The 288,358-nt window shown below is 42.8% G+C and overlaps 3 protein-coding genes and 1 long non-coding RNA gene across 8 annotated transcripts; 3 read left to right on the top strand and 1 right to left on the bottom strand.

The window, feature by feature from the left end:
* Positions 1-37,791: 37,791 nt before the first annotated feature.
* Positions 37,792-48,485, top strand: LOC138105691 (uncharacterized). Its single transcript, XR_011148618.1, has 3 exons — positions 37,792-37,999; positions 38,284-43,945; positions 46,079-48,485. It is a non-coding gene; the product is annotated as an uncharacterized lncRNA (long non-coding RNA).
* Positions 48,486-107,432: 58,947 nt separating this feature from the next.
* On the top strand, positions 107,433-213,037 carry NPAS2 (neuronal PAS domain protein 2). Of its 4 annotated transcripts, none has more exons than XM_069005778.1 (21): positions 107,433-107,706; positions 158,525-158,578; positions 163,331-163,479; positions 166,649-166,740; positions 170,028-170,117; positions 176,266-176,386; positions 177,374-177,487; positions 186,436-186,554; positions 188,955-189,037; positions 189,959-190,065; positions 191,215-191,362; positions 191,940-192,021; positions 192,706-192,847; positions 193,563-193,669; positions 193,838-193,930; positions 199,795-199,941; positions 205,639-205,833; positions 207,151-207,320; positions 207,821-207,913; positions 210,267-210,453; positions 211,592-213,037. In XM_069005778.1, the coding sequence occupies exons 2-21, from the start codon at positions 158,547-158,549 to the stop codon at positions 211,781-211,783; spliced, it is 2,463 nt and encodes an 820-aa protein (XP_068861879.1). In that variant the 5' UTR covers positions 107,433-107,706; positions 158,525-158,546; the 3' UTR covers positions 211,784-213,037. The 4 variants fall into 4 exon arrangements, with proteins under 4 accessions (XP_068861879.1, XP_068861885.1, XP_068861894.1 ...); XM_069005784.1 differs by having other exon boundaries at positions 107,656-107,706; positions 188,958-189,037; XM_069005793.1 differs by having other exon boundaries at positions 107,656-107,706; positions 193,856-193,930.
* A 2,319-nt stretch (positions 213,038-215,356) lies between these two features.
* RPL31 (ribosomal protein L31) lies at positions 215,357-220,439 on the top strand. The gene is made up of 5 exons (XM_069005769.1): positions 215,357-215,449; positions 216,056-216,172; positions 217,648-217,773; positions 219,737-219,849; positions 220,361-220,439. The coding sequence occupies exons 2-5, from the start codon at positions 216,066-216,068 to the stop codon at positions 220,390-220,392; spliced, it is 378 nt and encodes a 125-aa protein (XP_068861870.1). The 5' UTR covers positions 215,357-215,449; positions 216,056-216,065; the 3' UTR covers positions 220,393-220,439.
* Positions 220,440-220,973: 534 nt separating this feature from the next.
* On the bottom strand, positions 220,974-269,417 carry TBC1D8 (TBC1 domain family member 8). 2 transcript variants are annotated; one of them, XM_069005758.1, is made up of 20 exons: positions 269,249-269,417; positions 255,426-255,581; positions 251,491-251,609; positions 249,925-250,153; positions 246,017-246,257; positions 238,515-238,722; positions 237,154-237,348; positions 235,737-235,919; positions 235,189-235,339; positions 233,927-234,141; positions 232,994-233,111; positions 228,611-228,896; positions 228,000-228,129; positions 227,615-227,713; positions 227,035-227,103; positions 225,435-225,675; positions 224,135-224,200; positions 223,433-223,522; positions 223,171-223,271; positions 220,974-221,937 (listed from the first exon to the last, which is right to left on the bottom strand). In XM_069005758.1, the coding sequence occupies exons 1-20, from the start codon at positions 269,373-269,375 to the stop codon at positions 221,479-221,481; spliced, it is 3,483 nt and encodes a 1,160-aa protein (XP_068861859.1). In that variant the 5' UTR covers positions 269,376-269,417; the 3' UTR covers positions 220,974-221,478. The 2 variants fall into 2 exon arrangements, with proteins under 2 accessions (XP_068861859.1, XP_068861865.1); XM_069005764.1 differs by having other exon boundaries at positions 255,471-255,581.
* Between the last annotated feature and the right edge of the window lie 18,941 nt (positions 269,418-288,358).

Raw genomic sequence — 288,358 nt, 5'->3', positions numbered from 1 at the left:
AGTTGTACAAATCAAATCTAAATAGCTGCTCTTAAATAATTGCTTATGGCACTTAGATGGGCCATCTCTTAGCCCACTGTGCTCAGACTTCTGACAGCCTGGACTTCACAGAGAGCTGGGGGAGGGATACCCACGGTATGGGTGCTTCTGAAAGTAGTACGTGGTCCTCTGCAGAGATGTGCTGGCACCAGAGGGTCAACAAGAGGCTGTAAGCTGGGACCCTGTGCATCTTGAGAGAGGCCTTGTGGATGGCCAGCCTCTCCTGGGACCTGCTGAGTCCAGAACTCCACTTTGAGTTAGCAGCACTATTTTGCCTTTCACAAGGGCTGAACTTCCTGCACCATCTTGCCTGCTAATTGCAGAATAAAACATAAGTTGGTGGTGCTCAAGTGTGAAACTGCTGATTTCTTCCACAACATCAGAAGTCAGGTGTTCTTGCAGTAGTGCCATTGCCAAATGGGAGGGAGGATGATGTTTGAGGAACTGAGATCTTGCTATATGAAAGATTTCTATCTTCTAGCTACAGTAACAGTAACTGAAGCCTTAGAAGAGTATAACCTTAAATACCACCTTGATTATGGATCTGCTGACACTGGGAGCTGCTTGATTATTTTGGGTCGGATTTAATGTCCACCTACACTTTCAGCTGGTCTACACTCAGGCTAACAATCTCCAAGAGCTTTTGCTAATGAGGCTGCCCCAATGACATTTTGTTACATTGCTGGTGGATTCTCTGGGTAGATGGTACAGAATGCAATACTCAATAAGAAGTGATATTTTTAAAACTTTTTTTTATTAGTTCGTAGTGACTTTCAAGCATGATTCCTGCATTCTCAGACAAATCAGCGTGTAGACCAAACAACAAAAAACTGTTCCTTCAGGTGAGCTTGTAAGATCCTGATGGAGAGCTTCCTCTTTGAGATGTGAATGGTGATTTGAGTCTCACTTGTGTCTTTTCTCTTATGTGGTTTTTGGCAGAATAGCTAAAACATTAATCTTGTGCAAGTGAGCTAAATGCAGCACAATAGAAGCTGATAAATCCTGAATATTATTATATAGCAGCATTCCTCATGACTATCCCATTTGGGACTATCCCAAATGCTATCAGACTTGATGCTTTACTGTGCTCACATACAGCTTCGTACAGTCTAGGAAGAGGACAACTCTTCCTCTGTGTAGAAGCCTACACTGCATATTTTGCTTATCTTTTGCTTATTCACATTGAATTGGTCTTTGGAGTGACCTCAGATCACGTGGACTGCATTCCTTTTGGAGGAAACTAGAGGAGCTAGAGGTGAATAAAAAGGGGAGGTGGGACTTCAGACTGTTTCCTTCACAGTCTCTTCTTCCATCCAGGTCTTAAAACTATAGCTGAGTTCCCCTTTTGTGTGTGGTCCAGTGGGTTTTGTGAGCTCTTGGGCCACTGAGAGGACAGCTCCTGAAGAGGAGCAGGGCTATCTGTGGGTTGTCCCAGGCCACTCAGCTGCGGTGAGCCAGATACCCTGTGCCTGGGAATGGTACCTGTGGCACCCCCAGTTGTAGTTACCTCTTTCCTCTACAAGAAGCAGACCTGGTCTGCCTGGGAGGTTTATCCAGGAGACTAGCTAGGAGAGGGGGAGAGTGCCTGCTCCCTGCTGTCGGGGCTACAGCTGGGGGCTGCCTCACCATTTCATAGGCAGCTGTATTTTGGTACAGCAATTCAGGAGAAATGGAGACAGTTTGACCTCCATCCTTTATCCTCAACTGCTTAATCTGCTGGCATGTTGGAGGATGCCACTGGAGGATACCATGCTGAAAGGGGCAGATGTGAGAATCATCACGAACTAGGAGAGGCTGAATATTCTGCCCAGCTGATGACACCCACATGGAGCATCATTTCAGATGGTGTCTACACTCCTCACTCCTTGGCTAGGTGTTAAAACAGCTTTTTGTAACATTATTTTTCCTGCCAATCATATTGCCGTGCTCAAGGCCTTTTGTAGAAATTAGGTCTCTGCAGGAAACAGATAATGAGATCTGTTTAACCTTTTGGCAGAGCAGAAGCTGTATAAACACAGTTAAGGGAATGAGCTTTAGCTTAAAAGGAAGCTGGCTGCTAAATAGCAAATCAAAAGAGTCAATTATTATACATTGCAGAAAGGGGCAATATAATGGAAAAAAATAACTGGAGAGCATGAACTCTCATTTGCCAAGGCTTGGGGCACTGTTGCTAAATGCACTATCAATATTTTTGCAGCCTGTCAACAGTTAGTGTCAGATCAATGCTCACTTTCATCTGTGTGAGAAGGGTCTTTCTGTCAGCTATCATGGGAGAAATCAGAGGCAGCGATCCTGTAAACAGTGCTGAGGCTTGTATGAGTTGCTGTCCTGCATACTGCTGTGAGAGCATCCCTGACTCATCCCACACTGCAGCCGTGCCAGCGGGTGGTGGGAGGGGGAAAAGTAACCCCAGGCCATTGACGGGGGCAGATGATTTGCCATTAGTGGACAGTCACTCTGGAGTTTTTCGTGTGAAATGTAAGTGCACCACTAGTAATAAAAAGAGTTTTCTTCATGGTGCAAGTCTGAAGTCTGCTGCTTAGCCAGGCCATGTGAGCAGTTGCATCAGGTTCACAGCAGGCTGCCCTGATCTGGATAAGTTACCATTCTGATTTTTTTCCCCCCAAATCTTCTTGTATTCACAATATGGACTCACCAAACCTGGAGGGCAGCATTTTACATCAATTTCACATGTAGAGGGAGAGCCAGGTGTTGTGCAAGCAGGGCAAAGCCATGGTTAAGCTGCCAGTTCTCCAGGTACTGAATCCAGCCACAGTCAGGGACCTGTACATAGGTAGAAGCATCCTCAGGACTGTGGCTGCAGGAGGTGAAATGAAGGAGAGTCCTTTGAATGGCTGTGCTGTCCTGTACCTATTTTGGCCAGGTCCTACTTTCCCAGGGCTCAGCTCAGCCTCTCCTGCCTCCTCCTTGTGGCTGTCCTATCACCTGCTTTCCCAAATATGCTCAGGTGGATAATTGGTTGGCCTTGTTGCCAGGAGTAATTTAAGTTAGGTGAGATGACTCACAATGAGAAAGTTGGGTGTGTGCCTCCAGCTCTGTTGGATCAGCACACAGGATGGGCACACAGTGCTAAGCCATAGCTTAGCCTGACACCTGAACACTAGTATTTGTCTTTGTAGAGTTCATGAAGAAAGTCATTCTGATCTACAGCAATTCTCATGAAAGTTAAGGTGCACTTTTTATTCCTGTTTTGAAAACTCAAGTTCAGAATAATTTGTCATTATCATCTGGAAATCTGGGGAAGTTCATCTACTTCATAGGCATGTGAAATGAAACTTCTAACAGAAACTTCAGTAACTTAGTTTGGAGTAGCTCTTTTTTTGCGAAGGGGTTAAAACCCCTTGCTGTTATATGAACATTTTGCTGCATATTTATTGGGATTGGATCATGTCTAAAGAAACTTTACTCTCACTGAGATCAAAGGGGAATGCTTCCCCATCATTGCTAAAACTAATATATTCCCTGTTTGGAATTATTTGGAAGGCAGTTGAACTCATTTCTCATTTCTCATCTCAGCCCATTATAAATCACTCCTCATTTCAATCTCATTTAGTTAATTCAGTCATCAAAGGGTTGTAGGAGGCATGAAGTATTTTATTGATGTATTTAGCTCTTCACAGAATTAAAAAGAAGTATTGAACTTCTTAGGTCTATTTGCAGATGGCTCTTGTGATGCAGGAAATAGCTTCCTTCCCTCCTGTAGAAGTCAGAACCATTAAAATATGAAAACCAAACAGCAAGAGACTCTCTCCAGGCTTCTGTGGGAGACTGATGAACAATAGGACTTGTTTTCATATACCATGTTTAAAATTTCATCTCTTGACAACATGCCAAAGTTTTGAGGACTTCATCATACTAATTTGAATTTACAGAGCTGACTGAAGAAACTGAGGTCTGATAAAAAAAGTCAGGAAAAATATCAAGTAATTCTGAAGTTGTTTTCTATTTAACACTTCAAATGTTATATAAGGAAGGAATTATAAGATCTAAGGCAGAACAGTCCATATAGAAGTTATTAATGGACAATGAGATGTATGTAATTGTGCATATTTGTAAGCCTCTACTTCAATATGTCTCCTATAAAAAGGCCTATTACAGTATTTCATCAAACACAAAGATGCTTCTTGTAAAGGCAAAAGTTACAGCACTTGCTAGTGAGAGCAAATCTTGGGTTTTCAGCCAGCCATTGCCTACCCCCACAGAAACTGACTCATGCTATAGCATGTGTCATCCTGATCCCCCTCCCCTCAATATCCATGGGAATACTTTCATTTACAAGGAAGGCAGCAAAGCCGGCTAATGAACTCCTTCTTCCATGACTGCAGCTTATCCTTCTGTGAATTAGTACAGACCATTTGGGGGTGTTGGGAAACTTCATTAATCACCTGTCCATACAGAGATGATTTCTGTTAAGCTGAAAGTAGGGATGTCCTGGATCCTCCATGCTGACTGTCACTTCCAGTGGTTTAGTTGTTGCCCTCAGGTGATTAGGAGAGCAATTGTGAGGGCTGCCTCCATGGCAGAGAAGCCCAGAAACAGACAATTGCAAAGATCTGCCACAACATTAAAGCATAAACTATAGTCTTTAACAAGAAAGTGCTGGTGGTAAAAGGGTGCAAAGTTTGGTGTGATATAGCAAAACCATGAGAATATTCAAAATGTGGAGTTGGGTCTCCTGTCTGGTAAACATCCCGAAACTTCTCCAGCTGAGGTGCATTCGCTCTGATTATATCTATCCAGAAAATTTAATAGTGCTGGGGAATGGGATGTGAACCAGATCTTGTGGGGTGAACCAAGTCCAGATCAAAGGGCTCATCCTGGAGGTGCTTGGTGAAAATTTTTCTTGTTTTCCTTCTCCCCCTGAGAAAAAAGTGAAGGGGAGAGTCCTTGAGTCAGTGGAAGAGATGAAGGGCAAGAGGCAGAGGCAGGATAAAAGGAGCTCAGATGGGAAGCTTCAAAGAGAAGTCTGACCATTGCTAGAGAAGAAGTGTAGAGGTGAAGAAGATAATAAAGAAAAATTTTAGAGCTTGCATTATGATGAATATTTGGTGTTGGGGTAGACTGAGAGAAGCACTGTTCTCAAAAGATGGACTTTGTGTATGTAGCTGAAGACTGTGCACAAAGGAGAGCAGAGTGGATGGCAGCATTAAATCACAGCGGAGAATTTTGGTGCAGACCCATGAAAACTTCATCCCTTACTTCAGCGTATAGGAATAAAAAAGGTAAAGATGCATGCTCTGTTCCACAGAGAAATGCTGGGGGGTGAGCAAGTGAGCACCACTAAGAGCAGAAATCAGGCAGGTTTTCAATAAGTAAAATGGACTGGTAAAAAAATAATCACGTGCAATTCAAGCCAGGAGAAGATATTGCTGTATTATTTGCCTACTAATAAGTTGTCTTTAGCATGAGCTCAGGAAAAGCTATTGAATCTTTCAGGTGAGAGGTACTGTTTATATACAGTTTTACAAGACACAGGAGGCACTAGCGGCATCGTGTCATCTGGCATATGTTACAGATCCAGCCCAGTGGGTAATACAGGCTTTCTCGCTACATTATGATGCCAAATGGCATTTTCAGTTTAAAAACACTACTATACTGTCATTTTCAAAGTTAGCGGCTGGCCTATGCCTTTGTGTTTTATTATAAAAGAGATATCAGTGTCATTTTAAAAACAGTTGAGCAACACTCTCACCACTGGCTTATTGGTAGCAGTCCCACACTGAATGCAGCTAGAAAAGGGAGAAGGAAAGAGAAAACATCTCTTTGTCCTTTTACTGACGAGTAGCTGACACTTCAGGCTTTGAAACCTCAGGCATCTCCTGGTGAGAAAATGGTGACCAAGGATTTTGGTGGCACCTCTGCAAAACACACAAATCCCTGTCCTCTTCCTCCCCTGCTGGTAGGATAACCAGTGAAAACATGGACATCCTCCCAGCTAAAATACCAGCAGGCTTCCATCACTCTGGACTTTAATCAGGGGAAAATCTTTATCATCAAAGCTGTAACTGTCACTCAAATCTGTGTGGAACACATGGGATTTCCCTACAGAGTTATCCAAGCAACTGGACCCTGGGTTGTGCATCATGCACCTTGTTCTGAAATGCAGATAATGCCCTGGAGATCCATAGAGGTCCCCTCAAAAGGCCCAAGCAGTTTTCCCCAGTGCAAAGGACCCCTTGGAATGGGGCACCTCCATGCAGTGACAGAGGAGTTGCATTGTCCCCGTCGCTGTCGGTGCATTTCACTCCACTACTCCATCAAAAGGGGAGCATATGCAAACCAGAGTGAGGGAGGATGGAGCCCTGGCTGAGAGCAAGCAGCTGGTGGGTGGGGTGCTCAGGTCCACCAGGATCCAGGGAGTGCTTGGAATCACTGGCTCACCCTCCAGTTTTGCTAGCAGGGAGACAAAAACTTACCTGGAGCAGACCTTCCCACATGAAGGAGATGATTAAAAGAGTGTGGATGGCAGCATAGTGTGGAAATCCTGAGAATGATGGGGTGCCCGATCTGTCACATACCTCTGCAGAAGGACTCCCAGGCTGCTGTGATATACATTGCTCTATGTTTTAGGGAGGACATGCTCATGGATGAGGTATGGAAATGGGATCAGCTTCTCCTGTTATAGCTGTGGCTATAGAAGCTCTTCCTTCCATAAACAACACAGCTTCTTTGGGTCTCATATTCCTCACTAGGAGAATTCATGTTCGTGTTTACTGACCATATATTGGTATTTGAAGGTTTTTTTGTAATTTATGCCTGCAGTGAGTTACGAAGCACTATGTGAGGGCAATTGCTAAACTAGAGTAGTTGTTGGTTTGTCTATTTGTCCATCTATGCCAGATTTTCCTGCGCAGGAATTCTCTACTGCTGCTGTACTTACTGTGAGTTTGCATGGCTTCCAGCACATGCAGATAGTCTGTGAGTAAGTGCTGCTATTCCACTTGCTAATGAAAAAAAACTTTTGTAGAACTTGGTCAGTCCTGGTTTTCCACTATTCATTGATTTCATTGTGATACAGCTGGCTTTCTCCATTAAATATATTTAATGAAGCTCCTGACTAGACAAAAAAAAAAAAAAAAGTGCTAGCCCAGAAAGCGATTCAGATCTTCTTATTGTTGCTTGAGGACTGGAACAGCTGTTGCTATTTAGGGAGACTGCTCCATTCAAGGGCTTGAACTCTGCTGGAGGCATCCTGGAGTTTTCCTGAGAGGCAAGGGTGAACAAGTTCTGCAGTATCATCTCTCACAAAGATGCTGGGCACTAAGTAAATGCAATTGTGCACAAGATGGCAATGTTCTCCACGAAAAGGACCTTTCATTCCTTCCTTGCTACAATCTGCCTGTGTACTTTGAGACAGAATGTGGCTTCAGTAAAATATCAATGGCAGCACTTGAGGTGTTCAGTTCTGCTCTGTGAATACATAGAGATATGCACACCATTTGTATGTTCAAATGTGTCTCACTGCAGGCACATGTAAACCTGTCCCACAGGTTTCTAACAGATCTAGTGAATGCACCAGACAGCAGCTTGTTTTTTCTGCATTCTGACCTGACTATTAGTGCACTTAAAGCTAGTGTCTAGATGATTAACTTTGTAAGACTGCTCTTTGGGAAGAATAAATCTGCACCGTGTTGGTCACAATAGCTGACTGTAAACACTTCTAATTCCCCCATCACCACAGATCCAGATGTCTTGTCCACAAAAACATCACATCTACATCAGTCTCCAGAAAGAACCCGGATCCAAATCCAGATGACTGAGGTGTGAGCTTAACCCCTCTGTAGCAGGCCCATCCCTATGTATGAGACATGTGAAAGTCTTCACAGGACTGCAAGTTCCCTGTCGCTGTTCCTGTCTGAGGTAAGATCATTTCCATGCCTTTCTCCAATATCATCTGCATTCCTCTGGAGAAAATCCTGCATAAATAGATTACTTTCACTGAGTGAGCTCCATACATTAGGACTCACATGATTTATGGAGTAGAGAGCACCATGGACCAGGAATGGACACCTCTAGACTGAGAGAGAAAACCATCTTGAGTTACGAATCTGAGGGCTAGTATCTATCAGTAGTGTTCAGAAAGATCCAGAAACTTAAAAACAAAACAAAACAAAAAGTTGTATTGAGTACTGGTTTTGATTAGAAAGAATATTCACAAGTAGCAATCCAAATTGATCAGGCAAATATGTGAGAGTCCCTTCATAGATCTTTGATTTTCTGATCAGACTCAGAAGAGTCCCTGGCTTGGCATTGCAGGTACCAGTCTAGGTGGGTGGCTGCCACCCCGGTGGAGAGACATCTTGGCAGGAGGCATGAGAATCTCTTCCCAGTTCCTGTGGACATTTGCCCCTTCAGGAGGCACTGCTGTGCAGCAGCACTGACTCAGTCTCCCCGTAGCTGAGCCACCTGCGAAGATGTTGCCACACGGCACCCTCCACTGCATATCCCACTGCAGCTCTGCTCCCTGGGGAAGCTATACAGAGGCACTGGAGAGGACATTTCAGGAGAGGAGAAGAATCTTCCATTTCCTCCAGTAAAAACTAATTTCTAGACTTGGTGAGGGCACATCAAGGTGCAGTCCCGTGTGTTGCTCAGTAACTGAGGGTTAAGCGCCCTCCACCTGCACAAACAGCAGTGCATAATCACTTGAGGAGCTTTTCAGCATCTATCACTCATGAGTAGACCAGGAGGGATTTGAGCCCTGATGTGATACTTCTTATAAGGCTTTTGTCCCAACTCTCTGCTACAAGTGGTGATTCAGCTTCTCTTCATGGGGTCACTTTCCTCTGTTCTTTCTGAAGACACATTTTTTCATAACAGCATTGCTTTGAAACTTTGTTTACAGAGGAAGTCAAACCCCATTTTTTATTGCTAAAGACCATCAACTATGATGACAAGGGGAGAAATACAACCCGGACAGTTTACAAATCAGAGCTGGACTCTGGCTGGGCACACTAAGAAATCGCCAAAGAGAACCCAACCAGAACTGCTGGAGCACACAGCATGCCATTAATAATGACAGTGACAGGGTAGACCTCATACCTTACAGTCAAAGGAGGAGATGTGGTCTCCCAAGTCTTACGGTCTAATGCTGTGCTTTGCAGAGCTGTAGTGTTATTCTGTGAGATTTCAGGATTCTGTGTCTTGGTTGTTTGTTTATTGCTTGGAATGTGGATAGCCTCTCAGAATAAAAAAAATATTTTATCAAGGAGTAACTGAAGGTCCTTGAGATGGACTGGCCACTTCTCCTTCAGGGCCCTGCCCAGCTGAGATTCTGCAGTTTAGGTTTCTAAGCTTGGTTTTCTAATCTGCAGTAGGCACAATCCACAATTTATGCTGTTCAGCAGAAGGGCTCTCCAAGGGCATATGCATGGTATGGGTGTGCACAGTGGGTCAGGAAATTTCTAGGTTTGGATGTGTGCAGTGCCCATACAAGCCTATGGCCTGTGCCCATGGGCAGAGCACCCCATATACCTCTATTCCTGTATGTGATTGACATTCAGTTATTAGAACCTCCATAGAGCTTTTCAAACCTTAAATAACCCAGCCTCATAATCACTCTGGGAGGTAATTAAGCTGCCTGGTTATCAACAGTAGAACTGAAATGTGGAGTTGGGATCTAAATTTTGGATGAGATATCCTTTTTTTTGCAGGTCAGGTCAGAAAACATTAATGCAAGTGGTGTGGAACAGGATTTCTGCTTCTATTATGTCTCAACATCAATACTTGAGTTAGATGTTTAGGAAGCTCCAATATCCCAGCCCCGTTCTCAGAACATCTTCCCATAAGGCAGAATCCCAATGTATCTTGTTAGAAAAATGAACAGAACAGGATGTTTTATAAAATCTAAACTGTACCAAGATCATGGTAATTTACAGAACACCACAGGCATGTTTCTGTGTCTCAATGCACTGTTAGTGTCTCTCTTTGTATCAGGTTTTAGCATAATCTGTGATGGACTGAACTCTTTTTTTTGCCATGGCAACCTCACTATGGTGATTTCAGGGTTAGGGAGCTTTATATTTATCTTGACCAGCATGAAGAAGTCTGACCCTCATTAACTGAGGAAGGTGGATGGATAGCATGTGGAACACACTGCACACGAGACGGCGCTTCCCTTCCCAGGGCAACTGGGTCATTTGTATTATCTACACGAGCTGTGATTTTCCTTTTGGAAATACTGAGTTGCTAACTGTTCTCTCTGTCCCAAGGGAAGAAAATCCAGACAGATGGCTTCAGAGAAACCTTGCATCTTTAAGGGAAGATATCCTCCTGGAACAATAATTAATGCTGGTGGGACTTTTTTTTTTTTTTTTTTGAGAAGCTTGGAAAGAATTCAGTATCACCAGAGGGCATTAACACAGAGCCTTGCAGAGGACAGAAAAAGATAAAGAGGGGAAAAAATAGCTAGCACAATGCAGTGATCCTATTAAAATGACATTGAAGAATTCTATTAGTGCTCTTTGCCCCCTTGCCTGCTGCCTTCGAAGATTCAAGGCGAAACACAAGTGCTTGTCAGTCAGACAAAGCCTACTAATAGTCTCTGCTAAAAGGTGACATTCACAAACTGCAGAGGGACACACAGGGCTCCAGGCTCTGGGCTGACCACGTCAGGAGGCTGCTGGCAGAAACCCGTATCTGGCTGTGGGTGCCAGCAGCCAAGGCTGGAGGGGAGGGGATGGTGGGGCAGACATGGGTTTGGGCTGCTCACCCCCCCGAGGCTCAGCAGCTCTGCCTGTATCAGTGGGGCTGAGCAGCACCACTGATACTGTGCCAGTATTGTCTCCACAGGAAAGGAGACTGGTGGTATTCTTTGTGTGAGGGCCCTGGAGCACTGGGCAAGTGGGTTGAACTTTGTCCTCACTTTACCATAGCTGAAACACCTTCCTGTACTGCTATCCTCTGGTAAAACCTTATCCCTATTGAAATAACACTGTTTTGAGCTTTGGATGTGTTGAAAGCACATGATGTTGTTAGAAGCACACAACCATAAGGGAAGAAAAGCTGGATCCTAAGCTAGTCTTTTCAAACAGAAGTAACAACTACCTTGGATGTGCTGCCTAGTTTGATGCTGTGTGCTATATCCCAGGGTTCTCCAAAAGAGTGGTGACTTTGGGAACCATGAAAACTGAGACTAAGGGTCGTTCTCTACCAATGATCACTGGGAAAATGCAAGACCTCATTCCCCACTAGCAGCTAAACCTCCTTATTTTAACTTCCTGAACTTGTTCTGCTGGTACATTTCAGCAAATGTTTGTGCAAGAGTATCTAGTGCACCATGCACAGGATTAAGAATGTTTTCTCTTCCTAGACACATTCAAAGTAAGTTTTGATTTCTATTAATTTTTCTCTCTCCCAGCTTTTTTAGTAAGAAAGTCTGCTTGGATCAGGATCAAAGGGATAGATTATCGCTCTTTGTGGAAAAGTAGATTCTCTGGAAATTACTAAATGTAGCACAGAAAACTCATACACCATTTTGTCTGTTTTACTCAGCAGAGATAATGTCTCAGCTGGAGTACTTTGTGTAGCACTGGGCACTGCATCCCAGAGAGATACAGCCTAGCTGGAGTGAATCCAGAAGGGAGCTGCAGGAAGGATCAGAGGGCTGGAAATCATGACCTACCAGAAAGAATTACTCCATTTGGGTTGCTTTTCTTAAAGGAAAGAAGATTAAGGATGGGGGAAGGGAGAATGATAATATTCCTCAAATATGCAAAAGACTGCTGCTGAGAGAAGAGGAAAAATTTCTTCTCCCTTGTGAAAAGCAAAAGAAATAATGGGTTCATATTGCAGCAAGAATAACTTAAGTTAGGCATTATGTAAAAGCTTTCTAACAGGATGGAAAATGAAGCACTGGACAGAATCATCTGGGGAGACATGCCACATGCCATAGATCCCACTGGGAGTCTTTAAAACCAAATTAAGCAACTGTTCCTCTTGGACAAAGGAAAGGAACAGATGACTTAGGGAGTTAAAGGCATTATTATTAATATGACATTTTATATGAAAGTAATTCACCTGGAAATTCAGCCACTGGTAAAGTGGCAAGTTTAAGAAGAAAATAATAAAGTTTTTATTCACACTTTTCTATGTCTTATAAACTTTAAAAATCATCCTTTCAAGATTTACTAGGCATATCATATTAAAACATTAAAAGATAACAGAAAAACAACAGAACCTAAAGGGGAGATTTTGTGTGTTTCAGTACTGGACTGCACTTGGCATCTCCAAGCCACTGATGTACCAGGAGGCACTTGGCACAGTGTCTCTCTCCAGAAAGCTCACCTCTTTCCAGATCATCCAAGTGAGGAAGGCAGATTTCCTGCCTTCTTCAGGGAGCCTGGCACTGCCAAAGGTGGTTCGGAGAGTATCATCGGGGCAATCCTGAAAGGAGAGTTACACCTGCTCTAAATGGTGGCTAAGCACGGCGCTGGAATGTCAGAGGATGGAAATGGAAAGAGATTATAAGAAGATTGCCAAGTTGGCCCCTGCAGCTGAAAACACCCTGGCAAAAGTCCTCTCCTGCTTCTCTGCTGCAACCTCTCAATCACTCTTGGTACAGCCTCTGTAATGCTCTGCCAAATAGGATTACACTCCAGCAGAGGGAGAATTTACACATTCCATAGGACTTGATGACAGAGCAATTGATAAGGGCACGACACTGTATTAACTGGAAAAAAAATCCATATCTATTAGGGGCTGGCTGGGTGAGAAAAGGAGAGTTACATCCCCCTGTTTGGTTGGTTCAAGCCCAAGCAACCCTTGTCTGTGTGCAGGGAGAGTCTTCTCGCAAGCCTGGTGCTTGTTAGAATTTAATTGCTTGCTGGTTGTGCTGCTGGCGAACTGGTGCAAATAGAGATGATCCCTCATTAATGCAGGAGCTTACATGAGGCCAGCTCCAAGGAATAATTGCAGTCATGTCTAAACACTGTCTGGTCCAAGTTTCCTTAAACCAGAACGACATTTTATTAACATATCTGAACAGAAAGAAAAATCAGCAACAAATCTTTCTGGTAACTGTTTCTTCATCCTCCAGATACTTTTAAAAGTAGGTCTTGTGAGTTTGTCTTAGAGGGTATTTGTGTCCTGGAACTGCATAGAAATGCATTTGGAAACACATCAGCAGGCAGGAGGTCAAGGGGCCAACGGCCACTATTAATTGCCTTGCAGCCAGGCGGGAGCAGAAACGCTGCCCTTCGGCCTCGCTCGGATGAGGAAAGTGTAGCACAGCTGTAAACAGCTGTAAAGAGCTGTCAGGGAAGGAGAAAGCTACACCTACCTTTTGCTTTTTTGGTCTTGTGTGGAGAAAAAATATAAAAAGCAAATGAAAAACTCCCCTTGCAGGAAGATGCGCGTGGATTTCTTCTCCTCCTCTTCTGAAGCCGAACACATCAGTCTTCTTTCGCATGCGACGCGAGCTGCATGCTGAGACACCTTGTGATTATAAACTCTCCTCAGCAAAATTACTGAGGGTCAAAGAATCTGAGGACTCGTGGGATGATGTGATTGGCAGGACAATTAGGTCCGGACTGTGTTCTTTCATTTCTACTGGAAACTTGGTGTAATTACAGCTTCTGCCTCTGGCCCGTGTGCTGCTGGAGGTTGGATGAGGTGATCAGAATACTCCCTCTGGCCGTAAAATCTATTAACCTTGCTTTGCACCACACATGGCTCAGGCATACAGAAATTCAATACCTGTCCACCATCTGAAAGCTCTCTTGTCAACGAGGGAGAAATAGAAGTACTGAGGTGGGCAGAGTTTCTTTCCAGTTTTTTCCATTGAAATTGCTGGAAAGAAGCTCCCAGGTGAGGGAAGCAGGACTGTGTTTTGGAGGCTCTTATGACAAGACTTGGGAGGAGTGGGCCCCTCAGCTGGGGTGCACTGCAGAGCTGCTTGGCAAGTGATGGACAACTGAGGGAGACAAGGGCCACAGGGATCCCCATGCTCACTGGAGGTGCTGTTTCCTTATTTAAAGGGGATGGAAAAGGGAAATCTGTTTTTCTGGTAGAAAGGGGGCTTGCTACCCTTTCTTATAAAAGGAAAGCTCTTGAGTACAGGAAAATAGGCTGCCCCAGAAACAGGCCAGAAAATCACCATACTCCAGAGACTGTAATCTTTATTTTTGCACATATAGGGCAGAAAGATTTTTTTGAGTGAGGATCCTACTTATTTACCAGCTTTCTTTGGGGGTATATTTTGGAGAAAGGGGCTAGTGAGGCTTTCTAGTTAATTTGGTAATCTGCCTTAATGAGTGGGAGATTCATCCGCCTTAAGTTTGGTATCTAAAGGTAAAAGCTTTCAAGCCTGAGCCAGCCAGACTTTTACTCCCTTTGTAGGAAAAACAGAAGAAGAGATGGCGAAGACAGATCAGACTACTGAGCCTCTGGAGATGCCCATTTCCCTGCATCAGCTATACAGGGAGCCATGGGTGACCAGGCTACAACACCTAACTTGCAGGAATCCAAGGTTAGGTAAGATACACAGTAGCCATCGGAGTAAAACTGCCATGCTTTTCACAGATGATATTAATGTCATTAGAGAAAAAAAGTGCCACCGAGCAATCAATCCTTAGCTTAACTAGCTCCAAGCTATGAAGTCAGACAGTTCCAGCTGGAGGCCAAATCCAGCCTGTGGGCTGACTCCATCTGTCTTATTTGTGCCTCTGCCGTGACTGTGTGGTGGGATGGGAGGTGATGGGGAGCAGCTGTTTGCACCCTGGGGGAAGTCCAGCAGTTCCTCATGTTTCTACCGTACTTAAATGCAGCCAAACCCTCAGTTCAGGGAGGTTCTGTGTCCACATGGCTCACAAGGGGAGTCTGCAAATGGGCATCTGGGCTCCAGGAACACAAAACAAAGCTTGGACCACCCCGTGAATTAAGTCATTCTTCTTGGCCAGAAAGAGACTTAGGAAAGTAAACATCTTGAAGCTTGTATTGCACAGCCTTTCTTTCAAAAGTCCAAATTAAGTGCTTGGATGTGCAGCCTGTGCTGAGAGGTAGCGTTTGTGTGGTTGGGGTTCTTGCAATTTCCTTTGGAGGGGTTTTCACAAAGAAAACAAGAGTTTGTATTTTCTGACATTTGCTTTAACTAAAAGGCATTACGAGGACTTTTACAGAATGCCAATTAGACTCACAGGTTAGTGAGTGAGAGCTATGCACTTCGTGTTGGCTGAGGTCACTGCACAGCAGGAAAAAGAATCAGAGCTATTCACAAACAGCCTATCCCAGAGCTGCAAATCTGATTTCTCCACTTTAGCTAGATGAGGGTTGTTAGCAGAAGTAGCATCTCTCCTTACATCCACTGATTCAGTTAGAAAAGAGTAGACTATTAGTTGGGCTGTGATCAAGGTCTGAAACAGAACCTGGCAACCAGAAGAAGGGCTTCTGCTCTCAGGGGCTCATCTGGGCTCTTTTTTTTTTTTTTTTTTTTTTTTTTTTTTTTTTTTCTTTTTTTTCCTCACAGCTACAGCAGCCAGTCTGGGAAGAAATATTACCTCACTATAAATGATGACTTACATCTATCTCTGACAATCACAGCTATAGCAATATTGTTCTTAATTCCTATCACTATTCAACAATTGCAAGGCTTAGAACCCTCTAAAAATACTTTTTGTGCCTTTGTGTTTGTCAACAGCTTTATGTGCTTATGTTTGACAGGTGATGCCTGTTAATGCCAGGGCCACTGGTGCCATTAGACAGGTTGTGCTCTTGGGTCACCAGAGAAAGCCTATTTACCCTGTGCTGGGCTCAGGGAGAGCTGGGCGCTCCAACAGGTCCAAGTATGGCTCACAGGTGAAATTTTATCAAAGTAAAGTAATCCTGTATCTCAGAGACTCCTTTCCCTAATATTCCTCTGCCTTGAGAAAGCTATAGAGCAAAACAAACCCTTTCCTCCATAGGTACCACACAAGAAGCACACCTGCCTGGCAGTGGATGGACACTCACATCACAAAGCAAGAGGACAAGAGGGATTCCCTGAGGCAAATCCAGAACTTGCTGAGAGACAGACGCCACCACTCTGAGCTATAAGAGGACAGACCATCTCCTATGACTGTTTTCTGAGTGGGCCCCTGAAAACAAGAATGAGGAAGAGCACATTGTAATGTTATAGCACATCTTTTCAGTGGTGTGGAAAACAAAAAAATGACTTTTCATATGGCAGTAATATGCAGTGTTTAACAAAAATATATAAAGTAAAGAAGGTCAAGGTAAATTGGAGCGATTTACACTCAATTTTTACTCATGTTACCTCTAATTCAGCAGACAGGTTTTCTTGCACTCTCTCTCTGGTATGAAACAAAGTGTATATCTCTAATAGTGATAGAGCTGTACAGAACAGAATTTAGCCACCTACACAGCTTTAATCAAACATCTTTCACTACTTGAAAGGGGAATTTATCCAAGTAACAGCTTTTAAATTGACCACACTTGTGTTTCTGGGATAAGCCCTCCATCATTTCTTGGTATTTTTCCCCATCTGTCACATTAACCTTCCTCTGATTTCTCTCTTACATGTCAGTTCACCGGGGTCAGAGGCAGCCACAACATGGCCAGGAGGACCCTGAGGTAGTGCAGCTCTTTCTTCATTACCTGATTTGGCACACATTCGTGTGGCAGCTGAGACTGATGCCCCTGAAACTCCCCCAGTTAGTTTGTCCCTTGAACAGAAGAACAGCGAAAAATGTCACTCTTTTTGACGGATATAGTTCTCTCACAGATGATCTAAGTCCCAATCCTGTAATTCCTCACTAGTGTGTATCATCACTCTCTTTAACATTTCTATTGCTCTGCACCATTACCATGTAGGCAATGTCCGTGCTGCAAACAAAAAAGGATTAGGTACCAATGCCTGGTCCTAAAGCCAAGTGGCATATTGAGTACAGCTCCTGTATGAAGATATAGTTCCCATGCTGAAAGCCTCCTTATTTCAGCTTACAGAAGCTGAAGTAAAGAGTAGCTGCTGTTTTTTCTAAATTTTAGTCTGTGTAGTCTTTAGCTCAAGCAAAATGTTAGAAAAAGGAGTTGCTCTACTGAGGTTGATATGCAGCATAGTGTATAGGTGTAGCATATAGAATGAAACTTCCCATCGAACTCATTATTAAAAGAACAGATTTTAATGCTAGGAAGGGTTCATCAATTAATGGTAGTGTTGTCTCAAAACAGTATTTGGAAAGTACATACAGGCACGTGCATGTGCATGCACACACCACCTTGTTCATGACCTGCTCCTCTTTCTTAAGTTCTCTGGTCACTACATGTAAAGTGGAATCCTTATTTCTTTAAATAACTCATTTCTTCCTCTTTCAATGAACTTACTCATGCTCTTTGAACTTCAAGGTAGAAAGATCAAAAGCAGTCACTGTGTCTCTTAGGAGTTCTTGACCTACTTTGTACTGATCAGTTCTCATCTCCTACAGAAATGTGGAAACTGTGTCAGAAGGATTTACACAATAAGCTGTTGAGAATGTTTCTTCTTTTAACTTTATGCATTTCAAGGAAGGGAACCTGAATGCAATATGCACAATCTTTGGATACAATTGTAGGAAAAATGTCCATGCCAACAGATAATATAAAAGATCCTCTGTGGGCTCAAGAGGTGACTTGAATGAGTTGTCTAGTGTAATTAAAAAAAGAGTCTCTGAATTCTTTCATGTTGGCAGTAAAATCAGAACTATTGCAGAGTGATTTTGTTGACAGAAAAAGGGGAAATTTGAAAACTGGGGGAAGGAGGTAAAGTAAAATGTTTTCCCACTTGAAGATAAAATTCTACTAATCAGTTACTGATCAGTGGCATGAGATAAAAGCTCATAATAAAAAGTAATGATCCATTATGAACAGAGGACTTCTTATTTTTAAAATGTTGCTAAATAATCAAAGATCTGTTTAGGTACTGGTTCGGCCATCCACCCCTCAACCTGTCAAATGCCCATTAATTAAATCGGCAGTCCAGGACACTGCTATGGAGAGATCAGGACAAATTAGGTTTCATTGTGAGATAGCCTTTGAAATTTCCCCCCAAAAAAGAAGGAAAACTAGTTACCTTCACAGCCTTGTTATGTCCCGTCTCCTCATCCCCTGCCTGGGACTTCCTTAGAAATAGGGATTTCTTCCCCTGGCAGGCTCTGAGGACCGTATTTAGGAATGCAACACAATGGGAAATGACAGTCTCACAAAACTTTGGCATGGTGAATATAACCTGCTGAAGAAGTGGCATCCTGCAAGAATCAGAAAGAGTTTTGGTTAATGTCCTCAGGGGCTTTGCTTAGTGTCATTAGGGGTCAGCCTCATGGTTGTCACTGTGCTCTCAGACACAAGTTGGTCACATCTGTCAGTGCTGGGCATCCCTGTAAAGCCCACATGGTTCTGTGCTAAAACATACAACAAACAACACAAAGTCCATTTGTTGCTTGGAAATGCCCTTGTTTCTGGCAGCAAACACTTCTCTACATGGATAGCAGTATAAGTGTTCTGATACTTCCATTAAAACACCACCAGCTTTTTTGAATACAAAGGATTTAGCTTTCAACATGTCCATTAAAAGGTTTGGTATCTTTTTGTGCCAATACCTCTGTGAGCATGTGTGTGTTGTATTCATATATGAACGTGCACCTGTGCTTTTTCACAAACCTTTACTGTGGAAACGGAACACCCGTATCTCTCTGTTCAGCACTTTGTGGGGACAAAAGCAAGGCAAGCCCGCATCATTATTGCAATGCCTCCAGTTCAAGGGCAGAGCTTTTCTCAAACTGTATGGGAGAAAGTCTGCCTCTAAGAGAAAAACTGATTTAAAGGATGTTGGATCCTTCAGTGACAATTGACTTAAAGCTACGGTGGCATCAGCATTGTCAGACAAGTGAGCGGCACCAAATGCTCTCCTCAGCCCTTCTGTTCCCAGAGCTGCTACTGAGGCTTCATTTGGATCTTGCTCCTTTCTGCAATGTTTTTCTCCAATGTGGACATGAAATGAAGGGATGGGAGGGTGTATGCCATGCTTACCGAGTTGTTTGCCATGAGCTCCTTCAGACTGGTGGAGTTGCATCCCATGCTAGGAATGGAGGTGTGTGACCCAGGTTGATCTTCCTCCCAGCTGGCATGATGCCCTCTCCTGCCCTTCAGACAGTCTGCTCTTCCGTCTCCTGGAAAGACCACAAGCTGCTTCTCTGGAAGAAAAAAGGATGTGATAGGCAATTTCCATTTAAACCTGGTTGGTGGGTATGATTCTTGTCACCATGATGTTCTAAATACAGATAGACGTATTCCCATGCATGCAGATGAATACATCACACCTCTGTGTTGTTCTGAGCACAGCTATTAAAATAAGGGGAGTCTGATAGATACTCACCACCATATATTAAAGCTACAGCCTGCCAGAGCCATCTCCTCTCCATTTTGTGCATGTACCAGCAGTAACCAGGTAACAGTAAACTGATTAACATTCCAGGGAGATTATCCGCAGTGATGTGCTCCATTAAATGGGCGGACGGTGGCTTACATTTCATAATCCATAGTGACATACTGGAAATGAAAGTGACAAAAATTATAGATAGCTCTTTGGCTGAAGATGTGAAAGAAAAGGCACGGAGAAGAGAGGCCCAGGGGCTTGCTTTTGCAAAATGCCAAGCCAGGCTGTGACATACCGGCTCATGGATCAGGTGCAAAGGGTTGTACTAGGGGTTACATCAGGCTGGTGACCAGTCAAATGGGTTCCATCTTAGGCCCAGTTCTCTTCAACATCTTCATAAATTACTTGGATGAAGAATTCAAAGGGTTACTAAGCAAGTATGCCTATGATACTAAGCTGGGAGGAGCCATCCACTCCCTCCAGGGCAGAGACAATATGCAGAGAGACCTCGACAAATTAGAGGGCTGGGCAATCACCAAGCACCTGAAATTTAACAATGAGAGGTGCAAGATCCTGCAACCCTGGATTTACAGCCAGACTGGGAGACAAGAGGATGGAGAGCAGCCACATGGAAAGGGATCTGGGGGTCCTGGTCAATGGCCAGTTGAACGCAAGTCAGCAGTGCCCTGGCAGCCAGGAGGGCCACCCGTGTCCTGGGGTGCATCAGGCACAGCATCGCCAGCTGGGCAAGGGAGGGGATTGTCCCCTCTGCTCTGCACTGGGGCAGCCTCACCTCGAGTGCTGGGGGCACTTTTGGGTGCCAGAACACAAGAAGGATATAAGGCTATTAGAGAGTGTCCAAAGGAGGGCTATGGAAATGGTGAAGGGCCTTGAGGGGAAGCCACATGAGCAGTGACTGAGGTCAGTTTGTTTGTTCATCCTGGAGGAGACTGAGGGGAGACCTCATTAACATCCTCAGTGGTGGAAGGGAGAAGAGGAAGTGTAGACACTGATCTCTTCTCTGTGATGACCAGTGACAGGACTCAAAGGAATGGCTTGAAGTTGTGTCCGAGGAGATTCGGGCTGACAATTAGAAAAAGGTTTTTCACCCAGAGTGTGGTCACTGGAAGAGGCTCCCCAGGGAAGTGGTCACAGCACCAAGCCTGACAGAGTTAAAAAACATTTGGACAATGCTCTCAGGCACACAGTGTGACTCTTGGGGATGGTGCTGTGCAGGACCAGGAGTTGGACATCAATGATCCTTGTGGCTCCCTTCCAACTCAGGATGTTCTGTGATTCTGTGAGTGCTCCCATTTCCACTCGAGGGCTGTGAAAGGAGGGCACTGAGCCCCTCAGAGGAGTGCGGGATGGAGCTCCCATTTGGAAAGGAAATGTTTATTTCTTTACAAATATCATCTTCTGTGACTCAAAGAACATTAAATCAAGTGCAAACTTTGAATTTCCTATTTTTCTGGTTTTTATGAAGGCACAGCTACGAATGTGTGTATGTAGGTGTTTATTTGAGGATTTAGCTCAACGCAGGCTTAGTTTGAAAAATAAGCCATTACTGACCCCAAAGATCACAAAGGCAAGCAATGAAGACTGAAATTGATGGAACAAACAGAAATTGTGAAAAGAATCTCAGATGCCTGAAATTTGTATTAGACTGCATTTTTTTTAAGCCATAGGACACTCGAATACAGATAAATACTCAAACTGGGTCAGCTCACAAGCATTCAACAATTCCATATCTCTTCTTGATGACTGCTCCTTGGGTCACAGATGCTAACGCTCCACAGTTAAATAAATAAATAGGGCCATCATTTGTGTCTCCATGTTTCTGAAGTCACTAGTGGGCACTCTGGGACCTTAGGGGTTTCTGGAAGACCCATGGTTGAATTCAGGGACACCTGTAAAATAGTTTTATTCAAAATTAGCATCCTAAGAAGAGACTTAAATCAGCCACATGTCAAGACAGCCTTTAAAATCAGAAACATAAAAATAAACCCCTACAGACTTGCCTTAAAAGATAGCTCTGAACTCAACAGCTCTGAAGTCGAATAAGTGCAATATAAACATCTTTTGAGCAAAACATACTGGTGAAAAGAATGTTTATTGTGTTACAAAAATCAATGCAATCTGCAGGGACCGAATCAAATAGCTGTACGGTCTACCCTGTGATTCATTTTGCTTTCATGAGTAAGGGATGCTAGGATGAAATGGAATATGCATGTAGCTGGAATGGTTGGAATATACACGATGAGAAAATATAATCACTTTTTTCCGGCTTGGAATCTGACAGTGATATATGCTTTACATTGCTTTCATTAATATATCAAGATGTTCTCGTCACATGATGAAAACCACTAATTCATGAAAATGCAGATTAGATGCCACAACCCTAAACTAGCCGAGAACCTTTCACTTAGGTATAATTATGAAATACTACCATCACCCAGTCTTCTGCTGGCATGCAGGATTTGCTATCATCATTCACACATATATTTTTGTGTGAGTTAGACTTGCAGCTCATATTTTCAAAGCATTTGTGTCAGTCTCTGAGCTCCTTTGCTTTAAAGTAAATATATAACTGCATGAAAAAGATTGGCAGTGTCACCAGCAGCATCTCTTTATTCTAAAGTGGAGATGAGTCAAGCAAAAATTAAATTACAATCAAGTAATGCCCATTCTACATGCAACTATCAGCCCCTTACTTGCCAGGACTGAGGTAGATACCTACTTTTTTCAGTGTTTTGAATGTTAATTTTTTGAGTTTGTCATATGGGAAATGAGTTAACTGAGTATTGTGAGGCCAGTCTTTGCCCCACAAGGGATATGTCTGTAGGAGAAAGCAAGCAAGTCCTGAGAGGGCTCTGAGCATCCTTGGAGGTGCATGAGTTCAGTGCTTAGTTCAATGCACCCTGAGACACAGCAAGCTGAAGGGTTCATACTTGGTGCCAGGCTGACTATGGCCACTTTTGTTTTGATTCACAACACTGCACATCTTTCTGCTCTAGGGCACAGGCAAAGCAAGGCTGCTCCTGCTTACAAAGTGTTATGGGCATATTCTAGTCACTGTTTCCCAGCTCTTAAACAAATAAAGTGCACATGCATGGAGGAGATGGGAGGGTTGTGGTCATGGCACTGGACTGAATCTGCATTTTTCTGTGCAGCCTTGGTATTTCATAGTATTTCCTTCTACTCCTTCTTAATTCCCCTTCTGACAAGCCGGAATAAAGAATTTTATAATGTACAAGGTTGGCTTTCTGTCTGGTCATGACAGGTTTGCATAGTAGGGTGTTGAGGGACCATACAAGTACCAAGCCAGAGGGAGAGGGAGCAAACCAGAAAGGTTGAAATGTTAAACGATGTATTGCAATAACAGAGGTGTTTGGTTGGGGTTTTTTTGGTTTGTTGGGTATTTTTTTTAGCCTGGAGAATTTATAAAAGGACAGCAAAGCAATGGCAATCTGCTTGTCACATCACAGCCCATCGCAGCCCTCCCTCTCTCCTGCGCTGTCACTGTGCACCCACTGAATGAATAGGCAAACCCAACTTCATTTCAGCTTCGGACAAGGACTGTCAGTCACTTCTGACAACAAGCATTTGGTGCCCGTTTTTAGCAAGATTTTAACAGATCAATCTTTATCTGGTGGTTCAAAGAAGCAGTTCCATCTGCGTGCAGCTTCGTACTTGCAAATGCTGTGCTTGATCTCTAAACGTATCATTGTTCTGAGTCACCGGCTGCTTCTGTTTTAATGTAGGTGATCTGATTCACCAAAGTAAGTTAATAATATAAATGGGGAAAATTAAGTTCCTATTTCTATGAAAGCATAAATGTTATCTGAGATGGTGACATTTACGATTCACTGAAAAATATGATTTGTTTTATATGCAGTTGTTGAGCTGCCAAGGAGGGGTTTTTTTTATTTCTAGCAATTTAAGATTCTCTGTAAAGTAGATGATTTAAGACAGGCAGAAGATGCCTTTTCCTCACTGATCCATTATGCTTGCCTTTTCACTTACTCTTGCTCTACAGCAGGCAAAGAAGCAGCACTGGTTAGAAATCACTGGATAAATGTACACAGCCCATTTTTCTTTGTAATATGAGGGAGGGAGAAGAAAACCTTATAAAACACAGAACCATTTAAAAAAAAAAAAAAGGAGCAGACAATTCTATCATGATGGATAACACTTACACAATTAAATAAAAATACACTTGCGATACCAAAGAGCAGAGCACATTTCATTTTTATCTGCAGTGTCACTCTCCTAATGGTTTCTGTCACAAAACCTAACCAAAACAAATCTTTGAAGCAGACAAAGTCTCAGATTTCAGGGATGCAGAGTTCTGCCAGGTGGATCAGAAAAGTAGGTCAGTGGGTCATTAATGCAAACCTGACAGGAAATAAACCCTGACCTGCTGAAAAGGACGAGGTTTAGCACAGTCGTCCATTCGATACACTCCATGCATATCATTTTCTCTAAACAGGTATTGTATGTCAAGCACTGCAAGCCAAAATGCAGATCTGAGGACATCTCAGAGACTGATATACCTTCATCCTCTCATATTGTGTGGACTTCACAAATCACATTACATAGATGTGGAGTTTTCACACTCAAAGAGCAACATAAATTACAATTTCTGTGTGCCTGAGTCTAGTGCAAATAATTTTCAGAAACTCTTATAGTCTTATTTCTATTACTGACCAAGTCACTTACCACTTAAAATGTTTTTCATTTTTCTATGTCCTTCTAAAAGCCTGGAATGTTTTTGACATTTCATCTTCCAAGAAGACATGATAGATGCAAGGTTGGGAATTTCCACTTGCAGCCTTGCACTGTTAGCTGCTTTGTGACTTCCCCCTTATACATGGTGAGGAGCATGTGGTGGGGAGCGAAAACGAGTCCTGGTCCCTTGGGCATGTGGCAAGGATGCCATCCTGAGCTCCTCAGTGCCCTGCAGGTAAACCTTCTGTATCCCTGCATCCCTGTCTGCTGCTTGTTAGTCCCTTTTGCCTCCCCTAGCCACCCCAAAGGAGACCTGACAATGGCAGCCTTTGCCTTCAGGCTTTCTGAATCTGTTTGTTTTTACTTAGTTTACCTTTCTTTGTATAGACCCAAGGCATTTTTTCTCAAAAAAATCTGGGGGTTTTACTCATTTTTCTCTTCTGGTCAAGGAATCAAGCACTTGGGTATTTTTGGTTTGTTTTTTGTTTGGGATTTTTTTCACATTGTTAACTTAATCAGAATTTCCTGCTTTGTACTATTTTATTTTGGCACCAAGTTTTTCCATCTCTCTTACCTTTCTTCTGGCATCAGAGTTTTGTGTTTCCCCCCCCCTTGAAAAGCCCATTTCAGGAAATTCAGAGTCAGTGGTTAAGAAATCTGATGCAGCTTGGAAATCCTTCATGATACATTAGTTCCCAGGAACATGTGACTAGCAAAAGTCCTTTGGTAGTTGGAGGCATTAAAAAATACATATAAGCAAGCACAGAAATTTGGAGTTAAGATTTCTTATCTTCCATACAACCAGTTTCTTGCACTTGTTCAACTCTCCTTTTGGCTGGCATTATATCTTTTCTGGGCAACTTGGAAACCTAAATGTGGGTATGGCATAATAAAAAAACCCACACCAAGACAGACACATCGGGTTTAGCTTAAACTCTTCTGAAATGACAAGTAAGATAATCAACCAAATGGTGCCTGCAGCAACAGCAGGTCACTGTACACACTAAAGCAGTGCAGCACATCTCTGCTCAGTGTCAGGGTGGTTCTGGGTGCCTATTGAGATCCCAGACCTGAAAGTCTTGTCCTGGCCAGGACAGGTTGTGATCCTTTGAAGGATTAACTAATTCACCTGGCACAGAGAGCAGGTCTACAGCAGGAGAAGGAAGGGAGGCCAAGCCTCCTGGTTCCATGCCTAGTCCTCAATGCTGGATTTCACAGCAGGTAATTGCTTTTGCATGTCTTGAAAGAGGTGTATAATAAACGAGTGGATACCTACATGTCGTAGACACTGGTTTGAATCCAATTGTTTCTAATTATGATTTCAGTCATTAACAGAAAATGGCTAATCCTTTCTTGCTGCTTGTTTTAACTTTATACTCAAGAATATTTCCCTACACAAAAGCCTGTAATCAATAACTGATGAGGTTTTTTTTTTTTTGCAACACTAGAAGGTGAGCAAATCCACATCAAATTATTTGTGCAGTTATGGTTTACAAACATTTATTCAGATCCTTAATTTGTGAGTTACTTAATTTTGAAATGCCAAACAAAGCATCTCTTATTTATTAGATGATGATGCCTTCTTACTTACAATTTAAATGAAAATGGAATTAATTTAAATATGTGAAATCAAAGCTTTATTATTGTTTGAATAATCTCAGCAAAGCTAACTTAGATGCACTGTATGTGTGCCACAAAGTGAACATGCGATAGCATTTTAAGCAACTAAATACCCTCTTTAATAAATAGAGGAGGCAACATTTCTGTTTGTCTAATTAAATTGATTATTTATGGCCACCTGCCTTTTGATTATCTTAGAAGTAGTAATTTTTATCCTTTCACATTAGTTTTTACTCACTAGGAGTGTGTCTGGTTTTTTAAGTGTGTACCTGGCTTTTAATTTAAATTACCTAGTCCTTGACCAGAGCTACTTGAAAAAAATGTAAAGCAGAAAATGTTCCATTTTTACTTACAGTAGAAGTTACCTCTGATTAAAAAAAATTTGTGACTGTAGCAAACCCTATTTCCAAGTGAATTCAGTATTCCTACTGAATAACTTTCCCTAGTTGACAGGCGTCTTTTTTTAAAACCATGGCTGCAATCATATAGTTTGTTACTTTTATTGTAATTTATATTATTCTAATATATGATAAGAAATTTAGATTTCCCCTTATGTTGTCATATTTTACATTTTAGTTTTAAGCAATTATTGATTTAAAGAGAAAAATAGGATTTAATTTCATCTGTAATATACAGATTTTTAATGAAAATACCAATAGCTTCAAATCAGTAGAGCAAGCTGATTACACCAAAAAAAAACATATTGAGCGACATTTCTGTTGCCATATATATCAACTTATTCTATGCAGTAATAACTTGAAAGTATAATTTTATTTATTATCTCTCTAGCAGTTGAAAGTACTTCAGATATACTCTGTTGATGAAGGGACATACTATGAGTGCGGTCTAATTCCTACTTAAATCCAGAGTTTAAGTTCTAATAGAAATTGGATAAAACAAAGAATTTGCTGGATTTTTTGTTAAATCGAGAGCCAGAGAGAGACACGCAGCAATTTAAAGAGATTAAGGATCATTCTTGAAAGCCTGACTTTGTATTCATTTGACATCTTCAAGTAACAGAAAAAAAATAAAAGTTGGAGAAGCAGTCAAACAAAAATTAAGTCTTTGTTTTAACTAATGGGTCACAGTGCAAAGCAATAATGACGGCAGAATGATGTGCACTTAGGTGCTGCAATTGAAGTTGTCATCTCGGCTTTAGAGGTCATCCCAGACTGCAGGTGCCAACTCACTCTTTCAGTGCCATGCACAGGTAGGCAGAGCTGTGAGGGATTTTTCCAGTGCCCAAGCTCCAGGTTGCCATCCTGCCCCCACGTACCCCCCCAGATCACCTCCTCTTTGGGGTGGTGAGAGCCTTTGGGGGCTCTTGAGGACAGATCCTCATGGGTTGAAATGGCCCCGTCTTGGTGGAGCTGACAATGATTCACACCAGCTGGGTACCTGCCCTCAGCACATACCCGGCTGGTATGTGTAAGTCAGTGAGGGTTATACAGCGGGGAATTATCTTTGACATGAATTTCTAAAACAATGCATTTAACATATGAAAGCCTGGGAATCCAAAATGAAAGTTTTTACATACTTGGCATTCAATTGTAAGTTGGCAGCGACAGCTTTCATCCTACAGAAAACATTTTTTATCTCATGAAAGTTGAAAATAGCTTTGTGCAATACCGGTGCCTCTCGCTAAGATGGGGCTTTTCATCCGTGACCTACTTTGCTTTCTGCACAATATACCTAATGAGTAATAATGACTTCGGAAAGGGCAGCTCTAGAGAAGAAGTCGAAGTAACGCCTTAAGATGCTGTCTGTGCAAACATCAAACAGAATATTTTTCATCAGGCTGAATAAAAGAATCTGGTTAAAGTACACATAAGTTTAAGACGTAAGCAACACTCGGCTGCTGGTTGCAGGCTCTCGGCACAAGGCAGCGGTGGCGGCGTGGGGCCGGTGGCCGTGCTGTGACAGCCCCAGGGGCACGCGGGCATCCATCGCTCCCTGCCAGCACCGGGACACCCGCTGGCACGGCACTGCGGGAAGCTGCCCTGCAGGGCACCCCTGAGACTCGGCAGCCTTTCGGGGGGCAGGCACCTGCAGGGAGCGAGGGCCGGGGCTGAGCAGCTGGGAGAAGCATTAGGGAGCCACAGAAGATAGGGATACCAAGCTCCACCCTCACCTGCTGAGCTGCTCTATCTTTTGCAGGCCAGTCACCCATCGGCATGGCGCAGTCCCCACCTGAATTTGTCCACCTGCTCTTCTGCAGCCCTACTTTTCCCCTCACCACCCTCCAGCTGAGAGCCAGAGCTGTATGACAGCCACATCCCTCCTTCCTCTGCAGTGGGGCCGATGCACAGCTCCCGCTTCTCCAGCCCTCCTTGGCTCTCTGGGTTTCCATCCCTTTGCAATCACCCAGCCCACAAGCCACCCCTCCACTCACAGAAAATAAAGCTCTGCCTCTTCTCACCCCACCCTGCCCCATTTGTATTCCAGCTTCCTAGATTATGTTTATTTTTATTGCAGAAATCTTGGTTAGACAAAGAAGGTAAAATATAACTTTTATTATTATTGCTATTAAAATTCTATTTGCTTTTTAGACTGAAGTACTTTGATTTTGCAGGAGTAGAAAAGATATGCTTTTTTCTTTTTGGGTGACTGAAACTGTTAGATTGTAAAGGTCATTTATTTTGTTCTTCTCAGGTAAACTGAGAATATTCTTGACAGCAAGAACATTCCTTGTGAAACTGTATAGAAGGAAAAGGATTTTATATATAAAAAATGTATGCAAGTCTCTATTTCAAAAATCCATGCAAGCCACAACACTGTATCATTTTTCTTTCTTTCTGTCAGCAGATGCCTTTGAATTTTCTCACCAGGCTGACTTTGAATTGTATTTTGCTTCTTTGCCCATGGAGCATAATCAGAAACCTGGGGAGATTGCATGAAAAGCACGAAATGCCTCCCTGAACAATGAAGAGTAAATAAAGCAGGCCAAATGCCAGGCAGCAGAGAGGAGAGATGAGCTGCAGAAGGAAGATGAGTTGTGAGTTTGCTGCTGCAGGCGAGGAGAGGACACAGAGGGGAGTTGGGGCCTCCTCAGCCTCTGACCCTGCCTCAAGAAAGAGTTACCCACTTCAGGCACAGCTCAAGATGAAGGCTGATCTGAGGGATTCAACTTAGAGGTGATCAGCAGGTCCAGACTTGAGAATAAATTCAATTTCATACTAATTAGCATAAACTAGTCCTGAGGAACAGCACTGAAAGCCACGAAAGCCATGAGAAGCAGAGAAGGACAGCTGACTTCCCTCACAGTATGTCTAGTAGTATAAAGGAGTATTAAGATGCTGATATTCTCAATGTTCACAGCTGCAAGGCCCCTTTATAATACTGACATGATCTGAAGGGGCATTTGTTTAAGTGAAAACCATATCCAGTGCCTTAAGTAGGTCAAGTTCAAAGCCTAGTCAATATTTGAAAAATCTGTGCAAGTTAAAGAGGCAATGAGAAAAATTAGCATGTGAACCCACCAGAGCTTTACTTCCCAACTGCACTTTGCATGGGGAAAATGAGGACAGTACACAATGAATTGGTATTTGTGTCCCAAATAGCCAACTCCTTCTCCAATTTTCCATAGGAAAAAAAAAGAAATAATTCAGACACTTTTTCTGAGCTCTTACTTGATCATCCTTTTTTTCTAAATTGGGAAATGGAAACTTTCATTTCTCATCATAACTTTGCCAGAAAAATCAAGAGCTAAAAGTGAGTTTTATGTAACTTAATTCCCAAACATTTACCATACATCCTAATTACAATATATTGCTGTAACTTGGAAAAGCTGGATACCAGATATACGTACCACAAAATATAGACTATGGATGACAGGAGAAGCCTTTCAAAACAATGACTAAAACTGTTTCTTCATTTACAAAAAGCTTAAATGAAAGAATGATCTAAGGGATGTGGGGGATGCCAGGGCAGGGAAGGAAGGGAAAAGATGAAGGACAGCTCATGCCAGCTTGGGCCAGTGACATTTAGGCACAGTTTCTCTTGTGTTCCTCTTTAGCGAGTGCACTTCCAGAGAGCAGCTCAGAGAAGAGGTTGTGAGTCATTTTTTGGCAGAGCCTCTGGATGAACTACATTGGTATATCAGTTCAGATCAGGAGTGCACTTCAGGAGGGATTATCCCAATTGTCCCCTTTTAAAACACTGGTTTTCATGGCAGAGCAACACTTAGCTTGCAGATGAAACCAAACAAGGAGAGGCACTCCAGGAGGGCACTCATAGTGGTACAGCCACAAGAGCATGCATGCTTGGCATGCAGGACTGACCAGGGCTAATTTGAGATAAAATTGTTACATTTGGAGAAGTGAGCCTCAGTACTGACTGTTTTACCCTGTAGGCCCTTATTTGTGGGTCCACAAAACTTTTTACCATAGGTGCAACTCCTGTCTTTGGGCATGCAGAGAGTCTAAAGGAGCACCTGTCTCAAGCAGGTGCACTTTCAACACCCAAAGGTGGCTGGTGTAAACATCCCTCAGTGTGACTTGCAGCTGCAGCTGACCTAACAGCCAGCACCATCCCTGCCATGCTCGCCAGGATGCTCCCAGAAGGACACACTGCTGCAGGGACAAGCCTGAGCATGCAAGCTGAAACTGTGTGTGAACTCTGGTATGTTCAAAAGGGGCTTGAGGAGCCACAAACACTTTCCCACCTTGGTCACCATTTAAACTTTCAACTTTGCTGAAAATTAATTTAAGGAGTCAATGCAAAAATCTGTGGGCTAGTCTCCCTGTCATAGCAAACATGTTTCCATGAATCAGCAGGGTACAGAACTCTGGCTGAGAGGGGGTAACCAAGGCCCTTAGTCATGTAGGGTTTCTGAAGCAGGTTCATCATTTTGAGACCAATTAATAGAGAGGAAGATGCATGAAAAGGAAGCAAGATACCATGTGGAAAGACAGCATAGTTATTTAATGGGTGCTGTTTTGAAAAGCTACACAAATTTGGATTCTGTGAGGCTAAATGACAAAATTTCCACTGCTGTTAGAGGGCCCAGAATATGATCTTTGTGAGTCTGGGATTGTTAGCCCAGAGATTTTCATCAGTATTTGATCCAAGTAAACCAGTACACTGAAAACTAAAACCAGACCAAAGCAGAGTTCTGCATTTGTGCAAGAAGAGATTCAATAAAATGAACATAAAATTCAAACAATATTACAATATTTATTTATTTCAGATTTATTTTATTCTTATGGGAACTTAATAGGGCTTAGCTATGCATTTCTGTGTTCAGTTGTAATTCTAGCTGCAACACCGATTTCATACCTGAGTTTAGCCAAGGAAATGAATCAACCACAAATTGTAACAGCAGTTTTAAGTTAATGGTCTTGCTTATGTTTCTAAAAATACTTTGGATATGAGACATGTTAAATAGTATCTTGCTAAGGTAAAGAGAAGAGAGAGAGAAATGCAGAGACATACATAATTTTTCTTATATTTTACATTAACTTTTAAAATACAATGATTTTGTCAGCACAACAGCATGAACAATGGGTTATAGTAAAAGGGGCATGGGTGACAGTCTTTATGTAAGTTTGAAACATACTTCCTTCTTTCCAAAGAAAAACATGGTGTCAGTACAGTTAAATAATTGTACAGTTCTGAAAAGTTCACTGTACTTTTCCATACACAAATACACACAAGTGCTGCAAGAGAAAAAAGTGCATACTAACAATTTGTCTTAGCTGCCTCATACTGATTCCTAGGCAACACTGATGAGCTTCAGTTTTACACTTCACTAAGGATAAACAATATGGCAAAAACATTAAAAGCTATGCAAACATGGTTTCAGGATCCCATCTAAGAGATCCTTCTGAAAACAATTTTTTTTCCTTATCTAATACCCTCACAAGAGTACATTTGTCATTACATTTCTGCCACCTGGAGAATTCCAGTGAAGTGAGAAGAAATAATGAGCAACATTACAGCGACCTGAGAAAAGAATACATGAGAAATGCAAAGTATTCTCCACTACTCCCATTGCATAAATATGCACCTTCCAGGGAGAAGAGAGAAAAAGCAGCAAGGATATTACTTTGCCCACACTGATCCCAACCCAACAGCCAAGATGTAAAGACTTGTTTATATTTACAGCTGCCTGTTGCTCATCAGCCACTCTGGGATGGTGATCATGTCTCTTCACTGCTTGTTAAATGGAAAAGAGTGAGTGAAAATAACAACAATCCCTGGCCCTCTTTCTTTGGAGGTGGTGGAGGCTTGTGAGCAATTCTTACCTTTGGAGGACCTATAAACCAGCCCCAAACACCTGAGAGCCATGCAGTCCAAGGATGGAATCACCTGTTACACTGTTTTCCCTAGCAGGCAATACTTCATTTATTTTTGCACACACTGAATAATAATAGTAATAATAATGACAATAATAATTTCTTTTTTTTAAAAAAAAAAAAAAAGCAACTCTGCAGATCACCTGGTCTTTCCCATGTCATAGTATCCTATCTGCCTTCAGAGATACACTCCCAGTGCCCCAGGCTGAAATGCTTCAATGCTTAATCCATTTAGGCTCCAATCCTTTGGGTAAAGGCTGAATTAGACACAAATTTGAAGCTGTTGAAGCTGTTTAGGTTGTTCATACAGTATAGGCAGTGTGTACCTTTCACTGCAAAATTCCTTGATTCTTCATGTCATTACTAAATAGGAATATTTAGTCTAGGTTTACCAAAAGAGCCCTTGGGTATTGAGAAACTATCACATTTGTCTGAGTTTATATCCTCAGGGTGAAAACATAAAATTATTTAGGTTGGAAAAGACCTCTAAGATTATCAAATCAAACCAAAATGTATTTTCTCAGGGAGTTTTGACTAAAGAATGACCCAATAAGCTAGTCAGATCATGACTTTGCTTGAGTTTTGAGCAGTTCAGAGAAGGACTGATAGACATGGAGCCCAAAAAGCACACTAAGCAGTTATCAGTTGGACTCAGATTGGCAAAGTCAGGTCAAATGCAAGTGCTGCAGTAAGATTTTGGTTTCAAAATTCAGATGTGGGAAAAGAGGACATTAAAATGGAGTTGAATAGTTGCATAAAAACCCAAATCAGGATGTTATTTTCACTTAGCAGATGGTTTGTTTTTTCACAATACTTCTTGCAGCCAGTTTGACAGTGTACCAGTGCAGAACTAACGCTGTCAGAGCCAACTACGTGTACTGCAGCATACAACAGAGTAAGGCACTACTGTGAGAAAGTTTGCCTCAAGGCTGTATTTCTAATAGACACTAAGACCATAAGATGGAAACAAAAATCTATGAGATAAGCATTGAGGAGATGCATTCACGCAATGAAAAAAGTAAACTGAGGGCAGCATTTTTGGTGCAAGCAAGGCAGAACCACAAATATCCTGCACTGCATCAAGTTTCTGGTGATCATTAGCTTTAGCTAGTAGTCTGAGTTAGCTCTGAAAATGTGAGTTTCTTTTCTAAATCCACCCATCTCTTCCCTCCCCATTGCAGGGCAGAACTAAGAGCTTCTTGATTTGCTCTTCCCTCCCTTCCCTTGTCACCCTCCCCCTCAAGTCCATAGGAGACCAGGCTTCATTGCTTTGACTGTTTGCAGAATGGCTAGTTTATGGTGCTGAAATTATGCTTTTTGGGTTATAGGACAAAGTCCCTGTCCCAAGGAGCTGCCTCCCAAGGAGCTGTGGGAACACAATACAAGTAATCATGGGAGAGATACGGAAAGCAGTGTGACTCTGTGCAAAAGGGAAAGGAGAGAAGGACAGCTCCCCAGGGCCCAGCAAATAAGTCTGTATATTGGTAGGACAGATGTTTATTTCTTCCCTCTCCTTTCTCTCACATGCACACAAACATGCTCATTTAATGATTGCAGGCAAACACAAGCATAGGCTTTCTTGTAGCACCAAATAGAAAAAAGAGGCTGATTATGAGGGTGATATTGCTATACCTTCAGCTATAGCAAAGGGAATACTGAGAGCTGCTGGAAAATAAATTGCTTTTTTTACATCAAAGTTCTCTTATATTGACAGTGTCCCACTATGCGAATTCCTCTGTGAAAAGAAAGCAAGAATGGCTGAGGCTGGTTCTGGTAAACTGTAAAGAACTGAGGCCTTCCAGAATTCAAGTGCTGAGATGGATTGCAGAGTGAGAAGGATTACCTTAAAAAAAAAAAAGCAAAGAAACCCACTTTCAATCTAACACATTTCAATTACTGAAATTATTTAGTATTGGACCTTAATTTCTTTAAGCTTCTTACTTTGACAAGAAGTTACTGCACGCCAAAAGATTTAGAGCATATAGGATTCCTCCTGCAATGACTTTGTGTTCACTGGTAATACAGGGAGGGAGCTTTCCATGCCGCCTCATCACTGGGAAATCCACTGGAAAAGAATCATTTTTCAGACCTAACTCTCCACAGCAGAAGTGAGATCAGCCTCTATGTATGTATTTTGAGTGTGTAGTTAATGAGCAGAATTAATTGCATTAGTCTTCTAAAGGCCTCATCTTTCCCAACCTTGAATTCACACTTTAATGATATTTTATGATGTGAAGTCTTCTGATCTTGAATAACACCATACGTTAGAAAAAAATTCCTCCTATTATCATTCTCTCTGTCAGAGACTAACTAGATGCTCAAGACAGTTTTGCCAGGGAGAAAAAATTGGGGAAGGGATGATAAAAATAAGTTATCAGTGTGGGTGCCCCACTTTGCCTCCTCGATTATGTCCCTGTAATGAAAGAGATGTTGGGATTCTGTTGGGAGCTCACAGGATCCTGTGCTTGTGCAAACTCAGGAAATTTAACGCTTCCTTAGGAAGCAGAGCTGAGTATCAAGGGTCAAGATAAACTGTATGGATTCAAGAGATGAGAGAGATAAGACTCATCCATGGCTGGGCCACCAGCAGTGAGGATTCTCCCTGTGGAAGTGGACAGGGGCTGAACAGCAGGCTGACATCCAACGGGTGGGATCCCCACTTCACGTGAGCCTCTCCTCTGCCTTTTGCCTCATCCTGCTTACAAGGAGACAGCAACACCACCATGCTCTGCAGAAACAACTGGCATGGCAGATCCATCCTGATTGCTCCCAGATTTCTGCCTAAGAGGAGGATGTTTGCTATTATCATACAGTAATTCAGTCTTTTGAAATTCCAGTTCTTTGAGGCTAAAGTGCTTTCAGCTCAAACCCTCACTCTGAGCCTCTTTTGGAAGCTCCCCATCTAAGGAGCCCTGTCAGGCTGGATGATTGTTAGACCAGATTTCAGTGCAGTATTCTGAAAATTCAGCATGTGCTTTGCTAAATCAGGGTACCTTTGCACAGCTCTTACATTCAAGGCCAGCTGAGCCCCAGAGCTCCAGGTGAAGACCCAGGAGAAAACCAAATTTGTGACAAGTCCAGGGTGGACTTGAGCAACCTGGTCTAGTGGAAGGTGTCCCTGCCCACAGGAGGGAGGCTGGAACTTAGTGGTCTTTAAAGTACCTTCCAACCCAAACCATTCTGTGATTCTATGGTTCTATGACAAAGCAGAGCTCCTTGCATTCCCTGGTGACCTTGCAGGACTACTCAACACCTTCTTTGTTCCGGTGAAAAGGTGTGCAGTCTTTTCAGACAGCTGGTGATTCATAAGAGGGCTCCGTGTGGCAGCCCCTCTGTCTCACACCAGGAGATGTGCAGGGCAGTCATTCTGCTCACAGCCAGGCAAAGGACAGGAGAACATGGCTGCAGAGAGCAGACTGCTGCCCCAGTGTGACGCTAGGAAGGAGGTGCATGCAGATGTGTGTCCCAGCAGCTCCTGTTCTCATGGCTGCCTAGTGGTCTGCACCACTTAGTAGGTCTCATCAGACATCTTTTAGGCTGAAGATGGGAAGATCCCCATATCCTTTTGTTTATTAGTTCCTAATTTGCTCAGTAAAAGGATGTTTCAGGCTTGGGCTAGAGTCAAGACAAAACACAGTTTGCTGGACATTGTGATTTAAGGTCAAGAATACCCACAGCATAGAAGAACAGGTGATGACCAGGGATGCAGTGAAAGAGGAATTCTGGCAGGAAGCAAGGAGGAGAGTCCAATTGCAGCTTGGGCAAAAGCAAAAAGAAAAAGTATGGCAGGCTCCTGTCATCCAGACCTGCAGAGCTCCCACTTCCAACAGTGCCAGCAAGGAGAAGAGCATGTTTCACAGCTGTGAAAAGCCATGCCCCTTCCATCTGGGAATATCAGTGCATCTCCTCGCTGTAGCACACAGATTGGTTTCAGAGAGACATCCCAATGTCTCATAGTATAAAATATTTTGTTGAGATATTTTTGCATTTTATAGATTACTGGAGCAGTTAATATCTTCACCTGAGCTCAAAACCATCTGGAAACAGGGGAAAAAAGAAGCAAAGTTACAGCTGCATTTTATCCTGTATCTGCAAAAAAAGTGTTCAGAGGAAATTGAAGATGTGAGAAAGGTTCATCTCACTATTGACAGCGGAAGCCTCTGAGGCATTTCAGGTGCTTTACAGCTTTCAATTTACTCAAGCAAGAAAAGTTAACAATAAAACCGTAGCATGGAAATGTTAAAAGTGCCAAACTCCACATAAAAACGAGTAGGAGAGAAATCAACACAGCAAGGCATATGGAGAACTCCCATAAGCTTGCTGTTCCTGCTGCAATAGTTGTTCTAACCAGATGAAGATGAGACACAAACATGCATTGAAAACTGGAAAGCTGAAATTTATTTGTCATTTAATCACCTAAATCACTAATCTTCATAGAGATGTCCAGTGAACCTACAGCACACTCTCAAAACCAATTCAAGATACCAAAGGCATTAATGGCAGCATTGGCTGCTCTGAGGTATCAATGAAAGCCAAGCTGGACGCCTCAGGGACAGGCTGTGACTGCACTCTTGGTGCAGGCTGGAGCACAGCTTTGCAGTGGTGAAGGTGGTGATTTGGTGAGTATGCAGCTTACAAGCCACTGGGGTGCCAAGAAAGGGGAGATTTCTGGTCTGCACAAACATCGACTTCTCTCTTTTGGCTTGATAGGGCCCTTGCATAGTTCAGGAGTGCTTCAATATGCATGTGAAATAAAGTGGTGAATGAAGTGCCTCTGACAAGTGGTTAGAACTCTTTCCCAAAAGCAATACATTCAATTTAGTAGGGAGAAACAGGGCACAAAACAATTCCTGCCCGTATTTATGGGAAACATTATCTGAAAATGGGTACAGGTTATTACTGGTTACCATGCAAAACCAAGTCCAGAATGTAGAGAATATTTTTTTCCAACACAAGGACAGGATTTGGAAATTAAATACAATCTTGGAAGAAACGGGGTAGCTGCAAATACACTCTCTAGAGCAGTGTTCTCCACACTTTCAGATGTGCTTCACACAAACTTGTACATTGCCTTTATTGCCCACCTAGAAACAACCCTGGAGAACCTTGAAGGAACACCATGCCCCAGTCCAGGGTGCTGGTTGACAGTGGCACATGAGCCAGTGTGTGCCCCGGTGGCCAAGAAGGCCAATGGCATTCTGGCCTGTATCAGCAATAGTGTGGCCAGCAGGACCAAGGCTGCGATTGTCCCCCCATGTGGTGGTACAATGTTTTATTGTATTTCTGTATGTTCTTTGTACCTCATTGGTTCGTCCCTATTTCCCCCATTCCCAGTTGGTCTACCCCCAAATCCAAGCCGTTCCCTTGGTGCTCCTAATATGGTTATTCCCCTCCCTTTGTTCTGGCACCTTCCCCGCCAATCACCCCTCCTGGAGTTCCAGACGGTTCTGTGCCCATCACCCAAGTCCTCCCTAATTGCCCCTATATGGTCACTGTCAATCCCCCCAGACCCTGCCTCCTTTAATACCTCCCCTTTGGAAATCCCCAAAAACCTCGACGCCCCATTGGGGCATGTGACCCCTCTCCCCCCACCCACCAAGACCATTGGACCCAGTGTAGGTCCTCCTCCTCCAGTACCTCCCCCAGTCCTCCTATTGGTCCCTAGTTGGGCCACTCCCCCTGTTCCCCCCCCCTTTATAAGATGTTGCAACTCCTCAGTCATTGCTTGTTCGTGGTGGATTCCCTTAGAAGAGAGCCGGGGTTGTATCCCGTGGCAAACCTCCTTGCTACTTTCTATCTTTCCCCTCATCGAGGGCTGCTGACAACCACAGTGCCTGGACCCTTCACTCCCCTGGGTAGGGCAGAGGCTTCAGAGGAGCAGCTTCAAAGCCCTGTGCCTCCGGCTGCTCCCCACTCCTGCCGCACACCGCTGGAGCCAGCCTGGGCTGTGGTCAGTAGTTGTCACTGCAACACCCCGTACTCAGCACTAGTGAGGCTTCTTATGTCCAGTTTTGGGCCCCTCACTTCAAGACAGACATTGAGATGCTGGAGCATGTTTGGAGAAGGATGGCAGAGCTGGTGAAGTGTCTAGAAAGCATGTCTTATGAGGAGTAGCTGAGGGAGCTGGGTTTGTTTAGTCTGGGGGAGAGGAGCCTCAGTGGGGACCTCACTGCTCTCTAAAACTATCTGAAAGGTTGTAGTGAGGTGGCGGTCAGTCTCTTCTGCCATTTTCAGGTGGAAGGACAAGAAGAAATAGCCTTAAGCTGAGGCAAAGGAGGTTCAGACGATAAATCAGAAAAAAAATTTCACCGGAAGCGTGTTTGGCATCAGAAGAAATTGCTCAGAGAAGTGGTGGAATCACCACTTCTAGACGTGTTCAAGAGGTGTGTGGATGTGGCACTTGGGAGTATGGTTTACGGGTGATTCTGATGGTGCTGGGTTGACAGTTGAACAAGATGATCTCTTGCAACCTTGATGATTCCATGGCTTGTGACCGCACTGGAGCAGCCTGTTCCTGAAGGACCGCACTGTGTGGAAAGGAGACACACTGGAGCAGTTTGTGAAGAACTGCAGCCTGTGAGAAGGACTGAGGTTGGAAAAATTTGTGGGGGACTGTCTCCTGTGGGAGGGATCTCATGTTGGACAAGGGGAAAAGCATGAGGAGTTGTCCCCCTGAGAAAAAAGGAGCATCAGAGACAATGTGTGATGTACTGACTGTAACCTCTTCTCCCCATTCCACTGATGAGAAGGAGGCAGAGAATTCTATATTAAGTCAAGTCCAGGAAGAAGAGAGGGGCAGCAGGGGAAGATGTTTTTAAGATTTGCTTTTATTTCTCATCATCCTATTCTTATTTAATTGGTAATGAATTAAGTTAATTTTTCCCCAAGTTGAGTCTGGTTTGCCTTTGAAAGTAATTAGTGAGTGATCCCTCCCTGTCCTTATTGATCACAAGCCTTTTATTATATTTTCTCTCCCACGTCCAGCTGAGGAGATAAAGATATAGAATGGCCTTGGTGGGTACCTGGCATCCGCTACAGCTCTTTTATTTGGTATGGGAGCAGATTGGTTGAGCAAAATCTGGACAGGAACCAAAGGTCAGGTCCCTCAACTCCCCAGGACTGGTGTTGCCAGCACTGGTGTTCCAGGTATGCTGCACAAGTCAGAAGCCTGTTTGTGCTTTCAGACACTTAAAATCTTTGCAACAGTATTAATTTCTTTGGGTTTACCAATAAGATAGAACACCAAGGACAAGTCAAACAGCAAAGCATGAACTATTTTCTATCTCCCCACTTTCTATTACTAAAAGAGCATGAGAAACACTTGAGGGCAGTTTGCAGAGTGCATCTACCATCCAATATGACAAGTAGGTTAATTGGAATGAAGGAAAATGTGACCCTTGACTACAACTGCCCCTTCAGGGTATTGAGTTTAGTGTTGTTGTTATTGTGTTCTGCAGCATTGTGAGGCAAAACACAGTGACGGGCTCTTCTCAAGCACAGGAGCTGTTCTTAACAAATGGAGCTGCACTGAGTGACTCGGATTAGATTTGACTAAATCTCGCCTCAAGAAATCTTTCCCTAGAAAATCCTGTAGCACTCACAAATATTTTAGGAGTGACAATGCTGGGTGTCCAGCTCAGCGGAAAAGCACACGGGCTATAAGGGTGCACTATGATAGGCATCTTGCAAGCAGGAGAATGTGAGGATCACCTGCCATTTCTGTTGCTGGCTATGCGTGCAAAGGAATCAGCTCAGTGACTTTGTGTGAATGTTGAGGAGGGGAAATAGTTGTCTTTGGGTTTGGTTTTGTTTGGTATTTTTTCCAAAGAGGAAGAAGGCAGCAAGAAAATATGTGCAAATTTGCTAAAGAATGGTGATTTTTAATCTAATTCTCTTGGATGTTCTGCTCTGTTGAATGCCAGATAGACTCTATGGAAATTCGGACAGGAAGAATTGGGATTACACACGTACAAATTTGAGCTTGGTGTTAAAAGCTATTAATAACATGGATAGAGCTTATTTTCGTAAACTGGCCCACAAGTTTCTATGGGACTCTTCCATGGAATCAGGTTTTGAAGAAGGAATTGACTTGCACTCACAGCACTGGGCTTTCCTGGGTGCCTATCCAGGAAGCATGTGAAGATGCCAGCAAACACGGGGCAGATTTGGCTCCCTGGCTGATGTCCTATCCTTTCCTCCCCTCTTCCCCCAAGCAGCACCAGCCAGAGGAGGGCTGAGCTAACAGAGGAGGATGTGGAGTGGTGAGATCCTGCTGCCCTTGCCCCAAGAGCTGAGCAAGATCAACTTGGTCTTGTCACTGAGGCCTGTTCTTGGCTGTGCCTTGAAGACCACTGCAAACCACATCCCAGCTTTGGAAGGAGCATGTGCCTGGAAATGTCCTCCTGAGGCAAAGAGTCTGGGCAAAAGCACAGCTGTGGACAGAAGGGCCACATGCAAGGTCATAACACTCCCAAGGAAAGATCAAAATGTGGGAAATGGTAAGAAAGGCAGTGTTTACAAGAGGAATACAGAAAAATGTCGTCTGAGGAGATTCTGAAGTCAGCTGGGATGTATATACCATCTAGATCTGGAACTGCTGGCAGGATTTTTTCTAGGTAAAGGCTATTTTTAGCTGGGGGATGTGAAAGGTAGTAGGGTATGAAATAAAGAAATAAGGTCTCAAGAGTAAGCCATAGGCAAAGCTGAAAAATATGTTGCAAATAGAAATCAATCTAAGTTACACTTTCTTTTTCCATACTGTACCTGCTATAGTAATCCTCAGCTAAAACTGGAAAAACAGATTGCTCATCCCTGCATAGGAGATACCAGGAAAAAAGGCAGAAAGGAATTCTCTCTGAAATAAGCATACTCATAAAGACCTGAGATCTGAACTTCAAAAGGGGCACATTGTCCTTGCTCTCTCTCCTTGTCCCAAAACAGGATTAACCCAAACCACAAGTTTTTGTACATCCATACCCATGTTAGCTGTATAATTTCACTTTATATTGAATTTCTTCCATTGGTCCAGTTTTACTTGTGTCACTGACTTCACTGGGAGCAGAACTCATACATTGCCTTGTACTATCTGAACAATAAGCAATAAAAACATAAATGTTCCTTAGAGCCAAATAGGTTCTCTGGCAGCAGAGGAAAGTTTTAAAATTCTCCAAAAGATGAATTATTGAATGAGATGAAAGTGTCTTTCAAACTGTGGTAGAGGTTGACCTGTGACTTAGTGAGCAGTGATTTGAATATTTTGAATTTTCTGAACATTTTTTACCCTTCTTTGCATTTCTTTGGGATTCATAAGCCACTCCACTGAAGGGTGAAATTGCAGGGGAATATTAGCAAAAGCGCCAAGGGCTCCTAGGCACTTACTTTCTCTTGGAATCTTCTCAGAGATACCTGTCTTACATCAATGTAGGTCTTAGGAAAACAGGTGGTCAGTTTTGACACCTTCACAGAGGACAGTGAGTTTAAAAGCACAGTCTGATCAGCTGTTCCTATTGCTGGTGTGGGTTACCTGTTCTTCCCTGCTGTAACTGGTTGTTACTCCTTTCCTGGCTGCTGGCCACCCCTGGGGCCCACCAACTCAGCTCTGCTGGTGTGGCTTTGCCAGGTCACCCTCTGCACGAATGATCTGTTGAATGATCCCCTTTGCCTCCATGAAGAACAAACTGAAAAGAAAACCCAAGCCCTGTACAGTAGGATCAGGCTTTTACATTTCAATGACATTAAGAAGAAGGATTAAACCAGAAGAACTAACTTGGCAGCAATATCGGAAGGTGACTGGAATAAAATACTGAATTTGGATGGCGAGTACTCTACTCAGCTTCTCTGCCTGGGATCCTACATATTGTGGATCCTACTTGTGAACTAGGTCTTGAACCAGTTTCTGCATGTGCCTCAGCATCAGTTTGCAATTACATCTCTGGGAGCTTTCCTACCTCACTGTTCCAAGAAGCAGGGATTTTTTTGGATTGATATTTGCAGCATACAGAGTGACTGGAAAAAGAAGATCAAAATAAGCTGACTTTTTGCTAGTACATGAAGAAAGTAGAAAGAAAAAAGTTATTGTTCTTAGATAGAACTGAAAGTCATAGCATTATACAGATAAAGAAATACTTGGAAACACATTAGGACTATGATATTCCAGCTGAGACATGGAAATAACTTGTCTTGTTGGTGCTCATTTTCAGACAACAGAAATGAAATCATGTCTCCAGCATGGAAAGGTCAGCCAACAAGATTTTGTTAAACTCATCAAACTGTGCTCCCCACTGAGTAGCTGTCACTGGTGTGCACTAAAGTAACAGAGGGGCTGAAGGTGTTTTCACCCAAACAGCACAACATGGCCAGAATAGAAGCTGAGAAAAAATGCATTGATCTTTTTATTTCTTGTGTACTGAGAAGCAGGATTCCCTAGGTGCAATAGCACATATCTTTCTTTCCTCCCCCATCTTTTATCTGGCAAAATAACACTTAATGGCATTAGAAAGAAACCACTGTTCCAGCCAGCATCACCTGGCAGTAACAAGATGCAAGAAAGTTCTCCAAGTTTTGAGCTCAATATTTTTACTGAGCAATAAAATATAAGACAATTTGACTGTTCTCCTGAAACCAAGAAGAAAAGAATATTCTGTAGAAAATTGTGTAAGGAGATCCTTATGCATTTTGAAACTGGTTCAAAGCTACAACCATAATTTTCACAGCATCCACAGATTAGATGACATTTACAACAGTTTTTAATTAAATTTACTTAATTTAGATATTTATCAGCCAGAATCCATTGGCACACTTTCTTCCATCCTTCTTAAAGGTTAAATGAGCAATATGTGTAATGAGGTCTTTAAGGGAATACAAATTGTGTCAGCCTCAAATTATCCCCAAAGCCAGTACTATGCTGGAGGACTTGTCGAGCCCTGGCAGAGGGGAAGGTGCCTCCTGCTCACTCTGCTGACACCAGAGTGCAGTGTACGACCTTCACACTGCTCCTGCCCAGGTTGGAGCCTGTGGTGTGATCACAGCACAGAATTATCTGGCTACAGGATCTGTTCACAGTTCCAGCCTCTCACAAATACCACTCTTACAGCTGCTTTCAGGGGTCTTAAAGATACTGCGAGGTAGTGGCTGAGGAAAGTTTTCTTAAAGACTTCTCAGGAGGCACCGAGCTGGGACAAGACCTTCTGAAGTGTGGCAAAGTGGGGGGAATGAAAGAGTAGTGCAAGCCCAGCTGGCTGCGGAAACCCTTTGCATCTCTGGAACAGCTGAAATGCTTTGCTGGGGATTGAGGGGAAGGAGAGCAAGGAAAGTAATGTCTCTCTTCATCCCCAAGATGAGCACCCACAACCTTCTTCCTCTACATTAGAGCTGCGCTCTGTGCCTGCATCGACCCTGCCATTCAGTATGGCACTACTGCACCTTTCAAAAAGTGTTTGGTGAAGCATGTCTTGGAAAGAACATGATCACAAGCCAGCACGAAGCAGAATGAAATGCACTATGAAAAGGGCAATTACAGTGAAACTACATATGAGAGTTGCAGATGGACGCAATATGTAGTTGAATGACTAACAAGGAAACACAGTAGATGGCCTCCTAACAGCACACGGACCATATGGTATAGCAAAACTTGGGGAATCGTTCTCATCAACGTGGCAGTTTTATGAACGCCAAGGTAAAAAAACACATAAGCTTTTTCAAAAATCTCAGTGAGTATCTCATCTCAAACTGACAGATTTCTTCAAAGCTAGCCTTATGGGTTCAGATAATTCAGTGCTGAATATGCTGACAATAAGACAGAACAGAAGACTCCAGTGAAAGTCCACACAAGATGGTAGAACTCTCTTAAATTCAGCATCACTGAATTCACTAAATCTGGCATCAGCACTGCTTAGAGGTAGGTCAAGCCATCTCCACATTAGTTTTTAATTCTTCAAACAATTTGGTGGTGATAAATTGCATCTAACAACACAGAATACATAATTACCCAATATGCTAGAAATAATCAGCCCTGATTCTTGCTGTCCAACTATGTATTGCAATTGTGCAGGAATGGTCTTCACCACAGGTAACTCATGTACCAGTTGTTGTAAACAAATACTCAGATAATCTGGACAGTCAGATACTGGGGAAAATGGGCCTGAATTTGGGGGAATTAGAGGCAAAGAATGACTGGGGAAAAGGGGCTCAGTGGTGAACTTCATTATCCCATCAGTATCATCATTGTTATTACTGCTACTACTACTACTACTTATTACTACTAGTACTAAATATCAACTGGTGGTTGGTCATCTGGTGCTTTATCTGGGTCCTCCAGCATAAAACATCTTCAGGGATGCTTGGTTTCCCATCTGATTCAGATGCCTCCACTTAGGCTTGCAAAATAATTACATTTGGTCCTGACCATATGTCTGCCAGAGTCTTTGTGTGTTACTGTCTGATAGTGGAGGTCTTGGGTTGTACTGGTAGCTTCTTGTCAAAAACTGACTAAAAGATAAAAACTGTATCCTTGTGATGGGGTAAGCAACAGCACCAAGCACTTAGTCTTTGCTTGGTTTGTCACTTGTCTTTGGCAGTGTCAAAACCACTGCTCTGAAGTCTGAGGTCCGGAGCTCATTGTGTTTGTCTTATTTGATCCTGATTATCTTAAACAATCTGACAAGACACTGGGAAATGGAAACATGACATTTATTATTCTGCAGAATGAAGGATTTTATGTTCTAGTGTATTTTTGGCAAAATAGAGCAAGGATTTAGCAGACATCTCTTAAGCAATATGCTAACTTATTTCTTTCTGTCCAAACCGTAAGCTATATGACAGCTGCCTTTCTAATGAGAAAAATGCAGTAATCATTACTTACATGTAGTGGTTGGCAACAGTTGTTTGAATTTCTGGTGAGCATAACTCTCTGATCTGTTTTTCTTGTGGTAGTTTACATACAGTTTCTAAAGTTTGCATTGTTAGTCATACCTATATTTAGAACTTCCATTAGCGATGACTCAAGAGAAGCAGAAAAAAAGTAAAGAGAAAGATACGCCTGTAAAGCTCAGTAGTGATGAGTAAAAAATGATGTCCTGAATTTCATTCTGTGGCAATGCACGTCTTGAATTCAAATTGGAATTAATTTAAGCAGTCAAAAATGTTTTTAAAATAATTGACAGCACAGAGAAACTAATTTCTAAGCTGATTTTTACACATCGAATTTTGCTTTAATTGCTGTAAATGCTTTCTTTCCCTGATTAAAAAGGTGCTAAGGGTAGCTTAAGGCAAATGTATTCAGTTATTTACTTTAAGTATAGAGCTCTGATTGCATTTGCCAGGTAGAAGGGGTGGATGGGGAATATTGGTTTAACTTTTCATCAAAGAAGGGACAGTTAGTCAAAGAATCATAGAAGAGAATCATGGTGGCATAGGAAGACCAGGAAGCTTCATGCTGACTGGGACCTTTGCCATTGCAGTCCCAAATAGCACAGCAGCATTCAGTTTGAATGAGCCGATGAAAATGGATTTGTATGGTGGCAGCAAATAAACTGCAGGCAGCATGGCATGGCCAGGTTTGGTTGGCCTGAGCCCCAGTTCACTGGGTGAAATCGAGTGCCCCTTATAGAAAACTCTCTGTGCTCATTTTTGCCTTCCCTTGCCTGGGTAGAACAGCACCCTGGTCCTCCTGTGTGATGTCTCCTTGCAGTAATGTTGACTGTCCTGATAACAGCTGTGACCCTGCACAAATAAGCAATATATGGGTGGCTTAAGAAGTTGCAAAGATTTCTCTTACAGATTCACAGTCTTCATGCAGCCATCTGGATCTTTGATCTTCTGGGGTATTTCATATTAATAAAGTGTACAGAGTAGGCTTTTGTGCAGGAACAAGAGAATAAAAAATACTGTGAAAAGACCAGAACAAGTGAGGAGAATAAAGAATAATACTGTGAAAAATACTATGTTTTCATCATCTGTATCATAGATAAATGTAGTTAGTATGTGGGTTATGTAAGACATTGGCCTAATTCTGCCCTTATCTTTCTTCCAGTGCTGCCCTTTGACTTACCTTTTAAAGATGAAAATGCGAAGTTTTGGCTAATTTCCTAAAGAGGACTTCTACATTATTTTGAGGGTGAGATGCTGCCCAGAATTAATTGAATCAGTTGGATACTGCAGGGTCACTCCTAGACATATTTCACAAGAAAAGATGAATTTATAGTTGGTATAAATTAGTGCAGCTTGAGTAGAGTCAATTGAATTACTCTTGCTCAGTTCAGGCCTTGTAGTCAGATTGCCTCTGGAATATGAAGTATTTCTTGTCTCCTATCAGCTAAGAAGCTAATTTAATCTTTCTAAGTGATAAAAGAGGGGCCAGGCCTTCCTTCCATAAGGTAGGAGAAATTAATATGTATTTTAGAGGAACACTGAGGAACATTTAAATGAAAAAAACCAATCCTGGAGAAAATGTCATGTCACCGATATAAGGGCAAAAAGGCATCTGCTCAGAGAGCTGACACCCCAGGAGCAGATAAGGAGGTAGTGGCCAGCAATATTTGGCACTTGGCTTCAGTCACAGAGAAGAGGTGCAACAGGGGCCATTGACTCCTCTTTCAACGAGAACTTCTGAGAGTGGGAAGAAGGAGTTCAGCAGATCCCTGACATGCTTCTGATGTGCTGATGCACAGTGGTGCCAGACCCAGCTGTCTTGTTTTGACCCAGGAAAGTGTTTTTAGAAGGATGTGCTACCAGCTTCATTGGCAATTTGTCCACGCAGATAGTTCAGTTTTCAAACACTCTTCTCACAGCTGAGGATGCTGAGTAGACTTGCAAAAACTCAGTTTGTGTGAGATGTTTGAAAATTAACCTCTGCTAATTTACTGAGATATCTCTGTAGCACATGTATCAAAGCACCTGGAGATAGGAGTAGTCATTGTCCATCTACCCATCAGGAAATTCAGCGTTAAAGTGGAACCAAAAGGCTACATACAGGTATACCCACAAATCTAGACACATGTCAATGATGCATAGCTGGAAAGTCGCAGCTTTGGATGTATTTTGCTATTCCAGTAGAAAAATTAATATTCTAGGGTACATGACTATACTTTCCAGAATATTTTCCTGATCATCTCAGATTTCCTGAAGGTTAGGCTTTAGTGTAATATCAGAGCTATTCACCAAGTGCTCTTTGGGAGGGCTGTGTGGCAGTAACATAGATGGAAAATATTTTCCCTCATGTTAAGTATAACATTGCTGTCTGGAGATTATGAATTACTTCTGATTTTTTAATGTTTATTTCTCTGAGACAAATGAATGGAAAATGAAATAGCTCCTTGTTATAATTTAGTATGTAACTTCAGAAAAAAAGCAGCATTTGCCTGTATTTTGAAAAGGCTTAAAGACTAGCCCAGTATGGTGCATTTGCCAGAAAACAGAACACAAAATAAAAACGCAAAGAGAAGAAGATGCTAGAATTATTTCCTAACAACTAACTCATCTGCAGGAAGCACAGTGTGGGCCAAAGTGGTTCTCTGTTTTCTTCATGAAGAAAAATCTTGCTATTGTTAATTAGATCCAAATGCCTGAGTTTTGATATGTTACATTGCTATTTAACAAAAGAAGGAATTTTGTGAAATCTCCTCCCAAATAAATAATTCTGAGCAGAAACTTAATGCCAATATCAAAGTTGCTTCTGTTTATGGTCAGAAGTATTCATTTCTTGTGAAAATGCTGTAGGGTGTTGCCAATGTTGATGAATTTCAGATTTTGATTCCAAGATCCAAGCACTGGCTAATAAAATAGATATCAGCTGTCTCTGTAAGTATGCAGACTACCACCATCATTCGTTTCTTCAAGGTGGAAGTATTTTCCCAGTAAGTTTCAAAAATCAATTTAAAATACAGTTCTACAGAGGAAAAAAGAAAATACTTTTATGCTGACATTCTGGGGTTTCTGCCATCACAATGACAAGTAGCTCAAATGTGCTCTGTGTACTGGCAGAAGAACAAGGTTTCTGACTGTCAGCCTGGACAGGGAGGAAGGTGGTGGTAGTGGGAGGTTGCCTGGGCCACCCCTGGGGTCAGTGGCACTTGTGACAGATGTGAAATGTACTTTTGTCCCAGCATAAAGAAACAAGAAATATTTCTCCATTCATTTTTAAGCAACTTCTCTGATTTCTGCCCTGTGTTTCTGTTTCATGCTGTTTCCATGCAACATAGGATTCAACAACTTAGCAAGATGTTGCTATTAAAAAGCCAGCCCCTTTTTCTGCACAACCACTGGGTTAAAGTCTTTTGCTCAGCTCTCAGTGACTAGCTATGTTTTTTTCAAAGATACTAAGAAAGAGACCCTTCTTTTGAAGGGCCTCGTTCTCATCTAGTGATTTTCTAAAAAAATTCCTCATGTTTACCTCTGTTTCCAATTTATATAATCTGATTTAACCACACATTTTGCCAAAATGTCACCTTTCCCTGCTGGAATAAAGAGGGTGAAAACTCAATCCCTGCTTAGGTTGTCTGAGTGTATCCTTCTCAATAAGATGGAGAAGACCCCCATCATAGCAAATCATGCAAAACACCAGCATTGCTAGACTTGCAGAATCCATTTTGTCTCCAATTGACAAGATCCCCTCAGAGTACACACCAATGTGACAGGATACCAAAAATGGACTTAGAAGAGGAAAGGGTCCCTCAGGAAAAAAAAAGGCACAAATTAATAGTCTCCCAGGAGACAGAAAAACGTATCACACCTCAAGAGAAATTAAATATTTAAAGAGGCTGTGTCAACCTGCAGGGGCTCCTGAGTGCCTGCTTCTCCTGAAGATGCCCCTAGGACTAGAGATTCTTTTCTCTTCTCTTTGAAAAAGAAGAATTTAAACCCTGACTTGGCTACAAAGTTGAAGCCTGGGATGCCTTGGAGTGCCTCCCGCCCCTCCTGCATTCCCCGCAGCCCTGTGGTACAGCCCCTTTGCAGCACTGTGCTGGGTGCCGGCTGTCAGGCAGGGCAGTGGGGTGGGCTGGGCAGTGGGGTGGGCTGGACACCCACGAGGGGTGGCAGTGGCCAGGGCCACCATGCAGAGGTGCACAGCAGACGTGCTGGCTCGTGGGGCCCTGTGTGCCAGACACCTCAGCGGGCAGGTGCTCTCAGTGGTGCCTCCTCTCCTGCCATCGCGAGTGACATTTAACGGGGCAGTGCGGGTGGAAAGTGTGAGGGTTTGGCACCGTGGCCATGAACACGTGCACAGATTTCATCCTCCGCTTCCTAGCTCTAGGTTCCTGTTGTAGTGCTAGGTTTAGTTTAGCAAGCTGCAGCTTTCCCTGAGAGCTCAGCGGAGCTGCTTAGGGCAGCGTGACCATTTCACCCTCCCGTAGTCCATTTTGGACGGCTCCGCAGTTTTGCTCCGGTAGCTATCAGCTCTACAACACAGGGACAACAAAGGAGGGGAGAAGGGTTTTTCACTGGGCTTCCGAAGATCTTTAATACTACACCTTGTCCCAGCGACCCTCAGAGGCAGAGACCTCACAATCTGGGTGCAGAGGGTTTTCTCAGGGGTTGGGGTACAGGAACCCAAGGGAGTCGCCAGGGCTAGGGGCAAGGGAAAGCGGGGGGGAACAGTATGGGATAAGAAAAGTACTGGATAAACAGATCACCACAGGTTCCAAGCATAAGAAGGAGCTGTATCTCTTAGAGCAAGTCCAGAGGAGGGCCACAAAGATGATCAGAGGGCTGGAGCACCTCTCCTACAAAGAAAAGGCTGAGAGAGTTGGAGCAGTTTAGCCTGGAGAAAAGAAGGGTGCAGGGAGACCTTATACACCTTGCAGCACCTAAATGGGCCTGCAAGAGAGATTGAGAAGGACTTTGTACAAGGACATGTAGTGATAGGACAGGCTTTAAACTGAAAGAGGGTAGGTTTAGACTGGATAGTAGGAAGACTATCTTTTTTACTGTGAGGATGGTGAGACACTGAAGAGGTTGCCCGGAAGAGCTGTGGATACCCCATCCATGGAAGTGTTCAAGGCCAGTTGAGATGGGGCTTTGAGCAACCTGTTCTAGTGGAAGGTGTCCCTGCCCATGGCAGGCGGGTTGTCACTAAATAACGTGTAAGCTTCCTTCCAACACACACGGTTCTGTGATTCTATGATTCTAACACATTCCCTCAACTGGGAAGTTGTGGGGTGGGAGGCCCAGAAACAGCATGGCAGGGCACCATTACAGTAGCTCTGCAGCTGCTTTCCATTAACCACATCAGATATAAGCTGGCAAGCAGGGGGATGGGAAATTGGGACTTCTGTATTAGCCAGCTCCAGCATGCAGCTACCCTGTGTTGCAATTAGCATTTCTCTTTAAAATCCTTCCAGGCTCTGCTGGGGCAGAAGGCAAGCCACTGTGCTGCAGCACACAGCTGCTGGGGTGGTTTTGGCACGTATCATGTCCCAGACATGAGGTTTGTGGGAAACTCCCTTAAAAATCCTGTGTTTTTTAACTCAACGGAGCTAACATTTCAAACCACTAAAGAAAGGCTCTGCTGCCATAGCTCACACGCTGGCATGACCATGCTCTGTGCAGTTAGGACAGCATTCTTCACTTGTGCTCTGAGACAGGGTGCCTGTCTGAGTGCATAATCTTTACTCGGTGCCTGGCACAGCTGAATCAAACTGCAATCATGTCTTCCCACTGCGTCTCCACAGGTTGATAGCCACAGACCTTGATTTCTAACGCAATGAGGCACTGCTAATAAGGATGACTTTCTTCTCTTTAGCTTAATAAAAATACTCTCCATCCACAAATGGGACTGAAAGAAGCCAGATTCTAGGGAGGAGGAGAGAATTCCCACATTGAATTTTAGTATCTTCAATGGAAAAAAACAAAACCAAACCTAGCAACATAAATGTTATATAAAATCCAGGTAATTAAAAACCGCAATTAAAATATTTTTGAAGGGTGCTCATTTCTTATGGAGTTGAACCCTCTGCACTAAACCAAGAGGATAGTATTTCCCGTTTTTCCAAAATACTATCCTTTTGGCATGTGTTACCACAAATCCAGGACTGGGCTAATTAAAATTGTTTTGTTGCTAACGACAGTACATCTTCTTTCACTAAATAGTTCAAACTGCAGCCTTCCTCTTGATCTGCTGTGAGATTTTTTAATCTCTAAATTAGAAGAAAAGCATATGCCCTTTTAATGCCTATAAGAATTTGAGCTCGTTAATGTAAAAAAAAAAAAAAAAAGTAGAAGCAGGATTTCTATTATAGCTGTTCTTTAATTATGGAACAGCATGTGTGAGAAGACTCTTTACTCACAAGCATGTCCTCAATTCTATTACACATTTTAACAGCGAATGCATGTAAAAGAAAAACAGCAATAGACTGTGGAAATTGTCCAGAGCCCTGCTCTCCTAGGGAAAAGATGCCAATGGTATTTTTGTACTGCTACTCCTCAGCAGCCTCTTTGCACTTTCCTCCGGGTTACATGCACAGCGTGACTCACTGCCTGATGGTTTCATTGAAACAGAAAAATATAGACACAGTAATGATTACATTCAATCATAAGCTACAATCAATACAGCAGAGTTGAAATGTTCTGCGCCCTAGAAAGCCACTACAGGGTCCCCCCGCCCCACCCCATGCTGTTCCCTGGAGAAATGACTTTTCATTTCTAAAAGATAACAGTTGTTCCAAGTGTTCTAGCAGATGTAGTTGAGTCTCTCAGAATGAAATATGTAGGTCAGAGCAGGAGGCATTCATTGTTTTCTTTGATGTACCTTCACGTCAGCCCTTCTTTGGATGGAAAAGCCACTCACGATTCTTACGGACTGCCTGGTGGGAGCTTCACTGGAGACAGCAAGCCCCCAGGTTCACCCGGGGGCACCATGTGGGCAGGGCTTCAGTGCTCAGACCAGAGACTTTGTGGCCTTTTATTTATGGACATCAGGGTATAAATCTCAAATTACTCCTTGAATGAAGACAATTATCTCAAAGAAATCTTTGTTTGTGTACATCACACCACCAATGCAGAGTTTGGCCAACTCAGATGCTCTGATGAGAAACAGCTCTCAGGAGACCCAGGCGAGGCTTGAAAGTAGGATGAGGTGGGGGAAGGATGAGGGGAACACAGCCAGAGTAGGATACAGGGAGCCTCTCCAGGAAAAGTAATAAACATGGCTTTTGGTCTTTAGAGACACCATGTGTCCCTGTGCTAATCACAGTTCTCTAAGCAAAATACCCTGTCTTCAATAACAGTAAAAATTCTGGTTTGGTGTTATGCATTATTTGCTCTTTTGCAGTACCTTCAAAGGAGAGATGCCCAAAGGAATCACTTCTGCCCTATAGCTCTGATCCTCTAACAAAAGCCAGCACTGCAGTATTTCCCATCACGGTCAGGGAACATCCCAGCACACACTCCAGGAAACTCAAACTCCCATTTTCTTAATAACCACCTTGTACTAGGAGCTAGCAAAAAAAGAAAAAAAAAGTCTTTTCCTCTTAGCAGTGGTAACTGCCTAAAGATAAAAAATAACTCCCAGAAGGCCAGTAAAAAATTGAATCATGCTAACAAACCCTAAATAAAGGTTGCAATTCCAACATGTCCTCTGTTACCCTTGGGATGAACAGTAAGTGACAGCTGAATAAATCAAACTCCTGGAGTTTCATCATAAGTATCAGATTAAAAGTGATATCATCTCACTTTAGCTATTCATACTTCTTTTTTCTTCGTCAGATCTTGGAGATGTTGGATTCTATGCCATTCACATTAGAGTTGGAAAAGGACTAGTGGGAGGAGTAGTGCAACTTTCTAAAAAACAGCCTCTCTTCTTTTTTTTTTTTGGGTCATATATCAATGTTCCTAGTTTCATTTTACTGCCTGTCTCCCTTTCTTCCTTTCCCCCCGCCCTGTTTCCTCCTCCCACTCGTTAGTCTGTTCAGCACCTTCAGTGAGTCACTCAGAGAAGGCTGACAAGTGAAGTGAAGTTCGACTTCGTGTAAAGTTCCTGCAGAGCCCTTCTGCTGTGTGGTTTGCTGGGCACTGCTCTGGTGCCTTCTCCCTCCTCTGAACCTGGGCTGGGATGAACCTTGACTTCTGAGGATGTGCATTTGGGACCAGAGTCCTCTGCTGCACCTGAAATATGTGTTGTAGGCATTTCTGTCAGTCACACAGCTCACACAGGAGACTGCAGGTGAAAATCTGGAATTTATACCCCTTGCTAAAAGGCTGCAAGCCCAAACCTTAAATTATGTCATGCTAATTTAAGCCCAAGGGAAGGAAGGAGTCCCAGTATTGGCTAACTCTGTCTCCTGTCTCTCCCCACCACTGAATATGTCATCCTTAACATTTCTAAAATGGATTTTGCCTTATCACATGAAGTGTCAGCAGAGGCCACAATATTTAGGTCACAATAACTTACTGTACAACAATTCCTGAAGCGAGGACTGAGAGCTGTATTCTTTGACCCCATTTCAGCAACCGCTATAAGCATGTGTCTGACCTTAAGCACACAGCAGTTTTATTAGTTAAAAAGCACATTCCTCAATCAGAATTTAGTGTGTGATGTAGATCAGTGCTTTAACTGTCAGGTTGAGATTTTGTGATGTCTCAGCAATAGTCGCCTGGCCCCAGGAGAGGAACTATTACCAGTCTGGTTGTGAGGCACTCGACTCTGGCAGTGGGAAGGGTAACTGAGGCATTAACGCTCTCCAGAAACCTTCTTTGTTAAAGACAGAGTTGCTGGGACACTAATGATGATCTAGAGACCCCTCCCCTATAGCTCAGGGGCCTGATTCTGGACTAGTAACTGGCCACCTTCACCTTGCAGAACCTGGAATATGCAGTCCCCTCTTACCTGAAAGGCACTGACAAGCCCTGGTCTGCATTTGTGCCTCTGAGCAGGACCATGATGTTTGTGTTCATGTGAAACCTGGGACTTTATGCCTTTTCCAGCCTGAGGGGCTGGTGGGGTGAGCTGAACAGGTAACCAGGGGCTGGGCTTTGCAGGCACAGCTGCTCTTCATCATTGCACATCTTCTAGGAGCTGGGGAGGTGCAATTGGTTATGGCTCTCAGCTGGGATGTTCTTGCTATTTGCACCCTTCATGCTTTCTTCGTGCAACAATTACCAGGAAAAATCAGAAACGTTCTTGAGAATGAATCTGGGACCTTCTTCCTGTCCCTTTCTAATATAGCAGCCCTTACATGAGTCACCCAGCACAGCACCTTCCTACTGTGTTTGCTCTGTTTTCTCTTTAGTGCTGTGGTAAACCCATGTACTGGAGTTGGTGGATTCAAACGTTTTTCCTGGAGACTTGTTACCTGGGACTTTTTCTGGATGTTTATGCAGGTGTGTCTCTCACTGCTACAGCTCTCCAAGCTGAACTTTGTGCATGTGCCATGGGCTTGGGTACCAGCTCGATGCCCTTGGGTAGCAGGGGGTGTCCTATGTGAGCAACAGAGCAAGGTCACAGCAGCAGGTGCCCAGAGAGGTCCTGGGCCAGCCAGGAATGTCTGCTGGGATTTGGGGGCTTTCTGAACAGATGCCTGAATGGTGCCTTAGTCTCAACACAGACAGTAAGGAAGTGATTTGGATCTTGCACTTAGCACTCAACTCTTAAATAAATCTAACTCTATTCCTTCTGTTGCAGAAATGGCAGTAAATCCTCCTTGCACTTTTAGCACTTTTACAAGTGCTATAGATGCAGCTATTAACAAGGCTTAGAAAACTCTTAAATATCCTCCATTTTCTGAAACCTGGGAAAAGCCTGGTTTATTACAAGGAGAAGTCTGGGATTGATTACTGCTTGCTCTTTTATGTACATTTAAGTATTAGGTCAGTTCTGAAAGATGCATAAATTACTGAAACCAAACTGTTGAGTTAATAAGATTGATATTTTCAAACTCTTGTGGTTCTGTTTTAGGTTCCCATGGTATTAATGCCAGCAGAATAACTTCCTGCAACTGAAATGCACCACATTCGGGGCTAAATTATGCTAAAATAGGTCAAGCAGCAGTGAAGGCAGTTATTTTGACTGAACTAGGGTTAACAAGATGCATGTAACAAATGCCTCAGGAGAACAATCACATGCGCTCACTGCACATGATACCACAGCGGGATACCCATAGCTTCAGGTTCCAGCTAAATGGCATCATGGTGTGCTCTTTCGGGCAAGAAAATAGTTTTACAATTGTTTGAATATGATCTCTTCAGTTTACGTGATGTAACCTGACAGTTTAAAGGGTCCCATAAGTACGTTTTCACTGAAGCCGACACAACATCTACATACTCAACTAGGCTGTTTTTAACATAAAGCAGAGGGAGAGCAAAGAAGTAATTAATGAAAGAGCTGATACCTTCGGAGACTCCTGGTATGACAGCATGCCCAGCTGCCTTTCCACTTGTTTCTGAAGAAAGAAAGAAGTCAGGAGGCACAAATTAGCCTGAGGTATTAAAATTGGACTAAGGCTGAAGTAGAGCATCTGAACATCCTTGGAATTTAAGTAAAAGTAAAGAAATATGTTTCCAGAGTTAGCCTTCTTTGTAACATCAACAAAACAAAAACAAAACCTAAAACTTTTCCCTCAATTTCTTTGATTTTTCAGCAGCTCCATACATCACTTATGGAACAATATGTAATCCACTCCACTTTATCTCCACTGCCTTGCCTTGCCTTGCTTTCCTTTCATTTTTCCCCCTCTTTTCCCCCTCTTTTTCCTTTCTTTTCAAAAAGCCTTTATTATGAATTACAGCACTTGACTTTTGAACACTTCCATCACAGCTGTATGCTAGGGAACGAATACCTTGCAGGGAAAAAAGGAAGCAGAGGAAAACATACAGACATATTGATTGAGCCAGCTCTCAGCAAGCACCTGGGCCCAAATACCTACACACAGACACTTTGTGCATAAACCAATTCCACATCTAATATTCCAGACCCATGCCATTTTTCAGAAATACAGAATATACAGCATAGTAAATTTAGGAATACTTATGAATATGTGTTGCATTTTGCTTATTCAAGAGCACAGGATATTTTCTGTAAATCTGCTTGATCATATTGAGTGCTAAAATGTTATGAAATTCCCGGTCATTACAGCTGTGTACATTTTAATGAGGGATTTTAAATTTATTATTTAGCTGAACAGAGAGAAAAAGGAGATAGAGAACAAACATGTACTCTAGAAAAGTCACTTAAAGAAACCAATTCTGTACAGAAATAAACTTCCTACTGTAACAAACCCACTATTTGAGTCTATTTTCTTCATTGAAAGTTTCTGTAGTATTTTCACATCTGGGTGGGGCTGCATTTAAGACAATGAAGAGAGAGTGCAAAAGAGGCATTGATGAACAGTCATATTACCTCCAACTTTGGGTGGTATAAAGAACTTGTAAAATACAGCACAGCACTTCTCCAAAAAGAAATGCTGATTTAACAAAACCAACAATGTTCTCTAGGGTTGTATTAGTTTATCAGATCTGTTTAGAGATGACAGCTCAGGAAGCTCAATTTCAGTGCTATTATTTTTACTTTTATTTCAAAATAGAACATATTGAAATGCTTTGATTACTTGTAATATACCAGATTATGTGTAAAAATTACTCCTTGTCAGTGTTTTAATCTTGTCCTAACTGAAGGCTACATCCAAGTGGAATAGATGGTTAAATTTGTAAGAAAAAATCCTGTATTGTTGTCCTGCACAAAAAAAATAGGTAATTCCCATTTTATCTTCAGGTTTGATGCATGTTGACTTTTCAGCATTTTAGACATGAGGGGAACTTCAGGTTTTGGACACTGGAAATTCAGGGGGGTTTAATTTCTGGCACAGCTTTGATTACTTTTATTGCTGAAATTGGTTTGGAATGAAGGTTTTAATATTGTCTTCTCATTTCAGTAATTGGGTCTAGCAGAAAGACCTTTTTCTTTCTGTTTAGAAGCTATTTTAGTCTGCCTTTGTCAAACCGAAGTGGATTCACCTACCTTGAGACACATTTCCCTTTACCATAAATGAAATGTGCAAATTATCTATGATAATTAGATTTGACCCAGTTACTGGATTTGGGAACATCCTTCTATCTTGCCTGGAGCTGAGCATCCCTACAGAAAGCAAATCTCACGGTTAAGACAGGGTATAATCAGGGTTAAAAACCTTTCATCAGAGACACAGAAAGAGATGTAAGTGAACTAGCACTATTCCATTGCCTGACATCGTCTGTTATTTTCTTCTGCACAGTGAATTATTCATTGCTAATGCCTTAGAGTTCTCTGGCTTATCTACATGATGACAGCTCCTCTCCCCTCCTGCCATTTACACACCCTACCACAGCAAGAACACTTATGACAAATAGTGATGTCACATCCTTGAACTTAGTTAAAAAGTATCAGCTATGAATCAAATGCCACAACTAATCCTTCCTCCTCCATCTTACAACTTCAGTAAGTCGTGGGGTATCAATGGCTGAGCATTACCACCTTTGCTTGGAGATAAGCCCTACACACACAGCAGTGTAACAACACCCGATGGGAAACACATGCCCGAGAAAACCCCCATAGCAAGATTACATTGTGCTAAGAAATTCCATTTGTTGGCTGGCTGGCTCCAGAAATGTTATTTATCCCTTTTGAGCTCCCAAGTTAAAATGCAGGGGCTTATCTACTCGAAGCATAATCTTGTACCAAACCAGCAAGACATTTAGATTCTGTTGAACTCTCCGTGAGTTGCCATCGTGTTCTTAGCACAGACTTTGGGATTAGCTGACATCTGCTCCCTGAACTTGTTTTTTTTGGCGGGTTTCTGGTCAATAGAGGAAAGAAGTGAAACATTTCTATGCAACACTGAATAAGGAATAAAATGCATTTTCTTTCAGTGATGTATTCTCTTGGAGTTGCTGCAAAATAAAAGGATTCTGTCCAAAGCTTGCAACAGTAATGGCTATTAGTATAAATTCCTGGTTAGGGACAGCCTTGTGATAAAATATAAATAGCAATAAAAATCATGAATATTTACTTCCTGAATGGGAGCTCCATCCTGCACTCCTTGGAGGGGCTCAGTGCCCTCCTTTCACAGCCCTCGAGTGGAAATGGGAGCACTCACAGTACCACAGAACATCCTGAGTTGGAAGGGAGCCACAAGGATCATCGATGTCCAACTCCTGGTCCTGCACAGCACCATCCCCAAGAGTCACACTGTGTGCCTGAGAGCATTATCCAAACGCTTCTTGAACTCTTGTCAGGCTTGGCGCTGTGACCACTTCCCTGGGGAGGCTCTTCCAGTGCCTGACCACACTCTGGGTGAAAAACCTTTTCCTAATATCCAATCCAGACCTCCCCTGACACAGCTTCATGCTGTTCCCTCATGTTCTGCCACTGATCACCAGAGAGATCAGTGCTTGGCCCTGGTGAGGTCTCCCCTCAGTCTCATCTCCTCCAGGCTGAGCAAGCCACTCCTCATACAGCTTCCCTCAAGGCCCTTCACCATCTTTGCAGTTCTTCTTTGGACACTCTCTAATGGCTTAATGTCTTCTTTATATTGTGGCACCCAAAACTGCACACAGGACTCGAGGTGAGGCCGCCCCAGTGCAGAGCAGAGCAGGACAATCCCCTCCCTTGCCCGGCTGGTGATGCTGTGCCTGATGCCCCCCCGGACACGCTTGGCCCTCCTGGCTGCCAGGGCACTGCTGACTCGTGTTCTGCTTGTCATCCACCAGGACCCCCAGATCCCTTTCCATGTGGCTGCTCTCCATCCTCTTGTCTCCCAGTCTGGCTGTAAATCCAGGGTTGCAGGATCCTGCACCTGTCATTGTTAAATTTCATGTGCTTGGTGATTGCCCAGTCCTCTAATTTGTCGGGGTCTCTCTCCAGGGCCTCTCTGCCTTTGAGGGAGTCAGCTGCTCCACCCAATTTAGTATCATGGGCATGCTTACTTAGTATCCCTTCCAATCCTGCATCCAAGTCATTTATGAAGATGTTGAAGAGCACAGGGTGTAAGATGGACCCCTGTGGAACCCCACTAGTGACAGGTCACCAGTCTGATGTCACTCCATTCCCTGTAACTCTTTGCAACCGACCCCTGAGCCAGCTGACCCAACTCCTGCTCAATCTACAGCTCCCAGGGGTAAAAATGTGGTTTTGTCAGTAGACTTTAGATCAAAAGTTCGTCTACTGATGTATCCAGCCTGGCAATCCCTCTCTGGTGTGGACTGGACCTGACCCTAGAAGAGAATAAAGCAAAATATTTCAAAAGAAATAACTCATCTGAATTGAAAAAGTAGTGGTTAGCCTGAAGAAGGGGGGGAAAAAAAGGAGCTCCTCCACACTGGGGAGGATGGGATAGATGCTGGGAAACTGAGACCATCCCATTTGTTCAGCCACCTTTTACACCAGATGCTTTGAATTTGTATCTCTCAAAACCACCTTTTCAGGCTAAAACTCCATTCTGAGGCTGTTGAATTAAATAAGCCTCTGAAAACTTTTCCATTTATGATTTATGAGGGCAGTTAAACTCTTGTAAAAACTAAAGACTGAATGAGAGAAACTGTAAAGAGGCAGGACCAATGAACTGAGTTTGTGATTAAGTGGCAGAAACCTCCTGAAGCCTAATTCCACTTCTGAATTAACGTGCCACTTGACCTGGGGCAATCTTTATACTTTATTAAACTTCCTTTCATCTGCTGATAAAATTTGTAAGACTAAATATGCCAGGAAGTAAGGACACATTCATGTCTGTGTTTAAAATATTTTGAAAATCAAGACCAGATTTTATGCATATCATATAAATACTTCAGTTCTTTAGACAGTATTTGAAGAATCATAGATTTGATGTGACTAAACCAGTCAAGGTACCATATTGCCACAAATGAGGCTGAGATGGCAGCATGGAACTCCTTTTTGGTTACCTGACATCTTTACAATTAAATGAAAATACCACAAGCTGATTCATTTACCATCTGGAAGGATTAATGCAGGAACAACCATGTCTTTATGTATTAAATCAGATTTGAGTTTGTAGGGTCTGAAAACTCTGTGGTCACTGCTTCCATTCCTGGTTTTAGGAAGCTGGAAAAATCTACATTAATTAACCAGACTTTTGCCTTTAAAACTTCCTTTGAGGATAGATTCTTGGAAATTAAGTAAATGGAGCAAGAATGCTAGAGATGTATGTTTTTTCCATGAGCCATTAGACAGTAAGCCACAAACGAGGCCGACTCTCCAGCTAGCCAAGGCTTGTCTTGGGGACTCCTGTCTTTCCCTAATCTCCCAGAGCGGTGACAAGCCATGCCACCCAGGTGCTGATTAATAGTGTTAGAGTCAGCACCAGCTCACTTCTAGCCAGCAGTCTGAAATGCTTGGGCTGTTCCCTGGAACTGCTGGCGGCTGCAAAACATAACCCAGGCCCCAGGATTAAGCAATAGCCCAAGCCCCTCTCCCACTGCATGCCTTCATGTTATAAATGCAATTGCTTGGACTTTTCAGCTTCTGGATCTTCCCTTGACTGAAGTAATCAAAGCACCTCAACACTCCTTATACCCGTGTTGTTTTGTATTTATTTCCCCAACCATTCTGAACACCTTGAAGAAGGTATTTCGCTGGGATAGGGAGGGTGTGTGACTGCCAGGCAAGAATAGTCAGCAGAAATACTAGTTCTCACCTTACAAAGGATCATACCTTAACTCTGTCCCTCCTGCGAGGCGAGGCTCCTGCCACGACCCTCCCTGCATTCCTCATCCTCTCCCTGACAAGGGGCATTTAGCAGTGTACTCCTCCATCTTTGAGATCTTTTTGGTGAAGTGTCACTCCACTGACTGTCCAGGAATGATAAAAAATGGGATGTGCTTAAAACTAAGAGAAGAAAAATATTTAAAAAAAGATGATTTACCTTTTCATTCAACATGGGTTTTTAAAAAAACCTCATAGAAAACATCCAGCAGTCAATTGCATTAAAGCAGTTGGCCTGCCTTGAATTTTTTTATTTTATTTAAATTTTATTTAAATTTTGTTTAAAACCCATGGCCAACAAAACCCTCTTAGATTTTAAACTACTACTAGCAGAGGAAAAATGATCAGTTATATAATCTTTATTCTACTATTTAACAGATACTAAATATAGTGCTGTTACTCAGAACAATACAACACATCACAATATGAGAAACAGCGCCGAAGAGGAGAATGCAGCCGTTCTAGATAGATGCATTTTTAGTATTATGTTCCTCAGGAAGAGCATCAAATATTTTTCTGAGTGACCTAATTTTCTTTGTCTGATCAAATGTGCCAGATGCTTCCTTATTCAGAGTTGCCACTCCAAGTGAAAAACTGTTTTCTGGCAGCCACTTGAAATCTCGTCTTCAGTTTTCTGTTAGGGATTATTATACAATCATTGCCTGGGCAGACTGAAAGCATATGGTAACTGGGCTGACATTATCTCTGCTATTTCAAAGTTCCCCAAGGATGTGTGGGCACAGTTACAGTTGGAGGCGTAAGCTGACCTCCCTGGTACCTACAAAATGCCACCCAAACTCGGCACTGACCAAGCAAACTGGGGCTAGAGAGCTTGGCATCCTGGTTTCCATCTTTCTCTCAGGGCTGGGAGGTTTTTTTTCCCTTTTGTAGGTATTTCCATCACTTGAGCAGGAGAAAATTATAGGGATGGCTCAGTGCCTTTAATGTGCAGTTCCCAGGTAAAATTATATCCTTTGCAACCTGACTGAAGCTTGAAACACTGTATTTTGGTTATATCCATTGAAATTCTTACATACTTGATTTAATTCCTGCTGTTCTGACTAACATTTCTTGTCTGCTCTCTTGAGGACTGGGAAGATGATAAAGATTTGATTTAGCCTTTCCCAGTATTCCTGTTGCTGGTGACAGGGAATCAATATTTGTAGGAATAGACAGCCAAACTGCTGTGAGTGTACCCTGCTCATTCCAGCCCATGCTTGCGTGTTTTCCTGGCACCAGGAACATGATGACTCCCGGGGTGCTGTGGACCTTCTGAGCCCTTCTGGCACTCAGAGGTGGTGTCTGGACATCTGAGTAAGAGGGACATAGACTGAGTGCTGGCACTGAACCCTTTCCTAACTGTGCAGGTTGCATTAGTTCTATCTTGCTCCCTGAACCCTGCAAGGCAATGTGAGACCAAGAGGATAGAGCCAGGTCAGGGGTGACTCTCTGCACCTGCACTCTTCTAGTACAAAGACAAGAGGGACACTTTTTTCATTTATTAGAAGTATGGAAGAAAAGTTCCTTTTATAAGAAATGCTTTTACTGCTAGGTTGTATGCAACAGACATTGATTAAGCAGGGCAATTAAGTGCTCAGTGTAGATGCTCAGCAAATGTCATCAGATTTTTTTCTAACCAACAAGAAGACAACATTACTGTGTGCACCTGAATGAACTTGCACATGCCTATCCATCAAAAGTCAAGAGAGAATTTTGATTTTGTTGTTATTGCCGTTATTTACTTTGTGTTGCCTTTGCCCTGGAGGTCCCAGTCCCCCCTCACTCAACATCCAGCTGCAAAGGCTATGTGTCTACTTCTGACCAAGAGAGGGCCAGTGGGCAGTAGGATGGGGCGTGTGCGAGCCCCAAGGAGGCCTGTGTAGGGTAGAGGAGTCAAAGCTCGGTGCTTTCTTATCTGTACTGATTTTGGGGAGAAATTCTGGAGCTGAACTGTCCCCCAGTTGTAGCAGCTCAGGATCAGCAGCTCAGGATCAGACCAGGGAGCAAGCCAGCAATCAAGCAGTGTCCATGACTGAGAGTGATGCTCAGTGCCTGTCTCTTTCAGTTACCAGCACACGCTGTCCCAGACCCATCTCCCTGCACTCCCTGCCGAGGGGCCCTTACCTGCACATATCTCTGGGATAGTTTAACTAAAGGTCTCAATTCAAATCAGTATAGCCAAATGAGTAGAAATGTGAATGTTCAATAAACACTTAAACACTTAAACCTAGTTTATTTCTGCTGGGCTAAGTTGATTAGAAATTGATTTAAGATAAAAGCGAATGAGTTGCTCTTAAATTGTAGTGCCTGCATGGCCAACACATTCCTGTAAGAAAGTCAGTAACAGGTTGTACATTGACAAAGCTGTCATGGAAATGGAAATTAGGTTTTCAAGCCATTTAGATTTTAGTTTCTTTAACTTAGTTTGATGTATCAACTATTAGTAGTATTTACTGTCTTGACAAAACTAAGTGTAGCAAAATCCTATCTCATTTTGTAAATTCTAACTCCAAATATAACTCAACATACATTTTTTTTCTTTCTGATTTAAAATAGTGTCTATAGACAGCTCAGGGAGCCCCACAGAATTTTAAACAGGCAATATTAAAATAAATAAATCGATGAGATAATGTATTCTGCAATATTCAGAGCTGGATAGCTCATTTTCTTCTAGACAGTCTGTAATTTTACTGTAACTTAATCATGATGCAGACTATAGTATGATCTCTTAACACATTGCTGCAGGCAAGTTGTCCTAGTCACACCCCAAATGAAGAGAAAAACTTAGCTAAAATAGCAGCCACCTGGAGCAGACATGTCAGCTCAGGCAGAGCTGGCCAGGACCTAGGACACAGACAGAGAAGGTACAAGAAGTAATTGCAGGGGTAAGAAGCAGTGGGAGTGCTGGCTTCAGCAAACCCTATACCAGGGCAGAAACACTGTAACTGCATTGATTTTAAGTCTTAGAAGCACAGTAGAAGAGTTTTATTAATAACTCTTCCCAGCCTGTCAGGTGTAATGGGAAAGCCCTAATAAATGCTTCCCAGCTGTGAATTTGCCATTTTGCTATCCCAAATTTCCTTGTCAGTGGAAGGAATTGGTTTCCCCTTCTCACCTCAAAACCATCACCTACTCCTGATACCCTGGAGCCCTGCTTGTTTTCCTTTGGAAACAAGCAAGCAAACAAAAAGAAGAAAGCTACTCCCAAATGTCCCTGTTAAACATTGCTCCAGAAGTTTACAAAGTTATTTTCCTTCAAATGATCAGTCATTAAAAAATATCTGTCAAGGGTTATTGTGATTAGCCAGCTGTGCTGCAAGGGCCTGCACTCCCCAGCCCACTCCAGCTGCCTGTTACCCAAGATAATGTTATCTACATGGAAGTCTTAGACAGACTGTCAATAATTATCAGTGACTTACATTGTTATTCTCCAACCCGTGTTTGTCTGTGCAGAGCAAGTCATGGAGGCCTTGGAAGTTTTTTTACCCAGTACACCTTCTCGGATCATTTATTTGTCCAAGTTCAAATCCCTGGACAGTAGTTTGATGTGACTTTTCCTTGGTGTGTAAGATACAATGTTAGAGAGGGAGCTAGGATATATTTGGGTTCCTCTTTTCTTTCTTATCCCAACTCTATAGTCTTGGAAAGCTCATATCTTTGCTATCCTATCCTCTAAGTAGTCTTTCACATTTGTTAGACTTTTCCTGTAAAATACAGTATCTTCTACCTCCTTTTTGCTATATGCTCTGCCCTGCATTTCATCCTTACTACCTGCTCTTTCCAGCTCCCCTATCAGCTGTGAATCCTCTGTCATCAATAATCCAGTACTTTAACTGGCTTAGAGTTTCCTTCTCTCTCTGTCCTGGTCAGATGCCAGATTAGACCCAGCAGAAGCCTGCTACTATCCCTGTTGTGTGTAGTAATCTTCTTACAAGTATGGTCTGTTCTGTATTTAAGCTCTCCTCCCTTCATAGGCCAGGTGATATCGAGAGCTCCAGCAAAATTATTTGCCTTTGCACGTTAATAAGTGAAGCATTAGTAACACACAACTGTAATTTTATATAATAGATTTAGATAAAATTGCTCAAGGTTCTAATCCCAGGCACGTAATTTGGGCTACCACTTCTCACCATGGGCATTAATGTTGTAGGGATTTAAGTTATTTGGTGTTGTGAAGACAAAATTCATCAGCTGAGCAACTCCTTTGGAATCAGTGGGTTATGCTGCTTAACCAGAGCAGTAAGATCTGCCTCTATGTCTGTGCTGCAGAGCTATCTACAGCTGTGCTAAGAAGAGAGATAAATCTTTGATTTTGGATTTTCGTCCCCATGTGGATTACACTGTACATCTGGGGATGCTCCTCGTTGGTAAAAGAAAAAGAACAGAAGCTGGGAGCCCCATCTTCTATTCCTGGCTCAACCCCAATTCACTGCATGACTGTAGGCAAATCATTTAAGCTGTCTCTGGGATAATAATCGACACAGCAGTTCCAGGAGGCTTAATTTTTAAAGTGTCAACTCATATATTTTCTCTGATGTGCCTCAGGAGATGTCCCCTCCCTTCACTGGGAGCAGGAGCAAGGCCTTAGAACTGACAGCAAGATTTGCAACCCCTGACCCACTCTTCCCCAGTCTGCCATAACTATTTCATACAGAATGTTTAATAATGATGCCAGAAATGCTGTCCCAGAGCTCTGAAAGCCTCTTATCAACTCTGATTCCTAAAGTACAGTGTACAGAATCCTGTGTAATGGTTTTCTTTTCACTACTTTTAGCATTAATTCTTCTCTCTTGCTTTGCCAGCAGATGCCTAAGTCTGCTGCCAGTGCTTTTTGTCTTTGGTTTCACTGATTGCATGACTTAACTGTGGAGCAAGAAAGTTGGGTGTTTTTTTCCAGTGTGTTTTTGTGTGCCTGAAACCCTAACCTTTCAGAAATGCCTAGTGATGGGCTGTATCTTTTTTGGGATAGAGATTGAAGTATACATGTTCTTCATTTAGGAAGAGCTATATACTGCATGTCCATTCTTCTGAAATTCCACTGTCTCAAAGTGGAAGTATAGGAAAAACCAGTCAGCTATGAACATACAGCACATGGAAGACTCCTTCCAGGCATTTTCACAGGGTGGATCACATTCAGAGCAAGATATGGAACAGACCATATCTTCCCATAAGTACCCCCCTTCTAGTTTCAGTGGCATCTGATCCCTGTGGCAACTACAATAAACCCACTACTTTCATGGGTAAATATTATTAGGAAAGTATTTGGTGTGTTTCTCTTACTGAAATTTAGCAGCTGGAGACAACAAAGGGAGTAAGACTGTGGGCCAGCACAGCTCTCTGCAGTTCACAGCAGTGACCTGGTGGGACTCTGCTTGGGAGTTGCCCTTCCAAGTACCTGGAGCAGGACAGACATCAACAAAGTCAATGGGAAAGCAGTCATTCAGACCTCATCAAGGTTTGAATTACATGCCTCAGTTGAATGATGAAGACTTGAATTTGTGTAGTTTGCTGTATCACAATATGGTGTTTCAAAATGTCTGCTACCACTCACTTTTAAAGCATATGTATAGTGCATATAGTCTTGTCACAGCTGACACCTTTTTTAGAGTTTGCTACATGAGAGTACTCTGTTGCTGATGAATCAAGCCATTTTTAGGACTGGTTTACTTCTGAGTATTTTGGAGGAGGAAAGTAAAATGTCAACTATTTTTCAATGAACCATCCCTATCCCTATATTTTGAGCAATTCTTAAATCAGAACCTTTCTTTTTTTTTTTTTTTTGATAATCATTATAAATGTGATGTAACTAACCATTCTTCAGAAGCCTTGTAGAGTAAAAAAAACCCAACTTTACAGCTAAAAACCTTGGCTCAGAAAAGCATCCTTCAGTAGGATAACATTTAACACACACCAAGTCCACCAGGTCCCAGCTCAAAGGCAGAAAAGATGCAACGATTTATCACAGACTGAATTGCAATGAATAACAAGAGGTCATGGAGCCCATGTCCTTGCCCCAGGGCAGTCCCAGTGACACCTCTGTGATCCCACCAGATCCAGGTGGAGTGTGCTGGTACAGACTCCAATAGGCTGGTCTGCCAGAGACACATCTTGTAGGCAATTCGCTGCCCTTCTGCTAGCAGAGGGGTGCAGGACTTGCCTGCAAAGACATCAGCTGTAGCCACTGGATGAATTACAGTTTCAATCACCATGAAAAAGGACGGAAAAATACAGCAAGAACAACACAGCAGGTGGCTTGGGCTCTAAACAATTTAGGCCTGCACTCCTCTCTTGCTGGCAGCAGCGAGCGTAGCATGCGCATCACAGAAAGAGGTGTGCTGGGCCAAATTCTGCCCTCAGAGGCGTGTGCACACTATTTCCAATGACATCCATGGGAATTGGGCATGTGGATTGAGGGCACAATCTGGTTATTTATTTTCAGTTCCTCTATTATCATCATGGCATGCTAATTTCTAATTCCTTTAGCAAAAATAACACAGGAAGACTTAAATATTAATGTTGCCAAATGTCAGAAACACCTCTGCAATATACTCTTGAGCAAATTCATGCACACACATTTCAGGAACTACAGCCATGCTCATTATTGGAACCTGACATCCTCGATCAGTTAAAAGTCTCCTTATCTTCATTGAGGTTTTGCCAAGCTAAGAACTGAATAAGAGCTGCTGGATTTAACTCCTTGGTAACTGATTTGGACATGGATCTCCTGACAGCCATGGTCACAGCTTCTCACTTAGAGGTGGATGCAGAAGCACAGATGTCATCTTGGGTTTGCCGGATGATAAACATTCGAGTAGGTTCACCATCTCCTCAAAAAAATCGGGACTGAAGTCAAACAAATGCAAACCCATAGGTAAGAAGAAAAGTGCAGGTGGAGATTTACCGGAGAAAGAGAAAAAAACAGGATATTATCCTCTCACCAATCCCCAGTACCATATTCCTTGCCACTACTCACATTCACAGGGAAATAATGGAGGTACTGGGTTCAGCTAAGAGGAGAGATGAAAACCTCCACAGCTGCAAGTGTGCTGTGTGGACTTGCTTCTGGCAAGAAACAGGCCATGGGTAAAGGTCACAACACTTGCACCCTACCCCTGCCAGTGTGGGGGGTCCCATCTCTCCTAAGGACACATTCAGCAGTGTGTGTCTGCCTGGGCCTCCAGCAGCAGAATTCATCGTGCTAAATCAGGTGCCTTACCATGCCAGCTGCAGGTGACATTCAGGTCCATGGGAGGGACAGGGGGAAATGTGCCTGAACCTGATACATTCCTGCACAGTTACTCAGCTAGCACAAGCTCTCCATCAGGGTACAGGACCAGAGGAATGATGGCAAAAAAGAAGCAGCATTTTCTTCCAAGGGAAGCTGAGGCAGCTTGCACAGGCTGCCCCACTGTGTGGCAGTCAAGTGGTGAAATATCATCTGCCTAACCTTCTGCTGAAGGGAAGGGTCTCCATGGTCCTTGGCCCTCTTTGCTGCTCTGGTTTGGGTATCACTGAAGGAACGTTCCTGTCTCCTCCACATTCTGCAGTCTTTGGCAGGCCCTCTGGTCAGGCTTGTGGGATCTGAAGCTGTCAGGGAAGATGGAATAGACTACAAATGAATAAATAGCTCAATTATTTGGAAAGTGCCCCCAAGTAGAATAAGAAAACTCCATGGAATACAGCAGAGCCACATAGAGAGGGGGCAATAAACCAGTGGTGTCAGGGAAGGCACACAGGGTGCGAAAAAGAGGGACACCTGGAAAAAACTGGGGCTGTGGAATCCTGCTTCTGGACATTGTTCTGCATCTCATGAGTCCCACCTGAGAGCTGCCCGTCACCAGGGCACGCAGCAAGGCAGGGATGGCACTGCCAGAGGTACCTCAATGGCGCGCTGCCCAAGCGCCCAGCACCGGCGCTGGCTCCGGCGTGTCCTCGTTTCGCTCTCAACGTTCCATTTCATAACGGCAGAGAGCCGCTGGCGGCTCAGCGTGTCTGGAGGCCGGCTGGGGTGGCAGGAGCCCTCCGCCTTCGGCATCGTGCCTGCGCAGGCACCCCGAGCCTGCCATCGTCCTCCAGAAATGCACAGCCTGTCACAACTCGTTGCTTAATGCTAAACTACCCATTATAAATAAACATGGTCCTAATAATAGTTCGCCTGACCTGACTCACTGTAGGAAACAGCCTCAGAAATAAAAGAAGATGACTTTCAAACAGAAGAGTTATAATTTTACGTAAATAAAAAATGAAAAGGGCAGCACAGGACAGGCATGGGGAAAATCATATTGCAGGGAGTCGAAGTTGCCATCCCAGGGTGTTAATGGGCTTGCCTGGCTGCTAAATCTGACTCTGTCTCCCCCTGTAAATTTGCTGGAGTTTGACAGATGGATGTGGAGAAATATTACTTGGATTGTCAGATAACCGTTAGTCACCCAGATTAAAAACAAATTCCATTGACATTATGTCATACCTTGGGAGCCCAAAACAGATACTGATGTTTTCATCTTGTTGCAGGGAGGAGGGAGATGGGAGTGGATAAAGTAAGAAATCAAAGTCACCCAGATAGAGCAAGTCTTTTGGCTTGCTTTGAAAAATGACACCACGGCACAGTGCACTTAGCTGAAAATGAGAGATAACACAATCTAGAGTGATAGTACAGCCTATCTCACTCTCAAATGAAGGGGAGACAAAGACAGTGCTATCATTAAAAAGCCCAGAACTTTTAGGACCTGTACACAATTGTTAGTCCAAGTGTAGGAACCTGTTTCACTCAGTGGAGGCTGCAAGATCCACCCCTCAAAAAGCTTCTCACACCAGTGGGATGTGTGGTGGGTTGAATTCCGCACATCCAGGGGAGCACAAGGTGTTTCTTCTCACCTTTAAGTAAGAAAACAGAGGGAGATGCTGAGCATCAGCAGGTGGAGCAGGAGAGATTAGGACTTGCTCAATCTGCAGGAGAGAGTTTTGAGGACATGTAACAGCTGGCCAGCATCTAGGAGGGACCATGAAGAAGCCAAAACCCAGCACTTCACAGCATCACAAGGCAGGAGGGTGAGAAACAATCACAGACTCATAAAAGTGTTTAGTTTGTAAAAGACCCTTAAGATCATTGAGTCCAGCCATTAACATAGCACTTAAAAGATCACTATTAACCATGTCCCCAAGTGCCACATTTATATGTCTTTTAAATACCTCCAGGGTTGGTGACTCAACCGCTTTCCTGGGCAGCCTGTTTCAATGCTTGACAACTCTTCTGGTGAAGAATGTTCTTCTCATAACCAATCTAAACTTCCCCTGGTGCAACTTGAAACTATTTCCTCTTACCCTTGTTACCTGGGGGAAAAGACTGACCATCTTCTTTCAGGTGGTTGTAGAGAGCAATAAGGTCACCTCTGAGCCTCCTTTTCTCCTGCCTAAACAACTCCAGCTCCCTCAGCCGCTCCTGATGGGACTTGTGCTCCAGACCCTTCACCAGCTCCCCTGCCCTTCTCTGGACATGCTCCAGCACCTCAGTATTGGCCTTGCAGTGAGTGGCCCCAAACTGGACACAGGATTAGAGGTGTGGCCTCGCTACTGCTGAGTACAGGGGGACAATCCCTCTCCTGGTCCTGCTGCCCACACTACTGCAGATATGGCCAGGATGCCATTGGCCTTCTTGGCCACGTGGGCACATGCTGGCCCATTTTCTCCTGGCTGTTGACCAGCACTTCCACGTCCTTTTCCACCGAACAGCTTTCCAGCTACTCTTCCCCAGGCCTGTAGCACTGCATGGGGTTGTTGTGATTGAAATGCAGGACAAGTGGATCAGTAAGAGGCATCAGGTGAAAAGAGGGAGGTTTGGATTGGATATAAGGACAGCTAGGTAGTGGAACTGGTTGCTCCAAGAGGCTGTGCTGTCTGCTTGTTTGAATTTTTTCAAAACAAAGCCACAAGCAGCCTAGCCTCAGAGCTCCCCACTTTGGGCAGGAGTTTGGACTGGAGACCTCCTGAGATCCCTTCCAACCTGAATTGTCCTATTATTCCTTTGATAAATTCACAAACTGTTTTTGCTTTGTTGAGCTCCATGGTGACTATGATGACTTACATCCACTGAAGATCTGGTGTTAAATCTGTAGGTAACTGTCCCAGAATCAACAACAAAATGGGATTGTGTTTTGCATGCATTAGGTGGTATAAAGAAGTCTTGAAAGGCCTCTACCAGTGATAAACCAATAAAATATACTGAAGACATATTGAGGCAACAGAGAGACTTGAAAGGATCTTGGTGTTGGTCAGTGTTATGTGTATGTACAGAACTAACTATGTCTTTGATATTAACTTTTGGTTGCTCAATGCAGTACCTTACTAGTATTCTTTCTGTACAACATGGTCTTTGCTTTTAATTTCGTATGTTTATAAAAAAGTCAAAAGAGGAAGACTGAAATTCCATCCCAGAACATCATATTGATTACAACATGGTTCGTTGCTGCAGTTTGAACTGATACCACACACGGACACTCATCATTTGAGATGGCAGAGAAAAAGATACCAGGAGTGACCTGTCACCCAAACCAGGCCCTCGTTCACAGATTCACTGTGTGTTTGAGGAAAGAATGACTTATTATCCTGGAGCCTGAAATCACACTTAAATCAGGTTAAAATAGAAGGCAAACACAGTAATTTATTCATAGCATCCAAAACAGGCAAAACAGTTACAAATGTATATAGAATAGGCAATGGATGAAATGAAACAGGAAAAGTTCATCCAGGACTCCAGACATTGTGCATGGCACTGCCAGGTGCATCTTCTGAGAGATGCCCACGGCATCTCACTGGGGGAGCACAGCTTCTCTGGGGGAGCCCCACCAGAGAGCTGTCCCCAATGCCTCTCTTCCCTATCTTCCCCTCAGATCACCTCTCCTTTGAGATCAGCTCACCTCTCTTTCATAATCATATTATCTTTGGTGTTCAGGCTTCACTTTGAGCTCATCAAGGGGTCCAGACCAGTTTCATCTGTCATCCTGCAGTGCACACTATTTCTTCCTTTGCCAGAAGGCATTCTGACCACTCTCTCTAGTAAAATAACAGGACTTTTTCCCTTCTTCGATATGGAAATGCCTCTCTGTTGGATGAGAGCTCCTGCATTTAACTGGCTGGTGAACAACTCTGTTTCAGGAGAGTCCCCCTCCCTGACTGGCCACTTGGCATTTCTCTGGCCCTTTTAGTCTGTAGCACTGTACAGGAGCACACTACACAACCTCCAGAGCAGGAAACTGCATGTAGCTCACTCCAGGCTCTTGCCTGAGATCAGACACCATCAGTAGTTAATCTTGTTGGGATATGACAGGTTTCCCTGTGTTAGGCTGGAACGACTGTTGCGTGACGTGGGATTTGATTCTCTCCCTAGGCTCCCCCAGTGCTGGGGAAGGGTGACAAGAATACACAAAGCTAAGAAGAGAACAGCAAAGGCTTTTCTTGAGGTAGAATTCAGGTGTCTGTGTCATGCTATCAAGCAGCTAAAAGACAGTAAAAAACACAAAGGCTAGCAGGCAAGTCCAAAACAGAAAAATACAATAGGAATGAAAATAGAATAACTTATTAAATATTTGAATATTTCTATTAAAATAGGTGGAGAAAAGTGTTGTAAAATTTATCTTTCTTATTGCCAAAGACAGTAGTTCTTATTTTCTGTTAGGGCACAAGGCAAATATCCATGGAAGCACTATGAAATAGCACATTCAACTTCAGCAAATTCAGAACAGTTATGGTACACAAATATGAGTAGTTGAAATGCCTGCCTACACCATGACAACTGCTTCTTCAGGCTAATTCTCTGCCTCATTTTTGTCTTGGCTTCTTGTTGAAACTGGGATGAAAATACAAAGGCAGGCAGCCTACCTTGCCAGATAGCCTTAATTAATTAATGCAGTGAACAGAGTATTCAGTCTTGTTTTCTTCTCAGAGTCAATCTGCAGCATCCCCATAAAGGCTCTGCATTGCTGAAACTAATCAGACCTCAAGAAGTTTGGCATCCATTTGTCCCTTTGAAGTCTTACAGAGACCCAGGCAAATATCATGCAATGAATTTGGCAAGAGAAGTCACTCATATACATCTGGTGCATGTCACATACTTCATCTTTTTTGCAGGAACCAGCCTGAAACCTTCTGCTCTGTAAGCGGGTGTGAGTATTCTGCCGTCAGCAGTCTTGGGGGGACCTTTCTGTTTAAGCAGTTGTCACGGTTAACTTAGGATGTTTGAAAGATCTAAGGTGGAGCTGGTCACTCGAGGCTTATCTTACAGGGGTTGATGAGACCCTGTCACTCCCCTGGGGCAGTTGTTCTGACCTCGTGCTAGACCCCAGTGTGAGGATGAGATGAAGTGCCTTCTGCAGGTGCCTGCCTCTGTCCTTTGACTATAAAAGGGAGTTTGGGTAACTAAGTCGAACTTAGAAGTCTGACTTTCAGATGCCTGAGTTACAACAGATGTATCCTGCCTAGACAGAGTACAACTGGAGTAAAACACATAAAATATGTTGAAAGCATAATAAAGTTTAACACATTTCCAAACGTGGCATTTAAAAAGCTGCAATGGTGTCTCCTTCCCCCAGCAGCAATTCATCTTGAGGTAATGCAACTCTTTCTTTTCCAAGTTTACATAACTTGTCATTCTATATTCAAGAATAAACATGTTTGGTTTCTTCCATACTTAGAAGAATTTATGAAAAATAGGCAGATTTTCCTTTGTAGCTGAAGTACAATGGACTTTTTCAAAACAAAATGCCTGACCACTGGAACATTCACCTTCTCTCCAGGAATTCCAAGGATCACATTATATTTTAGACAGAGATTTCTTGATCAACTCAGGGAACTATGAACTATATTCTTTATTGTACCATTTATATAAATATTAACTGTCACATCATACATTCTAAATACTGACTGTAATGATAAGTAAATATTGCTTGAGGGGCATAGGTGAGGCCTTGGGATATGACGAAATGTTAAAAGTAAAAAATTGAGGACAAATATTAATAAACTCCAAATTACTGTTAGTTTTGTACCTCTGGCAATATGTTACCCAGCTGTAGCTGAAGAAAATAGTAATTTCTTTTTACTAAACTGCATGATTTTTAAATGAGAGTGTTGTAAATCTTATTTGAAGAGTTCTCCAGAAGGAAAAATTTGAGCTGCTCTGGGGCATTTTTAAACTATGTCATTTTTAAACTAGACAATAACATGGTTTTATAACAGGTCACGTGAGCCCGGTTCAGCCACAGGAGCAGTGCAGGCGTGCAGTAGATGTGCAGGCACTGGCCATGGGTAGCTTTAGGCAGAAGCGAGGCTCAGTGTGTAGAGATGAGACAGAGGAATGAGAAAGGCAGTATGAGGATAGACAGGGGTGACATCATGCCAACACCCTCCCCACCACCAAAAGCTGTCCCCTCCCTGTCCGGCTGCACCTCCTGGACTGAAAGGTCCTCTTCCCTGTGCAAGGATGGCTGGTACTCGCATCTCTTCCGTGCATCCTTGAATTAGTTGTATTAATAGAAATCCCTGTAGCATTTACAAAGTGTGCACTGGGTGGTCTGCAGAGGTAACAGTGGAGTCACAGGAAAGAAGAATTATGAGTGCTTTGAGGGCTTTAAATCCAGTATTACAATCAGAGTTTGATGGAACAGAAGTTCTGTGACGACCAGCCAGAGAGGTAAGCATTCCCCACAACGCAGAAATCATTAATTCAACCAAGAATGAAGACAGCACCATCATTTTCATTATCCCCTAATTTAATTGTCACAGATTAAAGCCTGGCAAATCTGGGCACAGATTCCTGTTGTCAGACTTCAAAGAAAGCTCCTGAAGTCTTCTGCCAGAATCAATGATCATTGCTATATCCTTTTCTCACACAGCATCTGTATCTTCCCTAATGCTAATGAACACTATTTTTGCATGCTTCTGAGCAGGCTAAAAAATACACTCTTGAATCGCATTTCCCATGCGAGGGGAAAAATGAGCCCTTCTACATTTGTTATTCTCCTCTAACAAGGATTTAACCATGGTGTGGGTACTAATGAGTGACTTGCAGTTGCCCGCCTCTCACTTTAGTTTAGTACTCAGGAATATTGAAGATGAAATTTCTCAGCTGAAATCATAACATGCTCTATAGATTAAATGTTTCAGAGCTGTTCTTATAACAAATAATCAAGCTGTCGAGATTGCTTGCTATGCAGACTTGTAGACCTCTTGGGTCACTGTTGCCAAGGAGTAATTTTCTTTAAAGTAGACTCACTTGTCCATCTTATGAAAAAGAAAAACAGAAATAGTAGGTTTCAAGGAACTTGGTGTGAATGATACACATTCATTTCACATCAATTTGCCTACTCTATGTGCTATTTTTCAATATGCACTGTAATTGCTAATTACAAAAAGAATTAGGCTCCAAAGCTGAATTAAGGTAGAAAATACCTGAAAGAATTTCTGATGGAGCTATAATTGATGATAAATTTGCCTCTGGAAGTATGTCCATTTTTGTTCTAACAGCTACACAATAGTGAAAAGTCAATTACTACCCTATTATCATTGTCAAGCAGCAGTCACAGAGACAGTTCTCCTGTGTGCATAAGTGTCTGCAAATCAGTGTCAGGGAAGTACCAGATAAATTTATATCTTCATTCTTTACTGCCCTGTTGGTATTTCCCTCAGTACTACAGCAAAGCTCATGCATCTTTATTCCTTTTCCATCCACTAAAATTTTATTTATGGGGTGGCACATTTACAGTGCAAAGTGCTCGAACGTGGCTGTAAGCAGATGCTACAAACTATGAGACATGGTGCATTAGGCAAGATGTTATATACCCCTTTCCAAGTAGTTGATTTCCAGACTAGCACTGGCTGATTGAAGGACTCTGTCATTCAATATGGATTAACCAAAAAGATCTACTGGATGGAGTGACTCGTTTCTCACCATTCTGCCCACTAAATGGGGAGAACAGAATTGTAACAACCTATACAGTGAAATATAACACTTGGTGTCTGTTAAAACATAACACCTGGTGTCAGTTATTCTTAATAGATTGTAGATACAAAAATGCTGCTAGCAAGGATTTTCTTGCTATTTTCTAAGCCCATGAGAGACTTTTCTCTCTCACAGAAGAGGTAGCAGAGTTATGTAAACAACCAAGCCACCTGCAACCTTGGAAAGTCTTGTTTATGGTACAGTAGAAAAATATTTTGACAATGGATGTTTTAGGATTTTAGCTGATCACTCCCAAGGGGTGGCTGATCCTTTGTCCAATTAGATTATGAAGAAAAAAGTCTATAAAAGAGTTTGTAAAATAATTAAATAAATCAATCTTGCTGCACAATTCCTGCCTGCTGGATCTTCTCTCCTCCTCCTCCTCCCTACAGCTGCGGGACACAGTGATACACCCTAGGGCCTAGGCCTTCGGTAACAATTAGATCACTATCTTTTTGGGCTCCAAACACCAAAAAAACCCAAATCTCACTTCTTCAGCAATTAGACAACAGAAGTTAGGAAAACTGTCCAGAGACTGATGTAGTGGGCAGCATCCCTGTCCATGGAAGGGAGAAGGGTGAACGGATTGAAACTAAATGATCATTAAGGTCCCTTCCAACCCAAACCAATCTATGATCATCTTTTGGAGAGCAGGAAGGCTCTGTAGAGGGATCTGGACAGGCTGAGACGGATAGGCTGACAGATAGATGGGCTGAGACCAGCAGCATGAGGTTCAGCAAGGCAAAGTGCCACATCCTGCACTTGGGTCACAACAACCCCAGGTAGCGCTACAGGCTGGGGACAGAGTGACTGGAAAGCTGTCCAGTGGAAAAGGACCTGGGGGTGCTGGTCCACAGCAGCTGAACATGAACCAGCATGAGCCCAGGTGGCCAAGAAGGCCAGTGGCAACCTGGCCTGTACCAGGAATAGTGTGGCCAGCGGGACCAGGGCAGGGATTGTCCACCTGTACTCAGCAGTAATGAGGCTGCACCTCTAATCCTGTGTCCAGTTTGGGGTCACTCACTGCAAGAAAAGCATTGAGGTGCTGGAGCATGTCCAGAGAAGGACAACAGAGATGGTGAAGGGTCTAGAGGGTAAGTCCTGTGAGGAGCAGATGAGGGAACTGGGGTTGTTTAGGCAGGAGAAAAGGAGGCTCAGAGGTGACCTTATTGCTCTCTACAACCACCTGAAAGGAGGCTGTATCCAGGTGAGGGTTGAATTATTCTCTCAAGCAACCAATGACAGGACAAGAGGACACAGCCTCAAGCTGTGCCATGGAAGGTTCAGGCTGGACATCAGGAGGAATTTCTTCACAGAAAGGGTGATTAGACATTGGAATGCCCAGGAAGGTGGTGCAGTCACCGTCTCTGAATGTGTTTAAGGAAAGACTGGAGGTAGCCATGGTCTAGCTGACAAGGCAGTGATCAGTCAGAGGCTGGACTCAATGATCTCAGAGGTTTATTCCAACATAAGTGATTCTGTGATTCTGTGATGGTTCTATGAAACTCTTAAAATTTTCTAGGAGGACATCTATAACAGCAACAGTGAAACTGGAGGAAATCTGTCACCAGGCTCCCATCAGAACAGAGACTCCTGGGCTTCCTTAAATTCATACTTTCTAAGTAAACTTGTTCCTCAGGAGGAAATCAGTTCAAAGAGATCAGACAATCTGCTCTTGGGAGTCTACCAGCATAGGTTTGCCTTCGGAGCATAGTCAAAGGACAGCTGAGGTGAGATATGGTGGGGAAGGCATCCCTGGCATTTTTCTAGGAGGGACAGTTCTGGTATAAGGACATGCCATTTTCCTTCAGAGCTTTCTGAAGGCTGCAAAAACCTGTGATATAAACAGTTTCAGGAGATGATTTTTTCTAGTTTTATACTCTTTAGTTTGGTATGGAAGAAGAGACTTGGGACCAAACTGTAATTCAGATTTCATTTGCTCTCCCAGAAGGTTATCTACCTGCTGGTTTATGACTTTTTAACAATACGTTTGCAAGTCACAGGATGCTGTTAAATTCAGCTGATCCATGACTCTGTCAGAACTTACAGAGGTGCTGCCAGAGAGACAGGGCTGTTGGGCCAGAAGAATTCCGGTAAAGTCTGTCTGAAAAAGGGGAGACACCCTGGTAACTTCATCATTATCTCAAGAAGTGCAGTACCACAGACCGGTGGAGGCACTGGAAGCCCAGGATGATGCAAAAAGAGCAGCAAATATAAACAAACATATTTCAAGAGGGATTTAAAGCACATACAGGCAATGCAAATATCTGCAGTGAAATGGGAAGTGTTCCTATATAAGGAGCCCTCAAAGTTTAACATCTAAGGTAAACACCTATGCTGTGGATTTAAAGAGAGTTTTCCTATGGTAGATGTTTCCAGAATGGTCTATTATGGGGGTGCTTTTACTTCTGAAGTTCATTTTACCACCAGCATGATTCCTCATCATTCTTACATATGAACAAAGCAATAATGCACAGATTTCATACACTCTTAATAGGAGTAGCCATTAGGAATCCATCAGAATCCATCTTCATTTCTCATTCTTCCTCAGATGTCCATGGTTCTGCAAGAAATAGGCAAAAATAAATAGCAAATTCATAATGATATTGCAAATGTAAGTTAAAAATGCTTACAGATGGAGAGAATATTTGGAAGTGTTAAAAAAGCTCAAAAATGCTAGGAAAAGAAACCAACAACTTCTTCCTATGGCTCAGCTTCTAATGTCCACCTAACAACTTTTACCCTGACCTACTTTTTGTACAAATAAATATAGTCACTTGCATTTTATCACCAAAATAGACATATTAGAGATGACAGGAAGTCTGAGTATGATTCAGTTAGAAAAGGCAGTCGTCAAAGCCATGGAAAACCAGATATTCACTAGAATTACTCAAAACCTGCTTGGTAAGGTGAAAAGCACAAATAACCCACCCCTGGTAACCCATAGCTGCTGAAAAGGATCTCTGTCCTCAGCTCTGAATTAGTCGCAATCAAAATACTTCTTTGCAGTAAAAAAAAAAACAAATCTAAAATGAAGAGACTACAAAGAGAGGATCCTTTTCAGCCCATTCTGAAGGGAGAAAATGCAAGAAAAATTACAGATCCTTTTTTTTTTCTGAAAGATTTTATGCTTTCCCACTGCAGTCTGTTGAGATTGTGTGAGACCTAGCATCTGGCTACCTGAAACTCAGTATTCAGCCCTGCAGAATGGTATATCATAAGATGTTCTCATTCCTTGCTTGTTGGGGTCCCTCCCCCGCGCCATGTAGCCCTGAGGGAGGCACGGGGTTTCCCTGCCCCTGCTCAGCCTCGTTCCCCATTGGTTGGTTTGTGTTCCCCTGCGCGGGCAAAGCAGCTCGGGCCCGACTGTGAGAGTCCCTCAGCAGAGCCCGGCCATGCGGCTGGGGAAATAAACATCTCTTAAACATCTAGCAAGAATCCGTCCGTATATATTTGTTTCTTTTTCACGGGACTCCTGGTTTGATATATGCGTGTTGCAGTATCCCCGCTGCAACACTTGCTTGAGTGCAGATTATTAGAAAAGACTATTTTCAAACACAGGTATGAGCCTTGCCCTTAGGGCTGAGTTGTGCTACAAGGTTCTTGAGGAAAAGAAATAATATATAAAAGGCTGGCACAGGATGGAGCCATTGCATGGGGTGCTTTAGGAAAGGAACTCCAGGGGTACTCCAGGAGCTGTTTCCTCTCCATGGCCCTCTGGCTTTTCTTCCCAGGCATCTACTTCACTGTTAACTGGCCTCTTTACAGCTCAGGCCAGTGGATGTAGGTGTGGGGACTATTCCCCACCCACAGGTTCTGGAATATTCCTGACAACACTTTTAATCTGCTGGTTTGTGCAAATGTAACAGGAAGGAAATGACCTAACCTAGCGCCATCAGAGGGAGTGATTAAGCCTTAAATATTAGTAGAAACAGTAAGAAAATCACATACTCCAGCATTGTTTAGTTATGGACTTATGGGAAAGAGCATCATACTCAGATCATCATGATTCTGGAGGTCTTCTCTGAGAAGCTGCGAGCCCTTTACCTGCTCTGCTTGATTGCTCTGAGCTCATCAGCAGAGTGATCAGTGTAGCACTTGGCTGAGCTCTGAGACATTTTATGGAAAGAGTTTCCAGGGAAAGTTTTCTTCTTCTGTGGCTACCATGAGGCTGAATATATTTTGTCAAGGGATAGAGGGGATTTATCTCCAGGCAATCAGAAATACTAATGCTGGACAGTGGACTTCACTCACTGGGATTTATACATGCTGTGAGTGCTGCTCAGGGACCAGAGGCTGTGCCAATACACAGAGTAAAGTCTCCCTCGTGCTGGCCTGGGACTGCCACATCTGCTCCAGAAAATGCTCTTGAGGAAGGGGCTGTTTCAAAGTAAAGGTCTCAGCAAAGGTGAGGACCGGGTGGAAGAGATTTCAGCTTCAGGATCTGACCCTGCTCCTCCTTCACTTAATAATGCAATGTCCTGTGGCTGCAATATCACTCTCCAGTATTTATTATTACATATCATTATTACACAAAAAATCTTTGATCAGAAGGTAGGCAGGTAAAAACTTTCCTTTCTGGGTAACCACTGCAGTTAGTAAGGAGATGAAAGCCATTTTAGCAAACCCTTCTCTCTGTATTAGCTTTTTTCTCTTTTCTTTTTCCTGTTGCAAACATGAGTGGAATCTCTGGGTCATGGTGATCGCCAAGGAAACAACTTCCTTAAAAAGAAAAGATACAGTTTTACAGAACAAGTGTGGTTTGGCTTCAGGGCTAGATCAATGGCTGCCAGACCCACATTGGATGATGTTGAAAACCTGCCTTCAATGTCTTCCCTGGAATCTTTAGGTAGTCTTTGTAAGGTTTTTTAGTTATTATCTAGATCTGACACTCAACAAAGTCACACATCACAGCTCCAGGTGTGGAGGGAGTGTGTCCTGCTCCCTGGGAACTGATAATCTCCTGCCAATTTGGAAGAGGGACCAACTAGAATTACTATGAGGTGAAGGTGATGTCCAATACTGGCTGCTAAAAAGTGGAGAAGATGGAGGCAATTCAAGTTTTACAGTCCTTTTCCTATTGCACATCTTTGGAAAGGCCTGCATTTGGAAGTTGAGTCAACTCAGTTGTCTCAGAGCCCATTGTGCAGAGCAAGAGGTAGAGTGACCTTCTTTATTGAGAGAGTCCTTTCTGACCCAGAAAGAGGAGCAATTTCTGCTGCAGTATACCCCAATGAGCATACCATGCTTCCTTAAATCTGTTTTTCTGGGTAGCATCCTGTGGGAAGAATGAGCAAGTTCCATAGCTTCATCTCTGTAGTTTTATTAGAGCTATGTCAAAATGCTGTGGTGCCAATTGTCTTCCGTTTTTGCTAATTGTTAAAGGAAATATCTTAATTGTGTAGAAGAATGTGCAAGTGTAACATATGACTTATTATCGAGAACCCAATTTTTTATGCACTGTAAAACTCCATCTGTCCTGTCATCTGGAGTTGGCTACTACTCCTCTAACACACAAACACAGATTAAGAATAAGAAGTTTTAAATATCCAGTGCATTAACCAAAGCAGGGACAGGTTTTATTTAACAGATAGTATTGGAATAGCAGACTCATTTCTGTCCTGTGGGTATTTATGAGGATATTATGTAGGAGTTCCTGTTTCTGACATCAGGTAACCTAATTCACAAATTTGTGAAACTGTAGTCCCTTCTTAGGGGTTGCATAAGGAACCAGGGCTGCAGGGCATTTTACTGCCTTTGGAGAGAAATGGCTTATTTTTTTCCTACCCACTGCTGATAACGTAAGGGTGTTCACACGTCAGACTGCTCTAGTGTACACTGGCACAAATTGTTTCCACCAGCTCAAGGTTTCTGACCTAATAAGCACCGTGACTTTATGGCACTTGGAAGGAGTGATTTGCACAGAGCCAGCCTGTCCTTTGCTTGCTGGCAGGTCATGCCAGGTCTGCAGTGCTCCTCCCTCCTCGCTTCCCACAGCCAGAGCATGGACCTGGCCCATGTTCTCGGGAATTAAAGACTGTCAGTCTTGGTGAGATCTTGTGGCCTTTTCAGCAACATAAACACACCACACAAAGATTTTGATCAGTCAATAAGATTTGGAATGACTTAGATAAGCACAGGAGCAGAGTGTATGCTGGATAATTTAGACTGTGGCTCAGCAAAACCCCATAAATTTGCTCCTGTCTGTTAATAGCTGCGGCCTAAAGACAAGCATGTCCTTAAATGCTGCCCTGAAAAGCTGGATTCTTAGTTTCACATGTTGTATGGATTAGGCCTTGCTTAAAGAAAGGAAAGCAAAACTCATTATTGAAAACTTGCCCTCTCTTGTTTTTTCCAGAAACCTTGTGGTGTGGTGATGAGTGTGAGATAGAGTCAGTAGCATTCACAGAAGACAAGCAGAATGATAGCAGCAGCCCTTGAAGAAGTGCAAAACACTTCACTTGTTAATTTTTTACATATTATGTAAATCTCTGGAATAAAGCAAGAGTGTTACAAAACAATGTTAATTCCTAGACCTGATCATCTCTCATAGAATTCAGAGATTCTTTAAAAAAAGAAAATGTTCAATATCTATAGAAAATAATTCAAATCAGAATTGCTGTAATGGATATTTTCCATTCATTTTATATGGAGCAGATTCAGCTCTATGGTAATGAAACTTGCAACAGAGATCTCTGAAAAAAACTATGGAATAATAATAGGTCTAAGTACAACTATGTATTATACAAACACTAGGTTTTTAGAAGGACTCCATGTAGGCAGAGTAAAATGTACTTTGATGCTCCAATAGCAAAAAATAAAACAAACAAGTAAACAAGCAAAAAACAAACAAACCAACCAAACCAAACCAAAACCAAAACCAAAAAACCCCAACCTTATTTTTATTAGGACTGCCTCAAAAATAGCCAAAATATTCCCCCTCAAGGGACTTCAGCTGAAGGAAGAGGCCAGACCCAAATTTTCTACCAAATCCTGCTGGTTTTGAGGGCTCTTCATTCTTCCCCAGTTCCCCCTAGCCTGTGGAGTTTGTGTGTGAGTCTCCCACCAGAGGCAGCCCAAAACTCTCAGTCGTGGCAGAAAAACTCATGTAGGTTAGGAATTCTGCTGCTGTGGGCATTGAACATCCCTATGCTGCAAAAGTGAAAATGAGTGTGAGTGTCAGATAGAGATCCTGAACTTTTCCCAGTGCACTGAATACACAACCAGGGCTTCTTTAGGGCAGCCATAAGGGAGGGGGCAGAAGGGATCTCCTGATTCTGGATCCTCCCAATGCTACCTTGCTTTTACAAGGCAGCTCTGGGCATGCATGGCTGCAGTGATGGGGGGGCTGTGAGGGGTAAAAATTACAGATGTAAGTGACTGTGATGTATATCCCTATGTAAAAAAGCTATATACAGAACAACAAGCTATCAGGACAGAAGTGATGTGGGTGGTACAAATATTTTTTCCTTGAAGACCAAATAAAAATAAAAATATTCCAAAACTGGCAAGGAGAAATGCATCCATTTTCCCCTGAATGAAGTAAAGATGCATTGTGCACAAGGGGTGTGAATTCCCAGGCAGATCCAAACAAGAAAAGGTATGAGGTCCCAGCTACCATCAGGTAATCCACTTCAGTGCAGTACTGCTGCTCTTCGAGACAGTCTCTGCACCACTGGGAGCTCTCCTGGTGACCAGATATGCTGATTGCATCCTCTCATTTTGTACCAGTCAGTACCAAAAGATGTAAGAAGGACCTTCTAAGGAAGGAAAAGAGGAACGGACCATCAGCTTCCATTATGATCCAGACTCTTTGCTCTCCTGAATTGTGGGGCTTCCCAGGACTAGTCACCCACTTGAATTTAAAAACATAGGAATCAAACTGTCTCAAGATTAGTGGCAATGATATTATTGCCACACAATGACATAGTAAGGATTTGCAGGGAAAAAGAAAGGAAAAGGGAACTCAGGAATATTGTATAAATAACTGCCTGGGTGCAATGAAGCCATGCATGCAGGCAGTTCCTGCTGCACCATTGGCCAAGGCAGTCGTGGCTGCCCCCGGGTTAAGAGCAGCTGGGATCTGTAATCCAGTGTAACTCTCACAGTCTCTCCCGCTGGGGTCAGCTGAGGACTGCAGCTGCTGGGGAATCACAGAAGGGATCACCAGGGTAATTCCTCTTTCCTCCTCTCCTTGTTTGCTCTGACAGGCAGTGTGCAGAGCCAGGGAAGGTCTGCAATCCTCAGTGGTGCCTGTTTGGGGAAATTAACCCAGGAATTGGACCTATGGAGGGAATGCACCCAAGCTTTGAAGCGCCCGAGAAGTCCTTGCCTAGGTGTGAAAACAGTGACTTGCCACAATCCCTTCCTTTCCCTGCTGTGAGCTTAGCAAGAGCAGGCTGTTCCCTCAGCTGAACTGACACCATTCTGTCAGGTTTGGGGCTGTTTGATGATGTACACTTGTGTCCTTAGGATGTGCCTAAAGACTGCTCTTTACTTGTGAGTCAGAGGAAGAAGTATTCATTTGAGGGACTATAATGTTCTTGGTATTAAATCTGGGTTATTTTTGATGGAGTGAAAAGCTCACTATAAATTTGAGCAGAAATTGGATTTGACCGGTTGGTCCACACCACAAACACATGTGGAAATTCCCAAATGCAGCAGCATCCCTACAGAGGAAAATATAAGCAGCAAAGACGCAAAAACCTAAAATTCAGTTTCGTGATTTAAAGGCAAGCTCAGTGCTAGCCCTGATATAAAAGTTGGCCATAATAGATTTTTTTCTCCTATTGAGAAAGCACTTGAGCACTGTAGTGCCAAATCCCATCTTTCCCTCTAGAGGAACCAATCAGCCCTTATAAAGCTACCCTAATGGAGTGAGCAAGTTTGCAGTACAGAATCTGCCTTGACTCATGTGATATGCTTTTACGTTTTCTTCTTTCTGCCAATACTGCTGTGCAGTGCTGCGCAGAATGAAAGAGGCAATTTAATATGGCGTTAAGCCGTGCGCTGCCTGCAGAGCCTGCAGGGATGGATTCATAGGGGTGCTTTTGTGGCGGTGAGCCAAAATTAAGGCAAAACGTTATGCTGCAGCACGGATCTTGCCTGGTACGTGGTCTCCAGCTGCCTCTCGCAGGGTGAATCTGCTGGAATTGTGCAGGTGAGGGAGGATGGAGCTTTCTCTGATGTGCTGAAATAAATTTTCAAGTGTAATTTTCCCAGTCTCCCCTTTCTCCCTTCCAAGAGGAATCAGCAAGCACCAGAGCTGCAGCATGCTGCAACTGTGCTCAGCTGTCAGGAGTGGTTTTCCCACAGGCTCAGGACTGTAGGCAGTGCTTTTGTTTTGAGAAAAAATGAGGTGCTTCAATTTTAGAGAGATGTTGGCACTGGCTGCCCAGCTTGACCCTTTGTGGAGCGATGATCCAGCTCTGCTTGGAAAGAGGAAAAGCACTAATGCCTCACCAGGGCAAACTGCATTCCAGTTTTGTTTCCTTCCCATGACTGCCCCAAGTCTTATCTTGGGTAAGTCGCCTTTTTTTTGCAAAAGGAAAAAGCATCAGGAATGACTGTCAAAACAAAACAGAGTTTTGCCTGCAGGAAGATGAGTGATGTTGCTGCAATCCACAGTATGAATGTTGTGTGAAATGCCTGCTAGAATAGAGATGTTTGGATAAAATAAAAAGTTTTCCAGAGGGGCTGGAAAAGTCATGCCAAAGGGAGCACAGCACTGCACCAACATTGCTGCCTTCACACCATTCTTATCTGTGCCAACCATTATGCTGGGCTAGGGTTAGGGGTCATAGAACCACAGCCTACAGCTCTAGAGCACTGAGGCTGGAAAAAGCATGCCAACGGGAGCACAGCACTGTACCAACATTGCTATGTACACATAATTCTAATCTGGGTCACTCATGACACTGGGGACCTCAGCCACAGCCCCAAGCTGCCACTAGGGTTAGGGTTAGGGATCAGAGAACCACAAAGCCTATAGCTCCAGGGATACTGGGGCTGATGCTACTTGCAAATAAATACTCTCTGAATTATAAACACTAGGCACATATAATCTATAAAATTATTTTGAAAGTCAAATGTTCACACAAGCCTATTTTCTACAGTGGATTTTTGGCTTGTTCACTATCCCAAGTATTAAATAGCACCTCTGTGTTTCTGAATGTTATCAACAACTACTGTTTCCTTGACAAAACCATGAGAGAGAAATAAATCTCATAAAGGGATTGGTAGGCAGCTGTTTGCCAATGGCTAAATGCTTGCAAGAGTTACATGGTATTATCTCTGTGTTTGTGCAGCTCAGCACTTGACTAGAAATCAGGAATTCTCTAGACCACCTGGCTGCTTAGCAAAATTTGATGCCTTTACCAGCACTGGATCCTTTGCTAAATTAGTTTCAAAACCCAAATCCTTCTGCATCAGCGCAGAAAATGACCCAGGATCCTTAACTGCTAAATACGAGTCTTTTCCTATATGATAAGTGAATGCATTCTATTTGGTAGAAAACTCTGCATGCCCGTCATGGAAGGCTGCCACACAGTTTCTACTGTCATGAAGCAGATCTTTCCTCATACTATCCAAAAATGTAGAAACAAGTATAATAGGGTTTGGGTGGTTTTTTTGGTAGCACTCGAGACAAATGCTGGCAAAGCTTTGGTGATGCCAGCAGTCCAGCAGCCAGCTGAACAGCACAGCACTGCAACAGTAAATGGGCTTGTTCTGCCCAGCTGTGGTGTCACCCGAGCGCAGGGACACAGCCGAGTGCTCAGCCCACCTCTGACAGCCACCACAAGGTAGCCCTGCTGATAGCAGGGGTGCTAACAGCAGATCAGCCTCACCACGGGGCATGGAGCAGAACAGTGCCTGAAGAGAACAGATAATCTTTGGAGATGCTGGGCAACCCTGCCAGCAGCAGCTGCAGCCCCACCATCACCTCACTCAGCATCACTTCTGACTCCTGTAAGTTCAATGTATTTGTCAAAGTGCAGCTGGAGATGCTACACGATGGGTGATAGCCTGGGGCTCAGCTTCTCCATCTCCACACTGGCCTTTCCCTGTGCTGCTGCTGGTGTGGCTGTGCATCCCTGCCCTGTCCCTCACATCAGCACCAGTGGTCAGGCAGCCATCAGGGATGTCCATGCAGAAGCACAGATCTCTTGCTGTGCAGCCCCCTGTCACTGGGGAGGGGTCCTGGGGAGAGCAGGGGGCCATTGAAAGCAGGATGGTTGCTTTCACACCTTCGTGTGTGGTCCTGACATTGCCCCTGTTAAATGATAGCTGCTCCTCTCCTTGTAAATCCAATGATGACTGTGAGAGGTCTGAGTCTACAATGGTGGATGGGGATGGTCTGAATCTCCATCTCCAGTGAATTTAAAAAGCAGATCATACAAACCTCTATTAGAAAGAATTAGAATGGAACTGACCCTGTCTTGGGACTAGAAGTGAGACTGGGTATCTCTTCCAGCCATGGCTTCTCTGCTGGGATCCACCAGAATATTACCATAGAGAGGAAATAAAATCACTGTACAAACAACTGCTTTGTGTTACTGTTTCCTTTAAAGCAGAGCTGCAAGAGAAGACTTAAACAAAGCAGATTTGGGTTAATCAAGTGAAGCTATGCCAGTCTCATGCTTGACATATGCATGCACTCAGGCATGACTCACCCTTCAAACAATGATTCATCATTAGTTTTTCTTGTGGGTTTCTATGTCTTTTGTCCATCCTTGTTACATTCTCTTGCCATCAATTCACAAGTCCAGTGAGGATTAAAGCAACATTAAAATTAGATTTTTAATTGGGACCTGCTCTGTGGCATGCATGGTAAAGGGTGTTTTTTCTGTTTTGTTCTGCTGAGAGATGGGGAGCCAGAGTGTGGGTGATGTTTTTGAACGGGAGAAGGAGGGAAGGACAGAGGCAAGGTGACTGTAGAAGAGTTGATTCTAGAAGGACAATGTTGCCACACAATGTGATCATATTTGGTTACTGCATATGGAGCTGCAGCAGTTTGGTGAGCATGGGAGGAGTGGTTAAAAATCACAGGACCTGCAATAAGGCATTCTACATTTGGCACTACATTTTCTTCGCATTAGCACGTGTATGAAGAGCTGAGTTTGCAGCTGATCTCCAGCCCCACCGCCCAGCACAGCACTCAGAAGGGACATGCCACACTGTTTTCCAAGGACATTTTCTGCAGGGTAAGGCAGGACACTGCTTAGACTATGGCCTTGGCTTCTCCTTTTGGGGTTGGCAACTCTCTCCCTGCCAGAGGAAAGGCTCTGCATTCTTCGCTCACCAGGACTATCCCCATCACGTGCCCTTGCCCATCTCTCGTAAATGCGTAAGTCACACCCTCTGCACGCATGGTGCTCAGATCATGCCAGGTGACACAGCATTGGGTAGCTTCAAGTGCTTGGCTTGTTCCTTTCCCTGCACAGCACAGTGTACAATTCTGGTCCTGTGCATGCAAAGCAGGAGCAAGGAGCCTTCCAGGAAGCTGGCTGGAGGCTGGGAACAAGTAGCTCTTCCATAACATGTTATCACTTGAAAAAGAAACTATCCTCTGCCAAATTGTTTAGTAATTCTCTACATGCCATTCACTGGTAGTAAACAGAATAGACTACTACATCTCCTAATAGTGGAGATATGAAATAAAATTGTTTCCTTTCTAGACAGACCCTGCAGCCCAGTGTTTTAACCATTTGTCATTTGGGAAGTGAACTTTGGCCAGGAGACCAATGGTCTCCACATGAAAAGAGCAAAATTAAAAGTCTCTTTATTTCAAGCACCCAGGTCTGTTTGTGTAAGCAGAGGGTAAGAGTTTACAGTGGATTACAGGTCATCATTTGTAATGGCATTTGCTCTTAAACGGTCACCAGCTTCATTATCTGTACCCATTAAAAGCGGATTTGAACCGCAATGCCAGACTGCACATATGTTTCACTTCATAATGTACAGTTCTAAAGAGACAGATGAGCTCAGCAATATTTTTTAATCCAACTTCTAAGTTCAATATTTTAAAACTATGTTACATGCACTGTTTTCTTTTGTTCCACTTGCTTCCTTTTTCCACTTCATTTTCTTTTGCTCTCTATTACAGTTTATGCCTCTGCTTTTGTGTGTCTAGCTTGTAATGTATTTCTTCAGATTTCAGTACTTTCCTCCCTTAGAATCAGCCTGCTCTCACCTCTCTTTCTCAACAAGGAAGTCTTCTCTTTCTGATTGTGTCTTTCTTTAGCTCCTCGTTCCCTACTTTTTTCCTATTTAATACATTGCTAAGACTTTCTTTTTCTTCCCTTTGTTACGTGTCTCTCTTAAGTTAGTGCCCCTCTTCTCTTTCCCATCTCAGCTCGCTCCCTCATTTACCTGCTCTTTCAAATGTTCAGGGCTTCTCCCCTTTGTTCTCTGCTTTCCATCCCTTTCACTCTTCACCTTTCCTTGTTCTCTCCTCACCATAGCCTCCTCCTCTTCTCACCTTCTCTTGTCCCTTCAGCATTGCACACAATTTTTTGCCCATTCCTCCACATTTTTCCCCTCAAGGAAATGATCAAAGCCTGAGTACTCCTTTTCTGACTCCCCAAGGGTTGTTGGGGGATTTAAATCTGTTTCCAGAAGATCCAAGAAAAGGAATGTCAGGAGAGCTGGTGTGATCTTGTTTGTATTTCCTGGGACACTGGGGGAGGATAAAGCCTCGTGACCTACTGAGAAAGTTTTTTCTCTAGGTCTATGGTCTGTAAGCATGAGTGAGAGCAAAGGCTTCTTTGGGGTTTCTGCATAGCCTCTGCAGGTGTTTCTTTCCACCTGCCAGACTGGGATCCAGCCCTCGCCCTCTCCTCCACGCTTCTCAATTGGAGAAGTCAGGTGGTGGGACACAGCGGGGACAGTAATTCCACCACTTGCTCTGTGACTTTTGGTACAATGGACAGCCTTCCTTCCCCTCGGCATAGGCAAGCAGCAAAGCTGCCCTGCATCCCTAGGGGGAGAGACCAGGATGGGGTCGGGCCCCATCCTCATGTACCACCTACAGGTGACTGTCCATACCTGGGGCTTGTCACCTGAGCATACCTCAGTTTGCCTTGTGTCTGTAACTGAAATTTCAAACTAAAACCAGCAGGTGTCTGAGTGGCAACATCCTGGGGTGAAGATACAGGCTCCCGCTGTTTGTGTTGTGCAGCACCACAAACACACCAGTCGTAAGTCAGGTTTGGAAACACTTCTGTAACAATAGTGAGTAGTAATAAACAGAAAAGCAATTGTTTATCACTGTTATGCTGCTAAAAAAATCAATCTTTAGCATATTGCTCTGAAAAGAGGCACAAGGCACTGTAGAAGGGTCTCTTCATATCCTGGGCTCCCTGTGAACGACTGCCTAGGAGGGCATTCCCATTTAGCCAATGCATATAAGTAAAGGCTGAGCAATTGCTGCAGGACAGAGCCAAGTGTGCCATGAAATTTAATTAAGGTCAACAGGCTGTGGTGTCTGGTGGGGCCTGAGGAGAGCCCTTTCACTGCCTGCACAAACAGGGCTGTCATTATCAGTGTCCCAGGGCAAACAACCCATTAAAGGCCACTGGAAATGCTCCTGTCCCCTCCGTGTCCCTTTCTGTCAGGCCTAGTGTGAATATTACAAATTAAGCGGAAACACGCAGCAAGATTCCTTGCAGACTCCTAATTAGCCTTCTCACAGTGCCATTGCTCATTGGCAGTTCTGCTAGTTGTGATGGCACTGTCCATGTAGCAAGGGGATGCCAAAAATAGCTTTTGGCAGGGATCCTCCCCCACCATGATGGCATGGCAACTGGGGGACACCAAGCACCGTGTCCTCGGGGTGACGGCAGCATTGACACCACCACGTGTTCCATGGCAATGCAGCAAGGTGCCCAAGGCACAACAAGCAGTGACAGGGAATCATCCCCACCTCAAAAAGCTCACTTTGAGGGTGCCACCTGAGAGCAGATCCCACAGGAGGGACAGGAGAAGCATGGAAGACTAGACCATCCCACACTTGCCATATCCTTTCTTCAGAGGGAGAGGTGCAGTCACAGCCATTGGTCCTGCCTGTGGAGGGGTAGGATCTGGTCCCTCCTCTGCCCCTTTCCTGTGGCCACCACCCCCTTCCAGATCAGGTAAGGTGGGCAGCCTCAAGCTGGTCCACCTCTGCAAACAGGACCACAGAGGTGAGCAAACAGCGAGGCACATCAGACAGCTGAAGGAGAAAAGCCATGTTCTTCCGAGTCTTTTTAACTTACAGGATCAATATTTGTGTAATATTCATGTCATAGGACTAAATATTTGCTATAGGATTAAGTATTTCTGTGCTGCTCTAGTGACTTCACTAGCCTCCAGTGCCTGGGGCTGCTGGTAATGAGCTGGAGTCACACACCAAACTGAATTATTATTACCAACACGTTTAGATGCAGCCTCATACCTGATGAATGACACCTGCTGTGAAAAATGAGTGATGCTATTTTTGGAAGGTATTTATCTGGTGTTTGGAGGGTAGCTTGAGACGTATGCAATTCAAATGCATTTCTTTAGGTAGGATAACGATCGTTACATTATCATATTCAATGAAACTCTATCTACAAGTACATGTTCTCTATGTGCTGCATGTGTGTGAAATGTGTATCCTAGATACCTAATGGCAATGACAGATCCAAGCTGTAAATAAACTGATAAGTCAAATGTGCATTACTGGGCCCAGATCACTAAAATCAGTAGGAACTTATTCTGGAAAGGAGTGCAGGATTGGATCAAACACAGTAAAGACAAACATTATTGTTTAATTTCTGGAGATTAAAGCAATATTACAGAATTAAACTTGGATGACATTTTGCACACCACTTGGAAAATCACATTACAGATTTGCCAAGGCACTTACAGCTTAAAAACTGCCTTATGGAAAATTCTTGATACTTTTTTTGAAAACTGCAGGTACATTCCCCCACTCTCTCCCTCCTTCTTCTACTGCCCTTACTTCTTCTAATCATGTTCCACGAGCAAAAAGAAAATAAACAGATAAAATATTTACAGACAATGTTTCCACAAGCAGAGTTTTTTTAATTAGTATTTTTTCACTTTTCCTGACTTGCAAGTGAAAGTGAGAATTAAAAGAAAGCACAGGTGTATTTGCACAGTTGTCTTGCTTGATCCCTATTGATAGAGACATTGCCCTGGACAGTGTTTAAAGTAGGCTTGAAGTGGGATTATAAATGCGGATTTTCTGATTTCTTTTTTCTTGAGACACCACCTTGTTCCCAGTAGTGTCACTTACACATTCAAAACAAACCAGTGGAAACCTTTCCCTCTCTTTCTCCAGTAAAAACCCCAACATTTTCAAAGGGCCAAATTTGGATTGTCCCAAGGCTTTATGGCAGCCACATGCATGGCTGTCACTGGAAATATCAATGATACTGCCATCAGTAGTGTGTCTGTTCAAGGATGGACCCAGGAAAGAATCAGATCTGCAATATGCAATAAGCACTATCAGGACTGCAGGCTGGCAGGTCTGTGAACTAAAGATAGAGCAAAACCAAAGACCAGCAAGATTGTGAAACCTCCCTTGCATTTACTGTTTTCTATCCTTGTTTTGTTGTGGCTCAAAGCAGGTTATTTCCTGGGCAGGTACCTGTGCACTAGGCTGTTTACCAGGAGGGAAACAGAGCCATGACAAGCCAGGTCTGGGTAAAGTACTTGTGCTCCTCTGTCCTCTGATACCAGGCACACCAGACCCCCCACTGCTGGGGACAGGAGGGAGGCACCTATGCCTTGACTCAGGGATCTGCAAGAGTGACTCCCTGCCTTTCCAACTAGAGCTGCCTGTTGGCTCCAGTCAAGGTTCCTCCTGAGCAGGCAGAGCACCTTTGCCCGTAAAGTGGTGTACAGGTGCATACTTAGATCACCTGCTTGAGCCCAAAGTACTCGCATCCTAATCTCATCAGAAAATCCATATTCCTATGCTTGCAGACCACGGGTTTGCTCTCAGTATCACACTTGGGAGCCTCTGGCACTTGGTAGCACACTTCACTTGGGTTGGAGTGTTCACGGACTGACACTCATCAGCATGCTTTCGAGATACACGTGGAACACTTGCAAATGTGTTTTCATTTTCCCCTCCAAAATACAGCTAGACTCTTATTCCCAGGTTTTTTTCATCAGTATAGCTCAACAAAGCCACTTTCTTCTTCTTAATTAGCAAATTGCTTATCAACAAATAAAAAATTATTTTGTCCCATTTTATTTCACAATTTCTTCCTTTTAGCTTCCAAACAAAATACCTTGCTTCACAAAACTCTTTTTCACAATACCACAGTAGTCTATTATGGGATCTCAGACTTCTCTAAACAGCCTTAGGTGCTTAACACATATATTCTTTAAACAGTGTAATTTTACTCCTCACAGTGGGAAGCAGACATCATTCACAAAGTTCCTGTTTCCCCAGGAGATCAGCACTGAGTAATGCTCTGCACAATTAAGTATTTTAATTTAACTGTGTATGTGAGACATTGAACCAGGAGCTTTTTCCAGACCAGGGCATGCTTTGAAAAACTGCAAGAAAGGCAGGTGCTTGAGCAAGCTAATTTCTTTTAAATGGTTGGTTTCTGATGAGTGGAACATGGGATATTCAACACTGTTGAATTTATCATATAATATACCATGTCCCAAAAGAACAGGTTCAGTGAAAAGCTGTGATTCGGTGATAGATTGAACATACACACAGAGACAGGAGCCACGTAGGATAAACAGGGCTTTTATGCCAGCACACAGGATTTGAGATCTAGAGTTTCTCTTCAGAGATTATGAAAAATCAGTGTTCTACAGGAGATTGAGTTGTCTGTAATTTATGCTGCATTTATTGGTACTAATTTTTCCTGCTCATCTATCAGTTTCCAATCTTCCTCTCAGTAATTTGCATTCAAATTTTCAGTCCATATTCCTGTTAACTGCTGAAATTATCTCTCGCAAGTAATGCTCAGTAGATCTATTAAATGCATTGAAAGTATTTACAGTAAAATTCAACTGAAATTTGTCAAGCTAGTTTTCCTAGTTTGCTTTAAGTAATGTGTGAATAATAAAACAATGGAAATCGTATCTTCTCCTTATCTTATCACTGAATAGCACATTTATCTACCAAAATGACCTGAGGAGACCTTCCTCAGCATATGAACCAAGACATGTACACCTTCTGTCTAGAACTGCAAGTTAATGATGATTAGGGTTCTGCATTTTATTATGGCTGTATTAAAACTTGCTATTAAACATAATATCCTGTGGTGACTGAAACTTATTAGTTAATGTGAATTACATACATGCTTTATCTAAACTAGTGGTTTGAAATATGCATTTACAAGTATTTCTCATTTCTTCACTCCCTAGAAATGCAAGCTAAAGATACCACTAGTAATGCATTCAGCTTTGAGGGAGTTTTGTGAACAGGTAAGGATTTCATACCTTGGATCTCATGTGAGAACTAAAACAAGTGGACAAAAAGAATCCAGTCAACCTCCATCTAGTTTCACAGGAACCAACAACTCATGTACTAAAAATGTCTGACCAAAACAAAGGACTTTATTGGGACAAAATCCAGTATTAGATCTCTAAAGGTGATTACTTTTTCCCTAGATATTTTGTATTCATTAGACGTGTCTTTCTACAGTGAGCTCTTGCTTAGGTTGCTAGAGTTGATTATCATACAAACTGGTATCTTTTCAAACATTTGCAGCTGTTATAAACAACATTTGTTCTGGCAGAGACAGACTACAATAGATGTCTATAAAATCTGAAAAGTGATGGAGAAGGTGAGTGGGGAAAGGCAGCTCACTATTTCACCTGATGCTAGAACAAGGCAGTACCTCTGAGAAACACAGTGGAAGAAAATCAAGGGAATGCAAAGGATTTTGCACAGAGCATATTTAAATTGTGGAGCTTAGTGCCACAGCAGTAGGTCCTGAATTTCTCATTCTGAAGAAGTGTATGTTATGGGGTTCCAAGACAGGAACAGATTCCAAAAGGGTTTGAATTACTTCATGGAGGAGAGAGCTCACAGGGGCACTACACAAAGTTGTCTGGATGCATTCTTCAGCATACAACATACCCAAGTGGTTGTTGATTGCTTAACTTGTAATGGTGCAGACTGGGAAGGATCACTCTTTTTTTTGGACTGTCTCCTGACTGTCTGCATTGAAAACTGTGTGAGGTTGAATGGACCTTAACTTTGGTCTAGTTCAGCCTCTCTGGTAAGTGTTGGTGGCAATCAGCCCTGTCATTTTAACGATTGCATTTTCAGCATCACATTCTTTGGATGGTGCATTCAGGTGTTCTTTCAGACATTTAATTTTAGTTCTCAGGAATCTGAAAGTTCAAATGCATTTCATCTATATAAAGCATATTCTGAAGCAATTTATTCTGTTTTCAGACCTGTCACTTCAATGTTCAGTCTTGACAATATGAGAAGTTCTGCACTGAGGTAATGCATGCAGAACAGGAGGCCACTCACCTGCCCAGATGAGTCTGATCTAATAAGCCTTATAGAGCTGGATTTAGCTGCTGATAGGGATGCCTAAATTTGGTTGAATGCAATACAGATATCCCTATGTGATCTACATGTCTAAGCTTCCACTAGAGTCAATGGAAGTTTAGTCAACAGGGAGTGGAATTAAGAGCGAAAATTCATATTGCTAGAAGGTAAACTCCACCACTTGCTTAGCTGAACTACCCTGGCTGCATTAGAAGTAGGCTTTAGATCTCCAGTGGCTGTTGCAGAAGCTTAGGTAGACAGGTAGACACAATTTGGATTCTTTGAATTGGGAGCTGAATTCATTCATAATTTCAGCTAAAGTCTATCATGTTATAAAAAATTGGTCTATGCTGGATGGATTTGGTATGTTTAGGAGTCCCAGATTTCCCCTACACCAGTCCATAGCTCTTCCTCATCTGAAAGAATCAATTGCTTCAGGAGAGCTCAGTGCTTTCAGATGTATACAGTTTGCTCTATTTCCTTCATGACACCAGCTGGGAGCTCCCTTCTTGGTACAGAGAGGTACTGGTTTTGGCATCAGGAAGCCTGACTAGCTGTTGACAACCAAGTGGGTTCCTGAGGTTGCACATAAGCTTTTTTTCTGACTTTAGAAGATTTTTTAAATACTGGACACAGCTTCTCTGAAAAGAGATACACTATGGCTACATTTACATAAACAGCTTGCAATTTCCAGATGTATTGGAGTCATTGTCTGAAAGTCTCTAACACTGATTAAATCTTGAGTCCTGGCATTGACATCTGGCTCTGAGGGGGTATGGGTGCAGCACCCAGGACTGGGGTGCTAGTGTGTGGTACCATTTCAATGGAGAATGTGGTTGGGATCCAAGGCTCAGACTGCAGTGCTTCCTCGCTGTGCCAAGCTCGTATAAACAAACTAATCCACCTGAGCAAGATAAGGTATATCATCACATACATGAGAATTGAAAACAAACTCAAGTACATCCACAAGGACACAGTTGATTTTGATTATTAAAACAAAAAATAAACACAAAGCAGCACCAGCATGTGTGTCTCCCTAAGTATTACTAAAGGATCAGTTTAGCTGACTGTGCTCTGTCCCATCAAACAGGAGGTGTTACTCAACACCCCATCCTTCTTTAGCAGCTAAAGATCAAGAGGGGTGGGTTATTTGGCTGTGCTACGTTTATCTCTACCTGGCAATGATTTTGTCATGCTGGCTGCATGCTGCATGTTCTGTACCTTATCCCCAGGATCATGTATCTGCATTTAGAGCTCAGAACATAACAGTGTCAGATCTTCTGAAGGCAGCTAAAGTTGTCTTATCTCTTTCCCCTAAACCACACAAAATCATGTCATCTTTTGACTCAGGTCCCATGATCTCATCATTCAGTTACAGAGAAAATTCTCTTTCTTTTCCCTGTCTCTTGACAATTCTTTATTGATGCTGATCTGATGAGTAGGAAGAGATGGGGGGAAAATCTGAGAGGTGAGGAGGTGAAGTGACTTTCCAGTGGCAATAAAGCAGCTCACTGAACTTCAAACTTACCCCGAAGTATCCAGGGCCTCAGCAAAGTGCTTACATCACCAGGTCACACCAAAGCCCTGCAAGTCTTAGCCCATACCTCCCACCAGACTTCTGTGCATCTCATCCCATCTTCTTGCTCTCTCCTTTTCTCAACACCCCACATGTTCTTCAATGGCCTCTTCACCCTTACCTCATGCCTTGCTAATATACTGCCAATACCCTTCTCTCTACCTGCCTTTCCAAAAGCCTCCTTCTTTTTCAGGCAGGCATTAATGGCTCCATGCCATCTTGCCATGTCGGTCTTGTATTGTTGCAGTTGTACAACACACTCAGATTTCTGTTTGAATAGCAAAATGATACTCAGCTTCCAATGTGAATAGTGGCTGCCTGGGGCAGGCATGCTCACAGAAAAGATCTTTGCTCTCTATCTAAAAAAATAATCAAAGAAAGGCAAAAGTCAAAAGCTCATCATGCCCCAAAGAAATGTCTGTATCTCCATGGAAGAGTTCCAAGTATATAAGCCAAGCTGAAGTGGTAAGGGTAGCAAATTTTCAGATCAAAGGTTTCAAAAATATGAAGTTCTGTTTTTGTGATGCAGACCAGAGCTGTTTGTGCTTCTCAGAAGTAGCGAACAGGCCAGGACACTCATGCCAATGAAGCATTAACATCAGCTTTTGAAAGCTGAATGCCACTGCTGATTACTGCAAGAAGACCTGGAGCAGAGCTTATTTTAATTGAAATGAAACTTTCAGGCCATTTCACTCGCTCTCATAAAGCATCTGGAGATACTTAGGCACAACTTTGGAAAGGTATTTTAAGGCATAAATTCAATATTTGTACCCCATGTCACTTGGCTTGAGGTTGTCAAACTAATCCCAGGGTGGTGGCAGCAAGTACAGGCCAGTGCTGCAGGAGGAAATGGTGGAAAACCTGAGGGTGGGCATCAGCTGGGGAATTTGGAGGGTTTTGTGGTTTGCTCAGTGGAACCAAGTGGGAAATAGGTATTGGTTACCCTGGAAGTAGGAAACATTGGACTGAGACTTAGGTCATCATTGCTGGTTTTCTATAGTGCCATATCAGTGCCATATTAGCAGTAGCAGCACAGATCAGATTAAACTTGTGAGACTTGTAATAATACACCTGGCGAGGATTGCGAAATGAAAAAGGAACTGGGTAATTATGATATTTACAACCAATTTCAAGTAACGCAAACATCTCACTGCATCTTTAAGGGCAGGGAGGATATTTTTAAACAAACAGGCTTCCTTCCTGCAAGTAATGGATTGCAATAGCAGCTGGCAGAAGGATTAATCTATTTTAGTTGTTCTCATGGTTTCATCAGTTTTAGCTCTAACAAAAACATTTAAAAGAAGGGAGTATATTCTATTGCAAGGAAATTGTCAAAGGATTTCTTTTTATTATTCTATTCTATCCTGTCATACTTTATTTTCACAAGTTTAGAACATTTTGAAACATTTCCTTTTGCTGTTCAAGCTTTCTGTGATTGATCCCCCTTCCCCTCCCAGCATGACTGTTTTTTGCATACATACTTAAATATAGCCCCTTCAGAAATCTTGGAAGTTACAATGAATAAGAATACATTTTCTCTTTAGCAATATTCTAGCCATTCTTTTCTTTCAATAGAGTGAAATACATAGATAAATTAAGACAAATTTCTATTATTTTGGATTCATCCAGGCTATTTAAAAAATAAAAGGTAAGCAGAAAGAATTGTTCTTGAGCTCATGTAACTGAACTGTACCATGCATCTCAGAAGGCCTTAAAGAAACAAGAGCCACAGCCCTGTGCTATCAAATATTAGGGAAGGAAAAGCAAGAACACCATCATGCACCTGTACAGATTTAGTGTGTGTGCACTTAGATTGCCTGTTGAACACTGCATGCAGTCCTGGTCCTCATCTTAAATGAAATGTAGTGGAAAACATTCAGAGAAGAATCACAAGGATGATCAAAAATATGGAGCAATTTCCATACTGGAAGAGTGATGACTGAGAGACAATATGGCATATGTCTATAAAACCACAAATAGCATAAAGAGGGTGAAGAGAGACTGATTGTTCTCCTTCTCTTCCAATCCAAGAACAAAAAGGTACCAAATAACACCAGCAAGTTCAAATTGAGCAAAACCAGATGGCTCTTCATAAAGTGCATAGTTAAGCTGTGGGGTTCCCTGCAGGAAGATGTTGCCTATAATGGTTACATGGGCATATGGGAAACTTCTGAGCATAAACTATTGATGGCTGAGAAAGCACTCCAGGGAAGTGCATGCTTGTGCTACTCTTATTCACTTCCTCAGACTTCTCTTTCTGGCCACAGTTAGAGGCAGCATACTTTGGTCTGGCCCTGCATTTCTGTTCTTATTTTCATAATTGCTTCCTGATAAAACCACCTGAGTCCCTTCCTTTGCCCCAGATACATACCCAAACTCAGGTAGGAGTAGGGCTGCTATTGCAGAAATGTCTGTGAAGAGGTGCTGAAGTAAATGATTTACTGAAATACACGCAGCAAATCTAATCGGCAAACTGTTCTGGCATCAAGAACAGGAAAAGATGATAAGAGTGTCAAGAATGAAACAGTATTTCAGTTATTTTAGGGTCTTGCAACAACTGGCACTACAACAACACAGCGTGTGAAACCCTTTTTTTAAAAAGAAAAAGTGTTTTTCCATGTGAAGAGACAGCCATTGCACTATAGGTGATGGACTGCTCTCATCTACAGTCCAGCCTGGCAGAAATATGTTCTTGACCAATGTTAGCATTAAGAATGCTGACACTCACTCCTCATCCGAATCACAAAGGTGCAAACTTCCCCTTGGAGACATACTTCCTACACAGATCCTATAAATATCCCTTTGGAAAATATTTTGCTCTATTTAGCATTTTATTAAAAGCATTGTGTAAAATGAATTCTCCATTACTCTGCACTGTTCATCTGCATGTAATACCAATGGTAATTGATTTTCTGATGGCGCATGAACTGCTAATGTAAAATGTCTGCAGAAGACTTAAAGGTGAAATCTATTCTCCCTGCAGAAAGCCTATATAATCTGGTTTTACACAGGAGAATTTTATCTGAAAAGAACTGGAGGGCAATGCAGTTTCTGCATCCCACTTACTGCTCCAGCCTGCGATGAGGAGGTAGGCACTAGCCCAGCCTCACCATGACCTCTGCAGAGGTGGCAGCATCAGCCAGACACTGATGACAATCTAAGCACCTTTTATTCAGTATTAAATTGCTAACACACTTTTGCACCAGCAGCTCAATGAGATACATATTCTTCACTTAGGCTGTGTGTTTGCATCCACACATACCACTGTGGTTTTGTCTCTGCACTCACCCCTTCCATTCTCTGCAAACCTTCTGGCTGCTCCCAGTGGCATGTAGAGGGAGGACACTGGCTGCCTCACTGGACTCGTGTCGGTGAGCAGTCGGTGCCACCACATCAGGATCAGGCCCTGCAGGCTGAAACAACTCACCGCCTTCTCAGCAAACAGAGCTGAGGGCAAACATTGCCTACAGTATCTGCTGATGCCGGAACACTGCAATTACTTCTGAAATCTAACCTAATTACAGTTGCTGAAGAATTTTTCTCCATCCTCTCTGGCTCATTTACAGTTCTCCCACATTCTCCTTTATGTCTCCTTTCTTTGAGTCAATATTTACCTTTTTAACACCTTCTTTTCCTCTGCTTCCTTCCCTCCTGCAATGCTCTGTGGAAGGGGAATATCATAGCCTCTGCTAGAAGCTGCATCTGGGCACTGCCTGTCCAAATGGATGGAGGCCAAATGCACCTTCCAAATCCTTACAGCCACATCTCTGACTTTGCAAAATCAAGCAAACACCTCACCTGATTTTGCATGACTGAAATTGGATTTTTTTTGTATTTTGACACTCTCCTGGGGCAGTCACAATGAAATCAGAACCACATTTGCATCAATATGAGTATGAGGAGCTGACAGCAACAAAAAAGGAAGAGCAGTCCATGAACTCACCCATTTTCATTGACAATAGAGAAAGGAAATAATCTAGTTTAAAGGAAAAAAGTTTTCTGAAGGTTTTTTTTAACTGTATCACTATGCTCAAACTAAGAGTTTAAAACAGCGAAGTAAAAAGTTTTTAAATGCATGGTTTAATTTAGGAGGTTTTTTAAAAATTGTTACCAGGAATTTAGTATCTGTTTGAACATGGATGGGCACATGGCAGAACACTCCCAGGGCCTCATTGGCATCTAGTGCCTATGGACTGCAGTAGTTTAAAAAAGATTGAAAGACACAATTAAGAGATGAATCTGATAACAGCAGATAAATTCAGACTTCCACACTGTCTTGATATTGATAGTTGTTTACTGCTTTGAGAATCATAGATGACAGAGCTGTATATATGTGGGCAGATTCATATACCCCTGAGTTTGAACATTTCTTTATATTTCTTTTGTTATTAACTAAACTTTCACATTTAAATTCTCCATGTTTCTAGTAGCAAGTGTTGTGACTAACAACAGCATCATGAGCTTAAGGTAGGTGCAAGAGTAGAGTGGTACACGGAATCAAAGCAAGCTGAGAAGAATTTAAAAGGGCGAGTGTGTGGTGGTGAGTAGTATAACTCCAAATGTGTGAGCAAAAATGGTACTAGGAAAAAAGAGGAGGGAGAGCAGTTATCAAAATGATTTGAAAAACTGTGGGATCCTGACTGTGATGATGAAATCCAGGCCTAATCCAGCTTCTGCTGAAATCACTGGAGATCTGGATCAGGCTGTTTCTTGTAAGGAGAGAGGCAACAGTTCTCTACACCTTCCTTCTGCTTATCAAGAGCTTCTGGATGAGGTAGAAAGTCTCTGTAAAACTGGCTAGGAATTAAAATATTTATACAGGTCCACAGGGATTTGGGCCTGCCAAAAAAGTACTAACACAGTGCAATAATAACGTAAGATGTAAAATGTAATAACTATTAGCAATAGTCTTTTGTTCTCAGTCAAGGTAAAGACAAAGATGCTGCGTTTGCATTCAGACTTCTCCCAGATGTTCTTAATTCAGTTGTAGCACTACAACCCCTTATTATCTTCCATTTCACTGGGACTTCCAGAGCAAAAATAGCAGATCCCTTACTCCTGGGTTTGAGTTCAAACTTCCTTTACTTGAACAGCTCTCAAATCTGAACAAGCTCCACCAGCCTGATTTGAGACCAGAGCCTTTTTCCCAGGCACAGACATGGCATAGTTTCTTATTCCTATTAACCAGCACAGTCACATTGGAACTGGATGTATTCCCATGAGATGTATTCCCATTTTGCTGTGAGGGAACCAAAGGTCTTGTATGGGCCAAGAGGTACACGGTACATAGACCACTGTCAGCCAGAGGGTAAGTGGCTCATCTCTTTCCCACACAAGGAGGAATTATTTCCACAGCCTTGAGCTTTGGCTCACCAGGCTGACACACGCACACATACAGTATGCTCCATGGCAATTGAGTGCACACATACAGTTTGTGCTGTCTAGATGTTCTTCCCAGAAAAGATGCAAATGCTCAGCCATAAGATTGCCAGACAGCAAGTTTTAGGGCTTTCCAGGCACCCAGCAGCAATTCCAGCCCTTCCAGGCAGCAAGTCTATTCAATGTTCAGCAACTAATTTTTCAACCCACACCTTCTTCCTCCCCACTCCTTGCATTTGCCACTTAAAGGAAACTTACAACCCCTTTTTTGGATGAGCTAAGTCAAATGCTCAGGTAGTTTGTACGCCTGGTTAAGTTCTTCCATGAAAACTGTAGCAAAGGAGTTTTTTTCAAACCAGATCTGACTGAAGGAAGTTCAAATCAGCAAATTGGCTCTTCTCTTGTAATAATCATGCAGAAAAACAAGGAGTTTGGTTTTCTAGGGGAAGAGATCCTGAAGACCCATCAAACACCCTACTCCAGAGCTTGGGGCATCTCCAGTAGGATGCATCTGAAGTCCATTTCACTGTGGCATCTCTCTGCTTTTCCCTCATTCGGAGACTGTGCTGCTGACTGATAGGTATGCACTACCTCTCCCTCCCTCAGGAAGCTGCAAGCCACAGAATGAAAAATAATGCTGATCCCCAGAAGACTATTCCTCCTTGCAGAAATTTCTAACAAAATTGGTTACAGAAGTATACTACCCAAAGAAGGAGCTCCTCACATCTGTCCTTGTGCTCCCATGCTTGCCTCCCCCAGCCAGCCTGTCTGGGAAGAAGCGCAGAGCTCCCAGCAGACACAGATGGTGTGACTCCTCCGACTAACAGGAGACATTAGATTTATTTGCCATTTATTTGTTCCTGGTGCTCTCTCTTTCAACATGGAAGGTAGGAAAACAAGTGGCCCAAAGTCTGTCTTGCCCCTTAATTACTATTAATCAAATTAATCCTTCTCCCTCTTCTAACTTTCTTGAAAACTAAAGAGAACAGTTTCTTTTTCAGTGGAATTTGGTCAGGTCTTTGAGGGTCCTTTATTTTTTTCCATCATGGTCCTCTCCCCTACAGTGCCATCCCTGATTTTTGCACCACTGTTGCCATTTATTTTGATCAAAGGATGATTATTTGGGAGAACCCTACTTAGTTCTACGCAAACACTAATCCAAAGTAGGCTTCACATTTCAATTATGGGCTGAAAATGGCATCCTATTTCCCCCCAACCTCTACTGGTGTCTGCTGAAAATTAAAAGCCTTTATATAGCACAGAGAATCATAGAATCATCACAGAACCTTTGGGGTTTGAAAATACCTTAAAGATCATCCTGCCATGGGCAGGGACATCTTCCATTAGACAAGGTTGCTCAAAGCCCCATCCTACCTGGCCTTGAACACTGCAAGGGATGGGGCATCCACACCTTCTCTGGGCAATGTTTTAGCACCTCACCATCTTCACAGTAAAAAAAATTTCACCTAATATCTCATCTAAACCTGTCCTCTCTCATTTTAAAGCCATTACACCTTGTCCTAGCACTACATGCTCTTGCAAAAAGTGACTCTACTGCTCTCTTGTAGGCCCCCTTTAGGTACTTGGAAGACCTCTGCTTCCAGATTGTGGCAGCCAGGTTCCAGTTCTGGAGCCAAGGGATGTCTAGATAGCCCCTGTGCCAAGGGTTACACCTTGCAGCAGCAGCACCTCATAATCTTAACTCTTGGCAGCAAGAGAAAGCAAACCAGCAGAGTTAAACTCAGTGCATCTGGGTTGAACTCACACCCAACCCCAAATCCCTCCCATGGTCTTGCCACAATGGAGCAGCAGGGTCCCTGGGGCACCGCTGGTGTCTCAGGCTCTTCCCCTTGGCCCTCCACCCTGGGAGATACCTAGCCCATGGTTCATGGCCTATTGAAAACCCTGTTGCCTTGTTTCTGGGCCGTGAAGGTTGGCCAGCCTATTCTAGTCGAAACAAAAGGGATTGTGTCTTTGGATCACAGGCTCCTGGTGTCTGAAAAGTTGCTTATTAGTATTTCATTATTATTAAAAGATTTCATTCTTTAAAATTGAACGCTGGGCTCCTTGCCTAAAGTTCTTACATGTAGCATCTAGCATAACCCTTTGGTTAATTTCCAACCCAAACTTGGTATTCACAGCATTTGGTTATTTTCCATGTGTCACTGGACAGAGAGAAAGGCTGTGTGTTTTGAATGGCTGGTATTTCACAACGAGGTTCAGGTATGAGCTGGGAAAAGCCTGCCTCACCCTCAGCCACTCTGCTTTTTGTTGCCCTAATTAAAGTTTACACCGGTAACCTAGGGAATGAATTAAGAAACAAACCTCAACCAGTCTCACTTGTTCACTTGTGCAATGGAGTCCTAAGAAATTCACAGGGAAAACACTGAAACACAGCACGGTAGAGATGTAATTTTGTACATGCACCCCTGTGTCTCTCTGATTGCATTTCTCAGCCTGGTATTTTCCTTAAGGTGCTTGGTTTCCCAGCTTCTGAAAGCACAGGGTTGATTTGGGGAAAGAATTTTGGTAGGTTTTCAAAAGGACTGGAATATCAAATCATGTAGTGTATATAATCATGGGAAGTTCCTTTTCTCTAACCTTACAAGGCTTGAAGATTTTATGTTATACTTCATTGTGCAGCACAAGAAAAGTACCTCAGGAACAGAAATGTCTTTTATTCCACTCCCCATGTATCTGATGCTTTATTCCCTCAGGCACTACTTGTTTGCCAAAGGATTGTTTAACCACTGTTTGACAATTTCCAAATGGGAAAAAATGCTGGGTTTCATCCAAAGGAAGGGAGGAGCTTTTTAAAGTTTTGTATTTAATCTTGGTTAAAAGTAAACAACTTTACCCTTTCAACATTAGTCATGCCTGTTGTGTAAAGTATGGCGTAAAAGCGCTCAGCAAAGGAGCGCAACATTTTTCCATACTTTGTAGCTACTTACATTTGCACTGGGGATTGAATTGGATCAAGTAACTGGCTGGATAAGGTGTATGGCGGGAGGCGGACATCACAGCGGGGTAACTGGGTGAGCTGGGTGGTGGGGGTAGCGGGAAAAGCAGCACAGCTCCTCACAGGAGCCAGGTAGCTGGAGCAACCATCAGTCCACACGCTGCGCCCACACACGCACACCCGGAGTGGGCAGTGTTCTCTGCTGGTTGGTATTTTGCGAGGATTAGCGTGTTTTTACAAAAGGAGGCATCAGGGGAGATGGGGAAACAGCCCCTGGCCCGCCACACAAACTCTGCTGGAAGAGGCATGGCTGTGCAGTCAGGCCTTTTGGTGGGGACAGAGCTTCCACCACGATACGGGGGCTTCCCCTCCCCAACAAATCCCTCCTCTGAACAGAAAAATATACAACTCTCCTGAAAGCAAATACTGTATCTCGGGGAGAAACCCCTGCTGCCGGTGGAAGAGGTGTCTGCCAGCAGTGCCAACAAGCCCCGGGTCCATAGGCGGTGCGAGGGCGACAGCGGGCAGGGGGCAATAGCCGGGGGGCCCGGGGAACGCGGCTCCCGGGGCTGCACCGGCGGGAGGGGCGGGGAGCGGGACCGGGAGCGGCGGGGGGAGCGGCGGGAGCTGCCCGAGCCGTGCCCCCGCTCCCCGGCCACTTCTACCTTCCTTGGGGAAGAAGGGCAACGCCGGACGCCGCTGGAGCCGCCGCCAGAAGCCGGCAGGAGTGTCCGTCGAGGTAAGAGCAAGGCTTCGATCGCCAGCTCCTACCCGGCTCGAGCACACCGCCTTCTCTCTTACTGGCCACTTTGCAGGACGAGTATTAGGAAAAAAACATAGGCAAAAAAAGGCAAAAAAAAAAAAAAAAAAAAAAAAAAAAAAGGCAAAACAGGGAATAAAAAGAATGACCTACTTTGAAACAAGGAAAAAAAAAAAAACGCTCTCTGTCAAGGTTTTGCTCCAATTGCCTGTGCGCCGTTGCATAACCAGATCGGGAGCTCCTGCCTATGCCCGGCGAGGCCGTGAGCCTGCCCCGGGGCAGCGCGGTGCCTCGTTCCGGCCCGGGTCCGGCCGCCACCACCGCCAGGACAGCGGGCACGGACAGGGCGCGGAATCACCCCCGAGCTGGGGGCCGAGCAGGGAAGGCGTCCCAACCCGCCGAGCGGAGCCGCGCAGGGGTCCCGCCGGATCGCCCCGGGAGCCGGGGCCGGGCACCGGGCGCAGTTCTGCCCAGCGGGGCCGGCGGCACCGGCGGAGGCTCCCGGGGTCAGGTTACCGGGGCGGCCGCCGGTGAGAGCAGGGATGTCGCTACAGACATATGTAAACGTGGGCACGCCGGGGTTCGCTCGCGGCGGCGGTGTGAAACCATCCTTGATGCGGGGCTGGCTCTTTGGTTGAGGGTTTTTTTTCCCCTGCTTCCCCTTTCGTTCTCTTTCCAGCTTCTCCTTTTCTTGGATCCTCGCCTGTCTCCTCCCACAGAACGAGAGAGAGAGAGAAAAAAAAAAAGGTCACGTATGTTTGGAAAAATATGTAGGTCAGTGGAACATTCCCTGCACTTGTGCACAGGAGCCGGGGCGGGAGAGCTCCTCCGCAGCCCTCTCGCTACCCATCGCCCCAGCCCGGCCCTCCCAGCGCCCACCGCGGGTAGGGGAGCGCCTAGCGCCAGGGTCTCTTTCCCCCTCCCTGACCCATTTCGAGCAACAGCCACGCGTTTGGGCTCCCCCCCGCCCTCACCCCCCCCCCCCTACGCCCCCCCAGCTCCCCCCGCTCCCTGCCGGAGAAGGCGAGCGAGCAGCGGAGGAAGCCGGCGCGGGAGATCCTCTGCCGCCGGGGCCGCGGCTGCGCCCATGGGCGCGGGGCGCGGAGCTCGCCCCCGCAGCGCCGCCGGCTGAGGGCGCGGGGCGGTGGCCCGGCGGCGGGGGCAGGCGAGGGGAGGCGGCAGCGGGCGGCGATGAAGGGCCGGCGGAGAGGATGCCCCCGCCTCGCCCGCCGGGCTCCAACTTCGCGGAGAACTATCGGCCCCGCAGCCCCCGCGCCCGCCCTGCCTCTCCCGGCCGCGCGTCCAACTTAATGCCCCAGCGGGAGCCCCAGCCAGCAGCCCCCCCGGCCCCTGGCCTCCGCACCCCCCCGCAGCAGCCCGGGCTCCCGGCGGCCTCCCGGTGCCGGCGGAGCCCCTGGCCCCGGCGCGCGTGGGTCCCGCGGCGCCCGGGGCGGCGGCAGCGCGGCATGCGGCGGCCCCGCGCACCATGAGACAGGGCACCGGCACCGGCGGCAGGCAGGAGGCGGGCAGTGTCCCCGGCTCCTCGTCGGCAAGGAAGAGTTTGCCGGCTCCCGAGGCCGGCCTCCTGCGCGGCTGGAGCAGCGGCGGCCGCTGCCGCAGCGGCACCGGCAGGCACCGGAAAAGCGGCGGCATCCAGCTCGGCGGCACCGGCACCAGCACCGGCGGCGGTTCCCGCGCCCAGGTGGCCACCGCGGACAGCAGCAGCAGCAGCAGCGGCGGCGGCGGCGGTGGCTGGGGCTTCCCCGCCGCGCTCCCGCAGCACCGGCACCCCAGGTAACGCGCGGCCGTGCGGCCCCGACCCTGCCTCCGTCCCGTGGGGCGCCCACCCGCGACACCCGCCCGGGGGCCGCCCGTCCGGGGCACCCACGCGGGATGCTCGGCCACGCGTGACCCCCGCGGCGGCGGCCGGGGACAGCTCCGCGCCGCCCCACGCTCCGCGGGGGTGACGGACGCGCCCGGTGGTGCGGGGTGGCATCGGCCTTGCCGCGGGAAAGTTTCCGCGGGGAACACGGTATGTGCGGTGTGTCTGTCCCGGCCGGGCTGGCGGGTTCCGGCCGGGCGGGCCCCTCCGTTCGCGAAAATAAGTTGCCCCCTAAGCAGTCCTCCTCCCCATCTTGTTTTGGTGTGGTTGGACTTTTCCTGATTTTGGGGGTTCATGTAGGCTACACTGGAACAGGATCTGCGATGCGACCGGACGGTGTTTGTCAAGGAAAACTTCCAGTAGGACCAGTGGGGTTTTTGAATGGGCGAAAGCTCCTGTGGGGAGCAGAGGTTGTGTCGTGTGCTGGGAGAGCCCTGCTGCTGCAGCAGCCCTGCGCAGGACTCCCGCGTGTTTCCTTCCGTGTATGGAACGGGGTAAATGTTAAATCCACGGCTGAACGGCAGCATCGGGTTCACACGGAGTTGTGCCGTGGTGTTTTCCTCTATGGTCACTAGCCTGATTTGTCAATTAACAAGCACGCTCATCCAGAAACTTTGCTCCGTACTTCTTAGCTGTCTGCAGGATGGCAGCTTACTTTCACTCAAGTGACTCAGAAATAATTAGCGGTTATAAGCATTACAGCCAGCAGAGGAACTTGGATCTTTTCATGGCGCTAAACCTCCAGAAGGGCTCTAGGGATGTCTTGGATGGGCACAGCCAACCTGAGCATTCAGTTCAACAAGTGGTTGCCTCTTGAATTGGAAAATTATCTCATTTACACTAGTGTGAGATGTTAATGCACTAAGCTGTGGGTTTAGTTTGTTTGATGGTACTAAATAATTAGAGTTCACAGTGTCCAGACATAGCCAGCTCATCCATCCACTGATCCACGTCTGATTCTGAGAGCTGTCAGCTGGTGGAGGGCCCAATCCTGCATACATTTCAGTGGATGAATATGGACACAAGGGTGTTCTGCAGAGATGTCCAGGAGTATTTGGTGAATGTGATTGCCAAACTGTACATTATTTCACTGAAGATGTGAAAATGAAGGTTTTCTAGAACCAGGTATGTGACATCAGGGTGATTCCCCAAGCTGGCAGCATTTCTGTGCCCTGCACCAAAGCCTGGAGACGGTGGGCTTGCCTAAATTTGTTTTCCCTCACAAATAAAGGTGCCTCCCTGCATGTTTGCAGGGTTGAATCCACAGACTGTACTTTGCAGAATTAGGATTTTTTTCCCAAATGTCCACCCTGAAGCATGCCAGAGCCCTTGAAGAAGTTGTTATTTTATCATAGGCAGCAATGTTGTCTACAGTTAAAATTGCCTAGTGCTTTCTAGTACAATGCTCTGCTGTCAGGTGCTTATGCATTTGCTAAGCTTAAGCCTAGGCTGATTATTTTCCAGGTTGAGTGTCTGCTGAAGACAGACTGTCTTTGGGAAGTTCCAGATTAGATGGTTCGGTTATTTCTGAGAACATGGTAAGAAGAAAACTTTGGTGGTTCTTTGACCACGCATTTGGTGAAGATGGTTTAGGTATACATCCTATATTAGGAGATCTTGATCTTTCTGGGAATCTGAAATTTTTGGCTATGTTAAAAAGCACTTTCTTTGAGACTTGAATTCTTGTGGCATCGTGTTTTGGAGCAGGGAAAAGATATTTGGCTTGGGATCAGTCTTGTGATGGGGGTGTGCCTTGTGTTAAGCCTCTGACAATCTTCTGGAACTTATCTCCATTATAATTTTGTCACAATGCTCAGGGTGTGTGCTCTTGGGAGAGGAATTGTTGGGCACTTGACCACTGCCCTCGCTGAAGATGCTCTCAGCACAAGGCATGCTGAACATCCCAGCACTGTTAGGAGCTGAGCAACTGCTCCCCTTCCTGGGAAGGATGAGAGCACTGCAGTTGGTGGCTGATGGGCTGAGTGGACTTTACCTGCAGTTCTTCCAAGGTGTAGCTTCTACAGTGAGCATATAAGGAGGGAGAATTGAAGACTTTCTCAACTGTGTCTTCAGTGGCAGAGTGTGCCTGGTGATGCCATGGAAGGGTGAAGGAGGAAACTGCTTAATTCACTTGCATGGTGATAAGAAATTGTGGGACTAGAACTGAGAAGTACTGGTGATGGAGACATGGAGAAATTGAAGAGCAGAGAATTGAGACAAAGGATTTGTGGGGTCATAGATGACAAAGCTTGGGAACAAGGTGCAGAGAACTGTAGACAGGGGTGGTAAACCCAGACCAAGAGAAGGAATGGTGGGAAGAAGGAAGTTGAGACTTGTAGTGTACAGAGACAGGAGATCTGAGCGTGCAAAACCAGTGTTTTCCAGTCTTTCAGTAACCAGGGCACGGTATTATTACTTTTTCATCCTTCTCATTTTCCTCCCCACACTGTCTGCTGTGTTTTTCAGCCCCTGCCTCTGCTTCTTTGCCTCTGCCCTGGATTGGTAAATGTCATACAATTAAAAATAACAGCCACATATACATTCCATGTGCATTTAATTGCTTTTCTTTCTGTCTTAGATGAACTTAAGTAACTTCCATTTGTGTTTATAGTTCTGTGTCTAGGCTCTTAGGGCAGATGCACTTGAGTTGCAGATTTTGTAGCGGAATCATTATCTGTATAAAAAAGTAATTTTCCTAGATTCGGCTTAACTGTTAGTCTGTCGATCCTTGATCTTAATAAAACTTCTTGAAAAATTAGGCTGAGGCCATGCAAATATTTGTATTTTAGTTAATTTCATACAGTCAGTAATCAACATCAGCTGATAGGCTGATTTTATGAGTCTGACTACTGAAGTTTGAAAAGGAAACACCATGTAATAGCTTTTAAGCAGAAAGCATAGATGGAGGTGGGTTTGTTTGTGCAGTGCTGCTTTTGGCATTGCATTTTTTCGGGAGGGACTAAAGCCATTGTGACATGCTATGGGCCACAGAAATACATACATACATACATACATACATACATACATACATACATACATACATATATAACAGTGTATTGCCAGCTGAATTCAGAAATACAAGAGCTGCAGGGCAGGAAAGGCAAGGGGGTGACAAGGGATGTGGGTCATGTAGGCTCATGCTCTGAATAAGGAGCTGAGAAGCTGCAGATGTGGTTCATTCTATGCTCCTTGCATTTATCTCATGGTGGTTTGGGGATGTTGGCAGATTAGACTGAGGGCCTCGTCCACATAAATTCAATGTACATTTGGGGGATAGAGGGTTAAATACTGGGGTTTATGCTTCTCTTCCTATGTCTCTTCCCCCTGAAGGCAAACCATGAAGCACAGCTCAGTCCAACCAAAACATTGGTTTTAATTACACTTTGGTAAAGACACTTCTATTCCCTTATCCAAGGACCAAGCAGAAGTCAGTGTTTATTGCAGGCTGCCTGCCACATTTGAGAGGAATAGTCTGTGCATCCCCAGTGCTAGTTTTAATCCTACTCCAGTCTGAAAATCCACTTGTGACTTTAGAAAAATAAAGCTCTCACAAAACTTAGGTCAGTGGTGATCTTGGACCTTTGTCACTAGGAAATAGTATTGCCATATTATAATGCCAGTATTATAGTACTTTATCTGCCCACTGTTTCTTGTCCTCTCCTTTACCTGCAAGCACTTTGAGGCAATGCCATCTCTTTCTCCTGTGTCTGTGTGGCAGGTAGCATGCCTCGAGTGCCAGGATACTCCAAAAATGACCACGTAAATGGTGGGAACAGGGTGGTTATCTGGCCTTCTCCTGTTTGGGCACAAGTCTGTGTAAAACAGCTGGGCTTCTGCTGGCCTGATTATCACAGGTAATCCTGTGATAATCACCTGTTTTTCAGCTGTTTTACTGCTGTTCTTAGGGATCTGCATAAAACAGAAGATTCCTAGTGAAGTGAAATGTGATATGGGAAAAAAAACCTAGAGGATGTATGTACATTTGAGATCAGAATTGAAATTTGGAAGTTCAGGTATGAAACCTCCCATTTCAAAATGTACAGGAAGTGCTGGCATGACAGTGTCATCTACTGGGACATTTTCATCACCCTTTCTCTTTGAGTATCTTCATGTGAGATAAATGTAATGTGCATGTCAGGTTGAAAATAAATAGAAGAAAATGTATCTATAATCATAGAAATTAATTGCTACAGGTTAGTGAAGATGCCAAAGCTTGGACAAAATCTTCCATGGACAACTCAGAAAAAAAACAATAAATGCAATGTACAGATGTGAGTTAAAAACCAAAGGGAAATATGACATTAAGATTATTTCTAAAAGGATGGAAAATAATAAAAAAGAATCCTCATTATTTCACTGTAGCAGCTATGGTGTGCCATATCTTCAGTATCCTGTGCTGTTGATTCCCCCACCTCAGAGATGTATAATGGTGAGGGAGAAGGTTCGGAGGGACATAGCAAAGGTGATCAGAGAAACAGAGTGACTCCTGTCTGAGGACTCTGACAATGCTGATAAAGTGATGCAACAAACATCTGTAAAATTAAGCAAAGCATGGAGAAGGCAAACCAAGAATGACTGATCACAGCAACTGCAGCAGAGGGCACTGGGTGAAGCAGGCAGTTGCAGGAATGGAAACAAAAGGAGATGGCTCTTCACATGGTGTGGTCAGACTGCTGAGCTCCTCACCACAGGATGTGGATGCTGAGAGGTTACATCAGCTAATGAGGTGACTGGATGAGTTCATGGAAGAGAAATCCATCAAGGGCTATTAAATTTAAAACCACTGCCTCTGGCTTAGGAAGTTTTGAGCTGCATATTTTGGAAGCTTGGTGAGTATCCTGAAGAAATGCCACCATTGGTTTGCCTTGTGTTCTTGTACTCTGTCCTCAGCACCTGTGTCTGGCCATGGCTGAGAGGGGCTGCTGAGCCAGGTGGTCTCCCTGTGTCTGCTCTGCAAATTGAAGTGGGCCAGCATCTGGCCCCCCTCAGTTCCCAAGGCCAAGATGCTACTGGTGGCTTGTATCTTCACTGCTTAGGGCTGGCCCCATTACAGTGCATCTACCATGGAATGGGCTGGTTGGGAGGAGCTAGTTGAAGTGCTCCGAAGAAGAGCCAAGGCATGATGCAGAACTGTACTGCAGAAAGCAGGGTAGGATGCTTGAGCGCACCCCCTGGTGTCCTGTTGTGGAGCTGTGCAGTCGTGCTGAGGATTATCTTCTTGGGTTCAAGTAGCTTCAGAAAGCAGTTCATTCAGGGAAGCAATCCCACCAGAAGGCAGTGAATACCGAGATACAGTGCCTGTCTGAAGAAGTCCCTGCTGGGAGATTGTACTGTTGCTACATGCCTGCCCCACTGACACAGGCTTCCCCAGCCTTCCCTGCTGCCCCGTGTCAGGGAGAGGATTTGGGCCAAGGTGGTCATCTTCCCTGAGGAGGTGTTGCTGCAGTTAGAGGTTTTATCTGTCTCTACAAGACCAGGCTTTGACATTCTGAACTGAAAATGAGTGGGCTGGGAATTAAATTTCTTCAGCTATCCACTGCGTTTAAGTACTGGTTAAACCAAAAATGTCGTGTTGACTGCTGTTTACTAAACCAGACAATTTGCTTAATCATCTCAAAGGCAGATTTTAGAGCCATGGATTGCATTTACCACAGCTGTGCTAAACCAAAGGCTGTATTGCTGTTCACTTAAGGAATGGTCAAAGCACGATGTATTCAAACGCAGCTCACACTGATGGTGTTTTGCTGGCTTTTGGATGAAGTCTATTGCTATTAAAACAACAAGCACCAATCCCAAACTCAGCAATGTCCTAAGTCCTTCTCATCATTTCTTAAAATTTCCAGATGCTAACTGATACAGAAACTCCAATGCAGCACTTAATGGAGCTCACAACTGCCTAGCTGTATATTTTTGGGCTACCTTATGTAATAAAATGGCAGGGCCTTGCACTGCCTGCACAAACAAGGTTGCATAAGCAGCCTGGGGAAACAACCAGAGCTCCAAGAGCCCTCCTGAATCCTGTGCATCTTGTTTGATCTCATTTAACATTATTTAATAAGCAATATTAACCTTTTCCTCTCTTTCCCCGAAGTTATCTGGGACCAGTGATACTGATTTAATTTCATGCACAGACCTCACTTTTTAGAGAAGTCATCAAACTTTCCAGTCAATTGAGCAGCCTGATGTCTGGGTAGCCTTGAATTTTCTGTAATCAGCACTCAATCTAGTTAAAAATAAAAAGACGTTAAAAACAAAGCCTTGAACAGGAAAGTACTTGTTTTTCACTCTCATTTCTAATCTGGTAACCATTCTTAAAGTTCATCACTACGGTTTGTTCTATCAAGGGATAAACAATTGATTATTCAAGCAGCTTTGGGTTTTTTCCTTTAAAAACAGACAATACTATTCAACCACTGGGAAGAAAACTAGCACGAGAAAATTGTAATCAATTTTAACAGGCTCGCAGATGGCAATTAATTTCTTTAAGCATAATGTTAGCCCTGCAAACAATAATAATTGAGTTTGATTATTTATTATCCTTTTATCATTGATGAGCAGTTCAGACTGTTTCTTTCTTGATTCCCTCTGTTAGGTGTGTCAAATTTTTAAGCTGGAAAACAATTTTAATAAGGCAGCTTCCACCTGTAATCTCTAAATCAACAGGTGGATGTAACTGTGCAAAATCTGAGCATTACTGGTTATCTGATTGAGTCAGAGGCTGAATAAATCTGACTTTGAGCATGTCCTAGACTTATTGGTTTGGGTGGGACACCTCTCATTAATAGTTTATGGGAGAATTGACATATTTCCCATATTATGCATAAGAATGGTATGCTTGCAAAATCTAGTCAATAATAAATACTGTGTGCAGCATGGTCAACTAGAGATAGGATATTTCTCTGTTATTTCTAATTCTCATACAAATCTGCCTTGGTGTTTTCATTGGTGATTCTATGGATTTTACTTGTGGTATTTTGTCTGTTCATGGTTTTGACATATAAAACAGGAAAAGGTTTTAAATTAAAGGCATACCCACATTCCAGTTACACTTCCAGTGAGGGTTCCTTTAGTTTATCATTTATAGAGGGGAAGACAGCTATGTGATTTCTACATGGACCATTAAGGCCACTATTTGCTTAAGCAAAATCTTCATCCTGTTCATCAGATAAACAATCAGCTGTTATAATTTGCTTTATTTTTGGCTACCAAGATGAGAAGAGTATTTTATTCTCCAATCTACTTTTTTTTTGCTTTCTTTTCCATATAGTAATACAATATTTGGGAAAGATAGTTTCACATAAACAGCCTAATCAAACAATAGTTCTGTAAAGCAGCTGAGTGCATTTCCAACAATTTCAGCAAGAGCAAACAGATGAAAAATAAATAGGTCACTTGTAGTCACTCCTGTATTTATATTTTTTATAAGAAGGACTAAAGAATCTTCACCAGGCTGTCACTGAAGTCAGTGGAAACTTTGCTGGAATGATTCTGGGCCTTTAATTTGATTGTTGTAGAGTGGCACCAGTCACTTTTTTCATCTTTTTTCTTTCTTTCCAGCACAAAGGACCTTATTGTCAGCTGATGCATGCTGATGTAACTCAGTGCGTTGTAGCAATTACATTTATACTGCCTTGCCTCTAACATCCATATTTCTTCAAAAATGCATCATCTTTTTCAACAACAGAATATCTTGCTATATCTTGCTGTAATTCAAGTATAAGAAATGAAGCTGCATTTGGTGCCTATCCTGCTGTCCTCATTAAGGCAAAACCCCCACTGAAATCAAGGAGAGTTTGGCTGACAGAGAACTACTGACTTGAGTTTCTGAAATGTCTAAACTTTCTCACTTTCTGGGTTTAATTTTTTTTTTGTCATTTAATTTTGAATTTTTATCTCACCTTGTATTCTAACTCCTCCCTCTCCTTTTAGTTTTCTGGTTTTGAATCTTTAACTTCCTTTACTAGGATCTTTTTTCTTTTTAATTCTGTCAGGTCTTAGGACCTTCTACTTCCCAACTTGCCCTCTCCTCCTTTCTTCTCTGCTCTTACTGTCTCACACTCTGTTTCAGTCTGCTATTCTCACCTTCACTGACTACAGCACTGTAAAAACTTGATACACATCATGCATGTTTCCAGGAATTTCATTTAGCTTGTTTAGACCCCTTCTATGTACAGGTGCTCATTTTAAGGTGCTTGCCTAGGGCAAAGCAGCAGTTTGTAAGATTGGTGATCCAGGCAGAGATTTATTTGCACAATACTCATCTCAGTAATCCTTCCTCTTCTTCTGGGTAGAATCTTAGAATTTCCTCTGAAGTATTGATGCAGGGTTTCAGCAGTAAATTGAGTTTTGGACTGATAAAATAAATATTTGGCATAGTATTGCAGTCAGAAAAAAATAGTCGCAGATTTTGAAGTCTGTGTAAAAGGGGTTTTGTTGAGGGTGACAAAACTGGAAATCTCCAGAGAAATGGGTTTTATTCATAATTCTTTACTGTGCAATGTTATGAGCTTAGACCGCACACATAATGCTTTCTGTGCATCACATCTCTGATCCATAAGCTAGGGCAGCTTTACAGAGTATTGTAGGGTATGATCAATTCTGGGTGCCAGTCATGACCAGGTGTCAGAGGGGTGCACGAAACAGGGGGCCCTGGGATGCTAAATATACTATTGTCAGGAAGAGGAGCTACAGTAAGGGGTTTTTGGGGATTGATTCAGCTCTGTGGTTAGGATACATCAGGCAGTACCTTGTCACTTTGCTTCCAGCTCTGCAGCACCTGATGGCTTTGGAACTCTCCCTGGATGTCCTGGCTCCATTGGTGTCCTGCACAGTGGCTCAGTTCTCTCTCCCACCCTGCTACTTCTTAACTGTTTGCATTTTTCAGATGGAAAGCATTTTGAGAGTTCCAAGTATTGTTATTTTCTTGCAAGTCTGACTGAAATTTGTGTTCTTTCTCAGAAGACCTAATTCATGCTTGTGAAATAAATAGTAGGTGTATGGCTTCTTAATGTATAGCATTTCAAACTAAAGTTATCAGCTTACTGTTTTTCAGCATCTGGATCCCTACAGACATACTTCTTAAAGTAAAAGACAACACTAAACTCACTTATTCTCCCTTAAACAAGCAAACACATTTTCTCTTATTGGAATGATAAAAAATAATTTTTCACGGTGTCCAATTGCCTGTTACTCTGGCAAACCTAAAATGAATCAAAAACTGCAGGCTATATATAGAGAGTAATGACAGTTAAAGAAGCATTTCTTCTTTGATGCAATTTCTATTTGATTTTCTTAAAACCCTTCTCTTCCAAAGACCCATTTCAACTGCATCTGAACAATAGATTTATTGTTGTCAACTGAATGAGAAATTTGATAAAGATAGCTTTTCTATTTCCATTCAAAATAGATTATTTTTCAGAGGTCTGAAGGATTTAAGTTCAGTTTTTAACTTTGAATTTCACATTTCATTTGACCAGTCTATAATATATATATTTTCAAAGTCCTAATTGGCATTAGACTTGGCATATTTCTCTGCATATTTTTTCTTGCCATATTTTTTCTCAGTGTGAAACTATTAGAGGGTCATTGCTCTGGTTAATGAAAGAGGGCTGACATTCTTTGTAAGTTGTGAGTGTTTAAATATTCCTCTATGCAAATTTTCCCCTTTAATGAAAAAGTTTAAAGAGACATCTTAAAAAATGTCTTTAACAGTGTTGAAAAATGCAGGTTACATTCATTCAAAATCTATGATATCTGGTGGTGGGAGGTGATGACACATTTCAAATTTGCTACTGTGTAATTAAGAGGGGATTCCATATAGGAGATGTAAGCATAAAAATTGGGTATGGCTCTTCATGATACTGCTGGTTTTGCTGCTGAATTCTTCAGTAGTTTTGTTAGAGTGTATAATCAGTTACGCTTGTGCTGATTTAATCAATTATTCTTGTGCACAAACAAACAAACAAACACACACAAAACCCAGCTAATTTCAGACTGTCTTTGAAACATCAGAACTAGAGATTTCACTTACAATGAAAGAAAATATTATTTTCAAGCCTCTAGAATGATTTTTAAAAAGGCAAAGATATATTTGGGAAGTATCGTACTTTTGGGTACCAGCAGCTGTGTATCCTTATGCAAAAGTGGATTTGGCTGAAAGACCAAATCATAAATATTGTGTTTGAAGATTGCAGCAAGCTTTCATATTTGCAAGAGATAATGTAAAATGTGCAACATTTTTTTCTTCACTCCAAGAAGTTTGAGCTTAAACAGCTCGGTCTCCCAAATCTAATGAATAATGGCGAACAAACAAAAGTATCCATGGCTTCTTGAATCATGGGGGCTGGAGACCATTCTGTCTGTGGAAGCAGAAAGGTCAGCCTGCTGTGGTCAGTTTGAACACCCTCCTGCATACTGCCAAGCTGTGAAGTGGCTTGGAGGCGGAAGATGCCAATAAATAACTTGACACTGGCACTCCATGACTTCACATCTTGTGGTCTATGAGCTTTCAGGCAAGCAACAGCCTGCTCCTAGCTGCATTGCTTGGAGGAACCAAGGGAGCTGGGGGAACGTCTCATTTTTCTGCTGGAAAAAGAATCTATTTTTTTCCCTTTTTGTAGTCCTCCTCTGCCTTGATCTGCTGTTTGGGGAAGTGAGGGGTGTAGTGGGGGAGGTAAGACTTATCTTTGATCTGATGGCTCCTTTCGTTCTGGGCTGGTCTCCAGGAAAAACTTTTTCCCCCTTTGGGACACAGTGCTTTTCATGGCAGAAGCTCTGCAAACAGGAGCGCTGCAGAAGATCCTGAGTTTGCCTGACATGGGCTTAACATTTTAGCACAAATTCAGCAGAGTAGCTTTATTCAGGTAAACACTTAAGCACATGCTTTTCATTACTCACAATTTCATCTGCGTTTCTTTCCTGAATATGGAAAGACTTAAGCACATATTTAGGGGTTGAATAGGTCTCCAGTCTGACTCATGTGTAGAGCAGCGAGGATGGGTTGGATGGAAAGGGAGCAGTCATCGCGGTAGCATGGCAGCTGTGAAGTAAGATGTCCTGTCTGAAAACCAGCATGCTACAAAGGGGCCTTGTTCTTCTGGGAGGCAGCTTTTTGTCTGTATATGGTCTCAAGAAGAGGAGCAGACCTGAACTTTCTGCTTTCATCTATGCATTTGTTCTTCTGTTTCTCCTTATTTTGAATTACTCTGCATGCGGCTTGGATGATGTAAAGTAGGTTTATAATTAGAATTTTTTGGTTGCTCTGCAACTTCATGTTTGTCAGTTTTAAGATTCACCCATCTGGCACCCTAAGAAGAGGACAGTGTTCTTTTGCAGAATACTTTTGTCTATCTGCATGTGGAGACGGTCCTGTATGCTAAGTCCTCTGAGGATTTCTCACGTTGCATCAGCCACAGAAGGTTTTTGAAATACAAGTATTTGTCAGCAGTGTACACATACCCAAACCTTTTGGCTCTTTCTAGCTACTTCATTCATGAAAAATGTTTGTTCACAGTTTTGCGTGCAAAACTTAAACTGACTCAGGCACTGATGTAACCCTTTTCACTTCTTTAGAGGATCTGAATTATGAATCTAGATTAATGTTTTGCAACACAGAAAAGGAAAGAGAAAGGCACTGCAGAGGGAGCTCAGAAATGGTTCTGTGGGAAGGTTGTTTTGGTGAGCCAGATCTTATCTGCTCTTAAAGGTCTTTGCTGACAGTAGCTCATGTAAGGGCACAGTGGTAACTTTCTCTTAACAGATGCATGTTGTGTGCAGGTACTTTGCTAGCAAAACTAAAGTCTTTCCTTGAGTAGAATGAGCTATCCCAGCACCAAAATGTTTCAGGGGAATATAGTAGAGTTGGCAGAAAGGTGTTTCCAACATAGGGTTCATTGAAAATTCTTCCACATTCCTCACTGACAGTGTCCCCCAAAATTTGACATAGACTACACCTAAATAGAATACGGATAATGGGTTCCAAAACCTTAAGTGATGAATAGCCTTGATTGTTGCATTTCTTCTTGCACTTTGACCAGGAGTGTGACTAGAGTGGAAGTCGCATGTTTTTCGGGGATTATAATGTAGGAAATGTCTCACTTCGGGCCAGGCCTTTTTTTTGCATGTTATTCTGGAGTTAATAATGTTTTTGATGCTTTTTCCTAGTCCTGTTTCCTAGTTTAGCTAGTCGGCAGGTTTCTTTTGGAGAAATTTATTTGATGTGAATTTCCTCTCACTCTGCCAAAGCATGACACCTCTTGCAAACAATTGTCTTGAAGAACAAAGCAGTAACTGGGAGTCATAAGATGTTTCTGGCATGAACTTAGGCAGCACTGCCTGTATAGTGTATTTTTCCATTTAAGACTGATTTCCCATTGCTTCCTCAAATCTTATCCATTTTGGCTAAAGCCATAGTTGCAAGACTGCTTTAATCCATTGTATCGAATTTGCGTGGAAAGGTTGTGGTGATGGGAGGGCTATGGGTGTGTATTTTCTGAGGAACTGCTTGAAGCTTCCCTGATGTCTGACAGAGCCAATGCCAAGTGGCTCCAAGACAGAACCCCTGCTGGCCAAGGCCAAGCCAGTCAGCAAAGCTACAGCAAAGATTTTGGGATAACGTATGTAGGAAGGAAAAAAGCAGTTATGGGCAGAAGTAATTGTGGCCAGAGAAGAGAGGAGTGAAAAGAAATGAGAGAAACAGCTCTGCAGACACCAAGGGCAGTGAAGAAGGAGGGGGAGAAGGTGCTCCAGGAGCTGAGATGTCCCTGCAGGCTATGCTGAAGACCATGGTGAGGCAGCTGTGCTGCTGCAGCACAGGGAGGACCACAGAGGTACAGAGATCCACCTGCAGCCTCTGGAGGACCTCATGTCACAGCAGGTGGATGCCCAAAAGAAGGCTGTGACCTCATGGGAAGCCCACAAAGGAGCAGGCTTCTGGCAGGACCATGGAGAGAGAAGCCCACGGTGGAGCGGGTTTGCTGGCAGGACCTGTGACCCCGCAGGGGACCCACACTGGAGCAGTCTGTTCCTGGAGGACTGCACCCTGTGGAAAAGGGACCCATGCTAGGGTGGTTAGTGAAGAGAAGGACTCCTGTTGGAGTCCTCCACAAATTGTCTCCAGTGGGAGGGACCCCACAATGGAGCGAGGGAGGGACTCCTCTCCCCGAGGAGGAAGCGGTGTCAGAAACAGTATGTGATGAACTGACTGCAGCCCCCATTCCCTGTCTCCCCATGCCTCTGGTGGGTAGGAAGCAGAGAATCAGAAATAAAGTTAAGCCCAGGGAGGAGGGAGGGGTGGCAGGAAGGTGGTGTTAAGATTTGTTTTACTTCTCATGATCCTACTCTGATTTGATTAGTAATAAATTCAATTAATTTCCCCAAGTCGAGTCTGTTTTGCCCTTGCCAGTAACTCGCAGGTGATCTCCAGTCTCTTTCCCCATCTTTAACTCATGAACCTTTGTTATAGTTTCTGTCTGCTATCCAGCTGAGGAGGGGAGAGATAGAGCAACTTGGGGGGGAACCTAGCATCCAGCCAAGGTCAAATCAACACATCCATGTACATCTCTGCTGCTACTGTAAAGGATGATCCTGCCTTACTCCCAACTCTGGACACCAGTGTGTCAGAGCAGAAAGCTGATCTTGTTAAAATTTTACCTCTTCTTTATGTGGATGGGTTAATCCCAGCTAACCAATGGGTTAGCTGTTGCATTTTCCTAAGCTGGGTCACTGTGCAACCCCACGAGTTGCAGGGGTGGGAGGAAGACAAGGGATCTCCTTTGGAACCAGTGTGAGTTTAAGCCACTTTAGAGTGACTGCTGAACTTTTTCCGTTTCTGGATGAGAGGAGGAGTGGGGCTTGAGGGGCACTGCGGAGTGAAGAAATGGAGGCAAGGCTGAGAAGGACTTAAGGAACTTGCACAGGTAAGGCAAGGACATAATGCACTGGGAGGAAAAGTGGACCAGCAGGAGTGGGAACAGTGAGCATGGATGGAGCTGAAAATGATGACCAGTAGGAGAAGGAACATGGACAAGGAGCAAGGGACACAAGGAATTTTCAGCTGTAATCCATGGCAGTGAGGAAAAAGAAGCCCTTAGTACAAGCTTGGGTAAGGAGGGAGTAGAGTGAACAGCTGGAGGAAGAGGGTGTTGTGAAGGGAACAAGCATGGAGCTGAGCCTGGAAGAGGGACATCAGGTGGCAACATGGGAGAAAGAGGTTGGAAGAGAAGGGTCTTTGGGCTGAGAAAAATCTGAAAGTGGGGTTGGAAAGTGGAGGGTGAGGCTCAAAATTTCTTAGGAAGTACCTGGGACTTGGACAGCCAGAAATAGAGATGAGCACATGCTCATCCTGCAGTGTGTAATTGGTGTGAGGAGGAGTCTGAGGTACAGAAGGAGGCATCAAGCTGACGGTCAGGGAGGACAGGCAGGAAAAGCTAGCCCGTGTGGACATCTGGGAGGGCATCCCAGTGCTGGAAAACTTGATGCTCCTCTGCTGCCTCAAAGCCCAGCAGGAGAGCATCTTATCCCTACCTCTTACTGCAGCCCATAGTGCCTACCTACAGCAGGACCCTGTGACCACTCTGGCTGACACAGCTTGTTAGCTGAAGTGAGTGGAAAGCTGCTGATATTTTGGAAATGTCAAACAATGCCAAATAGTGAGATTTCCATTTTTTGAAAGACCTAGCAAAGTCACACACTCACAGAAACTGCCTTGAATGCTAACTGCTACAGATACAAAGTTGAGCACTCAAAAATTAGGGAATAGTATAATTAAGTCTGCCTGTGTGATTTTGATCTACTCCCATCCTGTATATTCATTATTATGCAGTACTTAACGGTTTAGTAATCATCCTATAATCAAATAATTCTTTTGATTTGTTGTTGCTGGTCACTTTAAGTCAGCTTGATTCACTGGCAGTTCACAATCAGTTCACTAAATCACTTCACAACTACTGGCATAAGCTGGGATGGGCAGGGGAAGGATGTGACCACTTTTGTGCCAGCAATGCAAGCTTAGCCTGCCCAAACCAATACTGAAATAACAACATTACTCTCCATGTAGTAGGGTAAAAGCTTCAGTTTTATTAAACGTTGGCAAATCTGGGCAGATTTTTAAATGAGGATATCCTTGTTGCAAAGAGCACACACACCTGCAAAGCAAAGACTAACTTTTCTCATGAATATATCACCTCTACTTCTTAACTCTTCTGGCTGAAAATAGGAGTAATTAAAATTCCCAGGCAGACACCAGACTGCAGAATTTCAACCCAAATGGTTTAATCATGTAAATGTTCTGTATAACCAAGAAAGATTCTTGAAAGTGGAAGAACCAGGCAAGGCTTCCTGGCAGGCGCTGTCCCCAAACCACTCCCTAGAAAAGCCAAGAGCTGAGAGAGCTCCAATGAGGCTGGCCCTATATAAAATCCCTGTTTTCTGCAAACGTTCTTGTTTGTTTTCAGGTGTTTCTGCTGCTAGAAAACATTGGTTTTGGTATGGTTAAATCATCTTCTTGAGATTTTAAATTACACATTTTATCTGGTTTAAACAGATTAATAAAGATTCTCTCTTACTAATAACAACTGATTTTTATGGCTACCTTAGTGGTATAATTTTCATTTTAAAGAACTGTGCACCATTTTTGTATCTTAGAAAATACCAGTTGTTCAAGTTCAGAAAGCTTTCTTTCTGATACAAATTATTTCAAGATTGTCAGTATGTAACCAAACTCTTTAGATCAAACAGACTTTCTAATTAGTTTTTTGATCTCCTAATTACATCTTTTAGAAGCAGATTGACAGGCATTAATGAAACTTCTACTGTATATTTATAATTTACACTATCTACAAAATCTTGTGTAAAAGAACTTTCATCATCTGCTTGGATATTCCTTAAGCTAAGGAAACACAAACTTTAAGAATCTTGCATAGTCTTGCTTGTTGAGCTGGAATTGCATGTGCTGTTTTGTATTATACCTTTAATTCAACAAGGTATTAAAACTTGTGCTTAAGTTTGAAGTTATTTTTATTGTTGAAGTGACTTGATTACCCTCATGCATCAATGTCTTCAGGAGAGTAATGGTCTTGTTTCTATCACATATTTTTACACTCCAAGCATGTATGTATGCAAAATAGCATCCTTTAGTTGTGAGTTCTTTAAGAACAAAGCTTTATGCATTTCCCTTCTGCTGTGCAAGGCTGGAAAACTCTGAAAAGTAGAATAATGTAAACAGTAAGAATAAAAACCTTAGTGATGTCCATATGTCACATCCTGTCAGATTGATGCATTAACTTGCTGGATTACAGGTTTCAGTCAGCAAAAAGCAAAGCAAAGTGGTGAATAAAAGTTTGACCTTGTTTTCCATATAATTAAAACAGTAGATTTCAACTGATGGAAGGCTGTGGACTTGGCTGAAAGAATTGAAAGCAAATAAGTTACCTGTTAGCTCTTCAGGAGACAGTATTTCTTTAATTTATCTTGGTATTTGGTGAGCAAAAGCTCACTCATGGACTTTTGAGGGATCCAGTTACCATCTGAAGTCCATCTATAATGGCTACAATAAATACATTGTTGTCATGGTAATGCAGTGATCGAAGTCTGAGGGAAAAACTCCAGCATTTCTATGGTTCATAGTGTGAGATGAAAGGAAGATTTGACAAGAAATAAGATTATATTATTTTTTTGGTTTTTTTCCTCTGGACTCACTTCAGCAGGTCCATGTCCTTGTTATGTTGGTGGTTCCAGAGCTGAGCTCAATATTCCAGAGCAGAGGAGAGGGACATAATTATCTCCTTTGACCTGCTAGTCACACTTCTTTTGGTGCAGCCTAGGATATGGTTGGCTTTCAGGGCAGTAAGCACACAAGTCCTTCTCCTCGGGGCTGCTCTTAATCCATTCTCTGCCCAGCCTGTGTTTGTGTTTGGGATTGCCCCAGCCCTGGTGCAGGACCTTGCACATGGCCTTGTTGAACTTCATGAGGTTCGCACAGACGCACCTCTCAAGCCCATCCAGGTCCCTATGGATGGCATCCCTTCCCTCCAGTGTGTCAAATGCACCACACAGCTTGGCGCTGTTGGCAGACTTACTGAGGGTGCACTGAGTGCCACTGCCCATGTCACCAGCAAAGATGTTGAACAGCACTGGTCCCAGTACTGAACCCAAGGAATGCTACTTGTCCACTTGGGCATCAAGCTGTTGACCACGACTCTTTGAGTGCAACCACTGAGCCACTTCCCTACCCACTGAGTGAGCCATCAAATCCATGTCTATCCAGTGTAGGGACAAAGACATTGTGCAGGACAGTGTCAAATGCTTTACACAAGCCCAGGGAGATGATGTCAGTTGCTTTTCCCTCATCCGCCACTGCTGTAACACCCTTGTAGAAGGCCACAAAATTTATCAGGCACAATTTGCCTTTAGTGAAACCATGTTGGCTGTCACCAGTCACCTCCTTATTTTCCATGTGCCTTAGCATAGTGAGACTAACTGGCCTGTAGTTTCCTGAGTTTTCCTTTCTTTTTAAAAAATGGGAACTTAAAAATGGGAATTTAAAAAATTCCCAGAAAGAGATTCTGATTTTTAATTTAAAATTAAACTATTTCAATTTAATAGTGTAATCTTGCATAGTTTTTCTAATATTGTTAGTACTCAGAATAATGCTGTCATTGCTGCTTGGGGAAGGTGATAGTCTTCTTCTGCAATTCAGTTTCTATTTTTCGTGGCAAAATTGACACAGATTGGCCCAACTGAATCATAGAATCATCAAACCATCAAGGTTGGAAGAGACCTACAAGATCATCCAGTCTAACTGCCCACCTGGCACTATCACTGTAACCCCTAAACCACTGAATCACATCACCCAGCACCAGATCCACACACCTCTTGCACACTTCCAGGGATGGTGACTCCAACACCTCCCTGAGCAACCAATTGCAATGCCTGACCACCTGAACAGTGAATTTTTTTTTTTAATATCTAATTTGAATCTTCCCTGTCTTAGTTTAAGGCCATTTCCTCTGGTCCTCTCACTGAAGGCACAGCAGAAGAGATCAGCCCCCACCTCACCACAGCCTCCTTTCAGGCAGTTGTAGAGAGTGATGAGGTTCCCCCTGAGCCTCCTCTTCTTGAGCCTAAACAACCCCAAACTGGGCCTCCCTGCGAGGCCATGCAGGGGAGTTGCTATGATCAACTGAGAGGATTCACAGTGAAGTCTACTGACGTCTGAAAGATGAGGTTTCACAACAGACTACAACTTTAAATTAAGTCCATGCTGCCACCAAGTGCACTTGGGTGGTGGAGGACCAGTCCCATTTATAAATGCCAGATTTCCAGTCCCTGTTCCCTGCTCCTAGATGTGCACTTCTGCCAGTTGCCTTTGCTGTCCTACCTAGTGAGACTTCTGCAGAACTCCTGTGAGCTTTCTCTATCAGAAAAGAAAAGAAAAAAAGGAAAGGTTGGCTGTGTTTTTTGCAAAATTACAGAATTTAGCTAGCTCACAGAAGGAGCATGAACCAGCAGTAAAGATAAGCAGTGCAGGAGAAGCAGGAAAATCAACCACATCTGTTTGGTGGCCATAAGCCACTTGGCTGGCACACTCTTCATGGCTTTGAGCATTCAAGATGCAGAGCCTGAACTGCTTGCTCACCAGGCAGACAAAATGCATGTCCCCAAGGAAGTGCAGGATAGAAGGGAGGCTTGGAACCCTACCTTCTGCTGTTTCAGCACCTTACTGAGGGCTGTGCTTAGGGCCATCTCTAAGACAGGAATTTAAAGCCACAGTCCCTTATGCATTTATGCAACAAATCGTCCCCTCTGGGTTATTAGTCCTACAGAATATTACCCAGCTCAGATCACTTCAGAGGAATCATCTCCTTTGCCAACACGCTCAGTGTGTTTCTAGCCCCAGTCTAATATTACTTGCTCACAGTGAATACCTCATTATTCCAAAGCAGTGTCCTTCACTTCAGTGGTGTAGCCTAATGAGGTATGCCCATAAATCCAAATAGATCAAGCTGTGCAAGCTTTAGTCCCAGTGAAAGGGGATGACTCACCAGATAAAGTGCTCACTAGTCAAAGCAAAAGCGGCACAAAGAAAATCTGAGGTGTTAAAGTAGTCTTTTGTCAACAGGCACAGATTCTGACCTCCTTAATCACAGTGAGTGCATCTTACAAGTAGTCCCACAAACGAACTGAATCTACTTGTAGAGTAATAAAGTAGCTCTCCTAGAAGAAAGGGCACTGAATTCCAGCTCCAAGTCATTAAACTTGTGTTAAAGTCTCAGTCCATTTCGTTGGTGTCTCACGGTTAATGTTCCGTGACAGCCCTTTAATACACAAGAAAACAGCTTAATCTGAGAGCACCCTCCTGGCATGTTATAAATTTCATCAGTATTGACGAGACCATTGAAATTACAATTACAATAAAAGATGTGAAATGTCACACGGCATGGTGAGGATCAAATGCTGAGCACTCTCCTAGCTTACTTCCTGGACACTGGAGTAGGCCCACAGCCCATTGCCCAAACCCCTGAGATAAAGGCATAAATATGGAGGGAAAGGCAAACACAAGGAAAAATTCAAAGGAAAAAGTGCAAAAATGAAAATAATAAATTAAAATTTCACTTCCAAAGAGCTTGATTGTCTGAACAGAATTGATGAGAATGTGGAAACCTCCATGCAGGACTGACGCAGCTTTCACTGTTTTTTTTTAAATACAAGCAGTACAAAAAATTGAGTGCATGTGAGCCATCATTCATAAAATCCGTGTAAATACTGTGACTACTAATCTGGAGCTGTTGCTGGATTTTTAAGAAAATCCTTGCCAGAAAAGGACTGGTGACCTTAATATTATTTTATTTAATAGTTAGTATGTCAAAAAACAATTTAACTTTGCTGACTTAAATGATAAGAAAGTACTTGTATTGCAGATATTAACTGCCTCATGCAGTTTTCAACCTAAACAACGTAAATAGAAAAGTAGTTTTGTCTGTGTAAGGACTTTATGATATGCCCCAGAGGAATTAAAACTCTGGGAAAGGAAATGGAAAAATCTAGAAAACGTAGAAACTACAATTTAATAGCATGTTTAAAACATATACTTACTTTAGAACATGGGCTCAACATCTTCCTCCACTGGGTTTTTAAGATGTACAAGTAAGAGCTCAATGATGCACATTACTAATCACAATGCAAAGATCGATAAACATATCTGCAAAACTTGCATTTTCCTGGACTCCAGCCTGGATATGAAAAAAGAATTAAAATAGGACAAGGAAATTAAAGTATTGCATGCACTTTTTTTGCCTCCAAATAGACTGTAAATCAACCTATATAGTTCCCATCAGTCTTCAGGCAGCACTTAGCAGTGCTATAGAGTATCAGGCATCTAAAGGAAAGACCACATCTGAGAGGCACTCACTGTTCTCATTTGTACTGTATACTGTAAATATACAGCAGTAGAATGCTAGCACTCTTTGGTTAGGTTTTTAAAACACAAGACATACTGAAGTCAAAGGGACATGCTCAGTCTGACAGTGTGATATTTTTTTAAGAATGAACTCAAAGGTATTTCAGAGACTCCTAACCCCTGAATCTCCACCCTGTGCTTTTGCACTTCTGCTCCTGGGTGTTTAATACACTGCCTTTCTCCCTATGTCTGATTGAGGACAATGCCAGGCCATACGTCTGATAGCATAACAAAATAAAGGGTTATTGTAGAAACAAATTAAAGTTGTGGGTTTTTTAAAAGAAGACAAAGATTTCTTTCTTTTCCTTCAGATCATAGAATCATAGAATAGTTTCAGTTGGAAGGGACCTTCAAGATTGCCTAGTTCCAACTGTGTGCCATAAGCAGGGACACCTTCATCTAGACCAGGTTGCTCAAAGCCCCATTCTCCTGGCCTTCAGCATTGCCAAGGGATGGGGCATCCACAGCTTCTCTGGGCAACCTGTTCCAGTACCTCACCACCCTCACAGCAAAGAATTTCTTTTGAACGTCTAGTCCAAACCTACCCTCTTTCAGTTTAAAGCCATTCCTGCTCATCCCATCACTCCATGCCTGTGTGAAAAGTCCCATGCAGCTCTCTTGTCAGCCCCCTTCAGGTACAAGAAAGCTGCTATAAGGTCTCCCTGGAGCCTTCTTTTTTCCAAGCTGAACAATCCCGACTCAGTCAGCCTGTCTTCATAGGAGAAGTTTGGAATGATCCAGCCCTATGATCATCTAGATTCACTTCAACAGGTCCACATCCTTCTTATGTTGGGGGCTCCAGGCCGGGATGGAGTGGCATCACCAGAGGGGAGTAGGAGAGGATCACCTCCCTCCACCTGCTGTTTCGAGGTGGTTGTCCGTGTACGTTTTGCTACCTCTCCCTTACTGCTTTGTTACTCTTTACAGGATTCAGTCCTTGCAGCCTGCATGGTTTGGGTATTGATATAACAATGATTTTTGGGGGGAAATTGGTCATGTTGTCTGCATGTGCGTGTGTGTGTGTGTGTTTGTGTGCAGACATGTTTGTTTGTCTTTTGAACCTGCTGGCCAATTTGTCGAGTTTGAGAGAAAGATAAGGATCTTGAAATTGCTGAATTTCTTCAACTTTTATGACAATAGATATCTGTCCCTGCAGACACCAGAGAACCTACTCAAGAGCTTTCTGACATTTTCACCACTCAAAAAACTTCTTTTATTTTCTGCAAACACTTCCTTTTGAATCTGAATGCAGTGGAGGATTAAGTGTCTCACATCTGAAGTGAATTGATTTTGGTTTTAAAAAATAAACATTTTAAAAAGGAAAAATTGGCAACCAGAAGAGAAGTAGGAACTGGTCAGAAATTGGGAAATGTGGATGGTCTTAGGACCGAGTGTCTTGAATTCATGGTGATAGTTTTGGTAGATGAAGTATTATAGTAGTGGTTGTTCTGGAGAGATTTTTGTGCCATGACCTCACACTTTGTCTCCTCTGGCCACAAAAAGAGAAATCACAAGTGAGAGGGGAAATGCTGTATTACTTTCATAGGTCTGATAGATGATGTGAAAAAGCAATTGTCAGGGAAAGCCAGAATCACTCTGCACACTGCAGACCTGCTCTTGGCTAATTCTAGAGACGTCTATTCTAGAGATGTACAGAATGTGAAAGCTAGAAGACATGGTGCTGTTGATTACATCAGTAGGATCCACTGATCTGAGCGCTCATATGCAGCCAGCTGGCTCCTCTTTGAACTTTCTGAGGCCAGCCTTGCCTGTGGCATGTGAGCTGGGTGCAACAAGAGAGAAAGGCTAACACCGTGAAAAGTGAGGGGATAAAGAAACTGCCCACTGAGCACTGAGCTTGCTGCTCACAGAGCTGCCGATAAATATCATCACAGGTTTTATCTGGAAGGCCTGAGGTCTTCCCCATAATGAATCTGTGATTTTTCTCCTCCTCCACTCCTTAACATTTCAGAGCAAGCAGGAGCTGGCTACTCCGATTGCCCTAGATGAGTCACTCCTCCAGATAAGCCTGACTGACTTCAAAACTGAAGTTACTCTGCATCAAGTTGAGACAGAAAAAAGCAGACTGCAAACGAGGAAATGCTCCTGCCAAATTCCAGTACCCATCACATAAAGTAATGCTATTTCATGTGTGAGGTGACGTGCTGTTTTGAACTGACTTCAGCTGATCGTAAAACAAAAATGATGTTGTAATTGTCACATAAAGGCTCCTGACATAGCAGGGGAGAAGACTTCAATCTGTCACAACCTGTTCTCTTTGAGGAAGAAAAGGTGACTGAGAAAGTGTTATTTGGCACAGAACAGTGAATCAGAAGCAGAAATATAGTCTTCTTTCATTTTTTTGGATGCATTTACACTTGCTAATAGGCCACTCGGTGCTCTTAAAAAACTCAACTATTCGTTTCTACCTGGCAGCAAACTGAGAATCTACTTTCCTAGGAACGTGCCAGAAGAATACAGCTTGTTCAGAACCAAAAGTTTCAGGCAAGTGTGCAATGCAACAATTAAACAGAGAATGTTTCACTGACCTGTGGACAGGATGCTCTCTGTGTCCAATGCTGTGGCCTGGGAATTCCTGCATGGCCCTAAGAGAGGAAGATTTCCTTTGTGTATTCCAATGCCTCCACTTCTGAAAGTACTCAGCCCACTTACAGAAAACTTGCTCATGTGGAGACAAGGCTCAAGAAAGTTACCAAGGTGGCTATTCAGACCCTCAGACTTTGGTTGGAATGCCTAATTTATCATCAGGGAGGCTGAGGAGGAGTGGGGGAATGTAAGCGTAGGAGAGACAGTGAACCTCCCTTCACAGGAGCCTCCTGAAGCAGAGCAGTGCTGCTTTATAGCAGTGCAGTCATGCAGCCACCTCACCAAAAAGAATATGAGCCAGGCCTTTTCAAAGGAATTCTTCGATGAGTCAAAAACTGTCAAAAAACATTTGCTTGATATTTTTGTAGAGAAGTAAGAGAAAGGTTCTCTGTAAAAATGTTGAAAAACTCTTTAATATTCTAATAAGCATAGCCATAACCAGACAACAGTGTATCATCCTGGAGCAGAGGAACTTTCAGGACATAGCAGTAAATGGTAGCCCTTCTGTCTCTGCTCTTCCCAATCCTGACATGGGACACCTGATTGGTGTGCTCAATGGCCCCCACCCAGCAGAGACTGAAATACCCTCATCATGCTTATCCTACCGCACCCATCAAAGATCATAACCCCTGGGACCCAAATGGGTCCAAGTCAGTAAGGAATACCATTCTCAAAGCTACTCTCAGGCTTTTACTCCATGTAGACCAGTTTATTCTGCTTGGCTTTGGGGTAGAGAAAATTAAAATTGAGATTAACATTTGGGTTATTGCTAGCAATCACAAGGGCAGGATAATTCAGTTTATTGCTACAAGAGTTCACTGGGATCACTTCAATACTGGATGATGAGAGGAAAACCTGAATTTGAAGCTCAGCTGTGGAGGAAAGGAGGAGACACTGGGCAACTTTTATGCAGTGTTTGTGAAAGAGATACTGTTAAGTTTCAGCTGTGGAAATACTGAATAGGGAGAAATATTCATGGGTTGCACAAGACTGACCAGTGTGAAGTGAGCACTGATAGGACCAAAAGCTCTAAGCTGAATTTTGGCCCCATGAGGGTTGATGTAGGACAGGTAAGCAAGCCTAGGGGTACACATGAAGTGGGGCTTTGGGGATGGGCAGTTCAGTTTGATGCTGGATCCTGTATCTGTAGAGGGAGAGGCAGACAAGGCAAGAATCAAACAAGTTAAATTTACCTTTTTAACTGTTAGAAATCTCAGATGATAATTAAAGATATAACAAGGCTTACGGTAGTGATTACCGTTAAAATCAGGCAGAAGTGAGCTGCTCAGTCTGCTGGGACAATCAGCAGGAATTGTTGGGTTACAGAGAGGGTTTGGGACATCTGCTGAGAGGCAGATGCTTTGCTGAGTTTTACTGCCTTCATTGTGGCTGGGATTAAGGGAAATGGGATATGAAGAGTTTAATCAATTTTTGGATTGTCTAGGGCCCAGTGTGGTAGGATGGCAGCAGGTTGCCCCAAGGAGCTTAGAGAAGATTAGTTTCCATTTGGGGTTTGGAGGTACTGCAGAAACTGAAGTACCCCAGATTTAGAGCTAAAATTAATCCTTGGTCATTGGCTCATTCTTCTCCCAGCCCTACAGATCCAGTCAGATATGAGACTTCGATCAGTCTCATCTCTAAACCTAACTTGCACATCAAAAGAAGTTCACATGCCCTTCCTCACAGTAGAAATAACTACCCAGCCCCAATACCAGTTCAGTGAACCTGCAAGGTCAGTGCTGTTAACACTCCTGAAGCCAGTGCTTCCACTACCCCATCCCTTAAACCTAGTTCTAACACTAATCCTCATCCATGGTATATTTTAGCAGCCTGTATCTACTGCAGGGTTATGCACAAGACATTTGCTCTGCTGGCATTTGTGCTCAGTCCAGCTCAGTGTGTCTCTTGAGGCTTGCTAACATTGCTCATCCTCATTCCCACCACAACATGGACACTTGTGCTGGACCCAAGACAAAGAAGGGGTTTGCCCCAGCATCTGTGATGTTCCAGCCAGAGGGGTTTTTTTATTAGTGAAATTGAGACAATGTCAGAAGACAGGCAAGAACCCTAAAAATCTTTGCTGATGAGCGCATCACATGCACATATAACAAAGCATAGAAAGCTGTAAACTGCTTTACTCCTCAAATCAGTGGTTGATGATCCCACTTTCTCATGTACTCAGAAGGAACAAGTCACTGACCAGACACTGTTCTTTTCAGCAGCAGAGACAGGGTCTCAAGAGATGTTCCTCTTTAAGGTTTCTTAAGGGGGTTTCTTAGGGCCTGCCGCCTTAAATGATATTATTCCCAAGCTGCCTGCCTGCCAGTCGTTGTTAGCTTCTACACAGCCACAGCCAGTGCATGATAAGAAGCCTTGGCACAATGTGGATATTTGGCAAGACTGTGAAGCCATACTTGTGTTTGGGTCACTTTGTCCTGGTTTTTTATCTAAGCTTTTTCTTATCAACAGCAGTTTCATTTCAGTAAGCTAATAATAGCCCTGGAAAAATTTGATGTATCAGCATAAAGGCTTCCCATGGCTAAAAATCGAATTTGGAAGTTTTTGGTGCACAAGGGTGAGCAATGAGGAAGCCAACGTGTTGGCTCAGTCTAAGGTATAGTCTTGTGTTTGCTTTGGGGAGCCTGTGGCAAGGCTTTGCTGTTGTCTTTAGCTGGATCATCAGTTTAGCCCTTTGAGATCCAGTAACTAACTCAGTTCTTTGGGTCCAAATTCTAGTTCTACACCAAGCCATTAAACCCCAGACTAACATAACCTAAAGCACATTGTTCCCACCCAGCCCTACGGCTGGTCGTGCTTTACTGTGCTTACGCTCTTCTGAGCTTTATAAGCTTTGGTCTTCCCAGCAATAGCACCTGCTTTTCATCCCCATCAATCCTTAGCCCCAGTCTCAGCTCCAGCCAGAGTATTAAGAGACTTGAGCAAACTCAAGTCTCCAGAATTCATCAATACCAACCTAAATCGAATCACATCCTTTCAGTCTGGAGGAGCCAGCCAGAAATATTCAGCTCCAGCTTTTCCAGAGCCAGACACCAGCTGATGCCATTCCTAAACTTGTATTAGTGGCCATGTGGAACAGCCTGTACTGTCTTTGAGCCATGGACCAAGGCAGATGCTTTGGGAAGCACTCAACAGCAGAAATGAGCTTTGTTTATGGTATCAAACTTGTCCTTTGAAAATGCCAGTGCAAGGTGCATTTTAGTTTGCCTTTTAACTATAGCCCAAGCACAGGCCCTGAACAGTATCCTGTGTTATCTTCTAGTTTTCTTTATGCAGAAGTACAGCAGTAACTGCACATACAAGTCAAGAAATGCTTGTGGATAAAGACTGCTTTTCTCAAAGCCTCATTGTAAAATGGACACCTCAAAAAAACATGTGTACGTCATGCTGTTGTTGGTATTTTGGCACTGCTTTGGAGAAAGCTGGAGTGCAGTTAGTTTAGTCAAGGTCATGAGAGCAGTTCCATTAGGATGATGCACATTTTCCTGGGCAGATAATCATAGTACTATTTATCTCCAAGCTATGTTTTCACAATAGAGCAGAATCAATGTATCTGATTCCAGTTCACATACATTCATTTTACTTACCAGTGGAAATTGATATGACTGGTCTTTGATAAGTACTTAAATTAATTCCTCTTAGACATTTAATTTAATGCCTTTCAGCCTGATGGAGTTAAATTGGCAGGACTAACTACTTAAGAGTACTGAAAAGAAAGTAAAACATTTTTAGGATTAGATATTTGAGACAGGTTTACACATTAGTATATTAAATCCATATAACGCAGGTGTTAAAAGGGGCTTCAGTTACTCCCTAATTAGTAACAAACGTTTGATACGAGCAGTGTGTGCATCTCTAGACATGAGTTTCCTTATGGATGGGAGAACAGCATCACTATGCAGCTGCACACTGAGCTGCCACGATGTATTTTAAATAGCACTGTGATTTCCCTTCTTCTGGAGAAGGTTGCATTCTCAGTGTAAGGGATAATGTAAACATATTATTTTCCTCGGTTTGTTTAAGAGCAGTATTCAGAGTAGCAGTGCTGCTTTCACTCAGCAGGACCATATTCTTGCCTGAAGCCTGGGATCAAGCACCCACAGGTCTCCAGTCACGCCAGGGAGGTCAGATGTGAAGCACCACCACTATTATGGCTTTACTTGGCTCTCTTACTGGAAATTGTGGATCTATGGCACCTCAGTGTCTCCTGCCAGTTTGGGGGAGAAGGCCCACGAAAGCTTTCTGACTGAAAGGCATGAACTACTATCCCTCGCTGGTCTGACAGAATGGGAAACCTGCGTGGGCAGCTCTTGTTTTGCCCATGTCACCTCCTGGATCAGTCTCAAGGTACTGATGACCCAGTGTGGGAGAAGAAGCAACAGGTAATTTCAGAGTTTTTACTCTGGTAAACACCAACAGCAGTGGACGCTGCCTGCTAGTAGCTTATGAGTTACGTGCAAATGAGACACTTCTGATTCTGGAATATTTAAGTATCTTCCCAAACATTTTTACTTTTTACTGAAAAGAAAAAGTAAAATCTGAATTGTTTCATTAAAGAGAAGGTGTATTCCAGTTTTCCATAAAAACAGTGTCCCAAAGATTTCTTTGAAAGATACACAGAATGTCTCTGATGTTGGTTTTTTCCATGAAAATGTGCCATTTTTCAGACAGAGAATGCTATATCACCTGTTTGGCAGTCTTCTGCTTAATTAGTATTTCAAAAATAACACTTTGCACTCACCTTTGTTTAAATGTGCAAGCCCTAGATATGTGAGGATCTAGAAACAATTACTTACATATTCAATAAAAAAATTCATCTCTACTCTCCATTCCCTCCTTCTCTTCCCTCCCCCACCATCCCCCCCAGTGCAAAGTAGGAAATGCAAGGTTGGAAAACTTGGAAAAAGCTTGAATTGAATGAATTTGAGAAATACCTTTTGTCAGAATAAGCAGGAAAATTGAGTGTTTATGTGCTGAAATGTCACCCTTCAAAGTTCTTTTCATACAATGAAATATTTCCAGTTAAGCTACTATGAAGTCACTATAGAGTGTTAGTTATGCATATGGATGTTTATTTTCCAAACATTTCTTCTAGGAATATGGGTTTGTGCTGTATGGCTTTGTGCATTATAGCCTTAAGTCTGCTTACTTCCCATCTCTGAATCTTATGGAACCTTCTTGTTAATGGCTCAGTGATAGTGGTGCCCTCTATTTCCATCTTTATTTACTTAGTCATTTTACTGCTTTACAGATTTATCAGCTAGCAAGAAATGTCAGTTAGTAAATTGAGTGCATTACATCTCTGTCTTTAGTATTGGGCATTTTTGGTGGCATTCACAAGCCAGGATTTTTTCCTTTTTCTTAGATCTACATCTGGCAGTAGTCTATATGTGCTAACAAAATTTGGCATAATCGAGTTTTTATTCTTAAAGAAGTAAATAGAAATTAGTTCTAAAGTGCAACTGCTGATATTTCAGTTTTCCCCTAAAGGGAAAAAAAGGCAAAATCTGTTACATTTTATATTTACAGTCATTTCCAGAATATTTAAATTTCTGGGTAGACTACACTTTTAGCAGAATTCAGTGAGATATCCTTGACTCAGGATGCAGGTGTAAAGCAAGTGTGAAATTAGGGAGGAAAGTTTGTGAACATGGTGTTGCTTCTGTCTTTCACTTGTTTACTCTTCCTTGTGCTGAGAACCAAAAGAATGAGGGTAAGAGAGGTCAGAGAGAGGAGATGAAGAAAGTGAGTCTCAGGGTTTCTTTAGCTTTCTCTGGTGCTCCAGGAAAAGCTTTTGCAATTCAAAGAGTACACATTTAAACAGAGGCAGACCACCAGTCACCCAAGCTCATTTCTCAGCCCTAAAAGGTGCTGTCATAGGTGTGTGATGTAGCTGTCCTCATTTTAGGAAACAAGTAAATGCCAAAGTGGAAGTTCCTGTATTGGAGCAAAGGCCAACCTGCTTGTGTGCATGAGAAGAACTGGATGGTGCCAGTAAGGCTGGACATGCTGGTGTGGGAGTGCTCATCTGCACTGGGCAGTGGTGGCAGTCATGGTGGATAGAGAATAGGGAAATAAAGCACTTCTGGAAACATTTTGGTGAAACAATTGCTCAAGACGACGTATTTCTAAAAACAACAAACCAAAACCAAACAGAAGATATTTGCATTTGCATGACTTGAGTTAGCAGTACTGTGTTCTCCTAGGTGTGTATCTCTGCTGTCCTCCAGAAACAGAATGTTTCTGTGTTTGAGCTTTTTGTTGTGCTCTCTCTTTTCTGACTTGTCTGTTGAGAGTCATTCTCCCTAATATTCTAAAGTGTGATGAACGCACATCAGCACTGTGTATCAGGCTAAAGGAAATTTAGTGGTAAAGGGAAAATAATTCTTTCTGTGGCACCTTTGTCCTGCAGGAACCCAAAGTTAAACAAGTATAAAATCTGGGAGAGGTGGAAGGAAGTGGTAGAGTGTTAAAGCACTTAGTCTCCTATTCCTTCTTGAGCTTTTTACTCTCCTGCTCTTTCTGTTAAGCACAAGTATCTCTCAGTTATGTTGCTTTCTGAGAAGAGTCATGTCTGCATTTGTAGCTAATGAGCATCAAACTTGGCTTAATCACAGGATCTTAGAGTAATTCAAATGTTGCTTGGTCTCTGGTGCACAGCACAGCTTTCATTTACACTAGAGATTGACATCCAGAAGAAACCCCGTCCATGCTGCTTCTGCCCTGGCTTCATTCTCTTCCCATGCCCTCTGTGGCTGGCATGAGAGCCACAGGCTGCTCTGAAATCCAAAGGCTTCCTTGCTCACCCTGCTCTGCCACAGCCTTGTGCTGGCAAGTAGGTGCAACATCTGCACCTGTGAATCACAAGCCTCAGAAAGCAGGGCAGGCAAAGAGGGATCACTTTCCCTCTCTGTTGACTTATTGTTTTCTTTAAAACGTTCCTCCACAATCGGACAAAATACCTCACAATTTCCCAGCTCTCCTAGGGTTGCATGTTCAGTGATGGCCTTTGCCACCCCCATGACAGGAGAGAAGATACAAGCAAGGGATGCGGTGCTTGGATTAGCTATTGCAGCCACCAAAGTGCTAAAGTTGCTTGTGCATGCTTAAGTAATGACAATGCTGAGGGTAGTGGAGAAGAGTCCCCCAGGAACAGAACATGAACATTAATTATAGGGGGGAAAATATATTATTAACATCAGGCTGCACACTGCAGGAGATCCCAGTGTGACTATTAAAGGAAATTAATTACCACCTCTCTTTACCTTTCAGACCAACTCTTCTTTATAATGAGAATAATTCCTTCATTGTTACCACTAGTATTATCAACTGTAAGAGAATAATTTTTTCCTGGTATTCCATTCATGGCTATTGTGCATCTCTATGTTTCGAAAATAAATACTTCCAGTGGAGGTATTGCATCCCCTTTAAGGGGAAGTTCCCCAGACTCAGCTCAGGCTCTGTAAAATGGAGCAATATTCTAAAATACTCATTCCTCTGCACTGATAAATGTGAAATAGTATTTTCTGTTTAAATTATTTTCCATGTAACCCACTACCCTAAAATAGATCAATTAAGGAGATATTCTTTTTTAGACTACTCCAGCTTCACAACCCCCATTTCCAGATCCCAGTGTATTTTCCAAATACATCTTGCATGAACTCACACGAGAAATTTTTGCTGGCAAAGTCAGAATTGAGGTCAAAACTGGACTAAAAGAAAGCTCATTACAACTTTAACATCTGTAATCCACCCTGAGGAGAGAAATGAATGCAGCGAGCAGGCCATGGATGCATTGTTTCCATTGTGCTCTTGATTAACTTATAATCCACAAGTGAGGGACTGTGAAGGAGACTACTGACTGATGGAAGGTCACCAATTCCAAGAGGTGATATCCAATAAATGATATGTAGGCATCCCATTCATCACTTTATTTGTGTAACAGCATTTGGGACTCCGTCTCTGTAGAATAAAGGCCATTTAAAATCTTTTAATATTTTTGCAAAGGCAAGGCTGGGGAGCTTGTGCAATCTCAGTAACAAAAAAACTGTGTGCAGAATCCGCATCATCCCAGGGCAGCCAGTGACTTTTTCATTGAAGAGGGTGCTAATTTCCCAAATTCCTCATGATTGTCCTTGGATAGAGGCCAGTAATTATCGTGATTGTTTCCATGCTGTATGAAGAGCTGCTGTCACCCTATTATTTCTAGTGTAATAACAATCCTAAGCTTTGCTCTAAGGTTCACCTCTGCACTACAAGGAGCACGCACTTCTCAGAAAATCCTTTATTACAGCCGTGGCTCTAGTTAGTGTCAGTTCCCAAATTCTGGTATACAATGAAGATATGGCATCAGTTGGTCCCTTTCTTTGTAGAAGAGCAGATAGCCAAATATCTGCAAACATGCATCAAGCTCCTGAAGCAGTACGTCTCTTTACCATACTGAAATGGAAGCAGTGAAACAGGAGCTAATCTAAGCCTGGAAGCAGTAGGAAGAAGTCAGCATACTCCATTTGTAAAGGCTGTAGAGTGTTTGAATCAAATAAGATGAAAAACCAGAAAGTGGGTGGTAATACAGACATCAGGGCCAGATGAAAAAAAGCCCTTTGCATATATATCCCTATTTTTACCTCTGTTAAGTAATACTGTGGCAATAGGGCAGACAGACATGAATGAAATAGCACTTTATTTTCTTCTACAGTTTATTGCAGAAACACTAAATGCTGTGCTGCACAGACTCAAATTGATGTGTGCGATCTTCTATGTTTTTGGTGGCTAATAGGATTGCTTTGGAGCAGGTCAGTGCACATTCACACTTTCAATTGCTTTGGACAAAAGCAAACTAAGTGTACCATGAAAAGTGTCATCACGTAACATGGCGTCGAAAAGATGATGTATGTCTTTACTGTGATATTTTTATTATGCCTCAGAGAAAATCCACTTTAATACACAGCTGCAAAAAACCCCACAGGTCTTAGAGCAAAAAAGACACACACTTACCAGAATGGACTAGCATTTTCCGTCACATAAACTGGCAGAACTGCAAAAATGCCTGAGATGGGACATAAGCCACATATTTCTGAGTGTTGGGGGGGGGCTTTTTAGTGGTAAATTTAAATTAATGAAGTCCTAATGCTGCATTTTGTTATAATGCCTGTTTGGAAGCACTGAAATGCTAGATAGAGAAACAAAGGAAAGCTATAGCATGTCTGCAGAATCTTAAGGTGTGGAGGAATCAAGGCACAATATTAAATTCTTAAACATCAGAGGTCTTCTTTGTTCAGCCTACTATGCAACAAATATGACAGTTAGTATGACAAAAAAAAATCTTCAGCCAAATTCCATCTCTATCACACGTAGAACGTGCAGTGTGATTGGAGTTGTGCTGAGCAGGCAAATCCTCACCCAAACCACGACTCCACTTAGCGGGAAACCTCTTCATAAAAGAAGCAGCTGCTGTGCTTGGTCAAACTAGCTCCATTTCAGTGACTCTGTGTGTAGGGCTAGATCACAATTCCAGGTCAGCTTTACAGAGCTTTAGCTCCACACATTTCAAAGGTCTTACTGTTGTTTCTCACTGATGTGAGTAAGAACAGAGACTGGCCTCATTTCTCTGTCCCAGCTGATGTGCTGGAGGATGCCAGTAGGCAAATGGTATTTCCCCCTCAGCACACATGGATGGGGATGGCTGCAGAAAGGGGCTGTTCTCGTTGGGAATGCGAGCGGTCAGGAGGGCGGGTTCATGCACTACAGAGAGGGGCAAATCCAGACTGAGCCCAAGGTAATTGGTTTGATAGTTGAAGAATAAGGAAACAGCAGATGTCTTTGAATGCATGTTAAGAGCAACCAGGTCAAAGACTTGGTTTGTGGTGTTTAGGTTTTGAGAGGGAGAAGAAGCAGCAGCCTATCTTCTGACACATAGGACAAAGCTTCAGTCTTTATTTGAACACCTCTTTGGAATGACAGCCTGTGATCCTTCTTTCTGGTGTGTAGTGTTGTTTTTTTCCTTCCTATGGTTTCCACATGACAGTGGTTGCTTCGGTCTGCAGTTTAGTTCTTCAGGAGTAGACTAGAGAAGGAAAAGTGTCTGCATCTGTGAAAGGGATAATACAGGAGAAGGGGTCAGAGAACGTCTGTTTCCCAGGGAGCCTTCTTAATGTACTTCACCACTGACCCAAAGATACATTGCAATCCATGACAGTCAATGCAATTCCTAGCAGCACCTGGATTTTCTTTCAAGGTTTCTTACCCAGCTTTGCCCAGTCTGTTATTGCTTATCTGTACAATCGAAAATCATCCTAGCTGCCAACACAAAATAGTTGAAAGCTAGCTATGAATTTAGGAGCTGTACTAGCTGTTTAGAGATTTATTATGGGATTTTTTTTCTGTGTAATGGGCAAGTTAGAACCTTTCGATATTTCAGCAAAAGAGCAGCAGAAAATACCCTGGAGGACAGGCTGCCTAAGCTCTGATCCTGTATCTGAAGTCCAGTACCAATGTTTTCTCTCAAGAACAAAGTAATTCATTTCGCTAAAAGAGAGTGAGGTTGACTTTGAAAATTAAAATCAATGCTTTAATTCAATACACATACAATTACCAGCTGTCAAATGGCATGTAATGCACTTTTACTGAAAAAAACAACGGCACAAAAGACGAGAAAGGAGGCTTTGACAAATGTTAGGATTCTCATAATGATGTTTTTTGTGTGGTTTTGAAAGCAAGACTGCAAAGTTAAGTGCTGTAGATGATAGGGCATTGTGCAGAGGGCGTAAAAGGACCAGTGGTGTTTTTCAGAACACATATCACTGCTCTCTGTAATGCTCTGTTGTCACAAATATATGGTGATTAGCTATTTATCAGCGTGAAAGCACATCATAAAACATTCCACATATCATTGAGTTTCTAATAATCTGTGTCACTGTGAAGATTAATACATTAAGTCAGTCCACACAACTTCATGAAATACCTTCCTTTGCCAAGATTTGTGTTGGGCTTGGCAAATGAAGGATGAAACACTGATGAAATAGGAACATCTACTTTTGTTCACTAGTCTGTGAAATAATACATTTGCTTTTTCACTCTTTAACACTGTTTTGAGGGGATAATAAGGGTGCTCCTGGTAGTGCTGTCAGCCTCTGAAATATCTCACCTGCCTGCTCTACTACTACAGTCCTTAGACTGTTTTGGGCTGTTACCTATATTGAACCCCTGCAGACCTTTTTGCCCTGTGGAGGCATACTAAAGACCAGCACGGCATATCAAGGTCCATATTTTCCATTGTGGATGTCAAGAGATCAGCACTTAAATCTATATTTACCCACTGGACTAACTACCCTCCCAAGCATCCACACGTCCTTCAGTTCCAGATTTATTACTACCTCTGTTGTCACATGTACTTTCCCAGAGCTCCACTGTGCCTAAGGATACCCTGAAGATCATATTTTGTATAAAAGATAACCTGTGTAATTACTGTTTCTGAAAACCAGTAAACGAAGAAACAAATCAGCATTAACATTGCAAAAGGGGAATTGTTTCAAATCACAGACCTCTGAAAATCCATCCACATATTAAGATGGCTAAATATGCTGCCATCACAAGCTTAAAACCCCGTGTTTAAAAATGTTGCCCTGAGCCCACTCAGCACATGATTTGGAATTAGATGAGTGATTAATCCAAGGGAAATATAACTTTCTCAGGTTAGAGTGTGACTGATAACACCCATCTCCAGTTCAGGGGGGAAGGTGGAAGTTCATTTAGATTGATTTATTAATGTTTTTTCCAGAGTCAGTAAGATACTTGATAATTAATGGCACAGAAATATGAGTTCAGCTGAAATCCTTCATAAATTAGAAGTATTTAATTTAATAGTAATTTAGAGGATTTTGTAAAGTGCCAGAACAAGATAACTGCATTTGCAGAGGAAGCAAGATTGAGAGAACTGTCTCCTGGACTGATGCAAGTAATGCATCTTTATAGCCATGTGGGTCAGAATTCAGTAGCAATATTACTATCCTTCACATCAACATTTCCATGAAGAGAGAGAAAATATATCAGGAAAACTATTCTCTCACATTTCACTCCTCGCTCTTTAGCTGCCTAGAAGTTTACTGTGTATGTTCACACAGTATACAGTGAAGCATAGTTAAAGACTTCTCATTACTTCTCAGGATAATGTCAGTTTTAAAGTAGCTTAGAACAAGACAGTGGGCTAACTGATGCACAGCTGCAACTGCATTGTGGTTCTCTCCCATAAAATATTTCTGAGTGATAAAGAGAGAAGAGCAAATCTAAGAATGACAGCCTTTTAGTGCCCTTCTGTTCCAGCTTCCCTTGAGCAACAATAGCTTAAACCCTTTTGGATACCCAAGCAGTGGCAGTTGGATGCCTGTTTCTCGTGGCCAATGCGTGCATCAGGCTTTGGCTGTGGTAGCAGCACTCACGTGCTCCCAGATATCCAGCGCCAACACACAAACAGAGCCTCTGACTCAGGCACTGGATCCAGTACAGCAGAGGGGAGTGGGGATGGTGTGGGCTTGTGCAGGAGGAAGGCAGCCCAGTGCCATGGTCCCCACAGTCATTACTCTTGAGAGGAGAGGGTCCTGGCCAAGTGCCACAGGCAGCTGGGGAAGCAGGACAGGGAGAAGCTGTTGCTGCTGGACAGAAAGCCCATAAGTGGGTTCCCAAAATTTACATCTTAGCCCTATCAGCTGCCAGAAGCTGGACCAAGATAGCTGTTTTTCTAAAAAAACAGAGCAGTTAGACATTAATAGAGCAGAGTTGGAAAGGGTGGGTGACACAGACATCAATTTGTACTACAAACGTGCTTATTGAGTTTTCTGTGCAATTTTCCCATGAACTGAGGTAATATGGAGCATTTTGCTTAGGAAAGGTAGGTTTTATTTTTTTCTGCCCCATGTCTTTGAGAGGGAGGTGGTTTGAAACAGCAGGGTGATAATTTTCAAAGAAGAGAGCAAAAGGGCTGGGGCTGAGATGTGGGTGAGGATGTCCCTCTTTTTTTCATGCTTATTTGAACAAGTCCTACTTTGCTTTGGGGGATTTGAGCGACTCCCTGCAGCAGATTTTAGGACTGGAACATGTTCAATCATGGTCAGAGAGGATAAAGTGTACTTAATTCTCTGCTCTTTAGGTGGTTTACATTGGCACAGGCTGAATGGTTTAGAGTTCTGAAGTTTACACATTCACAGAGTCTTGGTGTTCAGATTTAACATTATGTACTTTTTTCACTTGAAGTAGGAAACAATAGGAACCAGCAGAAAAGTTTTCTCAGGATCTTGGCTTTTGAAGTATCTAAAGAAAGGAGGTTGAGGAGGGAAAAAAACATCCACAGAGAACCTAGGATTTTTTTGTTTAAAAGCAAAAGATCCCCAGACCTGAATACCCCCAAAATAGTATGGCAGTAGGATGAAGTATAAATTTTTCCAAGTGAAGTGCTGTGACATCGAATTTTATACTATCTTTGGCACAGTTTCTATAAATTAATATCTTCTCACAGATACTAAAGTTGCTACAGTTTCAATGGCTATCCTTGAGACTGCTTTAAACCTACTCAGCAAGGAGGAGCAATAGCATTTCTGCAAATAAACTTCTCAGTCCATCCAGTGACAACAGCATTTTTCCTAGGGTCCCCAAAACTGCCTTTGGGATCTCTCTTTTTGTGTGGATTTTAGAAACAGGAGATGGGACTTTCCCTTTTCTCCTCATCTCAACCCATAGCCCTATGATTTACCTCTCCCAGCTGCTTCACAAGACTGTGAGCCAGAGGACCCAACCCGGCCCCAATCTCAGCTGCCTGCCAACTGCTTCTCTTTCTTTCCTCTTTTCCCTCTCCCTGCTCTCCCCCAAACTGAGCTGCCCTACACAAGCTCTTTTTGGTGACACTGGGTAAATATGTAAACTAGCAGGCCTTTGGTGAGCTGCACTGATGCTTAACTACATCTCTACAGCCAGATCAGATAATGCTGTGAGAGCTGCAGTCATAGTACTGGCTACAGAATAGATGGGATGTAAAGAACCTTATTTTCTGCAGGATATTTAATTCAAATTTTTTAGATTTTCTGCAAAATTCATGGTTCAAGCCCTATTTTTTCATATGTAGTTTTCCAATAATGACTATGACACTCTACACAAATAAAATGTGATACAGCATGAGTTGAAATCTAGAATTATGTCAGGTTTTTCCCCCTCCTAGTTTTTTCCCTGGTAATTATGAAAGATAGGAAACAGTGTGAAACAATTGATGCCCTTTGGGACATGGAAACACACTTAGTGTGCCTATATGAATATTTGACACAGATGGCAAATAAAATAGCAAGTCAACTTGAGATTCTTACAGCAAATTTTCTTGCAAGTGGAAAGGGAAAATGCACATTATGAGTGGAAAGCAGCACCCATCAGAGCCAAAAGATGCTTTCCTCTCAGTATCATTTGGCACAGAAGAGAGATTATTTTGCAGTTCTAAGTCATGCAGAACATAAGTGCGAGGTGAATCAGCACATCAGTATTTCACTGTGGTTTTCAGACTGTCTCTATTCCTTTTCAAAGTTAATATCTAGCAGAGGCATAATTTGATCTTTTGCTGTGGGGCTTTTAATGACTTCTCTGTTTCTGAACTGCCGCAGTTGAGTGAATATGCTAAAACCTAAGTGCACTTTACACTCTATGGCCTGTATCCTTCATTTAGCCTGTGTTCAAGAGGACATTAGCCTGAGACTTCTTAAAATCTCTGCTTCCATTTGGTCAATAGGGAGAGTTTAATGTACAATATGAAGTAGGAAGATGTTGGTGTATGAATAAAAAATATAAACAAAAGCAGTTACTGTTCTCTCTTGTTCCTGCATTTCATCCATTTAAAGCTGTTTTTATGCTAATCAGCACTGAATTGCTGGAATGCACTATGGATAAAATATAGAGTGTTTCAAGTTATTTCCTTGTGTAGGATCCTTAAGAGGATATCTGAATTCTGGAGCCAGATCAGTTTTAATTGATTGTAAATAACCAGATTCCAAACTGACTGCATATTGATACCAATTATTTCAGGCTCTGCACTTAAATTGAACACACAGCTTAAGCTGTAAACTTGTGTTCTTCAGAATCCCCTTTTTCAAGTCACAGCTATCTAAAGGGATTGTTGGGATGGGCTTATTCCCGGAGGACCAAGAGAGAGCAATTCTAGCTGCCTTGCAAGCTCCCCATGCAGCACCGCCACACACATCATGTAACACAGCAGAGTTGCACCACAAAAATAGAACATCTATCAATTACGGTTGAAGAGGCAAAAACCTCCCTCTAAAATTCAAGACAAAATCCCCTGAGAATGTTAAAGCCAATAGCATAAAAAGGGACACAAGGTGCAGAGGAACTGACGAGTTAGAGAATTCCCCATGTGGGAAGGCAGTATCGGCCCTTAAAGCTGGCCTTCCGCTGGAGAACGATTACGCAGAGATTTTTCCTGTTTCTGTACTGGCTTTGGGGTTGTTTCTCCCCATCTTATTTTTTTATCATCCTGACCCATACAAGTTACCATTAACTAAAAATAAAAACAGGAATTGCTATATGCTTGGTACAGTAAAGGTTTGAATTTTCATCTCATAACATTTTGTTTTTCAAATCACTGTATTCCCAGTAGCACAGCAAAAATCATTTGCTTTAATGCAATTGCTAATAATGATGATATCAACACAAACCTCTGTTTGTTCGTATGTTGAGTTCATTGAATAAAGAAGCTTATCATTTATCTGTGTAGAAGCTTTTAATTAGTTTTCTGAATTTACTCCAGAGATTAATGGGCAGATTATATTCAATATATGCTTTATTATTTTAATTTATTTATTGAGACATCTGAATTTGTATGCTCTTCCCTCTTTGATCCTTTACTTTTTTTCTCTCTGTTAGATAACTGTAAAATATTTGACTGCAAACAGACTCATAAAAAAGTTCCACTAGGCCATTACACCTGGGTGGTGGTGGCTGGGTCATAACATAGGACACAACAGCAAATTCTGCTCTATCAGGGATTATGAACTTTACTCAGAAAGTACTGAGCCACTGAAAAGTGTCACTTGCTGGAACTTTTCAGTATTTCCAGTAAGTTGGGGAGGTACCTTTTCCTGCTCATACACAGCACGAATAGTTTGTGTATTCAGGCATTTATTTTTTAATTGAGATTTCTTCAGACCTTTTCCCCTAGTTGCCACCTTTTCCCCTGGTCATCAATTACTGTTGGCCACTGTGGCATGGTTCCTGTCACCCCTCAGTATCCCGCTTACCTGTGGGACTGTTCAGTATGGCAAAGTCATCCTGTGCAACTTCCTGGTGTCCTCCACCTGAGAGGTCTTTGTTTCAGGCAGTGGGTCGCATCCTCTGCCTGCTTGAGTGGTGCACATGCTCCTGTTGAAGTCCACGTGAGGACCCAGAGCAGATGAAGTTCAGCCCTTGGGCTGTTCAGGGAGAGAACTTTAAATCTGTGCTTTCAATGGAGCAGTGGTGTCACTGACTTTCCTGATGGCAGCCAATATCCACAGTCTGCTGCCTTCCTGGCTCAGGGACTGTGCCCTCTTGTTGCCAAGAAGGGAAGTCGAGCCCAAGCTGCTGAATCCATCTTTGCTTTTCTTAATTTCTTGTGTCTTGGGAGAAGGTGCACCTTCGAGGTGCAGATAAAAGGGAATGGAAACCCTCAGTAAACTGCGTCATTTTTATTAAAAATAGTGCCCTGTGTAAATATGAAGTTCAACATTATGGTTTTGTTGGCCCAGTAGGAGAGGGATTAAAAATGCTCATTAATGGGATTTAAAAGCAGGAGTTCAGTTATATTAGCTACAAAAATATAATTATCATAATTAAGATTGCAAAGCACTAACGAAGCTCTTTAATAATTATCCTTTTTCCTTGGAGATTCATTTTGTAAAACCTGATTTGAATTTTACATCACGCTGGAGAAACTTTATCTTTGTAGAAATGGGAGCCACTGGTCACATGAAGAATCTGAGAAGAGCGGTACTTTGCACATAGCTGGAGTGTGGCTTGGTCTGAGACAGGAGGGACTCAAGGGCACAAATGTTCAAGATGGCACAAAATACAGGTGCAGCCTTGGTCTGATGCTATAGCTGAACTCTTGGCAGGTTTATGGACTCAGACACAAAACTGGGAGACTGCAACTGGAGAACATTCCTCCCCAAAGTGTTGTGCAATCAGGCAGGCTGTCTGTCTCTATCCTTGCCATCTTTAGGCTCAGTGATGCCCAGGCAAACCCTGGTCAGAAATGATCTTAAAACTTTGTAGGTTACATTACCTGCAAGCAATAATCTGTACAGAGCAATAATCTGTATGGTCACAGGCTTGCAGGGTCCCTTCTGAAAAGAAAAAGACAGCAAGTTCTCAAAATTAAATGACAACAAATTGTCCATTTAAAAATATCTCCCCTAAACAGCTTTTCATGATTCATGTCCCCAGATGATTAAGTATTTAGTTCTGCTGACAGGGATGTGATAGTTACTATAGAGCAGAAAATTTAGTGCAGTGTGTGAGTTATAAGCAGATGTGTTATCAAGCTGTTAACACAAAAGTGATGGGATTATTGGTGTTGATATCTGTATTTATTTCTGTAAGATTGTATAGGGATTTTTTTTCCAGTACACCAGCAGATTTAGGCCACAGCTTTGCCTCTTGCACGGGGCGGGGAAGTTGTCTTGCAGGGTCTCTGCAGGGACAGTCACGTTGTCCCCTTGTGCCTCCCACCTCCAGCCCCATCAATGGCAGAGCAGCTGAGCACCCATGGGTGTCACCATGCTGCGATGCCCATGAGGATGGGGAAGGCCAAGGAGAGCACTCACTGCCTGGCTCAAGTCCCAGTCTGCTCCAATTCTTGCTGGTTGAAGAAGCAAACAAATCCCACATGGGCAGGGAGAGGGCAAGGACACTGAGAGAGGACAGCCCTTCACCCTTGGTCCTGTTTAATGGAGAGGGAGATGCCACATCAGGATAGGTGCCTAAAACTCAAAGGAAATTTGGTTTCATGTTTAGTTTCTGCTTTCCTGCTGAAATCTCCACAGAAACATGTAGTCTGTTATTTCAGCATCTTAGTATGGAGGGGATGATCACAGCTGGTGTAAATTGTGACAATTAATTGAATAGCACTGTCAAAAATTCAGAATTTCTTTCTAGAGCAAAGTTTTCTGTTGTTAGCAAAATTACTTCTAGACCCAGAGCCTTTAAAAAGAAGAATAACTTGGTTATTTGAGAGCCATCATAAACAGTTAACAAACAAAGAAGTGGGGGTAGTGAGACCAAACTATGTCAGCTCCTGGACATCTTGCTTTACATTCCAGTGCCACCATAGCCTGTTTAATCGTATGGAAAGGATTAAAATGATCTTGTCAAGACTGTTGCTGCCAGAAAACAAAGAGAATGACTGATAACAGTCCCATTGAAAAAGACTTAATTTTCTGCTTGCGTTGGTGTTTCCCAGGTGGTTCATGCCAAACAAAATAAAAATCCTTGTGTTTTTGACAAATAAATCTTTACAGTATAATATTTGCGTATTTTGCCTGTGTCAGTTAGGCATTTGACCATCAGGAGATCATAGGTCAAATGTTATATTATTCTACTTATTTTAATATTTGCAGAAGAACATAAACAGATTCTTACAACTAAGAATACTTTATTATTGAGACCCTTTTCGAGGGAAGGTTTCAGAGCTAAAAATTGCAAAATAATCTGTGCAGTTCTACCTCCACATTTTGACCTGGATTTTGCAAAGATACACATACATGACGGCCTTCTTATAGCAGTATAGAGTTAAGCACATTTTAAAGTCTTTGTACATTCGGGACTTCTGATACGATGAGGATTAAAGTTTTATAAATACCTAAAACAGATTAAGAACATGAGAAGTGGAGAGAGAAGAAAAACAGGTTTTACAGTCAAGGGCCATTCTCCTGAGAGGCCTTTTTCTTACTTTTTTTTTTTTTTTGCTAATTCTATCATAAAGTGAATTTTTTTAAATTAACAGCTAGAAGTGGCATAACAACCACCTGACATACAGACATACAATGTTAATATGTGTACCTGTTTATGAAGCAGTAGGGATGACAATGTAGGGAGACAGTGCACAAGCTATTTCTAGTATAGAGACCAAAAGCATAATAAAATATATTTCAAGACATATATAATATAGGAACTAATTCAAGGGGACTGATTTGCTTAGGATATGTAGCCAGCTCAGTAGATCCAGAATCTCTGGACAATTCAGGTTGAAACTGAATTCAGGTTGAAACCTCAGGCGGTTTCCAGTCTAACTTCCTGCTCAAAGCAGGGCCAGATCTGAGGTCAGACCAGGCTGCTCAGGGTTTTGACCAGTCAGGTTTTGAAAGCCTGCAGGGATGGGGATGGCACAGCCTCTCCAGGCAGTCTGCTCCATTGCCTGGCTGTCCTCCTGGAGAAAAGCTCCTCCTCTCTTCTTTAAACTTACACCTGTTATTTCTCATTGTCCCATCCTGCACCACCATGAGGAGTCCAGCACTCGTTCTTTGTTGACCCCTTGTAGGCAATGAGAGGACTCTTAGGTGTCCCCAAAGCCATCTCTTGTCCAGACTAAGCCAGCCTGGCTATCCCAGCCCCTTCTCATGAGTCAAGGGCTCCAGGCTCCACCACTGGGGATGCTACTGACCTTCCTCCAGTTAATCTGTCTTTTCTGTTGTAGAAAGCCCCAAACTGGTCACATTACCCTAAATGTGGTATAACAGGTGCCGAGTGAAGGGACATAAACCCTTCCCTTGGTCGGGCTGTGTTCCTGTCCATGCAGCCCAGGGTCCTATTGGCCGTCCTTGTCACCAAGGCACACCACTGGTTCATGTACAGCATGCTGCCTGCTGCCTTCCAGAACTCGCAGGGCCTTTCCTGCAGAGCTGCTCACTGATCAGTCCATCCCCAGCCTGTATCAGAGTTCAAGGCTCTTCATTCCCAGGTGCAGGACTTGACAGTTGTCCCCATTGAATTTCATAAAGTTTCACATCTGTCCTTTCCTTCAGCCTCTCAGTCTCCCCCATGACAACAGCACTGCCTTTGAGCATGAAGCCAACATAAGTGACATCCACTGCTCTCTCCCCATCCACAGAGCCTGTCATTTTATCATAACAGGCAGTCAGGCTATTCTTGGTAAATCCATGATGGCTGTTTTTGATCACCTTCTTCTCCATGTGCCCAGCCCTGTGCTCCAACAGGACTCGCTCCATGATTTGCCAGGGACTAAAGTGAGACTGACTGGCCTGGCCTGTTGCTCCCTGGATCACCCTTTTGCCCTTTCTTGAAGGCCAGTATTTGCCTGTTTCCAAGCATCAGGGACCCCCCCCCCCCCCACCTCCACAACTTCTCAAAATGAGAGATCAGCCTAGCAGAGGACACCATCAAGTCTTCCGACACTCAACGAGGCAAGTAGTCAGTCCCCATCAGCTTGTATGGTCAACTTCTCCCAAGCTTCCTCAAGTTCCCTGAGTTGATCCTCACCTGTTGCTGGTGCTTCTGCTCTTTCCTGCCCCTGCCTCCAACATGGAGGCTGAGAGACCTTCCTGGTAAAGACTGCCTCAAAGCAGGCATCAGCCTTACCTGTTTTGCTGTCACTAATTCACCCCCTCACACACCTCCAGTACTGCAGTAGTCCCGCACTTTCATTGTTCAACCTTTTACTCCTGATGTAGCAGCAGAAGCTCTTCTTGTTGCCCTTGTCATGCCCTGCAGGTGTCACTCTAGGTGAGCTTTGGCTTTCCTGCCACCATCTCTACATACCCGATGGAGTCAATACAGAAAGACAATACCTCCTCCAGGTGATTTACCATCCCTTGCCACTTTGGCTTATGTGTAAGCTTTGACGAATATTTGGCTGTACACAACTAATAATAACTAAGCATTTAGCTGCCCTGTGCCTCAGTTTTCTTGTTGAAATGCACCCACTAACTCCAATGCATCAGCCAGGCCTTGCCAAACCCCTGATCCTACAAATGTCAGGTGTCACCATGCAGGGACAGAGGGTCTGAGCCACCTCGTGCACCCCATGACAAGCCCAGGTGCTTCATCTCCTGGCTCATACAGAAGGCGAGAGGGCTGCCAGCAGACCACTGCAGTCACATCCTCCTCCGTTCATCACACGCAGCGATGTTACCAAACTGACCTACTTTCCCCATCCACCCACGGAAGGCTAATCCTGTTTAGCATTGCTGGAAGGGGACGGGCACGCGAAGAAGTGCTCTGAGTTATACAGATGGCAGTCTTTGCTGATTAATGTTAGTTTAATTTGTTTGCCTTTCTGTTTCCAGCCGTGCGAGGGGAGAGCAGAGCAGCGGTTGAACATGGGGATTCACAGCCTGTTCACTGAAGTCTGAATGGTTTTAGTCATTCAGCAGTAATAATAGCAGTGAGGAAGATAACGAGTGTGTATGTACTGATCTTCATCAGAGATCCAAACACTGCACAAAACTTTACACGTTGCTCACAAGCTAGAGATAAAAGATGCCTCTCACCCTGGCCCCGCTCCAGCACGGCGCTGCGGACATCAGCTGTCTCACTGCTGACTTAAACCGATGTGAATCACACCGCACCTACAGAAGGACCCCAGGCTGCACTCCCCAAAATTCAGCTGGCACCAGGGCAGAGGGGGCAAGCTGTCTAACACATGGCAATAGGTGCAAGGACTCTGACATGTGGAAAATAATACCCCTTCCCACTAAACGGAAATACTGTAAAGAATAAAACCAGAACATGCTCTGAGCCTTTATTTCTATTCATCATAATCTCTTAATACTCGGGTCTATTACCTGTGAGCATCTTCCTATCATCCCCAGTTCAGAAGAGTGGAGCATTAATTTCTGTCAAATTCCACTATTTTTATTGTCCGTGTGTGGATTATTTTTAATGTCTGTTTTGCTTTAAGCCTGTTACCATCTAAAGATTCATTGTACACATGTATGAAACATGAAACAGCCCACAAGGTTCATGAAGTACAGTATTTTCTCAGAAAGTTTTCTTTTTTTCTTTTTTTTGGAGCCTCTAAACAACATCTCTATTGTAAACAAAATGTAGTAACCTACTGAATGCAGGAAGACCTTGCTATACACTGCCAGGCAAAAACTCTAAAGCTGGACACTTAACACTGCTTCTGGATTTTTCCTTTACTCCTAAAAACAGTAATTCCCATAACAATCTCAGCATTACATGACCCGTGGTAACTCCAGACTGCCCTCTCCTACTGAAAAGACACTATCTTTCTCAAATAACCATGTATATCATCAGAGAAGTGACTTTTTACTGTGTTAAGTTTTCTAAAGGCTAGTCTGTTTACATTTTGATGAATCAATTTTTATTGCTGTGGTTGGGAATGTGTCATATTTAATTATGGACTCCAGCATGTTCTTGTAACAGTTCATAGCTTTATATCTGAAAAAAGAGAATAGAGTGGTACAGTTCAATTTGATGTGTCTGTGAATCTTGATTTGTTCTGCTTTGTGTTTGTACAAATCCTTCTGCTGTGTGTTCACACTGTAGCCTTCCTGGTGGGATATCCGAGTGCTTCATCCATGTTACAGAAGCTTGGAACAAGGTGTTTAAAGTGATTAGATGGTCACTTCTTGCTTGTCACTCTGTGACCTTTCCTACTGCTTCCCATTTGCTGATCTTTCTCTTTGCCTTCCAGCAAGGCTTGGAAGGGAAATACTTCACTTGTTAGTGTGATTCATTTCGAGGTTCTGCTTAGCTGAGAGGAAGCAGGTAGAGTTCCTTGCCACAGTGGTGCTCCCCAGGGTGGGCAAGTCTCCATCTAACCCATGCCGTGGAACACCCATGGGATGATGCCATTGACCAACCACAATGCCCTTCAGACCTTGTTCATCGTCCCTGGGCAGGGGACCTGGCAGCGATGCCAGTAGAGCACCAAGCTACACTGTCCCCTGTGCTAGTGGGTGTCCAGAAACCGTGCCCCTGGATCATGCCCAGACCCTCTACTCTCTTTTGGTGCCTTCGTCCTGTGTATTGGATCCTACTCACTAAGCACAGGATGCCATGCTGGATCCATGGCTGGATCTAGCCTTTAAATCCTGAACCCCACCGAAGATACCCCTGTGCCTCCTGTATAACACTGACCTCTTTGCTAAGAGCCTTTTCCTCCCCTTTGAAGAGGGGATGGGAGAGTAACTCCCTGTTGAGGCAGAACAGAAGCAATGCTGAGCAGAGATGGGCACTGGAGGCTGAGCAATGTGTCTGGAAGGCATGGAAGCATGTCTGTCCTACACCCTATTGCTCTTTTCTTTCCTCCTTCACAAAGATTGCAGTTGTTGGGAAGGGTCTGCCCAGAGGCCAGAAGGTAGTTCAGGGTGTTTCATCCCAGCATCCCAGTCTTCCACACAACCCTTACCCATCCTCTGTCTTTGAGAGGATTGATGTCCAAGTGCAATGTCATCATCTTTAGTTAGGATGGTTGTATTGTACCAGCATCCCAAGTGGTCTAAGGGTGAGGTCTGAGGTGCAAGGCTCAGGTATGTCTGTAGTGGGTGGGAGCACCTCTCTCCACAGGGCTGACAGTACCTGTGCAGGATAAGTGGTAGAATACTCAGGCAGACCTGTGGGGTGATGGAGGCAGACACCCCGCCGTGCCAGAGAGGGAAGAGAAGGAAAAGCCCAGTCTTTTCTTTGAGCTGCCAATCATAAGGGCCAGGGAAGCACAAATGCTCTGATTTCTCACGAAGGTCCCCCAGGCACATATCAGGGCCTCTGAAAGAAATTTACATCTCTGATTTAATTCAGCTGAATTAAATGAATATGAATAAAATTTCTTGCTAAATATCAGGATGATTTGTAGGAACTATTAGCTGGCCTTGTGGCAACTCAGTGGGAAATCAACAACTGATTACCTACATTTGAGTGTCTACAGCATATCCTTATGAGCAGTAGGGCAGGAAGGAGTGAAACCAACCTCGCCAGCCCAGAAAAGTAGTAGCTTAGCTCAATAAAAAACATGTTTCTAGCACAGGATAAGGTGATCAGTGCCAGATGATTTTTTATAGTGCAAGCTCTGTGTCCACTGGGAGTAGACTGTATCAAAATAAACATGTGCAACCTTTCTTCTGGAGAGTCCCTGGAGGGAGGTGGCACTCTGCCTGAATTACTTCTTTCCCAAGCAACTATTCATTGTATGAATGAATGTGGGGGGGATGTTTGTGCTATAATTCTCCATCTGATAACTAAGCCAGGGGTACAGGATTAACAGTTTTAGCCACTCTCTTGTTTCCAAAATGCCATTCTTCCCTACTTGTGGATATACATCTTTCTGTGTGTTTGCCTGAGTACCACCCTGATGGGAGTACATGAGCTTTCACCTCCCTGTTCCAAGTAGTTCCAATCTTTTTGAGTGACAGTTTTCACTCCTTGAGGACAATGATGATACTAATGAAGCTCCGAATGTAACTGTCACTGTTAAATACTCTGCCAGCAGGAGTTACGTCATGTGGTGTTCTTACCTATAGCTTTCCAAATTCCCTTTGTTATCATGAAAGGATTCTTCACATTTTGAGAAATACTTGTGCCGCTTGTTTTTTTATGTCACTTCTTTGCAGGGGAACTGTAGCACAGAGCCTTGGTGTTTACTGCCTGCCTCCATCATTGTCATGAGTCTGAATTTTCTCCTAAACCAGTCACTGACTGGGGTAAGACAGTAGATTTCCAGTTTGCAATTTGGGACTTTAACAGCTGAGGGACTGAGAGGATAACATAAAGCAAGCAGGTTGCACTGAGCACATACCTAAGCTCCATGCTGTGGGTTTCTCCGTCAAGGTGTAAGGCAGCATCTGGTGGGGCTCTGGAGAGGGATGGCAGTACCAGGTCGCAGCAGTTGTATACTCTGATGTATCTACTTTATTGAGAACAGTTTTAATTTCATATGCTACATATGTACTAGCAAACCCTGTTAGCAATGCTTATGATGCTCTAGAGATTTTGCCATGTGAGCAAACAGAAGCAAAATGACAATTAGATATTGTCTCACGCTAGCAACAGCACAGCAGGTCCAGAATTTCATGTCAGTCAGTGAGAAACCTTGTTTACTGGAAGCTGCCCATGAATTGCTTTACAGATCTAGCCAAATCCTTGGCAGAACAGACCAGTTAGATCTGTTGCTCTCTCTCAAGAGCAGAGGCTTCCTGGCAGTGTAATTTCTTGATGGTGTATGGGGTACAGCTGTAGGAAGCCCCTTTCCACTAGGTACATTGTGCTTCTCCTAAACAGCCAGGGCTGAGCAGCACCGATGCTGACTGTCTCATCCACCCCCACCCTTCCTCACAGCCGCTCAGCACACTTGTCCTCATATTCCTGCTGTCTATGGGGAACCTGTTACAACTAGAGGAAGCCTCACTGCAGCACAGGAAGACCTTTAGGGATTCAGGGAGAGTGACTTCTGCTGCTGATACTGCCCCATTTTGATTGTCATACCCTAGATTCAACAAGGATGCATGCAACAGAACATTTTGTGCTGTGCTGTGCAGGTGGTGAGACACTGGAACAGGTTGCCCAGGGAGGTTGTGATGTCCCAACCCTGATAGTGTTCAAGGCCAGGTTGGATAAGTCTTTGAGCAACCTGGTCTAGTGCAAGGTGTCCTCCTACCATTGGGACTAGATGACCTTTATGGTCCCTTCCTACTCCCTAACATCCTATGATTCTATGATTTTGAGCAAAGGTTTAGCAAACAAACACTGAAATCCCAAATGCTAACCCTGCCATGTTAATGCCTTTTGTATTCTTCTGAATAGCATAGGTTGCAATAAGTGAGCAAATAAAAACAAAACCCACTGAATATTGTCACTACATTTTAGCCTGGATTATTTGAAAACACACTGATTGGGATAACAGTTTAATTATGGGACTAAGCAAATAAACACCTAAAATATATGTAAAACACCGGTTAATAAAATTTTGCTGGGCCTGTACATTTTCCTAGTCCAAAATATGGATTATGATTTGGCTGACTTGCAAGTCAAAAGTCATGGCTGACTATGTCTGTTTTACAAGTCCAAACAAATATCTGAACAAAACATCTAAAAATGACATGGTATTATTTGTTATTTTGTTCTGTATAACAGAATTCAGCAATTTAAATTCACCAGTTATGACTAAAAAAACTAATTCCTTGGCCTTCATATTTCCTATTTATGCTTCATCAAGAAGCTGAGTGCCATTAAGTAGTAGCTTTACCCTCCAGTCAGTGACCAGTGGCTTTAATTCCTCCTAACTCATTTGGTAAAAGGTTATGGGGTAGTTTTGTGGTCTTAGCTAACTGTTGAGTAATGACCAGGTAGAATATTGCTGTAAGAGAACTAGTTTTCACTTTCGTTTTTTCATAAAATGTTCTTTCAACAGGCAAATTTATGTGTGAGTGACTCATATGTGGAAAATAACATGGGCTTAAATAAAGCCTAGCAATTAACTTCCTTCCTCCTCCCCTCCAATTTTATTCATGTCTTACATGTTGAGGACTCGTTAAATGAGAAACTTTGATTGCTGACAAAGAGTGTTATCGTTGCCTGTCATTACACCACTGCTTTGAAAATGAGGCTTTGACAATATCCAGTGGAATTGTGCTGCTGTTTCAGAAAATATTTGTGTGGGATGAAGCAGCACACGGATTTTGTACCCAACAGGGGTGCCAGGTGCCCTGAGAGGTACAGCAGCACAGGACTTCCTTCTTGGGCTGAAGTGGTTACAGATCAAGCATCACTTTCTCATAAGGTCATGGAGCAAAGGAGGGTGGACAGTGAGCTGGTGACAAGCGTTTCTGAGGCACTCAGCCTTCAACTGGGCTGCTTTTGTATTTTTCCCCTTTGCCTTGCCCACACAAATTTACTTAATTTACCCAATTTACCCTTTTCTTCTTACAGCTCAAACTGCTGGAGCAATTGAACTTCAAAGCTGAGGTCACAACATTTTGGTGAAGATTAGCAAAAAGAGTGATGGGGATGGCACAGTCCCCATGCTTGGTGCCAGCATGGCTGGGCAGATGGTCTGACTGGGCTGCAAGAGGGTTTTTTCAGCATGGCTGAGGCAGTGGGATTTATAAGGACACTTTGAATTTAAGGTGTAATTCAGTGGAGTTACTACTATCTCTTTTGGCTTTGGGTCAAGGTCCACAGAGGAGGACAAGGAGCCTTCCAGTAGGAAGATCAGCCTGAGAAGCCAAAGGCATCAGTGATACTGGCTCTTGCACTGGAGATTATTTTGGAGGGAACATGAGGGCAATGAAAGTCCTTTTCAGCTTGATCAGACCACAGGCTCATCCAGCCTACAAGTTTGCAGAGAGTAACCTCCATGCAAAAAAATCCCCAAGAAGTGGCTGGTTTTGTACTGTGCTGATGCACCATGGGGTGCCTGGGAGCCTTGATCCCTGACTAGAGACCCTAAGGCTAGCATAATGCTCAGGAACAACATTACCCACAATGGATATTTCCTAAAATCAAGGATTGTGGCATAAAGCACTGCTGACACATTTATCTGACCGGGATATCATCACTGTGTTTTTAAAATAAATTAGAGTGACTGTAAGATTAACCTGCAAATAGAGCTAACAAAATGACAGTTCATAATGATTCTTGCATTCCTTCAACAGAAAATACTGCTTAGACAATCTAATGGATGAAGATGAGAAAGACAGGGCAAAGAGGTGAGCATCTTTTCTTCTATAACTCTCTGTGATGAGCTTGATACTGTTTGTTGCTGCAGACGCTGTTTTATCCATAATCAATTAATCAAAGAGCAAGAGAGTAAAATACAGTCAAACACAACTTGAAACACTGCCATCTCACAGACTCCTACTCTTGGCTGCACTGTAAGAAGAAAATAACCTAGCAATGTTTCGTGTGGAAAATGTTAAAAAAAAGCCAAGGCATTGATCGTTTTCTTCATATTACTGCAGAACATCAGAACTGAAGCACCAACAACATACTTCTGCCACTACAATACATCATCTGAGCTTCCAGAGTACACAAAAATGTTGTGGTTTTTTTTCTTTAAATACATTTTGCAAAAGAAAAAGAACAGAAAAAGTGGGGGGTTTTCCCTATTAGAATGGTCATTTATTCACCAATGCCTACCTCACAGCAATGAGAAAACCCAGAAGTTACCTTCAGAGCAGAGAAAGACCACAAAAAGTCAGCCTTAAACTGGCACAAACCTATATTCACATACAGTCTGTACTCCATTGAGTTCCAGTTGATGGGAATTCATTGTGAACCCTTTGTTGGGAGAGAAAAGGTGTGTTTCAAGGCAGAAGACCTGTGGCAATGAAACTCTTAATAACTGTCAGAGCTGACCGGCATCTGCAGTAAAGCAGTTTGGAAGCATTCGAGGTTATCAATGCCTCAGCCCGCAGTTTAATTACTTTAGAGAGAGCCAGGGGTTGCCCACATTTTCCCCCTTGGTTCCCTCTAATGAGAGTATTTCCAGTCCGGGCACAAGCAGTTGATCCAGTTTCATCTCTTTTGATTCCTTCTCCGCTTCTTTCCCTCCCCGCAGCTTTTTCTCACCGATATAGGTCAGCACAGGCTGCAGCCAGGCTCAGCTGTTCCCCTTTGCTTCCTTTCGGAGGGTGCAGAAAGGAGCCCACCTTGCAGCACTGCTTCTCCTGCTAAAGGCCTGATCATCTTCAAGATATTTGTGTGCTAATTGTATAGTAAAAAAAATTTCATTAAATGAATACATATATGAAAAAAATAGGATAACACGTATCCTCGCTATCGGCGATTGTCATCACCATCTGGTATGGTTTTCATGCCGTTTGTTCCCAGAAGGAATTTTTGTCATACCCTGGGGCAGGCCTCTATCAGGGTGCATAAAAAGAATTGTAACTTCAAAATTAAAAAAGGAAACTGCTTCTTCAAATTGTAGTTTAAGTTCATTTTGCTTTTTAGAAATAAAGCTAAAGTTGAAATTGAGTTTGAAATCATGAAATGCTTCATGAAGATCTAAAGTTAATATATTATACTGAAACCACTCTGATTAATTTAGGTTTTCTTCCAGAGAAAATCAAACTTAGGAGAAGCTATTTGATGAATATTTTGCTGCTGTGTATTGTAGACTGAGGACTCTCACCTGTCCCATACCACAAGGGAAACACTTTTTGTTTTTCCTCTATTTGGTATAAGGATTGTGTTCCTCAGGGATGAGAAACACCAGAGGGGATTAAAAAGGCCGGGAAATTGTTCTCTCCTTTTATTTTCTCCTTTAAAAGCAGGTGAAACTGGAAATTTCTGGACCTAAGTCTTTGGGGATGGACTCAAGCCAGGAGCTGAGTTTCTCAGGTTAGGTATGTGTAGAGGTACACATACACACTGTGTGTATCTGCAATGTATTAGGCATGTACAGGTTGCATTACACAGACATGAAAAAGAGGCACTTGCACTCTCACCCCTGTATCAGGTCTGTAGTATTTGGCCAAGATATATAACTCTTCCTCCAGGAAGAACACTGGTTAAATTGAGCCCTGTTCTGCATCGTCTGACTCCCTAAGGCCCAGCTTCACTCCGAAGACCTCGGGACTAAAATGTGGATGTGATGGCACCACACTCAGGAGCACTGAAGACCTATGTGAGGTTTTCTGATCTTCTGAGATCAGAAGCCATAGTTTCATTTTCAGTTCTTTGATACTAGATGAGGTTTATTTTGTTTTATAGATTTATTCATTTGAAACAAAAGGTGTGCTTTGTGCACTTTTTTGTCTATTTGCTCTTCTTTCAGTTTGCTTTAATAGTATATAATTTTAAAATACTTCTTTTGCAATTCAGTTGAATTCCAAATTCCAACCAAAACCAGCTTGAAGTGAACCATGAGAAAGTTCTTAATCATGAAGACTACTACCAGCCATTTTCCACTGAAATAAAAAGTAAATTTAAGAATCTGAATGAAGGTATGTGGTACAGTTACTTGCATTGATGCATATATAGTACACTCCACTGGACAGCCAAAAGAAATCTGAAATTTAGTGTAAAGTCACATTTCATTGTAAATTAGCAAAATGTAGCATCTACTAGTCAGTAAGTGTCTGTCTGTCTAAGACAACAACCAGCATATATGTGAGCAAATAAAAATGGCTGTTAAATTGTTGATTTTGATCATTCTGAATTCAGGCTGTTCTGTATTGCCTTTAGCTGTATTCACTGATGGTCCTGATTTTGTTCATACTGTGTCTCCTCCTCCCCTTGAATATGCTGTCATCTTTGTGGAGTAGCAAGGAGGGAGGAGAACTGGGACAAGTAGTATGGAATTAAGACAGAGGTTGTTTGGGCTTACTGTAATTGTATGCCCTAGCAGTGAAGTAAGCAAGGCTAGGAAATAATCTTCAAAGGGAAGTGATGAAAACTGTCTTATTTCATACATCTATAACTGTACTAAACAAAGTATTTTCAACTGTGCAGGGATAGTTTTTATCATTTTTCCCATTTTTTCTCTCTTTTTTTTTCTTTTCAAAATTTTACTGTGATCAACGATTCATATCTTGGTAGAGTTATTTCCGCTAGAGGAGTTTTTATATTTCCTTTGTGAATAAAATGTCAAGTGTTAAAAATAGATACTTTATATTTCTGTCAAGGCTTTTTTGTTGTATTTTTTTTAAAGCAACACATTCCCTATTGACAGTTGGTGGTTTATTTTATTTTTAGGGAAATCTGGACTCTTTAAGCTTAAAATGAACTGAGGATTGAATTATGAGGAAGTAAAATGTTGATATTCTTAACGTTGCCCTGTACTGTGGAGAAATAGGATAAGGCTGGAGCTTTGTACATCTTGTTCTGACAGCCTTTTGCAGTGTAATAAGAGCAAGCTGAAATCAGTCAGGCAGTATCCACCCAATCTCTCGTGTTCAAAGCTGTAAAATAATCAAGCATTGGCTTCTATCCAGTGTATCTCCAAGTGTGATCAGGGTTGAGAGCAAGACAAACAAAAATTGCCCCTCTGTCACCAGTAACATCCAGAAGCCTCCGTAGTGATTTCTCTGCTGAAAATGTTTATTGCCATCCTGGTCCTTGCAGGGGATGTAGATGCTGGGCTAAATTCTGCTCTGATTTTCATCAGTGTTCATCCAGAGCTGCTTTGAGGCACAGCCAGAGTTAGCTGGGACTGAGAAACTCAGAGTGAGAACTGGCCTCTTGTCTTTTCTTTCCCTTCTACATGTAACCAGATTTTTAGATCTTTACATAATTGACAAGGCAAATCTCGTCTGCTTGAGGACCTTTCAGAAGAACAAACAAACCTCCTGGGCTATACTTGTTTCTGTTTCCACATGGATACAGAAGTCCAGGTGATAACCTCCGAGTCGAACAATTGTCATATTCACAAGAACAAGTCAGAAAATGCGTGTGTACAGATTGGCATAGAGTTAAAAAAAACAAAGTGCGCATGCTGAAAAGATTATCAACAGCCTTAATGACAGTATAATGATGGTGCCAAAACACCCCAAATGAAATCCGATCCTTTCTTCCTGTGAGCTCTTCAAACACAGCCGCAGAAGCAAGCTCTGTCTGAGGAATCTGCAAGCTAAACAGACAAGATTGGTGTAGAAAGCTGTAGAGTCTTCATTTTACAGCTAGAGACTCGGGGCACTGACATTAAGGGGTTTTCCCAGTGGCACACAGAGATTAAAGGCAAGCACTGCTGGCACTTCCAAGACCCCAGGTCTGGTAATGCATCCCCAGCCTCAGACCCAATCCCTGCTGATGCTCTCTCTCCTGCTTGTCCTTGTGACCTTGGAAAGGAGACTGAACAAGGTGGCATATGAACCAGATGGGAGCTGCAGCAACTTCTACTCAGGTCTCTGTTCTTAATGACTGGAAGACAGCATCCTGATTCTTCTCTGCCAGCCTGGAGGTAGGCAGAGCACCTGTGACCGAAGTGGGCAGGTCCCTCTAGATCAACCCAGCTCCAGTGCAACAGCTGCAGGACTGGGGTCCCTCTCTTCTGTTAAGACTGTGCAGATGGGTATGATCCAGTCTCCATTCTTCTTCTTTATGAACAATTTTAGTGTCGTCACAGTATTCCTATTTCTTCTCATTCTGAGTGCCTCCCCAGGGACTGCATGAATTTTTAAGATCCTACATATGTCTAAGGAGATGGACAGAGCTCCTTCAACTACAGGCTCAATGCTGACCTGATAAGCTCAACCAGAGTGTCCAGAGGCAACACAGAGGAGTGAGCAGGGCCTCCATCTCCCGGCTGGGCACTAAAGGTGGCTCAAAGAAAAGACCAGGAGGTGGGAACTGTTGCCTCCTACTTGTCTCTGCAGCTTTGCTGGAGTCCAGTGTCAATCTTCACACACTGACGCATGCAGCAAGCTAATTTTATGTATATACATTGCAAAGAGCAGGTACATGATCATTTTCCTTCTTGGTCTGCTCATCCTTTTTTTCTTTTCCCCTGTCTACAGGGCTTCGCGTAACAAGTCTGAGAAGAAGAGGCGCGATCAGTTCAATGTTCTCATCAAAGAGCTCAGCTCCATGCTTCCAGGCAACACTCGCAAAATGGACAAAACTACTGTGCTGGAAAAAGTCATCGGCTTTCTGCAGAAACACAATGGTAAGATTCAGTGCAGCTCTTCATGCACTTGCCAGACAGTTACTATAATATCCCATTTCCTTCAGTGATTTTCAGAATGGCTCGAGCGACCTAAAAGTGCCAACATAAGGTATTAAAGGTTTTTTTCTATCTCATCAAAAAAGATCATTTGCAGACACTGTGCTGCCCAAATCCATCTCCTTGTTTGCTCTTCAGTTGAAGATGACTCTCAGCCTGCTAGAGAAGGGGGCAAATGGCAGGAACCAAGGGAAAGAGGGCAACAGTGCCCTGCAGCACTCATGAAGAGGACAGATGCTTTGAACAAGAGAGATTTGGGAGCAGAGGGAACATTCCCTTCCTTGAAATTTGCAATATTCTGAGCAGAAGAACAAAGCATTCGCCCCAGCGTCTCTGCAGAAAAAATGCAAGGAAGCAATCTGTTCAGCACCCCAGCTCCTCAGTGGACTGTGTAGGACTCAATTTTCCACACTGAGCACAAAACTCAGACCAGAAAGCGCCTCAGTTTTTGAAGCTGGCATCAGCAAATTGCATCCACAGATAGCTGACATGCTTCACCCAGTTTGCACAAGCAGAAGCTAAATCACATGTGCACAGCATCCAGTTGCAGTAGTGAAGTTCAGCGTCAGAAAGCCAGGAGTTTATTTTTTTAAATGCTTGCAGCAGTGACAGAAATGTATCTTCACAGAGGGCAGAGGAGACTTCTGACCCTGCTGATCTACTCTCTTTGGTCTAGTTTCTACTCCATGGAAGGAATGTGCACTGTGGCCTTCCTAATGCTTTGACACCCACCAGCAGTTGTCAATCGAAATGCTTCTCCCTTATGAATCAGGGCACTGGTTTAAAATGGGGCTCTCCTCCTCTGCCCCTATGAGGAAGACCATGGGGAATGCCCCTGGTCCCAGAAAGCAGAAAGGGGTCTCATAAGATGATGCACTACGGTCACCTGGCTTACCTTTGCTCACCCAGCATCTCCCTCCTGCAGTCTCTGGAGAACTCTGGGTGTAACAGGAAAGACCATGAAAATTCTTACATCATGACTCCCAACAGAATGGAGTCACAAATGTCAATCTTACTGAGGTAATAATTGTAATGGCTCTGTCGTTAGAGTGCAGTTTCTTTTTAAATGAATTTTGGCCACAGACAAGATAGAATCATAGAATCGTTTAGGTTGGAAAAGACATTTAAGACCAGTGAGTCCAACCATTAACCTATGGTTTTGTACAGGAGGGGATGACTAGGACATCTCAAGGTTTAATTGTTATATAGACTTTTTTAAAAACTATAGTAATAACTTACTTTTATTTTTTAAGCTGCCCAAGGCAAAGGAAGATGTGAATATGCTCAATTATAAAGCTAAGCAAAAAACAATCACCCAAGATTTAAAATAATTGTATAAGTGTAGCTGAAGGTCCAAATAATTTACTCCAAAAGGTGCTTTTTCTTGAAGAAGAACTAGGTAAAGAAAAGCTAACAGTCACAAATCCTTCCACAGCAATTGGGTCAAAATGTGACTGGAGTGCACTTGCTAAAAAAAGCAAATGTTATCTATTTTTTAACCAGATTAGTAGTCACACAATATAATACAAAGCATCAGCATTTAAAATTGTTGATTATCTTCAGCGTACTTGGGATCTGGTTTATTGAATGATGTTTCCCTTTTGTTTGGTAGGCTAAACCAAGATTCATAACAGAGGAGGAGGTAAATTTTCAGATTTTTTCCTTCCTAAACAGCCTCCTTCATTATAATCCACAGAATCTCCCAAATCTCAAGTAATTCTCCCAACAGTCACCATTTCATGTACATTCGCTTTCCCAAGCTACAGGTCTGCTGAAAGTATCCCACGTTGTGAAACTACCTAAAAAAATCTGATGGACTCTTTTTCCTCAGTCTGGTTTTCAGTCCTGTGTGTAAGCCATGGGGGCTGTGGAGAGTTGCCGTGCTGCCAGTGACAGCCCCCAGCAGTGCAGAAAGCAAGTGGAACAAGCTGGTAGGAGCAAAGGGCTGCACCTCCACTAATACAGCCTGAACGGAGGCTTTGATTTCATTCTCGCTGACAAAATGCACAGGCACTTGTATAAATTTACTGTCTTTAGTATCATTTATCCATTTGCATTTCTCTGGCCAGTTTGCCTATGTGCTCTGAATACGGAGCGTTGGGTGTTACATGCTCTGGAAGTGTTAATCAATAGGATTAATTAGCAGGAGGTGCTGAAAAGAGAAGACAGTCTGTGCTCAATGTCCCCTCACTGCTAGAACTGAGTGAGGGAGCACTCCTAGAGAAGCAGAGTGAGCTTCAAACTAAACCAGCTCAAGTTTCTCTAAATTAGAGCTGTCCCCCAGAATCCTGTCTGACTCAGGCAGAGCTAACATAAGTGACTGTTTTCCAAAGGAAAACAGTGCAACCAGCTATCCAGTATGGTCCCCAGTTTCAGTGCAAAGCTGTGAGTTGTTATCCCAGTGTGCCTGCACCCCTCCGTGGAAAGTCTTCGGGGAGCAAGCCCTCTGCAGTCTGCTGTGGGGTCAGGATTGGACAACAGTGGGGCAGATCTCCTCTTGGTGCCTAATGGGCTGACAGCAGAGGGTACCCTGCTCTCCAGGCAGAATTTGGGATGAGATGCTGGTGCTCCGTTCCTTCTCCGGGGCTGCCCTGCACCACGTGGCTGAAGGTAGGCATGGGAGAGACTGGTGGCAGTGTAAAGCTGCTGCAAATGCTCGTGATTCACTCTCCTGTTGGAAAACAGAGCAATAGCTCTGCAGTTTGGGGTCACAGCCCTTAGGGGCTCCTCTGAAGGAGCTTTCTTGCTGTTCCCTGTTTGGCACAGAAGCTATAAGCTGAACCCTCTCTAGCATCCTTATTGAAGCTGTAGATTGCAAATAGCAATTTGACATGTGCTAATCCTTGCCCTGATTTTAATTTCATGCAAAGTGGCTTTATCTTTTGATCAATACCCCAGTAATGCTGCTTGAGGCCAGTGGCCTTCTGAATACAGGCTCCCACTGTAGTCAGTACAAGTTGACTTGAGTAAAAAATGAGGAAAACATTTCAGGCTTGAAAACTGCAATTTTTGAATACAAAGGTTATTTGTCTCTTTTCATAGCAACTCATATGTAGTATTGCAGATGGAAGTTAATTTGAATTTTACAGATGTAAATGTTTCATTTGTCTAGAAGTCTCAGCACAGACAGAGATTTCTGAAATTCAGCAGGACTGGAAGCCTTCATTTCTCAGCAATGAAGAATTCACCCAGCTGATGTTGGAGGTAAACATGCATATATACCTTTCCTAATTTTGTCTAGCACTCATGGAAACACCCATGCATTTAGAATAAACTGTCATCTGCAGTTCCAAAAAAGAAAGTTTTGGGAACTGCTGTATTTGACCATCAAGCAGAGCTGTCACTGGGACAAGGGATTAAAGTCCCCACTTGTTGCTCTTCCCTCTCAGCGGTACCATTGCGCTGTGCTGCCCCAGCCTCCAAAGCTGTGCAGCGACTCCCAACAAGAGCAGTTCAGGGCAAAGATTCAAATCACAAGTTATATTTTATTTTTACAAACAGAGGTGAGGTAAAGGGCACATGGCCATTTTTCTCCTGTTCTTGGAAGGCGTTATTATCATCTAATATTTATGAAAACTAGCACCTGAAACGCAATGGTGTCGCGTCCCTCTAGTGCTAGGTGCTGTACAAGCAGATAAAGCCTGACAGCTCCTCTTGGCTTGATACAGTTGGTACTTCCACTCTGATTTGCAAGGCCCTTATCAAACACTTTTTATTCTAGCATTTTGCAATCATAGTTTTTAAATTATAGCATAGGGTTTTTAATGTTAACTGGGATCTGAAGGGAGGCAACTCAATGGTGTTTATGTAGGTTCAAAATGAAAAGCAAATGAGTTGCTAGAATGCATTTTTCTCTCTCAGTAATAGCTCGAACTGCCATTAGCAAGGGTTTTCTCCTGTACTAAACACATGGATGTTGCCTGGCCCCACAGTGTCCTTTGAGAACAAGCTTCTTCTCTCACAAATGATGTGAACATGGCACATGATCCAGGCTCTGGTGGTGGGCAGGGAAGGATGTTGGGGAACAATTTCACCCACCAAGGAGTGGCATAAAGCTGGCTCCCAAGGGCTGGCAGTCCCTTGGCCATTGCAATTTGTTGTGATGAGGCTCCCCTGGACCAATTTTATGAAACACTTGGCTCCCATTGCTCTGACAACCGCCCATTTCCATCTCAGTGCTCAGGAACTTAACCCACATAACTCCTTCAGTCTGCACTGAAATATGTCCCTCAGACAGCAATAAATTGGCTGTTTTGACAGGCTGGGCCTTTGTTGATTCTACTTGTATGCTACACAAATTTTAGATTAAAACAATCGCTTTTGGTTTCCCAGCTTATAAATCACCATCTTGCTACTGTGATTTTCCATGCCCTTCAAGATAACATTGGGTATTGGGATGTCCTGTTGTGCCAGATGTTCATCATTCCCTGCTATTTTGCCTTTCTACTAATCTTCTTTTATTAGCATTTGGACAAGACTGCTTGAAGTTTTTCCCATCCTGTTATTAAAAGATGGGAAGGGTTTTTTCCGAGCACTAATTCAAAAGACTCAAGGCATAATTGGCTGCAGTAATATATCAGCTTTCTTGAAAATGGCCTTTTCTTACCCCATTGAAAAGGCTGTCACCAAATTATAGTGGGCATTAGGCTCTGTTTGTCCATCTAGGACTGATGCAATAGTAAAACCTTTGAAGAGGAAAATGCTCTCTTAATGTTGGAATGTCCAGTCGCAAGTAAATAAAAATAGAATTATGTATGCACACATTAACTTGATTTTACCACAAAATTCTGATATGAATCACTGTGTATAATTTGCATTGGATATGAAATAAAGACCTGATTTTTTGAAAACTAACAACCTTCACCATAGTAACGTGCACAATCCAACTGCCTTGTAAAACCACTGCTCTCTTCTATGGGTTAACAGCTATCATGCTTTTTTAGAGAACAGCTTGAATGTACTGCACTAAAGAAAAACATATTCTCTGCACCTAGATTAACAAAATCAAACTAACTATAGCAGCTGGAGGGTTTTCAGAGATGCTAAGCACACACTCTTCTACTGGAGTATAAGTTATTGACTTGCTTTTCAAAGGACTGAAGCACCAGCAGATTCCCATTGACTTAAATAGTTGTGGGTGCTCAGCATTCTCTGGAAAAAGGAACATATGTTTGTGTCTTTATTCAAGGCTTTGTCTTTTCCTTTTTTTTTTTTTTTTTAAACAATTAGCATTTCCCAGTGTTCTCAGAATTCTTTCCCTTATTGAAGTCAGTGGGGGGGGGATGAAGGATGTGCTGTGGCTTACGAGATCAGCTGCAAGTCTGGCTTGGAGGCAGGCCTGGATTTGCAGTATGGTTCTGTAACGCCGTGGCACTCTGATCAGGCTGTTTGCAGTACACCTGTCTCCTGAGCAGCTATGGCCATTGGAGTATAGTCAAACCCTGCTCTGATTCAGCCGTGCTTGCAGTGCCTTTGCTGCTCAAATACTGCTGGCAATGTTGACTCCAGAACAACAGGGAACTGACAGTAAGGACCCAGACTTGCTCCACTTGAAGGCTTGGGGGCCTCACTGGTGACTCCCTAATGACAATGGGAAGGTTTTAATATATTGTCTGAGCACCTACTGTTGTGTCTTAATTTTTTGGAGTGTTCTTCTTAGAGTGATCTAAAGATCATGTAACTTTAGTTCACTCTGAGGAGAATGCCCCAAAAAATTAAGTTAGTCTTGCCTTAGATCTCAAAATCTACCTAGGTTTAATTTTGAACAAAACTTAGCTCAAAACTTGGCAGGTCAGACTAAAGAAGAGAGTCATTTTAGAGGTGAAATTGCTCCTGTGCAGAGGGTGGAGATAAGGCTGACATTTCCCTTCAGTCCTAGGAGTGAAGGGGCTTACCACAAGATGGGACCAAAGTGAGGAAGAAACTCTGCAGAATGAATTTCTCTTGGAATGAGTAATCTAATACCATGCCCTTTAAAATAAATCACTCAATTAAAACTTAGGCTAAGGATTATTTGATCATTTGCATTGCTTTTACTTACATGAAAGCCCAGTAATATACAATGTTACATTAATACAAACTGAGATTTATGGGGTTTGTGGAGAAGTACCATTTTGAGATAGGACTGCATCCTTTCATCGTGCTTTGATATTTACACAGAGCTCAAATGTTCATTTTAATAACTTCCAAGGGATCCAGTCTTAGTCATTTTGCATTATTAAAATGTGTGATTAATTTAAAAACTGAGACATGAAATGTTCCTGTGAGCGCTTTGTTGCTTCAATAGTAGGTTTTACTAGACTACAAAGAGTCTTGTAAAAGTTAAATCAGACTGTAAAATCAGAGAATTACTGTTCTGCAACTTGAGATAACATTCCTATAACTCGATAACAATATGGTGCCAAAGTCTGTTTTGATCAACACATGATGAGATGTCCTGTTTACACCACTCATTCCTATTAAAGCACTCTCGACTTGTCTGTTTTCCTTAGGCATTGGATGGCTTCATTATAGCAGTAACCACAGGTGGAAGCATCATCTATGTGTCTGACAGCATCACACCTCTTCTAGGGCATTTACCGGTGAGTAATTCTGGCACTGGCTTTTCCACCACACATGGTAGAATTGGGCGCTGCATTTTTAGAAACAGATGTAAAAGGGTGCTGGGGGTGGTGTTTTCCTGAAAATGTAGTGAAGGAGTTTGTCCCTGCATTATGCTGGCTGCTGCTGTTGCTCAGCTCTGCATTCTCTCTGTTTGATTCATACCCTTCAGGTTTTTGTTGCTATGAGGCACTTCTTGAATGGAAAAAGCTCTGCAGGAATAGTCTGGCCAGGGGAGGGACAGGGTGACCTGGCTGATCTTTTCCATCTCTGATTTCTAAGCTAGCAGAGAATAGCACCAGTGATGCTGGCAGCCCAGTGAGGAGCTCGTTAAGGGCCTTATTCTGCTCCCGCAGAGGTAAAGGACAAAAACCCCATTGAATTTGGAGTCAGCCAGAGGCTGCTGACGAGCTCTCGCTGCAGCTCAGCTGGGCTTTCCCAAGGGGAGCGCACAGTGCACCCAGGAGGTGCTGGTGGAGCCGATGCTGGGTGCATCCCTGCACCGGCCCAGCTGATGCTCGCTAGGGCACATTCAGCTTCTTTTATCTGTGTGCTGCTGTGGGAGACACTCCCATGTGCGTTGGCTTGGGCTGGAGGAGCAGGGGAGAGGGACTGCTCCAAACCCTGCTCCTGTTGCTAAGGCTGCTCTAGGAGAAATGGCACAATAATTATGGATTAATCCTCATGCTCATTTTTAGTATCCTGGTCTCAAATAAATACATGCCCAGGAGAAAAAATTAGCTGCCAAATCATTATTGTACTACCCCCTGCCATGTTCTTAAGAAAATTACAATTCTTTTTCTCTCATTTAGTTTTTCACCAAATATGTGTTATGTTTTCCACCCAGACAAATGTATTTCACACCACTACCTTGCTGGAATACGAACAAAAATTATTTTCTTCTGAGACAAAAGGAACTTGATGAAAAGGCAGCAGCTCCTGGTAAATGCAAAAATATTGCTATGCAACAACAGATTGAATGAGTCTATCTATTTCAGTTTTCTTTCATCCTCAGCAGTTAAGAAGACTAGTACTTGACTATTTTCTGGCATGGGCCTTCACTTCAAGGGTGGGGAGAGCTCTGTCCTGCACACAGGCTGTGGGGTTTTCATACACTTACTGTTTTCCATGAAATTTCCTTGTCTTTCGTTATTTGGAGGTTTCATTGGTATCCCTTCCAAATCCTGATTCTTAGTGGAGATGGTAGATTTGCTGCAGGAAAGTATTCCTCTTCAGGAAGACACATTTCAGACCCTGTGCCTAAAATCTGAAGCCCTATTGAACATGGATTCAGGTTCATAATTCCTGAGTTGGACCATCAGAAACTAAACTGGTTTTCTCTCCCAAAGGCATGCCTTGTGTGATAATCTTACATGGCATCCAGCCCAAAATAAGGCTGGACATTACTTTTTATTCGCATAGAAGCAGCCTATGGCAGTCTAAGTCAGGGACCAACCTGACTGGGCTGGAGGTGGAGAAGACCTTCCTGGAGCTGTTGGGGTGGTAATGGTTAACAACTGCCCCACCAGCCCACACATGCAGAAGGAGCATCCCAGAGGCCACAACTCAACAAGAAATAAAGGACTCTGCCTGCCCCAGGTTGGCAAATCGCTATGGCCGTGGGCAGGGGCCCAGCTGAGGGTGCATCTAGGTGCACACTGGGTGTTTTAGTCCTCTGTTGCCCTTGCCATATGGGGTTTTTTTAAGTTTTAAAACTTATCAGAGTGCTATCTGAAAAATCTATGTGGCTTATTTAGTTTACCTTGAGGATCTATTTGTAAGCTGAATTCAGTCACTGTTTGAGGGACAAAACACCAATTCTTTCCCCTCTGTGACAACAGGGAAAAAATACTCTGCAAATCTGCTTTGAGCAATGAAAGGAAAGCAAAACTGGGCAGAATGCAGAGCAGGGCTCTCTGAGGGCCCCTGTTAAAAAAACTGATATATTTTCTCTCATTAAAATTATAAAAGTCTCCAATACTGAGAATAAATATATCCAGTTCTCTTTAATACAGCTTCCCTTACTTCCATGGAGTATTTTCAAACACAAACTTCTCCTGTTGTAATTCTAAATTATTTTTTTAACAAGATCTGGAAGCTACTGCTACGGTCAGTTGAGGTGGAGAGCTCTAGCTCACATGGTAAGGTTGACTCCAGCTGAAGTGAACTCATGGAAATCTGATCACAACTCTTAGCATTTGCCAGTCAGATGGTACACTATGACTCCAAGAATATGCAGTGTCTTGAGAAGGGTCCTTCCTGTCCCTTCTGGCCTGCTTTGCCAGAAGCTCCATGACAGGGTTGAGATTCTCCCAGGGGAAGGTCTGTCTCCTCAGGGGCTACCCAGTAAAACTCAAGGAGCTGCTCTGCTGTGTTGGGTGCTTAAGGTAAATGTCAGGGTGAAAAAATCCAGGACATAGCACCTTACAGTGTACAAAAGTTATGCATGCTGTGTTGCTGTTACAGGGTAACAGTGGGAATCAGTGCAGGACTTACAGGTTGATACAGGGACCAAATAGCAGTACTCAAGTGCATAGCCATCTTTATTTTTTGTGTTGATGGGAAAGAAACCTGCCCCATTTGCAGCCCTCCACCATCCCTTTCCTAGTGACCATGTTTGCTTAGTTCCTCTTCTTTTTCTCCCTGCAGCAGGAGTTTTTCTTCCTAACCCCTATCTCCCAACCCCCAGTAAAAGCAATGAAAACATGAGGAAGGAGTTCCATTTTGGAGTACAGCTGTTTCGTTGAAACTGCACAAATATTTTAACTGTGCATCCCGTTATTGCAGAATTTGATGTATTGTATTTGGAACAGACCAGCATCCATGTAGATAAAGGTGTTCTTTGCCTGCCTTATCTTTCAGGAGTAAATACTCCAAAGTTTTGCTTAGCAGGATCTGTAGATTTGAAGATGCAGAGTAGACTCCAGGCTTAGCAGCAAAGCTCTACATTAACCTAGTTCATCTAACAAGTCTACCCACAGTCACTGTAGTTTATCTTTTATCTGCTGTGCCTGTCGCATTCAGCAATGCTCTGTGGCTGTCTCAACCAGTGGCACAGAACTGCCCACTGCAGAATAATTAGACAGAGCTACAAATCATTCCCCTCTAACTGATCAATTTTTATCACTGATGGTCAAATTTTGTCAATAGAATCAGGTCAGAAAAGACCTGCAAAATCATCAACTCCAACCTTTGACCTAATACTACCATGCCCACTAAACCAAACTGCAATGTCCACTCATTTTTTGAACCCTTCCAGGGATGGTGAGTCTACCACTTTTCTGGGCATGCTTAATCTTCCCATGCTTAATCACTCGTTCGTGAAGAAATTTTTCCTGATGTCCAGCCTGAACCTCCCCTGGTGCAGCTTGAGGCCATTTCCCCTTGTCTTGTCACTGCTTGCTGCAGAGAAGAGACCAATCCCCACCTCACCACAACCTCCTTTCAGATAGTTGTACGAGTGTGATAAGGTGTCCCCTGAGCCTCCTTTTCTCCAGGCTAAACAATTCTAACTCCCTTAGCTGCTCCTTGTAAGACCTGTGCTCCAGACCCTTCACTAGCTCCGTTATCCTTCTCTGGACACGCTCCAGCACCTCAGTGTGAGTTGAATTGAGGGGCTCAGAACTGGACACAGCACTCAAGGTGAGGCCTCACCAGTTCCGAGTACAGGGGAACAATCTCTTCCCTGGTCCTGCTGGCCACACTATTGCTGATACAGGCCAGGATGCCACTGGCCTTCTTGGCCACCTGGGCACACACTGGCTCATGTTCGGCAGCTGCTGACCAGCACCTCCATGTCTCTTTCCACTGGGCAGCTTCCCAGCCACTCTGTCCCCAGCCTGTAGCACTGCCTGGGGTTGTTGTGACCCAAGTGCAGAATGTGGCACTTTGCCGTGTTGGACCCTCATGCAATTGGTCTTGGCTCTTTGATCCAGTCTATCCAGATCCCTTTGCAGAGCCTATCTGTCTCACCACTTACCTTTTTGCCATGACACCAGATGTCTGCTCTTTGGGTCTGGTGCAGAATTAGCTCTGAATAGCTTGCTTGGCATTTTCTACAGCTCCAGTGAGACCATGGAATATTTGCTTACATCTCTCTATTTGACTTAGCAATGTACTCTGGATTGACATATTGATTCAAGAGCATTGTTGGAGTCTTGATCTGTACAAGATCCAGAAATTCTGTTCTGTGCACTGTTTTACAGGTGTGCCAAACCTCTGCAAGAGGCAAGAGTTGTGAAACACAGTAAGAAGTAGAGACCTTAGCATTTTTTTCAAACTCATTTAAAAAAAGTTGATACTTCCTAAGAGCAAAGATGCAACCCAAATATTAAATTGTGGATATGGTACATGATGGCAGCAAAAACTGTGAATACCAGGACTTACAAATCAATGAATACCTGGTGCTCAGGGTGAGAAGTTGCTCTGAGGGGGTGTGTGGTCTCTTGCAACTCCAACCACAGGTGTAGTCACAGGCCTCTGCAGCTATCACCTCAAACAGAAACAGCAGTGCAGAACTAATCAGAGGTTTGGAATTGGAGCTTGGTCTCAGTATGGAGACAAATGGTTTCAGTTAGAGGAATGGTGATAGCTCACATCTAGTCTTCCTGCAGTTACTGCAGAGTAGATGGGAGATTAATTAACCTGGTGGTATCATTATCGTTTACAAGTAGAAAGGGAATGAGAAGGAAAAAATTCATTCCTGAGATTGCACCTAAGCCTTGAACAGAACTCACCACTGTAGTTTCCTGTCAAAGGCTCTTTCTTCATATGCATATATATCAGTAGGATTCATATTAATAAGATATAAACTAAAGTCACAAAAATAATTTTCAAGTGTTCTTCACAACAGGAATATTCAAGTAATGAGCATATATAATACTTATAACTGAAGCATCTAAAGTGATATATTCTCATCAAGGTGTCTGCATAAAGCATAGCAGTCTGATTTTTAAAGTCTACTCTACGACTTTCACTCTAAACGGGAATTCCACGCAGGAAAGCCAGCATGGATAGAAAGCAGATGGAAACCAAAGCACAATCTTACATAAATAAATGATGGTTAATGACTTGCCAGTCTCATACAGAGCTTACATGTTTTCAACATGACTGTACACTCTGATAGCAGCTGCTCTGAGGACACACAAAGCTGTGTCAGTGTGCCAGCTCAGCCTGAGGTAGTCTCAAGTGGGACGGATGTAAGTTGATGCCATTGGAGAGTCACTTTACCTCAGGCTTCCTTTCAGATACACTCTGCTAGAGTAGGGTTAGTCACCATGCTGAGCATAGGGAGACCTTCCTCTTGGCAGCCCTTGACAGACTCTTTGTCTTCTGCCTGGGCCAGCCATGGCCTTTTGCACAAATCCATCTCCTCTTTCCATTCCCAAATCTCAGTTCCTAGATTTTGTATGGATTTCAGGTTTATGCCAGCTGATCATGGGGCTGGAGGCACATGGACATTCAGCTCATGGCTGGCCAGAGGGAGGGCTTGTGTTGGTGGCACTGTGAAGTTCCCCTCCCTGGGGACTAACTGCTGTAAAGTCATGTCCAGACTTGGAAGTTTCTCCCTCCTTTATCCCTGCTCCCACCTGCCAGGAGGTAGGGAGTGGGGAACAAAGCCTGCCACCCCAAGGGTACTTCCCAGGACCTGAGGGCATCTCCCAGGAAGGGACTGGATTTGGGACTGACCTGGCTGGCTCAGGGTGACTCTCAGCCTCACTGCTCCTGCAAGTCAGGCTCTGTCAGGGAGAGAACAAATTCCAGTGATCCACAGCAGGCCGGTGCATGGAGCTTTGCAGCAGTATGGGGAGCCAGACACCCATTTTCCAGCCCACTCTCAGATCTCATCATTTAATCGCGTGGACATACCTGCTGCATCTGATGGTCTCTGAGAAATATTAAATATTGCTGAGTGCTGAGACTTAATCTCATGACCAGCCCACAGAGAAATGGCTACTCAGTTTGTCCAACAGCTTCCCCCCTGTTTTAGACTTTGTCAGGAGACCCTGGAAACCTGTGAGGAAACTCCTGTCAAATGCCACAGGTTTTGTATCAACCTTGTTGCACATCTCTGCAAGTGTTGCTTGTTGTGATATTTCTGTTTGTCTCAAAAGTTACTTCTCTTTGCAGTGTGATGTGTTGGATCAGAATCTGTTAAACTTCCTCCCAGAACAAGAACACTCAGAAATTTATAAGATGTTATCTTCTTGTATGCTTATGACAGATTCTGCCTCATCGGATTATCTAAAAAGTAAGTTTCATTTTTTCTTCTCTAGTAAATGAGCAGGATAAAAAATTTTCTCACAGAAAGAGTTTTTTATGTCATGTGCAATAAAAAAATTAGGTTCATAGTCTTTCAAAAATATCTTGCCACCTTTGGTTCTATTTTTAAATGAAACTCTTTGCCTTTGTTTTACCAGGCTAAGACTACTTGCAGTTATGTTAATTATTAAATATCATATCATTTGAGACACCTAAGGAAAATAGGTTAGCCGATGGAAACTGAGAGTTCACCTGAGACAAATCACATCTTAATTGATATTTCAGCCTGTTCAAGTAAGATGTTGTTCAGAGATAAGCTAATGTGGCATACCTTTGGTTTACCTTATAGTCGAAAAATACCTCTAAAACCATTGTAATTCTTTTTCAAATTGAATTTTGTTTTTCTTAGAAATGTTTTTACTTCTTTGGCCTTACTCAGTCTAGGAGGCAAGCTGTAGAAAACCAGAAAACCTCCAATACTGTAAGATGTCCAGCTGCTCAATCTACTGTAACATACAAAACCTGCAGCTGATAGCTAATGTGCCAAAGTTAATTTAATAGATATTTTGAGGTAATTAAGCATAGTTTTCCAACACAAGATGTAGAACAGCTGTGAATTGTGAGAAGCCTAAACAGGAAAAAGCAGTAAGTGAAGGACCCAGTTCTCTGTTGCTACGCTGTGGCTGTGTAACTCCTGTGATGAGGTGGTGTCAGAGAAGGGCGAGTCAGTCTCCGAGGCTGTCCCTGAGCTGCAGGCAGGCCTGTGCACAGCGCTGAGCAACCTGCGTCCCTGCAAGGCGCTCCCTTGCAGAGGCTCTGATCCTGCAATGTATAGCACATTGGTGTTGAGGACTCCTGAGTGGTAACAAGCTGCTCTTGTGCTGCCAGTTGCAAGATTGGGGTTGGAAGACACCATTGGTTGTGTTTAGCTTAAATAGTATATTTATTTCTTCTTCTTCTTCTTTTAACAATCCAGCTGACAATGAACTAGAGTTTTATTGTCATCTTCTGAGAGGAAGTTTGAACCCAAAGGAATTTCCAACATATGAATACATAAAATTTGTAGGAAATTTTCGGTCTTACAGCAATGGTAAGCTTTAATTGTTGTATAAATGTTACTTTAGCTGTGTAAAATAAAATATAAGTATTGCTCCATTGAACAAGACAGGCTTTTAACTGACAGAACTATTTTTAACATTACGGGATAAATTTTGCTTCACACGGATCTCGTGGCTGAGTTGCAATAGCTGGATGAATACATGTGATGAGTGAAATTGTGTTAGTTGCTTTTATTACTGCCCTTCACTTGCAGTGATCCTGGACTCTGGGTAAGTTTGCAAATAATGATGGCTTTAGCAGAGGGTTTATTTGTGCTCACTAATACTGTGTGCTAAGACCCCACTTATCAGCAAAATTATAATCTTGCTACTTTATCTGCTGGTTTACATTAAGCACAAATTCTGTGCCAGAACTGATAACCTGCCAAATCTGCCTTCTCACCTTCTCTGCAAAGTCTTGGGGAAAGGCAGCCATGCCACGTGGCATCAGAACGGCTGAGGACACTGCCACCCACCTCCCTCTCCAGCTGCCATTTTGCATTCCTCACCAGCACTGCAGAATCCAATACTCTCCAAAAAAAGGGAAGAAATGCAGTCAGCATAGTCGCTAATGCACCACAGTCAGTCCAGGAAAAGCATCTTTCAAGGGATGAAGAGCAGATTTCCACCTCACCCGTTCTCTAACAAACAGATTGCTGCACGGCCATTAGTGTCAGAAATGACATACTCTTTTATTACTTTCCTTCTCCTGCCTGCCCAAGTTTGCTTTAGTTACTTGCCTGACTGAACTCCAGAGTGGCATTTCCAAAGTTGCTGGTATTGTTCCAAATAGGTCATCCTCTGCAAAAAAATTCCCCACCGTGCTTTCCAAAAACTGCACGCCACACTGTGAAAAAAAGTCCCTGTCCCCATTTAACTTTCTGCTTTTGCTCCACATGACTAGAATAGAAACCTACGTGCAGGATGGAGATATGTATTTCTTGTTTGGTGCCATCTGATTTGAGGCTCTATTTGTATAAAAAAATGTAGCTGCCTGTATGCTTTCTAGTTTGAATGAAGTGAAATGCGCCTGCCTGACAGACGCGCACACCAAGCTGTTCTGTTTTCTAGAGCAGAAACCGGATTTCAGGTGCTGACTCATAAGGATACATTTCTACCAGGGGAATTTCTGATCCATTTTCTTCAAGGATTTTCAGCCCTTTATTTTTACACAACCTTAATATTGCCCCCTTACCCATTAGAATTTCACATCCCAGCAATTTTATCAGTGGCTATTTCTCAGAAGAATGATGAAACTTACATTACAGATATCTTCCCTAGCTTAATGCATAGAAACTAAATGGGAATATATTGATTTCAGAAGACACCAAATCATTTTCCAAAGACCCCATCTTAATTGCTTTCAAACAAGTCATGTGCTTTCTGCTTCACATTTTTTTCCCCTTTGTGCCACTTTTTTCTAAATCTTCCACTTTATTTTGTCTCTTCCACTTTCTTCTCATCTCTGCTGCAGTCTGACCCTCTGAGACAGGGAGGGGACAGCCTTAGCCTGGCTCTGTGAGATCGTGCCTCCTGGCCCCCTTGCCATGTGACTTCAGGTTCGGCAGTTCAGTGCAGAGCCTGATGGAAATGCTTCACCTGTGCTTGTCCAGAACTGTTCCCCTTTGGCTGGGAGTCACCCTCATGGCTGCCTCCCAGCAAAGGTGGAAGGAAACACACCAGACTCACAAGTAGCAGCAGCAAACTCTTTGCTTGGGGCTGATACCCTTGGCTCACAGGGTGAGCAGCCAGAGGAGGGCATAGAACTCCGGAGAGGCTGTTGTTGGATCAGCCAGGGTCCTTGCACCAGCCGGCTGCACCCTGAGCAAGGCATGGGAGAACCAGCTCAAGTGAGCACCATATGAACGCAGCCACCCTTTGGGCAAGCCACCCAAGGGCTGGGGTGCTTTGGCACAGGGACTTGTGGCACAGCCAACTTTGAGCATCTGGTGGGTGCAGTAGTGGGCTGGGTTCTTGCCTCTGCTTGGCCCACAGTTATCAGGCACCATCCCCCCAGCCCGTGCACCTCAGGGCTGTCACCTGTTGGACCTGATAGTAATTACCCTCTTTTCCTCCTGTTAAATAAATACCCCTTCTCCAGTCACCTGTCTTCCAGGTGTGAGGCCAAGTGGGCAAGAAAGAAAGTGGTGGGAAGGGCAGTGGGAGAGACATGTATCACTCAGAGGAGCATTTGTCCTATATACATAGGATCAGCTGGCCCAAATCCTGCTTTTTGGAGGTGTTTGTGAAGGAAAGATTCTAAGCTAAAGATAAGAAAAGAGTTAGCTGGGGGAGAAAGACAGAAATTGCAAATTAGGCTTAATTAGCAGGAGACATTCCTTATGAATGTATTGAAGAATGTTTTTCCCTGTAGCTTTTCACAGCAGTGGAAGTGCGAGCATGTTTTTACACATGGGAGACTGATACAGGATGTTCTTTAAATACAAATCCTGCCGTTCCTTTTTAGCTACCTAATGCCAACTCCTACCTTTGTTTCCAATGGTTTGCTGAGCATACTCTGAGCCCACTCTGCCTGCATGTTCCTGCCACAGCAATGCCAGAGCCTCTGTGACCAGGGAAGTTCTTTTATCCCTGGGCAGGCTGTATCCTATCAGGATACTTAGCTATTCCATTGTCGTTAATGTAGGGTCATAACAGCAACAGCCCTAGTAAATCTGTCACCATTCCTTCTCATTTAACCTTTGCTAATGTTTTTAAGAACTGGTAGGTCTTCCTTCCCCCCCTTTAACAGAAATGTCACTATCTTTATTCTACTTCCATATAACCTTTAATGTAACCTCCTTTGAATTATCATCTTCTTAGGCTTATTTTATTATTGTTCATTGCTCATACAGTGGTGGTGCTTGGGGAAAGGGGGTCATGCATGTGGATTCGCAGTCACCTTGCCCCCCTTCCTCCTCCTTCATACTTTCTCCATTGACCACATTGTGACTTATGGCTGAGAACATCATGCAGAGATGGGTTTGAATGGATTAATTTGAAGGATTGTGGCTTAGAAAGCCAGTTAGGGGCTTAGCTGCTCTCCCTAACTTTAATGGGAGCTCTGGGGCTTTAAATGATGTTGTATTGAGATGCCAAAGATAATTTTTTTAATGTTAAAGTAGAACAAACACCTGATATCTGCCAAGGGGACTTATCACCAGAATTGCTGTCAGGAAGCTAGATCACACACAATCTACATTGAACCCATGCTACTCCCGCAGAGGAGCAATCACAGGCATCTTCACTGATCTCAGAAGAGGAAGGGACATGCCTGTACAGGGCCCAGAAATTGCCCAGGAAAGCTCTCGTAGTTCACAGCATGTATTCCATCTTTCAGGAGATCACTGTCCCTGGAGCTCCTGGGCTCAGGTATAGCTGCAGGCTAGAGGAGCTGCACAGCCCAGTGCCAGGGTTAACAACAGCATGCACACTTGGACTGGTCCTGGGGAGTCAGTACTCTGCAACCCCTGCTGCAGAACATTTCTGCAGTTGTATCTACACCAGGGACGTGACACGAGCTGCCTGCACGAGTGAATCCCCATTGCATTGGCTGTGCCCAAGCGAGAGCAGCCGACCAGCGAAACAGCAATGCAAGCTGTGCAGAGCGCCTGCATGAGTCACTGGCTGTGCTAAATCATATACAAGAGATTTGATTTTCCATTTGGGAGGATTATATAATCATCATTAATTAAGCTTCAATGAGAAAAGCAGGACTGTAACCTGATGTGAAGATTCAGTAATCCCGCGAGAGGAGAAGAGGTGGCCCATGGGCCACTCAGACAAGGAAGGTAGAGTTTCTTTCTGTTTCTGCGAGAGATGCCTACTTGCTGTCAGATCATCAGGGTTGTTTTTGGGCTTTTTTGCAAATAGGAACTCTGTCCAGTATTTTTATATATTTCAGGTTCTGGGTCTGTAGCCCAGATTTTAATGAGAGACATGAATGTCTGCAAACATCTGAGGGAGCCAAGTGCATCACTGTACCTATTGCCCAGTAGTACTTGATAAGAGAGAGAGTCATATCAGCATCACCAATGAATAACACAGTGGCTCACATCCAGTCTTGCCTGAGGGCTGAGGGGAAAGGCAAGTAATAAAGGTAACCCTCCCCAAAAGTCCAAGGAAATGCTCAGCTCCTGATATAAAATGTCAAATTGAGTGAGAATAGATTATTTTACAAAGCCGCTTAATAGCTCACTCTGATAAGAAATGATAAGGGGGACTGGATTTATCCCTCCTGTGAAAATTGTTTGTACGTTTGTAAACAGACAAAGATCTCTCATAATTATATATCCAAATATTGGCACTGGTGTCCTCTTTCTGAAGTGACACACTTGCTTAAAGACTCCTGAAAGGGACAAAACCAGAGTCCACACTTTCAAAGACTTCACCAATATAAAAAAGGACCACCAGCATCTTTTAGGTGATAGATCTGTCCTTTCATCCAAAATGCCTGAAGCTTTTCTCTTGAAGGAGAAGATAACCATTATGTGAAAAGGTTTCCTAATCAAGTAATAAAATATTATAGTGGAATTTAAAATTGTGCATTTTTGTTTCCAATTACATGGAAATTCAGGAAGTATCTGGTTACTGAATGCTAATAATAGCAGATACTCTACTTTTAGCTGATACATCTCTCAGATATTATAATAAACATCAAGAAAATTACTATGCTGAAGAGAAAAAAAACCTTAACTCTCAGAAAAAATATTGAATCTGAATTTGTTTTTAAAAGATATCAACAGTTTATACAGAAGATACATTGATCTTGAGCCTCCATAAGTATATGCTGAAACATCTGAAACAAGAATAACTCAATCCAAAATGAATGTTTTGATCAGAACCAAGAACCGCACGTTATTATTTTCTATTAACAATATCATAGAAGCTGCAGCTAACAATATGCAGCACTCATGCTAGGCTCTCTATGCAAGGAAAAGACACCATTCGTGTCCTAAGGAATCTACTTGGGATTCATATCAACACAGGATGGCCAGGGGAGAAACAGGAGAAGGAAAGAGGAGAGAGTAGAACAAGGTGGACAGGTGATGTATGGACACTGTCACTGTTACTCATCTACATAGCTACTGAGATCAGTCTGGCTTGCCACCAGCACTTTAGATTTCTTCATTATATCTATTAATTGCCAAATATTCTGTTTATCTATGGCCTGAATTAATTTATATGAAACAATTTTGATTTTATTCTGGTCTGTTTGGCTTGTATTTTTTGAAATCACTGTTCAGTTTGTTTGACAGTCACTAAGACTGGTTCTTTAAACATTAACATCTCCCGACAAAATAGGAAGGAGGGATTTCTTCTTTCACATGGGAGGTTTGCTATCTTAGGAAGATTATGTTTTACACATTCCAAGTTGAAGTAAGATGACCGAGCAACTGACTGTACTATTATTAACTGAATAAAGTGGCATCTGGGGTTTTTTAAAACATGTTTTTATTCATTTCATGTGGCATGATTTCTATCCCTAAGGATAAAAATCCTTTTGTCTGTGATAGTTAAGGGCTTGGTTCCTTGTATATATTATTTATTTTCAACATTCTGTTCCTAGTGTCCTGGTCTTAAAAAAAAAAAAAAAAAGAAACAAAAGAAAAGAAAAACCAAACAAAAATCTCCATATAGGTAAATCAGTATCTTTCTATCTTATGAGATATTTGCAGGTATTTAATCCTTCTACGAAAGAATTTTGTGGTAGCTCTAGGAGCAGCAGGTGTGATAGGTAACCACAAGAACTATTAAAGTTCATGCTAAGGAGCATTAGCTAGCTGATATATATGAGACAACTGTTTCACCTTTCTGATTATGTATTTAACTTTGTTACATGACCCTCTGATTCCTTACTCAAGGTATTTTGTCTTGATCATTTAATTGTGAAACACACAGACCCTCCTTTACCCAAGCCCACCTGTCCATGGCCAACCTAACATTTTCATTAGGCATCTTCTGACAAAAGCACTCCAAGCCTTATATTTCACTTAAAAATGTTAATATCACCATATCCTCAGGTTTGATGCTATATTTTCTGTTCCACTATTTTTCTGTGGTGCTGTCAGAAAGTTTGCTACTGAACTTTGCTACCTCAAGATGATGTGTTTCTTTTAGAGAGACTTGGAGAGTCATAAAGTATGATTTTTCAGAAGGCATGTTTAAAAAGGTTATACCAGGATTGTATTTTTTAAAAAATTTATGTAATGATCTCTTTTTTTAACTGCACTTCAAAATCCATCAACCAAAAAAGGTTGAAATTCACTGACCAGCTGCAAAAGCAGAGCAAAGCAGGCTGTGCAGAAAGAGCAGATACCAACAACCTAAGTCAGGCAGCAAAATAATTCAGAAGCAAATGTGAGTGGTTTTTTTCTTTCATTTATTGTAGTTGTCATTTTCAGATGGAGATGTATTTTACAATGTGGTGGCTACCTGCCTGCATCATTGAGGCTTTTAATGCTCTGGACTTTGTCAAAGGCAGCTGAGTATGAGATGGCACAGTAGCTGTTCAAAGACAGGATAACTTCCAGCCAGGCCAACTCCGTCTCATCTCTTTGGGCTTATTCATTTACTACTGCTTAAGTTCATCATTTCCATATGTTGTGAGGAAATCCCAAATTACTGCCTAGCTGTCCTACACAATAATTATTACCCTCTTACTACAGCATTTACCTATTGGAAATAGAATCCTATTTTGTAAATGGTCCATTTGGGGATGTATTCTGCTCTCTTCTAAGTAAATGCCACAATCAGGGATGTATTCTGCTGTCTTCTGGGAATATGTCTCAGGCTCATGGTTGTTTACATCCAACAGCTGACACAAAAAAGCCATCTGCTCTCTTTAGTGTGACTCAATCTCCACTTCCTTCTACAACTGGTGTCATTTGCAAGCCCATGGTTTGCTAACTAGGTTAACTTATACCTGTGCTTCCGAGGCTAAATGTACTTCTCTTACTTTCATGTCTTAGAGCCCAGACTGCAAGAATTTGCCACTGAACTTGGCTATTACAGAGAGAAACAGCCCCATTGGCTTCAAATGTCACAACATACTACATAGCAACCTTGGAAGTAACTTTTCACAATGCCCATAATGTGGGTTTATAGCATTTCCATTAATTTTTAAACGGGACTGGCTACATAAACCAACAGACTTGCACTAAACAATAATATCAGAGATGGACCAATAACTCTTTACTTAGGCTACTTATGTGTCCTGTAGATCTTAACTCTTCTTTTTTTCAACTTTTTGTGTTAATAATCCCATAGAAGCCCACATATATGCATATAACCCCAGGATCAGAATGGGAACATATACTCCTAGGAAGTCCCCAGAGCATGTGTGCTCTATTGGTTAAAGGAGAATTTTGTCCATATTTTTTATCTCAATATCCAGTCAGCCATGCCCTCTAGACTCAACTACAAGAGAGGACTTGATCTCTGCAGATGTTCACATCTCTGCTGTCGTCTTCGATAAAGAACCTTTCTTTTCCTTTTTGGTGTAATATATATTGTGCACACAGTGGCTTAAACCACTTACTAACACAGGTGTGAATTCCACTCAGCATACTTCCTTTTCTGTCTCACACCCTGTTAGCCTTGTTACCAGTAATGTGTCAGTACTTTAAGGCTTTTAATAGGTTGAACTGGGTTCCAAAAGCACATGTGATAAGTTGAGACTTCTTCCATCTCTGCAATTTGTATTAGGGAACAAAATCCCAGTGCAGAAGCACCCCAGGATAAAAATGGCTAGTTATCTACTCCCCACATAGATACAAAGCTCTTCAATTTCACAGCAATGTTTTGCCCTGTGCAGAAGAGGAAAACTGTCAGAAACTTCATAAAGATGGTTATAGGGGCCTAATAGTAAGGAAAGATAATTTCATATTAGTATTAATCCCTATTAGCATTAAATTAGCTCATATTGGTGAACTCTGGCTGCTAGATAGTACCTTCTCTGCCCTCATGGGAGAAATTCGGCTAGGCAGGGCAAGAATCCAGCCCAGTTCCCACTGCAGCTTGGCACACAGTTTTCTTTCATAGCTGTGGGAGTGGGATTACCATCTCTAAACAGCTTGAACTTGGAGGAATAATTTGCATTATGTCATTCTAACACAGGGCTGTGGGCTACTTTACAGCAATACATTCTTTTGGCAATGCAGCATGTCTGTGGCAGGAGGTGCAGGTAGGCCCTCAAAGCAGCTGGAGCTGTGCAATCGTGAAAGACACAGATAAAAAAATATACACAAAATGTGTAGCCACATCACATCCAGTTTCTCCTTCTGCCCAGTGTTGGAGGAGACAGCAGGCTATCTGCACACTTGCCAGATGTGCCCATCTCTGGAAGCCAGTGCCATACATGGGGTCCCTTTTCCACTTCTTTAAAACAACGATAACTTGAGTATAGTGGGGACAGTTCTTTCGATGCAGAAGGGGAAGGCATTCTTCAGCAGCCAGGAATCACAAGCATCCTCTTGCTAGTTTGATGAAGCCTCGCTGGCTGTGGGCCCCGGTGTTTTGCCACTGATGACTTGACGAACTCTCTTCAGCTATCTCCTTTGCCAACACTTTTTTTCACTACATCATGGAAGTTATGGTGCTAGGCATGCTGCAGCATATATTTTTTTTCTTGTGAGTGGTGAAAAAGAGCAATTGGATGCGTGGGGTTTCTTTCCAGAAAACTGGTTTATGCTCTGTAGTAAGGTTTCGCCTTATTTTTATCAGAATTAACCTGTAAAATTCATACTTGAAGTTAAGCTCTGATGCCTTTCTGCCTAACATGACTGACTTGGATTTAAATATATGCATATCAGCTTTAAAAGCTTTTAGAGCACTTCTCTGAATAAAAATAATATTAGTACACTTGGAGTGTGCAAAATATTCAGGGAGAGTAAATCTTACATGAGGCATGACTCCAGGTCCCATTTTTTTCCCTACCTAGTGCCTAACTCCACTTGCAATGGCTTTGATGAGGCTGTCCCAAGGGCTTACAGAACATCCCCAGGAAAGCAAATCTGCTTTGTTGCGACTGTTCGTTTGGCAACGCCTCAGTTTTTAAAGGTAAGTGCGCACCCTGGGCCCCATGCGTTTCAGAACTTCTCAAAACACTTTCAGACGGGGTGACACAGAAGGTTCTTAATTTTGCTAATTGAATGGATTACAGATACCACATTTCATGCATAAAAATCCAGTGAAGAGGATTATCAGTGCGAGCCAGGACCTGTGGAAGCAGTGTCACTCCTGCCCCCATTGCATGGAAAATGGAAACCCTCCTTGCATTAGGAATTGCAAAGTCACCTTGAAATTTGGTTCCTCATTGCTGCTTTCTGTTCCTGCGATGGGACAATGTACAAAGGTCTCAAGGATCTTTTCCAACCTACTTAATTCTGTGATTCTGTGACTTTGTGATACAGATGACCACCAACACTTTCATTTGTGCTCCTCAGCATCTTTGGTGGACTACTGCTAGTTTCCCTTCTCCCAAGTCCTGGAAGTAAGATAGCTGCTTGTGGTTATAAGGATAGACAAACCAAGCTTGTGCCTAACACTGCTGTTCCATAACTAACAAATGTGAACTACTGCATCAGGTGTCCTGTCCCCAGAGTGTAAGAGATTTTTTAATGTAATTGAGATGTGATGAATATGAAATCACTGCTCCCTTGGCCTGGTTCCATTACTGCTCTGGAACTTGCAGGGCATTCTAGACTGATTCCTTACCCTGCAGGCAAGTAGAGTCCCTTCTGGGTAAGTGAGGACACTTCCCATGAATCTTAACCACAATAATCGTATTAGCAGAAGGGATGGAGTTAGGGTTCTCTGAGAATTCTAAAACACAAATTCCCTTGTCCTTGGGTAGCTAACATCTCAAAATAAACAGGGAAACAAAATGGGCTACTCATGGCAATGAGCTGCCCAGTGCTAGGGAGGAAGCAGCTGCTGAACAGCCCAGAGAAGGTTTTAACTCCCACAAACTCCTGATCACCCATCTCTTCAGTTCACCTGTGTGACTCAACCCCCACTCTTTACTTCCTACTGTAAAATGAAGGTAAAATGTTTATCTGATCAGCTAAGGAAGACTGAATTAGCAATTTGGTTGCACACAGCAGTGTTTGCACCTTGAATTTTAGTGTGTGTTCTTGGCATCAGCATGGATTTTGGCCTAAACTGGAGAGAGGGAGAGAGAGGAATTTAAGGTGTTTGTGAAGCCTTTTGCCTCTGCACAGCCAGAGACTTCAAACAGCTTTGTTAGCATTGATATGTATCAAAGAATTGCTTGATGGCAGCACACTTCAGCTTGTTCTCTGATCCCAACAGGGTTTAAAACATCAGTTGTCTCTTCTGCCTGAGGGACAGCAGAGAGACAAGCAGCAATGGAAATGATGGGAAGGTGTCATCACCTGTGCCCTCAGCACAGAGGGATGTGGCATCAGGGAGCAGGGGAACAGGAGCATTGTGGGCCAGTGGGCAGGCTGTCCTTGCCAGTGGTGATGGAGACCCTCCTGCAGGAGGGACACGAAGGACACAGGAACCCTGGATGCCACAAATCCAGAGTGCTGATGCTGGCAAGTCCCAGGCCAGGAGCCTCCAGGCTGACTGGAGGCAGCTCATGGAGCTGCAGTTGCCCCTGCAAAGCACCCAGTGGGAGAGGAGAGCTTGGCAGAGGAGAGCTTGGAGTGGGCAGTGAGGTGGTCATGAGAGCGCAGCCAGCCCCAGCCCATGCACGGGTGCGCACCGTGCTGCCATCCTTCCCTCTACTTCCCACCTCCACCCAGCAAGTGATCACCACTGACTGCCTCCTGATCCTCATCTCTCTGGGGGAAGGAAGTCCCGCCTCACAGACAGCCCTGCCTCCCGTAACTCAGTTATTATTGTGCTTGTGAGCACTGAGGGCTGCTGTGAGTCTTAAGGGCCAGCTTGTTCGCTGTGGCAGTGAAGTGCAAGGCAAAACTGACCACTTTTACCCACCTGACAGGTCCCATGGCTGGCTGCATGAAAAGGCATTTACTCCTCTGCAGCTACTGAAGGAGAAGCAGTGTCCCCCTTTCTGAGAGAGTTGGAGGGCAGACATCCAAAAGGACCAGGCAAGGGTGGTGGGTATCTTTAGTAACACAGAGGGAGTGAAGCAAAACGTGGCAAGCCCTGGTGGGATCAGGCACAGGCTGGATGCTGGGAAAGCCCACGGCCATCACACCCCAGGCACTACTTCAAAGCCAAAAAAGTTTTGGCACCCTGAGGCACAGTCTCAGCTCTTAAGTACATGTGCATTACAAGTTCTTCTTATCTCCTGCAAAAAATGTTGGCATTGATAAATACAATAGATTGCTCTCTGGAATTGCCAGAAAATGGGTGAATCCTCTGTTTTCTCCTCTTATGCACCATGTATTTATAGCTAACAAAAGCTAGATGAAGCAGAAGGGTAAAGCTCCAACTCTCAGTAAGTCAGTTTTCTCCATTGGACAGGAGATGTGCATTGTAGAAGAACCTCTAGAGGAATTCACATCAAGACACAGTCTGGAGTGGAAATTTTTATTCCTGGATCACAGGTTGGTGACAAGAAAAGCCCTGCTGGTTGTGTTTGGTGCTTTTCTACTACTATTTCACAAGTACAATTCTCTCAAGTAGTGTTCCATTTCACTTCTAAATCTCATGAACAGGAGGGCAGCCACCAAAATTCCTACAAAAGTTGATGCTTACTATTTTACATTTACATTTACCTTTGCTTTTATTTTTAATGGGCTTTTAAAACAAAAGGACTCTGTTTCTTCAGCTGAATTTGTGATTAGCTTGTTCTTGCTTCCTTTAAAATTATCAACAGACCAAAGTATGTCACATGGCAAAATGATCTAATTATTATACAGCTGCAGAAATCCTTCTTTCCAAATCCAGTCATAGATTGCATGTGTGCAATTCCCACTGAGTTATGGAGGGAAAGTCTATGCTGGCCTGAGGCATCTGTGCTGGCAAAGGTACAAAGCAAGTGCCTCAGCATGCCACAGATGAGCTCTCCAGGCACCCAGAGGAAAGCAGCACAGATGATTTCCCCTCCTATCCCCCCAGTCCCAGCAGATGATCGCTTCCAAATGCTTTCCCCACACATTTTCCCTTGTGCAAGGGCTGCAGGAGCTATTGTAAAGCCCCTGACCAAGCAGCAGCCAGGGAATGGCTCCCTCACAGCAGGTTCCTGTGTAAAGGTCCCTGAGAAGCTGAACTGCTTTCCACAATCACATTTTCCCTGAAGAAGGGATGTTGTCATAGTCTTGTCCTGGTGGGATGGTGCATGCCGGTATTGCTGTGCTAAGTTTGGTATCCCAGGCTCAAGGTGGGGGAAAGTCAGGATCCAGTCCCCTGAGGTGAACAACTGTACTCTGATAAGTGAAAGTAGATCTGGGCTGTTTCCATCTCCACATCAACACGCAGAACTGCTTGTTCTATGTTTTATGGCCTCGTGTTGTGCCCGACCACAGAGCACCGCCCATTATCGGATACTTGCCTTTTGAAGTGCTGGGTACTTCTGGCTACGACTATTACCACATAGATGACCTAGAGCTGCTAGCAAGGTGCCATGAACACTGTAAGTATCACGTGGCCCAGGTTCCTGGGAAGTCACTGGGACACCTCTTTTCAGTGAAATGTTGTTTGGAAGGGGAGGTTCGACTCTTGCCTCAGCCTGTATATCTTAGCAGAGCTAAGACTGGCCCAATAGCAGACTGGGGGCACTGCAGCTGACTGGGACAGACCTATCAAGCTCTGAAAAATACAATTTTAACCTCCGTATCCCCAAAAGTAGTCAGTGAGGCTCACTGAATGGATAAAATATGCCAGATTTGACCCCTGTTGTATTAGTAAAGAATATGCAGGAATAGTTCAAGCAATTTTTGTGGATTATTTCCCCTAATGTTGTTCACTGTGTATTTGGGATTAGCTGTGATTATTTAAATAGGTCTATTAGGATTTAATTGAAAAACTCACTAAGTAAAGAAAATAAGGCAATGCTTTTCAAATATTTGCTTACAGAACTGGCTGTAACATCTCAGCTTACCACCTCTGCCTGTCTTAAAAGTATCCTGTCAACATTAGTTTTTATATGTTGACCTTGAAATATAGAAAGGCTAAATATGTGGATGTTTGGGAACCCCTTGAAATCACCGGGGAAAAAATGCAGAGATTAATTTGGTTGGTGAATCTTCAAAACTTTCAGTACACCCTGGTTTACTGTAGTTTGAATTCTTGTCAGTCTGGGAATTTTCTTTCAAATTATTTTTGTCTTTGCACAGTGTTATCTCCTATTCTTACCTCATTCTAAATCCATCTGCACACAATACTCATCTTTTCAAGCATTTTTATCCTGTAGTTTTCTGCTGTAGAATTTAAGATGATCACTCTTAGAAAATAATCCCAGGTGTCTAATTAAGCAGTATGTGATCAGCACATAAAGCAGGGTAAGATCTATGTTTAAACTGTAGCAGACACTAATTCATTAGTGTCCAAACTTAAGGTTAATTGTACTGGGTAGGAATGGACCATTCAAAGTGTCAGAAGAAGATACCTACTAATCATTAAGATTTTCGTTCTGTCAGAAGGCTGAGAGGAGCACTTACTCAAAATTGGTGCTTATACTCCTGTCTACCTATGACAGATATTTTTGCCACTTTTTTTCACATTTCATGTCATTTTCACGTTGGAAATTGTGCTACAAGCTGTTTGTATTTTCTGCTGGCAGTGATGCAGTTCGGCAAGGGGAAGTCGTGCTGCTATCGGTTTCTGACCAAAGGACAGCAGTGGATCTGGCTCCAGACCCATTACTACATCACCTACCACCAGTGGAACTCCAAGCCAGAGTTCATTGTGTGCACACACATGGTGGTAAGGTATGGAAAATCATATCAACCGGCCAGGACATAAAGGACAGTAAGATAAGAGCATCCTCATGTCTGCCAGCATTTTCTTTTAAAAATATAACATCATTTACATAACAAAAAATTAAAGGAAATACGGTAATTATAGAAAAATTATCAGACTGAACCTTAGTTTATGTTAAGCTTAATTTTTTTTTTGTTTAGGGGCAGATGAACTATGGCATTTTTCCATTTTGTGCAAAAACAGAGAATAGACAGATTCCTTAAATATTCACTTCCTCTAATCCCTGTGTTGCTTTAAAAGAGATATGTAGAAGTTTTCCAGTGAAGTCATAGTGGTTGTGGCATGTGAACTTGAACTTTATATATACTTCAATATGCATCTTGAATTCAAGAAGATAAGAACATACCAAAACCTGAAAATTAAAATACTCTCAAATGTTATTCAGTAGCATTTGACTTAAGTCATTTTTCGTCTGTTCATTTAACCTGTAAAATGTACAGTTATTTGTTCCTCCACACTCTTAAAGAACATTTTAAGAAATATAGCAGTTCCATGTTGATACATAGAATTACGATTTCCATTCAGTTATGCAGATGTTCGGGTGGAGAGGAGACAGGAGATGGGCTTGGAAGAAGTGTCCTCAGAGGTTGTGTCCTCAGCACTAAAGGTACAATGAGAAAAGCTCTTTTCATGAATTTATGTAGTAATCACAACTTGTTCCTATGTTAACACCACCAAAGACTCCAGCATTGTCTTTCTCCAATGTTGATGGATTCTCTCAACTTCAGAATTCATCGCTCACTTGAATAATTTTGACATAAATTAGGCGATTTTATGAAAGGATAAACCTGGAGATCAGTAACAGACGCAAATTAAGTGGAACATGGGCAGGGGCAGTGTGAGATATCTCCACTTTTCCCTGCCAAGGTACTAGTTTAAAGATTCATTTGGACACGTTCTGGCAATCAGCCATCTTGGCTACATCTCAGTGATCTCCTGAGGAAAGAAAGCAAAGCTCCTCCTCAGTGCACGGCCGAGTGTCTCACAGAGGCTACAGTTGCTGTCACATCCAGCTGAACACAAAAGAAAGATTCAGAAAAACATTTGAAGGCACAAAATTACTATGGCAGTAGCTTACTATTTATTTCTAACTCAGTGATAGTTGTTTGTAAAATGCATTCATTTGATGCTGTTTGGAAGGGGCATTGATGCCTGTGTCCAGGTCTGCTGCTGGCCTACCTGAGATTAGTTCTGCTCAAGTCATTTTAAGTCTGCCAAAGAGCTGGTGTGTGAACCAATGTTTCAGCTTTGACAGATGCAATAGCTATTCTTCTTTTCTGGTTTGTTTTAGGACAGTGGCACCAGCTTGGATCCTGAACAGCACTTTAATGCACTTGATATTGGTGCCTCAATCCTTAGCGCTAGTCGGACACCCTCAGTGTCATCCAGGAGCTCGCCAAAATCCTCCCACACACCCAAGTCAGACCCAGCATGTGAGTGGCATTCCTGGGTTATGGAATTATTTTTAATTTAGCCAAGTTAAAGCATGTGTGCTTATATACCACAGCTGCTAATTCAACAGTAAATTATGAGGTATCGATGATATGCACTGACAGTGAAGTGCAAAAGCTGAAATGGTAATGTACAGGATGGAAGGTTCTTGCACAACCACCTAAATGCTGGAAGATGAGCAGTGGGATTAGATGTGAAATATGCTGTTTCAATCTGTTACAAAAATGAGGATTTTGTCTTTAGATTTGAGGGCACCCGTATGAGACTTCTCTAGACTTACATGAGTAATAACAGCCTGTGGGTGATTCTCCTCTGGCCAAGATTTAGGATGCTCCAGTGTTGACTTGGGTATACTCTTTCTGCCTTCCGGTCTGGGAAAAAAGCCAATGAGCTAACCTAAATTTACAGTTACTCAGCCCATATAAAAGGGAGTTCCAGCTGGTTTAGAACAGTTCATGGGTCCTTTTGCACTGCTCATTGGAGCACAGAACCATAATCTGTCTCATTTACTTTTATCTTTGCCCAGACCCTCCTTATCAGTTTAATTTTACTGCCATTGAAGTCAACAAGAACAGCCTTGATTCCCACTGGAATTTAGCCAGGCCATTACAATTTCTACCCAGGTCTTGTCATATTACCCACTTCAAACGGGGTTGATTTCCAGCGTGTAAGATCTCACCGGTACTTTTCTTGCAGCTACACCAACAAAGCTGATTACAGAGTCTAACACTCCCGTGCCAAGAACACCAAGCACACAACAGGATTTATCCGTGCATAGACTCAGCCAACCTACTGCTCTTCAGGTAACTTCACCAGGAATCATGGAAACAGGCAGAGGGTGTAACAGCATGTGCCACATACGCAGCTTAGCAATTAAAAACAACTTACACAGAAGCCATGGCATTAGAAGAAACCTAAAATTTAAAGGAGCCAAACTTACAAAGTTTTGGTTTGTTTTGTTTTTAACCTAGGTTTCTTTGCCTTCTCAGCTTCCATGTGAGCTTCTCCCACAGCAGTTGCTGCCTCAAGCAACTCTGCAAAATCAGCCCGCACCTCTGGCACAGGTTAGTTGGGGATTTGGAAGTGGAATAGGTCACTTGCTTATCTCCTGATATTTGCTCGTTTTGGGGCTTTTAGGTTACCTCTCTAGTAACTAAAATCCCCAAATCCAAACTCTCAAGCACTTAAAATATTGTGGGAAAGTAATCTGAATTGTACACTTGTATGTTTAAACATATAACTGCATGCAGGTGTTCAGAAGCCCAGGTGCATGTAGGTTCAGGTGTGCACACATATCTATTCCATGGAAGGACAAAAAACAGATGGAAAAATAGTTTTCAACTTTGCTTTTACAGAACCAGGTCCCATCAAGATCAAATTCACAATGAGAATTAAAACCAAAAACTAACAGAGACACCCAGTCCTGCTAAAAACACCCGTTTGGCTGTGCTGATGCAGAACTAACCAGCAAGAAAGGACATGAAAATTCAACAACACCCATTTTGTGAGTGTGCCAGTAATGGTGAGGATGCCACTGAAGACAAATTTCAGATTCCTCCAGTGTATTAACCCATACCTCAAAAGTGGGTGATGGCCCAAAAAGTCACCTCAGGGTTATATTTGCAGTGGATTTTGAAGAAGGCAATTTGAGTACCATGTCCCCAGCACATTGTTTTTCTCCTGTGGTCCTGCCCTGATGATACACCCCATCATCCTCTGATTTTAGGAATGATAGAGTATTGCTGGACCTAGACTGCTTCTACCATTAATACCCTGTACTCACTCACAAGATCCCAGAGTTTATTCCTATAGCACATAAAACATACAAAGTCCTGAGGATCCTGGCTTTAAAATAACGAATTCTCATTTATCTTCCATGTTTAATATTCTTTTCATGACTCCACTCCAGTACACAGCGAAGAAACAGCATATCAATTATCTGCTCTGAGCATTCATTTTCTTTTACAGATACTTCTCTCCGTTATTCATTAATGCACTTTCAAACATCAATTAGTTTATGTATTATAAGCCTGCCTGTGTTTTGTTTGACTTTTTTCTACCTCCCTTTCTTCTCCATCAAAGCTCTTTGTGAAAAGAAGCTTTCCAGTTGTTTACCAAGAGCCTTGCTGCCTTGTCCTTTCCCAGTAAAAGGCTCTTACTGGCACACCAGCTCCATTTCTTTTCTTACAAATTAGAGTGCCATCCAGTCACTGGTTTAGCCTCTTTGGGTCATCTAAATCTTGGTGAAAGGAAGAGGGCTGACTCGAGCCTGTCTACACAGGCAGCCCTCTGGCAGCAGTCACAGCAGTGCTCCTGGCAAAGCTTAAGATGAAGCTTGACCTGGCGCAGGGAAATAACATCAGGACATTGCAGCTCAGGCTGCTGATGTTCACACTCCGTAGCAAAACTCCTGCAGAGAGTACCAAATCTCCACACACTTGGGTGATTTTCAGAAACTATTACAAATATTATGATACTACTCTGTACTTCCCACTTTAAAATAATTAATATGTCAGACTACAGCAATATAATTAATTATTTAAAAGACAAAGGTGCCTGCAGCACTTGGTAAGTGAGGGAGGAAACCCAGGTACATGTGCATCCCACCAGGGACATTTCCTTGGCTTCCTAGCTGGCCATTTCCCAGCAGTTTAGTGGCAGAACACAAGCTCATCACTTGTAGTAGTAGTGTGGCCAGGTGCCCCACTGCCAGCTTGCAAGGAGGAGATGCACAGGTTTCTCCCTGCTGCCTTTCTGCCACTTCCCCTTAGTTAAAGGTGACCAATGGCAGGAGCTGGAAGGCCCTGGGTGTCCTTGTGGCTAACATTTGGCTGCAGGGTGGCAGCAGCAGGGAAAAATATCATAAGTGGCCACAACTGCGTCTGCAGCAAGCAGCTAGCTGCTGCCTCAGGCACCATCTGCTTGAACTTTGAGTAGTTTTATTTCCAGCAAAGGCTGTGATGGCTTTGACTCCACTGAAATGCAGTTCTAGCTTCTGCCTTGCTTGTGTGAATGAACAGACAGCACAGTGTCACCCTAGATGTCACCTGAATCTAAATGGTTTACTTTAAACCAAGTGCTCCCGATTAGAATATTTGTTTGTTTGCCTCCCTCATTGTCATGAATTAAAATCCCCTACAACACAGGGGATGTTGATGACTGAATAATAATTAACACTAATAATCCATTTGAGATTGAGCAGGTGTTATTCAGATGACAGAAAGAAAGAACAAGTTGTTCAGTGAGCTGCAAAACTAATGAAACCCAGTTTCCCAGCGGCTGTGCCTTGCAGGGCTGGTGCATGGAGCCAGCCTTTCCACAGGAGGAAGGGACAAGTGGATCCTTCTCTCCTTTGCTCAGCTAAAGCTTTCATGAAGTTACAGCAGTCTGGTATTTTTGACACTCTCACAACTCTGTTGCATGTCTCCAGCAAGAAACATGGCTCATCTCCTGGGCCAGAAGGATTGAAAGAAAATTGGAAGGTAGGCAGAAAACAAAAGTTTTAAAGGAAACTGAGCTAAAAAATAGATAGGGTCTCTTTTCTTTACCCCGCTACCTATTGTCATGAAAGCTGTAGGAACAGAATGTCTTGAGACATCCATCTTTATGTTCATCACATTTGAAATGAGGAACCATCTTGACAGACAGAGGGCCATAGGTCCCCTTCCCTGGCTGCAGCCCCCCAGCACCTAGAGAGAGGGAATAACTGTGACACCCTGGGGTAGCACTTGATGGAGAAAAGCACCTCTCCTTGGGCATGGTCCACCTGGTGTCTTTCAGATGCCCATGGTGGAGGAAAGGAATCACAGCATTGAAGTGCCAGTCCCTCTCCCTAGGCTGTACAGCCTCCCTGGACAGTCAGCAGCACTAGTGCATTGAGCCCCTCCCTTCCAGAACATCTGCTGACATGATCCCAAATGCATCACTTTATTTTACTTTTTTTTTTTAAGAAACCAGACTAAAATTACTGCTGTGGGTTTTGCTTGTTTGTTTTGGGTTTTTTTTGCCTGCATTAACAAACCTCGATTAAACTGGTGCAATTACAGAGTTCTCACAAGTTTAGTCTCCCATGTTTGACTGTATCTAGAAAGATGTCACTTTTTTGTGTATTACATGCACTTCTCTAAGGATTCTGTGGGTATCTGTAAATACCTAAGTGAGATGAAGAGCGACTTCATCTGATGCCAATGGCAGAGCTAAAGCTGAGCAGTGTTTTCTGTGGAACGTTTTGAGTTAAACTCTTTTAATTTATTATACAATTAGAGATTTCTCCCTTAATTAGTAGAGCGGTTAATGATCTTGAGATAAATACTCTGTGGTGCAGGTCAATTGCTGTTAGTGTCTCATTGTACAAAAACAATAGAAGCTCTGTAAGCACAGGGGTCATGGCTAGAGTTATCAACAATTTGGGGGTTAGAGTGGAAAAAGGAAAAAACAAAAGAGAAAGTTCCTTGTCTTCATCTGTAACAGCTTTCACTCCAGTATACCAGCTAATTGTTGATGTTAAGTGTATTAATACAAAAAGTATGTGAAAAACAGAACAAAAAGACAATACAAGATTAATATTCTAAATATAAGAACCTACACAAAAAAATTAAGGAATAATAATTTAAAATCAACAGCAATATATTCCTGTGTGCAACTTTACAAAGCAAATTTAAATTTAAAACTAAGGCCTGGAAATGGATTTTGGTGGGTTTTTAAGTATAAAATGATTTTGAAACCACCTGTTATAAAATTCCTTACATTGATCAGTTGAAGAAAATCAGGTTCCTTTCTCAAAGAGTCTTCAAGGAATTTGCATGTTAATCAAAAGTCTGCCATCACCAAGCTGGGCAGTTAAAATGAAGCTTTTTGCTAAAACTGTTTTTAATTCCTTTCTAATAAGGATCTTTTTGAAAACGAAGAGCAGTCCTCAGTAAAAGAGTTCATGTAGAGATAATTAGATTACAAGACATGTCTTTTTAAAAAATCCTTCTGTACAGACCCAAGTTAAAGCAGGAATTAGCTGCATCTCATCTATGAGCCATTGCTCATAGAATCATTTCACTCCTAAAATCAGGATACCTGGGACTCTTCAGAACCAAAAGGCTGGGCTACAACAAGCAGCACTGGGTTCCCTTTTGAGTCACTCGTTCTTATTCCCAAACATCTGAGGTTTCTGCTCAACCATTCCTCAGGTTAATTCTTTATACGTGGACAAAAAAGAAAGAGATCCTGCTCTGGCTTCTCCTCTGTAACACCAATTTGAAGTAACAGAAACTTCCCTTTAGGAGGTTTGACACCATTTTCCTGCTCTGGGAGAGAAGCAGGTTGCAGATGATGACACTGCTGTTCGAAGGCACAAGCACCATGAGTCACAGCACTGGCCTCGTCACATCCTGACGGACAGCACGGGCTGCAAGTGCTCTGGCAGCAAAGTAGGCTCTGAGGGCCTCTGCCACCAGCAACTTCAGGTGCCACCTCAGCAGCCCTCCTTGCCCCTAAGCAGGGTTGGCTGTGAGACTCCCCTCCACCAGGCCACCACTCTGTGAAGTGATCTCCCAGGCTGTGCAGGAAAGCCACCCTCAGCCTGGTAAATGGAAATAAACCCTCTGAAGTTCTCACTCTTACTCTGACAAAGGCTATTTACTTGGAGATGCCAGCTTTGCTAGAAGGAATGTAAAAGTACTTTCACATACTTAACTGGTTTAAAGTGAACTAGTTAGCTGATACAAATTTGTTCTGTCACATTTAGATTTCTCTAAGTAGCCAAAAACTTCATCTAAGTAAGCGTATAGTGCTGCTAGCACCAGAGCACTCCTTAATTCCTGTCTCATTACCTTTTTTTCCCCTACTAAAAAGCCAGAAACTATGTAAGCCAGTGTACCATGGAGCTGGAAGGTTCCAGCAGCACACATCAGCTCATCCACTAGCATGGAGCCACTGGAACAACTACAGGGACAGGGCAGCATTTTCAAGTCACAGCAAATTTTTTTTTTGCCTGTACACTCACAGCACTACATGTTTTCAGAAAGATCTTGGATGCCTTGATTACATAAAAACTTAAAAGATTTTTTGAAGGTTTTTGTTCTTTTTTTCAAAGACTGTTTTTCACTTTTGGAATATGAGCTTATGCAAAGCAATTATTCCAAAGCCTATTAAGGTAATAATTAACCTCGGTGAACTTTGAATCATACCTGAAAACACCAAATACTAGGGATTTATTGCTGTTAGTCCTCTCCACAATTCTTGAATGATTTCACTTTGTGCCAGTATTGCTGCTATTGGAGGTTGCACCTGCTTCTTGACCTTGATTAATGATCTCCATTTTTTACTATTATTTAGAGCAGCTTTTCTTCCATTGAGTTGAGCTATTCATTTTACATCACATATAAAAATAATGTAATGAGTATTTCTTGTAGCTTAAGTACTACTCAGCTGTACAAATCTATAAAATGTTTATTGTGGTCTGTTGTATGATGCCATAGTAAGTCATCAGCAGAACAAAGCATTGCAGAACTGCTATTCCTTTGCAAAAAAAGGAAAGCATTGGTAAAACACATCTGGATTATACTGTTAGGCCACACTAAGGGCTCCAAACTACAAGATAATGAAAATAATGCACTCCTTTGCAATCCAGTTAAGATGCTCTTGATATTTTAAATACTCTCTGAGAGCATACTCTCAAAAACAGTCCTTACAACAGAACATGGTCAGTTGTAAGCAGATCATTCTGGCTGAGGCAATTTAATATATGTGCATAACACTGAAAATTGACAAGATCTATCTCTGCCTAGATATTAGTATATTACAAACATTTTTATTCTTTGGCTGTGTTTTACAATCAAGAAACCACTAACTCCTTACAGAACAACATTCTACTGAGGCCTGTTTGTATTATAATGACTGCCTTTTTTCATTTTTTGACCCTCTTCCCCCCCCCCAGTTCTCAGCACAATTCAGCATGTTCCAGACCATCAAGGACCAGCTGGAGCAGCGGACACGGATCTTGCAGGCCAACATCCGGTGGCAGCAGGAGGAGCTTCAGAAGATACAGGAGCAGCTCTGCCTGGTCCAAGACTCCAGTGTACAGGTGCATTACTGCTGGAAGGGGCAGAGTCAAGCATCCTCTCTCATGTGGCTGCTGATAGGCTTGGCAACTTAAAATTGCTCCAGAGTCCAGGATATCTGGACAAGTGGAAACCAGCTTATCTGAATGAGGATGTTGCCTTCTAAAAGCCTCTTAAGTAACCTATGTCAAGAAAGATTTAAGAGCTCTCTGGAAGAAAAGGAAGGAATACCTCAGCCTTAGGAGAAGGAGAATAATTTGGGTCATTTACAATAGTATTTTATTAACTTTATCTACCGACTTTATCTTCAGACTGAGCCCCTGTAGTAGAAAAATTTTGAAGTTCAGACTTCCTTGTCACATTAAAACCCCCAAACTTCTGCAGTGTTCATTTGTTCACACCTGGGAGGTACCCAAATTTGTTCTTCACCGGACAGGCTTAAGCCTTTAGGGCGAAGCTGCTTTAAGTGAGCAGGCTGAGCCTGCTCTTCTTCTGCCTTTGACACCTCCTACACAGAGGTAGAATTCTCTAGTACAGTATGTGCTTTGTAGCCCTTATGTTTACCAAACCTCAGAAATAATAGCACGTGCAGTTTAGTAGATCACTGGTTTCCTTTAACAACAAATGGACCAATCATCCAGTTTATGAAAGTTTCCTGAATGTGGGGTGATTACTGCTATGTTCCTCATATAACTATAAATGCCATATAAATGCCATATAAATGATCCTTGCTAGTAATGTGGCACTGGGACTTTATGAGTATTACACTTACAAGGTGATTTTAGAAGACAGGCTCTGTCAAGGAAACAAACATCTCAAAGAGTATTTTATGAACAGGATGAAAACATGGGACGTACTGAAGTCAGTGGGAATTTTGCTTGCAACTTCCACACAGAAATAAAACTCTTTCACCCATCATCAGCATCTGTGAAATGCAGTTTCACACATCAAGAAATTGGGATTGTATGTTTAGGCAATTAAGGGATCGGGGAAGCCAAATTAGAAACTTAGCCGCCTTAGTTGCTGCATGTGCACTGCTGTAAGACAGCACAGCAGTTGTGGGTTCCAAACCCAGGACTCCCTGTTCCTGGTGCCATACAATCATATAGGGGGATCAGGTTTAGCTTTAGTGTGTTTCTTCTATTGCTTCTCCGCTGACTTTGATTAATGGGAAGAGAAAGTCTCTCTGCAATTAACAGGTGTTCAGTTCAGAATCATGTCATATGTCTGAAACCTATTATTGGTATTATGAATATCTAGAGACATGATATTCTCACTTCCTCTCTTTTTAATTGGGTGACAACCATTACTCTCTCCTGGTGAAGTCTTCAACAGTCATACACACTCTTTTTTCTTCATCATTCAGGCAAAAATAGAATATCAGAGCACATTCTTATATGCAGGAAACAGATTTTATTTTTAGAAAGCTGTCTCCTATATGCACTAGGGTGCATTTAACAGTCCAAAGACCATGGGACAGATTCTCAGGTACACTCAGAGGGAGCTCACACAGAGAAGCAGAGGCCCAGGGGGTAAATGGTGGGTTGTTCTGTACTGCCCACGCCTTACCAGTTTGCAGCCCTGAGTTACACCATTTGGGTGATGCCCTCTCCCATGAAGACTGCACCAGGTTGGACCAAGTATTTTCAGACCATTACAAGTTCTCTGGTGTCAGTACCTACCATTTCTCAGCTTATTATAGGTGCAGAACTGAGAGGCAGGGAGAATGGAAGACAGCTTGGAAATGCAGGGGCTGCATATTTGCAATGCTGGATGGGGATCATCTGGCAATGCTGGATGGAAAATACATCCTCTGCATTTTGCGTGCTTTTTGGTCTCCTTAGAGCAATCAAACAAGGTGATGAGACGCGAGTGTTCACACTGACTCCTGGCCAGGGCCTTTTTATTCTCCCACTTTCTCTAGGTAAAAAAATAAAAAACACACAAAGAAATTACTGTTCTGTTGCAGGGAGAGATTAAGACCAGGAATTAATTTTGTCTTACTTGGCTAGGGGCAATTTGAAAGAAAGCCTCACACTTTTGCATGCAGCTCTTTTGTGACTCACAAGCAGCAAGGAGTAAACTGTTACATCAGAAATCCAACCACGTTCTTTGCCACACAGATTTCATCATTTAGGGAGCTGGATGTCTGCAGACATTGATCTGTGTCTACTATCAAAGCTAAAATGCATAGTAACAAACAGGCTACTATCAAGCACATTTCTGGTGTCTTTAATACACTGCATAATAGAACTGTAAGCGTGGGGGAGTGATGTAGGCTGTCTGAGAAGTGTTCCATGCTTTTCCCTTATTAGCTGATTTATTAACATATCATCCCCACTGGTCCACTCCCTTCCACACAGAATTGTACAGGTAGCTCCGTGGAGAATTAAGCTCAATTTCCATTTCCTTCAGAGATCTTCAAAACTGACTACAGCAGTCCACCAAGAAATGCTTTCCCACCTGGACAGATGTTGAGCACAGTAGTTTGCATTAGAAACTGTTTGCAAGAGAAAGATGAAACTGTCGGGAGGGTTGCAGGCCCTGAATAAAAGTGCTCAAAACTCCATTAAATCCCTGTTACTGCTTTTCCCAACAATGAAGGACAAGAGTAGAAAGAGTAACCTCAGAAGTCTGAAGGATGCTGTGTCTGTTCTAGTTTGAACTGTCTAGCTAATGATTCACAGATGCAGAGGAAGGCAGAAAGGCTGAGCCTGACCAGCTTGCAAGAACTACAGTCAAGACCATCCACATCCACCCATCATTTGCAAAGCAGGCTCTCTTCGAAGTCAGTGAATCTCAGCTTCCCAATGCTGTGCTTCTCATCTTTACACATCTTACATAAAGAAAGAGTCTTGATGCCTGTAATGATGACCCCAAAAGCTATAATCCCCTGATTATCCAAAGGACAGGTAGAGTCAAAGAGATGTTTTCCTCAGGATGTCTTTTCAGTGTGATTCAGCCATTAGTTGTAGGGCCCATCTATCTTGGAATGAGGGGGCAGCAGTGTCAGAGGGTGCCTCCTCTCCCTTGCTGCTTTGCTGTGTATGTTAACAATCTGGCCAATTAAAAAATGTTTGCAAGATGCTTCACTGACCTTACAGTCCACAAAATCACCAACGAGACGTCATTAGCAGCAATACAGTTAGGAGGCTGCTAATTTATCTACTTAGACAGGGAAAGATTTTATTTTTTATGAAAAGGTTTCTCTTGTTATTTAAAGCTGCTGTATTTCTGTGTTTTGGGGGAATTCAGACAGGACTATCACAAAAGAGGAACATTATGAAAAACCACCATTAAGTTTTGTACAAATTAAGCTTCTAGGTTTAACTAGCAGGTGGAAGGAAATTCCATGCTTCGATCCTCTGTCAGGTTAACTCTTGTTTTGATAAGGCATTTTGAGTCTTCAGTTCTGCAGGGACACGGGCACCATTGCTTCCCACTCTGAGCTTGTTTTTTCCAGGGCATTTATGTCCAGAAGGTAACAATGCTGCTTTGGCCATTATAATGGCAACAGAGGGTCCCCAGGTATGAAACACTCAGAGCCCTCTCAGGGTACAAACATATGAACAAATGCAATTGGCCTACTGGGATAAACTTGGTTCTAAATTTATAGTGTGCTAGTTGCCAGCCATTAACCGTGCACGTTCTTACCCAGTGGCACACTCTGGTAATTGCAAAGTAGGTTACTCTGCTTTCTTTCAAGGATAAGCTCCTTGGCCTTCATCTGGAAGTGAGGTAAGCACACAGGGAGGTCCCTGCTAAATAAGTAGTTTGCTGCAAGTTCACACCCTGCCTGACATTTGCCTTGATAGATGTTGACTTTGCATTGGCTGAACTGGGTGTTTCTCCAGTGCCGTGCACCACATACAAGGAGGACACTAAGGTAATCCTCCTAAAGGCGTCTTAATTTGCAGTGATCTGTCCAGTACCAGTGGGCTCACACTCCCCATCACCTTTTTGACATGCACCACTTGCTTTGCCTGTTCTGAATTTTATATCAAATTTTGTATCAGTGGCAACCTGTTTCATTGCTAGGGCTAATCAAGTGAGTTCATGTACTAAACATGTCCAAAGCTTAGCTTCTATGTACAGAAAATAAACAAGAGAATGAATTTTCATGATTTTTGTCTTTGATTTATTCATAATAAGACCTATTTACTTGACAGAAGTTGCGAGACCATCTGTCTTTCTGATATGTAACGGCTCCAAACTCAGTGAGCAGTGTTTTTAAAAGAAAACACTCGGAGCTAGTTTCAGACCTGCTGCAAGCAGCAGCCCCAGCTCTGTCACTTGACCCATTTATTCCTATCAGACATCTCAGAGATGTGGTTAGCCTACAGCACCTGAAACAAGCTGTTGCTTTTCCTTAATTGCCCCCCTCTCCCAGCTGATTAATGTAAGCTTAGTCTGTACCTCTTCTCCTGAGTAAAATCTTGGCATACAGAAATTAATTAAAAATTTATCATATTTAAATAAACTGTGTTTTTAAAGCTAGATAAATAAGTACAAACATGATGGATCAAGCCATACTTTTTCAAGGAAAAGCAGTACATTATGCTGGGCCTTTGGAGAAAGGTATAGGCTTTTTCCAGGAAAAATTAGAGGGGACATGATAGTTTAGGGAATTGTTAATATAGCAATAAGCTGCAGAAAGGTGTACTAATTACTGGGTGTACCTCAGATGTACTACTAGGCATGGGACTGATGGATGAATAATGAAGAGAATAATTGTGATTCTGATTTCATTTAAAACTTAAGTAGCTCCACTTAAATTAATGGAGTTCCACACATGTAGCAGTGGTGTGGAATCAGAATCAGATCCAAAAATTACATCAACTGTGTGGGATGTGTATCTCCATACAGTCCTTGGTGGCAGGAGGCTAGGTTTGAAATACTGCAAAGAGAGCTTGTAGCATTAATAATGCATAGTTTTAAAAGATTACTTTTTCCTCTTTACAGCTGTAATAAAAGAAACAGCCCCTAGAAAAGCAAAAATTCCCAAGTCCTGTAACTTTTAAAGAAGAAAGCCTCATCTTGAAATGCAAGAATAGAGAGGACATCATTTACCGAAACACTAAGAGAGGAGCTGGTGGCTCTTTTGCACAAGTCAAATGCATGGCACAGTTAGGAAGAGCACCAGGTGACAGTTACCTGATGGGAAATCAGATAAATGACAGTGACTGTCTGTTTACACATCCTCTCAATTATAAGGACATGGCCATTCAGCTTGGAGAGCTCTGGCCTGACTGTGGCCTCATTAAAAACATTCGACAACTCAGCAGGGTGTAAAGTGTTGAATTTCCAGATACAAATTCAAAGACAGCTCTGTCTGAAAGGCAGGTGGATTTTGTTGAAAGGAGAAACAAAAGGACTGAAAAGGCACGGAGTTACACTCTTCTCTTTGGTCAGGATGCCCGAGAACACAGTGAATGTACTGGGAACTGCTCTTACGAGGGCTGTGCCTGCCCCATGGAGAGAGGACTTGTACCTTCAAGACACATTTCACAAGTAATAGCTGTACTTGCAGAACAAGAAACTAGAGACAGCAGAGCTGTTAAATGTAGGAATGATAGGTAATTTCCAACTAACAGTAAATGTGTTATGAATCCAGAAATATGGTAACTTTATTTTAGAATGTATCTTTGGATTTACTTCTGTCATCTTTTTATTCATGACAGCTGGGCTATGTAAATAAACCCTCCCCTCTTCTTTTCCAGATGTTCTTACAGCAGCCGACAGTGTCCCTGAGCTTTAGCAATACTCAGCAGCTGGATCCACAACAGCTACAGCAGAGGTCAGGGGCCATTTCTCAGCAGCAGCTTGTCCCCAGTCCTCAACTTCAAGGGCAAATCACATCTTCACAAACAACGAACCAGCAGGCACTGAGAGAAGCAAGTGTGATATCGAACCAGGTAATCATTTCTTTGAATAGAGAAGCATTTAGATGGAAAGGAGACACTGAGCTGTTATCAAGCAAGCAAAATAATGTCAGTCCTGTAGCTGTGCCTTTGCCTTCCCTTTCTTATTCTTCTGTATAACGGCAGCCTATAAAAAGGGTTTCCCTACAGCATTTACCTTACTTTAAAGCTTTTTTTTAAGACCTCGGCCAGGAGAGTTACTTGAGCAGCTGTTTCAGCTTGAAAATGGAGCAGGGGGGCATGCGAAAGGTGTGGGTCACTTACTGTTCTTCAGGTGGTCCTGAAAGAAACCTGTCTGACCACACTGGAAATTTGAAATAGTGAGATCTCTCAGAATACTTGCTCCCGGAGTCGAGTCAGACACCACCAACACAACAAAGCCTGTCTGCTGTGGTGGCACACAGAATACATTGAGATTCGTGTGAGACCCTCAGGTTGTGAACATTAACAGGTTCCTGCACAGCACAATAAAGTTCAGCCTGAGCAGTAACTGAGATCTGTGAAAGCTATTAGGTTTGGCACTGGATTTTTTGTTCATACTGCTGGTTTCTCAGCATTTCCAGTGTTTGCTCTTCCCCCCCCCACCTGTTGTACCTCCCCTCACAGAAAACTGAGCTCCTGTTTCTGCTTCCTGATTGTGAGGCAAGCATAGCTGCATGATTGTCTTCACAGCCCCCAGCTGTAGCTTTTCACTTCCTACATACCTATGTTATAATGACTCTATTAGTAGAGAGTGTATCTGCATAATAAATACAAGACAAGGGGCAAGGGGCAAAAACTGATGCACAGCAAGTTCCACCAGAATATGAGGAAGAACTTCTTTATCACATGCGAGTGACCATTCACTGCAACAGGTTGTCCAGAGGGGCTGTGGAGTCCCCCTTACTGGATTCAAGAACCATCTGGACATGATCCTGTGTATTGTGCTGTGGGATGACCCTGCTTGAGGAGGGAGGTTGGACCAGATGTCCCACTGTGGTTTCTTCCAACCGCTCCTGTTCTGTGATTCTGTGAAACAGAAAAAAACAAAACAAAAAACCCACCCCATTTTTTTTTCTTTGATCTTTTCCCATCGTGCGACTTGGCGGCAGCTCCTCACGCCTAACTCTGCTCCCGCCTTCATGGGGGGTCGTTTGGGCAGTGCCTTCCCCAGCGCCCCGGTCCCACGGGTTTGCCGGACGGCACGAGCGGGGCTGGGGCAGCCGCGGGCATGACAGTCGTTTCGCGTATGGTGACAGCAGCCGGGTGGCGGCACCGCCAGGCACTGGTGCCGAAGTCAGGCTGTCTCCCGGCTCTCCTCTTTCCTTGCAGGGCCCGAAGGCGGCGCGGAGCGCGGAGCTGGCCCCGGGCGGCGGCCGCGCCCCCCTTCGCACCGCGCCCGCGCCGTTCCCCTCAGGCGGCGGCCCCGCGGCGCCCCCTGGCGGCCTGTCCCGCGGCGGCACCCCCGCGCCCGCCGGCTGCAGCCACGACCAGCAGCTCAGGTACGGGGGCACGGGGGCCGCGCTTGGGAGGGCGGAGCTGCCCGCTTTGCTCAGCGGAAACAGCGGTCACAGCGCACACCAGCTCCTGTGACTGGAGTCACGGGGGTGGATTAGCACCCCCAGAGCGTAGCTGTCTAACCCCGTAGCGTTAGGAAAACTGAAATCTTACTGCTGGCTTTGACGAGCACAAGGTGAATTTAACCAAAGTTGTAAAATATTATTCAAGCATCCATATACTTACCAGATAATAATGATAAAAAATGTGGTTTATTAGGTGTATGTCAGGCGCCCAGATCACCCCAGAGGGCAGGCTCTGCCCCAGCCTCTCCGCCTTGCAGTGCCCAGGATGCTCCTGCCGCGGCCAGCAGGGCTGGGTCAGACTCCCCACACTCAGCCTGGTGCCGTGCCTGCGAAAATGCCCTGTTTCTCTTTGCACAGTGTGGGATTTGTATGGTCCTTCTCTTCCAGCAATGTCACTTTTTTTTTTCCTCATGTGCTAGATTGTTGCTTAGCCAGCCTATTCAGCCCATGATGCCTGGCTCCTGTAATGCAAGACACCCTTCAGACCTCAGCATGGCGGGATCCCAGGCTAAGTATGTGCCTTGTCAAAGATAAAACATCAAAGTTGCTTTTGAGGGGAAGTAGCCTTCTTTTGTAAGATGACGAAGTAGTTATAAATATTGGGAATGTGTTTCTGTGCTGAGCCTGCCTTCTGGCATCAGGGTCAGCCTTACCCTGCCTGGTCACATCAAGAAGGATGACAGAGAGAAACACAATGTGCCAGTGGCGTTTTAACAAGCCATGGCTGGGGGAATATTTGTCCCTCACATGCTGCCTGCTTCAGCACTAGAATTTCTGATCCACCAAGGTAAATGTGAAAGTCAGCACTGGCCCAGTTAAATGACTGGTGCCAAGAAAGCCTCAGCTCAGTTGTTTTGTCCCCTCAAAACTTAGATGAAGGAAGCAGACCACACTGGTCAAAATATACCCTTTTTTTTAAGGTGTTTTTGGTCACTGTACTTAATTGTGAACTGCTAAAATAATAAGCAACTGATTGCACATCATTTCTGTAAAAATAATTATTTTTACAAAACAGTATTCTTCTAATGTTATCTCAGGAATTCAGTACTTCTTTTTTTAAACAACACTATTGGTGTTTAAGATTATCTTGAGTTAATTTGTCAAATGTAAACATTGTAGCTCTGCTTTTAAGCCTCTGAATAAAAGAGGCCTTATTTGCAAAGATGCATCTCGTAGTTCACATAGACTTCCTGACTCGTGGGACCCTTTTATAGGAGCTCACGTCCTCGTACAAGTACCCAGACTGTAGCATTTCTGACTAAACCCTAATGTTGAACAGCTGTTGAGTGAACACATGCCACATAATGATCTCATCACCCTTTACAGGATAAACAGAATTAGGCTGGGTTGGCAATAGTTCCATTGTGGTTTTGCCCACAGCCTTCCACAAAACAACACATATTTAAGCTTTGCTATGCAAAAGCAGAATGGCAAGAGGAGACGAGTATTTTGTTTCTGTCCCATCCCTCATTCCAGAGGGTTTCTAGAGGCTTCTTCTGTTCCTAGAGTGGGGTTCACAGTGATGGGAACTGCTGATCGTACTTGGCAATATGTGTATGAGCAGCTTAAGAAGTAATCAACCCTAGCCATGTTTCTGCAAGAGATCACCACCCCCCCAGGCAGTCACAGGGGAGCACAGGCAGCAGGACAGGAGGTGCATTTGCTTCTCTCTTGCTGCAGTTCAGGGCTCAGCATATTAAAACAGAATCAAAGGCCATTTGGTTTAATGAGCCTGGGACGTGAATGCTGTGGCTGAAGACAAGATGTGCGTAAACCAGAATCTTTAATGAATCTAAAATGTGATCTGGATTTTGAGGTGAGATGTATTCTTTCCTCCAAGTCCAGCTCATGCACAGAGTAAGGGAAAGCAGTGCTGCCAATAGTGCTGTTGCTCATATTAGCAGGTCCTATGCACAGGAATCATTTATTGAGAGTTGTTTGGGAGGTTTCAGCTGCAGAAGAGAAGGCCCAAGGACAGCAGCAGCCTTCCAGTATCTAAAAGAGGGTACAGGAGAGAAGGGGAGGGACTTTTTACAAGGGTGTATAGGGATAGGACAAAAGGCAGTGAATTTAAAGAGGGCAAGTTAGATTAGATATTAGGAAGAAATTCTTTACTGTGAGGGTGATGAGGCACTGGAACAGGTTGTCCAGAGAAGTGGTGGATGCCCCATCCCTGAAAGTGTTCAAAGCCAGGTTGGATGGGGCTCTGAGCAACCTGGTGTAGTGGAAGGTGTCCCTGCCCATGGGAGGGAGGTTGGCACTAGATGGTCTTTAAGGTCCTTTCCAACCCAAACCATTCTGTGATTCTATGAATTAGGAAGACTAGGGATTGCCATCCCTATTCTAAGAGAAGACTGTGGAGATACTTACAGCTTTTTACCGGCTAGGCTCGTAGTTCAATGCCTTAGAAAGCCTCGGGCAGCCTAGAGAGGTAGCACGGGCAATCCAGCATTTCAGTAGCTCTGAAAGCGGCAAATGGTAGCTGCAAAGCTGATACCACCAGTAGAAGCAAAGAGGGAGAAATATAGCCTTCAGCTTGCCTAATTCCTGCAATTAGAAGTTTCCAAATAGAAACAGAGACAAGATGTTCGCAGAAAGATGCAAGCCAAAGAGGGCGGGCCGTCTCTTGGTCCTTTCTTTTATTGGGAGAAGGGGAAGGGGAGGACTGGGGGGAGGACCCGGGGTGACTGGCCAATCAGACACTGCTAAAGAGTTTGAGTTACATTTGGTTTTTGCCCACGCTTGGACAAAGGGGTTCAGAGCACATGGCAGAGGCAAGTGTCTTGGGGAGGGGGAAGGGAAGCTCAGAACAGGCAGCAACAGAAGACCTTTGTTTCCAACATTTTTTTCTTCTTTCTTCCATAGGTATTCTCAAACCCAACAAATGTTTCAAAGTTTGGAAGTGCAGACTTCCAGCAGCAGCTCTCCAATCGTACTGATGGGACAAGCAGTGTTAAACCAAGGGTTCACCACTAGCCCTCCTTCCCAGCCATCCTCTTTGCCACCTATGCAACTCCAGCACCAACAGCATCAGCAACAACGCTACCTGCAGGTAGGACAAAGAGGATGATGTATAAAGTGTACACACAGAGTAATAAGGTGAGTGGACTCTGCAAATGGAGCCCCAGGTTTCTGCTGGGGCCTGATCCTGACAGAAATGTCCATTTAAGAGATTCTGACGTGTGACACACTGCTACAGTGCCCTGTACCAGTACAGCAAGGGAGCAGTGGGAACAGTCAGAATATTTAAAAGGAAATTACTAATTCTGTACATTTGAAAGCATAATCAGATTATCTTGGATATATTTAAAGTTTATTTCTAGCTGGAGAAAATCAATGCCTTAGGATTTGTTCTGTACTCTTTATTCAGTATAAAATTTGCTTAGTTTACAAGTCGAAAGATGATTTTTAATTACCAGCATCAATATAAAATAGATCTGGATCAGATATCTGGATCCCTTCAGGAAACTAACATATTTTTTCAACTCCACAAGGCAAAGAAGATAAAGTGGAGCACGTTGCCTGGAAGAACCAGGTGATTTGAAGATGTAAAAATACTTATTTTTTGACCTAATTCAACACATACTAAAGCAAAGGGGGGAAATGAGGTGTCTCTGTATTAGTTCAACAGGAGCTGAACTGAGTCTATAAAACCTGGTCACATATCCACTGGCATCACTGAAAGAGTATAACCAACCTCAAATGATTAAACTCTTGTTATTGAAATGAAATCCTTATCATAGGCAAGAATTAATGAAAAAAAGTATGGCAGATACTGTTTCCAATAAAGGATCTGCAAAATTCACATCAGCTTCAACACTGCAAGGTCACACCCTACTGTAAGCTCACAAAAAGGAAGGGCTGGAAGGGACAGCATGAGGCACTTTAGGATCCTGTTTCATTTCTGCCATCCATCTGTGTCATTTCTGACATGTTCACCCACCCGGTTCCTAAACAGGCTTTTCAGGATAACCTGCAAATCCCAGGCAGTGCATTCCCATGAGAAAACCTTCTCAATGCCTAATTGGAATGTTCTTTGTTGCAATTAGTTAAGCTAACCTCATGCCAAACAGCTCCAGAAATAAAAGCCAGAAAACCAGTAATATTTTTAAGCATCCTGTACACTGAGGACAAAGAGCATTAACACGTGAAAGAATCAAACACCGTGATAAATTTTATTTTATCTGTAGGTGCAAACACCAAGTTCTTTGCACAATGAACAACCCGATTCTTTGCTCCTGCCATCTTACTCACCACAGCAAGGAAATATTGGGTATCATCAGACACAGCAGCAGCAGCAGCAGCAACAACAACAACAACTAACATCAAGAAGAAGGAATAGTTTGTCAGAATCATCAAATTTACCACAGCCACTGCGATAGAGTCCCACCAGCACAATCAATGCACGATTAGCTTTAACCAATGGGCACATGGGGCAGAAGAGAATGACTGTACTTACTGTTCTGGCTTTTGCACAAGCATTTCTTTCCAAGCTCTATGACAGAAGTATGCCCAGAGTGCAGACTGCCACAGACAGTGCATTCACGGCACACTGGCTTCCGTTTGCGCTGTGTCGCGAGCACAGGATGTACTGACAGAGCAAAATAAAAAGGAGCACTATCCTGTGCGGCTTCCATCACCACTGGGTGCATAGGAAGAGGCGTTCAATCCCGGCGTGTCACTCTGGAAGCCATCTGGCAATTCAAAAGACTGTCGACAGACTCATGAGGTACTTGGCCTTCACTGTTTCAGTTCTTCTTTTGTGTATGAAAAGCACTGCGTCAAAGGTCTATCGAGGAGAGAACAAGAGATTATTTTTATTATGATTATTGTTATTATTTTGCACAACTGCACAGAGGACAAAACCTAGGCACTTTCTGTAAAGAGAAGTTTGTTTCTTTATTCTTGTGGCCAAATTAGCACATCCAATGGAGGAGAAAGTCCAGCCATTGGTGAAGATGGTCTACAGCTCATAACCCTTGATTTAGAATCTGAAAAGTATTATGCAGCTTACCCTAACTGTTCTTCATTAGTAAAAACCAACCAACCAAAAAAGAAAACCCACACTGGACTGTTTCCTACGTGAATTGTGATTTCAAAAGAGAACTCAAATTGTAAGCACAATCATGCAACTCTCCAATAGTACAACATGAATCCTTCTTCAACCTAAACTCACCCACTCCAAGTCTCTGAGAAATATGCACTGTGTTTTGGCCCACTGACTCGGGATGCTGCAGACTATTACATATCTCTTTCATTATAACATTTAGGATTAAATTTTCCTTTGGAGGAAAAAAAAAGAAAATGCACTTTTCGCTTTTTTTGTATGTTTTCCGTTGATATGTTTCTAAGAAAGATTTTATGTAATTATTAAATAAAAAGTAGTGTATTGTACAGCTGTTGTAATAATGACCTATTTCTATATAAAATAAAATTATATGGAATTATGTGGAAATTATTTTGTATATGAAATATCAACTCATTTCACAAGTATAAAGATTGTGCTTGTGCTTTTTTGTGAGTGGGTATTTTGTAATAAACTAATGAATTAGAAATGTTTTTGTGAAGGGAACTACTGTTTCATGCTATATACAACTCAAACTATTATTTTTTCCATTTAATGATGGACAGTTGTCTTTATTTGTAGAATAAAATAAAATAGCCAAAAGGCTTTATTGCAGGACTTGCACACATTTTCCTGTGACTGTTGAACTATGTGATTCACTTTAGACTTTTAATCTTAGCCACAGACTTGAATGGTGGCTGGCACCCAGTTAGCAAAACCAAGTATTATCCCTTGGAATTTTTGTCATGGCATTGACACTGAAAATGAAAGCTCAGGAAGTTATATTAGCTGCAAGTGAAGACAGCTCATTTTAAGCACCTTTAAAACTTTGAGCACCTTTAAAGACCTCAGGCAGCTTTGTACTTCCAACCAAAGAGTTCTATATTAACACAAAACAGATCTGTGCCTCAGCACACACCAGGGCTTTGACCCATGTCCAACTTCAGTGTTTTAAGACACCGCTGTCCTGAGTTTTGGGACACATCTCTTCTGGAATACTCACCCTGTAGACAGTCTAGTTTCCACTTTAGCATCCTCGTGCAGACTCCTTTTCACATTAAGTTCAAACTGACTACAGGATGGAGCAGCCAAGGTACAGGTTTGCTTTCCCTCTGCAGACAGGGAGAACCTCCAACACAGATGGAGGTAGGTAACAAGCACAAGAATGTGTTCATTCCCCTCAGTAAGACTGAAAGGGGATGGCTCTCAGGGCAGCTTGCAGCCACTGGAGCCAGCATTAGCTTCAACAAAGTGCACACATGACCTTCCCTCCCTTGAGTATCAAGGATCCCATCAGCAGGGCCCACATGTTCTGGTTTATATGCCACAGGGGAACAATGGAGATAACTGGGCTAGGAGCTGGAAGTTGTGAAAGAAAGCTCTCATTGAAATGAAAAAAAGCTTATTTGCCCTGAGTTCTGAAAAAGCTAGAAGTCTCCTAAAGAAAATCCATTGACAAAATTACCCCGATGATTCAATTGCAAGACTGGGTGGTAGCACTGATGGGTGCATGTGTATTTCAGTCCATACAATCCCTCATTGGGAGAGAATGAGGGAATCAAGTATCTGGTCTCTAAGAAAGTGTTTTTACTGCTACCTTTAGGTACCAGGGTGAATTAGCCTGCTCATCCCTTTAAATTCTTGTGTTCAGTGAAGCAAGAGTGACCCCACCAGATGAAGATTAGAAAGCTAAACCTGAAGGTTTCACCTAATGTCTGAAGGAACCTCTCTCTTCATTAACTATAGACAAACCTAAGCAAAGGCCCGTTGGCTAAGACAGAGGCTAATTTCATAAACCCCAGCCACTTCTGGGAAAGGAGGGAACAAATCTGTAAGCCCAAAGTTCATGCAGGAAGAGGTAAGGAAGGAATAAGAGCACCTCAGTGGAAATACCTGTGGAAGTAGCAGTTGATGGATCTCAACTATTATGACAGAAGATACAGGAAGGGAAAATTCCTTTAAGAATTTGTTCTACTCTCAGGGATTATAAACCCACATGTCTCCCAGTTGCCAGTGGTATGTCCAAACCAAACTCAGCCTTGGAGCAAACACAAACACTTTCTAAAACCAGTGGCACTGTAAGCTGTTAACAGGGAGATGCTGTAAATAGGGTAGGGTTGCCTTCTAAGCTGGTTTAATACATTGTTTGGAAGGATACAGAGAGCTCACAAGAGCAGATTTATGTCAATACCTAGTTTTTCATGCTTTCCCCATACACACATTCCGGTTTGGGATTATTGCCCTTGTTCTCTGTTGCACACACAAGGCAACGCCAGTCCTCACAGAGCTGGGGTGTTCTAGTTCATTATAGCCGAGACCCAGCTTGTTCCAACATAATCTCTTAGCTCGGGCCCGTTTTCCGGGCAGGTGGGATGGTTGCATCAGTCTACTGCCCCACGCCGGGATGCCTCGGTTCTGTCTCGGGAACAAGAGCTCCAGATCTGCGGGAGGCAAAATGCTTCTTGGAAGCACCAGTGTGCCAAGCCGAGCTCCCCACACACCACTCCAAGGAAAAGAGAGACCCTACAGAGGGAGCGGGGCGGGCGCGCACTGAACATCCCCGGTCCGGGTACACCCAGACACCGCCCCAAAGACCATCCCCGGTCCGGGCACACACTGACACCGCTCCCAGAGAACACCCCCGTCCGGGCACACACTGACACCGCTCCCAGAGAACACCCCCGGTCCGGGCACACACTGACACCGCTCCCAGTGAACACCCCCGGTCCGGGCACACACAATGACACCGCCCCAAAGAACACCCCCGGTCCGGGCACACACTGACACCGCCCCAAAGACCATCCCCGGTCCGGGCACACACTGACACCGCCCCAAAGACCATCCCCGGTCCGGGCACACCCTGACACCGCCCCCAAGGCAGCCCCGCCCGCCGCCGGCGCAGTCGCCTCTCAGCCTCATCCCGGAAGAGCTCCTGTTTCCCAGCGTGCCGCGCGCGCTCCTTTCCGGCCTGAGCCCGGGCAGGGTGAGTGTGGGCGCCGGTTCGTCCCGCAGAATCCGCCTCCATCCTCCGCGGAGACCCCGCGGCGCGGCGGGAACGCGGCCCGGCCCGGCAAGGGGGGCGGCCCGGCAAGGGAGGCACCGCGTGGGATCTCCCGGCGCGTCCGCGTTTGGCGGGAATGGGGCCCGTGTCCTGCCCTCCCCAGGCCCGGGGGGGCCTGCGGGACCTGCGGGACTCATGGGACGGGGATACGGCCCGTGCCGTTGCCCCTGGGAGGAGCCGCTTTGGCACCGTCGTGTTCATTCCGGGACGGGCTGAGCTGCCCTCCTGGGTCGCCTTGCGGAAGGAGGGGGTTTGGGGCTGGCCAGGAGGCCGGTGTTACTGCGAGGTGGTCGAAGAGTTTCGGATGTGCTTCCTGCTCCTCTCAGGGAGATGGAAGTAAAGCATCTGTGATGCTGGAAGGTTGCTGCGTGAAGCCCGCGACTAGTGCGACCGCGGGGGTTAATTAAGCTTAGGTTTAGGTTTCTGAATGTGGGAGTTGTGCGGTTTGTAAGGGGCTGGGGACGGCGGGAGGGAAGGGAACGGGGAAGGTCCGAGGTCTGCGTTTGACGTGTGCTCGGTGCCTTTCAGCGTCGCTGAGATGGCTCCCGCAAAGAAAGGCGGCGAGAAGAAAAAGGGGCGCTCTGCCATCAACGAGGTAGTAACTCGGGAATACACCATCAACATTCACAAGCGGATCCATGGCGTGTAAGTTCTTTTTATCAGCGAAATTCGCCTTCTGTGAAGAGGCATTTGGAAGTGGGTTCGGTACGTTTTAAAGGGCAGAGAAGGGCTGTCCTTACAGCGTGGTGTTTGTGGTCCCTTGTGCCTCGGTTGTGTCCCGAGGCAGCAGCTCTTGGCTTGTGGCTGTCAGGAATAAGCCTGCTTCTGTGATTGTGAGTGTTCCAGAACTTAAATTGAAGTTAGGTTGATTTACTTCTGTGCACAGGTTGTCATTCTTTCCCAAGCAAGTGCTTAAACTTCAGGCCACCGAGAACGTTTCAGAAATTTAATACTGCTGTAATCAAATGGTTGGCTTCATGTTTATCACGAAATTGTGTGAGGTGTAAACTGGGATATGATTTGGGTTAAACGGTATTTGTTGTGTGTAGGTAGGAGTAGCTTTTTAATCGACCAAATGCTGAACCTCATGAAACTGTCGTGGAGAAGTGCTTCAGAGGAAACTGCCTTGCCCTTGAATTCTGAGTATACCTGCAGTCACATGGAAGACACCCTCCAAATCCAAACAATTGGTGCAGTGGCTAAAGTTAGCATGGGATAGGAGAGAAATGAGGCAGTGGAGCATTGCAAAACCGTGGCTGAGAATGGGGAGGTAGTGGTACTCTTCTAATGGCATTAAGATGTTCTGGCCTTGCGTATTGATTGGCAGTTCAGTCTGTTTTAATGCTGATGCTGATGATGTCCACTTTTCTTTTGGGGCATGATATGCTAGAGCTGAAATGCTTTTTATTTAGCACGTTTCTAGCACAAACTATTGACAGCAGTGTACACATAGTATAACTGAATATAACCCTCTGTGGGACCTCGGGCACCACTGGCACAGCCCCATGTCGCAGTGTGGGTATAATTACATATGGCAAAATGCTCATGGTGCAGCTCTTACTTCTTTGTGAATGCCCAGTCCTGCAGGATCTGGCCATAATGGGCATGAGACTGGGGGAAAAAAACAGTTCTCATGGTGGTATTGGTGCAGTCCTGATAGCATGAAAGAAAGTAACCAAGTACTGTTCAGCAAAAGCTGATACTGAGAATAACATCAATTTTGTTCTTCTGCTGTTTATTTCAATACTGATACAGTTCAGTCATGTTTATGTTATTATCGTTGCACTGCTTTTCTCATAGGGCTTTTATTCAGAGCATCTGTGAAACTTCTGATCTCTTCAGTGTTACTGAGATATTCAAACTTGTTGACATTAAAATGAAGGCTTAAGATCCAGGAGATCTTGTGGTTGCAACATTTTACTGAAATTATTCTACCTAAGTATAAGTGGTTTCTATTAAAGTTACCAGCTGCCTGACAGGGTAAAGGTCCAGTCGTGCTGGTACAACTGTTTGTCTGCTCTTAAACACAATGCTTTGGGTTGTATGGAGAACATATGCAACGAGTGTCTAGTGCTGACAGTGTCCTGAAGTTAAAGAAGTGGCTCTTGTGTTTGTCCCAGGGGCTTCAAGAAGCGAGCACCACGCGCTCTCAAGGAAATCCGTAAATTTGCGATGAAGGAGATGGGTACTCCTGATGTTCGCATCGATACCAGACTGAACAAAGCCGTCTGGGCTAAAGGAATAAGGTGGGTTTTTGCAATTTTCCTTACTGGGTGAGGAAGGACACCAAGGATTGGGAAAAAACTATATACTTCTTGCAGTGTTTGCATTTTCTTTGCAAATGCTTCCTTCTTGCAGTGTATGCACCAACCTAATCTTTCTGTCACTTCTGTGTTCTGGTCAGCTTTCCTGGTGTATTTGTAACAAAGCTTTGGTAAACTCTGGGATAAAAAGAACTTCCTTCTACTTCTAATAAGAATAAAGCAAAAGAAGGAATGCAAGTTTAGGGGTGGAAGGCAGGGAAGAGAAAGGATTGGGATATTGTAATACTGTAGTACCTTGATCCCTGTTGTAGCAGACAGTTTTTATAAACCTGAGCTTTTAGTGATACCTACAGGCTGTGTCTGGGATTTGTGTAGTGTATCTGAACAGGATTAGGTTTTGAAGCATGCTGAACTGATAAATGCTGCACAAAAGGAGGTGTGTTTTAAACAGGGCCATTAATCTTTTCTTGTAAGTGCAAATAAATAAGTCGTTTGAGGACCAAAAACTACAACTTCTGTTAAATCACTGCTACAAAGGCAGCTGATTTGACATATGTAAAGAGGGTCCAAAAAAACTCCTGTGAGGAGTGGGACCTCTTAAACTCTAAAAAAAGGTTGACTGATCTGGATTGCTGCTTTGAGAGATGCACTTGATACACATGGATTTAAACCACGTCTTCTGGGAATTGGGTCCATAAGTCTAGTCTGTTAGGACATACATAGAACGCTTTGCCTGGCATTGTGTTTCCCACCTTTCCTTCAAAAAGCAGAGTGGGAGGATGAGACCGAGTTACTGGGTCTTACAGGCAGGGGTTCTCTGTCCTCCCTGTTAAACTGCCCAGTACGTAAGGAGTGAAGAAGTAGCAGTGGAACCAGGAGACAGCATAACTCCAGAACTTCGTAGGGAGACTGCTAACCAAGACTTCCTCATGTTAACTGGTAAATGTGAAGTCTGTGGAGCAAGGAGTCGTCATATCTGTCTTTCCAGTGGGAGTACAGTTTTTAGTAGTTAAATATATAATGTATGCAAAGTAAAATATCTTCCTCTGGAAGGATCACCAGAGGCTAAAATCACTATGTTGCCTGGTAAGATAGTGATCTACATAAAGTAGTGAAAAATGCTTTTGACTTTGACAAGAAGGGAGTAAAGGAAAGCAAGTTCCCATGTCTTAAATTTCTATGTCCACTGCTCTTGAAAAGGTACAGCAGGGAGGAGGAAGTTCCTTCAGATTTCTGTGGAGCAAAGTACTCTGAACAGGGGTTTCCTAAAATCTTCAATTCCTCTGAGGTGGCAGGTTATGTGAAAAACGGTGGGGAAAAAAAATTTTGTGCTGTCCCTCAACAGTGTATTTTGGGCATTATTGGGTGAGGACACTAAGCTATTACAAACAGAATCATCTAAACAATTTAGTTGTTATTCCATGGGCTTTGTTAGGGAGAAATGATGATCAGTTTTGTGCCCATAAGTAAGACCGAGGTTCAGGCCTGATGCTCACTATAATTTCCACGATTTCTGGCATAAATATTAGGCAATACTTTGACTTTTGACAGAGTCCTTGGGCTTTCAAGGTAGATTGTTGAGGTTTTTCCTCACTATCTTACATTGTAGTAAGAAATGCTTGTTAGTAACAGCTGCTTGCTGATCATGTTCACTTGCTGATCATCTTCATGATGTATTTCCTCAGTAGTGGACTGATGATGCACTTCTGACTTTATGCTCCTACTGGATTATGAATTCATCTTACTCAAGGCTCAGTTAAATTTTACCTTCTAACTTTAATAAAACCAAACCAAACAAAAAAAAATAGCTCCTCTAAGGCAAACAGTACAATCTCCTAAAGTACAAGATTTTGCTCTTGCTATGATGCTGAGAAAGAACTTTCCTATGAATTCATGGGTTTCAATACAGACTTCACTGAAAATTAATCTGCCATCTTAATTTTAGGAATGTTCCTTACCGTATCCGCGTGCGTTTGTCCAGAAAGCGCAATGAGGATGAGGATTCACCCAACAAGCTGTACACTCTGGTTACCTACGTACCAGTCACAACATTCAAAGGTAAGGAAGGTTCCATGCATCTCCCAGGCCGTGTTTGAACAAGAAGCAAAGCAGGACAGCTCCTCCTGCATTGCAAAATTCAGGTGAAAAGCACACTGCAAGAGTGAAACCACTGGCTTAACCTATCTCTGCTGTAGAGAACAGAGCTGCTGGTTTGCCTGCTCCATATTAAAAAAAAAGTACAGAATTTAGTGAAATGATCATGTAAATTTTGAGAGATTGAAAAACACTGGCCATAGTTGTTAGGGTAGTTCTTAGGTTTGTTTTCCCATGTAAAGCCTATTCTCTGATGTCAAAAGCTCAGGCAGGTTGAGCCCTTTCTGCTTGTCATCTGAGAAAAAAAATTCCATAACTACAAATAAGTTTTTGTTCTAACGTTTGGAGAAATACTTGCCTATATAGTATGCTCTTCCAGAAGTAGATAGCAAACTAGCCTTGAAACAGTAGGTGTACTTCCTTGGGAAGTCTTCCATATATATAACAGGTGGTGATAAAATGTCTTGTTTTGCAGGTCTACAGACAGTCAATGTGGATGAAAATTAAACAGATTTTCATTACAATAAAAAGATAAAAAGAAAATATATTCTTAAGTTTCTGTTTTTATTGTCCAGTCTGTTCAGGCTCTCAACTGTGAAGCATTGAGTTGGAACAGGTACCAGCCTTTTAAAGTATCTTGCTTTCTTTGAATTTGAACACAATGGTGTAATTTTCTTAATTAAAGATACACTAGACTTATGTTACATGTGAATGGAATAAGGAGATTCAAATGTTCTTTGTGGGTCCTGGTGGGTTTGTTTTGTTCTGGGTATTTTGTTCTGGTATGTAATGGGCCTTTACACAGGTATTTTAAGTGAAGGCCAAGTTTGTTTAAAAACAAAACAAGAAAAACTCATCCAAAACTGATAGATCAATATTTCATGTATGTAATCTCATGCGAATGATGTGCCACACTGGCCTCTTAGGCAGACTCAGTGGGCTTCTCCCAGAGCAGCTCTGTGTGCTACATGGAAACGGGGTTCCGATTAGTGAATAATTATGATCATGCTACCTCAGGGTATTTGTTCAATGCACTAGGGACTAAAGGCACTTAGCTTCCCCAAATCAGTGAATACTGTCAATGCCAGTCTTGTAAAAAAGGGTTTATTGAAAAGTGCATGTTTTCACAGACCAATATGAGAAGCACAGTCCATGTACACTTAACATTTCAGCAAGACATAAAAATTGGAATACAATCAAATATATTAAAATAGTTTCAATTACCAGCATTGAAACAGTTTTCAGTATTAGTGCAAAAAAAGGCAACCGAAACAAACTGTGGACAGCAGATGAGAAGTGTTTTCCCCTGCTTAAAAAAAACAGACAACTGGAGCCAGCCTCTGCTCTCCCAGTGCGGAAGAGAGCTTCAGTGTCTTCACACTGTAGACAGATGTTTCCTTTTACATTCAAAACAAGAACATAATAAGTCAATGGCACAAAACAAACCTACACACCCTTTTAGCTTTTAAAGCTCTTGAACTGAAAACCACAGACCAACAAATTGTTTACCAGAAGTCCACTGCTAACTGAAAGCCTTTTACAGTATGTCCTTTGGCATCATTTCAGTGCATTTCATTTTTGAGATGTTTGCTGCTACTGCGTGCTTGGTTTTGCATGTTCACTCCGTGACTGGCAGCTCAGTCCATTTGTTCTGAGACTGTATTGATTTAGCTTTGCATTCTCAAGCTTTGGTTTCAGTTCTAAGGGTTTTTCAAAGAAGTTAACTAATGATTGTTCAGTCAAGAGGGAGGCTAAAATATGTTCAAAAGAGACAGTCCAGTCCCCCTCAGTCACAGGTGAAGGTTGAGAGTCTTTGTGAGGGGTCTTCACAGTGTCAGTAAAAACAGCATCCTGGTCTGAAGTGGAGGCCTCGGGCTGTAAGTCCTCGGTGAACTCGTCTGATCCACTCCCCAGGCTGATGCTCCTTTGTCCTACTTCTCCAATCTGAAGTAACAGTGTGGTCACAGTGGCAATGGCTTGATACAAATCATTCTCCTCTGGATCTTCATGAAACATGCTATACAAGGTTTTGCAGAACTGAATGAACTCCCTCTGTAAAGGATGAAAAACTAGCATCAAAGTCCTGAACAGCCATGCTAAGGATCACTGCAGGAGTCAGGTGCAGCCTGGTAGTGCAAAGGCAGGTGGAATGCTGTGTACGTTTATATGCTCTTTCATAACTTCTGCCTGCTTTTAAAAACGTTAGTGAAGGGATTTCAACCGCCACTGCTGCTAGGAAACCTTGTGCTGAAATCAAACAGGGAAGAGGGCAGTGAAGTATTTTGGTGCCCCGATGAAGGAAATCAGGACGTGCCAGACGATCTAAGGGCAAGTGAGATACAAGGCAAGGGATAATCCCTTACTGGTGTCAGCCACACAGCGAGTTACAACCGAAGTAGCCATCTACAGGCCTGCAGACAAACTTCCCTTCTGCTGTTTCTCTCCCCTCTTTCCCCAGCTGTTCTAAAAAAATTCTGAGGTCTTCCCTGCCCAGCCCCTTTCTGTCTCTCCCTTGCTCACCCGTCACAGATTATTATCAGGCTAGAGAGGATGTTTCCATATATCCTGTAATGAAAGTCATGAGCCCTCAGTGAAATGACGCCTTTATGAGATCATGAGCCTCTGCAGAGCTGACAGAGTAGGTACATGCCACCAGTTTAAAACTTTATTTAGCAACAGGAGCACAGAAGGGATTCTGGGGCAGTCCCATCTTTCTTTGCATGTCTGTACATTTGTTTTATTAATACAGAGCCCTTTTCTCTCCAGTAGATTTCCTTATGCCAACAACACAGAAAGCTAATGGCATTAGAAAACAAATGGTAAGATTGTTACAGCCTTCAGCTGTTCTGCAGTTCTAGTCAAGTGTTTGGCTAGGACAGGGCAAGTTCCAGGTGTGGTGTACTAAGAAGCTACTGGTTTGGTGCAAAGGAGATATGAGAAGATGGAACAACAATGTGCATTCCTGGGAATTCTTGGGCTTGGGAGGAGGAGGGCTTTTTCCAGCCTACATAAGCCTGTTTGCTTGCATCTTCTGCTGCAGGTGAGAGTGAATCTGAAATTCTATTCCCCAGCCAGTCTGAGCAGAGGGAACTGCTAGGAAGGTAGTTTTTAAAAAGTGAAAGTTTTTAAACACCTGCTCCCTGGACCAGAGGACCCCAATCCTCAATGCCTAAAGGACTGAATCTAAGTTCAGGCTGAAGTCATACTTCATGACAGAGAGCCAAACTTGTATTCAATCATTTCAAGTACACTTCTTTACAACAGTACAGCCGCTAAGGTACATACCTGGCTCATTTTTGGCAATTCCTTTTCAGTTTTAGTATCCTTTTCTTTGGCTAGATCCTTCAGCATCTGCTTCAACTGCTTTTGGTAATCTACTGCATCACCTTTTTTGGAGCAGACATAAAAAGGAGAATTCATTTTCAAGTCACTGGAGTAAATTTGTATTTCAAAATAAACCCCAGAGAGCAGAGAATATGGCAGGGATCAAAAGTGGAAACCTGGTTATCTCATATGCACTCGCATTAGAGAACCAGTCTGGACATACCGTTTGATTTTCCAATGACCAGTGGTCTTGATGTTGACAGCAAAGGATTCTTTAATGGTGACTGGCTGTCTCGTTCATTTTCTGTGAGAGCTATCAAAAAAAAAAGTGACAAATTTAATCCTTTGAATTCTGCATGATGTTTTTTTATTTTTGTATTTGAAGAAAGTGAAGTAATTGTGCAAAGATGTTTTGTAAACACTTTTAGGTACTTTTATTATTTCATTAAATCATACTGTAAAATTATGTTACTGTAAGACTGGTGCTGCAGTTGGAAGCTTGCCAAGAACTGCACATTTTAATTAAAAACTTTGCAGAGGAACTACCACAGAATTTTGTCACCTAATCCAAAGTGGATCAAGATATACAAGGACATCTCTACTGTACATGGAGTACAAGCCGTTCAAAAACATTATTTCAGTTCATATTTTGTCCGGAAGTAACCATATAATTGGCTGCAAAAGATCTCTGAATGCAACAGATACGTGAGCTTCAACATTGTAATCTATAAATTTCATGCAAAAAAGTTCCATTTGTCATTAATGGAGTAATTTGTAGAATGCAGTGAGCACAACTACAAATGCACATCCTGTATGCTCGCAGTTGGAAGGAAGCAAGATGGGGTTCCTTATTAAGCAGCTTTTTCCCAAAAGCAAGAGATTTTTTGGGGAAAGTGAGGTATTCATAACCTTTCAGATTTCTTACCTGGTGGGATATGCAGCTTGTATAGTAACTTTATCTTTTCATTCATTTCTCCATTATACATAACATCTGCAAAGAAAATAAAGAACAAGAAGGAAGTGAACCAGAGCATTTACTTCCACAGTTTAAAATAAATCAAGCATCTCTCTGTGCACAGAGGATAATTCTTTACATGGACAATCAACATATGGCCAGTGTATTACTTTAGGTTGTGCCTGTCAACAAGGAACTGCAGGTGACAGCCATCTGTTTTGGTCTTTGTTCTTCTAAAATAGACTGTGACCACCTAATCCTATGGAGCTTCAGCATCATTTAAAAATATCAAGGAGGATGGCAGGCAATCTAGTAAAGGCTGTTTGCTGCCACAGATTTACAGAAATGTGAGAGGGGAGAGACAGAAAATGTTGGGGACATCATATTCTTAGTATTTCTCCCCCTTCAGCCCTTACTGCTGTTCTGTAGAGTAAGCCAAGTGGAGATAACTATTTCACATGTAATATAATTCACACTTTCAATGACCAGTAAAAATTAGATTCTAAACTTTGAAATGCACTCAAATACTGTGAGAACTTTGAATTTAAAGTTGTATCCCTCTAAGAATCAACACTAAATAAAAAGAGAATACAGGGTGCCTTAGTGTTCACAAAAAAAAAGTCTAAAAATCCAAAGTGGCAAGAACACAAAACCACGGCTTTTTACTGAAGCTTTGAATGTTGATTCAGTTTTTTCCACTTGAGGTCAGGCAACAGTTGAGATATGGCACTTTCTCTTTGGACAGATTTTGGACAGGCAGTCTCACCTATTAGGACAGCTGGTGGCCTCGAGACCAACCCTGGCACAGCCCTCAGTCACTGCAGGCCAGATTGTTTTTGTTCTGCTTACTGTCAACATGTAAGGCAGGCAGCAGTCAGCTGTGTAAGGTTAAGTCTTGAAGAAGCAGTTTCAAAGAGGTACACTGAGATTTCAGAGGTATGCTCAGAGCAACAACTGGGTAGAGAGGATTTCCTAGCATTCTGTGCAGACCCAAGTGTCATTTTTAATTCATACAAGATTTTCAACAAAATTACTGTTGTCTGAGAAATCAAATATTCTAACACCATATTCAGTCATGTCCTTAGGCTGTCTTTTAAATCAAATTTCAGGTGATTGGAATACAAAAACATCAGTAAAGGTCACTGATACAGATAAATTACAAGCCCTAAAAACCATCCTCTCTGCCTGTTAGGTGGCATTTTAACACTGCTGTCTCCCCCACGTGCCACCCCCGGCTCTGCCCCGTGCCCAGCCCCCAGTGAGCCGATACCCAAGCAGCTGGCGAGCCCCTTGAACTCGATGAGCCGGTCCATGTTCTCATCCAGGAGGCGGAAGGTCCTGTGGGCGAGGAGGTCGGTGTGTTCCCCGCAGGTCCAGGGCGAGAGCAGCCGGTAGAGGCTGGCGAACTGCTGGGCGTCGATGCGGTACTGCTCGGCGTACGGCCTTCGGGGGTCATGGCGCTCCGACACCACGCTCGTGCTTTCCCAGTAGCACCTGATTAAATGCTCCCTCTAGGAGAAATCGGAGACAGGACAGCGGTTGTTGTGGGGCGCAGCAGCAGAGAGCACAACCAGCAGAAAAGGGCATTCACATCAAACTACGCTGTAACGTGCTCGATATTCACTCTGTGCAAGGGGTCACAGTGATACCGAGACCAATCCTGTGTGAAAAAGCAAATCTTTCATCAGAGCAGCCAGCCACTCTCACAATTTCCAATGGACAATTAATAAATATGAAGGGAGACCAGGCAATTCCTGAAAAAAGTTTACTGTGAATTTCACTACTGAAACTGTTTAACCACATCTGACCCAGGATGTCCCTTACCAGCCAAAGGTACAGAGGGTCACAAAAAATACAGAGTAAGCATAGGCTTGACCTGCTCATTTATTCTCTCTCAGACCTCTCCATTTGGATACTGTACCTGTTAGTCTTCTGCTAGAGGCAGGCAGAACAAAGAGTCCTAACAAAGCAAGCTGTCCCTGGGGGAGCAAGGGAAAAATCAAACAAGGAACCACTACCAAAAAATGAAATTAGGGGAGTGTGAGCTAGTCAAAGGTCAAAACCAGCAGCGAGGAGCAGGAACACAACATTCACAGCACTGAAGAACAAGCCCCAGCAGCATCATCTTACAACCACTAATGGAGGCAGGATACAGCTGCTCTTGGCAACAAAGCTGTGTAACACTAACGACATACCACAGAGTCATATTCTCAATATTTATGGCCATGGACAATACACAGAAGAAATGGTCCATTACGGGAAATAATTAAAAGCTTGGACCTCTAAATCAAGTATAGTTGTATAAGCTTAGATGTCCCGGTCTCCAACTTTATTGTAAATTTTGTCAAACATCAGCTTGATAGAAAGGAGCTGAAACTGCTTTTAGTTTAAAAAAAAAAAAACAAAAAAAAAAAAACAAAAAAACCCAACTATTAGAAAATTGGGAACAAATGGCAAGGACACAAGGTTGTTTGGTTTAGGGTTTTTTTTCCCCATGGAAAAGAGAGTCTGCCTTTAAGAGCATTAAGAGAATGTGACTGAAATGCACTGCCAAGCTCCCAGTGAGCAGAGGTACATAATATTTAATTTATTCTGCATGTGAAAGTTAACAGAACCTAACTTGTCAGGGACCATTTCCAAGCAGAAAGTTAGAAAGAAACTCTGGAGCATTTCTCTGAAGAATGAGTACATTACTTTTCCTCTTTAACAACTGCGCAACCGACAGAAAGGACAAAATGGCAAGATCCCACCCAGGGAGCATGGCCAAGGCAGAGGATGGGAAGTCAGTGCTGCACTGCAAAGTAACAGCTGGAAGTTATGCCCAAAAAAGCCTCAAAGAGGTGCATCCCCTGCTTTTCAGGGAGACCAACCTTGAACAAGTCATACAATTCCTCTAAATCTTCAGGAAGAATTGAAACATCTGGGATGACAACTCTGAGCTTAAAAAGAAAGAAAATCATGTTAGTGACATCACTGACACAGGCAGACTCACAAGCTGTACTTAGGGGGTACAGCTGAAAACCACCATTAAAATATCTTTGCAATGTTTCCCCCTTCTTTAGGTTCACCAGTTGGACAGATCCATGAAAAGAGAAATCCCTCAAGGGCTATTAGAAACAAAGACAGGAAGTCCCTAAGCTACAGGTCACAGAGGCCGGGGAAGCATCACATGGTGCCGTCTCTCCTCATGCTCTTCCCCAGGCAGCTGCCGAGGGCCAGCCACTGTCACAGACAAGGTGCTGGGCTGGACGGTCCTGCACTTGTTCATAAATTTAAAAGCCACCCTAAACTACAGTGGCTGCAAAAGAAAAACCATCAGCATTCCAGGAAAGAGCTTTTTGCAGTCAGCAGTGATTTTTCAAGACCTAGTGGCACCTTTTTGAAAACTAACCCATGTGTCTCCAGAGAGGCAACGCTGAGCTACCTCAGTCAAAATAAGACCCTGCTCACCACATTTTGCTTGGTTGTATCTTCATGGCTCTGCAGGACACGGATTCGGTGTTTGTAGCGCATGTGCTCTATCTGTTCCACAGAGTGGTCTCCAAATTTCTGTAAGAGAGGAACAGAAGTTTATTATTTGTGTTGTATTTTATGATACTTGTATTTCTCATTAATTGGCTATGCAGCTTTTAAAGTGCAGTGAGACCTTGAATAAAAAGCATACTCAGTCTCTAACTGATCTAGGTATTCATACTACACCTAGTTGTGTGCATGAGAGCACTTTAGTAAAGGAATCTGTAAACGTGTATTAACTTTCAAAGCAGCCAAGCTGAATTTAACCTTCTTCTTTAAAATTCTAACTTAAGTGACTAGTAGATACAAAGAATTGTTTTACCTCATAAGAGTCATGAATCAGGTTTGCTATTTCAGTCACTGGAGAAGATTCCTGGTCGTCACTGAAGAATGCATGGTGATTACCAATAGGTGGCAGAGGGCTTTCCTCATTTTTGACACGCTCTAAAAACCTGAAGGGAGGAAATACATAAGAACACAGATCACATTGCACTGTGCTCTTCTCAGTTCAAATAAGTGAAGAAGTCTTATGGCTCAGATTTAGAAATAAATTGGGTTTTGGGCAAGCTAGACTTTTCAAGAATGCCTTTGTGATTACTCATCTGAGGAACAGCAAGCCAGCCAAATTACTAAAGCTGCCCAAGGAAGAAAACTTCTGTCTCCTTGAATTCTGGAGCAGGAAGCCCATCAGTCTAGGGAAGGCACGAAGAGCAGCAGTAAATATTGCACACTGACGCAGGCGATGCATGTCTCGGCACTGCCAGGAAATTTCACAGGACATCTCGTCCCATGTACAGAGCCATTGTTTAAGGCAGACACTGCAACAGCAGCAGCAGCAGGGTGACACAGAGGGTCCCTGGTGCCTACTGAGCAATGCCTTTGTTTTAGGGCAGAACGGCCCATGATGGAAGGAGCACTCCTGTGTGGCCATACCTGCTCAGGATCATCAGGGCCTGCCCATCATCCTTGCTGTTACACAGATCCACAGCATTTGCTTCCAGTATGGCCAAGCCCAGCTGGAAAATGGCTTTGATGCCATCATAGAAGAAGCAGTCCACAACATTCACAGCACTTTCCAGGGGCATGATGCTGAGGAAAAGGGTAAGGAACCAGGAAAGAGAGATGGAAGCTAGGGCTGTCAGATCCTTCATATGTTCAGCCAGCTCTGGAAGTTGCTCTTTTATAAGCTCTTCAAACACTGACTGGTCTACCTGAGCACCTACAAGTCATAAAGGAACAGTATTAGCCAGGACTGACACAGGAAAAAATATTTTTTGAAGTTAATCACTGATGTCAACTATTAACCGCAAGAATTTCTTAAGAAAATTTAAACCGTCAAGATACAAACACATCTACAAGGAGAAGTGCCATTATCCTGCTGCTGTGATCTCAGCCCAACCCTTGTGTCCGTAAGCCTTACTGTACAACCTTCTGCAACAACTGTGTTAATTCTCCTAAGTGCCTTTAGGGTGCAATGGAATAGCAATAGCAGCAGCTGTGGGTTTTGGCTACAAGAGCACATAATAATTAAGTGCTAGAAAAAGCAATCTTAAAGCATTTTACTGCTCCACTTGGGATGTATGCAGTAAAAAAAAAGACAGTACACATTTGTCTCCAATGTATGTACTCAAGCAAGTGGGCAGCAAAGGTTTTGCTCTAAATGAGAAAACATAGGATGGAAATCCAGATATGGCTACACACACCAAGCAGGAAGAAAAATATTTACATGAAAGTACATGCACAGGTACCAATATACACTTACAAGCATACATAGCTACACATAAAGAACAAAAGATTTCCGCAATGCCCAGATAAGATTTCCTAACTGTCCCAACCAGTCTTTCCAAAAGGAGCAGATCTGGGCTCTGGTTTAGCTACTAGCTTAGCTCTGCTTTATCAGCAGCAATTAAAGAATCAATATAGTTTCTTCTCAATGAAGTAGACTGTGTCTACAAATCAAATCTGCCACATCAGGGCTTTGACCAAAGACACTGCAAGTTAAAAATATTCCTGAATACAAAATGCAGTTAGCTTTTCAATTATTTTGTCTTTCTTTTCAAGTTATTTCATTTCTTTCTTATAGTCCATATTCTGCTAATATTACGAAACAATTTTAATTGCTGAGACATATATATCCCTAGCACTCAAAACTTCTGTTGTTCAAAAGCAGAATATAACCTGGACAATTTGTGGCAGAGAGCCAACATCTTTTGGCTTTGCATCCAAATCACAGGGAAAAAAAATAGCTATGACATTTCTCTCTCTTAGAGCCTTTCACATCAGGCCACAAAGAGCTTCTGCTGGTGACTGAACAAACATTACAGCACCACAAATCAAAAATAAAAGCCCGTGGACATGCAAAAAGCTTTTGAGAAACACATCAAGCACGATGCTTTGAAGAAAAAGCCTTCCATAATATTGAAAAAAACGGAGGAGAAAACCAGACTGGAGTTACTCAACAGAGGGCAATTTTTGTTTGGGTTTCTTTAATAAGCTTAATGCAAACAATTTAATAGCCACAGTTAACACAGACCCAAAAAACAGAGCTGGATTTAGAGGTATTTGAAGGAAGCCAGACACAGGCAAGACATGTATAAATAGATCATTCCAGACTCAGAGACAGCACTGGCAAAACCCAAGGTTTAAGAGGAGCATGCAACACTGCCCAGATCTTTCACAGATCTTTTTATTATAAGTGTTGACACTGTAGATGAAAGTCAAGCAGATGTATTAAAATTGACTTTTCTGTCCATGTTTTCATTAGGCTCCCAGAAAACATCAAATCAGAGCAAATGAATCTGTATTACAGCATGAGACCATGATGAGGTAGGAAAATACTAGGGCATCCATTTGAAAAATTATGACCTTAGATGCAAGATAAATGACATCTTCAGGACTGAAAAGGGCAATCAGAGAAATGAAATAAGGTTTTCGGTGTTTCAAGAATTACAGTGTCAAGATGATGACAGTCTAACAGGTAAAGTGGGGTAAGATGCCCTGCTGGTTTTTGCAGGGGATGGAAAAGTCATGGTAATTGAGAATAGGATATGCCTGATCCTTGCAACCACTCTTGACCCATGTACAACTTGTTTCTATCTTGCACCTATAATTTCTTCTATGCATTGCAGAGAGGAGAAGGACAGAGGGAATTCCTGAAGGAGGAGCCCTGCCTGTAGGCTTTTCCCATTTGCAAGCAGTGAAATAATAAAAAAGCTTGTGAAAGGAGAGGGGTCATAGCTGGCAAGGCTGAGGAGACAGATGCTCATGTGATAAAAGTAAAAAGGTTGAGTAGGACTGAATTGCCAAAGTTTTGAAAGCAAAAATTTTAACTAACTAAATAAACACACACATAAATAAATAGAAGATTTTGAAACTCATAAAGAAAAGGTCTGAGACAAAATGGAGCTAAGAAGGCCTGTTATAACCCAGGTTTAATTCAGTAGCTGTTTGGACTGTAGCGATTACTGGCTGACACTGAAGAGGAAAAGCACAGTGACGGGTAGCAAGGTCAGAGATCGCCAAAGTTATTGAGAGATCACAATTTGGACAACAGTGTTGGCAGGGCAGGCAAAGAGGAAAAGCTGGGTCTTGGAAGTGTTACACAGGCAGAAACAATACAAAGTTTAGACAAGAGCTGGTTGTAAATCAAAAGAAGGTCGGCTGAAATGCGGAGCCAAGAACACTAACTCAAGCAACAGGAACCAGAGGAGGGGCAGGGTGGAGAAGATCAGTAGCACCGATCTGGGCATGCTAAGTTCTAGGGTAAAGCTGAGCTGCAGAAGTAAGTGCTCAGTGAAGCAACCATGCTGCAAAACAGCATCAGTGCTGCTCAGCCGGGGAGAGTGGGGCAACTTCCAAGCTGAAGCTCCTGGCTCTTCACACTGTGGTGAGCCATGGCAGTAGAGAGACACAATACTCTTTCCTTGGGGTACAGAGGGCTGGAAAACAGAGACAGGACAACCAAAACTCTCATCACTTAAACAATGTAGGCTGTAGCCATGGCAAGTGACAGGCAAGATATAAAGCCCAAATTATATACATCTTAAGGCAGGGACATGGCTGGCCAAGTAAGACAATTAAGTTGGGTGGAGAAAGCTAAGGGCAATAACCCAGCAAGCATCAAAGTTATGAGTAATCCAAAGCATTCTGATGATATCTAGAAATGCTTGAGTACAGATAAAGCTGTTTCGCCTTTAATCAAGGAAGGAGACACACAGACATGGAAGTCAGTTATCAAAATAGCAGTTTAAACTCATGTTTGGAGACAAGACGAAGAATTCTGACAAGTGGGACAAGTAACAGTGCCTAGTCCAGTAGCTAAAAATACCAGTGGCATTTAAAGCACCACAAAACATGCTAAGCATCCGGCTAAACTTTGGAATAACTCAGCTTTAACTTACCTTCTTGCCAGATCAGTGACAAGACAGAAACTGTGCAGTGACACAGTGTCAGGAGGGAAATATGACAGCCCCATCCTTCAAGTAAAAGACTGGAAATCTTCTCAGATGTCTCCTTCCACTCCACAGGCAGCACAAGAGTGCCCAGACCATTTCTAGCTCCCAGAACCACAACTGCCAGGGATTTCCTCCTATCCTCACTTCCTCACGAAAGACCCTGGTCCCTCTCTTTTGCCACAGCAACAGTGTAACAGCAGATGCTGTAGCTAAGGACTAAGGTTAGCATTAAACAGGGAAAACTATCAAACATTTCTGTAAGGGAAGGAAGTGACTGCAAAGAACAAATACTGCTCAGCCCCTCTCTTTCTGTGCATTAGGCAGTTTGCACAACAATCTTAAAAATAATGGCACTATACAGGAGACACAGCACACAGAGTGCATGGCATGTTCTGCAGAGGGACTTGTATCAGCCCTCATTACAAAGGGCTAGTGTAGATGCAAGCCTGCATTGCTCCAGCAGCCATGCAATTCAGACAGGTTAGATCACAGATAGCTACCCTAGCAGATCTTTCCTAGGTTCATCTTAAACAGCTCGAGTCTCTAACACTGAACACTCCTAGCCACGCTCTTCTATTTATGTAATAGGCAAAAGTGTCACCACCTTCTGACCCACAGGAAAGAAAAAAACGAACTGCAAAGTTGAGCATGTATTTATAGATTTTGCAGTTCAAACCCTTCAGACCAAAACCAACCCTGGCTGGAATCTGAGCTGCCACTGCTGCTGTCCCTACACAGCACACAAGTAGATGGAGCACTTCATCCGTGGGGTCTGGACCCCAGCTGACCCTGAGCATTTTACCCTCCCCTGTGCTATATGGCTGCCCCTTCCCAGTCTGCAAGAAGATGGACACGAGCTCACCTATCACTCGGTGGTTGAAGTAATCCGGCAGCATTCGCTCACACACAGCAACCAGCAGCCAAAAGGCTTCCTCCTCTTTGGCATACAGCAGCAACACGGAGGTCAAAATATTCATAGACTTACAAGGGCAAAGAAGAAAATGGGATTTGTTAGTGACAGTAAATCCTACTGACAAAAGCTCAACTGTGGCTGTTTTTATAGAAAGAAAAGTAGCTTAACATGATGTAAAGAACTAAGAAAAAAAACCAGCAAGAAAAACAGAGAATATACAGCAAATACATAATTGCAACCCAAAGGCATAACAAGTTTTCCAAGCTTATGTCTACTGCTTTTCATAAGAGCAACAGGAAACAATGGACAAAAGCACAATACTGGATTTGCCAAGATACAAAGCAGGTATCTGATACTGCAAGATGTTTTGGGGCTGCTTTTAGTGCCTCCTATTCCAGTATCAGGACCACTCTGATGTTAATCAAAATTCAGGGAGCTGGCCAGCTAGACAGAGTACTTTCACCATTTATCATCAGTTTTGGAAAAAAGTGGCAGAAAGGGTTCATTAAGCCTCTGCTCCAGTGCACTACATAAATCTCATCTGTGCAGGCCAGTTTGCCCTGCACTGCTTCCAAGTATTGTCCAAGAAATGCACTTTTGAACAAACAGAAGCATCAGAAACATTTTTTCCCCTCCTGTAACTATAAATGCAGTTTGCAAAATGCTGAAGGAATATTGTTGTTAGAACAGAACCTTTTGGTGAGCCTACGTACTTGTTTTCCAAGGAAAAATGACATTTAATATCTAAAATTATGTACGTTTCCTAACTAACAGGACATTACTTATCAAAAGCACCATTAAAAGCACTCTCAAGAGAACAACAAAGAGTGAGAAGAAGGGGAAGAAGAAGCAGGGAGCATTATCCTGCTGGGAATTTCTCACCTGGCAGTAGCCTATTTTGGGGTTCCTGTGTGCGTACGCTGTGAGCACCCTCCTCAGGGCAGCTATCCCCGTCTCGCTCTGGAAGGCCGGGTGCTCAGGCAGCGAGCGGTGCAGGTCACGCTCGATCTCCTCTGTTGCCATACAGCACTTGCCCATGGATGCCTCCACCAAATGTACATAGTACCCAGGATGTGAGGCAAGATCTGTCTCGGCATCTGAAGGCAGCGGGAAGGGAGAAAGAGGAAGGTGGGAAGAGATAAGGATGATGCTAAACCCAGTGTTGTAGAAATTACTGCTCAAAAGGGTATAAGAAGCAAGATGGTTTTCCCCAAGGTCTGTGAATCTCCAGACCTAAAAGAGAAAGTCCTAGCAGAATACATGTCTTGAAAACTAAGTATTAGCAAAGCTTACATGACACAACATCATTCAAAACACCTTGACTGAGCAAAAGATGTCTCCTGAGCAAAGTATTGGTTTGGATTGGAAGGGACTTTAAAATTCACCTCATTCCAATCCCCCTGCTGTGGGCAGGGACACTTTTCACTAGACCAGGTTGCTCAAAGCCTCATCCAGCCTGGCCTTGAACGCTTCCAGGGATGAGGCATCCACAGCTTCTCTGGGCAACCCCTTCCAAGTGTCTCACCACCCACACATATTACTGGGAGAAATGTACTCAGCACTGTTCACATCCTTCATGGAGGAAAAGCTCCACACTTACAAATGTCTGAATATGCCATATATTGGATTAAGGACTAAACTTGACATCATACTGTAGGCACATTCTGGCTCTGCCGTATCTGTCGATGAAATGAGTTGTTTTTTCCATCTCCAGTTTCTGTAAGCCCTGCCAACATTCAACAAGAAACAGGAGCAGGTCTGCCAACTTTGAGATTGCCATTATTTTGCAATAATCTGATTTGTCTATGGCTAACTCAATATTTATGCTACAATCTAATTGCTGCTTGAAGATGAGCATTGTTTTATGAAAACATGATACTAATTTTAAATTACATAGATAACAAAGATGTTATTTTGATTCTTCTGCACATCATATGATATCATCCTGAGATAAAACTTTTACAGATCTAGCTGGGTACTTCCTTGCATATGTTAGTTCAGTTCAGATCATCTCTCTTCCTTAAGTAGTATCACAGGTTCCATGTAAAGGACATTTAATTGCCCTTGGGAGGTTTCTTGCCTGAATGTTTTGCCCTGTCCAGAATCAGATGATGCCTACGGTCAACATTTGTAAGCATGCCCACCTGAGAAAAGCAGCCAGAGTTTGCCTCTTAAGGATTCGGGAATTCCCATAGCAACAAGTTTTCTGATTTTCTCTGTGCGAAACATGCACACAGTTCTGCCATACTCTACAAAATGGTCATCCCACAGGCTCTCTTTGATTTGCTCCCTAGACTGGGAACAAGAAGATATATTTTAAAAAAACAGATCATGTGCACATGAGAACTGGTAAACAAAAGCATTTCACGTAGTAGAAATTCCACAAGGTATTTCCATTACCAATGGAAATGGGAAGCCTGCTCTAGGGATCACAACTTGCCCCACTTTGCATATCTAATTCACCGCACAGGGAGAAACATTATAAATATTCACCAGAACGAAATGGGGGGAGGAAGAAGAAAAAAATACAAGTAAAGAGAAAAGCTGTTATTCCAAAAGCTGTTATCTAATTTCTCCAAACAATACAGAGTGCATTTTACTAAAAATCCCTATCTGTCTGAATGTAACCCCAGCTTTTTTAAAAACAAAACAAAACCTGAAATTCCTACAGCTTCCCCCAAATGTTACATACCTTGCCAAAATCAAGGCCTGCCATTCCTGACTGATGAAAGTCTGACCTTAGTGCTTCTGCATTGAGCAAGTAACTGTTCTCCTTTTCACATTCACTTCCCTCCTTCCCTTGTGAAGCCTCTGTTCCCAGACATGCAGCCTCATCATCCCCCAGCGTGCACGCGGATCCGAAGGCAAGGCTGTTCTGCAATGCAGAATCAGAGTGGTAATGACTGAAAAGGCTAAGAACTACATCATCCTCGACTGTCCTCAAGACACAGAGCTGGGTTACCCTTTGCCTTTTGCATCAAAGTCTTTAACACCTTTCAGGAGAAAAGGTGTTACTCAAGACTTCATACAAATTGTCATTCATTTGCACGTCAGGAGAAGGGTTGTTACTTTAAACCAGAAGTTGTTAGCCAATTCTAAGTATCCTTGGTGACAAGCTACTAAACAGTCTTCTACTGTTAGGATTTGACAGACAAAATCACAGAACCATTTAGGTTGGAGAGGACTATCTTTTTCAATCCTCTGTTCAAAACAGGAGCCCTCAGCTCTGGTTGCTGAGGTCTGTGCCCAGTCAAGTTGAGTAGCTCCAAGAAAGCATAGAGCACAGCCTATCCAGGCAGCCTGGTCCAGTTCTGCCTAACCATCAGGGGAAATCTCTCTTTTTATCTATTCGGATTTTTCCTTGCTAAATCTTGAGGCAGTGCCTGCTTTTCTTTCAACTGGTTTATCAAAGAAGAGTCTGCCTCCATCTGCCAACTCCCCACAATCTAGCAGAAGACTGGCTGAGGAAGCCCTACTCCCTCCACCTCCCCTTATAAAGCATGTGCTCCAGCCCCTGACCATCTTGTAGCCGTCCACTAGACTTACTCCAAATTATCAATGCTTTTCATGTGTAATGGAGCAGAGTCAGAACCAGACATAGTACTCCTGATCAGCCCCATAAGTGCTGAATAAAAGGGAATAGTAACATCCCATGACCTGCTGGTTACAATCCTGCTAGTACAACCTGATATGGGGTTGTTCCTCTGCATTGTAAGAGCACACTGCTGACTTACAAGCTCGACTTGCTCATGACTCCTCCACATTTTCCACATGGCTGTTCTCCAACCAGCCAGTCCCCAGCCTCTTCTGTCACATAGGCTTATTTTGCCAGGTTTCACATTTGTTTTTGTTGAACTTTGTGAGGTGTCTATCAGCCCATTCCTCCAGACTGTTGATGTCCCTGTGAAGGGCAGCCCAGCTGCCCACCATAGTCCGTTCTCTCCCCAGCACGTCAATCACAGCTATGCTGAGTGTCCTCTATCCCACCAGGCAGGTTGTTAAAGGTGGTATCAGATAAGCATTGGCTCACAATCAATTTCCCAAAGAAGGCAGGACAGTGGAATAATGGATAAACACACTGAATCAATAATACAATAGAAGTTCAGTACCTGATTGTTATTCTGCAAGTTGTTGCAGTGCAGTGGGTTGCTGGAGTTCACCTCTTTTAGCCTCTGGAGCAGGTTCTCCACCAAAGTATCCCGATCCTTCAGCTCAATGAACTGAAAGGCTGTCTTACTCTTTATGCTAACAATGATGGGATTAGGGAGAAGGCTTGTGTCCTCCATCTTCTCTATACTGATTACCTTTTCCAGAGACATTAGAGAAAATACATTAGGCACCACATCCACAGAAATGTCTTCAAATATTCTACATGTACCAAAACATACAAAGACAGCATTTCATATGCATGCTTTAAATGTGGTTATTCATACTGGCTTTCCTTGATCAAACACATCCTATCGCCTGAAGTTCATGGTCTCTTTAGAAGCTCAAAGCAGGTACCAAAAAGTATCCCAGATGCCTTTTTTTTCCCCTAAATTAATTTGCATCCCACTTCTAAACAGCAGACTGAGGGAAAAGATAAGAAAGGGGTGTATGATTTAAAAAATGATTTATAAAAGGATCAACTTGATCAAATTCTGAGGGTGGAGGAGGAAATTTACTTTCCCACCTTTGAAGATGGGCAAAAGCAGTTGTTTTGTTAATTTTGATTAAGGATGCAACACTGTTGTCATATTGCTTTCTGTTTCTGCAACAGTGGAAGGTAAATTGCTACAGTTAGGATATGATTTGGATGTTACTCTATTATTAGTCGAGGATGAAAGGAAAGCTTTAATTAAGAGATCATAACAGCCTTGTATTCACAGGTGTTAGCCTGACAGCTTCCTTCTCCTGTTCTACTCCCACCACCTTCCCTTGTGCTCTCCCTCCATTTAAATTTGTCTCTTGATTTCATGGAAATTTGTCAGATCATCACTGCATCCATAAAATCCCATCTTTCTCTCTGCCCCACAGCTTCACACAGTATCCACAGGTTTGTTAGAGGTTGTCTATGGAGGGAGGACTTCAACACTTGTATTGATCCCAGGCAACAATGCTTTTGCATCGCTGAGATGGGTCCGAGCCAGTCTCCATCAACATCAGGCTGAATGTACGTGTTTGTGGAGATGGGAGGGGAGCCCTGTCCAAGTCCTGGGCCAAGTAGACTCTGTTTTTGCAGTGTTTTGTCCTGCTGCATTACCTGTCCACACTTCACTTTGAGGATAGTGTTAAATCACCCGTATTTTCAGGAGCTCAGGCCCTAGTGAGTCCCAGAACAAGCTGTACAACAATCCTGTAGGCAGGATACACACAAGCATCCTACTCTTTTTCATCAAACGATGCTTTGCAGATAAGTCAAGTGGCAGCAGAGGCTTAGGGCAGAAAAAGGCAGATAAGGACCCAAAATGAAACAAACAAACAACTCTACCTCTCTAAGTGGGATGATAACAGTGCAGCAGCCATTTTCTTTGCTGGCAAAACAGATATAACTGTCTGAAGTATACATCCTCCCCGCTGTGTGACAGCGATTAAACGGTGTCCAGAGAGAACAGTCCGTAACTTCGTGCAGCTTCTCCTTCCTGGGCAATCTGAAGAAGGCCCGAAAGAATTCATTCTGTGCTCTGGCTTCAAGATCCCTTAAGAAAAAGCAGAAAGAAAGAATCACAAGATCCCAAAAGCCAGAACATACAGTGTGAGGTTCACTTTTCGTGTTGACCTCATCAAGAGCAAGGAATACAGAATAAAAACACCATGCACAGCAATCTCCAGTGCCTATGTGAAGAGAGAATGAAACGAGCAACTTTGAAATACATTAAAAGAAAAACATTATCAATAACTGCTTGTTTAACAAAAGGTCAAAAGCAACTAGTACAGTAACTAGAAATGGAAAGGACACTAATTTTAATCAGCTCTTTCAGTGGTTTGGGGTTTTTTTTTAATTATTATTTAACCATGCATTTTCTATGGCTGCTGTATGACTTTACAGACTCAAAGAGTTACAAATTTCAGTGCCCAGGAGATAACTAAATCTTTCATCTAATGAACATATATTGAGCAAGGGAGATTAGCTAGATGTTCCTTGTTTCCCTTCACAGTAGCATTACCAACCACCCCAGGGACTTGCACCTGCACCCAAAAGTAATGTATTTGCTCAATGAGTACTTCCAAAGTGCTCAATAATAGAAGTGTTAATGATGGTGACATTTACATGATGGAATCCTTGACTTGCAGAGGTATCAGCCTCAGAGAGCCCTCAGAACAGTTTCAAAATGCAAAACAGTTTCAGGTCACTTACAGACTCAGTTGGGAATAACAGCACCAGCCACATTCAGTTTGAACTTGGCCTCCTTCCAGCCACCCATCCACATTTATGTGGAGAGAAAAGTTTAAATAAATGAAACTTTCATTACTGAGTACATGGTTATACAGACTTGGCGTTGGAGACTTATTTTTCTTCTCCTTTCTTAATGAAGAAGCCTGCAGTAATTTAAAGAGCTATGCTATTACATTATAAACAGGACATGGCTATTAGCTCACCAACAGCAGCTCCAGAAACATTAGGGCTTAAATTCTATAATTTTCTTTACTACAAGTAAATTTTTCCTAGCATGATTCACGTTAGGGAAAAAAAAAGCAAAAAAAAAAAATCTTGATTTTGTGCCATTGAAAGAATTTAAAGCGTGGGCTGAAGCATAACAGGGAGTGGTACCTTGGTGCAGTAAATCCCCTCTCCACTCCTTCCTTCACCCTCCTCTTCTGCAGACACCTTCCCTCTACCCCAGCCCTGCTGTTAAAATATAAGTTGAGACAAATGAAGCCACTGCCTCAGTAAGTAAATCAATTGTTTGTTTGGGTTTGAGTTTTTTTTTTAGTTTAGCTTAATCCATAGTAAAAGACATAGCCATGTGAAACAAGGAGAAAGACAATCCAGAACTAACTGGGACCTGAGAAGAGAGGATCTGTATCTGCAAGCAACAGAAAAGACAGAATGCACTCAACCAGTGTTCAGCTTCTGTTTGCTTCTCAAGCATTATCTTCCTTATTAATATTATCCAAAGAAAGCAGACAAATAGTCTCCTGTTTTTTCACAGAGAACAAAGAGAAACCCTCTTTGTGAAGAAAGACAAAAAGGTTGCTCCTGCACTAAAATTCCACAGCGAGAGCAACTCTGATAAGTGCCTGCAGCGATCTGCTATTGTGACAAAGCTGGATCAGGATATGCCTCCTAGTTAACTCACCACTAAAATATTTTCCATTTCTGCACAGCACAGATGAATGCTGCTGATAGCATCTGCAGTCAGGTCTGGTAGAGCTGTGCTCTCCTGCTATTGTGCTGAAAGGTATGAGCCTCCCTGCATCTACTTGGTTGTGAAGATTTCTCGACCTTTATGTGAAAAGAGGCTTTATACAGAAGAGTGGGACCTCTATTGACGCACACATTGTCTGTTATTTAAGCGCTGACTGTTTCCTATGCTCCAAAATCTGAAGCTTCTGAGTTTTCAGGGTTTTGCTGCCTTTCTTGGGGCTGTGGGCTCCATGTGACAACAAGCCACAGGATTTTAAGCTGAAGAAAAATGACATTCTGAAACTAAGTAAATTCACCAGCACTGTATCCACCCCCACTCACCCTGTACCTGTGGAAGGCTGCCAACCCCAACATCCCTGGAAGTGCCTGTTCCCCCATGACTCACACACAGGCTCACACAGGGACACCACAGAGAACACACCACAGCCAGGGCTGCCCCAGAAACAAGTGCTGAAATGGGCCAGCCTGCTTGGAGGAGGGATCCCAGAATGTACCACTGTGAGCTCAAACAAGAGGTTTTATTCCAAAATTGAACACGTATTTCCTGTTAAGCAAGCAAATTCTAGGGCTTAAAGGCTTCCCTTCATAAACACAGCCAAACAAAATTAGAGTTGGTTAAAAAAAACCCCAACCCTGCAACTCTAAAAAACCAACAGACAAATTTAGCTCCTAAAACGAGACAGGCAATTGTTTAAATATAATACAACAAAGATGGCCCACGTCACCAAGTCCCACAGCTTCCATTTAGACTTTCACAATACCTCCAATGCCAAACAGAAATGCAACCTTTTTAGCTGCACCCCTACCTGTTTGAAAATTTTTACTCTCGCTTAACAATTTCCATGTCAGTTTGGTTTTTAAGCAAATGCAGCATATGAGTGGTAGTTAACTAAAAAAAGGAAAGCTATCATTATGTAAAAATAATGGGTTTTGAGTATTTACACAAGCATCAGAAGAATAAAAGGTGAGAAAATGCAACTGCCTTGTACCCTACTTTTCAAAAAACTCAGCAATTCCTTCTGAGTGCAGCTCCCAACTTGCATGTTATGGGATCATGGACTGCTTCCAACTCCAGCACTTCAAAGTGAACGGCAAGCCTGAACTGCAATAAGTCCTTGTGCATGACCCTGACATTACCTTCCAAGAGTTTTAAATTAAAGGAAATAACACATGCAAGACTAACAAAATGCCTAAAAGCATCAGGACACTTTAAAAGCTGTCCTCACTGTCAGATGTTTTTCTGCACTTTAAATCCAGCAGAAGCCAACTTGGCAAGATTTTAGCTCTGCTGAGTCACTTGTTGCCTATCTAAAATCTAAACAGACTTGTTGACCTCCTGCTTTAAGAGACCGATTACTAGATTCTTCTTGCTATTCAGACTCCAGAAAGTCAGAAACTTTGGAAATAACACATTCAACAATATATGTCGTGTTTATTGGAAGAACTGATAAATTTATGTGGGAAGAAAGGCTTCTTATAAGCAAGCCAGGAGATGTTATCTGAGAAGAGCCAACATGGACTTGTCAGGACACATGTAAACTGAACATCATTCCCTTACACAGCAGAACACTAGACTTGTAGATGAAGGAGTTGCAACAAATGTTTTAGCCAAAATTTATGAAATCTTGATATATCCTCTCATGGAACTAATAAAACTAGAAGTGACAAAGTGTTGTACCAAGCCAGTTGAAAAAGAGTACCTCAAAACACAGCCTTTCAGGGCTTCCTGGTAAATTGGAAGGTTGTATCAAGAGGACCTCCTTGGGAGTCTGTCCTAGATTAGCTTCTGTTCAATGTCTTCATCAGCACTCTGTGTGATGGATCAAGAGCTTGTTAGTAAACTTGCACTTGATGCAAGGCTGGTAGAGGCTAATGAATGTAAGAACAGGATCAGGTTCAGATTTATATTCATAAATTTAAGGGATGTTGTGGGAAAAAAGCATTACAAATATTTTCATCTGTACATCATAAGCTTCACAAATGCAGCATGGAGATGAACTCCACCAGGAGCCATCCCTTGGGGTTACACAGGAGCAAAAGCTGAACAAGAGCCAATGGCCACCTGCTCACAAGAGGAAGAGGAACACTGTGCTGGGCTGCAGAAGTGCATGGCCACCAAGATGCAGCATGGCAGTCCCAGAACTGCAGCAGAGACAGTCCCACTGCTCTTGCCCTGGTCAGCACTGGCAATGTTTCTGGGGCAATCCTATATCCCACCACCACATGCCTGCCCCCACATGGCATCAGTGACGAATGTCCAGAGAAGAGTGACCAGAATGGCTAAAATCGGCACTGATAAGAAAACCTGGGAATGCAGCCTAAAAAAAAAGAGAAAGAACATGCACATCAACCTCCAAATACACAAATGATTGCTCTAAAGAAAGAAAGCACATCCAATCTCTTCAACTGTACTGGGGAGAACAAGAAGTGACAGACTCAAAAACTGCGAAAGATTCAAGTTAGACCTCAGACTTCTAAATGACAGAACAGTGAAGTACTGGCATAGATCCTGATATGCCCATTACTGCAAATCCTTAAAAACACATTAGGCAATCACACAGAGATAACCCAAACCCTACCTTTTGCCACAGAAATGCAATAAAAGGAGGTTCTTTCTAGCCACATTCTCCTTGTTGCTCAAGGTTTAAAGCATTCTCAGATTCCCTCTCTGAAGGAATAAATTCAGACTGAAGTGACATTTATGACTCAGGATACTTCAAACAGTTTCCATTAAGCTTAGATCAGTGTTAACAACCTTCTTTGCCTTCACATGAAGCAAAGTCATTCTCACTGGTAATTCACAGTTAAACATGAAGAAAAGAAACTGATGTGGTTAGGGCCTGGAAAAACATATCACACTTTTGAAACCTTACTGACAGCAGCACTAAAGCTTTTAAATTGTGGGTTCTGCTCTGGAGAATTTCTCACTATATTTGAGAAATGCAATGGGTATTTTTGCATCCCGTAAGAGATGGAAATTAGAAGTACGAGAAATGAGAGACTGTTGCAGCCTTCTTTTTAAAAAAGAAAAAGTAGTTACCATATGTATTCCAGTAAAATTGTATGGCACATACATATGTCTGCAAGAAATGGTATTTGTAGGTACCAAATTTGTAGGTACTTTGCTTTTTATGGCAATTATCTCAATTGCCATTAATCCCTTTGTAATCCATTGTTCTGTGCCCTATGATTTTATTAAACAGCACAAAAAATTGCATACTGACTTTTTTTGACTCTGGCCATGACATAATTTGTGTCACAGGCTGTGGGCCTAATCCCACAGACTCTCTGAGTCCCATCCCTCCACTGCTCAGCAAGATGACCCCAAGAGCCTCAGGAACGGCAAAGGTTTATGGTTTTCAGAATGCAGAATATACAGATCATGATAGCACTGAAAATGTAATTTTAAAAAAAATAAAGATATTGAAACAAGCCTCTCACAAAAGAAAGCCTTGCAAACAAAAGCCATCTGCAGAAACTTCATTAACTTGTCAGAGCTGGAATAGTTCCAATGCTGTGTGTGTCTGCTTTCATTTTCACAGATTATTATTTGCTTCCAAATCATATACAAGAATTAACAATGACAATTATTAGAGAGAACGTGTTGAGAGGAAAGTAATTGTTCTTATAGTACTACAATGGCCTCAAGAAAAAAAGCAGTAACAAAAGCTTCATATACCAAAAAAAGTACAACATCCTCCCCAAAACATGTTAACACTAAAAACCAGTTTATCCACTATTCAAACTACAGTCTTGCTTAATCACCTTACTTCAAAGTGGTTGCTGAAGTGGGACAAAGGACACCAGAAACAGCAACTTATCCAACCACTACCTAATTCATGCAGAGGAAATGGGATTTTGGCATCTTCCACGTTTTCATTTCTGCCATCCCAAGTCACAGCACAGGTGAGAGAACATCTTGATGAGGAAATCTCCAGTAAATATATTTTTGTCATTCCTTCTCCTCTGTAGCTTTAAGGGTTTTTTCCTTCTTTAGTTGGAGGGAAGGAGAGAGAAAACCTATTTGAATAAATGTGTGGGAACGTTTCTCTTGCTTGACTGTTGATAGACACACTACTTTTCAAAAATGCCACAAGGCACTGACAAGTTGATTCCCTGAGAGCCCCTTATTATAGCATATTACTAAGCTTATACAATTTCTCTTTACAACTGTAATTTTACTTTCTTTACATTCAGTTAGTACCCCTAATTCAAAGACTATTTTGGGAAGTGACAATGACAAAAACCGGTAGATGCTGAGAAACATCTCCCCCCAGGTTTTTTTTGACACCTCCTCTGGATTTCTTTATTTGCAACTAACTTTTCAGCCCAAATGCAGGAGTAGGGTGAAATGGTAAAGCATGGAAAGGGGCTGAGATACAACCTGCCACAGCCATATTCTACATTAGCTAAAGTATATATCCCCACATCTCTTGAGCCAAAAGCCTACAATGTTAAAAACAACCAGTTACACATATAGTGTAAAAACAATGGTAGCTCTTGCATTCCAAGGAACCCTGGCTATTAAAAAAATGCCTGCAAGGATTTTTATGGTTGCTCACCACTGTGTTACCTCAAGAAAATTCTTTGATAACGTCATGGATGAAATCAGTGATTTTCCTTACTGTGTGTACATACGAAATTGCAGAGGAAGTCCATTTTATTGTTTTGAACTCTATTATGAAACTTTGCAAAAGTGTTTAGCTGAGACGTATGCCTACCACCACTGTAAAAATGTCCCTCAGAAACAATAAAATGGCTACTGGTCTCTCTTTTCTGGGAAATGATACCATACATTCCTTATGTTTTAGTCAGGAAGCAACACCTGGGCGATTCCCTTCGTATCCCTGGCAGAGGGAGAGGAAGGAAGAGCAAGAAAGGGCATGATTCAAGAGGAGATAACCACTCCACTCACATCCCATTCAGAAAATAAGTATTTTAAATCAGTACCTTAACCTTGATGCCCCAGGCAAATTCCAGTTTGGGCTATTCCATCCAGCCCACCTAAAATTCCTGAGGACAGCTTCCCTCCCCCTTTCTCACAGCAGCAAATAAAACACAGTTGTGTGTTGTGCTACCAGCAGAGAAACAGCCATCAATCCTTCCCCCAGAGCCGAATGCATTTCTGTAGTGGGAAAGGAATGCAGAGATGCATTTCGGGCAAGCAAGGGGTAGAGCTGAAAATAGCCATATCACAACTGAGTATTTTTTAAGTCCTGTAACTGCTTGATAAGTTGGCTGTGGCAATCACACTAGTGGGAATTCCATGTTTCAGATATGATCAAATTTCCAGAGAACTGAAGGCACTAGGAAAACCTACACATTACCAAAATTATAAGGAAAATAATGCTGCTCTTCAGAAGATGGAAAGTATCCCTTGCTGCAATCTTCCCTTCTATGGGGAAGAGTACTTTTGAAACTTTGTTTTGTTTATGGGAAGAATATAAAGTTGAAAAATGTATCTTGCATTCAAGTTAAAATGCACCTTTTGGATATACCATAATACATTATGAAGTCTCTCTGGCACCAAATCAAACAAAGGTTTGAAATCTTACCCAGCTAACACACCAAACCATGAAGCCCACTATCAAACCTCTGCTCATAAGAACAGTTCAGCTTTTTACCTTTTGGTAATCTGAGTAGGATCCTGCAGGCCTGGATCCAGTTCAAAGATTTCATTATCCAGTAGCCTTCGGAGTGTCACATCTGCCAGCTGCTCCATGATTCTGAAAGCCTCAGCAATATTGAGGAACGTGGAGAAGTCACGCTCTTTATTTGCTGTAGTGACACGAACTGTGTCAGTCATGAAGACATTGGAGGTTCTTTCCAGCTTCTGGACTTCAACCCAAGGAATGATAAGTTTCACTGCAATCCAAGAGAAGAGCAAAAGTGGGTGGGAAATTCTGCTTACATTTTTCAGATTTGGGAAACAATCAAATTCAGAATGAAATGCAAGCCAAAGAGGAGAGAGATACATTTTTATAAGCAAGACCAAGCACATTCTGAAATATGTTATGACTCTGCATTCAATCTCACCCACTCCAAAAGATGTGTCTTTTTCAGAATCTCTCCCTTACAATTTTAACTATCTTCACAAGAAATGCTAGACTTCAGAGTGGTGCCTTTGCAGAACACCTGCCATATGCTGTGCTCCTAACTCCTTTACAAGTCATTTCTGCAGCCTGCTTCCTTACTACCAGAAGAAACAGTTCATCTCCAGAGCACAAAGATAGGAGGGAAAGGTTTTGTAATCCCCTAGAAACAAAACTGTAGGCAGGTGAAAAACCAATTATATGAACAGTTATTTTAGCTTTTAAAATAAAGCTAACTCCCATCCAAAAGGAAGCTTTTGCACATGGAGACTGCTATAAAGTGTATTTACTACTATAACAGGACATTAAAAAAGCTGCCTAGGCATTGGAATCTTCCCATTTTCATTACTTTCTACTGGAAAGATGCACAGGGACATCTTGCCCTAAACATTAACTATAGTCAGACTTGTTTATAGAGAACAAGAAGTGTAGGACACTGTTCTCTATACTTAAAGCTGTTGAATTATATAAATACAAGTGGCAAACAGAATCAGCTTACTTTAGATAACTATTGCAGGATGTTACTTGCCTCTCACACAAATCTCTGGGTAGAAATTGGGCTGGAAAGGACTATAAAATAGATTCAATTTCTTCTTAACAACTGTTGGAAGCTTCCCAGACTTCTCTGTGCCAATAACATCAAGACTACACCCCCTAACATCCCTAGCTGGTCTCCTGATGCCAATAAAGCAATAAAAAGGCAGTAATAACAAACATTGTCATATATATATGACACTTATCCATGATCATTAATTACCTAAGGAGCTACCCTCAGCAAGTTTTCTGTACTACATGAACCACAGCTGTCAAGCTTATTTGCAGATTACATTTTTTCTTACTTAAATAAAGTACAGCTGCACCAACATGCACAGACTGTTGCAAATGGTCATAAAATCATCTGTACCAGCCCAGCCAAGGGAAGAAAGATTAAATAACGTCATAGCAACAGCACTGCTGTTCAGGCAGGTCAGAGACACACAGGCTCTACAGTGTTGGTGATAGGAAAAGCACCACAGCCTGTACGGGACCCAAGCCACTGATAAAAGGTACAAAGTCTTCAAAGTTTAAGAAAAACACAGATTTAATTAAAAATTGTGCAGAAACCTTGGCACGCTGTTTCAAGCTATCTGACGATCTAAGCCTCTGAAATCCTACAAATACTTCGAGGCTTAGTTAAAAGGGGACTTGTCCTGTAAAAAATTTTCCATGGGGTTTATATTCACATAAGCTGTAAATTAATTTTATGAGAGGTTGAAAACAGGTTCTAATATTGCATTCCAGGTCACTTCAACACAAAATGAAACAAGAAGAAGGGAAAAGACTTGCCAGAAGCAGAAGACTTAACACTTTGCCTATCAAGAGATTTCATTCTACAGTTTGGGGGGATTTTTATAGAGGTAAAACACAATTGAGAACTAATTTTATTGCAACTCATATATTGGGTTTTTTCTCTGTGCAGTATTGAAGAATACAATAAATGTGATTCCTTAGCAATATTTTCAAGACCAGATTTAACCAGATTTAATTTGTGATTGCTACCAGAAAAAAACAAGAATCACTTGTTCTGCATGTAATCAGCATTGGCTTCTCAAATAGTAACAACCAGAACGATATTAAATCTGGATTACTCCCTGTAACACAAATATTTCATAAACATGACAAAACACTAGCCTAGAAACAGAAGTAATCTGCTTCATCACAATCAAGGAAGTGAGAATAATTTCAGTATATTTGCTGCTTCCCACTAAGCTAGGGAAGTTTGCTTAACCAAAAGAAATTTCAGGGGGTTTTCTCACATTTCTATGCAAATGTATGGGAATACACAGGCAATGCAACTGACTACATTGGTGAATGAACAGTGTATTTATTTTCCATGGTCAAAATAAAAAGTTGCAAACATGTAATTGTTTGCTGGGGCTTTTTTTTTATTTTCATAAATGAATATTATTAAATATATGAGAAGAAATCTCTTCTTAAACAATACAGCATGATATTATACTTCCATTATCATTTAACAATCTGTGACATTGCATAAACAGAATTTTTGGAACAATATAAAGGGTTTTTCTCTCTCCCTCCTCCTTCCTCTGTTATCTATCATTAATAAGTATCATTTTTGCTTTGTGTGCTTTGGCCGATTGGCTATCTCAGATTTAATGAGAGAAAACCTGCAATGATAATAAGAAGAAATGATTGACAAAGGATATTATTTAATACTAACCAGAAAACAAGGAGATTAAACAAGAGCGCACATATCTGATATGTACCAAGAAATTCCATTCTACTCTTCCCAACAAAACTCAACTTTTGTTTTTATGGTGAATAACAAACTTACCTGCATTTCAAATATAACTCTTCCACCTTTTGCTGATATGACAAAATAATTGGGGTGAAATAATATAAGGGAAGAAAGGACCTCCAGCTCTAAGCATGTCTTTGTATGTTTTCAGTCTTAGAAATTACAAGCTACTATGTTTCTTAAGATGCACTTCATTTTAAACCTACAGCTAGATCTAAATATTAAATCCAGATGGAATATGGCAAAGTTTTCCTAATTGTTGTAACTGACAAATATTGCTATATTTACAGCAGTATAGGTTTCTATTGCTAACCTCGTTTAAGTTTTAGCAGGATGAGCAGGCCTTAAAAGGCTAGAGGTTTATGCACAATTTTACTAAACAGAGAAATGGTATAGAGTTTAAATGGCTACATTATTTTTTACCATTTTATGTCTGTTACTTTCATTTTTACCTTCTAGCATCTATTCCAACAGGCTTTTCATTCACACAATTCTTTCTCTGCAGAGGAACACCACAACCAAATCCTTAGAACTTGTTGAACCATCTAAAAGTCTAACAAGCCCCAGGACACACTTCTTCAGACCTTACTCCACTGCTATTCAGAAACACAAACAAATCCCTAGATCGCTGTTGTTTTTCCTTAAAAGCTCTGAATTTTCACCTGGTGCTCCAGGGCACATTCCTTTTATGTTTCCTGGTCTATCTTCAGGCAAGCAGCTTGACTCAGACATCCCTAGGCTGCCCCTACCACCCCACAGCAATGTGGTGACTGTGCTTCCCTGCCTCTGGGAGGGACCCATCCCTTACTCACCATTTTCAGCACTAAAAGTCTCTATTTTAGAACTTGTAGAAGATCTGCTACATCTTAAGGTTGCTTCACTACACCAAAAAGAAAAACCAGATAACATCTATGTCTGTTTGCTCTTGCAGTGTCGTTTTTATTACTGGATTTATATTAAAATACAAAGGCTGAAGTGAAAACTAAATTAAACAATTTTTCACCTGAACAACTAAAAACTCAGAAACTAAATTTCAGAGGTGAAGTAGGCTTTTTATAACAATCCTGGCTATTCTTGTTTTTAACTGTACTTATATTTATATCTCTCCCCAGCATAAGATTTCTTACACATTTACACTTACATTCTTTGCCCAGGAAGAAGGAATAAAAACAGAGATGATTGATGCTCAAATAAAGCCAGCCTTGCCGAGGAACTTTTCCTTTCCAACAGCAACAGGAATAATAGGTGATCAACTTCTCTGCTTCAGGAAAATTAAATCTGGATTCAAATTTCACCAGGGCTTCTCGGAACTTCTCGGGGTCTTCCTCCTGCTCAGCGAGCTTGCTGCTCGTTTCCTCTGCAATCAGTGCCTGAGTCAGGAACAAGACCATATATCAGGATAAAGCTATGGCACTCACACTCAGGCAAGTTGCTACAAGCTACCCATTCAAATTTTAATAATGCAACACTTTCTTACAGAGAAATTCCAGTCAATTTGCAATTTTCACGAATGTGGAAATTTCTCTGGTGCTTGCATCTCTCATACATTTTGAAAGCTCCCAAAGCTCCCTTCTTTTCCTTACATATAGTTTTTTCAATGAGTCTGCCAGAACCATATCTCTACACTTTCACTATGGCTTATGATTGCTCTTATTTTGTATATACAGAGCAAAAGTAGAGTAAAAGTTGTGTATACTGACCAGTACTATTTACCTATGAAGAAGCAATGCAGTCAGATGTGTCAGTAACTTGAGACATGCTTGGAACCATTACAAACATGGTTTCAAGAACATCTACATAAATATAATTAAGATTTCAGATTTTTAACAGTGGTATTACAACAAAGGAGTTAAGTATGCATTGCACCATGCAGACAAATAATCCTTATGTTACAGCACCTGGTATAATTTGCAATTACCAAGCGGTCCTAATATGCTAAAAGTCTACAGCAGGTGCAAGGGTCCAAAACCTGGACTTAACATTAACTAATGAAACCTGAAGAATTTTAAGTATGTGTTGTGCTAGGTAACAGGCTGTCACTGTGTTAACAAGAGAGATTAACTGTATTTGGTATTTCAGTGTACTTAAAACAAAATGCCTTTTTTTAAAGAAAGCAGGATAAAAACCAGGATTTGTACAGTGGGGTTTTGTTTTTGTTCTCTTCTTCCCCCGATTAAGAGCCCACAAAGCTCACAGCAGCAAGGCTGAAATTCACCAAAAGCATTATGTTCCCACAAAATTTCCAAACTGGAAAAGAGGCTGTGGGGAGAAGAGCATCCCACTAAAACTCTTACCAAGGAAAAGCTTGTAGCACGACCTGAGGTACAGCAGCCACTAGGGAATTCACACCCCCACCAGCCATCACCAAGCTCCTCTTAGAGGATCTATTTCATTAAAAGAAGAGCTCAGGACACCAGGCTTTCTAAGATACTCCCCACATGCCATTGTTATTTTTAATCTGATTTATAGTCACAAATTTCCTTTACTTTTAAAATTCTTTAACTTTCCAAAAGGATGCTCACTTCTCCAACCCTGTGGTAAGCCAGCAGCTTCATGTGCTGGCCACATCAGGTGCAAGAGCCACATAGAAAACCAGTAATGATTAGACGGTCAAAACCAAGGATGAATGACAACAACTTCATGACATTCTTCTAGTAAATCACATGTAATCAGGCAGGGGAGGGTGAAAGTGAGACAGTTTCCTTACCTTCACTTTCCCTTTGACAAAACTAACAATATCTTCTTTATTGTCAAACACAGACAAAGTATGGAGCAAGTTTTGTTCCAGCCATTCCCAGTGTTGGTTTATTTCCTCTGCAGTGGCACCTAGAAAAGCAAAAAATAGTATATTGAAACTAATCCTACTAAATAAAATCAAAAGGAAGGGGAAAAAAAGTAATAAAATGCACTATTTCATAAATTCATTATGAGAAACTGAACTTTCAACCTCAGAATTCTTAGTAGCAAACAGGTCAAAAAGGTCTTGTTCATAGCAGTATAGTTAGAGAAAAACAAAAACCTCATTGTTTCAGAGAATTAGTTTTAGTGGTTTTAGTTTTATCTTCTCAAATGCTCTCAGCCAGCAAATGCTGCATTAAAAGTCAAAGCAGAAAAACCAGCAAAACTTCATCCTGAGCTGCTAGACTGCAGCTTATTCTGACATGACGTTCCACAAGCGGCCACTGGAAACCTTAGATTTATGCCCTGCTCCCAAAAGTCCCTGATCTTCCTTTCTCCCTCCCTCAACACACACATGCACACAACCCCCTCACACACATATGTGCACACCCTTGGAGAGGAATACAAAGCTCTCTATATAAAGTACCCGAAAAAGATTTTGGTTCAGCAACACCTAAAGGGTTTGCAAGAGCACATTTCTAGTTTGGGGAAGAAATAAAGCAAACAGAAATCTTTTGCTAATACAGCTTTTCAAATCTTTAAAGCTTCTTTCTCTAAAGATTTGAGGGGTTTGCTGGTTCTTTAAATGTAATGTGTTCACACTAACTCCAGAAATAATATTTCACTCAATATCAATTTGCTTTGGCTCTTTCTTCTTGAAACGGAATTGTCTCTGCATGATATGATGATAGAAAAGTCCTAGCAAGACGGGCACCATACAGGGCTATCAAGGGAAAATCTGGGCCCTCCAGACCTTACTGGTCAGTAATCAGACATTATAGATAAAAAAGTAAAGGCAGTAATAGTTGCTTCTCTTAGTGCCTTGCTTGTGGAAGAAAGAAGAGAAATAGCTGTATGTAAGAGACATACAAATCACACATGAATATAATAATAAAATTAATCCCAAACAGAAGACCCATTATCTCAAGATTTGTTTTGTGTGTACATTAGTGATGCATCATGTTGCCTCACAACAACAAAAAAAGATAAATTTAGGTAAGGATTTCCCACTTGTTCCTGCTCTGTTTTCCATGCAGAATGCCAACTGGCAGGGAAACCTTCCAAGCTTTAACTTCCCTGACAGGAAAGTCTTGTAATGGAACTTCTTAAATACCATTAATCAAGGTTAAAATTAAACTTAAAAAATCATATAATTAGAGACACTTAAAAACCCTTTAGGTAAACAAAACAAATTATATAAATGTTTAAGAACACCAGAAATACAGTAATTTTATACTGAAATGGCTGCACAAAGCAAATACTGAGTTGAAATTTTATTTCTGAGCAATCTAAGAGATACCAAGTGTATGGGCAACCTGTCAGGCTGCCTGTTGTGAAATAAGCTGTGAGCAAGATCCCTTTCATAGTAGCATCCACACTGCTAGGACTGCTCTGAGCCCAGGCAGAAGCTGTATCCCACAGGGGCTCCTGCAATCCTGCCTGCGTCCAGGGATTCTGTTCCAATACCAAAAGATCATTTTGGCCCTTCCATTTGGTCAGGCCAACTCAACTTTTTGAGTCCCTTCTTTATTTCTAATTTCCGTTTCATAGTTTAAAGTTGTCCTGTGATTTGACCCAAGCATTGTAAATCTCTTCCTTTTTTCCATTCCTTATTCTACTTCCGGTCCTGATATTCTGCACAGCATCTTATTCCACCTTTTACCCACCTTCTTCATCTGCTCATGCCAAGTATTTTGTCTAACCACTACTTCATTCCTCAGAATCTTTTCTTTAAAACCACTTCTCACCAAATCCTTTGCTCTCCCTCTCCTAAAAGCTACTTTGCTTGACTGGGACTTGAGTTTCTGTTTTGCCCATGAGCCTTCTGAAAGGAAAATTTTAAGTGGCTCTACACAAGGGGTGAGGTTAGCCTTTTTTTTTTTCCTGTACTGGTGTAACATGATTAACCACCTGGATTAATACATCTCTGCCAGAACAGCCGTGCAGGGATCAGACTTCCTAGCAGCCCTCCAAGATTTGCAAATGTCTGTAACACAGATCTGACCCTTATGAATATATTATCATTTAAGCCTACAGCTCCTGGAACAGAGGACTGCCAACACACAATGCAAAATGTCATTTTAATTAACTGCCTAATGACACGATGGCTATCCACAATGGAGTTACACTGAGAGACTGGAAGGAGCTCCTGGAGCTGCTCCTTGCCCTCGCTATACAGCAGCAGAACTTTAATTTGACTAACTGCTCCTTCCAAAGCCAGTAAGAGACTCCTAACACTGTGTTTGCATGAAATGCCTCTCTCAGACAGGGCAGAGCTGGGTGAGCAGCGATGGCCACTTCTTCGTGAGGAATGTCCTTCTCCAGCTTCCCAAGAAGGGGTTGGGGCGATGCTCCTCTGACTCCTATTGCCAGCTCTCCCCTGGACACTCATGTCAGGGTTTCACAGCAGCAATATTATTCACAAACAGCTTCTGCTGCCATGGTTCTTTATTTCTGTGCAGCTCTGGCAACTGTGTATGTTCTACCCACGCAGCACACAAACAGACCCCTCTGCTTTCCACTCTGTTACTATAAATCTCATTTTCTCCGGGAGGAGCATCCATTCAGAAGAGCCAAAGAGAATTTTAGAAAACATTAACTGTGTAAGTTTGTCTCAGCAAAATCCTTAGCCATTCCAACCAGGCAAGTTTTTCATTTGTAGTTCCTTTACAAAAAAAAAAAAAATAGCAAAAAACAAAACCAAATTCTATGTCCAGATGGTTCTTGAATGTCCCAGTTAGGGAGACACCACAACCTCTCTGGGTAATATATTCATCTAGTAACAGGGCCACATTATCCTTTGTTTTCCTTTTGTTATTGATGCATTTCAAGAAGCCATCCTTGTTTTCCTTGAACTCCTGGGAATAGTCTAGTCCAACCGCCTGACCACTTCAGGACTGACAAAAAGCTGAAGTTATTAAGGACATTGTCCAAACGCCTCTTAAACACTGGCAGGTTTGGTGGGACATCAACCACCTCTCAGAAGGAGTCCTATTCCAGGGTTTGGCCACCCTCTCATTACAGAGATGTTTCCTAATGCTCCCCAGTCGCAGCTTTGAACCATTCCCAAAAAACTGCTGTAAATTTCAGTGCAGGATTATTTAGATGGGAGCAGAAGGGGTAAGAACAGCCCTGCACACTGGCCAAGCAACAATGGGATGAATGGGACATTCAGATGGCCTTTACTGAGTCATGGCAAGGTTGCTGCAATTTATGTCAGTAACACTTTACTGAAGATGAGCTTGACATTCAGAACTTGCAGAAACACTGCAAAAGGGATTAGTGCATAACAGATCAGGTATTTGACATTCGCCTGCTCTCCAACAACTTTACCTCCTAAATCTTCCAAGTGTTCCAGTTATATTTTATTATAGCAAAGTGTGCAGAGACATTTCACAGTAAGCAAGTGAAAGACTAGGCTGGTGAAAGCCTAGACTAAGTAGCTTCTTGCTGTAAGGGACTACTACTACTGTAGGAAAAGATATGCATATGAACAGAACCACACTACTTTGCAACAGAGAAAATTAACTCAGCAAACCACCCTCAGCTAAACAAGTTTTCCATAGAAACTTAGTGTTCCTAAGTAACACTTTTTCCTAATCTGTGATTTTAACCAGAGGTTAATTTGGTTATTAAATAAGCTTTCCACACACACACAACTAGCTGGGGTTACCTTGAGCTTCCTGGACATGCAGACACTGACCATGCTCGGAATAGGTTTGGGGTTTTCCATCTGTGACTCACCAATAGCTATGGCCCAGTAAACTTCTGATCCATTCAATAACTCACCACATGCAATGGCAGAGTAAACCTGTGAGCCTGGAACTTGGAGTAAAATTCGAAACGGAGCAACACGTGCGTTAGAGTCTAACACAGCATCCAGGGCACCAACCAAGCGACCTGCAAAGAACAATGGGGGAAAAGAGGATTAATGCCAGTTTTCACTTCTGTAGCCTGCAAGTTGTTTCACATTTAAAGCCATAAAATTAAAATACAGAACATAACGATAATGATCCTTCCCCAGTTTTATGTTATGATTTACAGGTGCTCAGAATGCAAAAGGCAAACCAGATTAGAAGATCAAAAGCATATAGAATTCTCTGTGTTTCTGGTTTTGCCTCATATATATGTACATAACCACAGAACTGAAGTGGAAAGACCTGAGGGCATCTTAAAAAGTTACTGTTCCAGTCCCACTCTGAATTTGGATAAATACACCTATGCTGTCAGTGGTGTTTGTCTAACCTGTTTTTCAAAACCTGCCACAACCAAGATGCAACAGCTTCCCCAGGTAGCCTCTTCCACTATTTTCATTAAGTGAAATTACTTTCATTACCAAAAAAAAACCCAAAAAAATAAAACAAACCCTATCCCAAACAAACAGGCCAACTACCACAATCTTAAACTTTCTTGCTGGAAATTAATCTTGCTCCCTGGAACACGGAGAGTAATTGGCCACAGGCACTTCTTATGTTAATGCTCAACATAATGAAAAAGTAACATCACAGTTTCCCACCCTTTAATGATTTCTCTTTGTCTAAAGAAACCCAAATCACCTCATCCTTGTGGGTTGTGTTTTCCAAACAGCTCATTGTTCTTGAACTCACATTGGAATCTTTCCAGCTTATCTTTAAGCATGACACTCTAAACTGGACCTGATGCTCACTGCTACTGAAGTCTCAGCCACAAGCAGAAAGGAAGATCATCTCCTGTATCTTGCATACATACTGCTGTATCCAAGAAAGCTTGCAGCAGTATCCCACTGTAAATCAGCACTTGATTTCAATACAGAAAAAGTCATTTTGAACAGCTGGAGCAATTGCTGACCCCAAAAAATACTTTCCAGTCTGGAGGACACCTGGAGCTGCTGGAGTTTCTTGCTACCCATTCCCCTGAGCAGGCAAAACTAAGCTATCCATGACAAAGTCATCCAAATGCCATGATTTGCAAGCTAACATATTAAAGTAACTCAGAATTGGTTTATGATGCTTACAAATAGCAATTCAGGGCAGCTTTATATTCAGTTTTCCTGTGCATCCTGCAGAGATAAATCTCCTAAGGAGAGGGAGGGCAGAGAGTGAGGAACAGCTTTACCATGTTTGTTTGTATCACTAGAGTATCTAGGAAGTTTTCTGCAATGCTTCTTTTTCCCTTTGCACATGTAACTTTTTCAACCTGTTGTATTTTTTTTCTTTCACCATTAACCCAACACAAAAGGAACTAAACTCCATCTCCAAAAGGTTTGCTAGCCCTTGGCACCACATGCTGTTTCAAATATGGCATTCTCCAGTCCATCACCTAAGTGATTAATGGAAATAATGGAGACCTACCAAGTCTTCATCCTAATTGCCTTCTCACTTGGATAACAAATGACAGCTAATTAATTTGAGTATAACACAACCAAACAGCATTCCAACCACTTTCTGGTCTACAAGCTGTAAGAAGCCCACATGGAACAGCATCAATAACCTTCTGGGAGCAAAGAAAGTTACTTTAAGTACTTCCTCCTTGCATACACACATGCCATCGATGATGCTTTCAAAGCCAAGCAGAAGTTGGACACAATATGTCTTAAAACTGTATGGTGAAATATTCTTCAACAGCAGTTTGCTTCTCACTTAAATATGTGACCAGATATTACAACCATCTATTTAAAATGGAGATCTTAATTTAAAGACTGAAGATACGTACAATATCTGAAATTACTAAATGTTCTCCTATAACTACAAGAAAAAAGCATAAAAACTCATCGTAGTATAAAACGTAGCAAATTAGCTCTGCTCACAGAAAACAGAGCACCAACTTTAGTGTGCAGTCTTCAAAACAGTTGGATTAAAGCCAGTAAGAGAGCATCAAATGATGCAGAGAACAAAAATAGGGTTTAACTTTCAAATTTCAGAAGAATTGAGACACCACAGGAAAGAAAGAGAAGAAATTTCTGTGCTGTGCATGTTTTCCCCTGATGATAGACCTAGGAGAAAGATTTCTTTTTCATTTCACTAAAGTCATGGAAAAAAGTCAACTAAAAGCAAGTGCTACCAAAATCCCTAGAGAACGCTTAATGAACATCTGATTTGTGAAATAGCTTTTTTCTCTCAGAACCCATGAAAAAACACATGAAAGCACAGAAGTAGCTGCAAAGTTTTGCTTTACTTCTTAGCCTATGCAAAATTAATTCCTTTTTCTCTTACTGAATAACAGACCAGAAAACCCAGTTCCTCTTCTCACTGTTTACTTCTGCTTACAATTTCCATTTTGCTTACAAACAATTAAAAAGAAACACATTCCTCCTTCAACTGTACGAAGAAATAATCACCTTCCTTGTCTACACTACCCATAGACAAAATATTAACTCAGGATGACAAGGAGGAGTCAGAACTAATATGCAAAGAGAAGAAAAAAGTGTGTGGCCATCAGGATACCTGCCAGAATACAGCCCAGGTGGCCCGGGCCCCCTACGAGAGCTTTGCAAGGGCACAGCAACCCCATACATAAATCACTCTAAGCCACTGCTGTGGCTGACAGGGAGCCCTGTCCTGTCCCACCTCTGCCAGGAGGGGATGCGGTGGGGTTGCTGTAGAGGGGACATAAGGGCAGCAAAGGAAAATAAGAGCAAGTACTGCTCAAGTTGAGCAAGCAAAAAGAGTGGGTGCCATCCCCATGTTTGCGGCTCCTTTATTCTTCAGATGAGAGACTGAGAGAGGTAGAGAATGGGGAAAAAATATTATTAAGAGTGCATTTGCAGAAGCATGAAAAAGATTCAACACTAATATATGCACCCTGGCCTAATATGATAATTTAGTTGAAACTGTAGTAGCAAGAAAATTACAAAAACTAGACGCAAAATTTTTCCAGTGTAAGTTGCCTCATAATTCATTTGGGGTAACTTTTGCATCATAACATTGAAAAACAACCAACCAAAAAACTCCTGAATGAAGAAACAAACAACAGTACACTGATTCTGAAATATGCTTTGAAAAATACCCAGCTTGTGAGCAAACACCTTTCTTGCAGTATGTCCAAACAGCTGGTTCCATGGAAGAGTCTCTTATAAAATGGAATCTGTTTAAAAAACAAAAAGGTATCTGGTTTGCAAGATAAATTACATTAAGAGCATCAGGCTCACATATTGATGCATCAACTTGCCTTCAGTCAGGGTGATACAGACCTCTTCCACATCACAGACAACAGTGAAACCTTTTCTACTACAGGACAGGAAAAAATGAAAAGGAAACAGAAGCAGAGGAGGAAAAGAGAACTACTACCCTGGTTTTCTTCCTAAAACTCCTTTTTTTTTTTAATTTTTTTACCCTATATGGGACAGGATTTTTGGGAGGAACTTATAATTCAGAGTAGCTCTTCCCCTTTAATGAGCCACTTCACCAACTTCTTGTCTGTTTTTTGACCTCCCAAGAGGTCAGAAACATTTCAGGGAAAGAAATAAATCATACCGTAACTGTACTATGGAAAGCTGCAGACATGGGTTTACAAAGCCTTCCACAAAACACCACTGACGGAACACTGCAAGTTCCTCAAAAGGTACAAGTTTCTTCATGCAGAAAGAATATTTTTAGGCTAAAATTCACATGCAAATGTCTGATGTAATATGCATATTTTTGACATATATGGAGAAGAAAATATGAGAAGCACAAAAACACTTTTCTACTGAAATTATATGCTTCTCTTCAAAAAATCTGATCATTTTAGCTGGAAACTGGATTTCAGATAGAGGCAACATCTATCCGTATTTTTCAGAAGTAAATTTATAAAATGTATCTGGAAAACTCACTACGAATCCCATGCTTTACTTGGTAGATTTTATTTCACTGAAACATCTACTTTTGCACGTATTTTGTTGCTTGAATAAAGAAAACTGGATACCTCCAAAATAAGCCTGTTGTACTTCCAATTGCACATCTGTTTGTATCAAATGCATGTGCATACTATGGATACAATACAAGAAATAAATTGAAGTATATAAATTAGCAAGAAACAATTTCAAATTCTACAGCTGGTAGGGACTGTCTCCCCTTTACAGAGGTCAACCTGTAACCAAATAGAACACAAACAGGACATCATGAATCTGTTGAGCATTTCTTCACACACATATGATCCAAAAAAATTAATCAAGGATATTTCTATAAGGATCAGGTTCTCAAATGAACTATCAAAAGTGTACTACTCTTTCATCTTTGAAGATATGGTTTCTCATACCCCCACAGAGAGATAAAGGATCCCATTACAACTTATCTTGTGCCATGTTCATAACTAATCTAGGAAAAGGAACATGTTTACACTAAGTTAACCTAACACCAACTTCTACTGAACATTCCATATCTTTCAAACTAAAGAATGCAGGGTCCTTTCCTGAATCCCTGTTAATCATCCACATAGGATTTCAAAAATTGTTTTAAACTTACAAGACATGGGGCAGAGGGTGAGTAAAGCTGAACTCAAACTAGAAACTCAAACTGAAAAACTATCTGTTATTTCCATCTTTTATGACAATATTCAAGAGGCACTGCAAGACACCTTCTACATACAGCAAGATGATTTCTATCTATCTCCATCATATTTTTAAGGTCTTAAAGGGAAATTTTTGAGAGCTACTAAATGCCTTCCCATAAATGGGCTGGTCACTTCAGCAGTTAAACCATGCTGCAAGGCAGAGGGACTTGGATTGATCACTTAGGAGTCTGGGACTAGTAAATTAATAAAACCCTCCCAAAAAAAACCCCAACTAAAACAAAAAGGGAAAAGGCCCCAAAGCTGCCACCTTTTTTTTTTTTTTTTGGGCGGGGGGAAGGGAGGGAAGAGGAAGGGGGAGAAGGAAAAAAAAAGGAGAATTAAATCTAAGTGACAACGAAGCCTTCGGTGTCACAACACTCAGTTTGGTTACCCTTTCAGTTCTATTTGGTTTTTAAGTAAGACATTTAGTCACCACAGCCAGGATCTTTTGTTTAACATGAACTCATACATCCATTACAAAGTGGGGAATGAAAGCCAATGTTGTTCAAAGAAGCAATTACATGCAGTACCTAGCAATGAGTCGATAAGAAATTCTGATGGCACTCTTAAAATCTGGGGAGCAGCAGGTCAGATGCACACACAGAGGCACCTCTTCCCACACAGCCCTGAATCTCCCAAATCAAGAACCTACACCCTCTCTGCCAAAGTCAAAGGGGTGACAGACAGAGTCCAGCCTGCATCTCCAGTACCCTGGGGAACACCTTTAGTCATTGTATAAACAAACTGACTGCTGCAAAAGTTTGAAGCAGAGAGAAAATTGTCCTTCCACTTCTCCTAAGTATACTTTTTAAAAAAAAAAATACCTGAGATTTCCACTGCACCCGGGAGCAGCTCAGCGGGACAGGTGTACAACACCTGACTCAAGAGTATCTGCCAAATCTAGCCATTCCAAGAAAACAGGCAGAGGCCCACTACCACACAAGGACCCAAACCAGATTGCCAAGATGCTCAGCGACTCCAAAGCTGAGGCTTCTCTCGGCTGCAGGCACCTGGCACTTTCAAAGACAAGAAAGCAATGGCACCACATGGTCTCTCGGGACTGCAGAGGCAGTGGAAAAGAGCACCTGGTGGCTACACTCACACATACCATGCCACAGCCATGTTTTAAGTACTCATACCCTCTTTTTTTTTTTTAATCAGACTAGGTTATTTTTGTAAGACAAAACCACCAAATTGAGGTATTTACAATTACAGTCACAGACCAGCTTTGCTCCAGTGCAAAACCATGAAGTGAAAAGCATGCCTTAAAATTCATCCTTAGGAGCTCACTGCAGCTTGCTACATCTGCTCCACCAGAGAAAGCTGGGGGCAGAAAGAAAAATAAGCCCAGTTGTCTGAAAAAAGCTGTACTTCACCAGAAAGAAGAAACCTTTTTTCAGAAGTGGAAGGAGCTAACAGCACAGGTTGCTTCCCAGTGGCTGCAATTTTAGAAGGAAACTTGATACCTGCGAGAATCACTCTAAGCTGTTTAGGCACATGAACTGGGAGAAAAGAACAAATCAAACAATTCGGATGATCATAAAAATAAAGGGTTTTTTTCTTTTTAAGGACAGTGAAATTGAACTAACAGCTTCAATAAAGCAGAATTAATCTTGGCTCTTTGAGGCAGAGAAGCAAGCACGTCATACCGTGAATCCTAATTACACTTCTCCAAATAGTTTCCTCCATCCCGCAGTGATTTGCAAACAATTAGAGTCTCACAAGAGCCATGGTGGGCAGCAATTAGCCATGCTAGAGGAGGCAAGCAAACTGGCTGAAGGAATAGCCCACCACCCGGCAGAACACAGGACACGTGGATGTACCCGTTCCCTACCCCCTGCCATCCGTCCCTGTGCTCCAGCTGAAACTGAAAGCTGCTTTTCACACCAGCCAGGATAAGCTCAGCCTGACAAAAGGGCACTCCTGGGACAGCACCAAATAGCATGGATTGCTTGCCTAGCTCTGCGAGGCATCTCAGAAGCTCTCCCTAGGACCAATGTCCTTGCTGAGAGAAGGATGGGGGGATTATGAAGCTGATTCCTATCAGGCCTCAACCACCCCACCACACAGGAGCCCTAACTTGTGACTACAAACCCAAGGGCTGAGATGCAATGAGGACCACTGCAGCCTCTATCTCACCTCTTACAGCCCACCTAGAGAGTGCCATCCCCTGGGCATTACAGGCTAAGGTGGAAGATTTTGAGCTGCATCAAAGTAGGATACAGCCCAGGGCACTGGCCATGAAGCTACTGTTGGCCAGTGGTGGCCCCCAGCATAAATGTTTGGGGATATCTCCATATCTTTCATATCATCCTGATTTGATTTCTCTAAAAGTTCAAAACTCAGATGTTTAGCAGGTTGTTACTTTCACTCAGGCCACCCTAAAATCCATGTTTTTGATGGATAATAAACACCATCAGTTATGCAAGGCCGCTAATGACAATGGCTAAATGCAATCACACTTTGTTGAATTTTGCAAAATTATATAAACAGGTTTTGATACAATACAGTACCTATTAGAAAGTATTTATTACATTTCTACCACCAGAAAAAAGAGTCTCAAAACTTATTTGGGTAAATACAAAAGAAAAAGGATGAAGGAGGTCTCCTCCAACGGCTGTAGGAAGGCTCTGTTTCCTTTGAAACGATAAGGGCTCACCACACTCAAAGATAAGCACAGACAACATTAGATTTCAGCATACAGACCTAATGTTCCAAGTGTTTATTCACCCAGGAAAATACCCAACATCCAAGCCCTTACATTACTTCCAGTGCAGACCTTGCCAGATCAAACACTACCCTCGGGAAAATTGGTTTCTGTTGAATTGGGACTTTTTTCAATCTGGTATGCAGAAACAAATTGTAACAAATTACTTAATTGTTATGCCTAGGTCCCAGTGCTCTGGAGAAGGTGGACATCAGAAATGTGGGGAGTTCAAGCATTTCACTATGATGGTGGGTGTCCCACGGTCCCCATGACTCCCATATCCCTGGATGTGATGCTGAGTGCTTGTGTCAGACTACCACATGCAGAGGAAAAGACCACACAGGAGGAAGAAGTGAGATGAATTATGTGCTGTCTCTCTTGTAATGGTGGAAATGGCATCCCCACCCTGGAGCACCGATTATTTCTCCCCAGCACTGCTTCCCCATAGGCTGTCTCCCCAGGTGGGCATGCTGCCATGGCAAAACACTCACAGCTGCTTATCTCAGTCCTTTGCCATCAGTCCATTTCAAGCCAAGCCTATTTTTATAGCCCTGAAGGCCGCTAAGCCAAATGCTTTGGTTCTCATGTTACAAGTACAAATACCTGAAAGTGTTTTCCACCTGAAAATGGACAAGAAGGTGGGATATACAAGCTGCTGCTGCAGCCCTGTAAATTATTCAGACATGCAGCACTACTTGGGGCAGTATAAAAAAGTCTCTCTCTTTTTTGGTGGGTGCTGTAAATAATGCTGAATAGACCAAACCAGTGCTAAATTAACTCTGTCACCACAGACATGCTCAATTATTTTACAGGGAAGACTTTTTTTCCTGAGAGGGTAGTGGGACACTGAAACAGGTCACCTAGAGAAATTGTGGATGCCCTATGCTGGAAGTGTTGAAGGCCAGGTTGGATGGGACTCCGAGCAACCTGGTCTAGTGGGAGCAGTTCCTGCCCATGGCAGGGGGGTTGGAACTAGATGATCTTTAAGGTCCCTCCAGCTCAAATCATTCTAGGATTTTCCTGCCTTTTTCTGTGCCATTTGGCCTCCACAGCATGGAAATAAAAAGCCACTGTAGCTGTTTACTGGATTAGTCTTGCACTAGGTGGTGGTCAGTCCTATGCAGACACAACACAACCCCTCCTTTCCAAGCACGGGTACTTCCTCACCATTAATATTAGCACTGTAACATTTCAACACAAGCACCTGCATTTCATCTTAGCCATCTCAGCACCACAGTGCTGCTTAGGAAACTTACCCCAGAAAGGCAAGCAGAGGGGGCCAGAGAAGCACACACAGCTCAGGGGGCTCAGAGGTCACAAACTGGGGTGCCTGACTTTGCAGGTAGTAGCCTGGCACCCTGCTCCTATCCTTCCTTCCAACTCATGCCTCCTGGGCAAACACTGTAACGGAGAAGCCATCCTCTTGGGAAAGAGCTTGTAAATATGCATTCTCTTAAAAAAAAGTGTTACAGTGAAATAAAGAGATTAAAAAGGGGGAAAAACCTGCCAATCTGAATTCCAGTTGTGGGCAAGGCTAGATAATGCTTTGACGAGAGTCCAAGCTTTCAGTAAAGTATGCACACTTCTCCTGTGCAAGGCTTCAGAGAGCTGTGCCTTAAAGAAACAAAACCATGAATACTGACAGTGACCACTGCCAATATCCTTTATTAACATCAGTATTGGAAAAGATATAACATCTTCCTCTCCTCAGACTGCTCGATTTAAAATGAAAGTATTTTGTTGGGTTTGGGGTTTTTTTCATTAGCGCTCAGATTGAGCCTAACTTATTTTGGTATCCTGAACATATCTTATGACAAAAAGGCAAGCTGTTTTGAAGACTGTACTGGGACAGATCTTTTAATATGGTTCTATGAATGTGCTACTCATTTTGCCTTTTGCCCCTCCAGAAAGTAAAGAAGACTATGGGGATTCTCATTTGCATTCCCTAGTAAAAATCCAAGTCTTCAGGTATTTTGGAACCTCTTCTGCTATAATGTAATGAAGAGGGGCAACCTAGATGAATTCCCCATCTGAGCTGCAGGAATCCTCAACCACTGTAGTCCTCTTCCTGCCTTTCCCAGAAATAGACTCCCTTATGATATTATTTACTTCAGACCTTGGGAGATGCGCAGGGCCACTAAAAGCAGAGGTATTGACAATAATTACAGGGCTGCTTAAATGGTAGAGTTTGAAAGAGCAGCAAAAGATCTTTTCATTTTTAATTTCCAGGAAAAATTTCCAGAGCTCATCAAGAACCATTTCTCTGTATGCTTAAAAAAACTAACATCCAAGCAAAGGAAAAATAAGGAAGAAAGGTCTTATTACACAACTAGTCAGTTCTCCGCTCACTACCAAGAGGTACTCTGTAGATGAGTTCAAAAGCTATTGCCCTGCAAGAATTTTATTTAAAAGGAAAAATTAAAATCCTAAAATCGAACTTGGAAATGTATTTATCACACCTACCACATTTATTTTTATTAAAGTAATAATAAGGCTTAGATTCATATACAGAAGATGTTTTTTTCTGCCAGTGTGTTATCTTACATTTAAAAGTTGTGAACCATAAAGCTTTATAAGAGCTGAAAAATAAATTAATTTCCTTTCAAAATGTTTGTCCTCTGCAAGTTGCAAACAACACAAAACTATATCCAGCTTGGAAAGTGCCCTGAGCTGAACATGGAGGCTGGAAGAATAGTAGGGGAAAATATCATAGCTAAATTAAAAACATGGGTAAAACAGGAAAAAAACATAATCTTTTATTGATCTACTTCAAGCAAGAAGTTAAAAAGCACTGTATCTCAACCAGACAAAAAGTTGCTTGAAACAAGAGTTCATTTTAAGGTCTTACTTAACCATATTTATAAAAGGAAAGATTCACCAGTGTTGCTAAGTGGGTTTTTATATGCTAAGAGTGTGCAATGTGAAGTACTGTATAAACAAAAACTGCAACTCTAGCTGCTTGGGAAGAGTCAAAGACTACTCTCAGTCCAGCACTCATGATGAAATCCTTCCCAACGCATCCCAGAACAAGCAGGTTTGCTGTCAAAATGCAGAAAACTAAACAAGGACGAAAGTGCATGAAGACTTCAACATCCCTTAATAAAAATTAAAGTAGTGATTCACTTAAGGGCTAAACCATCCTGCAATATTTACCACAAGGCATTTGACAGTATTTTTGACTACTGACATCTGACTACTGATCAAGCTTATCATTAATATGTAACCTCAGAACCAAAGACATTGGCAAGTATGAAATCCAACTAACTTTGACCTGTTAATCATGGCTACATCACAAGCCTTTTCTGTAGGGATCACTAAAGGGCTCTCCAATTAGGCAAAGGAAACCCCAGAATCAACATAAATCAATAAGCTAAATATTTTTTTTAAATCTATAACTTAAAATTAGTTTTTAATTAAAAAATTATAATCCAGATTTTTAAAGTATTTCTAAACATTTCCAATTTCCTTATTAAGCCTCTGATCCAGGAGAGCTGTCAAGTAGAGATCCAGGTAAAGTGGCAAGTTAAACATTTACTTGAAAAAGCATATCCCTAAGGAAGAAACCAGAATGAGGCTGGTCAAGTAATGAAGAGTTAAATACAATCCCCATCACTGTTTGTACCCTCTGCTTCCAAGCCCAGTGTGCATTTGGGAACTGCCCTAGGACACAAATTAAATAACAGTAGGAAATAGTCTCTCACTTACAAACATCTGCTCAGCATCTGACAAAAACACAGTACACAAAGAAACACAGATATGAAAAAAAAGTGCTTTTGTGCAAGCAATCATCTTTAGTCCATTCTTCAGGAATTAAATCCACATAAAATACACCCTCCAGCTGTGCTAACTTACTCTTACCTAATAGCTAAAATGCCCTGTTAAGGAGAAAGAATTGTCCTAGAAGAAAGAAAGACAGGCAAATATGAGAATTGGGCCATAAAACAGATGTCCTCACACAGGTTCAGAGCAAATACCATGTTGTGGCAACACGAACAAGGGCAACTCAGGCATCACACCCTTTCCATCCTGTTGAAAGCAAATTACCTCACGGGTGGTCCACTGCCCCATTTACACTCGTGTGAAACCTCATCTTCTGGGAGTTTTGTTCTGCTGATCCCACATGGGTCTAACACAGCCTGAGGATACACATCCTCCTCCTCCCTGGAGGAGCTGTGAGATTCTCTTCCACTGTGGCACCTGTTTTCACATACAGGATCTTCACATCTTTTAAACTTCTTTTTTATAAAGAGTAACTGCAATTGGCCAGGGATCAAGGTATTAAAGGGAAAAGAGATATGGATATGGTTCTCACTTAAGCTTTGCTTCCCCAGCAAAACAAACAAAAACTTCTAACTTTTGGCTTTACCACTTGGCAGACCATACTCTGAAATATGGCAGAGCTTTACTGCCCTTCCACCAGTTTGGAAAAAACAGGTACTAATTAAGTGTCTCTGTAGTCATGTAAAGCAAGAATCAGAAGGTAAGATTTGCACTGAAAGCAAACAGTTACCAGCAAAGCCTTGCTGTTTCTCAGCATCCATCTCCATTTCCTTCATTGCAAGTAAAAACGCTGAAAAAAAATTACACTATCCATCTAACCCCAGCTTAGTGCTCCTTAACTCTTGCATTTTGGTTTTAGGACTTAAATTTCTAAGCCCTTTTAAATACAAACGTTTCCAAATGGTTTCAGAGACTGTCAGAATCTACAGTTCCCTCGGAAAATGTGCGAGACAGGAGTGGCTTTCCTTTGCCAGCCAAAAAAGATTTGAGCAAGCCTGTGCACTGTAGATTCAGCGAAATGATTCACCTGAAATTTAACCAGAGAGAAAAGCAGTTTGTTTGGTTTAAACTTGCAAATTTATGTAGTGAAAAGCTCAGGCATGAGGCATTAACATTTGTGAAACTGAACCTCATGACTGTCCTGGACCTAAATCAAGCAGCTGTAAACGGCTATTTTTAACTCTGAAAATTAATCCACATCGTCTTTACTGTCACAAAAGAGTGAAACTTCCATTTCATTAGTGATACACTGATAGCATGCGATCTACCAAGCCACAGTTCAGTTTTGTGCACTTTATGGACAGGTAGGATAAGCTCTGATTTTACCAAAAAAAAAAAAAAAAAGAGCAACAATGCAGAAAGCAGTATTATCAAATGGCAAGGTCAATAGTTCAGGAAAAAAAGGTTTTAATAAAATAAATAGCAAACGTGGTAATGCAGCTTCTTAAACTCCATAGAAAATACATTGATTTTGAAAATACCTAACCATCCTTTCAAATATATAAGTTACCATTAAAAATTCTCACTTTATAATATTCAAAACAGCCTCGTTTGCTTTTAAGTAAGAACTGCATTGTTAAACTATATTAATTCTCCAAGGCGTTGTATACTTGAATTCAATTGCTGCTGCCTTTGAACCAAAAGTTTGGCCCAAATTCCCTACGCTACAACGTCAGCGCAGCCTAACACATAATTCTCGCTGGAGTTATTCACGGATCCACACTGTTGCGAGGGTACAGCGTGATCCTTCTCCGTGAATATATCCTTCACTACGCGTATCTGGAGTGCCACATGGATATAACGTGCCGGATCTACAGCCACCATAACCCGCAGTGTAATTAATGCAAAAATAAGACAGAATGCACTTTTCCACAACATCGAATTAACCCCCTCCCCGTAACGTCATGTATCATCCAAAAGCCAGGAATCCTACATGTATTTATATAGCTCTCGTTATAGAAAGGGGAGGCGAGCCGCAGGTCGCGGCCGGTTCCAGAGGGGGCACGGGTAGCACATCCCACTGTGTGCCCCGGCATCCCTCCACCTCTCACCGCCGGCCGCAGGGACCTCCGCCGCGGCCCGCGGGCTGCAGCCCCCGGCGGCTCTCCCCAGCTGCATCCTCCGGCCACGGGCACCGGCTCCGCACCTCCTGACGGGCTCCGCGCCCGCCCTTAGTCACGCTGAGAAACCCATCAGGAGAGGAGCGCGGGGAAGTAACAATAAAAGTGGCTTCAGCGGTGCTCAAGGCTACAGAAACGCGAAGCTGCTCCCCAGGCAACTCGCGGGGAGCCGGGGCGGCCCCCACCGCCCGGCCCGCGGCCGCCTCCGCACCGCCCGCGGCGGGGACCGGCGGGGACCCGCGGCGCCCCGCGCTGTCGCCGAGCCGGGCCACCCGTACACGGCCCGAACAAAGAGGCCGTTCCCGCTTCCCCCAGCCCCACCGGCGGCGCGGCCAAGCTCCCGTGGGGCAGAGGCAGGGGGGGATCCGCCACCCGGCCCGGTCCGGCCCGGTCCGGCCCGGTCCGGCCCGGCCTGGCCCAGCGCTCCGCCGAACCCCCGCGCCACCAGGTACCCGTGAAGCGGCCGCCGCCGTCTCCGTGGCCCCGACGCCGCTGCAGGATGAAGTAGCCGCTGCTCTTCTGCGTGACCCACAGCTTGAGCGCGTTCTTCAGCAGCACCTCCTCGGGCTTCAGCCACATCTTCCCCCGGCTCGAAGTCCCGCTCTCTCCCCCCTCTGAGCCCGCCTGCCCCGCACGGCACCGCACCCCGGCCGCCCGGGTCACATCGCCCCCCGCGGACTGCGCGGCGCCGGCTTCGGCTCCCTCGGCGCGGACCCGGCCGCCGGGGAGGGGCCGAGGGAGGAGCCCGGGCACGGGCCGCCCTTCCCGCGGAGCCGGCGGCTTTGTGCGGGGTTGGCCGTGCTGACCCGCACCGTCAGGGGTACGGCACGGAGGGGACGGCGGGGGCTCCGGCCGGAGGGAGGGGGAGCAGGGGGGAGGCCCAGGTTCTCGCTTTCGGGGGTCCGATGGCGCCCCGAGCCCCACACAGAGCACACTGGGGCTCCGCGGTATCCCGGGGTCCTGGAGGATGCCCTGCCGCCAGGACCGCAGCCGGGTGGCTGCCGCTGTGGATTTTACAGTGGCCGGGTCAGGTCCCCGCCGCGGAGCCGTCAGGAGTGCGGGAAGGAAAGGGCGTCCTGGACTTGAAGAGAGGTTTGGGGGGGAGGTGTCTCTGCTTTCCTGTTTCCTTCTAGATCTAAGCCTAAAGCGTGAGCCCGCAGCTACTTTGATGTTTAAAGGCCGGTGCTTGACACCTCGTATCGCAACGGAAAAGTCAGAATCTTAATTTTACGGATCGGGTTTTTTTCTCATTTTAAGAAATAATCTGTCACTGCTTGCGGTTGAGCTGTTGGCAGGACCGTTTGTGAACCTGCACAAATGGTTACTGCTGTAGCGCATTATGATGCTAATCCTCTGACACTGTCTTTTACATTTTTATTAACACAGATTGTCATTAATGAGGGTGGTGAGACACTAGAACAGGTCGCTCAGAGAAGCTGTGGATGCCTCATCCCTGCAAGTGTTCAAGGCCAGGTTGGATGGAGCTCTGAGCTTGAGCTAATAGGTGTCCCTGACCATGGGAGGGGGGTTGGAACTAGATCTTTAAGGTCCCTCGCAAAACAACCCTTTCTATTATCCTGTGATTAAAACGCGACCAGTGTATTTTCTCTCAGTTACATTCCCTTTCCAGTTAACTGCAAATATTAAAGAATTTCTTTACAACAACTCAATTTGCAGGCTGCTAAACCTCACTTTTCTAGATTAAAGACCTCAGTCACTGTGGTCACCTAAATTTCAGCAAAGAGCCCTCTAAGTATTTTTATTAGGGATAAAGACCTGAGCTTCACTTTCCCAACCTCTGCCTACTGTTACACAAGTTGTGTACTAACTCTTTGAAAGGTACCAATGCTGCAGTGTGCTACTTAGCACAGCCAGCAGTAATTATTAGCTGGGAATTGGAAGGTGTCCATGTGGACTGCTTTCCAGTTTCCAGTGGGATGATTTAGTAGTCAAAATCCTGTACTCAGCTGCAATCTGGTAAACACTGTGTGATCTGTGTTCTTTACAATTTCTCTGTGAAGCAATGATTTAATTTCCATACATAGAATAGCAAGCAAGCACTTTGAGCATATTGCTCGTCTGATATAAAAATAAAAGCTGTCAAAAGGAGGAGATGGACATCCACATAATAATATATTAAAAATTAATGAGAGTGTAAGGAGAAATTACTTTAAATGCTTTTGCAGGATAAGAATAGCTCAGAGATTTTCCCTGCCCCCAAAACTGTCCTGAAGACACCTAAGTCTTGAAAGTTTAAATGCTTGGTGAAGTGAGATGGTGAATATTTCTTCCCTTTGCAGATATTTCAATATTAATTTCTATTATTATTTTTGGGGCATTTTTTACATTCAGTCTTGGGGTTTGGGCAGGCTGATTTGAGACATAATTTTAGAAGAGGACCAAGCAAGTTGCTGACCTTTGAGGTGCTTCTGAGCTTGAGAGTTAACAAAAGAATAAAGCAGTTGAGGATCCAGTGTCATGCATACCTGCCTCTGTTAATTACATCTTGAGACAGGCTTCTGTTGGACTCCACCAACAGTACTCCTTCAGAGTCATGGGCTTTGGAACCACATCCAAGGTGGCCCAACAACTGTTCAATCAAAATGGGGTTGCTCATGCTTTTTAAGCAGCTTTTCCAACACATAGAACTGGTGGAAGATATTTAAGAAAGAATCTCTGAGAAATGGCTTCAGAGAAGCAAAAGGGAGATGGATGAGATGAGAGAAAACTGATTCAGGATGACAGAGTAAAACGAAGCACTTTGTAATACATATTGTAATAAATCCATCTACTGAAAGCAGGAGCATCCTTCTATCCCAATATGGCATTGTGCGTGGCAGTCCCTGACATTCTGAGGCACAGCTTCTACCTGAAAACTAGACAGTCTTTGGCAACAGCTAAGAATAAGTTTATTTCATGAAGAAAGTCCTACAGTTATGTACTGACTATTTTCACAACCAGTATATGAACAGGATTTGGATGATCTGAGGATCTTCCGAAGTCTCCTGTGAAGCAATAGTTTTAAAATGCTGGTGTCAAGAGAGGTACATAAAACCAGGGAGGATGGGAATCTAGTAGATTATTAGACAAAAGACAGAGTGCTGTGAGAAGTTATATACCTTTTTATTTATTATCTGATAAAGTCTAGAAAAGATAGGACTATCTTACTCAATTGCTTGAAGGTACTTAAGGTTACTAGACAGGAGAAAAATAGCTTTAAAAAAATACAGATGTGTTTGAAAGGAAAGAACAGAAATAAAATGAGGTTTCTGGCCTTATACCACCCTTAGCACGCACTCTGAAATGACTGTGTTTGCGTTGTTTATGATGCTATGTATCTTTCTTAAATTTCAGTACTAGTAGCACAAGACAGGGAGTCTGCCATTCAGATTATGTTAGAGCATCAGTCATACCCAGAATAAACTGCAGAGATTCTGAGCATCCATGAAATAGAGTATAGACTGCATAAGGAACAGTCACAGGGAAAACTTTGCTTTTCCTTCTTGCCTTTGTCACTGACTGCCTTCCCAGCACTAGTCATGCCCTTTGACTTCACACAGCTTCATATTTTTCGTCCATCAAACAGACATATAATTTTTGTTCTGGATGTCACTGAGGTGCTCAGGGAAGGCGAATTCCTCCTGTGCATAAAACAAATGATGGCAGGAAAGAGGCAGCCATGGTGCTCTGAGCCTCCTGCCTGGCTGGCCCTCTGCAGAGGGTACCAAACCCTCTCAGCCTACCTCAGAGGGGGCTGGCAACACTTGAACAAACTTAGGAGACTGAGAGTGTGCAGTGCTCTAGGATAGGCTCCAGGGCTTGCAGGTGCATGATTGCAGCTGATGGACATATGGGCTGCCACAAAACCCGGTTGTCCATGCTCCCTCCCTGACCCCTGTCAGACTTTCTGTAGTGAATGGCTTTAACTAGTTAAACTAGTTGAAAACTTCTATTTATTAAAATGTTTTTGGCTAGGTTAATTCCTTAGTCGTGTTGTGACTGCAGAAAAGCTAGGGTGAAAATTCATATCCTGGACTGAGGGAAAGAAACAGGCTGATCTTTCAGCAGACTGTAGGGAGATTCAGTTGGATTTATCATGAAACGAGAGCCTAAAGATGGAGATTAATTTACTTATACTTTTTAAAAAATGAGCTAGAATTTGGCTATCATTCTGCAGGTGCACAGTCCAATAATTTTCATGTTTCCAGTTTTGATTCTTTAACTTGTATCTTTATTAGTGTCTGAAAAACCCTGATCAGTGAGCTGATTCAGTTCCCAATACAGAGTTGCTGAAACTCGCAGATGATCCTGAGTTTGGATTTATTGGAGGCAGCAGTGAGTGCAGAGAAATATTGTTTAGGGTGCTAGGGAAATAATACATATTAGTGAGTATAACATTGGAAATTCAAACTAATGTTGGCTAATACATCTAGGAGAAAATAACTAAAACATACTTATTTCAGGGAAAAAAAAAAAAAAAAAAAAGCACCTCATTGAGATTGATCAACAGCTGCTGTTTTCAACCCTTTATTTTCTGCAGCCCCCAAAGTATTCCACTGCAGCTTCAGCCTCCTGTAGACCAGTTGACATCAGGCATCAATACATTTACTTTTGTTAGTGGCATGTCCCCTTGAAGCCATCTGCCAATGCAGAGATCCACATCCCCTGGGCTGAAAACCACTGAGCATTCTGAGAGCAGGGAAGGGATTTTTCTGAGGAAATGAAGCCACAACTCTTCAGATTCACCGTATTGATTTGTGGCTGGATTTTGAAAAGACTTTATCTCCTACCTACACTGAAACTAAGGAGAAATGTAGTGACACATTTGGTCAGTGCCCAGTGGCAGCCTTAAGCCCTCAGCACGCTGCTCCAGGCACTGGCTACTCTTTAAAGAACCCTCAAGATCCAAAATTCCCCACTGCTCAGACTGCCAGGCTTTCCATAAAAACGTAGGATTATATTTCCTGCGTTGTGTAGACAAATCCCCATCACAGACCAGGTAGATAACAGTCCTCCTCTACAAAACTCTGATGGGACCATTCTTGATAGATCATACTAATTTCAGACTACTTCAGTATTTGAAAAATGTAGATCTAGTGGAGGCAGATTAAGAAAAGAACAACAGGAATTATTAGGGGTTTAAAGCTGACTTCTGAGCTCACATTGCAGCAGTCTGATATATGTGTAGCTCGGCTGAAAGTGACAACTGTAGTGAAGCACAAAATAGCTGCCTACAAGTACCTGTGTGTTAAATACAAAGAAGATGATGTATTTATTGCCTTAAAAAGGCGATTCACTAAATGCAGCACAAGAAGTTTGTTTGCTTGCTTTTTTTTCAAAAGAGAAAGTTAGATTAAGTACTAGTCTTACTAAGTAAATCATATTGATCAGAAAGTGTTTCACTGTGAATAGCACACTGTTGCAGCAGTTGAATCCACTGCGGGAGTGACCAAGGAGCCACAGAGCCCCAAAACAATGGAGATTCGCTGGTGGGCAGGCTCAGAGGTCTAAGACCACCCCTTTTTACCCCTTTTAATTCATGTTCTAGATAGTTCTCCTTTCCTTGATACCCCACCGGTTCCCGGGTCCCTTGTTCCACCCCTCTCCTTTCCCACTGGTCACTGCCCTGTCACCCCACGGCCTCTCCAGCCCCTGGCCCCGAAGGATAGGCTCTGAGGTTCTGCCCTCCCCCGGTGCCGATCCGGATAAAACCCCGGACCGCTCAGTGTTCTCCGCTCTTTGTCCCTGGGTCCTTTCGAGCAGCGATTCCAATAAACCCGTCAGAACCCCATACAAAGGACCCCTCCTGCCTCTCTATCCCCGGCGACGCTGCAGGAGCTGTCTGGCTCTGTGTGTGTGAGTGGCTGTGAGCATCCCCCAGCTCCGGAGGGTCAGAGTGTGTCCGAGCGCGTTCGCGCAGCACCCCCGGAGCGGCTCCGGCGGGCCGCGATCGGGACGGACGCGCCGCTCTTTCCACCCCCACCACGCGCAACGCGCCAGCACACCAAGGACCAGCCTAGAGGCATTTTAGAAATAAGATAAACAATTTAATATATGTTGGAGTTACTCTGTGATGTTACCTCTGTGATCAGATTAGGCAACCAAGCAAGATACCCTTTGCCTTCTAAGCACAGTTAATGACTTTTTTCTCCACACGAAATCCCCTACAAGAGGGGATTTTTTACAGATGGTTTGAAAGGCTCTTCTGCAAGGTTTTTTCCTGTCAGACACCCTCCCAGATATTGTGCTGTTGGAATGGGGCCATGTTTGCTTCTCACTCACAGAAAGTCCACTCAAATTTGGCAGAAACGAGAGGGCCCAAAGGGAAATAATGTTAACTCATACGCAGATCCCAAATCCTGGCAGCATGCCTCCATTGAAACAGGACTGCAAAGACCTCTCCTACCAGACAGATGAGATCCTGAGAATCTGTAAAAGCAGTTCTTAAGCTTAGATCTTTTGAATAGATTCAAACACAAGATGCATTTGGGTTTGAAAGGGTCACAGAAATGTAGTTGTCAAGGTCTTCCACACCAAGAACTGCTGAGTTTCAGAAACACTGAAAACTGCCTGACCATTCTCAGCTACATCACCAAGTAATTTAATCTTCATTGTCTTTCTCCTGTAATGGCTGGATTGCAAAAGCCAGTTAATGTTTATGGGTCCATATGTTTTTGTCTTCCTGCCTGTTCTAGCAAAGTAACAAAACTGTTACAACCTGTAATTAATTCCAGAGGTTTCATTTATTATCTCTGATTAAATTAATGCCTGTGCCATAAAGAAGATATAAGAAGATACAATACACTGTCAGGAACAAGTGTAATTAAGTTATAGGCAATACTATAAAAAACACATTGGCTCACAGTTTTATGCAATAATATTTCATGGCTTTTTCCCAGTCAATAACATTATATTGTGCATTTTTATATTTCAAGTACCAGCAATAGAACAGCAAGATCCAAAATGATTATGTGGCTGATTCCACTTCTTATTTTACTTCCAGCATCACTTCCTCACTTCCAGTTGCAAAACCCACTTCTGCAATTTAGGACTGTCAAAGCTCTTCTGGGAATCACACGGTTACTGTGACATTGGAAAGGTCATCACATTTCAAGGTGTTTAACAAACATTTCCTAAGAAAACAGCCTCTCTCAGGACATGTGACTGAAATAACAAATACATGTGGCACTAAACTCCAGCTTTTTTCTTGTCTCACTAAACTTCCAGCTCTCCAAAACACTGGATGAAAAAACCAATCCCTTAGCCCTTAACTCTTATATAGCAGATCCCTGCAGAGTACACAGGTGGTAGAGAGGAAACCAAGGCAGGGGCTTCATGGCCACTGTTTCTCTAAAGGACAGCAGGGGAGTGTGACCTTGTCTTGCCCTGCTCATTACTTGACATCCTCCCCACCAGTGCTTAATAATGCTTCTGTACTCTGCCAGAGCTGAGTCACACTGGCTTTCCTCCCCACCTTCAGTAGGTGCAGAAGACCTCTGTTCATCACAGTGGTAATGACCCCAGGAAGCTGGGAGGAGATGATATAGATTACTTCTGTTATGAGGGAAAGAAGAGGTATTTTTCAGGTTACTGCCCAGGATACCCTCCCTGCTCATCCTCCAGAGGCATTTTCATTCTCGAGACATAGCTATGGGTAGACCCCATCCTCTTGGGATTTTTATATACTACCCAGTTTGACATTGAGGTAAGACACTAAAATTATTGTGGTACAAAAGAAGAGGAATGGCCAGCCCTATATAAGAAACTGCATTCCAAGAATACAATTTATTTCTGGCTTGGCATAGTCGCTGCAGTGTAGTGGGAAGAGCTGGCTTCCTAAAATGCATTTCTGCTCTTTAGGGAGAATGAATCAAACAGCCAGTGATTTTTCTACCTTTTGGTAGATACAAGATCTTGAACAATAGAGCAAATTAGTGGAGCCAGAAACGAAGGAGGCAGAATCAAAAGTAAAGGTGCAAAGGCTCCATAATTTTTGACAAGGTGAAAAGCCCAGAGCAGAGAGGACAACACTTCCAAAACAGAGGCTGCAACCTGCCCATTTTCTAATTGCAGTATTCTGTAGAGCAGTGGTGGTTCAGCAGCAATAGCAAATGACCTTGATAGGAAAAAGGTATTGCTGCCCTAACATTTTGCTGCTACCAAAAATGTAGCTGCTGGCATTCACTTGTGCTAGCTAGGTAGTCCCAAAGGAAGCCTGAAGTGGAATGGCCAGTGTTAGCTTCTGTTAGGAGCAGCTTCCTCTGAGGCTGTTTCCTGATCGAGAATTCCCATACTAATTCATCTTCCAAGATCAAAAGTCTTCAGGAGTTCAGCAATACTTCAGTGATTTGGGGAATAAAAAACCCCAAACCTAGACCACCTCCAAAAGTATGCCAGCATTGTTTTTAGTGCCCCATCTTGCTTTTGGATGGAGATGGGCAGTGGTTTTTCTACCATAGCTGTCTTTTGCTGGATCTGGGTACAACATGCCTTAGCTAAAATTGTGGCCTAGGAAGCTGGAAGAATTTCCATTTTTTCTTCTGCACTTGGAACTAGTGTTCTGTTGTTTTAAACCAACCAGGTTCTTGTTGTTTTAAAACTTTCCTTTAGGTGCTTACCCTGTTCTTCCTTTGATCCCCTGGAATATCAACTTGTATGGACAGTAAGGCCTTTTAAAATCATGAATTAACCATGCCTTTTTCTCAGTCAGAGATGCCTCACAAGAGTTGCATAACAGAAACACATGAAAGCATATTATGTCCCTTGAAATCATGACGGTCTCTATCCTGCCTGTATGCCACAAAGTCTGACACCATACTTGTGTTCCATGGGATTTGTCATAACCATGTGCACATAGGGACCCTACAACCAGTTTGAAGCTACATAAAGCTCTACTGTTTCCCATTTTTTGTGAATCCTGCCCACCTGTCTGGCAGCTGCAGACAGTTGGCACCTTCCACCAAGGGGCTCAACACCACATTACCACACAAGTGGCATCAGGGTGAGCGTGCTGGGACTGTTGGTGCTGCCAGTGCTGGGCATGGTGGAGCAGCAGAAGGTGTAGGGAGGAAGCACCACTTTTGCTCACCTTCTGGGGATTTCAAAATACCTGTGGGGAGCTTCAGCTGCAGGAGTGGCAAAACTGTGTCACAGCACAAGCCTGGTTGTTGCAGAAGTGTCAGGGCCTTGAGACAAGTTTTGAAATGTGTGAGTGCCTTTGAGGGACCCTTTAACATATTTTTTTCTGGCAACCTTTTCCTCTTTTTTATGCACTAGGGATCCCCAAAGGAGCATTTCTGTTGTGATTTTTACATCTTTCCACTGATCTGCTATGACACTCAAAGCTATGCTGAGACTGTACTTGGTACATGTCTGATATTGCTGGGTAGGATTCGTGCTGCGCACGCCTAGGACTGGGTTTGGACCTGCTGTCTTTGATCAGCACTGCATTTCTGCTTCTACCTGACTGCTACGTTCTGTGTGAAAGCTCTGTGATCTCCTTCTGTTTTGGCTGCTGGCTAGTTTAAATGTGACACCTGCCATCCTAACAGAATTTGGAGGCTTTTTCACCACCTATGTTTTTGCAGGTAGGCTAACAAGATGTTAGTCTTTGCATGGCCACAGAACAATTTAAATTGGGAATGCATAATTCCAAAGAAAATAACTACAACTCTCTTCCCTTTTTTTATTATACTGCTATAATTTTTTTTCTTTTCTGGACTACCAAATCACATGGTTTCAAATGAAGTCCTTTTGTTTCTTCCTCACCTCAGTGAAGCTGGTGACTACATACACATTCATGTTTTCTGTTCCTTTCAGGAATAAAATATTCATCACACACTTACAGAAGTGCACCCAAACCATCTGCCTAGTCTTTATGGGAGATGTAAAAAGATTTGAAAACATGCTGTGCTTCCTTTCCCATTTGCACAGAGGAATGGATCTTCTTGAAAGTCTTTTTTAAAAAATCTTTGTTTTGCTTTGCCCTTTCTTTAAGTGTCTTAGGCCCGCAAAGCCTGTTTCCATTCTTGTCATGGTGCAATAGTAAAAAACATAAAGGTTTTTACATATTTATTTCTCTCATAAACCAGTTTTTCCTTACATACTTTGGGAGAACCCAACAGGCCTACAGAGCCTAAATTTTCAAAAGATATTGCTGCTTTTGAGTGTGCATGTTTAGACTTAGCTTTGCAGAAGTAAATAGCATACAATTGACATTGATAGCAACTGTGAAATCAATCCCTTCACAGTTTTGGTGTTGAACATCAAGGAGGGCTCTTAAAAGTAGTTTCTGCTTTTGAAAACTTTGGACTTGAGCCAGAGCTTTAATCTCCTTATCTGTGATAGTGGAATATGGCTTAAATACCTCTCCAACAGCTCATGAAAGTTCATCAATGTTTATAAAACCCTTGGAATTGAAAAGCACTGATTATTACTGTTTATTTATTAATTCCTGTTGTCTTGCACCTTCACATTCCTTTCAAATGTCAAAGAAGAGGATGTAGCAGGCAGCAAAACCAGCAAAACCTATAACAGCCTCTGCTCTACTGCCCTCCCTTACTGTAATAGTCTCCCTGTACCCTCTCTCCATGTCCCCATCTTGCCTTTACATCTTCAGTCCCCTCTTCCTGCAATGCTTCCTGTTTCCCCTCCTCCCAGTCTGGTTCAGACTCCCTCCCAAAGCCTCCCTGCTGGGGCCAGCTGGTCTGACACAGCTGCAAAATGGCCAAGAAATGAGAGCAGGAAAATTGGTTAGAGTTGAGAGAGCAGGCAGCAAAAATGAGGGCAGACTCCATGGCAGAGCCCTTCTCCTCTGCCAGGTCTCCAGCTGATGGAGATTGTACAGCTCCATCTCTTCCAGACCTCTACCCCTCTCTCTCCTTTCATTGAAAATAGCCACAGGTTTAAGAGTTACTGGGAAAGGAGAGGTTGGTGCAAGGCTGTGTAAATACAGAGTGGTTTCTTCTTTTGTTATTCAAGTAGATGCTTGAAATGCTCTTGATGTTCAGATCATAAATAAACCACACTGAGCAAACTCAAATTTTCCAGTTGAAACCATTTATCTAAGCACACTATTGACATTCTCCATGCTCTTTTTCACAAGGTTATACTCACCTTCGTAGGTGTATGAGTTGCTCCATTCATGGTAGAGATTAAGTCTTCTTAAGGACATGGTGGCTTGTCTCAGAAGTGTCTGTGTTGTCCAGCAACAAGACTCAGGACCTCACCAAAACAGCATTTTCTGAAGTATTGCAATGCTATCAGACTATAGCTCTTAGCCCATCTGCCTGTGCCAAAGGGACATAGAGTTTACTCTGACCTGGCTGGAAGCTGCAGCAACTCCTTCTGGCCAGATGAAGGATGATGTAAACTGAGGAGCCTGCTGGTGCATGTCATCTTCTAAAGACAAAAACCATACCTACAAAAGTACAGGAATGTGTACATCCATGCAGGTAGCAGGTACTTTGTATACCTACAAGGCAAAACCAGTGAGCTGATGGAGAAACTGAAATCAAGGTAGTAGTGTTGTTGCTTTACCCTTTTCTCACTGCAAAGCAGCCCTGGGACTTGGGAAACTTGATGCTTTGCTTTCAGTTCTGCCACACTTTTGCAGCTCTGCCAAGTTACACTTCTGCCCATTTCTCGCTGTAGCATTTACCCTGGCTTGCATATGTGGGTGTGGATATCCAGACAAACCAAACTTGCCCAAAAGCACACATTTGATTCACAGTTCTAGATGCAAGTCCACTCAAGGAGTTCTGGGAGGGTGGCTAGGACTTCAAAGTATCCACCAGCATGAAGTACCTAAGGAACTGTTTCACCATGTGCTGTGGAAAGTCGTGTTTGTTTTTCCTCAACTCCAGCTCACAGACGTTCCTAGTCCATTATTAAACTACTAAAAATAAAATACTTCTGATTCAGCTTTTTCTCTTGTGTCCTCTCCAGCTGCTGCCCAGGCATGGATCCTGCACCATTGAAAGAGCTGTTCCTGTTTTGGATTGTGATGTTATTTCAGAAGGATGCACACAGAAGACTCTGACCATGAAGGGCATTTCAGCAGTGGTCTTTTTTAACCCTTACCTGACAGTGATAGGTCCTGGCAAAGAAATGGTGCTGCTGACACTGCTGAATGTTGACAGCTGTTGTTTGCCTCAGACATGCCAGTTGAGGTCTCTGGTGCTGCAGGGTTGTGAAATTGCATCAAGATCTAGAGCTGGGGTGATAAGCAGCAGCTACAGAGTTTTTGCACAGGGAACTCTGCCCACTTGGAGTGCTCTGAAGACCTTGCTTTGACCCACAACTGCTGTCATAGACCAGAGAGGGGGCCCGGTGCACAAATGGGTCACCACTGCTAACCAGGAGGTGGCTGTGCCAGGCTTAGGTAACCATTTTTGTGTTGATTAGACAACTTCTAATGCTGTGATAGGAAGAAGTTTGTGCTGATGCCAAACCACAGGCTCCAGTAGCTAATATACGTGAAATAGTAGCTGACTGAGGGGGAGTGCACTTTCCCAGCTACACTGACTGCATGTGTCTGTCCTTGGTGTGATCTCTGCAAGAAATGCAGGAATGACAGGCAGTCAGGGACATAGATCTACAGATGGTGGCTGATCATAGGGAAACATTTATGGACACAAGCATGGGATGCATAGAGCATGAAACAAGGATCCTGAAGAAAGCTAGGGTTTCCCCTTTGGAGAAGGGGCTCAAGTTGTTTCTGATAGTATATTTACAAATAGAAAGTTTCTACCCATTATTACTTTATTTGACCCACCTCACCATCTTCTTCTGTCCTGGCATGTCAAGTTACATGCTGAGGTCAGGTCACCTGATGGGAAAAGAAGGTTTAATTATATATTAAGTATTTGCAAAATGGTTTCAGTTGCTGAAGGCAAAATGGCTCAGCCTTCAAACTTGTTTGAATGTCTGTGTGCTCTGGGCCATTTGTGTTAACAGCACTCTGCACCTTCACACCTTCTGTGAGGGCGTCAATCAAGAATGTCAATCTTTGGACATAGGCAGGGACAGCAAGAGAAATGAAGGATACCACGAGGATGTCACACCTCTCTCTTCCCACCCCTGAAATACTGCTGAGTAGCCCTATCTCTGCACTGCAAGTGGCATGTTTGTGTGCACCACACACTTCATGAATGTGAGAGGAAGATCATGCTGTAGGTAGTTCTTGACTCTTCTTTCTTTCCCATGCACTCCAAGTCCAATTGCATTTTAAAAAATTTGGAGTTGTGTCCAAAATCAGTAAGCAGGAGAACAGGAACCTTTATCCCCTCTCCCCGCTCCCTCCCTGCTCCAACGACTTCTTGCTTAGTCATCTGATCTAAGATGGCTGTAATTAATTTTTTTTTGAGAATTGGAAAGTGGAGAAGAGAATTTCCTATTTACATTGCTCATCAGAATAGGGTCACTGCTTTTTTATCTTTATCTCATCTTTATCCATTAACCTGTTCTGAATCCCTTGCAAGACAGTAGTCTCCAGATTCAGGTACTTCAGATTTAAGCTTGAAAGAATTTGGCAAACAAGTAGCTGGGGTTTCATGAGGAAGAGCAGGACAACTGAAGTAAAGGCCTGTCACCAATACTGTTTTAAAATGCATTTTTAGAGTATTGACTAGTTGGAATTCCCTAACAGAAGAAGCTGCTTCCCAGACCTATGACAAGAGACCTTATCTCTGTGTTTAAATGTTACCTGCTAACCAGCATATTAGTGAATAGGAAGGAACTTATGGAAGCTTGGTGTCTGAAATTATCTTACCAATTTCTCCATTAAAAAAAAACCTCAGACATCACAAGATATTAAGTAAAGATATTAGGAAGGCATTAGTAGATGTCAGACTAAGTTGGAGAAGCTGTTTGAAAACCAAAACTGCTTTTTGTGTCCCCTTTTCTAGCACTGGCTTTGCATTTATTTTCCACCATGTTCCTTGAGAAGCTCCCCAGAATATGACTTTAACCTTCAGCTCCTTTGGGTATAAAGAAAACCCTAAAGTGTGCTCTGCCCTCAAATGTCCCACAACCCCATTCCTTCCCTTCCCCTTTGCCACCATATCTCTCTCCCAAACCCTGAAATATTGCCAAGTACCCAGGAGAACCTCTCCAGAAGCACCTCTGAACTCCCACCCCAGTGACTCTTGTTCTTCCACCTTCAGGGGACAACGGGCATCATGCGGTGTTACAGCTGTTCCCAAGGGGACAGCCCATTGCTGCCCACCCACTGAATTCAGCCAGAACTGACTTCTCCCACGAGGAAACTGATAAGATCTCTCTTCTGCCCCACCCACTGATTTTCATAAAACTTGTGTGCATTTAACATTTTTGGAAGAATTTTGCCTTTCTTTCAGATCTGGCTGGAAGAAATTAATGGTGAGAAGTTGATGGGGGGAGGGAATGGGGGAAGGGGGCCAGTTTGATAGACAGACAAATAGACAATGTGATTGCATCAGTCTTATTTCCTTAGGAAACTGGGCTAAAAATAAAAGGTTTTATTTGCCCCTGGGAATAAAGAAGAATGTCTCTTACATCTTTACAAAACATTTGTTTCTATGTATACTTATAAATAGTCAGGATGAGAGAGGAAGTTTGCACTGGATTTTGAGCAAAGAATTAAAAGGAAGAGCAGGAGGTGAGCGAATTGCACAATCTGGGATTCTTTTAAGCATATGAGAGCAGAGCAATGAATACAGGGCCTTGTACACCAATGCCACATTACCCAAGAGTACACATCACTGCCCAGCAGAACAGCTGCCTGTTGGGCAATTTTCCCCAGCCCCACAGAATGAGTGCAGTTTTACTGCATCAGTGATGGATGATGTGCTTTACATCAAACCCTTGGTGCACTTTATGGTCATCAGACTCTCTCAGCTGTAAGTGAGCAACACAGAAATTGCTGTATTTGTTCCGATTTATCGTCTAGAAATTCCTGTCTGATGGTGACCAGGACAAGTTACAACAGAGAAAATAATCCCCAAAAAGATCTCATCCATCATTAAGAGATTGTCTAAGATGAAGAAGCACTTATTTGCCTTCTAAATGTCTCCTTTCCTGAATTTACTCTAGATATTTTGTTATTTTTGAAAATGTCAGGCCTCCTTACAATAACTGTGGCCTCTGTGACAGTCTGTAGCAGTAAGTTCTTTATATGCATGCTGTATATAAAATGCTTTTTGTTTATGAGATTTGAATTTACTACCTTTCAGTTTCACTGAACTGGCAGCACTGGGGACTTGGGCTTTTATAGTCATGCTTAACAGACAGGGAACAAAGTAGTTCCACATCCTCTAGAAACTTCTGATTGTTGCAAGACACAAGTGCCAACAGCAGGAGCCACAGGGGACTTCCCCCACAGTGGGTGGGCAGAAAGCAGCAGTTGTACAACCCCTTTGGTTTTGCACTACCCATTAGTTTTTGCTTCAACTGCCTATGCACAGAAGCCCCTTCTTCCTGAGACATGCCAGAATTTCCATTACTGGGATAGTCCCAGAAATTGCTGTACTGTCACTAGAGGCAGTCCTCATCCTGAAGAATTTAAGTTTAAAATAGGAAAGACCAGCACAGTCTGGGAAAAAGGGATGCAACACACTCTTGGAAGATTAGAAAAGGAACAAGTATCTTACCTGCAGATATGACTGGGGCTCTGACCAGGAGTTAACCTCAATTTGGTGTCAAACTTGATCTTGCTTCTCCATGGGATGGGATTGATCTCCTAACTTAGAGGTCAAAAATTAGATGTTTGTGGTCATCATCCTACAATCCCTCCACCCAAGAGAATTAAGTTCTTCTGGAGACTGTTCATGTGACCTATCTTAAATGAAAGGGTAACAGTAATTTCTTCTGGTTTCAACTGTATGCACAAGAGATTTCTTCTCTAACTGGTTTAATATCCATGCTCCACTCTACTGCTTTCAGCCAAGTTACTTATTACTATCACCACCTATTCAAGGTACACTAAGATGGTCTTGCTCATTTCTGTTTCTAGTTAGAAGAGTCTCTGTTATGGGCAGAAATATAACTAACTTACATTTTTACAACAAAACATACATATGCCTGTCTTAGGTACCTTATTTGATAAACAGTTTTGAATTTCTTAGGTAACCTCTGAAAATTGTGTATCATAATTTCAGTCTAACATGCATTCTGGGAACTACTAATAATTCAAAAAGGAACTCAGACTTCAAAATCACTTATATATTCTCAGAAATTTTGCTCCTGACCTTACTTGCATCATCTTCTTGAAAGAAAACCACAGGACTGAAAAAACATCTGAACAAAATGATAATGAAAGCAGCTGATTTTTTTTTAAAGCTCGATAGCAAAACCCCTGTCTAATCATATACAGTTGCAGTGAGGTCTGAGTCATGACTTGTCAAATGATCCTCTTATTTGATGTGGCTACAAACCAAAAGCTGTACATTGGGACAGCAAGCTAACTGAAGACTTCACAAAAACGTAGGCCTTCTTTATTTCCCATGTCCTTTGCTTTTCTCTCTTTCTTCATGTATTACCTTATGTTCAATCAAACCATAGGGCAGAAACTGTATTTCCTAATGTCTTGATAGTGTCATGCACATTTATGTTGCTGTGCAGATGATTGATGAGCAAAGAATATGAATCATGCCGTGAAAAGACAGAAGGGTAAGGTGTTATGATGTAAACTTGACCTGTATTCATTTTTGATAAACACTCTCTGAAAAAAATGTCTCAGTATGGGAAAATGAAGGTATTTACTTATAACACTAGGAAAATATATACCTAGTACAGCCTGGCAATGCTGCTGTTAGTTTTATGTCCAAGTAGCCACACACACAGGCTGGTCAGGACAGCGTATGGCTGCTTCACATCTTTCTCATTGACTTCTCAGAAACCTCTCCTAGAAACAAAACTCTTCATAGGGTGTAACTACTGAGTTATTCATCAAAAGAGAGCTGCTATCTCATCTTATGCTGATGTGTATGTTTGCTGATGGCATTTTTGTGCTTTTTAGCTCACAAAGTTAGCGTGAGAACTGTCTAGAGGGCATCTTTGGGCAGTTCACTCCAGAGCTAATGCATTGCATTCTCTGGCAGCACTCACTGGATGTGGATCATTAATATCTTCATTGTGATCAGAGCAGATAAGCAAAACTGTGTCTGGATACTGCAATTTTGTGAATTTCCCTTTTATCTTCTTGTACCGAGGATTATGGCTCCCTTGTTTTAAACACTGAACACTATATACTTTCAATGTGGATGATTGGAATGAAGATTGCAGGAGATGGGGAAAGAGGGTCAGGAAATAGAGACTCTGAACTTTTTTAGTAGAGAGATACTGTGTAGCATTTGCCTTGTCTTTGAATCACATTAAATATACACACTGTTAAAAGGCTATTGAAATGTTCAAATGTCAGTGTTTGAAATGAAAATCAATAGCATGCTATTAGGCTAATTATATTGCTGTTATGCATCATTAAAAAGTATTTAAAAGCTTTCAGCATAAACCAGGAGATGGGACGAATAACAAGATGTGCAAGAGGATGTGCAAGATACTTAGAAGGAAATAAAGTGAGACACAAGAGAAACTTTGTAGGCACTGTGATAGAAAGCCCTGCAAAGAGCTCACTGGGTGTTAGAAACATACGTGAACATGAGGAAACTAATGACACGGAACTCAGGATACAGACAAATGTGTGAAGCTGTGCCACTGAAAGCATATTACTATATGAAACTATGCATATGAGACTGAGAGATTCCTTACTAAATTTCTGAATTTTAATTATAATCAAAATATATCCCTTTGATTATAAAGAGGAAGAATGGGAAGAAGTGACTCTCCCAATGGCTGGAGTTTAGGTGGGCAAGAGAAACAACAGATTTCTAGTCCCTTCACACATGTAGTTTTATGCTTTTACACTTGATTGCTATTGTGCACATTTGCCTCATTCCTGGAGCAGGACTACAACACAGACCACCCATGGTCCTGAACGTCACACTCTCATTAAATCCATCAGATCCTGCTTTTTCTCCCTTCCTCTGGTGGTGAATCTTTAATGCCTGTAAACAAAGCAAAGTAACTTTAGCCAAAGGAGATAACACTCCCCTCTACTCCTAATAGCCATAGTCTGGGCTGGAGTTTAAAACCCTGTAGGGAGACAAAGAAAACCTGAATCTCCCAATTCCTGGACAAGAGCTTTCTAATCAGCTCAGAATTATTGAATATTCTTTCAGAAGGTGGATTTCAAATTTGTAGCTTAAACATAAAGCACTTCCTCCTGCAATTTTATCTGCAGGTAAAGAGTCTACTGAAATTGATTTTGGATGAAAACAGAACCATAAAGCATAAATCAAGTCATGGAGCCAGGGAACGGAAATAGTTCCATTTGAGTCAGATGTGCAATTGCATAGCTCAAATTAAAAACGCTGAGTGCTCAAATTAAACTTCACAGTGAAGAGTTCCCAAGCAATGCACAGACTGAATTTTTCCACACAGAACATATGCTCAGATATTTTAAAATTACAAATGGATTTTTTAAAAAATCCTGTCTGAAAAAAGAGGGAAAAAAAAGGACAAATGAGACTATTATTTTGCTTCAAATAGTCTTGAAGAAATAGGAGGAAAAAGTGTTTCTGAGTGATCAGGAAAGGGTTTCCTTGTCAGAAGAAGGGTCTATCCAAAGACATATGCAAATAGCCATACTGTATGCTGCTTTTACATGCCAGTATGTCCCTGTTGGAGTTTCACCATTAATTTTAATTGGGCCAAAATTCTCTCTCTTCTGGGAGTGTCTAACACTCAAGGAATCAAGAGTGGATTAATGTTAATTTACAGGTGTGATCATGTGTGGCTTAAAATACAGACACATTACTAAAACTCACAGTAGTTAAAGAATTCAGGAATGAACATGTTTATTTCTAAGCCACTCAGTATTCAGCACTTATGAAGCCATTCATGCAATGATATTTTTGGTGTTTCTTAAGTGCTTTTGAAGCTGTATCCAAGATGCCTTGGCAGCTTTGAGAGCTGACTAACAAGTGAAGATGTGTTCTCACACAGTTACTCAGGAAGAATTTTAGGCATTGTTAGCATGCCAATATTGTTGATTACTCCAAGAATAACAAAATCTGTTTCTGTATTGGTGGTCCTGTCTTGTATCTTGAATTGAAGAGATGAACTAGGAAGAAAAACATTCAAATGTTGCTAGAATGATACACATGAAGAGATGTATACAAAATGCATCTTCTCCTTCCTTTCTCTGATATGCTGCTATTTAAAATACACTGTAGACAGGATGGGTCACTTAAACTACTGTGGAAAGGAATTTGTGTACAAGAGAGAATTCTCATGAGAATAACCAAAACAATCTGGAAGCGCTTTAATTCACTCTTTGACTTCAAGGTGTGATTTAATTCCTTCCTACTGTGTCCTTCCTAAATGAACTGTGGGGATAAAAGATAGGCTGTTGGGAGTTGTTTCCCGAGTATTCAGCCTCTTTGCTAGAAGAAACTAAAATACTGGCTGGACAGATCTTTAATACTTCTATTGCTCCTTCCAGATGTTGCCTTTTTCTATCTACC

Source organism: Aphelocoma coerulescens, chromosome 1 (genome assembly GCF_041296385.1).
Source record: "Aphelocoma coerulescens isolate FSJ_1873_10779 chromosome 1, UR_Acoe_1.0, whole genome shotgun sequence".
Classification (NCBI taxonomy): Eukaryota; Metazoa; Chordata; class Aves; order Passeriformes; family Corvidae; genus Aphelocoma; species Aphelocoma coerulescens.
The sequence above is the reverse complement of the archived record's forward strand: the minus strand, read 5'-3'. Positions and strand labels throughout refer to the sequence as shown.

Excerpts from the sequence above, each read along its gene's own strand:
- NPAS2 (XM_069005778.1), top strand. The coding sequence starts at position 158,547 with ATGGATGAAGATGAGAAAGACAGGGCAAAGAG. Across the intron at positions 170,118-176,265 it reads CTCTTCTAGGGCATTTACCG|TGTGATGTGTTGGATCAGAA; the intron begins GTGAGTAATTCT and ends TTCTCTTTGCAG. Across the intron at positions 192,848-193,562 it reads ACCCAAGTCAGACCCAGCAT|CTACACCAACAAAGCTGATT; the intron begins GTGAGTGGCATT and ends CTTTTCTTGCAG.
- RPL31 (XM_069005769.1), top strand. The coding sequence starts at position 216,066 with ATGGCTCCCGCAAAGAAAGGCGGCGAGAAGAAAAAGGGGCGCTCTGCC. Across the intron at positions 216,173-217,647 it reads CACAAGCGGATCCATGGCGT|GGGCTTCAAGAAGCGAGCAC; the intron begins GTAAGTTCTTTT and ends TGTTTGTCCCAG. Across the intron at positions 217,774-219,736 it reads GTCTGGGCTAAAGGAATAAG|GAATGTTCCTTACCGTATCC; the intron begins GTGGGTTTTTGC and ends TCTTAATTTTAG.
- TBC1D8 (XM_069005758.1), bottom strand. The coding sequence starts at position 269,375 with ATGTGGCTGAAGCCCGAGGAGGTGCTGCTGAAGAACGCGCTCAAGCTG. Across the intron at positions 227,714-227,999 it reads TGATTCATGACTCTTATGAG|AAATTTGGAGACCACTCTGT; the intron begins GTAAAACAATTC and ends CCTCTCTTACAG. Across the intron at positions 225,676-227,034 it reads AATTGTATGACTTGTTCAAG|AGGGAGCATTTAATCAGGTG; the intron begins GTTGGTCTCCCT and ends GATTTCTCCTAG.